At 42.1% G+C, this 275,087-nt stretch overlaps 2 protein-coding genes and 1 non-coding gene across 6 annotated transcripts; all 3 read right to left on the bottom strand.

Annotated features, from left to right (window-relative positions):
- Positions 1 to 33,416: 33,416 nt before the first annotated feature.
- MTMR12 (myotubularin related protein 12) lies at positions 33,417 to 102,162 on the bottom strand. Its single transcript, XM_027520012.1, has 16 exons — positions 101,925 to 102,162; positions 72,943 to 73,003; positions 70,361 to 70,503; positions 68,791 to 68,863; positions 67,829 to 67,959; positions 65,979 to 66,072; positions 62,216 to 62,345; positions 54,852 to 54,927; positions 50,218 to 50,324; positions 49,452 to 49,576; positions 47,152 to 47,230; positions 45,567 to 45,637; positions 43,017 to 43,189; positions 40,510 to 40,677; positions 39,455 to 39,616; positions 33,417 to 36,290 (listed from the first exon to the last, which is right to left on the bottom strand). Exons 1-16 carry the CDS (start codon positions 102,090 to 102,092, stop codon positions 35,721 to 35,723), a joined length of 2,331 nt encoding a protein of 776 aa, XP_027375813.1. The 5' UTR covers positions 102,093 to 102,162; the 3' UTR covers positions 33,417 to 35,720.
- Positions 102,163 to 127,458: 25,296 nt separating this feature from the next.
- On the bottom strand, positions 127,459 to 211,192 carry ZFR (zinc finger RNA binding protein). 4 transcript variants are annotated; one of them, XM_027520576.1, is made up of 21 exons: positions 211,052 to 211,183; positions 210,659 to 210,758; positions 187,775 to 187,798; positions 186,031 to 186,313; positions 184,268 to 184,412; positions 181,045 to 181,263; positions 172,255 to 172,502; positions 168,622 to 168,813; positions 167,816 to 168,107; positions 163,954 to 164,147; positions 162,159 to 162,278; positions 160,929 to 161,074; positions 157,142 to 157,304; positions 155,860 to 156,065; positions 155,014 to 155,164; positions 152,284 to 152,425; positions 147,599 to 147,696; positions 146,636 to 146,731; positions 134,438 to 134,549; positions 134,226 to 134,323; positions 127,459 to 128,990 (listed from the first exon to the last, which is right to left on the bottom strand). In XM_027520576.1, the coding sequence occupies exons 1-21, from the start codon at positions 211,086 to 211,088 to the stop codon at positions 128,811 to 128,813; spliced, it is 3,246 nt and encodes a 1,081-aa protein (XP_027376377.1). In that variant the 5' UTR covers positions 211,089 to 211,183; the 3' UTR covers positions 127,459 to 128,810. The 4 variants fall into 4 exon arrangements, 2 of the variants coding, with proteins under 2 accessions (XP_027376377.1, XP_027376378.1); XM_027520577.1 differs by lacking the exon at positions 187,775 to 187,798 and having other exon boundaries at positions 211,052 to 211,192; XR_003507251.1 differs by lacking the exons at positions 147,599 to 147,696; positions 187,775 to 187,798 and having other exon boundaries at positions 127,665 to 128,990; positions 211,052 to 211,191.
- A 47,051-nt stretch (positions 211,193 to 258,243) lies between these two features.
- On the bottom strand, positions 258,244 to 258,316 carry TRNAG-CCC. Its single transcript has one exon. It is a non-coding gene; the product is annotated as a tRNA-Gly (tRNA).
- Positions 258,317 to 275,087: the final 16,771 nt, after the last annotated feature.

The following is a 275,087-nucleotide window of genomic DNA, read 5'->3' as shown; positions in this document are numbered from 1 at the left end:
CCTCTGGAATTCTCCAGACAAGAATACTGGATCAGGTAGCCATTCCCTTCTCCAGGGGATCTTCCTGACCCAGGGATCAAACCTAGGTCTCCAGCATTGCAGGCAGATTATTTACTGTCTGAGCCACTAGGGAAGCCTATAATCTTCTTGGAATTTACTTCAGGTTTAAGTATAATCCTCAACCTTTCTGTTGCACTAAACATTCTCCCTTTTTCTCAGCTCAATGGAATCTGAATAGCTTACTTACTGATACCTAGGAAAACAGTTCCTTATACACATATACAAATTTAATGTGTTTTCTGCCCCACGTTTGCTGAATAAATTATCCTTAGTTCCCTGTGTCGACAGGAAAATAAATGCCTTTCTTATCCAAGATTTTAAATAAATCACAGTGTGATAAGAAAGAATTGACGCTTAGGAAAAAAAAAATAATTGGAGTATAGTTGATTTACAATGCTGTGAATAATTGACCTTCTAAAGAATGTCTCCCTCTTTCCACAAACCACAAATTTTCCTTCTAGGAACAAAGGTTGCTTTCCGGTCAAAAGGTTGAATGCTGACGCTTCCTGAGTAGCTCTGTTAGCTTTCTGTGCTGTAGAACAAATAGAAGACCTTTCAATATCATCTCACAGTTTCTGTGGGGCCGGCATCAGGCACAGCTTAGCTGGATTCTCTACTGTGGGACTTAGAGGGAGGCCATCACGATGTCAGCTGAGCTGCATTCTCATCTGAAGACTCAAATGGGAAAGAACTGCCTTCCAAGTTTGCTTGGGTTACTGGCAGAACTCATTTCCCGATGACTATAGAACTAAGGGCTTCCGTTTGTCGTTGGCTGTTGTTTGTCTAGTCAAGACTATGGTTTTTCCTGTGGTCATGTATGAATGTGAGAGTTGGACTGTGAAGAAAACTGAGTGCCGAAAAACTGATGCTTTTGAACTGTGGTATTGGAGAAGACTCTTGAGAGTCCCTTGGACTGCAAGGAGATCCAAACAGTCCATTCTGAAGGAGATCAGCCCTGGGATTTCTTTGGAAGGAATGATGCTAAAGCTGAAACTCCAGTACTTTGGCCACCTCATGCGAAGAGTTGACTCATTGGAAAAGACTCTGATGCTGGGAGGGATTGGGGGCAGGAGGAGAAGGGGACGACAGAGGATGAGATGGCTGGATGGCATCACTGACTCGATGGACATGAGTCTGAGTGAACTCCGGGAGTTGGTGATGGACAGGGAGGCCTGGCGTCCTGTGATTCATGGGGTCGCAAAGAGTCGGACACGACTGAACGGATGAACTGAACTGAACTGTTGGCTGAAGGCCACCCTTGGCTCCCAGAGGCTGCACGTGGTTTCCTGCTGAATAGCCTTCTTCAGCGTGGCTGCTTACTTCATCATGCCGACAAGGAGAATGCCTAGCGTGAATCTGTCAACGTCATGGAGTTTTATAGAATGTAACGTTGTCCTGGGAACGACATTCTGACACACTTGCCATATTCCATTGGTTAGAAACAGTCATTAGTTTCAGCCCAAACTCAGGAGGACAGGATTACATGAACGCATGAACACCAGTAAACGGTGATCACTGGAGATCACCTTTGGGTCTGCCCAGCATAGCCAACTTGAATCCTTTCTTCATAGAGATGGAGTATGTGACTGAAGAAATTAATAAAGAAAGGCTAACCTATCTTTCAGTATTTTATGTTATGTATTTTCTTTCTTCATTACTCCTCAGAATAGCATTTGTATGAGTTATTTATTGCTGTTTAACAAACCATGTCCCCCAAATAGTAGCTTAAAACAGCAACTATTTGCTTATTATTCTGAGGGTCAGAAATTTGGGCTGGCCTCAGCTAGGCTGTTCTGCTGGTCTCCCATGGGGTTACTTGAATGGCCGGAGTCAAACTGCAGCTTGACATGGGTTAGTTACTTTAACACAGACTCACTTGCATCCGTGGAAATTGATGCTGGCTGTAGGTCTCCAGTAGGCTGGCCTGGTGTTCACATGGAATCTGAGTTCCAGGAGGCAGAGAAGCTACAAAGCTCATATGTTGTACAATATCATTTCTGTCACATTCTATTGATCAAAGGTGAGCCCAGATGCAGCAAGTGAGAAAATAGACTACCTCTTTTCCTTTGTAGACTTGTGTGAATTCCAAAACTGAAAACCCTGCAAGATATTTACCTGATAGCTACTACAAACTATCCATCCTCACATACAGAGCATTTCTTAGCTGGTTAAAGATTCGGTGGCATTTAATGTTTGTTATTGCTAAAGTAGTTAATTGATCTTTGCTTAAATAAGCTACTGTCTCCACATATCTTCGCATGTTAGTCTGAAATGTTGCTAGGTTTATTCTCAGTAAATGTCCATTTTAATATTGCTAGTTGTTTTCCTTTTTCTTTCAACTTTTTATTTTGATAAATACTTCTAAGCATTTAGTAAATAAACCATAAAAGTTTTAGATGAACACTCTGTAGGTGAACTCTTTTCTAACATTGAAAAGGAGAATCTTTTCTTACTATCACATAAAACCCAGAATCATGAAAGAAAACATTAATAAATTCAATTCCATAAAAATCAAAAATTCCTGAACGGAAAAAAAGTAAAATCACAGTCAAGACACATGGCAAACAGGAGCACAACAGGTTAACAGATCATTCCCATAAAAACAAATAGAGTTGGCTCTTAAATATGACAAAGAGCTAACTTTATTAATAATGAAGGAACATTAAAAGTACACCGATAAAACCATTTCACCAATTAATTGGAAATATAACATGTAGGCAAAAGCATGGCGACACCATGTATGAAATGACACAGGTAGGTGGTTGTTCATTGTAACGTAGAAGTGAAAGCCTGGAAAATAATAATCATATGGTTCCTCAATGGGAGAGTGATTAACACCCAATGGAGGACCATATCCTGTGAAAATGAGTGAGGAAGCTCTGTGTGCTAAGAAGAAAAGATCTCTGATATACATTGTATAGAGAAAAATACAAATAGCACAAAGGTTTACATAATATGCTGCCTTCCCTGTAAGAAAGGGAAGAACAAAAGAATACATATTCATATTTTGTTTATATGTGTATTGTTAAAGCCCTGGAAAGATACAGACAAAATTCACAAAAAGTAGTAGTACATGATGTGGGAGATAAAACAGGACACAGTGGTGAACAAGTAGATGATGTATTAGGTTTTTCTATGCGGCGTAACACTTTTTAAAAAATCTACGCATACATGTCTTTCATTTATATTCAATTTTAGATTTACTTTTTCAATATGTCAGCTCTATTGAGATATAATTCATATATATACAATTTACCTATTTAAATTGTATGAATTCATGTTTTTTAGTGTATTCACGGGAGAAGGCATTGGCACCCCACTCCAGTACTGTTGCCTGGAAAATCCCATGGACGGAGGAGCCTGGTAGGCTTCAGTCCATGAGGTAGCTAAGAGTCAGACACGACTGAACGACTTCACTTTCACTTTCCACTTTCATGCATTGGAGAAGGAAATGGCAATCCACTCCAGTGTTCTTGCCTGGAGAATCCCATGGACAGAGAAGCCTGGTAGGCTGTAGTCCATGGGGTCGCACAGAGTCGCACACGACTGAAGCGACTTAGCAGCAGCAGCAGCAGCAGCAGTGTATTCACAGAGTTGTACAACCATCACCACAATCCATTTTAGAACTTTTTCATCACCTTCACCAAAAAAAGCACCTATGCGTAGCAGTCATGCCCCTGTGCCCCCAAACTCCCTCCCTTGGCCCTAGACAACCATGAATCTACTTTTTAAATTTTACTTAGTTATTTTTGACTGTGCTGGGTCTTTGTTGCTTCATGTTGGCTTTCTTTAGTTGTGGCAAGTGGTGGCTACTGTTCGTTATGGTGCAAGGGCCTCTACTGAGGTGGCCTCTCTTGCTGCCGAGCATGGGCTCTAAGTGCACAGGCTCAGTAGTTGTGGCTTCCAGGCTCTAGAGCCCAGGCTCAGCAGTGGTGGCTCACGGGCTTAGCTGCTCCAAGGCACATGGGATCTTCCTGAACTAAGGACTGAAACCATGTCTTCTTCTTTTTTTTTTTTTTCAGATTTTTAATACGCTGTCTAGGTTTATTTTCTTTCAAGGAGCAAGTGTTTTGTTTTTTTTTTAATTTTATTTTATTTTTAAACTTTACAAATTGTATTAGTTTTGCCAAATATCGAAATGAATCCGCCACAGGTATACCTGTGTTCCCCATCCTGAACCCTTATTGCAAGACAGACTCTTAACTACTGGACCACCAGAGAAGTCCTCCTATGCATGTTTTAAAAGTCAAAATTGTGGTATTATTTTGCATTTATGTAACCCCTTTTCTAAAAGCTCATGATACCTCTTCAGTACTATGTGGCAGTTTTTACAATATCCTCCGGAGGTTTACCACAACATTTCTTTCATATTTGTTGCTACTCTGTTATCCTCTCCCCAACAAAGCCCCTCCCATCAATTCACAAACGAAATTCAGAAAGTATTCCACATGAATTGAACAGGGAAAGCTCTTCTGAATAAAGCATACTGACCATATGAAACAAGATTCAGATACAAAACACTAATTTTACCAAAAGTTAACCTACTCAAAATGGAAATGATGACTTCGACTAGATTATTTCTTCCCACCAAAATGAATTAAGAATGCAAGAAAGTTATCTTAATAGGTAATTTAGCAATATTCATAATAATCTTAATAATGACTACATCTTCTTTAACTCAAAATCCCAGTAAAACTTTACTTTGACTCACTTAATAAATAAGATAGTGGGATGTAAGTAACTCTATTTCCTTTTAAGAAAGGGATGTTCAGATAAGTCAAAATTTAAAAAGTAATAATCCTAAATTTGACATTGAAATTGGGGTCTTTTTTTTTTTAACAGTTGCTTGATTAAGTAGGTTTGGGTTTTGGTTTTTAATTATTATTCTTTTTATTTGTAGAAGAAATAGGCTTCGGAAATTTTATTATCAACCAACTACAGAAGATCTGTTTGAGAAGACCTGGGAAGATCAGTTTCTCTGTCTCTGCATTGCTTAACTGCTATTATGCTGCTGCTGCTGCTAAGTCGATTCAATCATGTCCGACTCTGTGCGACCCCATAGACAGCAGCCCTCGAGGCTCCCCTGTCCCTGGGATTCTCCAGGCAAGAACACTGGAGTGGGTTGCCATTGCCTTCTCCAATGCAGGAAAGTGAAAAGTGAAAGTGAAGTCGCTGAGTCTTGTCCGACTCTTAGTGACCCCATGGACTGCGGTCCACCAGGCTCCTCCATCCATGGGATTTTCCAGGCAAGAGTACTGGAGTGGGGGTGCCATTGCCTTCTCCGTAACTGCTATTATATTCTATTGATATTTCCGATCCAGTCATCAGCTCTTTGCTACCTCTCAAAACTAAGCCGTGGCCAATAGCTGGCCTACATTTACCCCCCAATCAAGAGAGGGACTCTATAGCTCCTCTTCTTAAACCTGAGCAGAACTTGAGACTGCCTCAACAACTTAGTGTGTGCGTGCTAAGTCATTTCAGTCGTGTCTGACTCTTTGCGACCCTATGGACTGTAGCCCTCTAGGCTCCTTTGTCCATGGGATTTCCGAGACAAGAATACTGGAATGGGTGACCATGCCCCTCACCAAGGGATCTTCCCAAGCCAGGGATTGAAACTGTATCGCTTACACCTCCTGCATGGGCAGGTGGGGTTTTGTTTTTGCTTTTTTTACCACTATCAATACCTACTTCTGCTTTGTTCTCTAAGGGTGATTGTTCTTGAAATCAACTGCCATACTGTGAGGAAATCCAAACCGTCTAAACTGTTCCGAGGTCCCCTAGAAAGAACAGAGGCCCTGGTCCACATGTCTGGCTGAGCTCCCAGTTAGCAGCACAGTTTGCAAGCCATGTGAGTGAGGGGTCCTGAAAGTGAATCCTGGCCTTCAGCTGAGCCGTCCCAGCTGATGCCATGTGGAGCAGAGACGAGCCGTCCACTCTCGTGGATGAGAATAGGAGGGATTCTCCCGGCTGGAACTGCTCTAGAGTGGAGTCTGGTACAGATTCAGATTCACAGGACTTCCTTCTTTCTGAGGTAAATCAACCAAGCCAAGAATCAAGAGGAATTGTTAACTGCCAGTAGAACTCTGAACCTTCTGTCAGCCTCCCTCATCTCAAACAAGTAATTTAGTGAAAGTTGACCCTCCACTAATTTGACAGGCTGGAGGTTTTTAACAGGAAGTCAAGCCATCGATGGACACCAGGGCCAGGAGCAGTCTGACTGAGAAACACAAGCAGGTTCATGAGGCAGTCTGGAAGAGAAGAAAGTGGATAAGCTCTCAAGAGACGGGGTGAGACCCCTCCAACTGTGAGGGCAGGACCGAAAAAGACAAGCCAGTTAAGTGACTTCAGCTCATTTTGCGTAGCTGCCTCAGAAATTGTCTCTTGTTTTTTAGTTCTCGAAAGCGGTGTGGGTGGGATGAAGTCAGATGCCAAAGAAGTTCAATGAGTTTAGTACTTCTTGTTTTTAGAGGATTGCCTGCACCAAACAATCTTTCGAAAATTACGCAAGTCACAAACACATTCTTATGATAAAAGATTCAAACCAGAATCAATTCCAGAGAGCACCTTTCATCCTCATCCCCATTTTCACATCTCTCCTCCAAATCAGCCAGGACTGTGGTGTGGCCCCATCCTTCCATCCCCATTCTATGCGTTTATGTGCAACACATTCACACGTTATACAGATTCATGTGAAACGGTTGTGCTGTACGTGTTGTGCCGCATGTAGCTTTTTTCACGTAACAGTGTGTCTTCGGAATCTCCCCGTATCAGTGCGTTTAACTCTATCTCATTCTTTTTATTTTTTAAATTACTTTTTATTGGTGTATAGTTGCTTTAGAATGTTCAATCGGTTTCTACTGTACAGAAAAGTGAATCAACAATACATACATCCACTCTTTTTTGGATTTCCTTCCCATTTAGATCACCACAGAGCACTGAGTAGGTTTCTCTGAGCTATACAGTAGGTTTTCATTAGATATCTGTTTTATATATAGTATCAATAGGATATATATGTCAATCCCAATCTCCCAATTCATCCCACCCACCTGCTTCCCATAACATTTGTTCTCTGTGTGTGTCTCTATTTCAGTTTTGCAAATAAAATCACATATGCCATTTAGATTCCACATATACGCACTGATATACAATATTTGTTTTTCTATCACATTCTTTTTGCTGTACTGTATTTCACAGTATGAGCAAACAATTTAATCTGTTCAGTAATGATGAGGACACCTACTTTATTTCTAAATGTTCACTATCCCAACAGTGCTGTGAGAAACCCCTCTGTGCAAACATCTGCCTGCCAAGTGTTTCTGTAAGATTGATTCCATATCTCAGATTGAGTGTGGGCTCATGAATAAAGCAGCTCATGTCCTGGTTTATTTCTCTCGTTGACATAACATTCACATAGTCTCTGACATCCTTTTCTCCTCTGCCTTTAAGGACCGTTTCTTGAGTGACTGCTCCCAAGGAACTCTAGAAGGGCTACTCCCTAAAGAAACAGAAGACTCCAGTGACAGGAAAATTAAGCTCTGCAGAAGCTGAGGTTAAATAAGACACAGAATTTGAAATGAGCCACGGGAAAGCAATTTTGGTCTCCCCAAGAGTTTCTTAAGAAAGATGACCTTGACATATGTTTACCTTTCTTGGTTCCCCTACTATTTTTAGTTATTTGGGCAAAGTTAAGACTTGATTATAAATATATCCTTTTAAAATAAAAGAAACCTTATAACATGAATGTAGAAGGTTTCAGCTAAAAGTAGCCATATTCTGCCCCTGTAGATGACCATCCGGGCTGAACGGCATATACCCTTGGAAGCATCATTAACTCCTTTACCCTGCTAACCTCCTCTCAGACAGATATATTTGCCTCATGGTACTAACTGATGCCTCACGACCTTAGAATCTTAATGCCTCTTCCAAAGGTCATCTGACCAAGTCTAAATCTAATCACCAGGCTTCCCAGATAGCTTAGTGGTAAAGAATCTGCCTGCCAATGCAGGAGATACAGGTTCGATCTCTGGGTTGGGAAGATCCCCTGGAGAAGGAAATGGCAACCCACTCCAGTATTCTTGCCTGGAGAATTCCATGGCCAGAGGAGCCTGGTGGTCTACAGTCCATAGGATCACAAAGAGTTAGATATGACTTAGCAGCTAAATGTTAACAACAAGAAAATCATAGCTATAGCAGCCTTTGGATCTGGTTTACCAGCTTTACTTATTTAACATTTTTTTGTTTTTTTAATATGTACTTATTTGGCTGCACCAGGTCTTTGTTGCTGCAAGTGGCATCTAGTTCCCCGACCAAACCTGGGCCCCTGTATTGGGAGCATGGAATCTTAGCCATTGGACCACCAGGGGAGTTCCGTTTTCAGTTCAGTTCAGTTCAGTTGCTCAGTCATGTCCGACTCTTTTCAACCCCATGGACTGCAGCACGCCAGGCTTCCCTGTCCATCACCAACTCCCAAAGTGTGCTCAAACTCATGTCCATCGAGTCAGTGATGCCATCCAACCACATCATCCTCTGTCGTCCCCTTCTCCTTCTGCCTTCAATCTTTCCCAGCATCAGGGTCTTTTCCAATGAGTCAGATCTTCACATCATGTGGCCAAAGTATTGGAGTTTCAGCTTCAGCATCAGTCCTTCCAATGAATATTCAGGACTGATTTCCTTTAGGATGGACTGGTTTGATCTCCTTGCAGTCCTAGGGACTCTCAAGAGTCTTTTCCAACACCACTGCTCAAAAGCATCAATTCTTCGGCGCTCAGCTTTCTTTATAGTCCAACTCTCACATCCATATGTGACTACTGGAAAAACCATAGTTCTGACTAGATGGATCTTTGTTGGCAAAGCAATGTCTCTGCTTTTAATATGCTGTCTAGGTTGGTCATAGCTTTTCTTCCAAGGAGCAAATGTCTTTTAATTTCATGGCTGCAGTCACCATCTGCAGTGATTTTGGAGCCCAAGAAAATAAAGTCTGTCACTGTTTCCATCATTTCACCATCTATTTTCCATGAAGTGATGGGATCAGATGCCATGATCTTAGTTTTTTGAAAGTTGAGTTTTAAGCCAGCTTCTTTACTCTCCTCTTCTCACTTTTACCAGTTTTACTTTTATCTACTTGTCTCAATAAGGGTTGAGGAGGGGAGGTAGAAAACCAATAGGTTAGGTTTGCCTTTTACAAAGGTCAGACCAGTGGGAGGTTTCAAAGGCAAAGCTAATTATAAGTCAACCTTTGTTCTGGGGCCTGACATAACTGAATTGAATTCCACCTATCATGTCAGTAAAACTATAGCCTTTCGTCCAGCTATGTCAAAGATACACCTACCATTCTAAGAAGGGTTTTCTTCCTCAACCATAATTCCTCAGAGCTGTGACAGTCCCACTCCAGTTGCCACAGACGTCTTCTGTCCCTCATGAGAAAAGTCTCTTTGTAAAGGTGGTCCATTTGTTTGCTTGTTTATTGAGAGGCATCTTTCAAATTGTCTAACTCCAAAAACCGTTTGCTTGTTTATAGTAGAAAAATAAACCTAAAAAGGCCATTGCAATTTGAACTAAAATTCCTGTCTCGGGAATAGGAGCTTGGCTAGGAATCCACATTTAGAGAGATGAGATTGAGGACATCAGTTTGCTGTAACGGGACTGATATGAATCAGAGGAGATGAAGTAGTAGACACGGACTGGCTGTTGTGCTCTCACCACTGTGCTCAGCGTTTCGTCAGGGGAAGCAGAGGTGGGAGAAACAGGTGATGTTGTGCTCTCACCACTGTGCTCAGCGTTTTGTCAGGGGAAGCAGAGGTGGGAGAAACAGGTGACGTTGTGCTCTCACCACTGTGCTCAGCGTTTTGTCAGGGGAAGCAGAGGTGGGAGAAACAGGCGATGTGTTGTGCTCTCACCACTGTGCTCAGCGTTTCGTCAGGGGAAGCAGAGGTGGGAGAAACAGGTGATGTTGTGCTCTCACCACTGTGCTCAGCGTTTCATCAGGGGAAGCAGAGGTGGGAGAAACAGGCGATGTGCAGTAAACAAGATCCCACCATCTTCCATTTCCTTTTTCTCTTTTTGACAACGAAGAAATAGTGGTTTTATGAGACAGTTAAGAAGCCACTAAAATACTTCGAAGGTATTACCTTCAACTATGCTCCCTATCTTCTTTTCAGGGAATATTCAGCCCCTACAGCTACCACCAATGCAGCAAACCCTCATTTGAATTCTTTTAATAATTCACCAACAAAGAAAACATCGCTTGCAAAGTTGCTCTGGTATCCCCCAAGCTTCACTATGGCCCCACGGATCCCTTAGCCCTGGGGGCCAACTTCTCTTGGACAGTCTCGAGTGGGGTCCCTTCTATCTTCCATTATTTATAATCAGAAAGTTTCACTTTATTGTAATCATGTTCATATCCACATTCATGGGCCATGCCTAACCCACGGCAAACTGACGTCTCAGAACACTCAATATTTAGTCTCCAGCCAGAGCCACCATATTCTGAGACCCATTACCATGCTCTTTCATTAAGCAAGAGCTGTGAAGTGAAGTGAAAGTCACTCAGTCATGTCCGACTCTTTGTAAACCCATGGACTATACAGTCCAGTGGAATTCTCTAGGCTAGAATACTGGAGAGGGTAGCTTTTCTCTTCTCCAGGGGATCTTCCCAACCCAAGGATAGAACCCAGGTCTCCCACATTGCAGGCAGATTTTTTTTACCAGCTGAGCCACAAGGGAAGCCCAAGCAAGAGCTGTAATGCTCCCAAATTATCCTTTTGTTCTTTCTCAGGCATCTCTTCCCACATGGCCCACCCAACCATCTACTCTTACACCTCTGGGTGGGCTTCAGTTCTCTGAAACACACCTCTTCCCTAAGTTACAGATGGGCCTGAGACATAGGCCTCTTCTACTCTCATGTGTGCATGCTCAGTCGTGTCTGACTCTTTGTGACCCCATGGACTGTAGCCCGCCAGGCTCCTTTTGTCCATGGGATGCTCAGATTCCCCAAATCAATGTTGTGGGTTGTGGGGGAGTAGAGTCCCCACCTACCTCTGCTCACACTCAGGGAGCTCAATGGGTAGGAGTGGGGTGCTTCACCCCATCCCTTGCTCTCTGCCGACTCTTCTTCCTAGCCAGGGGACCTTTAGTCAAGAGAGGTTGGGGAGGGTATGTGTGTGTGTGTGTGTGTGTGTGTGCCATGAATTCTTCAGGGTCTGCAAGTGGCCAGTAGAATTGCACATGGGGAAAAAATATCTATTAACTGTATAAAGTAATCTTCTCTCTTTTTATTCTGTGCTCAGCTGTTTCCAACTCTTTATGACCCCATGGATTAGGCCCACCAGCCTCCTCTGTCCATGGGAGTTTTCAGGCCAGAAAACTGGAGTGGGTTGCCAATTCCTATTTCAGGGGATCTTCCCAACCCAGAGATCAAACTCACATCTCTTGCGTCTCCTGCATTTGCAGGCAGATCCTCTACCACTGAGCCACTCATTGGAAAAGTCTTAAAGTAAAGTACTAGCCACCACATTTTCTCCAGTGGTTTGAATCAGACAAGGCATGACTTACCTCCTGTATGAGCTGTTGGGTCCTACTCTGCCCAGGATTTGGAGGAGAGGCATCTGCTGCCCTAAATTCCATATCATCATGCAGTGTTCTTCAGGCAGATTACTGCAAACTGGTTCACTCAACACCCTCTCCAGCCTACTCCTAGCACACAATACTTATAGAATCCTAAGTATATGTTACATGCTATTTTAATTGCTTTATATTTATTTATAATAATAATTATTATTATTTGCCATGCAACGAGGGATGTGGGATCTTAGTTCCCCAACCAGGGATTGAACCTGTGCCCCCTTCAGTGGAAATGCAGAGTCAACCACTGGATTGCCAGGTAAGTCCCACTTTATTAACTTGTGCCCTCCTCATAAAACGCCTATGAGGTGGATACCATATTATCTCCATTCTCCAGATGGGGAAAGTGAGGTTAAGAGAAGTTAAGTAACTTCCCAAAGTCACAGAGCTAGTAATTGTAGTAACGAATAACTCTAGTCACCATCTAGTGTCAGAGTTGGAATTGACACAGTTTCAGGATTCCAAATCTGTGCCGTTGATCACTGCGCTGTGCTGCCATGGGCCAAAACCAACCCTGTTAGCTGAAAATGGGGAAAATCAATCTTCCTAAATATTTCGTCATTAGACTCAAAACTATTTTACTTAACAATTTTAGTGACCAAAAGAATCAGAGTTTATAATGCACACTCGTTTCCTTAAAAAAGAGCCTTGTTATCCAAAGCATCATGCAAAAGCAAAACATAGAACATTTTAAACTAGGAACTCCTTGGTGATCTGCTGATAAGAATATGGCAAAATTTCTTATCAGATTTGTAGTAACTGTTCTACTAAAAAAGATCTGTCAGCTCTTGCAAGGTCATTCCCCTTTAAATTTCTCTTCAGCTTATGCATCCAGACTGTCTCCAGCTCAGCAGTAAGTAGCCTTTAAAAAAATGTTTATATTATATTTTATTCACTTATCTATTATTATTGGCCCTACTGTGTGGTATGTGGGATCCTAGTTCCCTGACTAGGGACTGAACCCACAACCCTGCATTGGAAGTGTGGAGTCTTAATCACTGAACCACCAGGGAAATCCCTAAGTAGCCTTTATTTTACAAAATTTGTGACTTGTTCTCCATATAAGGAGCTTCTGACTGAGTGTATTAGCCAACTATTGCTGCATAACAAATTATCTCCAAATGGTAGCTTTAAATGACAAAACAGTTTTATTATCTCATAGCTCCTAAAGATCAGGAATCTGGTCATGGCTTAGCTGGGTGCTCTGCCTCAAGCTCTCTTGCAAGACTGCTGGTTTCCAGTAGGGCTAGACCTTAATATTCAGCTGGGGGAGGGAGGGTCTGTTTCCAGGCTTACCCCTGGTTGTTATCTGTTCAGTTCACTTCAGTTGCTCAGTTGTGTCCGACTCTTTGTGACCCCGTGAATCGCAGCACACCAGGCCTCCCTATCCATCACCAACTCCCGGAGTTCACTCAAACTCATGTCCATTGAGTCAGTGATGCCATCCAGCCATCTCATCCTCTGTCGTCCCCTTCTCCTCCTGCTCCCAATCCCTCCCAGCATCAGAGTCTTTTCCAATGAGTCAACTCTTCGCATGAGGTGGCCAAAGTACTGGAGTTTCAGCTTTAGCATTATTTCTTCCAAAGAAATCCCAGGGCTGATCTCCTTCAGAATGGACTGGTTGGATCTCCTTGTAGTCCAAGGGACTCTCAAGAGTCTTCTCCAACACCACAGTTCAAAAATATCAATTCTTTGGTGCTCAGCTTTCTTAACAGTCCAACTCTCACATCCATACATGACCACTGGAAAAACCTTAGGTCCTCAATAAATTAACCAGAGACATCAATTTCTTGCCATGTGGACCTCTCCCCAGATAGCTCACAAAATGATAGCTTGCTTCCCTAGAAACCAAGTGCTCCAAACATGAGAGAGAGAGAGAGAGAGGAAAGTCACAGTCCTTTGTAACTAATCCCTTTTGCCATACCCTATCTGTCAGAGGGAGTCACTAGGTCCAGCCCACACTCAGGGAGAGAAGATTCACAAGGACATGACCATTGGGACCCATTCTAGAGTCAGCCTGCCACACTGAGGAATTTTCTTCTTCCCGATCCTTGTTGTCCTTACCATCTTGTCTTTTTAAATTCATTCATTCATTCATTCATTTGGCTGTGTTGGGTCTTAATTGCAGCAGGCAGGACCTTCACCGCATCATGCAGGATCTTTAGGTACAGTGCAGGGACTCTCCAGTTGCGGCCCACAAGCTTAGTTGGTCCCTGGCATGTGAGATCTTAGTTCCTTGACCAGGGATCAAACCCACATCCCCTGCATTGTCAGGCAGATTCTCAACCACTGGACCATCAGAGAAGCCCCCCATCCTGTCTTTATAGGATAATCTAGGTCATGTGATATGGCCAGTCAACCCAGGCCTGATAGTCCATATTTGAAGCACACCCAGCATCCTTCCACAAATACAACAGTGTGCTTTTTACAAATGAATGCATAATGAAGCCTGGGGGGGTGGGTGGGGGTAGGGTAGTGGGGGGAGTCTTCCATAGCCATCTCCTTGTTTGGATGTGTTCAGGTATTAGACTCCTAGATCTACAACCTGTAGCATTTAGAGGCAAGAAGCTCCCCTGCCTCAGAATGTGCCTGTATCCTCTCCGGCATATCCTGGGAAGCCCTTTGTCCTGTGAGTGCTCTACTGAACTACACGGAGTTAGAGGAATTGTGCAGGAAAAGACTCAAGTTTTCCCAGTGAGTGTCTAGGTCTAGGAAAGGCAGCTGAATAGAGTATAATGCCACGGGATTGTCAGGCTTGCTGTACTCTTAATTAAGCCTTTGTTCTGAGTAGTCTTGGAGACACAAGCTGAGATGTGGAGAGGGTTTATGAAGGCAGGTGGTCTGGGTAGAAGAGAGGAAAAGCAGTGGACGAGAAAGGTGAAGATGACATTCTGTTAACCCCCTGGGGGAGCTCAGCGATTCACGTCATCCCTCTGGGCTTGAGTTTGTCCTCTCAGAAATAACAGGGCTGAAGCAGATAATCTATACATTTTATGGGTAAATGACCAGCAGGAAGAATTCATGAGAAGGCTAGACAGGAATGTGTTTAGCTGTTGCGAAAAGGAAAGGGGGATAAGTCAGTGCTGAGTTACTAGGAAGCTACTGAAAATAGTTTATGAGATTAAAAAAATATCATACTGTATACTTTTTCTAACTTTAATAAAATTTCATTTTGGTGTGAAGATTTTGTTTTGTAAATACAGAGCTCCTTTCCTTCTGGAAACAACCACCTACTGTTACCAAAAGGCATGTGTGGGGGTTCTGGGTGCTCGCCGCTCAAAAGCCAGTAAACAGGCTGGGTTGGTGGTAAGGAAAATTTGCCTTATTTCTGATGCCAGCAACTGGGGGGAAGGGTGGTAGACATCTGTCCAAAGGCCAACTCCCCACCCTGACAAGTAGGGGGTGAAAGCATTTACAGGCAGAGTGGGGGATGGGCAACATGCAGAAACAGCACAGTCATCTCTGTTGTCTTCAAATTGGTCATCAGTGGTCTGACTAACATCATCTGGGTTGTTTTAGGTACAGTTAATCTTTAGTTCTGGCGTGCACTTGTTCCCATTTCTTTGCAGTCAGTTCTCGGAATTGTGGTGGTTCAAGTCCTGGGTACAGTCCGGTCCTCACATAGTTAACTTCTCCAACCTGGTGTTTTCGTATCTATAAGACAGCTCACAGGAAATGGCTCAGAATATCATCTACAGCCCTTGAGAAAGAACTAAAGGTCCTTGACTACGTTTAATGACTGCCTTAGTCTCCTTAGTGTTTTTCTTTGTTTCAGCATTTCTCACTTCTCTGATTAAAGTTATTTTTTAACTAAAGTTTTCCACCAGCAATAGGCAGGCAGAGGACATGTTGGAGGGGGGCAAGGACCATATGGTCCTGCTCCATTTCACTACTGTTCTTTTTCTTTTTATTTCATTCATGCTGCATGGCATGTGGGATCTTAGTTCTTTGACCACGGATTGAACCTGCACCCCTTGTATTTGATGCACAGAGTCTTAATCACTGCACTGCCAGCGAAGTCCCAACCACCTCCTATTCTTCTTTTCAATCCCTTGCCTACCACACACACGTATACACACCATTCACATGATAACCAGGGAAGCCACCATGTTAGTGCACCATGATCCTGCCTCTCTCTGCAGGGGACCGGTGCACTTATCTGAGCTGGGACAGTCCTAATCCTTAGCTGATTTGGATCTAGAGACAGGTGGTCTAGTCTGTCTTAAGAATCCCAGGACCATGAACTGTGAAGTCAGGGCATGCAAGGACTACATTTTCTCTTACTTGGACCAGAGAAAATTGGTCTGAAAAGTAAGGATGAAACTAAGCAGACATACAGAGGAAAGCCACTGAGGTGAAGAAAGAACATAGGCAATGTTTGCATTTCTGGTTCAGTAATTGCTGAGGCTGGCCTGGTTTCCAGTCATTTAGTTTTGGAGATACAACAGGATTCTCATAACTTCCCCCTATGCTTAAAGTATATTTGATTTGAGTTTCTGTCTCTAGCAACCAAAGTGGGGAAAAACTTCTGACTTATTCACAAGTTCATTATAGAAGCAATTGTCAAATTATTAAAAATATAAAGTGAAAGTGTTAGTCACTCAGTCACGTCCAACTCTTGGTGACCCCCTGGACTGTGGCCGCCAGGCTCCTCTGTACATGGAATTCTCTCATGCAAGAATACTGGAGTGGGTTACCATTTCCTTCTCCAGGGGATCTTTCTGACCCAGGGGTCAAACTCAGGTCTCCTGCATTGCAGGCAGATTACTTACTGTCTGAGCCACCAGGGAAGCCTATAAGGAAGAATATAAAAAATGACCAATAATTCTACGAGTTTGAGTTTTCCTAACATTTTGGAATATTTTTCCTGTTACCTTTTCCATGCATTTTTGTAAAGGAAATTAGAAACGTGACAGAAGTTTTAAATTCAAGCTTTTTTCACTTAAGGATGATGTTGTGAACATTTTCTTGTGTCAATTAATATACTCTTCATAAACAACATTTTTACGACTGTATGACAATTTATGTTCATGAGAAGTGACTGGATTTGGTTGACATTTTGGAAAGATTCTGTCTTCAAAGTGGAGATCAACTTGGAGATTAACATCCATAAAGACAAAATGAGAGACAGTGAGAGAGCAGTCCAGGTGCTGCCCAAGCTTGTTAAGATACGTGTGGTGACAGTGAGGATGGAGAGAAGAGGAAGGCCATTCAGAAGTCATGTAGTAGGTAGACCCATAGGGCTTGGGTTTAATTAGGGTCAGGGAACAGGGAAAGAAGACATCCAGAGCAGTGAAGTGAATGGCACGGCCATTCATGAAGACACAACTCTGGAGGAGAAGCAAGTTTGGAAGGAATGAGTTTAATTTTGGATATGTTGAGTTCTAAGTGTTTTGCAGACATTCAAGTCTTGCTACAGGGTAGCAAGCAGGAGACAAAGATCTGGAGTAGAGGCAGGAGATAAGGACTGGGGAGTCATTCATATCCACATGGTGACTAAAGCCACAGGAATGAACGACATCATCCAGGAAGAGGGTTAAGAGTGAGAAGGGACCTGAGGAGGATAGAAGAAAGAATCTCTGTCAAGGAGACTAGGAAGCAGCAGCCAGAGGGGTAGGAAGAAGACTAGGAGAGTGTATTATCACGGCACCCAAGAGAAGAGACTTACTCAAGGAGGAAATGGCCGACAGTGCTGGCCACTGAGGGAGTCAGTCAAGGTCCGGCGGGTGTTGACGGCCAGCTCCCCAATGCCCACGTCCCCCTTCTTGCCTTGTCATGCTCAGTCCTAACTGCTCCACAAGATGAGAACTGAAAAGTGTCCTTTGGGCTTGGTGACACAGAACTCATTGGGTTTTTGCGATAACAGTCTTAGAAGTTTGGGGTTGGGAACTTCCCTGTGACTAAGAGAAGTCCAGTGGCTAAGACTACATGCTCCCAGTGCAGAGGGCCTGGTTCCATCCCTGGTCAGGGAACTAGATCCCACATGCCAAAGCTGAGAGTTGGCATGTCACAATGAAGATCGACTATCTCGAGCGCTGCAGCTAAGACCTGGCACAGACAAATACATGATTTTTTTTTTTTTTAAAGGAAGTTTGGGTGGACTGAGAAGTGAATGTGAGACGGGACAGTGCTGGAGGGCAGGCATGGGGGTGGGGAGCATAGGTGGAGGAGGAAGATAAGATCAAGACTTGAGTTTTGTTTGTTTCGAGATAAGCTAGAGTGGGGCTCATTGTAATACTGATGGACAGGATCAGTAGGGACTAAATGACCAGTGTAAGTCGCTCTGTTGTATCCAATTCTTTGTGACCTCATGGACTGTAGCCTGCCAAGCTCCTCTGTCCAGGGGATTTTCCAGGCAAGAATACTGGAGTGGGATACTCCAGGGGATCTTCCTGACCCAGAGATCAAACCCAGGTCTCTTGCATTGCAGGCAGATTCTTTACTGTCCGAGCCACCAAGGAAGCCCAGGACTGTCTCCCTGAACTAAATGACCAGGGAGACAGAAAATAATAGAGAGCAAAGGTTCCTGAGAAGATAAAAGGCAACGGTAGTCAGTGTTCAGGTCATGGAATCCTGGGATTCCATGTGCGTAGAGGCAGTCAAGTCTTCCAGAGCAACAGAGAGAAAAACAGTGGAAGAAAGGCAGTGGAAAGCTGGGAATGATGGGGAGTGTGGACCGGGAGCCACAACCTCCCTGAACAATGCTGACTTAGGTCCGTAGAGCTAGAGAAGATTTCCTTCCTATCTTCTCTATTAATAAATCCTATCTTCTTGATGTGGTACACATATACAGTGGAATATTACTCACCCAGAAAAAGGAACAAAATTGGGTTATTTGTAGAGCGTGGATGGATCTAGAGTCTATCATACAGAGTGATGTAAGTCAGAAAGAGAAAAACAAATATTATATATTAATGCATATATGTGGAATCTAGAAAAAATGATACAGATGAATCTATTTGTAGGGCAGGAATAGAGATGCAGACATACAGAATGGACATGTAGGCACAGGGGCGGAAGGGGTGGCAGGATGAACTGGGAGAGTAACACGGACATATACACTGCCGCGTGTACAGTGGAGAGCTAGTGGGAAGCTGCTGCATAGCACAGGGAGACCAGCTGGTGCTCTGTGACAATGTAGAGGGCTTGGGTGGGGGGCTGAGAGGAAGGCTCAAGAAGGAGGAGATATATGTGTACATATAGCTGATTCACTTTGTGGTACAGCAGAAACTAACATAACATTGTAAAGCAATTATGTGTGTGTGTGCTCAGCTGTGTCTGACTCTTTGCAACCCCCTGGACTGTAGCCTGCCAGGCTCCTATATCCATGGAATTTTCCCGGTAAGAATACTGGAGCGGTTTGCCATTTTCTCCTCCAGGGGACCTTCCTGACCCATGGATCACACCTGCATCTCTTGCGTTTCCTACATTGGCAGGCGGATTCTTTACCACTCAGATCAGATCAGATCAGATCAGTCGCTCAGTTGTGTCCGACTCTCTGCAACCCCATTAATCGCAGCATGCCAGGCCTCCCTGTCCATCACCAACTCCCAGAGTTCACTCAGACTCACGACCATCAAGTCAGTGATGCCATCCAGCCATCTCATCCTCTGTCGTCCCCTTCTCCTCTTGCCCCCAATAACTCCCAGCATCAGAGTCTTTCCCAATGAGTCAACTCTTCGCATGAGGTGGCCAAAGTACTGGAGGTTCAGCTTTAGCATCATTCCTTCCAAAGAAATCCCAGGGCTGATCTCCTTCAGAATGGACTGGCTGGATCTCCTTGCAGTCCAAGGGACTCTCAAGAGTCTTCTCCAACACCACAGTTCAAAAGCATCAATTCTTCAGCACTCAGCCTTCTTCACAGTCCAACTCTCACATCCATACAGAAAAAACCATAGCCTTGACTAGACGAACCTTTGTTGGCAAAGTAATGTCTCTGCATTTGAATATGCTATCCAGGTTGGTCATAACTTTCCTTCCAAGGAGTAAGCGTCTTTTAATTTCATGGCTGCAGTCACCATCTGTAGTGATTTTGGAGCCCAGAAAAATAAAGTCTGACACTGCTTTCACTGTTTCCCCATCTATTTCCCATGAAGTGATGGGACCAGATGCCATGATCTTCGTTTTCTGAATGTTGAGCTTTAAGCCAACTTTTTCACTCTCCACTTTCACTTTCATCAAGAGGCTTTTGAGTTCCTCTTCCCTTTCTGCCATAAGGGTGGTGTCATCTGCATATCTGAGATTATTGATATTTCTCCCGGCAATCTTGATTCCAGCTTGTGTTTCTTCCAGTCCAGCATTTCTCATGATGCACTCTGCATATAAGTTAAATAAACAGGGTGACAATATACAGCCTTGACGTACTCCTTTTCCTATTTGGAACCAGTCTGTTGTTTCATGTCCAGTTCTAACTGTTGCTTCCTGACCTGCATACAAATTTCTCAAGAGGCAGATCAGGTGGTCTGGTATTCCCATCTCTTTCAGAATTTTCCACAGTTTATTGTGATCCACACAGTCAAAGGCTTTGGCATAGTCAATAAAGCAGAAATAGATGCTTTTCTGGAACTCTCTTGCTTTTTCTATGATCCAGCGGATGTTGGCAATTTGACCTCTGGTTCCTCTGCCTTTTCTAAAACCAGCTTGAACATCAGGAAGTTCACGGTTCACATATTGCTGAAGCCTGGCTTGGAGAATTTTGAACATTACTTTACTAGCGTGTGAGATGAGTGCAATTGTGCGGTAGTTTGGGCATTCTTTGGCATTGCCTTTCTTTGGGATTGGAATGAAAACTGACCTTTTCCAGTCCTGTGGCCACTGCTGAGTTTTCCAAATTTGCTGGCATATTGAGTGCAGCACTTTCACAGCATCATCTTTCAGGATTTGGAATAGCTCAACTGGAATTCTATCACCTCCACTAGCTTTGTTCATAGTGATGCTTTCTAAGGCCCACTTGACTTCACATTCCAGGATGTCTGGCTCTAGGTCAGTGATCTTACCACTGTGATTATCTGGGTCATGAAGACTTTTTTGTACAGTTCTTCTGTGTATTCTTGCCATCTCTTCTTAATATCTTCTGCTTCTGTTAGGTCCATACCATTTCTGTTCTTTATTGAGCCCATCTTTGCATGAAATGTTCCTTTGGTATCTCTGATTTTCTTGAAGAGATCTCTAGTCTTTCCCATTCTGTTGTTTTCCTCTATTTCTTTGCATTGATTGCTGAAGAAGGCTTTCTTATCTCTTCTTGCTATTCTTTGGAACTCTGCATTCAGATGTTTATATCTTTCCTTTTCTCCTTTGCTTTTCACTTCTCTTCTTTTCACAGCTATTTGTAAGGCCTCCTCAGACAGCCATTTTGCTTTTTTGCATTTCTTTTCCATGGGGATGGTCTTGATCCCTGTCTCCTGTACAATGTCACGAACCTCATTCCATAGTTCATCAGGCACTCTATCTATCAGATCTACTCATAAGGGATTTGATTGAGGTCATACCTGAATGGTCTAGTGGTTTTCCCTACTTTCTTCAATTTAAATCCGAATTTGGCAATAAGGAGTTCATGGTCTGAGGCACAGTCAGCACCTGGTCTTATTTTTGCTGACTGTATAGAGCTTCTCCATTTTTGGCTGCAAAGAATATAATCAATCTGATTTTGGTGTTGACCATCTGGTGATGTCCGTGTATAGAGTCTTCTCTCGTGTTGTTGGAAGAGGGTGTTTGTTATGACCAGTGCATTTTCTTGGCAAAACTCTATTAGTCTTTGCCCTGCTTCATTCCGTATTCCAAGGCCAAAGCAATTATACTCCAATAAAAAATTTCCTATCTTCTCTATTAATCTCCAATGATGGCTCTATTTATAAATATCAAAGCCAATCTTTCATAGTACTGTAACAAGTCTGAGGCCAAATTTAGACTAAATTCATCTCCTCCTGAATTAACTTCTTCAACATGTATTTATTGGGTTAGAATTATACAGTAAGGTTACAATGTCCAGGGACATCACTTCTGTATCCTATTGAATGTCTCTGATTAAAAGGAACCTCAATTGCCAGAAGCCAGAATGGAAAGAGAAGCCTCAAAAAGAGATCTGTTGGGCGTCCTTGTTGGCTCAGTGGATAAGAATCCACCTGCCAATGCAGGAGACACATCCACACACTGCATGGATATCCACATGGAATGCAGTGAAGTTGGATCCTTACCCTATTTCTGGGCGTTCTATTCTCTTCCATTGATCTGTGTGTCTGTTTTTCTGCCAGCATCAAGTCATATACCTTATAAGGGGCTGGTATCTAGAACTTACAAAGACTCTTAACTCAAAAAGACCACACAATTAAAAAATGAACAAAGAATCCGAATAGACATTTTTCCAACTCCAATGAAGATAGACCGATGGTCAACAAGTCCATGAAAAGATGCTCAACACTGTTAGTCAGTCATCAGGGAAATGTAACTAAAAATACCACTTAACACCCACTTCAGTTCAGTTCAGTTCAGTCGCTCAGTCACGTCCGATTCTTTGCAACCCCATGAATCACAGCACGCCAAGCCTCCCTGTCCATCACAACTCCCGGAGTTTACTCAAACTCATGTCCATTGAGTTGGTGATGCCATCCAGCCATCTCATCCTCTGTCATCCCCTTCTCCTCCTGCCCCCAATTCCTCCCAGTATCAGGGTCTTTTCCAATGAGTCAACTCTTCACATGAGGTGGCCAAAGTACTGGAGGTTCAGCTTCAGCATCAGTCCTTCCAATGAACAACCAGGGCTGATCTCCTTTAGGATGAACTGGTTGGATCTCCTTGCAGTCCAAGGGACTCTCAAGACTCTTCTCCAACACCACAGTTTAAAAGCATCAGTTCTTCGGCGCTCAGCTTTCTTCACAGTCCAACTCTCACATCCATACATGACCACAGGAAAAACAATAGCCTGGACTAGACGAACCTTTGTTGGCAAAGTAATGTCTCTGCTTTTGAATATGCTATCTAGGTTGGTCATAACTTTCCTTCCAAGGAGTAAGCATCTTTTAATTTCATGGCTGCAATCACCATTTGCAGTGATTTTGGAGCCCAAAAAAATACAGGCTGACACTGTTTCCACTGTTTCCCCATCTATTTCCCATGAAGTGATGGGACCAGATGCCATGATCTTCGTTTTCTGAATGTTGAGCTTTAGGCCAACTTTTTCACTCTCATCAAGAGGCTTTTTAGTTCCTCTTCACTTTCTGCCATAAAGGTGGTGTCATCTGAGGTTATTGATATTTCTCCTGGCAATCTTGATTCTAGCTTGTGCTTCTGCCAGCCCAGCGATTCTCATGATGTACTCTGCATAGAAGTTAAATAAGCAGGGTGACAATAGACAGCCTTCATGTACTCCTTTTACTATTCGGAACCAGTCTGTTGTTCCATGTCCAGTTCTAACTGTTGCTTCCTGACCTGCATATAGGTTTCTCAAGAGGCAGGTCAGGTGGTCTGGTATTCCCATCTCTTGAAGAATTTTCCACAGTTTATTGTGATCCACACAGTCAAAGGCTGTGGCATAGACAATAAAGCAGAAATAGATGTTTTTCTGGAACTCTCTTGCTTTTCCGATGATCCAGCGGATGTTGGCAATTTGATCTCTGGTTCCTCTGCCTTTTCTAAAACCACCTTGAACATCTGAAAGTTCACAGTTCATGTATTACTGAAGCCTGGCTTGGAGAATTTTGAGCATTACTTTACTAGCGTGTGAGATGAGTACAACTGTGCAATAGTTTGAGCATTCTTTGGCATTGGAATGAAAACTGACCTTTTCCAGTCCTGTGGCCACCGCTGAGTTTTCTGAAATAGGAAAGTCTGATAATAACCAATACTAGCAAGGTGCGGAGAAATGGCAATCCTCATATGTTGCTGAGAAGAGTATAAAATAGTGCAGCCACTCTGGACTACAGTCTGGCAGTTCCTCAGGAAGTTAAACAGACAGTGACTATGTTACCCAGACATCGCGTTGCTAGATACCTATCCAAGAGAAATAAAAACATATGTCTGCAAAAAAACTTGCACAAATGTTTCTAACATCATTAGTCATAATAATGTGGAAGATATGGAAACAACCCAAACTAAGGAATGGGTAAACTTGGTGGTTTGGATGGATATGGACCCATCCAACAGGTGAAATGCCCAAACTAGTGAACGGATGAACCAAATGTGGATATCCGTACAACAAGCTGTTATTAGGCCACGCAAAGGAATGAAGTTCTGATACATCCTATATATATTGATGAACCTTGTAAACATTCTGCTAAGTGGAAGAAACTGATCACAGAAGACCACATACATGATTCTGTTTATATGAAATGTCCAAAATAAGCAAATATACAGACAAACTAGTGGCTGCCTAAAGCTGGCAGATCATGAGGGGTTGGGAAGTAATAGCTAAGGGTGAGTTTCTTTTGGAGGTGATGGAAATGTTCTATAATTGTGGTGATGGCTACACAACTGTGAATATATTAATAACTATTGCTTAGTACACCTTAAATGGGTGAATTGTATGGTATGTGAATTATATCTCAATAAAGCTGTTACCTGTTCAGTTCAGTTCAGTTCAGTCGCTCAGTTGTGTCCGACTCTTTGCGATCCCATGAATCGCAGCATGTCAGGCCTCCCTGTCCATCACCAACTCCTGGAGTTCACTCAGACTCAAGTCCATCGAGTCAGTGATGCCATCCAGCCATCTCATCCTCTGTCGTCCCCTTCTCCTCCTGCCCCCAATCCCTCCCAGCATCAGAGTCTTTTCCAATGAGTCAACTCAGGCCAACCTGAGGTGGCCAAAGTACTGGAGTTTCAGCTTTAGCATCATTCCTTCCAAAGAACACCCAGGGATGATCTCCTTCAGAATGGACTGGTTGGATCTCCTTGCAGTCCAAGGGACTCTCAAGAGTCTTCTCCAACACCACAGTTCAAAAGCATCAATTCTTCTCACTCAGCCTTCTTCATAGTCCAACTCTCACATCCATACATGACCACAGGAAAAACCATAGCCTTGACTAGACGAACCTTTGTTGGCAAAGTAACATCTCTGCTTTTGAATATGCTATCTAGGTTGGTCATAACTTTCCTTCCAAGGAGTAAGTGTCTTTTAATACCACCTCCAAAAGAAGAAACTCTCAGCTAAAGATGCTTGCTCCTTGAAAAAAAAGTTATGACCAACCTAGACAGCATATTAAAAAGCAGAGACATTATTTTGCCAACAAAGTTCCATCTAGTCAAAGCTATGGTTTTTCCAGTAGTCATGTATGGATGTGAGAGTTGGACTATCCAAATACGGATGTGAATGCTGAAGAATTGATGCTTTTGAACTGTGGTGTTGGAGAAGACTCTTAAGAGTCCCCTGGACTGCAAGGAGATCCAACCAGTCCATCCTAAAGGAGATCAGTCCTGAATATTCATTGGAAGGACTGATGCTGAAGCTGAAACTCCAATACTTTGGCCACCTGATGTGAAGAACTGACTCATTTGAAAAGACCCTGATGCTGGGAAAGATTGAAGTCAGGAGGAGAAGGGGACGACAGAGGATGAGATGGTTGGATGGCATCATTGACTCAATGGACATGAGTTTGAGTCAACTCTGGAAGTTGGTGATGGACAGGGAGGCCTGGCAGGCTGCAGTCCATGGGGTTGCAAAGAGTCGGACACAACTGAGCGACTGAACTGACTGAAAGGGCAGCTTCCTTCTACCCAGCCTGTTCTCTCTGGGAGTCATGAATACTCTAAACCACCTGGTCTAAGAACAGGGGTACCCAACAAGGCAGCTCACTGGGACATAGCCATGGAACTGTATCTCTGAACTGAGCAGCCGTGGGTGTCAGGCTGGAATTCATGGAGCTCAGTTGCCCTTTGTCTTGACAACTTGGCTCCTTTCTGCCTGAGTCAGTCCAGGATAAGTTCTCCTTGTGCCGACAACACACTGAGCCCTTATTCCCTGGCATGTGCTATGTTATTGCAAAGAAAACCAACAAATTTTGAAGCTGCTCACACAGTAGAAGCATACATCTAACTGGTTAGGCATGGGCAAGAAATGGCATGTGTTACATTATGTTTTTCTTACCACCTACTATAAACAGATGCTGTTTAATGTCTTGGCATTTTGCTCATTTTTTTTTTTTTAATCACAAAACATTTATTTCTTGAATTCTGGCTGTTGTTTCTTCGTGTCTCATAGCTCAGAGGATTTGGGGTGGTGGTGCATGTTTGAGAATGTCATTGCACTTGAAAAGGCTGGTGGGGAGCCTTGGAACTGGATGAATGTATGGGTGCTCTGGGAATTGAAAACACTACAGGTATTTGATTTTATTTAATTAAACAAAAGGTTCTAATTCACAGTAAGGACTAAATCACATACTCATCTAGTTTAATTTCGCCACTTCCTGGGAGGCAAGGGACAGGGTGGGTCAAATATTCAAGAATTCTGGGAAATCGGGCCCTGTAACCAGAAGCCCTGGGGCAGGATGAAATTCAGCCTCTAGTAGAAATAAGAAGGGCATTTAGAAGGCCCACGAGCATTGAGGATATATAGAAATAGTACCCCTTAAACAAGAGGGGAGCCACAGCCACAGATTCTCCCACATTTGGAATCTGGGGAGAAATCAAGGAATTTATCTTGAGGTAGGAGAGAGCTGAAAGGGTTAGTTGTTACAAAAGCCCTTTATGATGCTCTTTGAGGCGCTATTATATAAAATGCATTGGAACTCTACCTCCTAATTTAGAGGAATTTTCACAAGACCATGCTGAGTGAGGCAAGATAAGGAGATATGGGGACTTCCCTGGTGGTACAGTGGATAAGAATTCTTCTGCCAATGCAGGGGATGGACACCGGTTCAATCTCTGGTCTGGAAAGATTCCATATGGCACAGAGCGACCAGGTCCACACGCCACAATTCTGAGCCCGCACATCACAACTATTTGGAGCTAGTGCGCTCTAGGGCCCAAGAGCCGCAACTACTGAGCCTGTGTGCTGCAGCTACTGAAGCCCATGAGCCTAGATCCTGTGCTCTGCAACAAGAAGCCACTGCAGTGAGATGCTCACACATCACAACTAAGAGTAGCCCCCGCTCGCCGCAACTAGAGAAAGCCTGCTAGCAGCAACAAAGATGCAAAGCAGCCAAAAACAAATTGTTTTTTAAAAAGAGAGATGGGTATAATCAGCACTCTCCTAAGTTCATATGGTCTCTCAGAGGGTTCCTGGCAGGGCTGGGCCCCATTGCTCACTGCAGTAACTTACATGAACCTTTCCTAATTGCTCACTCATTCACGCTGTTCCTTGGGATCACTTGCCAGATAAACAAGTTGCATTCAAACATTTGTCTGAGTCTTGGCTACTGGGTAAATCCAAACTAAGCCAACGAGTAACTTCCCTGGTGGTCCAATGGTTAAGAATCTGCCGGCCAACGCAGGGGACACAGGTTCAATCCTTGATCTAGGAAGATCCCGTCTGTCACAAGGCAACTAAGCCTGTGCACCACAACTACTGAAATCTATGTACTCTAGGGCGCATGTGCTGCAATTACTGAAGCGCATATGCACTAGAGCCCGTGCTCCACAGCAAAGAGTAGTCTCCACTCGGCACAAGTAGAGAAAGCCCACGTGTAGTAACAAAGACCCAGCACAGCCAAAAATTAACTAATTAATTAAAAAAACAAACAAAGACATAGAGACCTTAGGTGGCAGCCACAATGAACCAAAAACTGCAGGCCGACTTCATATACCCTAAGCCTCCCATACAACTGTAGGGAACAGGGAGGAGTTCCCCCAGATACGACTATGACTGAACATCCAGTAAATCTTAACTACTGATATATATAATGATTGAAGTCATGACTTGATCCAAGTCAATTTGGCCATTACATAATTGTGACACTCTTCTGCTAAGTCAGTAGCTTCTGGAAATCAGCGGTGGGCAGGGGCAAGAGTATATCCCAAGTACTGACACATCTCACTGCCAGAAGATGCTCAGCAAACCTTTGGAGGTAGATTTTGAACATCTGAAGTGCTTACATAGCCACCTTTGGAACTTGGATTCCTGTTTGGGGTATTTCAAATGTTAACTGCTCCTGGTTAAGCTTACACACACACACACACACACACACACACACACACACACACACCTCTATTTACCTAAAGTATTTAAATGACCACATAATAATAGCTAACATTTGTTGAACATCTACTACGTAGTAGACACTTAAGAGGAACTCATCATTAATCCTCCAAAGCTCCAATAAGATGGGTTCTGTGAATGCTGCCATTTTACTGGGAGAGAGGGACAGTAACTCCCTCAGCCAAGTCCCACAATTCGTAAGTTGTGAATCAGGGGTTCAGAAATTCAGGTAGTTTGGTTCTAGAGAGGCCACCCCTTAACTACCACAGTCCTCAGCCCTTGATGGGGGCCGCTGTCAGTCAATGTAGAAAAACACAGAAATGTGACATTCATAATATGATGAAACTTGAGAATTTGACAGGGAAAGTTGACTGCCTCACAATTAATAAGCAGTGAATAGCTGGCATCTGTTCTGGGCAGGCAAGCACACAGCACACTCAGAGCTGTGGGGAGTGGCCCAGTGAAGACCCCGCCCCACAGCTGGCTGGCCCAGACTCTCCGCCCCGGATCTGGAATGGGACCAAGATTCCAATTCAATCTGACTGGTCTCTTGAAAACACTTGCTGTGGGAGTTTCATTCCACTTCATCAACTGGGAAGACAAGAAAGCTGGTATGCAGATCCAAGAACAGCAAAGAATGCTCAGAACAGACTACATGGGCTTCAGGGAGAATTCCCTGGTCGTCCCATGGCTAAGATTCCACACTTTCAATGCAGAACCCAGGTTCAGTCCCTGATCAGGGAACTAGATCTCACATTTTGCAACTAAAGATCCCATATGCTACAATGAACTCACCTGCTGCAACTAAGACCCAGAGCAGCCAAATTAAAAAAAAGAAGACTACATGGGCTTCAGGAACAGAGATCCAACAGCATCTCTGACCCCCACCTCCAAACTCATAGTCTCTCTTTTTGGCTTAAGATACTGTAACCCAGAGTTCTAATGGATGCATCCATCACATGTTTTCAAGTCAAAAAGAAGAAAAAAAAAAAACATCACATGACTACTTTAGGAAGATTCACTAGCAACATGAGACAAAGGACAAAAGCAGAGAGAAAGGAGTTTAGAATGATGATCCAGGCAACAGAAAATGATGGTGCAGAAATGATGGAAACAGAAATAGGGGGCTCTGGGCAGTGGGGGGAGGAGAACATGAACATTCCGGTTCCTTCTCTCAGTTTCTTTATATCTTCCTGGTGGCCAGGTAGTTTTATAAGGATAGGGTTTCTCTTTTCTCATAAAAGACTGCTATAGTCGTAGGCACCTTTCCCCCCTCTGTTTAGAATTAATTCTTGAAGCGTTTATTTTTAAAATTTTCCATGGAATTCCCTGGTGGTCCAATGGTTAAGACACCACACTTCCACTGCAGGGGGCACAGATTCAATCTCTGGTTGGAGAAATAGGCTCCTGCCTGCTGGAGGCGTGGCCTCCTCCAAAACAATTCAACTTTTTTTTTTTTTTTTTAACTTTTTGGCCACGCTGCATGGCATGTGAAATCTTAGTTCCCTGACCAGAGATTGAACCCATGGGCCCTGAATTGGAAGCAAAGAGTCTTAATCACTGGACTGCTGGGGAAGTCCCCCAAATCTAACATTTTATTACAAAAACTTCCAAACACAGTCAGTTTTAAAGAATTTTGTGGACACTCATACTCCCACACACCCAGCTTGAGATCACATCACTGTCATTTTATCTACTATCCGTTATTCACTTTATCACATATCCAGCCATGTCCATCCCTCTACCCAGCCATTAATCCCTCATGGTGTTGGTGCCACTGAAAGTAAAACGCAAACAGAGCATTTCCCCATAAATAATTTGTTAGCAGTATCATTAAATAGAGTTCAAGATTTGCTTAATATTCTCTTAATGCAAAATTTAAATACCGTGAAACACACAGCTTCAATGTAATTTCACCGAGATTTGTCACACACCTGTATAAGCCAAATGCTTATCAAGATGTAGAATGCTGTATACTCTGAAGAAACCAAAATTGAAAAAGACACATACACCCCAACGTTCACTGTAGCACTATTTATAACAGATAGAACATGGAAGCAACCTAGATGTCCATTGACAGATGAATGGATAAAGAAGCTGTGGTACATATACACAATGGAATATTGCTCAGCCATAAAAAGAAAGGCATTTGAGTCAGTTCTAATGAGGTGGATGAACCTAGAGCCTATTATACAGAGTGAAGTAAGTCAGAAAGAGAAAGATAAATATTGTATACTAATGCATATATATGGAATCTGGAAAGATGGTATTGAAGAATTTATTTACAGGGTAACAGTGGAGAAACAAACATAGAGAATAGACTTATGGACATGGGGAGAGGGGAGGAGAGGGTGAGATGTATGGAGAGAGCAACATGGAAATTTACATTACCATGTGTAAAATAGATAGTCAATGGGAATTTGCTGTATGGCTCAGGAAAATAAAACAGGGGCTTTGTATCAACCTAGAGGGGTGGGATCGGAGAAGGCAATGGCACCCCACTCCAGTACTCTCGCCTGGCAACTCCCATAGATGGAGGAGCCTGGTAGGCTGCAGTCCATGGGGTCGCTAGGAGTCAGACACGACTGAGCGACTTCACTTTCACTTTTCACTTTCCTGCACTGGAGAAGGAAATGGCAACCCACTCCAGTGTTCTTGCCTAGAGAATCCCAGGGACGGGGGAGCCTGGTGGGCTGCCGTCTAGGGGGTCACACAGAGTAGGACACGACTGAAGCAACTTAGCAGCAGCAGCAGCAGCAGTAGAGGGGTGTGACGGGGAGGGAGATGGGAGGGAGGTTCAAGAGGGAGGGGACATATGTATACCTATGACTGACTCGTGTCGAGGCTTGACAGAAAACAACACAATTCTGTAAAGCAATTATCCTTCAATTTAAAAAATTAATTTAAAAAAATGTAGAATGCTGGACTTCCCTGGTGGTCCAGTGGTTAAGAATCTGCCTGCTAATGTAGGCAACACAGATTCGATCCCTGCTCTGGGAAGATTCCACATGCCCCGGAGCAACTAAGCCTGTGCGCCACTACTGAGCCTGTGCGCCACTACTGAGCCCGCACACCCTAGAGCCCTTGCTCTGCAACAAGAGAAGCCATCACAATGAGTAAGTAGCCTCCACTCACCGCAACTACAGAAAGCCCACTCGCAGCAATGAAGACCCAGTGCAGCTAAGAACAAAAATAAAATAAAGATGTAGAATGCTGCCATCATCCTGGAACAAGTCCTCCTGCCCCTTTCCCAGCCCATCCCTGCCCCCACACCTCCACTCTCACCCCAATCTGTTGTTCTCCACTCTAGGTATAGTTTGGGTTGGGCTGTGTTCAGCTCTTCCTGCAGCAATGCATTCCAGGCCAAGGTCCTCAGGTCAGTCTGACGGGGATGAAATGTCGCCCTTTTGCATTCCTTCCCAGCCCAGGAATGGCACGCCCGGTGCCCTTTCAGTGTGGGGAGCTATGCCCTTTCGGCGATGGGAATTAGCAGTGCACTTGCCTGCCCCAGTCCTCTGATTATTTGAAAAGTTCTCCATTCAAGACTAAAACAAACAAACGTCACATAGCTTTTCACAAAAGGAATATTCAAACCTAATGTTTTAAAAAAAAAAAGTTAACAAAAACTGGACTGACCAGCAAAACTGGATTTTTTTAAAAAGCCACATACTTCTCTGGCTGTCCACTGGTTAGGACTGTGTATATTTCCATGATTACATACCTTCATATCCTTAAACTGCTAAAGGTGGACGGTGTCATGGGAGGATTAAACACCAAAGAATTTAAAAGAACCTGGGCCTGAACCACAAAATAGACCAACTTGTCTGTTTTTAGAGATACAGAACCATCATTCTAACAAATAACTTTCCTGTTCAATATATAAATGACCCTTAACCAGTTATGTGTTATTACCCATGGCCGGCCTGATTGTTAGTACATTCCCATATAAGCCCTTGCACAATACCTGGTTACACTGGAACCCAAGGCACAAACAGGGCCTTCTCTTTTCCACCTCCATCTAATATTTCTAAGAGCAAGTGTGTTTGGGGATGGTTGCTAGAAGGGTCGATGTGGAAGGACCTGTCACTGAAGGCCCTGTCCCCTGGCCTTGCAGTGGTCCTGCCCTGGGGTGGGCTTCACAAATGCCCTAGGGCCCAGCAGGGCACAAGCACAGCTGAGGAGACTCTCCTCCTGTTGAAGAAACAGTGAGCACAACCACGGGAGGGGAGGGGCTCAGAAAACAAGCGAGAGTCCAGGTTCCCTCTGCCCGTCCACTCACCTTCCAGGACAGGAGGTGACACAGAAGGCAGGCAGTCTGTTCTCAGCAGGAGCCACCTCTCCCCACTGTCCTGTTTCACACTGGATGGGAAATGAAATGCTCACTCTTCCTCTCCCCACCCTGCTTTCCCTCAGTCCCCCCTTGGCCCGCACCTAGAAATCCAGGAACAAGCAAAACCTGGAGAGAGGGTGTTCTCCCAAGTCCAAGAGCCAGTTAACAAATGTGGAAAACAGGACTGGAGTCGGCTAACCTCAGGGCTTCCCAGGTGGCACTAGCGGTAAAGAACCTGCTGCCAATACAGGAGACGTAAGAGATGTGGGTTGGATCTCTGGGTTGGGAAGATCCCCTGGACAAGTAAAGGGCAACCCACTCCAGTATTCTTGCCTGGAGAATCCCACGAACAGTGGAGCCTGGCAGGCTACAGTCCATAGGGTCACAGTCGGACACAACCAAAGTGACTTAGCTTGCATGCACTGCTAACTTGTAGGGGCCAGAACTTCTAACGGGAGTTTAATACAAATATCAGGTACCTGATGCACATGAGGGCAATGTGGCAGCAGTGGGAGCATACGGAGTTCCAGGGATGGCTCAGAACCGGCCCTGTGCCAGGCCTGGCCCACAGCAACAGAGCGGTGAGCAGAGCCGGGGGAGAGGGCCACGGGCAGGAGCAGGCAGAGAACAGAGCTTCTCAACCAACAGCGATAGGTCTCAATCTCGAAGACGAATGCTAAACAAATGAATGAGGAAAAAGTCCTCCTTGTACACACCGTACCACCCAAGCCAGCCTGCTTACTCTCTGAGGCAGGAAATGAAGCCTTTTCTCTTTCATCAAAGCCCTTCCATCAACAGTTATTCTCATTTTATATATCCCCACAAAAGCAGAGAGGCAGTGATATTTCATTTCAGGGATTAAAAAACTCTCTCCCTTTACTTATCCTGTAGGCATGCATGCATGCTAAGTCACCTCAATTGTGTTCAACTCTGTGTGACCCTATGGACCGTAGCCCACCAGGCTTCTCCATCTATGGGGATTTCCCAGGCAAGAACACTGGAGTGGGTTGCCATGCCCTCCTCCAGGGGATGGATCTTCCAACCTGAGTCTCATGTTTCCTGCACTGGCAGGCAGATTCTTTACCACTAGCACCACCTCCTTACTCTATAGGGTCCTACCCTGTTTTATTTTTTGTTATAGTATTTTATCACCTCCTGAAATTTTAAATCTCTATTTGGTTATTGGTTTTCCATCCACCCACTAACCAATCAACCACCTCCCCCTGCAACACATACAATGACTAAATGAAAATAATTATTCCATGTTATACCAACCACACCAAATACAGTATTGTAAATTGTGCTTTAATTTCTGCAATCAGATACGATGCAGTGAAATACAAGTATAAACTTTCATTGTACATCCAGAAAATAAAAAGCACATTTATACAGATTTAGCCCAACAGCTTATTCCCTTTAAAAAAAAAAGTTTCTAATGTAATTAAAGCTAATTTATCTTCAGTGTAAAAACTTGGAGGTATAAACAAACTCAAGATATTATATACAGGAAATTAATATACATTTCCAAACGTGCACAGTGCAGCATTTTAGACAAAGTAAATGATCTCATTTTAGCTTTTACTGTTAACCATAATCCATATCTCAATCTTGAATAAAAATGTCACAATATATAAATCCACTGAGAATTATGTACACAAATACAAGTTTATAGAAATCTCATTTCAGATATAAATACATAAACTGTCATGACCTTACATGTTAAAACAGCTTATTTTTCTATTGTAATTTTATTTTAAAAAAATCATAGAAAAATATTTCAATGCACATTCAACTGCTATGAGAGGGGCCATGACCTTGTGCCTTTAAACCATACTTTATGGATGTAAAGCATCACACTGGGCATTTTTGGAATGAAAATTACTAAGATCTTAAGACTGAAGAGGCTACTGTAGAAATATTCCCATTATAATATGATCACAAAACTAGTTAACTCCATAGTGTATCTGGGAGGCAGTGGGGCAGAGAAAGGAGGTGAGTGCTAATTTAAGAAGGCCCACAGAACATAGCCAATGAATTAGGGTCATTTTAAAGTCCCCACTGCAAGCCTACACTGACCTTACTAGTGAGACTCTTAAGGCAACCAAGACTGGGCATGTGTTTGGCCCCAGATGCATAAACCCTGCCCTCCCCTCAATCTCCATCGTCTTAACAGACCAACAAGGCTTGAGCATCAACTCGGCGTGGGGAGGACTGGAAAGCAATTTCCTGTGGTGTACAAAAGACGATTCAGTGCAAACCGAGAAACTCCTCTTTGTCAACAGTTTCAAATTTTCTTATTGCCCTTCAGCAACTGAAAGCTTTTCTAAACAGGTAATGTTCAAATTCGAATCCATACTGGAGAGCAAACAGATATAAAAGGCAAACTTCTGATAGGGAACATTCTGACGTGAGATCGATCATTTTTCCCACTTCCTTCTGTGGAACTGAACAGGTTTCCACAGAAAATGAAAAAACAGGTCCTTACTAAGTGTGCTTTTCCGGTACTTAAAAACTATAGATCATTTAAACAGCAGATCCAGGAAGGTTACCAGGCATAGTCAAGTTTCTTCTATGGCTTTTTAAATCGCTGAGGTACTATGTGGTCACCATCACTTCTGAGACTTATGCTTAACCGCTTCCCTATGATAGCCGCGTTCGACAGTGACCTTCTTCCCCGGTCTGCAAGGTAGCGAAACTGGGGAAACGCCTGAGGACTGCGGTCACAGATGCTCCGAAGCCTCGGCGTGCTGTTGGAAAAAGGTGAAGCAGCCTCTTTCAAACACTGCGTGCCTCCGGGAGAATGGAGGCTCCTCAGGGCAAACCTAAGAGATTCCCCCAGTTTGACCCACAGGCTTAGCAGCAAAAAGATCCCAGGACGAGGTACACCAAGGCAGGGATTGCAAAGGGACAGTGGAAAGCGGTGCACAGCCGGTGGCGAGCGGCGGGGAGCCTGGAGCTGTCGGCCGCGAGCCAGCCCCCTGCCCCGACATAAAGTGACACAGTCTGAGGATGGTCGGAAACATTAGGATGGTGACACACATGGCAAGAGGACACAGGAAAACTGCTACGGTTTGGAAATGAAGGCCACACATCTTAACACCGCTATCTGAATCTGTTAATCCAACACACACACACACACACACACACACACACACACACACATCATGTAAAGCTGAACTTGCTCTGAACTGGGATGGGCTAAAGAGACGCTACTCCTGACGACTGGATAAAGCATATTGGCACAGGAAAGATGTGAGGACCATACGGCGTCCAAGCACAGCTTACCAAAGCCCTTTCTGAGTAGTAAAGTAGCTACCGTGGGGTCTGAGTGATGCTAACACAGAGGACACTGGCCACAGCTGTATTACAGGTCACGTACTAACTCCTTTCAATAATACTCGAGATACGGGTTTCAACTGCATAGTCTTTCAGAACTGGGGGGGAAAATGAGAACCAGCTCTTTTCCAGAAGACCCAGGCTTTCCCTGGCAGTCGGCTTCAGCGTGACATGCCAACATGGAAAGCAGACGTGCCCAAGCTCCTGTCCCAGCCTGCGAGGGTCCTTTCTCACTGCCACCGAGCAGGCCAGTCACACGTCCCCTAGATCCACAAACTCGTCTTCTCGCTTGGCCAAGTCGTCTTCATCTCCCAGGGCTTTCCACCCGCTGGTGGGCAGGACGGGCTTGGAGGAATGTCGCTGCAGGAGCGCGAAAGGGAACAAGGAGGACAGGCGGCCCGAGGTCCTCGGTGGCGAGGCAGCCTCTGCCTGGAGGGCCTCCTGGCTGTGGTGTCTCGCCTCGATTTTCTCCTGTAGGCGCTGGACTTCCTCTATCATCTCCAAGAGTTTGCTCATGGTGGCCACTCCGCCACCACCCAGGATCTGGGCCTCCGGAATCCAGCGCAGGTAGCGCTGGGCCCAGACTTTGATCTCCGGGCCCTCGAGGTGAGGCAGCAGCAGCCCCTGGTAGCTGGGGGGCCTGCTGTGCCAGCCGTCATAGAACTCTCGGAAGCCGTCCTGCAGCTCCTCCGAGGAGTTGATCAGTTTGCTGATTCTCTTGCCCAGCAGGTTTTTAATTAAGTGATCCGTTTCTTCCCTGAAAAATCCTCTTTTGGGAGATGATTTCGATTGGGTGAGAGGCAGAGAAAGTTGTCTTTGATGCTTTGAGAGAGAACACAAATAAAAAAAAAGTCTCTGGTTAGCCCAAGAGCACAGTGACAGTTGTTTCCATCCAAAAAAACAAAAAAAAAAAAGCAGAATCCTACTTTAAAAAGAGTCATGAGAACTGCCCTGTGAACGCAAATTCATTACAATGCCATCACACACAGAGAGAAAGCGGCAGCGGGTGGGTGGGGGACGCTGTTTATTCCACGATGAGCATATCAGATGCACGCTGGGTTGCTAAACAAACGGGTGAGACCAGGCGCAGGGTATTAAGCACTCGTGAAGAACAAGCTGAAGTTAAGACAGGCGGATGAGGACCTCTCTGGTAGTCCAGGGGTTAGGAGCTCGCCAGCCAATGCAGGGTACATGGGTTCGATCCCTGGTCCAGAAGGATTCTACGTGCCAAGAGGCAAGTAAAACCATGCACCAGGCTCTACTGAGCCCAGGTTCTAGAGCTCCGCGACTAGAGAAGCCATTGCAAAGAGAAGCCTGTGCACTGCAACCAAGATCAGTCCCGACTCACCGCGACTAGAGAAAAGCCAGAGTGGAGCTACAAAGACCCAGCACAGCCGGTAAATGAGGGAATAAAAAGAGAGGCAGATGATGAGTCAGGGGAGTTTGGAGACAAGGCCTATTCGTCTGTGAAGGGAGCAGAATGTTTCTTCTTTGAAAAACTTAGCGGGCTCGCTTCCACAATATTCTCAACACCTGTGAAGAAACAGTGCCAACGATCTGAAGAGCCTGTCGCTCCAGTGAAATAACTTACAGGCTTAACTTGTGGGAGGTCAGGCATCCAGTGGGAGGTCAAGCCTAAGTCAGAAAGGTTCTTTTGGACAAAGAGACAGATGGGAGCAAAAGGAACTTGAGGACTGTCTAAATGGGCCGGGTGTTCTTGTCAACGAGCTGCACAGGGTGGAAGATGCTGGAGCGTCTACACGCTTGTCCTCCTCAGGAATTCGACCTGAAGCCAAAGCTCGGCGCTGTATTTTGGGATGCACTGGGAGAGGGTTGTGGGGATGGCCAGGACGGTTGCAACAGATCCTTGGTGCCCGAAGATAAAGGTAAAAACCTGAGGAGGAGCTGCTTCTCCCCATCTCTTTTGCTCCTGAGTTGTCATGTGAAATAAGAAGAGACAGTTTTATTTTGAGACTAGGCTCCTAACTCTGTAACATGTTCCTACCAGTGGTTCGTATTTATTACGGAGTGTAGAACAAACAATAAAAATATACCGTAGAAACCAAAACCATTCACAACACCCCAAGTCAGAGACGACCAGGATTGCTGACTTTCCGTCTGAGGGCAGGAGAGTTGGGGGCCGGCCTCTTCTGCCCAGTGACCCAGGTGAGTCAGGGATGAGGGAAGCAGGCGGGATCTTCACTGCATGCCGGGCTCCATGCTCAGTGCTGAACATGCAACCACTCACCTGGTCCTCAGTCGGCATTACTGCCCCACGTTACACACGAGAAAACTAAGGCACGGTGGTTAAGTCAAGCGCAAAGGCCCCGGTACCAAGTGCCAGGTGTGGTCTCACACAGTCCGGCTCCGGAGGGAGCCCGGACTCGTAACAGAGCCCTCCCCATCTTGGAAGCCCTTCTCTCAAGCCCAAAGCGAGTGGAGCGCTCGGGACAGGCCAGGTGGGGGCAGCACTGTGTCCCTGTAGCCTGGTCAAGGCCTGGGGCTGAGGCTGGGACCCCACACCTGAGCGGACCTCACGGTCTCGAGGGGGAATCACGGGGCAGCGCACTGGGCATTCCCAGGGCAGCCATGGTTGGCCACGGCTCTTTGGTCTCTACAGAACGTCTCCAAGGCTGCCTGTCCCCCAACAAGAGGCCCCAAGCCTGACACCAGGACTCCTCACCCAACGGCCTCAAAGGTTCTCGCTGGCCCACCGCTGGCCCTGCATGAGCTAATACAACCTCAGATGCCCTGACCTGTAGCTCAAGCCTCTTCCATGGGCCAGCTCCTGCAACCTGGGCCCTTAGATTCTTCACTCCCATCTACGAAAAGGGACGCTCAGAAAAACAGGGCCTGGGCAGAGAAATGGACTTACAGGTAGAGCTTCCATGTCCTCCCTCAGGGCTCTGAGCGCCCTCGCCCCTCTGGTGGGGGCAGCTGGGCCATCTTGACCTGGCGGGAGGCGTGTGTGCAGCCACCAGGGGGCACAGCACACTGACAAAACTGACCTCTGGCCTGGCTGTGCAGGAGCGCAGGGCGGTTCTGGCCCAGCAGACAGGACAGAGGCTTAACCAGGAGTGCTAACACCCAGCCTGGGCCTGAGGACCCTTGAAGGGGTGAAGCGGCAGCCAGCAGAGCCACCTTCTGTGAGTGCTGGCATTGACTCATGGGTCCCCAAGCCCCTTTAGAATGGAGCCATCTCCCACACCAGAACTGGCCAGGCCCCTAGGAGCCCCGCAGGACTTCTGAACCAGAAAGATGGTGGTGGAAAAGGCAGTGACGTGCTCTGACTTGTGAGGGACCATCACTGACCACCCTGCTCTCCTCTTTGTGGGGGGCTCCCAAGTCAGGAGACAGAACAAGAAATGCCATGTACATCATACATCATCTAGGGAATGTCGGAGTTTTAATAACTGGTAAAATCAGGAACAAATATCTAAAGGGAAACCCAAATAATTTGATGTTTGTCATTTAAGCCCAGGTCTGCAAATAACAGCCCACGGGCCCAACCTGGCCCATGCCAGCCTCTGTAAATACTGGAATACAGCCAGGCCCGTCTGCTCACATGGTGCCCATGGCTGTCTTCCAGCTCCAACAGAATGGTGGGGGGTGATGGTTGTGCCAGAGCTCTGTGACCCCTGACAGAAGATATCAGTCACAAACACCATTTTTAGCATGAAGAGAGGCCTTGCTAGTGAAGACGTTAACTGGTACAGATGACAGAAAACCCTCATTGTGATCAGCATTCCCTCTGCTCTATCAATCACACTTGGGCAGGGCTGAGATCCTCGATTCCCCACAGCATCCCCAGGGACACTCGGGACAAATGTGCATCTGCCGAAGGCAAGGATTCTCAGGGGCCCTGACAACCTGCCCATCACAGTCTCGACTCTGTGACTGTGCCCAGAATCCACAGGTTAAATGTAATCCTTCCACATAAGGAGATCTCTGCATAGACAAGGGGGTTAGACACGCACAAATCTTACTTTGAAATGCGTTCCTTTCCGCTGGACTTTCTCCAGTTTTGGCTTCTCCACGTAAAGAGGGTTTGTGAGCAACGTCTGGGCTTTGGGTTCAAACTGCACGGACCAATCCCACACGGTGAGCAGATTCAAAGGCCTGCTTTGTGAGTCCTGGCTCTCCTTGCCCTGCCAAAACAAGCACAGGTCACAGTGTTTGCAGGGAGGGCTGAGGAAAGCAGACAGTGCGGAGAAACAGGCTCCAGGACGGCGCACCCAGCCTGCCCTGAGACCCGGCCTCCGCGGCACCGCACGTGAAGGCTGTGGTCGTCGGTGGTCGCTCCCCGATGGCTTTAGGTGGGGAGGAGGCAGGACACGTTACTTCCAGCAGAACTTGTGCCGGCCACTGTGCTGCACACGCTCACTACACCCTCAAGGTCGCTCCTATTTTTTCAATTTACCTTTGGGGAAATGGAGGCTGGGAAAACGAAGTGAACCACCTGAGGCCATGAGGCTGGGGGGCAGCAAGGCTGTGTGACTGGAGGCCCGGGCTCTGTTTCCCGCTCCCTGTAGGATGCGGTAAGACCCACCGGGAGGGCAGCTCCGGCAAACCCCAGGCCCCCAGAGGGCTAGTCGCGGCCCTGACAGTGCAGAGTTAAAGCCCCGGAAGCAGGGCCTCGAGGGAGACTATAAAGATGTTTAAGGCAGAGAGCGAAAGCAGAGCTCCCCTCCTCTGCCTCCACTCTCTTCTGAGTCACTCCCGGCATCCGTCAAGTGGAAGAGAATGCATCTGAGCTGTTCACAAAGACCCCTTTTAATGTGCTTAATCCCCAGCTCTCACACCGGCTCCCAGCCCCGATATTTACCCTGTGACCCACAGTGACGGCCTCAGTGACTCACTCTCAGAGATAATAATAATTCGGACTTGAGGATTACATATCAATACCTGGAGAGTACTCAGAACAGGGCCCTCTGTGTAATCACTGTTATAAAGAAAATATCATTTTCATCATTGCTCCTCTTACATCTTACTTGTTAGACACGGCTTCTTCAATACACAGGTTCCTAAGAGCGACTCTTACCACGTTCATATCTTTTTGATGAGGCGAATTGAAGAAGAAGGTGCTAAAAATAGGTATGTACAGGCTGTCTGACAAAACGGTCAGGTACGTCTCTGTAAACTCGAACGCTGGGGGATGCTGGTGCACCAGCTGCCACACGCAGTCCAAGAAGAGCAGGAACACGGGAACCTACGTGAAGATAAGACACGCGTGATGGAGGGGTGCCAAGGGTCCAAAGCCAGCGGTCCCGGGTATAGTGCAGCCACTTGGACAGCTGTGGAGTAGCCTCTCCTGGGCACTGCATGCTCTGGGAAGCACATTCCAGGCAACTGCCATTCCCAACTGCATCCCAACCCCAGGGATAAACATGCTTGACTGAAAAACCACACACCCGTGGATTAACCTCGGGACTCAGCAGTAGCTCCCTATGTGAAAGACACTCCCGAGATGAAGGAAAATCTCCCTGCCCATCGACACTGGCAGAAGAGCAGTTGCAACTGAGCCTGAGGACAGGGAACGTTAACTCTGAACCTCAACAAGTGAAACACTACTCCCCACCAAAGAATGCCACTCTCCTCACAAAAAAAAAAAAAAAAAAACTACTCGGTTTCTTCAAATTTTGTGAATACTCCCTTCTCCGCCCTGACAATGGGGCTTCCCTGGTGGTTCAGATGATAAAGAATCCACCTGCAATGTGGGAGACCTGGGTTTGATCTCTGGGTTGGGAAGACCTCCCGGAGAAGGGAAAGGCTACCTACTCCAGTATTCTGGCCTGGAGAATCCCCATGGACAGAGGAGCCTGGCGGGCTATAGTCCATGGGGTCACAAAGACTGAGCGACTATGCACACCGCCCTGACAATGAGGGCCCAGAAGATAAAGCAGATGGGAGAGGAAGCAGAAGCGGCAAAAATGAGTTTCTAACATTTTTCACAAATGCATTTTTTTTTCATCGATGGCCTCTTTTATTAGCCTCAGAGGCAAGCTCTTTCTTAGTAGAGTTTCTGAGGGCACCTTGTCGTTCCCCAGTGCTCCTCCTCGAGTCACCAGTGACCCCGTCAGGGGGACAAGGCAGACTGCGTCACGGTCTCTCCATTCCTGAGCCAGGCTGAGGTCTCACACGCAGCTCCTGAGAGGCAATAGCTGGCAGTCCAGCTCTTGACTCAGTCCAGTGCTGCGTCAATTACATCACAAACTGGACCATCCAGTTTTCCGTCAAAAGTCCAAGGTGTCGATGTTGAGATGTGAAGAAAGGTCTACGTGGCAACCTTATCTCACACCTCATTTTACGTTCAGTGGCATTAGATAAGAGTGGAAAATATCTGAATCTCACAGCACAGTCAAGGAAATGGGCTCAGAAAGTACAAGTGATTCCTCCCAGCCTGGGTGAGCGGGCGGATCTGCTCTGGGGCTCCTTCCCCTTTAGACACACGTTGCCCGTGAGTCCCCCTGCTCTCAAGATACACAGACTACACAAGACGTGCAAAAATACCCTCTTCCCAACACAGTACCAACTCTGCTGAGTGCCATCAACCTTTCGAATTAGTTTCTCAGGAAGGCAAGTCCCTTCTAAGACTGAAAGATGGTGATACATATTCATCATCAGCCTGATGGGACACAGATGAGTATAGACCAGTCCTCAGAGAAATCTACAGGCCCAGCAAGGGCGGCCTGGTCTCGCAGGACACATCAAGCCTTTATGGGCAGAAGCCTCAGCTCTGTTTCCAGAGCCGCTGTGTCAAGCTGCCCAGCACCGCAGACAGACATGCCTATTATCTGGGGGAAGAAAAACCACCAGCCGCCCTGCTAGCATATGTTAGCTCTGCAGGTGATTTAATTACAGTTCACATGTTTTCATTTTTTCTTCCATGGTCGTTAATAATGCAGCCAAAGCAGTTGGCACAGCTGTAACCGAGACAAGTACGTCCCAGTTTGGGGGGTGGGGGGACTCATTTTCACTAACTGGACTGTCTCACTGTCTCTTCAGGCCTGCAGTTATCATGGCGAAGGCCCAGGTAATGGATAGCATTCACATAACCCTGGGCTTTATTTTGAAAGGGTTTATTGCAAGGGAAATTTACTTTGTTTTATTATGTATTTTCTTATTATTATGTGTTATTATGTATTTTGTATGTATTATTATGTATTTTCTTGTTATTATGCGTTATTATGTATATACAGGGAAACTTGTACCCTATTTATTTTTTTGCAAAGACTAACTTATCAGAAATTGTGAGAGTCCCACCGAGTTCATTTTTATTTAAGTTTTACAAGTCAACATCACTTCCACCGTGAACTATAATACACCCTTGGGACACACAATTTAGAAGAGAAGGTTCTGAACACACTTCCTAATAAATATCCCTTTTCCCTGGGAAGGGTTTCCAGTGTTTAAATCATTCACACTCACTGACCAGTGACTGGTCCTCGCCTTCCTGAAAAGCTCCTAAGGTGTGCGCTGTGCAGGTATTAAGGAGAGACAGGGCTCCGTGTGTCCGAGGCTGCACAGGTCTGTGCCGAGGACACTCACCTCCTCCTTGTCGCTCTGACGGAGGTGGTTGCAGCGGTCCAGGAAGCAGTGGCCACCCATGACCCACTCCTTTTGGACAAGGCTCTGGAAACCGAAAACGGTTCGACAGTGGGGGTCCATCATCACTTGCGCCAGAGAAGAAACGAGGCAGCAGAGGTCGGAGGCGTTGTCCTCTGTGGTGGGGGGGGGGTTGCCAGGCAACAGCACAGCGAGGAAAGAGGGGACCAAGTGTTAGAAGAGCCGCGGGGGGCACAGGCAAAAGCAGGGCCCCCACACCAACGTCTACCCCGACAGTCAAGTTCTAATTCCCAAAAAGGCTGGGCCATTGGTGGCAAAAGGTAACATGTTCAGCTTGAGAGACAAAGGCTTCCAGCCTGGCTGGCACCGGCTCCAAGGGACACTGGCACTAACAATGGACTCCTTACTGGTGAATAGATGCAACGCGGCAAACCCAGTGTCAGCATGGGGGGGTCAGACGCGCCACACAATGAGGGCACGGGTATGGCAGCTTGCTGGCCTCCACAGACCAAGTTTAAAACCCTTCCAGCTGGGGCGTCAGGATCCCCATCCCTGAGCTCACTGTTTCACGGCTCAGCTGCTTCTCAGCCGCCTTTCCTCCGCTACCTCTGCTTCGGAGAAAGGGTAACATCCCTGGACTGCACCAAAATGCTCTGATTGTCAGCTCCATGGCTCTTGCCATTTCCATCTGAGAGCACGGAGGGGCCTGCCTAGCCTAGAGGTGAAACTCTCCCTGGTAAGTATAAGCCACGTGTCCACCCCTTGGGCAACGGTACAAAACTCACATGATGAAAACTCCGCTCACATCCTTGTTCACCATCTACCACTCGTAGCAAATAACAACATACGTCTACATCTGGGCATTTGTCTTAAGAATTTCACAGTCCTTAAAGTCAAGGTCTACATCCTCGTAGTTTCTACTTTACAAAAAGAAGCGGCACTCAAGTTGCTATTTTAAAACGTCCATGAGGACAATGGTTCTGGTAGTCACAGGGTTAGAGAAACTTCAGAATGAATCCTAAGTAGGGAGGTGTTTGCACTGTTAACCTCTCCTGTGACCCCGGGGCCAGGAAGCATTCCAGGGCCAGGCTTACTGTGCTCCTATCCCTCCTCCAGGAAAATAAGTCTAAACCATGGGAACCCCAGGGTTCAGAAGAAACAGATTTTTATATTCATCTTTCTTTTGAAACAAGTTTCAGTTTTCAAGAGAATCTTTCTTCTCGTGTATTAAGTATGTTATCAGTACACCTCTAGTCCCAGAAGAGTGGCTAGAGAGTGAGATTTCAGAGAAGACATAGCTCCGCCGTCCATCGGGGAGTGAGGCACAGCTCAGCCTCACCTGCTGACCGTTCTCACTTCACTCTGCGCACCTCTGGGGTTGGTGCAGTCTGGCCTGGGCACTTGTACTCCTCAGCCCCCCAGTCTTTATCCCTCCTTTTCACCAGTTACTCAGTACTCTGGCCACTGTTAACCAGATCTTTTTCAATAACACCCTTATGCCAGCTCTCTCTCAAACTCAATAGGGTGTAAACTTCCAGAAGGCAGAAGCTCTGTACGTGGGAGGTGCTCAGTCCGCGTGTTAAAATTTAAGTCAGAGGGTACAGAAGCCACAGGCTGACACATTTCCGGTCTGCTCACAGAAGCTAAGTCCCAGGAGTCGGACACTCTCGCAGAGAGTGTCAGAAAAATGATAAAAGCTTGAGGGTGTGGAAGCACGAGACACTCTGCTTAAAGCATGGGGCCACAAGAAACTTTAAATATTCACAATGGCAGATAATATTTTAGCTCAGATCTAACCAATCCCAGAAACAATCTTTGCTGCACGAGGCTTATACACACTGGGTGTGTATGTCCAGCCCACATGTACAGCGACTTCAGTCTACTCTGGAAAAGGAAATCATGGACCACACAGTTTCTGCAACAACTGCACAAAGTTGTCAGACACAAGGATGCAGAAATAACAATTATACCATCCATGGGTCTCGTCATACAAAAAAGGTCATCCAAACTTTAACTGAGTTAGTATAAAACAAAACCCCAAAATATCAGGAAATGTGAGCTTTGGTAAAGACACCAAACAATTCCTTCTTGGGCTGCAAATACATCTGCCAAGTTCCAAGTGAAGGAATGTAATTTTAAACTGTAACAATGAAATCCAAGGCAAGGATTCCAAGGTCAGGGTAAAAAGTATGGGAAGGATTTTTACACTAGCTCACTCCTTTTATAAGACAATCTTCCCTGGTGGCTCAGATGGTAAAGCATCTGCCTGCAATATGGGAGACCTGGGTTCGATCCCTGGGTCGGGAAGATCCCCTGGAGAAGGAAATGGCAACCCACTCCAGTACTACTGCCTGGAAAATTCCATGGATGGAGGAGCCTGATAGGCTACAGTCCATGGGGTTGCAAAGAGTCGGACATGATTGAGCGACTTCACTTTATAAGACAATTCCACTTACATAAATCTCTATATACAGAAACAGAACCTCCAGTAAAGGAAAAAGGAAACCACCCTTTGTGCTTTAAATGTATTACCTAAAAGAAGAACGTTCATGTTTTGGGCTTCTAGACATTCTATAATCTCTACTGCTTTTTTCAGGCAGCGCCTAAATAGGAGAGAGACAAGTAAAACAGACAATAGATCTTGAGCTTGGTATTATGAACAACAAGAAATTTAGAGGCAGTCTAACTTGATCTTCAGTGTTCCATCTCACTTACTGTCTCATACTAACATTCTCCAGAAAAGAAACAAATTATTGTTTACACTATTCAGGTACTGCAAGACATTCATCTGCTTACTAGAAACTTACAGTTTTCAGAAGGGAATTCCAAAGTCGGACGTAAAAATGCTCTTAGACGATTCCTAAACTGGGAATTCTTACTGCAGAAAATTTATACCTGAGTGTGGCAGTAAGTCCTAGTAAGACCCTAAAATGTCTATATCTGGAGGCTGTGCTACAGGCCCATTTTGTTTAATTCAAGATCATTGGCTAAATGTATCCGCCTGTCTGGAAAGGACCATGTGTCCCGAAATCCCTTTGTCTCTCTAGACACACTATTCCCTTTGAAACTGTTGCCACCATCAGCAGCCCCACCTTCTGGATTGATAACCCTGCCACGGGGGTGCCTCCCCCAGGCTCTTCACCCGGTTAGGGATGCACACCTTCTCTACAAGCCCCACAGAAAGAAAGGGCCTCTTATTTTATAACATCTATCACAGTACTTGCAATTATATATTCAAATTATGGGACATGCAGCAGGCTCGGCAATACCTATTTGCTAAGAAGGGTTTGGAGGCCTGTGGCTCCTCTGTACAAACCAGGCAGGTCTAAGGGAGAACGAAGAGAGGGGAGAGAGGGGCCTGCCTTTTCCTCAGAGGTGCCCTGGGGCTGGAGCCATTCGCTCACTGGCTCTCACCCAAGCATCATACCTGTTCTGCGCCTCCCTCTGCCCTCGCCTCTGTTTAAGGGCAATGGAGAGAAGCTATTCAAAATAGGAAGCAGGACAGGGAAAAAAGTTTTGTTCTCTCAGAATCTCTACTTAATCCCCCAAATGAGAAAGACTAATTGACACTCATTATAGTAAAAAACAATTTAATATGTAAGAGATATAAAAGATAGTGAATTCTTCTAAAAAAGTATGCAATAAAAACTCAGCATCTGGGAATTCCCTGGCTGTCTAGTGGTTAGGACTCCGCACTCACTGCAAGGATGCAAGTTCAATCCCTGATTTTCACCAAACCACCCCCCGCCCAAAATAAAAACAAAACCGGAGAACTTAGCATCCCCCCACCTTCCCAACCCTCAGCCTCCTCCCTGGAGGTGAGCACTGCAGCTCAGTCAGAATGCTGGGGTCCCACACCCCCTTTTCTGCAGCCTTCCCATCCCTGGTCCGTAGTCTCAGGAGCAGATCTTGTGGGCAGGTAGCATATTCGTAAATCCTGATCAGACATGCACAGAAATAATAAATAACAAATGCAAAATCCAGCTGAGCCCTGAACAGAACATGTGACCTAAGAATATTTAACTGTGAAATATAAAACAGTTAATTTGTCCGTTTGCTTTACTACTTTGCTTTACCGAACTGTGAAATTTACGAGCAAAACAACACCTTGAAATACCTGATTATGTCCAGCCAGCTGCTACTCTCCAGCAGGGAAAACCATTTGATGTCTGTGTCCCAAAATTCAGTACTATTATCTGAAAAGAAAGGAAACAAGAGTGAAGAAGTCGGGCACTGTTTGCAGAAGCCGCTGTAGAACCTGTGCTGCTCAGTGGCATAGCCCTACGCTAGACTGAGAATCTAGCACCGGGCTCCGGTTAAGTCAAGTGCGTTTCAAGCCTTCAGCTGAAGTGGTTTTTGAACCGTAAACCTTTGGAAGGGTGTGGTAGTCAAAAATAGACTTTTTTTTGCACAAGTAAAAAAGTGCCCTACAATCTGTCCACCAAGTCACGGCCACCCTGTAGCTCGACAAGGAGAGAAACATGCTTTAGGCAGACACACCAACATTCAGCCTGCTGCTCTTAGAAGTGGAAGATGCAATAGGCCACGTCCTGATGCCGTGGAAACTTGAGGGGAGAGCTAGCTTCCACTGGAGTCTTAAACACACACATATTTATCCTGCACACTGGACACAACCTCCCAATCCAACTGGAGACAGAAGCATTGCATTTTACAGAAGTCTACTGCCTGTGAAAGTTGCAAACTCAAATCAGTGAGAAGGCAGATACCCCTGCCAGTACTGGATGGTGACAAAAGAAGTGGAGAACCACAGTCCTGGATCAACCAGCACAATTTCTTACTTCTCCTCCACATGCCTGCTTTTTGCCAGTGTGTTCCAGTTAGAGGTGTACACTGGTTTCCCTTGGTGTCAGAGTCATCTTTGTCTCCAATGCCTGGCATAGCTGGTGTGTATAATGGAAATGCAATACATGTTGGCTGAATGACTGAGTAAATCCTAAGTCAGACCACTAGGCTAAAAACGAAAAGCTGGGAAACGCAATAAGCGTGACAAACATCAGAGGGTAAACACGCACTCAAGAGTAAAGAGAGAGGGGACATCTGTGTGTCAATGACTGAATCATGTGATGTATGGCAGAAACTAACACAATATTGTAAAGCAATTATCCTTCAATCAAAAATAAATACATTTGAAAAAAAGAGTGAAGAGAAGGGACTTCCCTGGTGGTCCAGTGGCTAAGACTCATCTTTCCCAATGAAGGGGGCCTGGGTTCAATCCCTAGTCAGGGAACTAGATCCCATATGTTGCAACTACAGAGTCTACATGCCTCAATTAAGAGTTTGCATGCCACAACTAAAGATTTCACATGCTACAAAGAACATCGGAGATCCTATGTGCTGCAACTAAGATCCAGTGCAGTTAAGCTAAGTCACTTCAGTCGTGTCCAACTCTGTGTGACCCCATAGATGGCAGCCCACCAGGCTCCCCAGTCCCTGGGATTCTCCAGGCAAGAACACTGGAGTGGGTTGCCATTTCCTTCTCCAAAGCAGGAAAGTGAAAAGTGAAAGTGAACTCGCTCAGTCGTGTCCAACTCTTAGCGACCCCATACATAAATTATTGAATAAAATATCTTTAAAAAAAAAAAAGAGTGAAGAGAATAGGGAATTCCCTGGCAGTACAGTGGTTAGGATTCACTGCTTTCACTGCTGAGGGCCTGGGTTCAATCCTGGATTGGGGAACTAGATCCCGCAAGCCATGTGGTGCCGCCAGAAAAAAGGAGTGAAAAGAATCAACAGGTGACTGACCTTGATTAAATCTGATCCAAGGTCTGAACACTTCACACTGGGCAGCCTGGGCAGGGAAGGAGGAGTGGCAAGGATGGACATATTTAATTTTCTACTTTGTACATTTCTGATTAACTGGAGTTTTTTACACTGTATATTTTTACACTGGAGATCCAGGACTGTGGTTCTCCACTTCTTTTGTCACCATCCAGTGTAATATATATTACACGGTAATATATGCTGAATCAGAAAAATAAAATAAAATACTTCCACTCAGTGGAGGAAGAGTCCATTCAATAAGTGACTAAGAAAAACAAACAGATCATCAACCTTACAAAACAGCTGGGGAATACAGGTACTGCATAGTTCCACAACTTCTAAAGGAAGAAGCCCAACGCTCACTACTAAAAACGAAAGGAAGGAAGAGAGGAGAAGGGTGGCTCTGTGTTCATTGCTCTGAGAAGGGGCAATGGGACAAGAGCCCAGGGGAAAATGATGGGAGGAAATGTGGCAAGGACCACCAGCCCCGTGGTAACCAGCCCCTCCGTTCTGTGACTCCCACCCCCATAGCCGTGTCCGACCCAAGGAACCCAGGGACAAGCACCGCCTTTCACCCGAGCCATGGAGCACGTCTTTTTCCAGGTTACAGCGGGTTTGGCTCAGGGTTCTTCTCACCTATCAGAAACAGCTGTTTGAACTTAGAGTATGCCATCTGGATTTCCTGCAGGGACAGGAAGTTGCTTGAGAGGTCTTCAGTTTTAGCAGTCTCATAGGGGGGCCTGTGGACGGTCCTGTAAATCCTAGGTATCAGGAAGGAACGAGACATTAGAAGAACAGGCCTGAGTCAGAAAGTTTCTCCTGAGCACTTCCTAGGCACCAGGATCTGTGTGCAGAGCTCCCAGAGCCTCCTCCCCAGTGAGGTAACTGCTGCCCAGTGGCAACTCCTGGTCAGCCGGGGCCGGGAACTCAGGGACAAGCAGCAGAGCCACCACATCTATAAACTGAAAGAGCCAGGATGTGAACCAAGGCAATTTAACTCCTAAGTCCACTCCTTTTCTTGTTTTTAAATTCATCTAGTTTAGGGGTGAATAAAAACATTTAACTTTTTTATTCTGAAAATTTTCAAACATGCCAGAACAGAATAGCACAGTGACATCTATACCTTGACCCAAATTTGACAACCGTCAATATTAAAGCTATCAGACTACTTCCCCCTAAACGCTTTGGCCGTGTGTCTCTCAATACAATACAGTTGATGCACTTCAGGACCATTTCATCCCAACTCTTTTCAAATTAAAAACGACCTCGCTGAGCTGTATTCCCAGCACTCAGGCTTTATCAGTAGGTAAACTGAAATGGACTTACTCCCAAGAACTGTTCCCAGCTTCCGGGAAAACAACCGAGCCAACTAAATGATAACAAGATGCCCAACAGTGCTAACCTATCCGAGAAGTTCTTCTGGATCTGCGACATGCTGTCATCTTGTTCTTTGGGCAGGGCCGACATTTTCAAGAGGGCACATCCGTTGTGGCAAGACCAACACCATATCTGCAGAGAGAAGGAAGGTTTTCCAGACATGATGTAAACCACCTTGCAGAGGACAGGTAAGCTTAGCCATGAAATTCATACAGGGAAATTATACCTTTAATACGAAAGACCTGAATATAGTCAACTCTGTTATGCCAAGGAATCAATGTGTTATACTCACAACAAAAAAGACTAATTTAGTCTTACAACACCACCACCACCTCAAGTCTAAGTAGTCACATTCACACTCACTGATGGTCTAACAGATACCTTATGACTTGGCTTTAGTGCTGGGAACCTGGAGGATGATGATAAAATCATTATCATCATTACTGTTACTGTTATTATTATTATAATAGAGGCTATTATTACTATAATCATAGAGGTTATCACTGGGGTAAAGCTATTTCAGGATTTTACATGAATTAAGTCATTTGATTCTCACAACCACACTCAGACAGGTTAGAGTACTAGCCCCAATAACAACAAGAAATAGGGCTGGAGAGACTGAGAAACATCCCCAAGTTGCACACCGTAGAGCAATGACTCTGAAGGCCCTACTCCACCGGGATGGTCAAAAGCGGGCAGCTCCCATCATTACAGAAACTTCAAACTAGGAAAAATGGACAGCTGCTTATTCAACATACACTGATAAGAGACTTGCACAGGAAAGACACTGAATTTGGTTGTGAGAGGCTGGAAAGAAGGCTGCAATACTTTGTCTACCTTCAAAGAGCTTTATACTCCAAAAAGGGAAATAAATTTGCAAATCTAATAGGAAGTAGAATGTGGTAAACCACAGGAGAAGGGAATTTCAATGAACAACAAAGGGTGGGCAACAGAGGAAGAAATCATGTGACTGCCCTTAAGTGATAGAGTCAAGCGTTTTAAGCATTTTTCAGGGGGAGTTTCATTTGTTTGTTCTGTTGTACAGGACAAGGAGATTAGATGTGATTTGGGGGCAAAGTAATGTAATCTGCCAGTAGAACCTGAAATGGAGGAGAAGGAAGGCTGGTTGGAGCAGCCTGTGTAAAGGTCTGGTTAAGGGTTTGACAGTGGCTAAAGCCCAGCCCCGCTCTGCTGACCAAGCTTTGGGGCCCAAGGTCAAAGGTCAACTAAGAGAATTTCAGCTGTCTAGAGGGCATCCTCTCGTGAGTCACCTGCAATGTAAATATCAACCATACACGGGAATGCCAGCAGCAGCCTGGGCTGGAGACAAGCACGCAATCCAGCCGATACTCCGCACGACCCTCAGAAAGGGGAACTGGTCTGGGGTTTCAGAGGAAGAGGGTAAATTAGTACAGGGTGTGTTGGGTGTCTAGGGCCCACAGGACATCTGTGTGGAGAGACTGAGGAGGCACCAAGGTGAGAGGAAGGCGGGCTGCCACTGCAGACACGGGAGCCGACTGCCGGCCATGGAGAGAGAGCTGCTGAGGGACACAGAACTGCCTCACGAGCTTCCAAAGCGAGCGCAGGCCCTGTAAGATGCCGGTGAGGCGGAAGTACTCCAACACAGACAAACCCGAGGTCCCCGGCTGCCCTCCTACTCCCCCCTCCAGTGTCACACTGCGCCCTCAGCCCGGGCACTCCCGCCCAGCGGCTCACTCTGAGAAAGGGGACCTCTCAAGCCATGACTGGTGGCAGGTTCTAGGAAGTCACCTGTTCTCATCCTCTTTATCTCCTCTCCTGGGGCAGAAAGAATCTGTTCTTGGTAATAGCCAACCATGGCTCATTTCCCCACTGGGGCTCAACTGTAACCATCTCCTCTCAGCTCAGGCATGGAGGGGACTTACATTCTCTATTTGAAACAGTAAATAGAATGCAAGCAACATTCTTGGTGAGAGAGAAGACTTCTCACAGGAATTCAGCAGAAGACACATGAGTTCCCCTACTATTATCTGTACAATTTCTGTCTGGGAAAGGGCCACAGGTTCTTCGTATGAAGGACTTGACAACAGACAAGAATTAGTTTGATGATCCTGTTTATCTTAAAAAGGGGATAAATCCCCCCATTATTTGCTAAGTCTCCTTTGTTTTTCGTCTTTTTAACTCAAGTATAGCTGATGTACCATATTAAGTAACAGACGTACAATAGAGAGAGACGATTTTTAAAGGTTATACTCCATTTATAGTTACTATAAAATTTTGGCTATATTCCCCATGGTGTACAATGTATTTAATACTAATATCTTTTATACACTGTGTGATGGAGTGGAATCCAAGCATGGAAGTGTCTGTCTCAGGGAAAAGCACCCATGAGACTGACTTAAGAGCTGAGGTAGGTGCTATCTTCAAGGAACTGAAACAGTGAATGACAGACAAACTAGGGTGTTCTGACTTTGGTATCTGGCAGACATTCATTTTTAGGGAAAAAAAAAGCCCAACAACTTTAAGGAAAACATCTGCTCCTTGTTCCTTGGAAGAAAAGCTATGACAAACCTAGACAGCATATTAAAAAGCAGAGACATCACTGCCGACAAAGGTCTGGATAGTCAAAGCTATGGTTTTTCCAGTAGTCATGTATGGATGTGAGAGTTGGACCACAAAGAAGGTTGAGCATCGAAGAACTGATGCTTTCGAACTGTGTGCTGGAGAAGACTCTTGAGAGTCATTTGGGCAGCAAGGAGATCAAACCAGTCAATCCTAAAGGAAGTCAACCCTGAATATTATTGGAAGTACTGATGCTGAAGCTGAAGCTATAATACTTTGGCCACCTGATGTGAAGAGCTGACTCAATGGAAAAGATCCTGATGCTGGGAAAGACTGAGGGCAGCAGGAGAAGGGGGCGCCAGAGGATGAGATGGTTGGATGGCATCACCGACTCAAAGAACTTGAGTTTGAGCAAGCTCTGAGAGATGGCGAAGGACAGGGAAGCCTGGTGTGCTGCAGTCCACGCGATCACAGAGTCAGACACGACTAAGTGACTGAACAAGAACAAGGAAAACAACTGACAATTTGTTGCTAATGATAAAAGCTGTACTTTCAAGCAAAAATTACAATTTTGGAAGACTAGTCTCTGCCTTTTTAGCTGAACAAATTCCCAATGTTCAAAGACTTTTCTAATGAGACAGGGATGATATTAAAAAACGTGATTTGCATCTAAGAAAGCACGTCAATATTTGAACATAACCTAGTGAGTTATTTTATAAATGATCAATGTATTATGCTTTTAAAATCATGCATGTTTTAAGATCCATTCAGAGTACAAGACAGACCAATGGATTTTAATGCAGTGAATGAAAAGTTCATTGATTATGTTTTCAGATTCTTTATTGCAATTAACCTTTACAAAACCATTTATCAATTTTTTGTGTACCATATTATCTGACGAGGCTATTAAATACTCCTTCCTTTCCTAAATACACATCTATGTGAGGCTGGATTGTCTTCGTACACTTCAACCACACCCAACACAGCACAACAGACTGAATGAAGGAAAGGGGATAAAAGAAGGCAGGTGTCTGTTTTCAAAAACGTACAACAGTACTATCCTGCTTTTTTGTTTTGGACAATATAGTTATTTATCATAGAAATACTTATGTTAACATCTAATGAGTTTACTACTAAAATAAACATTAAACAATTTTCCAATTTTAGTTTATAATATGGCAAATATCAACAGATACAATCACATAAACAAAAACTCTTTGAGATTCTCAATGATTTTTCAAGAGTGTAAAGAGTCCTGAAACCAGAGAGTTTGAAAACAGCTGCATGCATTTAGAAATAGGAAAAACTCACATAAAAACCCGTATTTCTTATTTCTCCTGAGAAGTCCAAGCAACTGGCAAGATCAGGCCTATGCTCCCTCATGGCACAAACAGGCTGGCACAGACGAGCAGGCAGCCCTTCATGCAGGCAGAGGGTCTCCTTGCCTGCCCAGCCTGCACGCACTGCTGGGGCTGGGACCGCTGCTGAGATACCTCACCTCCCATTACAAGAGTGACCTCTGAGGGGCACCAGCAATGTGCACGGCCCAGCATTTATCTGTGATTCTCATTCTGTACTCAATTCCCTGCAGGCTTGGCAACTCCCAACTACCAATTAGAAACTGAAATAACTGCCAGAGTCTTGCTTTCTTTGATCAGCGACACGTGAAATATGGCTCCCATCCCAGTCTGTTCTGTGAAAACTAAGTAAGTCTCCACGCTGTCTCTGGGCGGGAACTCAGCTATGCCCATTCAGGATTAATGGAGAGGCCGAAAAGGATTTGAAACCCTACAACCCTTGGAGGGGACGGTTCAGCCTCGGAACAATCTAGGTGTTAAATTAGGCTGGCTTTCAATACCAGCTGGGCCTAGAATCCTCCTAAAGCTCTTTAAAGATGTCTCTGCTAAGAGCTCCAGGGCCTCTGGGAAAACTTCAGAACTCTGTCCCCCGGGAGCCTCCTGTCGAAGGGCTCCTCTGGGGAGTCCCGAAGGTATTTTTAGATTGCTCTCGGGCTGAAAACAAACTGTTTAATACCAAAGCCAAGGGCTTTAAGTAGGATAATCTGCCAGAATGGACCCATGAGTAACCCATGCTTTCAGGGTTTCCAGGTGCACTTACTGGTATGCCACGACCCTGGAAGAACTCTATGTCCTCTTCGAGAAGAGGGGCGGGGACGACAAAGTATGCTGGCAACCTAGAGGAAAGAGATGTCATTGGTTTTAGTACCAGAGTTAATTCATTAAATATGAACGGTCGCCGTCGATGAACACAGGAAGTTGAGCAGACTGTCTTGACATGGACCGTATCTCCCGGTTAAGAACAAGAGCAGATAAATTGTCTCTGTCCAAATCAGTCAGGAATCTGAGTTCAAATCCCAGCTCTGCCTCTGATTCTGTGTAACCCTAGGTAAGTTACCCCACCTCTCTGGGTCTGTTTCCTCATGTATAAAATGAAGGGAATTGGACATCTGATATCTAACAGTATATGAATTCTTTAAAAAAATTTTTTAACTGGAGGAAAATAGTTTTACAACATTCCCTCCCTGTTGAGCTTCCCTCCCTGCCCCCATCCCACCCCTCTAGGTCATCACAGAGCGCCAGGCGGGGCTCCCTGTGTTACACAGCAACCGCTCACTGCTGCTGCCGCTGCTAAGTCGCTTCAGTCGTGTCCGACTCTGTGCGACCCCATAGACGGCAGCCCACCGGGCTCCCCCGTCCCTGGGATTCTCCAGGCAAGAACACTGGAGTGGGTTGCCATTTCCTTCTCCAATGTATGAAAGTGAAAAGTGAAAGTGAACTCGCTCAGTCATGTCCGACTCTTAGCGACCCCATGGACTGCAGCCCACCAGGCTCCTCCGTCCATGGGATTTTCCTGGCAAGAGTACTGGAGTGGGGTGCCACTGCCTTCTCCGAACCTCTCACTAGCTACCTATTTTACACGTGGTAATGTACATACATTGAGGCTTCTTTCTCCATCTGTCCCACTCTCTCCTTCCCCTACTATGTCCATAAGTCCATTCTCTAGACATCTGTGTCTCTATTCCTGCCCTACAAACAGGTTCATCAATACCAATTTTCTGGATTCCTGAGTATAGGAATTCTGAAACTAGGAGGGATCTTTCTCATCATACAGAGACAATATACCTGTGTTGATCTGAGTCAGACTAACATGAAAACCAATAATTATGATGACTACTGCCCAGACATTTTATCAAGTGCTCGGACAACGTTTAACTGCTTACCATGTGTCAGACTGTTCTAATTACTTAACGTGAATTATTCATTTAATCCTCCCACCAACACTATGAGGTATGTGTACCATTATTCATTCCCCAAGAAACACAGCTCTACTCAGGCCCTTCCCGGGTTATACAACTAGTAAGAATTAGTGGAGCTGGAACCGGGCCCCAAGCAGTATGACTTCAGTTTCTAAAGAATAAAATAAATTTAGGTTCTAAAAATAACAAATCTGTTAAGTAGTAGGATGTAGGAGAGTTAGGTTTTTAGAGCTGCAGAGGTCAGAGACATACTGGGACACTATCTCTTCCTTTAATTAGGAGATGTAGGTTTCTATTAAAAAGACCTCCTGAGTTCTACCATTGTGGAGCTATAAATAGCTTTCACTCAAAAAGCTTGAAGGAAGGATGAGAAGGCAGAAGGTGCCTATGGTGTAAAAACTACAATGGCAAACAATCGGATGGTGTTTGTGTGCACACCCCTGCTGCTGCTAAGTCACTTCACGTGTCCGACTCTGTGTGACCCCATAAACGGCAGCCCACCAGGCTCCCCCGTCCCTGGGATTCTCCAGGCAAGAACACTGGAGTGGGTTGCCATTTCCCTCTCCATTGCATGAAAGTGAAAAGTGAAAGTGAAGTCGCTCAGTCATGTCTGACTCTTAGTGACCCCATGGACTGCAGCCTACCAGGCTCCTCCATCCATGGGATTTTCTAGGCAAGAGTACTGGAATGGGGTGCCATTGCCTTCTCCGAGCACACCCCTAGTTTGAAGTAAGTTTCTTAAGTACCAGGTCATGGGAAAGATGGATTTTCCGAGTTGAAGAGATCAGAATTTGAATGGGATCAAGTCGTTAGATCTAATCAATCGAAACAACAGTTCAAACATCATCATGGTGATGTAATCATCAAATCCACACTGTAGGGCAACGATCAGACGAATGGCCTGGTTTCTTCAGGTAAACAAGCAAGAAAAAGGTAACCATGTGAGAGTCTATAGATTATTTGAAAGTTGTGATAATGATGTTATGTTTATAAAAAGTCTTTAATTCTTAGAGATGTAAAACTGAAGTATTTATGAATGAAATATGATGAGCTCTAGGATTTATTTCAAAATAGTCAGGGCGGGGTGTGGGGGGTAGAGTACATAGAGGCATAGAGACTAGCCATGAGTTAATAACTGTTGAAGTTGGGTGATGAGTAAAAGAAATTCATCAAATTCTCTTTTATACTCTTTGAAATTTTCCATTAAAAAAAAAACAAACACACACAACTCTTAATGGTAATTAAAAAGAACAAAGCTTCCATAATATGTGAGGCAAAATCAGGTTGAGAACTACAGGTTGAGGCTAAGATATTAGCACATGAAACCATTAAAACTTAGAATTATTTGACTTTTTGAGATTCTGAAGCGTTCAGGGTATTTCCTTCAGGTCCGCTTGAGTGGGTGGGCTTCTTCAGGTGCTGTTACTGATGCAAAAACCTCTTCACAAATCAACAGCTTTCAAACTCAAGCTCCCCATTAAAGTCACATGGGAAGACCTAAAAACTCCCAGTGTCCAGGATGCACTCAGAACTACTAAATAGCAGAGAGGTAAAAGATCTCTAGGTGTGCACAGAGGATGAAAGCTGTTGTTCTAAAAGCTCCTGCACAGCAGGTGTGCACAGAGGATAAAAGCTGCTGTTCTAGAAGCTCCTGCACAGCAGGTGTGCCCACAGGATAAAAGCTGCTGTTCTAGAAGCTCCTGCACAGCAGGTGTGCCCACAGGATAAAAGCTGCTGTTCTAGAAGCTCCTGCATAGCAGGTGTGCCCACAGGATAAAAGCTGCTGTTCTAGAAGCTCCTGCACAGCAGGTGTGCCCACAGGATAAAAGCTGCTGTTCTAGAAGCTCCTGCACAGCAGGTGTGCACAGGGGATGAGGGTGCTTAGAAGGAAGCAGATTCTTCAGCCCTACCTGGACCTCTACAATCAGAAGCTGTGCTTTCACCAGCTCCCAGGAGATGGGGCCGCACAGCCAACCATGAGAAGCATGGCCCTAGATGGCAACTTACAAACAGACCGCTGTTCCCCAACCCTTTCAGGAGACTCACCCGTGGGCTTCATTTATGAGCAGGCTCTCAGCTCCTTCCCCAGAGGCCCATGAGGTGGGGCCACACTGCTTTAAAAATCTACATGCCCTCCTCTACTATGGTGAGGGTGAATATTTTACAATGCTGGTGAACCAGCATTAATTTTTTAATTTTTTTATTATTTTTTCTTATCAAGTCTTTCACTTGGGGGAAAACGTCAGAACGTTACATGCAGTCACTGGGGATTCCCATGTGGCGCTAGTGGTAAAGAACCTGCCTGCCAACACAGGACACATAAAAGATGTGGGTTTGATCCCTGGATCAGGAAGATTCCCTGGAGGAGGAAATGGCAACCCACTCCAGTATTCTTGCCTGGAGAACCTCCATGGACAGAGGAGCCTGGTGGGCTACAGTCCATGGGGTTTTAAGGAGTTGGACACGACTGAAGCGACTTAGCATGCAGTCACTGAGAAAAGGGGCTGCACAAATGGGCAGCTCTGCCCTGCTGGGGGGTCTGTGACATCCCCTCCTGTCCCAGTGAACTCGAGGGGGCTCTACGGAGGTTCTGCCATGAGACTGCCAGCGTTTACAAGCAACTCACCCTCCTCCTTGGAGAGTGCTCATTTTGTCATTAGGATGAGTTCTGAAGACAAAGTCAACAGCCTCTCCAAACACGAGCTGACTTCCTCAAGCAAAGTTGTACGATCCTCTCAGGCACCACCTCCAGCAGGGTGAGGGAACCCCCAGAGCAACACCCCCAGGCCAGCAGTCTTCCTTGACCGAGTCAACTTCTTGGCTCCTCTGTGTCACACACTCCCTACAGGGCTGGGGACCTTCTTCTGCCTTCTCAGGGAGGTGGGAAGAGGAAGGCTTTTCAGGAGAAGGCGAAGCAGACACTCCGTTCCTGATTCTTATCCAAGCTGATTGGGGTCCCTCCTCTAACCACTGGGGCTTTTGTTAATTTATTCATTCTGGCCCCTATCTACTGAGTGGGTCTTATGAGTCAGGCACTATACGTGGTACTGAGGATAGAAAGATGAATAAAGACAGTGTCCTTGATTCCCCAGAACTGCTGGGCTGCAGAAACAAACGTGAACCAAATGGTGATAGGTGCTTGCTGCTGCTGCTGCTGCTGCGTCGCTTCAGTTGTGTCCAACTCTGTGTGACCCCACGGACTGCAGCCCATCAGGCTCCTATAGATAAAAATAAATTCCAAACCAGAGGAGTTGCAGGGAGACAGGCATATGTGCAAGGGAAGACCTCACCTAGTCCTGCGAAGACTCCCTAAAAGAGATGCCTGAGCAGAGATCTGATTGACAACGTGGAGGTAACTCACTTGTGCAGCCCGAAGTGAAATGAGACAAGAGACCACACGGGCAAGGCCCACAGGAGGGGTCAGGGGAGCTGGAGGGGTGGTGCATGGAAAGCTGACAGCTAGGCAGGAATCCAGCCACGAAGGGCCTTGGAGGGCCTGTCAGAAGTTTCATCTTCTCTATCATGCACAGTGAGGAGCACTGACGCAGAGGAGAGGACAGTGAGAAGCCTTCTGGATCCACCTGCTCAACCTGCTCCACGGAGCATGGATGCTGGGGCCAGAGTGGCTGGGGGAGACCACGCAGGAGCTACCACATGTTCCAGGTGCGAACCAAAGCACAGATTCTCCTGTATCGTTCCAGTGGGGGCAGAAAAGGGGGGTGGTGCTGAGTGTGTGTGTTGGGGAGGGGAGCCTAGCTGGGGCAGTTTGGGGGAGTGTGTTTGCACTGAGTGCTCTGAACACCAAACCTTGCTGAGGCTCCATCTTCCCCACTGACCACTAATTAGAACCCCCCACTCCAACCCCGACACACTGCTCTGCTCACCTTCTCTACCTGGTGTGTTTCTGCTGTGCTGACACCTATGCAAACACCAGTGACTTGAATCAGTAGGCGGCAGGATTTTAAAAAACAACTCTGGGAGTGCGGCTGCCTCCTCTCACTGTCAACATCACATTATAAAACATCACCTCCGAGGAGCAGGAGTTTCTGACCTCCTTCTAACTAGCTTTCCCTTTACACGTTTTGTGACTGTAAAGACAGGAAGAGGGGCAAGAAGGCGTGAGGGGGGTGTGTATGATCCCACACTTGTCCTGCAGGTCCCGCCCCACTGTCACCCTCAGGTGTGCCGTGACGAGAGGGCTAACCATACAAATGTCTAAGACAAAGTCAAAACAAAACACCAATACAGTGTATTAACACATATACTTGGCATTTAGAAAGATGGTAACGATGACCCTATATGCGAGACCGCAAAAGAGACACAGGTGTAAAGAACAGACTTGGACTCTGTGGGAGAAGGCGAGAGTGGGATGATTGGAGAGAATAGCATTGAAACGTGTATATTATCATATGTGAAATAGATTGCCAGTCTAGGTTCGATGCATGAGACAGGGTGCTCAGGGCTGGTGCACTGGGATGACCCTGAGGGATGGGATGGGAAGGGAGGTGGGAGGGGGGTTCAGGATGGGGAACACATGTACACCCGTGGCTAATTCATGTCAACATATGGCAAAAACCACTACAATATTGTAAAGTAATTAGCCTCCAATTAAAATAAATAATTTAAAAAAAAACTGATCTGCTGACGAGGCCCCTCAGAATCACAAATATAAAATGCTCTAGAAAAATATGGATTTTTGGAAACTGTTAGCAGGGTGTTGAGGAGTGTGTTCCAAAATGATAAGATTCAAGTTTCCAAAAAAAGGGTGATGCAGAGTCATCCTTTAAAAATGTAGGTCAGACCACATCAAACCTCTCTGCTCAAGCTCCTCCGCTCTGCGCTCTAAACTCTGGAAACCGCCCCAGCCATCAGCACCCAGCTGGCCCTCTCCTCCCTGATCGCACCCCCTACTGCTCCAGCCACTCAGTCCCCTCACTGCTCCTCACAGCACCAGACTCAATCCCACCTCAGGGCCTCTGCCCACGCTGTCCCCTCTGCCTGACGCACCCTCCCACCGACACCTCCAGCACGCCCCAGCCCCTCGCCTGATCTACTTTTCTCTCCATAGCACTCGAAGTGAAAATGAAAGTATTAGTCACTCAGTTGGGTCTGACTCTGTGACCCCATGGACTGTAGCCCTCTGTCCAGGGGATTCTCCAGGCAAGAAAACTGGGGTGGTTTGCCATTCCCTTCTCCAGAAGATCTTCCCTACCCAGGGATCAAACCCAGGTCTCCTACACTGCAGGCAGATTCTTTATCATCTGAGCCACCAGGAAAGCACTTATTACCTTTTAATACACTGTCATTACTCTTAAGCGTTTCTTAAAAAAAGCACAGGATCGATGTGGAGAAAGTGGAACCCTCAATTGCTGTGGACAGGAGTGTAAAGTTGGTGCAGTGGCTGTGGAAAATAGTCTGGCAGTTCCTCTTAAGGTCAAATGCAGTTACTATATGACTCAGCAATTTCAGCCCTAGCAATACACCTAAGAGAACTGAAAATACGTCCATGTGAAACCTTATACTCATGTTCACAGCAGCATATTCACAATAGCCAAAAAGTGAAAACAATTCAATGTCCCTCAACTGATGAACAGATAAACAAAATACAGCATATCCACACCATGGAATATTATTCAGCAGTAATAAAAGAATGAGATTCTGATATCTGCTATGACATGGATGAGCCGTGATAACACTGTGGTCAGTGAAAGAAGCCAGGCACAAGGGCCACATATTGCACAGCTCCACTTATGTGAACTGCTGAGGACAGGCAAACCTATAGAAACAGGAAGTAGATGAGCGGCAGCCTAGGGCTGGGGCGGGGGGTGGAGAGTGACTACCAAGGGATATGGGGGTTTCTGGGGATGATGACAACGTTCTCCAATCGACCAGGGTGATGGCTGCAGGAGATGCAAGAAACGCAGGTTGGATCCCCAGGTCGCGAAGATCCGCTGGAGGAGGGCACGGCAACCCACTCCAGTATTCTTGCCTGGAGGATTCCATGGACAGAGCGGCCTGGTGGGCTACAGTCCACGGGGTCACATGGAGTCGGACATGACTGACTGAGCAGCTGAGCACACACGGCTGCACAACCCTATGAATGTGCTAAAAACCACGATACGAGTCACGGGGATGAACGGGTACGGCACCTGAATTAAATCTCAATGAATCCGTCAAAAAGAAAAGCATGGTGCCGAGAGCTTACCTTTCACAGACTTTATAGCCTTCATTGACACTCACTGCCTTGTACTTCATGTTGCCTTTGGTCCGCTCCAGCTCCCGACACCAGTCCTGAAGTGTGTCAAACATTACGGCGTGTTTCTTGGGGTCCGTAGCTAACAACACAAATGGAGAAAGACAGTAAAATCTTGTCGTGAAGCCCTGGTGTTTTAATGCTGTGAAAGTGGCTCCTTGGGCCCCAACTTCCTCCACAAAGCCCATTTTTATCCCCGCAGAATGAACTCACGGCTTCATCTTAGCCTTGTTCCTTTCTTTCTGTCATTCACCCAAAATTATGAGCGAGGCTCTGCCTTTTTGTACCAGGGGAAAGGAGCTGTTCTCGTTCCATTCCTTGCAAAAGTAATTTATAGCTCCATTTGCAGTCATCTGACCATGAGATAATTTATATAACATAAAAAGATCCCATGAAGCACTAAAAGACCGGCTTGGCACAAATGCTAAAATAATAAAATATTTTTAGCCCTACCCATGTGTGCATAAGATGGCAAACTCATTTGAACAGCATGTCAGATTCCTGAGTCTAAAGCCTCCTTGCCAAGAAGAGGAGTCCTCAGTGTGACACCTGGCTCCTGAAGGCCACAAAGGAGAGGGCCACGTTGAGGGTTGGGGCCCATAGGCCAAGGGCCACGTCTCGGTGATGGGGACTTCTGCCCCTCACCCTGCCACTCCCTGCAAGGAGGAAGGGCTCAGGAGTGCTGCTCACGCAGCCCAGCAGGTGTGCAGTGGTCCTCCCCACAGCACTGCCTGATGCGGGTGACATGCACCAAAACACCCTTGGGTGGTCACACAGATCAGTTCGTTCCAACCTGTGCACATCTTTAAAAAGCAAGCCTTCTGGGGAAAACAAAGTGTTAAATTAAATGCCCACCTGGTCCTTTTAATAAAACCACATCATAGTACAAAGAGTGATAATACAAACAATGATTTAAGAAAAAACAACAACAGTAATGAAACTTATATAGCACTTAGGATGCTAAGCACTATCTGAGCACCTTTCAAGTAATAACTCAATCCTCACAACCCTACAGGGTAGGCAATATTATTTCCTTCATTCAGACATGGCACAGAAAGGTCAATTAACTTATCCAAGGTCACATAGCTAGACAATGGGAGAACTGGAATTCAAACCTAGACAGCATAAATTTTCCATAAGGTTAATAGATGCAAATAAACTTCCCCACAGACATAAGTAATACCAATATTCCTATTCAAGCATACTAGGTCATTTTCTTAGCAACACAGGTAAGTTCTTCCTTGAAATGCCACGTCACAAACATTTAGGACCTTTCAGCCAAAGCACATTTGTGAATTATTAAACCTGAGAAAAATGAAAGATGTTCCGATTGCAAAGCACCCATTTCTACAAACCCCTACACAATAAAAAAACTAACTGGTCCACTTGCACCTCTCAGTTATAACCTTTACTTTATCCAAAAAAGGAGGCTGGAAGGAGAAGAAAAGGATGCTGGAATTTGAATAGAAGACAAGATGCTACACAGCCTGGACATTCTGGCACAAAAAAACCTCCATAAGGTAATGAAACTGCCAGGGTCAGTCAAGGTAAGAGTTTTGGCACACAGCTCGACACCTGCGGGGGAGCTGGGATACGTCCTGTGCCGGTCCAGACCAAGAGTCAGGATACAAGGGAGAGGCAGAGCTCCTAACAACAGTACAATTTTCACATGTAGACCCAATAAATGTTCACACAAGTACAGCAATCAACAAAGAGGCTGTATTTTGTACAACTCGTACTGCAACGTGCTGTTGTCAGCCAGCGCCCCGCTAATCAGCATGTACACGTACTGCTACTGTGAAAAGACCGTTCACAGACAGGAACTTACTACACGAAGGCGCAAGCTTTAGGCTCAGACTACTAACAGTGCTAAGTACACTTTCATGCCAATGTAATTCTCCGGGCAGAATCTGCCCTGAATAAGCAGTTACACTCTCAATTAACCCTCACTCAATGACTGTACCCTATGTGCTGTGCATTTAACAATCTACAGTCTTCAAAACATTCATGGGAATCATTAACACTACTGTTTTTCCAATGAGAAAACAGAGGCCTCAGGAGTTAAGTGCCATCCCCAGGGTCTACGCTACTCGGCAGCTGGACAAAGATTTGAATTCAGGAGGGACAGACCTGCAAATTCACACCTTTTCTGCAAGATCACCACAGTTCGCCAAATGCAGCCTGCTCTCCCAGGTATCTTCATCTCTGCACACGCCAGTCTCGCTGCCTCAAACACTCCTGAGTGCCTTTCGGATACTCCACAATCTCCACCAGCAGCTCAGGCCCGGCCTTCGCCCTCTGACAGCCCTCCCTCCCCAGAGTGGCCGGTCCCTTCCACCAGAGCACACAACGCTCTGACTGGTTGCTCTTATTTCTTTTTCTGGCTGCGCCATGTGGCGTTCAGGATCCTAGTTCCCCGACCAGGGATTAAAGCCGGGCCCCCTGCAGTGGAAGCACAGTGTCCTAACCACTGGACCACGGGGAATCCCCTGACTCAATGCTCTTAGAGGGCAGAGATTCAGTCTTGTTCGTATTTCCAGGGTGCCTGACCCAGAGCAAGCATTCGAGAAACATTTACCAAGTGAGCAGCTGGTGACAAAGCAACTCTGCATTCCACAGAGCCCGACATGTGCAGGCAGGACATGTCACGTCCCTGAAGAGAGGCTCATGGCACACAGGATCGGTCGACCCCAACTTCATGTTCAGAGTGACGGGCAGATAGGGACATAATGTACAACGTGACGAATAAATTAACACCGCTGTGCGTTTATGTATGGAAGCTCTTAAAGAGAGTAAATCCTAAGGGTTCTCACCACAAGGAAAAAAATTTTCTGTTTCTTTAATATCATGTCTATGTACGACGATGGACATTCTCTAAAATTACTGTGGGCATCATGTCATGACGTATGTAAACCAAGTTGTTATGCTGTGCACCTTAAACTTATACATGCTGTGTCAATTATATCTCAGTAAAACTGGAAGGAAAAAAAAATTAAAATACTAATTTGGAATTAAAAAAAAAAAAAGGAATGGGAAGAGCAAGTGAACAGATGGAGGGGAGAGATCCAAAGAAGGATGAAGACAAACATCTGTGGAAACAGTGTACAACACTGGGCATTATTAATAGCTAGTTCAGATGACCACAGTTTCTTACTAAAAAGATTGCTCTCTTTTTCAGGGAACCAAATGGAAAACATTTGGAATTTCAAGTTTTCGAACCAAACTGGTTTTCGGATGTGCTCTCTTCTGTACAAGTGTTCCATTCCCCATCCCCAAATATTTGCTATAAAGCATGTCCTGGCTGTTTAAAAACTTTCTAGAATGCAAAACTTTTTTTTTAGGGTCTTATGAAATGAAATCAAGCCTATTAAAGTGGAAAAAAGAACCCAGGGACAGAAAGGGTGATTTTAGACTTGTCTCAATTTTCTTTCTCTATAGTCTCACGTTTCCAATGACAATCTATTGATTTTAATCTTTCATAAGAACCCATCAAATAATCCTTCACAAAAAGCAAACAAACCTAAAAGATAAGTTAAAGCAACAAAGATCACGGGAAAGAAACAGAAACCTTTTTTAAAAAAAGAAATTTGAATCAATCACTCAAGTAAGAGGTGACTCACTGCTAGAGAAGATGGGGGGAAAAAACTCATGGATGGGTTTTCTCCCATGAGTTGCAGGTAGGAAGGGTCCTGCCTAACTGCGGATGAAAGCTTACCTGGGCTGTTTCGTGCTGCAGTCGCGTAGGAAAACAGAAACAGTCGTTTAAGCAGTTTAGGGGCCTGGGTATGATGAATTATGCCACTGACAATCTAGAAAGAACCAAGTAATGGATACAGTCATGCTTTTGGCGAGTAAACACTGACAGACAAGACCCAAGTTGTCTAGGTTTTCAGTAATGCCCATGGGCTCCGCTGAGCAACATGCTAACTCTCACTGAGGTCTGTATCTGTGATATTATCTCTTGGAATAATGCCACACAAACAGAATGCTAACTATTCTGTCAGGTTTTTTAAGAGCTTTGAATTTCTAGGGCAATTTTTAAGACATAATCTAATTTATCAAAGACAGAGTGCTAAAAAAAACTTAAGTGCCATATTCAGACACTCCAAAAATCTGACATGTCAAAAATGTAAAGAAAAAGAAAGTGAAGTCGCTCAGTCATGTCTGACTCTTTGCTACCCCATGGACTGTAGCTCGCCAGGTTCCTCTGTCTGTGGAATTCTCCACGCAAGAATACTGGAGTGTGTTGCCATTTCCTTCTCCAGGGGATACTACCGACCCAGGGATTGAACCCGGGTATCCTGCCCTGCAGGCAGACTCCTTACCATCTGAGCCACCAGGGAAGTCTTTCTAAAGATGTAAAGCTGATATCAGATAATAACCAAGACACTGAGCTATTCCAGTCTGTGTTATGGCCTGAAGGATCTTCTTCTAGAAGACAGCCTTCCTTTGGTGGCTCAGACGGTAAGGAGTCTGTCTGCAATGCAGGAGACCCAACTTCAATCCCTGGGTCAAGAAGATTCCCTTGGAAAAGGGAATGGCAACCCACTCCAGCATTCTTGCCTGTAAAATCCCATGGACAGAGGAGCCTGGCAGGCTACAGTCTATACAGTAGCAAAAAGTTGGACACGACTGAGTGACTTCACTTTCTTTCTTTCTAGAAGATAAGGAACTCAATCTACCATGCTTTTTGTTTGAAGTTCCAAACAAAAAGTATATTTGGACAGATGATAAAAATCATCATTCAAAGTGAAGTTTCTTGCTTCTCAGGGAATTTTCCATATCTATACCATTTCTTCCTGCTCAGAACAGATACTGGGGTCATGTTTATTATTCTAACCAAACTCCCGCACTACCTGAAAGAAGATTAAGGGGATATCTAAAAAGAATGTCTAATGACTAACTGTAGCCAAAGCCAACAGATAAACTGGCCTCTCGCTAAAGGTTTCCCCTGATGCATTTACCATGCCAGTGGCAAGTCTGAGACCTTCAATATCTTAAGAGAAACCTTGGAACTTACAATAATCACTGTAACCAGTTCACCCAGTTACACACCTCAATTTGCTGCAGCAACCAGATTAAGTAAGTGACCAAAAGCACAGGCTCATTTGGTGACTCATTTTGCCCATGACCATGTACCTCCACCTCCCTCCACATGCAACCACGACCTTCCAGACGTCAACTCCTTCATTCGGGAGTTGGGAGTCGCTGCTGCTGCTTTTGGAAAGGCTGGCGGGGCGGCGGTAGGGGACTGCTTCTAGCTGCTCCATCCATCTTCCCCTCCCTGACTGCCTTCTGACCCTGGTTTCCCACCTCCTACCCTCTGAAGCCTCTGGGAACAAACATGGTGTGAATCGAAGGACTAAACGTAGCATGTGCCATGACAACACAGTCCTGCTCTACCAAGTTATCTCTCAATTCTAATCAAAGCACATGAGGTTATAACCAATTTCAACTTTACAGAGTGAAAGGCTCCCCTCAATCTTCGCGCAGTGGAAGAAAGAACTGAGTAAGTGGGGAAAACCTGATGGGAAATAAAACCTAAAAACACATGCGACTAGTTACCCTTTTGACTTCCTCTTCTTTTGTGTACCTCAGACAGAAGTGGAATACCCGGAGGTCTTTACAGTGGATGACCAGCTTCTCAGGGTACTTCTTCAGCTGTCCAAAGAGAGTCTTTTTTTTCTCATCAAACACTACAAAACAATGAAATCAACAAGGGAAATAAACAAGGTAGACTGCTAACTTCCAAGGAGGCCTTTCAAAAGTGAGAGGAAGGGCGTCTTCTTCTCAGTAACCATTAGCACGGCCCCATCACACCCAGCTGGGGCCTGTCCCACCCAGCAGGCCCCCCGCCCCGTCCCACCCAGTAGGAGCCTGGGACTCTGCAACAGCCAGAGCTCCTCACTCCTCCTGAGGAAGTACAAGACCAAAACGGACCTGCCACTGTCAGCAGAATCAACTTCTGCAGAAAACCCAGCTCTGAAAGCTGAGATTATGAAAGATGGGAGATCATTAGGGACCTGACCTGGGACAGCCGACTCCCAGGTTTATGGCTAGGGCCCCTCCTGACCATGAGTTTGGACATCCTGGTGCTGGAAACTCCATAAATGGCTACTGAATAGTTGCTCACAAAGCCTTGACTACCAAAATAGAGAAGTGATGTCAAGAGAGGCTTTGTGTAATCAGCAGAATAGACAGCTGTGTGTGGTACAACAGACTTTTACAGATTAGCCTTTAAAGTAAGACCTGCATAGCTAACGATGACATATGACCAACATCTAGCCTGTAATGGCACCATGGAGTATTAGAAAGAACAGGTTCACGTTCAAGTCCAAGCTTCTCCAGCTAATAAGCTCCTCTTCAAATAAGCCACTTCACATCTCAGTTTTATCATCCAGAAAACTGATTAAGATAAATGGGTGAAGAAATTTTAGTAAACTATAAAAGGCCAAAAAAACAAAAAACAAAACCAACCCATCATTACCAGCTGTACATTCAAAGGCCTGGGGAACACAGATACTTACCTCCATAAATCTGATCAACACAGTGGAGGGTAATGTCATTTTCTCCTATGACCTTATTCTTAAACTGCGTTTCCTAAAAAATTCAAAAGGAAACAACTGTGATTCCTTGCTCAGCACTGTTAGACACTTACAGGCACAATGAATTACTATCCCCAACTCGCATACTAAGAAAAATGAGGGGCGGGTGGGGGAGATGGGCGAAGGTGGTCAAAACGTACAAACTTAGGTTATATTATAAAATAAGTCCTGGAGATGTAACATACAGCATGATGACTACGGTTAGTAACACTGCACTGTACATTGGAGAAGGAAATGGCAACCCACTGCAGCGTTCTTGCCTGGAGAATCCCAGGGATGGGGGAGCCTGGTGGGCCACCGTCTATGGGGTCGTGCAGAGTCAGACACGACTGAAGCGACTTAGCAGCAGCAGCACTGTACATTAGAAAGTTGCTAACAGGGTAGATCTTAAAAGTTCTCACCACAAGAAAAAAGTTGTACAACTATGTGAGGAGATGGATGTTAACTAAACATATTGTGATGATCATTTCACAACACATACATATCCCAAATTCATCATGTTGTACATCTGAAACTACTACAATGTTATATGTCAATTCTATCTCAATAAAACTAAAGAAAAAATAAATGAAGAGGTATATGCCCTAAACAAACAGGGAAATGTCACATCCCGAGGAAAAGGACAATGAAGTAGCAAAGTGTGTGAGAAATGTTGTGAATACTCGTTTTCAAACCCAGGCAGGACATGTCAGTCCTGGGCTGCTCCCAGGCAGGCCAACAGGCCAGGCAGCTCTGAGAGGTGCTGGGAGGTGGCACGCAGGTTCAGATTTTTCTACCCAAATGCAGATGAGTGACAGGTGAGTGACAGAGCTATGAGAGGGCAGGAAGAAAACCCCAGGAGAGCCACATTTCTGCGAATGCTATCTCTGCACAGGACTAGGAACTAGGCTGTTACCACAGTGGCGGCACAGACGCCCACACTGTGAGGCAGCGAGATGCTGCATGGCCGGGCTGACCGGCTTCCAGGACCACGCCGTGTGCTCTGAGCGGCGCGGACAATCCTTTTCTCTCCTCTGCTCGCTCTTCATGAGGGGGACAAGTCTAACAAAAAAACACTGCTGCTCGGTGCAGAGCAAACACAAACCCAAACTCAAGTGCTGCATTCAGCACCAGTCTCATAACTGTACTTAGGTGCTAAATTTGGGGAAGAGTTCAGTGCAGAGAAAACATGGGGAACTAGTGCATTTGGGGAGCTGTGATTCCCCTGAGCGACATGTACCGCACTGAAATACAGAAGAAAATAAAAAAGTTGACAGTGTGAACCTATGAGGCCAATGCAGGCCAGCACGACGTGAGGCGCTGGTAGAGCTGCACAGTGGTCCTCCCACCAAAGGGAGGTCCCCAAGGAGGGAGAGCAGATCACGGGTGAGAAGGACTCTGGCCTTTGTGTTTACATGCATTAAGGGCAAGTTGCTGAGAAGCTGGGAAAAGAGACAACGGGGTAACAGGGGCAGTGCTACCCCAAACTCAGCCAAGTGCAGCTCACACGCACATCATTATCCAGGGCAGATTCATCGTCACCCAAGAAAGCAATCTTGAAGTCTGTGCAGACAAGCCTCCCGTAGATTCCACGCTGACAGGAATCTTCCTGGACACACTTCAGTACTGTGTTGGCTTCACACAGCAGCTGTTCACCTGATGGAAACCAAAACAAGGTGTCCTGAGAGTCCTCAGGCAACATACAGAAGGCAAGCAGTACAAGCTTCCCCGGCTCTATTCCTGTAAAGACAAACACAGGCCACGACACGGCACAGGGGAGCTGCAAAACCCAGGGGGGAGATGAAGCAGCGTGGGGCCCACGGAGAGGTGGAATCACAATGACTCAGATACACCTTCACACGGGGCACTTCTATCTTCTCACTGCAAATAATGGACGTGTCCAAAGAGGCAGAAATGACCTAGGCTACACCGGCAGGCACAGATCTTAGTGCTTCTACTACTTGAACCCGAACAGATGTTCTGTACCCAAGCAGAAGCGGTACCCAAGCGAGCAAAGCCAGAAGGGCTGGCCGGCAAGCTGTGGAATGTAGTTCTCGGGCTCCCCTTCCTGCGAGAGTGGCCATTCCTTACCCCGGAAAGAGGACGGGGTGTGTGCCTGGTCCGGAGCTCTCAGGCAGCTTCCTCAGGCCGAGGGGCTACAGCATGACCACGCTCAGTCTGGCTCCGCAGACAAGGATGGGAGGAAAAGGGAGGTCAGAGGTTTGTGGGAAAGCAAGCCTGTTTCCTCTCTTTCTTCGCTGAGCGTGTTTCCTCTCACTATGTCACCTTTCCTGCTCTCTGCAGACGCCCAGCAGCACGGGAGCTGTATTTCCTGGTGACAGAGAGAGCCAACTTCCGTCTCCAGTCAAAGAGATGAGGGTTTAGGGATAGGCAGGAAGCGGAGAGGCTCATGAGGGCCGGATGGTAAGGACAGAAAAATAAAAGGAGGATACAGGGAAATGAAAAACTAAGTATAAAATTAAAAAAAAAAAAAAAAACCCACCTAAGCGTAAATACTTTGTGACAAGAAAAAACGGAAATTTTCTCCTCATCCAACAGACAACTATCTTCTTAAAATCTCCCTCTGGATTTTCCCTCCAATGTCTTTAAATTTACCATTTGGCTCAAAATTAATCTATTCTAACTTTCAATATGAAAACAAAGAATTTCAGATACTAAGACTATGAAGGGACACATAAAACGTTTCACCTTGTTTTTTTTCTCTTCCAAGTGGTTAAATAAAATAGAAATACAGGAAGATGGTTCTGTCACAAGCTCAGCCTCTACAGAGAGGTCAACATCTATAGGTCAGCATCCTGAAACCACCAGGCTTGAAGAAAACAATGAAGTGATGAGGGCCTCAATGGGGTTTAAAATGGTCTCAGAAAAAGTGCCTTAGCTGAGTCCAAGGTAGAAGGCACGTGAGCAAGGCTTTCTGTGCTTTCAACCCCTGGTGTAAAAACAGCTTTAAAAATAAATAAATAGAACAGCCTTAACAGTGAACCTCTCCCAAGCCCAGGCAAGCCATATGGGTCCATGGTCAGGCACTGGAGACCTCGCCACACTTGTCAGCCAGTACAGACAGACGGAGTCTCGGGTCATATGAGGCACGAGCTGGGAAAGATCTTAATCTAGTCTAGGAAACCTGGGCTGCACACCGAGACGAGACGTCAGGAATCCAGGGAATGCGAGAATGTACGTAACACTAAGCTGAAGACAAAAGTAAACTTCCGAATCTGTAACCCAAGAAAAGGAAATAGAATAGGGTATATGGATTGAGATTTAGGCCATTTTTATAGGGAAGAGCCTTTGACACTTAAAAACATTTTTTTTAAAAGTTAGAGATTCTGATGTTTACCAAATAAGGTGGATCAGTCAGAAACTTGTGCATATTCATATTGTCTGAATAAAAGGGAATAAAATTGAAAGAACCAGAATGAGGCCTTAATTGTTTTGGGAAATGTACCTAAAAATACTTATGAAAAAAGCTGGAAAGAAAGAAAGCAGAAGAACTGAACGCACAACTCACAGGATAGCCCCATGTATGGAGAGCCTACACCACCAGGTCTGTTTCTGAATTCAGAAATGATTAAAACTCGACTTACGCTACAGACAGTCACTCTCCTCCATCTCAAAAAAAAAAAAAAATTCCAACCAATCCAGTCTCCTTGGTGATGACAAACAGCAAGCCCTGGCAGCACAGGGCTGGGGAGTTGGTTAAGCCCCACCAGGGTGGGATGTAAGGATCTAGAAGGGACCAGGATCTTCCAGATAGGGACCAGAAAAGTTGATGGGGCCAAGTAAGGCAACCTGAAAAAAGACCTCATTTGCTTACAAAGAGGTGAGAATTTCCCGCCTTTATTTTCATCCGCTGTGGGGAGGGGGAAACAAAAATTCTTTGCAGATGTTGTAACACTCAGTCCCAGGGGTGCAGTTACTGAACTAAAGACCTTGATATTCTGGTCCAACTCATTATTGTCACACACTGTGTGGATGAAAACAAAGGACTTTATATATAGTGCTACTAGAAATGACATAATTTATTTCTGGCTTTGAATTGCACATGGGGAGGTACGACACTAACGTGACTGTTACCTGGCAACAAGTGGAGAGTTACTTCCTTCTCCGTTGCTTCCTTTTCGTTTGTGTGAATTTCCTAAAAGAGAAGAGCAAAAGCGTAATATATTTAAGGGCTCAAATGAATAACATAAAGCCATACTTTCAGAATACATGCTAAAACATCACGTTCAGCAGCTTTTTGTTTATTTGACAAGCTAGGTGTTTTTTTTAAATTGAAGTATAACTGATTTCTCAAATGGTAAAGACTCCACTTGCAATGCAGGAGTCCCGGGTTTGATCCCTGGGTCGGGAAGATCCTCTGGAGGAGGGCATGGCAACCCACTCCAGTATTCTTGCCTGGAGAATCACCAAGGACAGAGGAGCCTGGTGGGCTACAGTCCATGGGGTCGCAAAGAGTCGGACACAACTGAGCAACTAACGCATAGCTGATTTACAATGTTGTGTTAATAGCTTTTAAAAAGTAATTTAAAAAAAACTTTTAAGAAAATAGGTACATTTGGTTTATTCTTTTTTTTGGCAGCATAGCATGTAAGATCTTAGTTCCCCAACCAGGGACCGAACACCAGCCACCTGCAGGGAAAGCACAGAGTCTTAACCACTGAATCACCAGGGAAGTACCTAAAATATCTTTAACTAAAGAAGCCAGAAAATTTCAACACGTCAGTTCAATGGATTACACTAACGATTCAGAAGTGACAATGATTAGGAGGAGCCCCAGGGATGGGCACTCCCCACATAGAGGAACAGATGTCACTCAGCAAGGCAAGGCAGCTCGAGCAGAGTCAGAGAGAGAATGGAAGACAGCCCAAGAATGATTCCCTTCTTCCTCCAGTGAGGATCAAGGATCAAAAACTAAAGTAGACTGCTGTGTTTCTGAGAAAATGGACCTGTGTAAAGGGCTTGAAGGTAAAAACAAGAAGCTATGAATGTATCAAGTCAATACTGATCCATCTACTCTGCAGCATGTGCATGCATGCTAAGTTGCTACAGGCATGTCTGACTCTGTGATTCTATGAACTGTAGCCCACCAGGCTTCTCTGTCCATGAGATTCTCCAGGCAAGAATACTGGAGTGGGCTGCCATGCCCTCCTCCAGGGCATCTTCTAGACCCAGGGATTGAACCCATGTCTCTTCTGTCTCCTGCACTGGCAGGTGTGTTCTTTACCATAAGCGCCACCCGGGAAGCCCTGCAGCACACCAGGGCTCAGAAAAGGTGGCTGGGAAGATGTGTGCTCATTCTAAGTGACCTAAAACCAACAACAGTGCCCCAGGATGCAATCATTTCTAGTAAAGAATCAAGGCCAGGTTCTTTTCTTTTTTTTAAATGTACTTATTTTGGGCTACACTGGGTCTTCATTGCTGTACACAGGCTCTTTCTAGTTGTAGAGAGCAGGGGCTACTCTTTGCTGTGGTTGCACGGGCTTCTCGGTGGGCTGGCTTCTCTTGTTGCAGAGCATGAGCTCTAGGGAGTACGTGCTTATTGCTCTGCATAATGTGGAATCTTCTTGGACGACGGATTGAACCCATGTCCCCTGCACTGAAGGAAGATGCTTATCCACTGCACCATCAAGGGAAGTCCAAGGCGAGGTTCTGTGTCACTGTTTCTCAATTAACAATGTCTTCAAAGGCTTCTATCCAGGGTTCAGTGTTTCCCCGATATTCAAAGATAACTAGCAATCATTTCAAATCCTGAAAGATGATGCTGTGAAAGTGCTGCACTCAATATACCAGCAAATTTGGAAAACTCAGCAGTGGCCACAGGACTGGAAAAGGTCAGTTTTCATTCCAATCCCAAAGAAAGGCAATGCCAAAGAATGCTCAAACTACCACACAATTGCACTCATCTCACACACTAGTAAAGTAATGCTCAAAATTCTCCAAGCCAGGCTTCAGCAATACGTGAACCATGAACTTCCAGATGTTCAAGCTGGTTTTAGAAAAGGTAGAGGAACCAGAGATCAAATTGCCAACATCCAGTGGATCATTGAAAAAGCAAGAGAGTTCCAGAAAAGCATCTATTTCTGCTTTATTGACTACGCCAAAACCTTTGACTGTGTGGATCACAATAAACTGTGGAAAATTCTGAAAGAGATGGGAATACCAGACCACCTGACCTGCCTCTTGAGAAATCTGTATGCAGGTCAGGAAGCAACAGTTACACCTGGACATGGAACAACAGACTGGTTCCAAATAGGAAAAGGAGTATGTCAAGGCCGTATACTGTCACCCTGCTTATTTAACTTACATGCAGAATACATCATGAGAAACACTGGGCTGGAAGAAGCACAAGCTGGAATCAAGATTGCCGGGAGAAATATCAATAACCTCAGATATGCAAATAACACCACCCTTATGGCAGAAAGTGAAGAGGAACTAAAAAGCCTCTTGATGAAAGTGAAAAGAGGAGAGTGAAAAAGTTGGCTTAAAGGTCAACATTCAGAAAATTAAGATCATGGCATCTGGTCCCATCACTTCATGGGAAATAGATGGGGAAGTCGTGGAAACAGTGTCAGACTTTGTTTTTTGGGGGCTCCAAAATCACTGCAGATGGTAACTGCAGCCATCAAATAAAAAGACGTTTACTCCTTGGAAGGAAAGTTATGACCAACCTAGACAGCATATTAAAAAGCAGAGACATTACTTTGCCAACAAAGGTCCGTCTAGTCAAGGCTATGGTTTTTCCAGTGGTCATGTATGGATGTGAGAGTTGGACTGTGAAGAAAGCTGAGTGCCAAAGAATTGATGCTTTTGAACTGTGATGTTGGAGAAGACTCTTGAGACTCCCTTGGACTGCAAGGAGATCAACCAGTCCATTCTGAAGGAGATCAGCCCTGGGATTTCTTTGGAAAGGAATGATTCCTTCTTTGGAAGGAATGATGCTAAAGCTGAAACTCCAGTACTTTGGCCACCTCATGCGAAGAGTTGACTCATTGGAAAAGACTCTGATGCTGGGAGGGATTGGGGGCAGGAGGAGAAGGGGATGAGATGGCTGGATGGCATCACTGACTCGATGGATGTGAGTCTGAGTGAACTCCGAGAGTTGGTGATGGACAGGGAGGCCTGGTGTGCTGCGCTTCATGGGGTCACAAAGAGTCAGACACGACTGAACGACTGAACTGAACTGAACTGATGATTTCCATCCTGGGAGATGCCAATAAATGAAGCCTCCCTGACACAGTGCCTCTCAAAGCTGTGGAGCATCAGGTCATCTGGGGGCGTTGTTCTCCACCTCCGCAGACGCTCAGGCCCCACCACAAGCCTGAGGAATCAGAGTGTGGGAGCCACTGCTGAGTCTCTTGTCTGTAAACACTCCCCAGATGACTCTGACACACTGCTCCAGGTTACACAAGAGAGACTGTTTTTTGCATATGTAAATGCTAGGAGTGGATTTGGTAATTTAGAAATTCTCATTGAGAGTTTTCATCATCTGTCATGGACAAAGAACTAAATTAAAGCACAATTACTCTTGACAGGTTTATCATCTTTGTCTGAGGAAAGCAAAGCTATGCATTAAATTCAATCAGCTGTTAGAAAACTAGCAATCATCTTTAGTACTTGGAATTCAGTTGAAAAACTGAAGCCAGGACAGAGAAGACTACCTTATTGTTACGCTGTCCACAGAAGTATCATCTTCCGACTTAAGGATTTTATACTATCCCCAAATTACCGACGTACATCAATTCTTGAAATGGTTAGTGAAATCCTTTGTTTACATCCCATGAACAAGACAATCAGGAGACATCTTTCAGGACGGTCCCACCCCCCAAAACTCCCTTGTCCTGGACGACTGTTCCCTGCTTCCCTAACCTCCTTCCTGGAGAGAACCACCTCCTTCCCACCACCTGCATGAGCTAACAGATAAGACATACTTGCAAATAGCTAATCATTTTATCTCCCCCATTAATTCGGCTGAAGGGCTAAGAGAAGCTAATCAAGCTGGCTACTTCAACTACAGACTTTGTAGCATGTGTGCTAAGTCACTTCAGTGGTGTCCGACTCTTGGCGACGCTATGGACAGTAGCCCACCAGGCTTCTCTGTCCATCAGATTCACCAGGTGAGTATAATGGCAGGGACTGTCGTGCCCTCCTCCAGGGGATCTTCCCAACCCAGGGATCGAACCTGAATCTCTTGTGTCTCCTGCATTGGCAGGCGGGTTCTTTACCACTAGCGCCACCTGGGAAGCCCACAGACTTTGTAGATTTGGCTAGCTTCCCTGGTGGCTCAGAGGTTAAAGCGTCTACCTGCAATGTGGGAGACCTGGGTTCGATCCCTGGGTCGGGAAGATTCCCTGGAGAAGGAAATGGCACCCCACTCCAGTATTCTTGCCTGGAGAATCCCATGGACGGAGGAGCTTGGTGGGCTACAGTCCATGGAGTCGCAAAGAGTCAGACACAACTGAGCGACTTCACTTTCACACAACAGCAGAGAAAGCTGTTCTGTAGAGAATGAGACACATGAAGAAGACAGGTGGAGACAAAAGACCGTCCTCCAAACAAATAGCAGTCCAGGCCTGGTCTCCATAGATTTCCAGGCTCTGGTGATGCCCAACCACGCCTCTGGCCCACAGTTCCAAGCATCACACCTGTATCTTTATAACAGACTCCCTTGTGAGCCAAAGCTAGCTACAGCGATTCTGCTGACCGTCACCAATGGTATTGACTTCGGTCAACTGCACCAACAACAGAGAAACCAGAGATGATGGACTCATGTCATGCAACATGTCAATGTGCAGTATGTCCAGGGCTACAGGATTAGGAACTGACATCAGAGACACCGTCTCACATGAGTTAAGACTGGCGGAAATCACACACCAGACCTAGCACCTGCCAGTTCAACCGTGTGGATTTTAGGTGAGGACGTATGAGGCCTCCAGGCTGTAAAACCTCACAGGGTTTCACCATTATTCAAGCGGAAAGAGCCCCCCCTGGATGGCGTGCCTTGGCTGCAACCCCCACAATCCCTGAATGACCTCTCAGGGTGTAGGGGCACATACTACTCCCTGCTCTGCCCTTTCCCACATACCAGGTAAAGCAGAAACTGCCTTAAAAACAAAACACCCCAGGGACTTCAAGTGGTTAAGACTCCCGCTTCCACTACAGGGGGTGCAGGTTTGGTCCCCAGTCGGGAAACTAAGATCCTGCGTGCTGCATGGCGTGCCAAAAAAAAATCCCATCATGTTCTCAGCCTTGTCTTTTCCAAACTAAGTCATACAGTGTATGTATTTGTGCACACACACACACAAATATACATGTATATGTATTGTTCAGTCGCTAAGTTGTGTCCATCTCTTTTTGATACCATAGACTATAACCCACCAGGCTCCTCTGTCCATGCGATTGTCCAGGCTCTTGCTGGACAGAATGCTAGAGTGGGTTGCCATCTCCTTCTTCAGGGGTCTTCTTGATTCAAGGATTGAACCTGCGTCTCCTGCATTGGAAGGGGGGTTCTTTACCACTGAGCCACCTGAGAAGCCTATATATATGTACAGATGTATATAAAAGCAGAGGATGCTAGGCTTCTAAAGATAATTGAGGTTTGTACATGAAAAAGGAGAAGAAGGAGATTTCTAAGAAACAAAGGTAACTGAATGAATCTCTACCAAGTGCTAGGTAAACAGGAGCTCACAACCCAGTGGGGAGACGAGACAATACTAACACACTGTTGCGCCATATGCGACAGGATGATGCTTTAACGAAGGCTCTGAAACCTTCTTAAACACAAAAGTGGGGACCTGACTCAGTAGAGGGACCAACAGAGGGCGGGGAAAGGGCAAACTGTTCAAGCAGTCTCCCTGGAAGTGGCTCACAAGGAGTGTGCAGGAGTTCAACAGATGGACCAGCAGAGGGAGGAGGAAAGGAAAGACACGGTGCAGACATGGTGACAAGGAAGGCCGTTTTAAGGAGTCTGGGCTTTATCCCGTGGGCTGTGAGGAGCAAGGAGTTTAAGCAGAGTGCACTAAACACATGGTGTTTACTATCTGCAACAAGTGTCTTTCAGGTAACAGCACAGGACTATGTCAGAAACCTGGGTGGGTTCTGGCCTCCAGAGCAAGCGGGACCATCTGGGCAAGTGTCCTGGCCTCGGAGTGCCCGCCGAAGAGAATGGAATCAGGAGCTGCACTGCCTGCCTGATGATCACATCATGACGGCACAGTGAGCCTCATTCAGTATTTGTGCTCTCAAAGGAGGCAGGGTCCATGGTGGCTCGCCCTCACTAGAACGGCAAAGGAAGACCCCTGCAGACCAGCTCTCCATTCTAAAACACAGGCACGACAGGGCACCCCGATCTCAGAGGGGGAGAAGAGAAACCTACCAGAAGCATCTCCTTGGAGAAAAAAGGAAAGGACTGGAGGCCTTTTCCCCTCGTGGAAAAAGGGAAACTGGAGACTCACCCTTGTCTTTTTCAAATGCCCCAGAAGCTTATTACACATTTTTCACTTTAAGAGTAGTCCTTGGTACTTCCCTGGTGATCCAGTGGCTAAGACCCAGTGCAGCCAAATAAATAAATAAAAATAAATATATTTTGTAAAGAGTAGGGACTCCTCCTCGTCTCTGGAATAATGTTAAATACATTCTGATGCTGGCAACAAGTTGCTGACCAAAAGCTGATCTGAGAAAAAGGAAAACCCACCAAGCAGCTAGGTCGTGGAGGAGCCACATATCTCATGAAGTGTGTGGGAAATTTGAGCGTGAGAGGCGGTGGCAGAAAAACCACCAAGATTTCTAACAGTGCTTGACTTCCTACTAAAGCTGCCACTATTCATCAGACTTCCTTCAGCTGCAGACAGGGAGAGGAGAGGTCAGAATAATGAGGTAAGATGCACACTGCTGCCGACAAGCTAGTGTTCAACAAAAAGGAGTCTAACCACCCAGCGCATGTGAGCGCTTGCCTCAAATGCCACTAAATAACTTTGTGTGAGTGTGCTGTTAGCCGTTCAGTTGTATCTGACTCTTTGTGACTCCATGGACTGGGACCCACCAGGCTCCTCTGTCCATGGGATTTTCCTGGCAAAAATACTGGAGTGGGTTGTCATTCTCTTCTCCAGGGAATCTTCCCAACCCAGGGATCGAACTTGGGTCTCCTGCACTGCAGGCAGACTCTTTACCATCTGAGCCATTAGAGAAGACTAAACAAGTAAACAGCTTTACTTGTCCAAAACCCAGGTCATACAGCAACCTCAGCTATTTGAAACACTGCTGAAAATCCCAAAGTGAAAAAAGACTTCTGAGTGGTAAAGACAGGTGTGTCCAAGTTTGTACACGGCAATCAAGGCCCTCCACAAGCTGTCAGTCTCAGCTTCCACTTCAACTGCACACGTTTAACTATAATAAGTCACATTTATTAAGTTCTATGAGGTGCCAGATAAGTACTCGTCCTAAGTGTCTCATTAAGCCGCATAACACCAGAATCGGTACTGCTTCCATTTTACAGATGAAGAAACTGAGGCTTAAAGAGGTTCAGGAACTTCCCTTTAATAGGAAAATAAGTCACTAACCAAGGGTTCGGCCCAAGCCCTGACTAACTCCAGAGCCCACATTCCTTGCTGCTGTGTTCCAACAAACACGGTCTCTAGTTTCCCACCACAACACATCCATCGCGTGTAACAGAAAACCAGTCTCCTGCTACAAAACTCATTAGAACAAATTAGAAAAATTCCCTTACGAGAACTGAACTCCACTGTACAAGGCGTTGCCTCGTACAGGACAGAAGCACATGAAAGCAAGTGCCAGCTGCGCGCCTGAGAATCTGCTAAGAGACTGTGGAGCAGCCTGGCTGTTTCACTCCACTGGCTCTCAGTTTTCTCTAGTGTCTTACCAAGTTCATATTCAGGATGCACACATCTCAAAAGTGTGGTGGACCTAGAATCTTGGCAAAGGTGGAAAAAGGGAAGGCTCTGCAGGTTGACCACTGACCTTGAAAAGAATGGGGCGGGGGTCTCTACCGTGAAGCTCTCCTAGGCCAGATGCTTGTAAATGTTCATGTCAACCCTTCACTGCTTACAAGGGCTCTGAGTCAAAAACCAAAATTGTTATTCTCAGTTTAATTTCATCCAGGCAGAAGGGCAAATTCCAAGAGGCAACATAACATCCCTAAAGGTTCCAAAACACAATTTCTTTCGACTACATCTGGCACCAAGTGCTAAAAAGACATAATACAAACATTTTTATTTCCTCCAAGTCGCTCCACTGCTCTAAAATGGACACTTAATACTCTGTTTTCTCCGCTAAAATAGAAAATCGGAGGGAGAAGATGCATTTGTGGCTACATATTAGGTGGCAATCCATGTGTATCTCAGAACAAAATTTACCGTTTTTTTTTTTTTTTTAAAGCAGAGTTGTATTTTTAAAACAGCATAGTACTAAGAATTTAAGTTTTGTCTTTCCCCTGTTTCTCCAAACTTCTCTCTGTGCATGTATTAAAAACAAGTAATACAGACTTGAGGCAACAGTCCAAACCCAGCTCTGGTACCTGCAGACATGAATTTGGGCTTGCCATTTAACCTGACTGAGCTTGGCTTCCTCCTGTGTGAATGGAAACAACACTGCCTACTATGAGGTTATGAGCAGAAGCAGGTGTAAACACCTGGCATACGTATTCAGCAAACGAGATTTGTTACAACTATTGGACTGAGCAGAGTCTGTCCTCCTTGATTCCTGTCTTTTTCTCTCCCTTTCCTCTGATGATTAAATAAAGGTTTCAACATACTACTTAAGAGCTGCAATTATTTAAGATTCTGCATGAGCAGAATAACCTCTGCTCCTCTTGTCAGTCCTGTTTCCCACGTTAAACGAAACTGACTCCACTCAGGAGACTTCTCAATTCTTTTTTCTGGGGATCAGAAAACTCCTGCAATTAGCAACACCCAGACTGGTCCTAATTCCATTAGACTTTGACTACACAGGACTATCTGAAGTCATGGAAAAAGAAACGGCCTTTTTCTATTAATAGGACTTGTTTTCTACAATGAGTTAGGTCTGGTTATTTGGTGTCTTTTCTTCTGCAGTAGAAAGTATTCTGAACCCACTTACAAGACCAAAAGAGTAAACTAACAGCTTCCTTAAGAGAACACCACATCCCAGGAAGAGACTGCTCAGGCACCGCGACCAAAGGAAAGTTTTCTCAACTGCTGAGTTTATTCAAAGCAGGTTAAACTGAGAATTCCCTGGTGATACAGTGGTTAAGACTTGATACTTTCACTGTCGTGGGCCTGGGTTTGATCCCTGATAAGGGAACTAAGATCACACACACATACACACACACACACACAAGCTACTGAAAGTTGGTGACAAATTGAGAATAAAAATTTATATAAGCACTTTTGTACTGGAATTTAAAGAGCCATACTGCAGGCTAATATCACTACTATCTAATATCTACATCACTAATATCTAATCTGTCTGTTTATCACTTCAAAAACAGTATAAATAAGCACCATCACCACCAACCACCCCTTCACCCCTGAAATCAAAATATACACCAGTCCTGAAAAGAGAAATTATCTAGGGGACTCCAATAAATCAGGGTGTGTAAACAGGAATGAAAAGGAAACCCTCCCCTTAGAAAAAAAGTGAAATTCTCCCTTTTCTCTGGGAAGCCACCTGTACAGGTTGGGGAGAAGGCAGGGAACACAGAATGTAGAGTTCTCACATCTTAACAGCTCTTTTGCTTACATATTTTTATAGTATTTTCTTTTTTGGACCCCATAAGAAAAACACAGAAAGAACTAACAAATACAGAGATAATATTTTAATATTTCAAAGTGTTTTCTCTTTTTTTGAGAAACAAGAGTTGTAACATCTGCTGTTGCTGATCCTGGGGGAATTAGCATAGCTAAATGGAGAAGAGGGGAAGCGGTTAACAATAAGGCACAGCCCACGTCTGGATGCGCCAAGGGTTATGGGACACAATGAAATTCCCACGTGTACATCCTCCTCCTGACCAAGCTGAGTTCTCAATGCGTAATAAGCTGCTGTCTTCATGGGCAAATTTACTGGGCAAGTGATTAAAGGCTATCCAACTTGACCTTTACAACTGGATGAGAAAATACAATCTCTTCCTTACTGACATCACAAATTACTCCATCGTGACTCAGGGGTTGCTGGTGAACTGCAGAAATCACAAGTGTCCACTCTATGAACGTCAAAGCGGCTACCCTCGAGGGCCAGCCCTTACGGAGGCTGAGAGGTGAATAACAGTAACAAACATTTCTAGAGCCTTAGGTACCAGGCACTGTTTAAAGGGCTTTATACTTATTAACTCATTTAATCCTCACAGCAAGCCTTGAGGGAGGGCTCTTATACCCACTCTTCCCTCCACTCTGCAGGTGAAGACGCTCAGCTAGCATGTGGTGCAGGTGGAAGTCAAGCCTGACAGCTGGCTCAACCTGCGTTCTTACACGAGGCCACATTACTTCTTCTGTGAAATGAAGGAAAACAGCACAGGAAGATCACTGAATGCATCTGCTAGACAAGCATCACTGAAAGAACCCACAGTGTTTGTTGTTCAGTCGTGTCTGATTCTTCGCGACCCCATGGACTGTAGCCTCTGTCCGTGGGATTTTCCAGGCAAGGATATTGGAGTGGGTAGCCATCCCCTTCTCCATGGGATCTTCTGACTCAGGGATCGAAGTTGGGTCTCCCACATGGCAGGCAGATTCTTTACCGTCTGAGCCACCTGGGAAGCCCCAGGAAAAGCCTCAAATTGTTGTGGAGAGGGAAAGAGGCTGAAAGGAAAAAAAAAAAAATACATCTACCCTAGGAGTAATGGCCGCTGTGTGGGGAAGAACTCAGGGGCTTCCTCAACACCACCCGAGAGCTCAGCTCTACGACTTACTCCACTCCATCCTCCAAGGTCGAGGTCTCTGTCACTCCAACCAACCCTCGAGAGTTCTGCGAGAACCTTGTGTGGTCCCACACTCCAGGAAAGGCCCCAAGGCAAATAACACAGTATGGTTTGGGCTACCCTGTGCTTCCCTTCAGAAGCATGTCATCTAGGAGTCCCCTTTACACCTCCTTCCCCTTCACCCTCAGTATCCAGTCTTTGACCAAATCCTTGGGTACTGCCTATTACAGACACCCAGAGCCCATGCTCCTCTCTCACCTCCACCAGGACCAGCCTAGTCCAGGCTTTCTTCGTTGCCCACGTGGAGCAGTGCAGCAGCTTTCCAACTGCTCAGCCTGCATCTGCCCCTCTGGCACCCACTGCCCGCCCTGGAGGGGCAGTGGCCCCTCAGGACACAGCCCGCTCTGGGTGACCAGTGGGAGAAGGACAACGACCTGACAAAGCCCGCCAGGTCCTGCACAGCCTGGTCCCTGCCTCCCTGTCCAGCCTGGTCCCCCTCACCCTCCTCCTCAGTCTGCATGTCGGCCACACCGGCCTTCCGTCAGCCTCTCGTACCTGCCAAGCTCCTTCCTGCCTTGAGTCCAAGCCCCTGCATGGAATGCTTCTCCTCTCTGCCCTGTGAGTTTCTGTGTACCCATCAGACCTCAGGACAAGGGTCATTTCCTCTGGGAAGCCTTCTCTGCCATCAGGTTCTTTAAGCCCTCTGTATCTTTCCCTCTTAGCACTTGTCACAATTGCAGTATCACATTTGTTTATGTAATTATTTAAGTCTATCTCCCCATCAGTTTGTAAACTCTTTGAAGGCAGGCTCTCTGTTTTTCTGTTCACCATACTGCCCCAGAGTCCAGTGTGTGTCCATGTGCATGTGCGTGCTAAGTCGCTTCAGTCGTGTCTGACTCCTTGTGACCCCATGGACTGTAGCCCACCAGGGTCCTCTGTCCATGGCATTCTCCAGGCAAGAATACTGGAGTGGGTTGCCATGCCCTCTTCCAGCAGATCTTCCTTACCCAGGGATCAAACCCATGGCTCTTATGTCTCCTGTATTGGCAGGCAGGTTTGTTACCACTAATGCTGCCTGGGAAGCCCCAGCACAGGCCTTGCAAACAGTAAGTGCTCAAAAGATTTCACTGAGTAATTTAGTTAATAATGACTTTAAGTAATGAGAGGTTTTTAAACCACTCCAGCGGGGGCCAGAGAAACATTTGGAAGATTAAGAGACAATATCTAGGCTTGGGCATTAACATGGGCGGCATCACCAAACGCTCTCATGTTACTGGAAAGAACATTCCATTGTAGACTGTCATGCATATGACATTCATCCAGAAAGACTGAAAGTCGTGGAGCCTGTCCAGTGAGAGAGGCAGGGCAGCAGCCACCATGGATGGACTTGGTGTCCTCCCAGGATCTCACAGGCAATTCAACCAGCGTCCAGGGACGGCTGCTTCTACCCTTTCCCTCTTCTTTGGAGCAGTGGGAGCTTCTTAACTGTCACCTGGTTTCAGCAAAGGGCCCTGGGCTCCCCCTTAACCCTCTGCTCCTTCTGCCCTTCAACTGTGACACTCCCTGCCCAGCTGCCTTATCAGCAAATGGCCACAGTCTTATTTCCGGAGCTGGACACGTGGGATAAAATCCCTTACTGACCCCAATTGTGTATCATGTTCAATGCATAAGAAAAGAAGGTTAGGAAAGTACAGTTCTTTTAACAATCAAGCAGAACTGGTTCTACTACTTATGCTGACAGACTTTTTTCTCTGCCACGGCCCGAAAAGGAACTCAATTGGAAAGTGATGCAAATTTTCAACAAATGGGGTGTTAAGCAAGGCCCCTGTGGTTTGTGCAGCACCTCTCTGTTCTGACAGAGCTTGCTATTACCACAAGAGAGTAGCGGAGACTGCCGCTGGCGCTGGTCACTTGAGCGTCCAAGTCCTCAAACCCGGGAGTCCTAGAGGCCTGCATTCAGTCAGCACAGCAGCTTGAAATAAATGGAGGGAGGGCAGTTATGCCAGAGGGGTGGAATCAAGGTTGGGGGTTTTTTGTTAATTACTTATTTCAATATTTACCCCAATGCTATGGCTACCTTTGTTTGTTTGTTTTAAAAGGGGATAAGGGCATAAACAGCAGGTCTTCCAGTTTCCGTACATTTTACCCCACAGATCAAAAGGAGCTACCTCCGTTCCTGCTGCGCTTGGACAATCAGCAGTTCCCAGGACTTGCTGCCCCGACACGGCCTGGGAACTCCGCCCGCGCTGGGCCAGAGGCACTCCCATTCTGCCACCTGTGCCAGACAAGATGTGAGAACTGCCACCCACTCTCCAAGCTTGCAGCCCAAAGGAGACATGCCCACTGGGACCCACCTCCCACAGCTGGCCCAGCATGGATTCCTTTTCCTTTTTTTTAATTGTGGCAACAGTCACATAATATAAAACATAATATTTTAACTATATTCAACTGCACTGTTCAGTGGCACTAAGTACATCCGCCTCGTTGTGCAACTGGTCGAGCATTTGAAAGGCGTCCACCTGATGGCTCAGACTTTCGTCTCTGAGAAGGAGTGGCACAGATCACAGGGCTGCAGTGAGCCTGCGGAGCGAAACCAGGAGTCAACACTCAAGCTGTGTGTCTGGTTCCTCAGAGCCGCAAGGTGGACCTGCCTCCAATGGATACTGACTGATTCCAACCACCAGCTTCCAGGTAGGCTAACCACCAAACACCCGGGATAAAAGATGGAGAACTGACTTCAGCATTCAAGACATTTAGACAGACACACATTAAAAAAAAAAAAACTGGAAAACTGGGGAATCAGTGCTATAAATATTCATTCATTATGCTAAGTCACTTCCGTCATGTCTGACTCTTTGTGACCCCAAGGACTGTCGCCTCCCAGGCTCCTCTGTCCATGGGGATTCTCCAGGCAAGAATACTGGAGTGGGTTGCCATGCCCTCCTCCAGGGGAATCTTCTCAATCCAGGGATGGAATCTGTGTGTCTTACATCTCCTACATGGCAGGTGGGTTCTTTACCACTTGTGCCACCTGGAAAGCCAGTAACATATTAATAACAGACACCAACAGAAGGTTCTCTTTTTACACATCATCTCACTTAATCCTCTCCACTCTTGACTGACATTACTGCTCCCATTTTAGAGAGGAGGAAATCGAGGCTGACCAAGGGTAAGTGAAGCGAGACCTGAGCCTGGGCCTGCCTGCCCAGCGCTGTGCCCTTCGCTGCAACAATCCTGGGCCTGCCCGCCAACCATATCCTCCCCAGCAACGCTGTCTCCTCCCCTGCCTTTCAGACGCTCTTTCACCGACTGCACTATCCTTTCTTAGGCACCTGCTGTACCAGCACAGCAAATGCAGGGGTGAACTCAACACACAGCCCCACCCTCCCCAGAGCACAGGGGGTGCGACCACAGTAGGGGCAACAGTGACGTGTGCAGGGCTACGCCGGGGGCGGGGGCGGGGGCGGGCAGGCCATGGCGGGGACTCGGCACGGACACCTAACCACATGCGGAGGTGAGACCAGAAAAGACCGCTACCCTCAGGAAGTGTCAATTAGGCTGAGACCTGAGAATCAGCATAAATGAGTTCCGGGCCAAACAACCGACCCGCTGTCTGGCTGCTCTTCCTCATCTCCCTCCCGGGCATCTCCTCATAGGACCTCTGCTCCTTAGGGAAACTCTCCAGCAACACATGCTGATGGCCCTCCTCCCCTCAAACGAACCTGCACTCCAGACTCCTCTTTGGGGATCCAGATCTGGACCCCCAGACAGCCTCCCAGCCACTCGTGCTGGAATGGCCCTCAGACCCTCCAAATTCCCATTTCCAAATCAGCTCACCCCTTCCCCCATCCCTCCCTGCACCTGCCGTCCTCTGGACTCCAGCCCTGCATCCACCCAGCAGTCATTCTCAGCTCTCCCTTGCCTCTCGAATTCTGTCTGCTCTGCTTTCTTAACAGCTCCAGAAGCCATCCGCGCCCGTCATCGGCCCTGGCTGCAGCACTTACCCCAGCCACCATCGGGTGTATCTTGCCCACTTCTGATCACCCTCGCACTGCCTCTACCCCGCCCCCACACCCACAGGGCCCCTCATCCCCCCTCGCCAGTCCCACCCAGCCAATTCGCCATCCAACCCACTGCCATATAGTTCAAGTCCTCTGCAAACCTTTCTTATACTGCAATAGTTTCTTTCCTTGTCTGTCTCTGCAAAGAGTGATGCTAAGTGGGGGCTGGAGCTGTACTTTTCGTATTTTTAGCCTCAACAACTTATATGCTCCTAGATAGCAAAATGCCAATAAAAGTCTACTGAAAGCATGCATAACAAAATAGAAAGAGAAAAACAATTCTTGATCCTGGTAATATTCTTTAATCCTAAACACAGTTCTTGAGACAATTCTACCCAAACTGACTACCTAATACTGCGCATCACTGTTGGACACCTATAACTTACATAACGTGCGTGTGTGCTTAGTCACTCAGTCATGTCCCACTCTTTCAAGTCCATGAACTGTAGCCTGCCAGATTCCCCTGTCCATGGAATTTTCTAGGCAAGCATACTGGGGGGGGTTGCCATTTCCTTCTCCAGGATCTTCCCGACTCAGGGATCGAACCCATGTCTTCTCCACCGGCAGGAGGATTCTTCACCACTGGACCACCTGGGAGGTCCAACTTCCGTAACACTGTGCACTGACTATGCTTTGAACGAAAAATTTTTTTTATTTTAAAGCTTAAGAATAAATAAATAAGGAAGTCCTTTGCCTTCCCAGAAGCCACCCCGCTTCTCTCTAAGGAGAAGGGGCCAGTCCTCACCCGAGTCCACACAGGGGAGGTGATCGCTTTTGTGTAAATTATGTACTCCAAAAAAAATTTTGTTTTTAATCTTCGCCTTAGTACTTGTTCTTTTTGTTTGTTTTATTTTGAATGGACAGCCATCATAGACCCCTTTTTTTGTCCCTCAACTTGAGATGTATGAAGGCTTTTGGTCCCCTTGGGAGCGGGTCGAGGTGCGGAGGCAGTCAGGGCTTTCCTGTACACTGACTTGAGACCAGTTCAATAAAGTGCACACCTTAAACACACACACACACAAAAAGAATAAATAAATAAAAACTACCACCTAAGTTTGTGATCAGTGGCAAGTATTACTGACCTTTCCTCACACCTCTCCCTTAGCTGGCTTCCTGAAACACGCTCTAGTTTCATCGGTAGGGCAGGGGCATATTCAAAAACACTCTGAATCGGAAGCCTGATCACTAAGGATGGAGTTTAGAGACTGAGTGAGTCTACCTACTGTTGAGGTCTAGGAAGCTGGAGAAATCAAATTAGGATTTGTTTCCTGGAGCCGATTTCCAAGGCTGCTGGCCCCCGACTCCTGGACAGATGACTCTGCACCCTGCCGAGTCAGCCTGACCAGGTACCAGCTTTGCCGCTGACCACAGCTCGACTCTACTAACAGTACACTGCCTTGGCAGGTGGAGACAGGCAACAATTACTGTTACAATAAAGCACGACGTCAGCATCTGACGTCCAGTAAGAGGCTAACCGACGCTCTCTGTCTGGACTCAAGGTCCCAGACCACAGACATGAGGCAGTTCGAAACCTGGTTTTTAAGGACTCTGCTCTTTACACATCATGCAAATCAGTTCTCAGCCACAAGCAGTGTTCAGTTCATAGGGCGAGCAGGGAATTCTCAGGAGCATTTCAGGCTAAACATCCATTATCCACAAAAACAGACTAACTTAAACATGTAAATGTGTAATTAGCAGAGGTTTTACTATGTCCTATTTCACATGCCCTGTGTCATTTGTCTTAACAACAATCCCTCACATTTTCATCCTCACTTCACAGATAAAACCAGTGAAGCTCCAGGAGGTTAGATGATGTGCCCAGGCTCAGAGGGCTAAATAAGTGGTGAAGCCAGAACTCAAGACTTCAGACCCTAAGTTTGGTCCTTCTGATTCATAAACTGTGATTCCATAAGAGCTTATTAAGACATAACTCCCATACCATACAATTCACCCATTTAAAGTATACAAATCGAGGTATTTATCAGTCCACTCACAGAATTGTACAACTGTCACCAAAGTCAACTCTACAATATGTTCAGGTACCCAAAGGTGCCTTTACCCAAGAGCAGTCACCCCGTTCTTCCCACAGCCCTAAGCAGACAATCTTAAACTTTTCTCTTATTACACAATAGTACCATTAAGTGTCTCTTCGACTCTGACAAGTCTCCAGGGCAGGGGAAACAGGCAACGACCTCCCACGGCGCCCTTACACCACCCCCCCACCCCACCCCCGCAACAGCTGAGCCTGACTATCTCATTCATGTATCATTCTAAATCCTTTCTCTCCCATTTAGATCTCCTGCTAGTCCCCCTTATCTCAGATTTTTTTTGAAGGAAAAAAGTAACTGCTCGCCAAGATGATCCACGGTAAAGCCCTCACCTGTTTTGACAGCTCATCACCCACTGCACAGCAATGGAAGGTTTACCATGCTTCTTAGCAAGGATCACTCTTACCAGGCACTCCCCAGGCCTTTAAATAATCCAAACCCTTTATCACATTCTCCCTGGTAGGAAACTCAAGCTAGAGAGGAAATGGTGAGACCGTGGGCAGCATAAGCCTCAAAACCCACAGATCTGACCTCGCCAAAGAGCTGGCTCAATTCCAACAGACAGGGCCTGAGCTCAGGAGCTGCCTGAGGAAGCTAAGGGCGGCCCGAGACACATTGTGGGCAACAGCTGGGCTTCAGGCATCCACGCAGGTCAATAGCCTACCAACGTCAGCACCACAGTGACAGTGAAAACGAATATTTTTAGGCAAAACACCTCCTGCCAAAGCAGACTCTTGGGGCACAAAGACCCAGAGTCAAATCAGTGATCACACCGAAGTTCCTCATATAGTTCTCAACCTCAGCCCCCAAAGCTCACTCTGCAGGAGAGGTGAACACGACCTGAGTGAAGGGCCCACCAGCGACCTTCTGAGGCCCTCTCCCATGATGGCCCTGAGCCACCGCCCTATTCACCCTTCCCTGAAGCCACCGTGAGCTCCACAAGGCCACGCTGAGTGGTGGGCACTACAGCCCTGCCCTGGAGGAGCTTAAGTCCTGTTGGGGAAATGAGAGCCACAGACACACAGCACAAAGGAGTAGACAATAAACGCTCGACGGCACCATCAAAACCCGTAGCTACAGTCAGCCTGCACCACAGACACGAAGAAGGGAGGCTGCCAGTCACGAGGAAAGACTTGGGAACACACAGGGGCTGAAGGAACAGGCGCCCTCGGGGGCCTTCACACTGCACCTCTCACACCCTCTCTCAGAAGAGAGAGAGGTCTGTCTCTATTCTTGGGCTTCCTCTGTGATTTCATCTGAAACAGCAGTTCTCAAGAGGGGCTGAAGGAAGAGATGCCAGTGAACTGAAAAAAACTACAGGTTCCTACTGCAGGTCTCCCTCCCACTCCCCACCCCCCCCCCATCATTCACATACACCCTTCCCCCTGCCCCCGGGGGTCATATCTGAATCTCTAAAGCAGGACTGGGGACACTGGGTTTTGAAAAAGTTGTTCAAGAATCATGCTGGGTTTTTTTGTTGTTTTTTTTTTTTAAAAAAAAGCTCCTTGAACAAAATATGTTTAAAAACACTTGCCTAATCCAGGAAATGAGACCCAAAGAGGTGAAGGGGCTTCCTCGAGGACACTCAGATAAGAAATGGCCACAGCCCAAGGTTCCTGAATCCAAGCTATTGCTCTATCAACAAACCAGAAGCAGGCAGAATCTGGGTGAGCCTGGGAAAGGTGCTAAGGTTCGGACCAGTGGAAAGGGCAGGGGGCATGAAAGACCCTTAAATAGGAAAATGACACGTCAAGGCGGTGTCTAAAAGGAGCCTGGCCATGATGTGAGGGTTGTCTGGGGGAGGGGGGTTCCAAAGGGAGAGGTGGCAGGTGGGAAAACCTGTGTAAGGTAAGCAGCTGTGATTGGTGGTCCCGGGCATCAGATGAGGTGCTTGGTCTGGACCACACAGGACTGAGGAAACGAGAGGTGCTGGCAGCAGCTGGGAAGGAGGGAAGCGGAGCTGAACTGGAGGCAAAGTCCCAGGACCTAACATGTTGCCCAAACCCCAGGTATCCCTGGAAGCCCTGAGATAAGGGAAGATACTGATATAGGAGGGCAGAGAGGGCATCCATGAAACAGCTCACTGAGAAAGAAAACCGTGCTGGAAGGGAGATGGGAAGGACGCACACCGTGGGTATGGCAGGATCCCACAGGAGGGACGGCGCCCCCAGCTCCAGACTCACGCCTCTGCGAGGGAGCGCAAAGAATGATGCTCAAAAGGAACGCAAGCTGTTATCGGGACCTGCTCTAGTGGCCAAAGACAAGGACACGAGAACGAAGACACACAGCTGCGACTTCTGGGGTGAAGACTTAACAGCAAGTACGGCAGTTAACATTTCCTAAGCATTTACTCGGAGAAGGAAATGGCAACCCACTCCAGTGTTCTTGCCTGGAGAATCCCAGGGACGGCAGAGCCTGGTGGGCTGCCGTCTATGGGGTTGCACAGAGTCGGACACGACTGAAGCAATGCAGATGCAGCAGCAGCAAGCATTTACTACAAGCCAAGTTGTACTGCGTTAGCAATTCTCCACGGAGGGCCTCACTTGAGACTAACGACACTAAGTATGGGCTGGACACTAAGTACTAGGACCCTTATTCCCATCATACAGACTAAGAAACTGAGGCTTAGAGAACTTACATACCCAGCCTAAATCCATACAGTGAGTAGCAAAACTCTAATTCCAAAGCCATGCCCCTAACCCCTCATGACACCGAGAGTGAGGAGGGCAGTGCTGGAATGTACACCAGCGCTAGGAGAAAGAGGTCAGGGGGCGGTCACGGGACCACCAAAGTCTTACCATTTAAGCTAACTGATGGGACCAGCAGCAGCTGCGGAAACACATGGCACTGCCTTCTGTGTGTCCCCTCCTTGTCCCCCTCCAGGGCTGTGCTGGGCTGTGCTTAGTCACTCAGTTGTGTCTGACTCTTTGTGACCCCATGAACTGAGCTCATCAGGCTCCTGTGTCCATGGGGATTCTCCAGGCAAGAATACTGGAGTGGGTTGTCATGCCCTCCTCCAGGGGATCTTCCCAACCCAGAGATCGAACCCAGGTCTTACACACTGCAGGCAGATTCTTTACTGTCTGAACCAGGGAAGCCCAGGAATACTGAAGTGGGTAGCCTATCCCTTCTCCAGGGGATCTTCCCTAGCCAGGAATTGAACCGGGGTTTCCTGCATTGCAGGCAGATTCTTTACCACCTGAGCTACCAGGGAAGCACCTCAGGGCTGCTATGTATAGATGTCAGGTCAGCAGAGGAGCTGGCAAGGAGCTGAAAGCCTTGGGGCAGTAGCTCTTCCATGATCTTGGAGCAAGAGGAACTGGGGCAAATGAGAAGCTGCCTACAGGCTCACCAAAAGCCAGGCTGACCCGTACAGCAGCATCCACAGAAAACGGAACAAACTGCAGGTCCCAGAGGTACCCCCGGATTCTACTCTTTAAGACCTGCCGCATTCACATGCCCGCATGCACCTTACATAAGAGATGATGACAGACGGTCCAACCACCTGGTCCCCACGCACCTGTGAGTCTTCCAACTTATCCCTCTTGCCTGCAGCCTCCTTCTCCCCACACCGGAACCCATATCAACACTGCCCCTTCCAAGTCCCACGCAGCCTCCCAATGAGGCCAGATGCTGCCGTGGGGCCGCAGCAGGCCCTCCTCCGTGCCTGGGAGTGTCATGCGCTCCTCCCTTGTCAACAGGCAGCACCTACCTCCGTGCATTGCAGCCATCTGTCGACGTGCCATCTCGCCGGCAGAATGTGGGCCTCCTGAGTGCACAGACTGCTTTTTTCTCTCATTCCTAATTCTAACACAGTGCTTAGCAAATGGTAGCAACACTCAATAATTCTCCCAACTCAAGTTATTGTTTGGGCGTACATAGTGCTTCTGCTCATGCTTAAAATAAGCCTGCCAGGAAGATGGGCACCCAACGTTAGATGAAGATCAAAGGGAGGCTCAGAGAGGGGAAGTCACACCAGGAAGCAGATCTCAAGGGATTCAAGCAAAACAGGGATACAATCTTATGTATGGAGAAAGAGGAAGGAAGAGTGAGATTTTTCATCCAAAAAACTGGGACCATTCCCATCACAGGCATTCTCAGGAATCTTAAAAAAAAAAAAAAAAAAAAAAAACCCTCTCAGCAAAAACAAGAACAAACAAACAAACAAAAAAAAAAAAATCCAGCAGTTCAGGATCACTGCCTGAGACAGGGCTGACAATCTGTTACCAGGGAAAAGGCAGACTTCAAAATATGTCACCTCTGTAGCCAGTGCTTTCACGCACAAGCCCTGCTTTTCTCCTGGCTGAAGCCACCCTCTCCCCACAAAGCAAACAAGTGAGGGCTTAGACTCCTCTGAAAGGCCGCCCACCAGCTAGGTGTACAAGGACTGAAGCATTTAAAGTCAAAACAGCACATGATCTGGCTACTGCCTTTGGAGCACGTAAAGAGAATTATTACTCCCAGAGGTGATTTGATTTTCCTTACTCATATCTTCGGTAAATCATTGACCAGATGTGATAAATGCATAAAATGTGGCCTATGATGGAGAGACTCAGAAATGAGGAGAGAGGAAAAAAATAAGTCTACAGAATTAATCCAGCAAAATGTCAAAGGCCAAATGTTAACAATGAAAAAAAGCCGACCACTCAGTGTTCTCATTAGGTTGGAATTTTAAATATAATCAAAGCATTCTCAAAAGTAAAAAGGAAATAAGAAAAGAGGAAAAGAAACTTTCCGAGATAGTGAAAAACACTCTAAGAAAGAGTTACCACACAGAGAACTTTCCGGGCAGGGTGCCATGGCGACAACTGCAACAACTGAAACACTCCACTGTCATTAACACCTTAGCTTAGGGAAAGATTTCTGAATTCTAAGACTGATGACTGAGTACTTTCTGGAACCCTCCAGGGGGCTCCTGTATAACAGTAACAGTGAAAGCCCACATCTCCTGAAGGTTACCCAGCTAGTGGCCACGTTCTCTGCTAAGCAGCACCCGCTGTGCACAATCACAGTTCAGATTCATAAATGTTCACATACACCTATCAGATAAGACAGATGTCATTATTTCCACTTTTCCAGTAAAAATACAACTGAGGCTTGGAAGGACTGGCCTCATGCATAGGTATCAAGACGGAGGAATGACAAGTGGTTGCTTTCCCTGGAGAGTGACGCCCAGGTACGCAGAGGGGACTAGGGGAACGGGGAGGCCCCTGTGACCCTTCAGCTCTTGGAAAGGTTTGCTCACTCCTGGGGTCCCTCTCCACGTCTACCTCCTCTCTTCTTCCCTCCGAAGCAGCAGCAGACTAGAGGTTGGCAGAATTATTCCAATTCAATCCTACCTCCCAATCTACCTCAAGAGGCTGATTCTAAGTGATTCATTGAACTACAAACCCTCTGTTCTCCTTGGGGTCTCCAAAACAGCACATCAGAAGTCACTAGTGTGGACTTCCCTGGTGGTCCAGTAGTTAAGAATCCACCTGCCAGTGCAGGGGACACGGGTTCGATCCCTGGTCTGGGCAGACCCCACATGCTGCAGGGAGACTAAGCCGTGCACCACAAATGCTGAGCCCACACACCACAACTACCGGAGCCCAGGTGCCCCAGAGCCTGTGCTCCACCACAAGAGCAGCCACTGCAGTGAGAAGCCCTTGGACCACAACTGGAGAGTAGCCCCCACTCGCCGCAACTAGAGAAAAGTCCACACGCAGCAATGAAGACCCAGTGCTGCCAAAAGCAAGCAAATAAATAAATACTTAAAAAAAAAAAGACGTCACATGAAAAACTGAGGCTGGCTCCCTGCTGGAAAAACAGCTCTTAAGTTTCTGCTCTGCTGACAGGAATCAGTGGTACCACCTTCAAACACGATTACCAGAGGGCAGGCTATACATTTTTAGACATATTGTGTTTGCAACAGCGTAAGACACAGACCAAGCCTGGACATACTACAAGAAAAAATGGAAATAGTCACTTTGGTTATTAGGGTAGCATAATTAAGGGTAGCTTCATTTTCCTGGGTAGCTTCATTTTCCTAACTTCCAAAGTCGGCAATATTGTCTTTATCATTAAAATAAGGTATACAACTTTCATAGCGATTAAAAATTTTTCTGACCCTCTAAAAACTGAGTTCTCTCTGATGCATACTGCGATACAGGACGGTTTCCTGTGGAAGTAGTCAAAGGACAGCAAACATGCTGCTGAGCATGTGCAGAGAAGGATCCAGAACATCTAAGTTTCTAAGCATGGGTGTCCCACAGCCTGAGACTCTAACAGCACGGCTGATTTTAACATCAGAGACAGAAGCAGGGTGCAGAAGAGTGGTGGCTGCATGGGGGCCGTCACAGTGGCCACTGTGTTGCTGGCTGCAGGCAGGACTGCCTGATATCAGCCTCCTGACATCTTCTGGTGCTCTGTCTGCAGAAGCTGTGTGGTGCTGGAAGGGACCCAGGGAGATGCCGCAGGAAGCACATGCAGTAGAGAAAAAGCGGAAGCTCTGGACAGATCATCAGGCTAAAGCCACAGCTAGGAAAGTGGTCGTTTCAGGAAGAACTCTTCATGTCCTTTAACAGCCTGTGAAGTCACTACTGATGATCTCGAAGCTCAAGGAGAAAATTCTGCCCTTAGAAAAAGTAGTTGGGAATGGAGTTCTTCTCCACAGGATCTTAAACTAACGGATCTAGATTTTGCTTTCAGAGGTATTACTTTCTTGCTACAACTGAGGAAGGAGGTCTGTTTTAGGATAAGCCAATCTCTTCTTGTCATCGACCCATCAAAGTCATCAAAGTTGGTATTAACAGTCCAATACCATCGTGTTCCACCAAAAATAATCTCAATCATTTCATCTGTTCTGGACCCCCAACATCTAGAACAGTGCCAATCACCACTCGGTGCTGAGTAAGTACCTGTTGAACAAATTAAATCATATCTCCAATGAGCCCCATATCTGCTCATGATCCCCTGGTGGACAAACTAACAAAAGCCAAGAAAGAAACTGCTGCCAGAGAACAGGAAAAGGCATTCTCGTGTGCAAACACCAGGCATGCCTACAAGTATGCTTCACTAACAATATCCCCAGCATTCACAAACAGAGGGATAAGAGAATGGCCCTGGAGTCCGACCACCCTAGTTTAAATCCTGGCACCAACCCTTGCCAGCTGTGACCCTGAGCAAGGTATTCTCTGGGTCTCACTTTGCACGTCTGGACACAAAAAAGAGAGGTCACGGTAGTACTCACTGCGTAAAACAGATGAGGATGAAATGAGATAAGGAGTTTCTGGGACACAGAAGTGCCTAATCAATACCAGTAGAAATTTTTTTAAAATTTTAACATATTCCCACAGTCCTAGCTCTGGGAAGCATACAGGATCACAGGTTCACTTCCCCCCACCAAAAGAAACAGCCCTAAGTGAGGAAGAGGCAATCAGATGCATTCTTCTCCCTGGGGGAATCAATGAAAAGCATCGGCTCTTAAATCTGGATCTTTTGGACTTTTCTCAGTCTTCACATCTCTTGTCTGTTCTCCTCAAATCTATATAAAACCTTTCCTGAACTCCTGTGGGTCTGGCTTAGTCACAGGCACTACTGGCCTCAGGAGACAGCTCTTAACCCTGCTCTACAAAAGCACTGTACCCGTGGGCAGGACAAGTAACCCTAAGGGCCTCATTTCCACATCAGCAGAACAGACCAAGAGTTCACGGGTAGACTCGGTCATCTCTATGTTTTCTTCCAACTCTAAAAATTCACAACTAAGTAACTAATAACTATTACCAATACATTCAAGTCAAACACTGACCTAAACTCAACTAGAAAGTACATCTTAACCATATTTGGCATACCACACGAACATGGGCACAAGTAGGGCAGACTCTCAAAGCTGAACTCTTCCTGGTCTTAGTTTCAGAAGGCAACACACAGCACCCCGAGGCATTTACTCAGCTCTCTCAGCACGAGAGACCCCGTTCTTATTAAATCAGAACTTTCTTCTAGGACCACCATTTAATGGGGTTTCCCTGGTAGCTGAGCAGAAGAATCTGCCTGCCGTGTGGGAGACCCGGGTTCGATCCCTGGGTCGGAAGATCCCCTGGAGAAGGGATGGCTACCCACTCCAATATTCTTGCCTGGAGAATTCATGGACTGAGGAGCCTGGCGGGCTACAGTCCACGAGGTCGCACAGTTGGACATGACCGAGCAACTGAGCGTGCACACACAGTGGTGCTTTATTTATTAATACAAGCTGCCAGGTACAGACAGTAAGCATTTCTAACCGCTGCTGCTAGGTCGCTTCAGTCGTGTCCGACTGTGCGACCCCATAGACGGCAGCCCACCAGGCTCCACCGTCCCTGGGATTCTCCAGGCAAGAGTACTGGAGTGGGTTGCCGTGGCCTTCTAAACTAAGAACTACCAAAGCAGAGCTTACAATTTCAAGGTAACTGAGCAGAGAACTGCCAGTCTTAAGGAAATCAGTTGTCCTTCGGTACCAGAGAAGGTAACTGACCAGAAAACCATTTTAAAACCATACTACCTTCCTGGCCTCTTTGTGCTACCTACCATCTCCCATCACACTGTCCGTCTCTGTTGAGGAAAAGGGGTCTAATTTAAAAAGAAGTTACAGTTGACAACTGACATGGAAAGACATTTACAATATACATTTCTGGTGAAATGGGCAGATTATAAAATAATGTGATCAGCAATATTAATCCCATTTTGGTAAAAAAAAAAAAAATATATATATATATATATATGCCCTACACACACACCTGACAGGATACACTGCAAGTCACTAATAAGCTTGCAATTTTTCCATTTAAAAAATGTTTGCTTATCTACATTGTCTTATTTTTCCACAATGAACACTAATGGTTTCTGAAATCACCATAATTCAAACAGGTGTTTTCTGTATAAGAACAGAAGAGCTGGCACCCAAACTATAAGCTACCACCTTGCTGAAGCAGAGCTCAGCATCCAGGGTTCCACTGCACAGAGGCACCTTGTGCCTGGGCCTATGCTGGGGTGAAGGTGCTGGCATTTTCAGGTACAGCCTTTGGGTACCACCAAGACCAGCCCAGCTCTCTCCCTCCTGTTCACCTCAGCTTCCAAAACCATCGACTTCCTATTTACCAAATTTATTGATGTGCCACCCTTTGGGCAGAGATTACAAAACGCGACCAAAGTTCCTAAATTACAGCTCAAGATTTTAACTTGCTTGTTCACTGATTTAGGAGAATCAGTGACAGAAGAGCCAAGTTACTGTGGCAGAGATCCAGTGTTAACGGAGGAAGTAAACTCCTGTCCCTCATTTTAGGCCATCCAATGCCAACCCTTTCGGATCACAAGAGAAAAAAAAAAAGTCCTTATGTGTAAAAGCATCATCTGCAAATACTTTTACCCAGTTAAGCCTTCTGCTTTTGATAGAAAGTGCTAACTCTTGATAGCCTCTTTGGCATACAGAACACAGATCCTGTTAAATCTTACAAGATCTGATCAGTCAAGAACAAGTTCATCACTGGGCACAGGGGCCATAAGGCACCTTACATCCTGAAGGTTGTCCTGGTGGCTTAGTGATCTACCAGCAAAAAGAGCTGTGAGAAATTGCGACCTCCCAGCTAACAAAAGCAAACTGCGTACAAAGAAGTGATGCGAGAGCACACATGAAAAGCACTAAAGATGAACTCGATATGAGGGAAAGGAATAGGAACAGCAGAATGACAGTCTTCAGAAGAACTTCTATTAAGTGAACCAACAGAAGTTTATCAGATCCAGGGCTCTCAGAGACACATAGCGACACCTCAAAACTGCTCACATGTATTTCCCATAATGTAATGGCTAGCAAAAGCTAGATTATACTTAATGACAAATTGCTTCCTCACTCTTTCATTCCCTTATCTTCTAAAACTCATCAACAATTTAGGTCACAGCCTTATACTCTGTCACAAAATATTTTTAGAGACAGATTTCAAGAAAGAAGCACAGTGTCTACATAGCATTATTTTACTGTGAGGAAAGAGAACTGCCAACTATAAGGATCTGAAAAATGTGACCACTTCAGGCTTATTTTGGGGTTGACCCACTCCCCTTCCCTAATATCCCTCAAAGGAAATATATCAGGAGCTGTGGGCAAAGAGGGAAAATATGCCTAATTACAACATGTGTGCTTGGTGGATAAAAAATTGGAACATTCTTGAACTCTGGCCACATTTCAGAAGACTTTCCACTCGCATTCGAATCTCACTAAAGAGGAAAGGTTAAAAGATCAGTTTCATTTCAACCCAGGCTCAATCAAAAAGACACAAAGAGAAATTGACCACATTACTTACCCTCGATACTATAAGGGGAGCCTGCTGAATATTCAAGATGACCCTGACTCCTTATCAAGCATTTACAGAGGAAGTGGTTTTTATTTTAAAATTAGGACTAAAAATAAGAAGAGTCCTCTGCACTGGAAAAAAAGACACACATTTGAATTTAAAGATACACATGCAAAGGCTTCAGGCCACTGGTGGTTTTATAGAAGCACTCCCTGATGAAGACCTCTCCTCACAGCCCACCTGCCTCTGCTTTACAGAGGTGGGAAGACAGCACAGGAATTTGCCAATGCTTCCGCATCCGTTGCTGATTAATGTGCTAAGAGAGGAGCAGGGAAAAAAAAAAACCCTTCAGAAATCAAAAATGAAAATGCACCTAATCAGGCATTTGGATCAGGAGCTCAGCGGGGCCTACAAGCTGCAGCCTAACTTCCTCTCCCGGGACTCGGGCATCCCCCTCCCTCACTGGATTCTGCAAGGCTGGTTTCCTTGATGGCCCTCCAACATTCCAGACTCTATCCTCAGATCCCAAACATCCTTCAAGTCTTTGCTCAAATGCCCCATGTGCAAGGAGGAAAAGGGGGTATTTTCTCTTCCCACCATACTTTTCAACTTCTAATATACCATATAATTGAAAACAAAAAAAAAAAGCGTTAGTCACTCAGTCATGTTCAATTCTTTGCGACCCTAAGTACTGTAGCCCTCCAGGCTCCTCTGTCCATCAAGATTCTCCAGGCAAGAATACTGGAGTGGGTTGCCATGCCTTCCTCCAGGGCATCTTCCTAACCCAGGAATCATACCCATGTCTCCTGTGTCTCCTGCATTGGCAGGCAGGTTCTTTGCCCCATGGGCCATCAGTCAATCCCTACTCTTATACCACTTGCAACTTCTAATATACCATATAATTACTTATATCTATTTTACCGACTGTTTACTCCTCTCTCCCTCAGATAAGCTCCCAGAGAACAGGGATATTTATTCTGTTGACTGATGTATACCCCAAGCAGTTTAGAACAGTGTTTGGCCCTGAGTAGGAGCTCAAAAAATATCTTCTGAATGAATGAATGAACTTGACAGTAAAACTCCAGGAGGAAAGCAGGAGGTGGAAAGGCTTATGGTGAGGGAGTGAAATGAAAGGGGGAAGAAGCGACAGAGGGGAATTTACAAGGAAGAGATAGATAACTGATTGAGGCTGGGACCGACCCCACTTTCTCCCAGTAGAGCTGATGGGAAGCGGGAAGCAGGGCACGGGATCCCGCCAGCGGCATCATATAGCACTCTTAGGAGCAAGCAGCTGAGATAAGCAAGCTCTACACACTCACTGAGAAATTCCGAGAGCAGGGCAGACCCACCCGCCGGGATTGCAAGTTCTACGCAGGTCCTCGGAGTTGGGGCGGGGGGTGGTCAGTACCCCCAGCCCTTCCCCTCCGGTGGTGCCCCAAACCCCAGCTCCCCTCAACTGTAGCCAGGAGCCAGCCGGGCCGCAGGACCTTCCCGGCCAGGGCCCCTTCACCTGGTATCCCGGTGAGGTGGGCCCTGCACTCGAGCACCTGCCCGCCCGCGTCGGGGAATCCCACCCGGGCCCGCCGGGAGTCCCATCGCTCCCCTGGGCCCTCATCCCGCTCAGCTCCCCTCCGGTACACGGACAGGAAACGCTCGCGGCCCTCCGGAGGCAGGGAAGGGGCTCCCGGCGCCCCCCGCCCCGGCCACTCCAGCACGACGCCCCGCCCGCGCGACGCCCCCTCACCTCGGGGCGCACGTAAGACACGAAGGAGGGCTTGGGCGCCTTGGTGCCGCCGCCACCGCCGACTACCCCTTTCCCCAGCATACCGCCACCCTGGGTAGCAGCAACGCGCGGGAGCAGAGGCGGCCGCTCGCAGCGGCCACCAGCACTGGCGGCCGGGGCTCCGCCCATCCCCAGGGCCGCCGCGGCCGCGGCACCGCCCGCATCCGGCCCCGCCGCCTACACCGCTCGCCCCGCCCAGGCCCGCCCGTGCCCCACCTCCTCCGCAGTTGGGCCTAAGCCGTAGGGAACCCGCCGCCGGAGGCCACGCCCCCTCCGTTCGCGACAGGAGGATCTGATTGGCGGATAGTCGCCTTCAGATAGGCTCCATTCCACCCTTTTGCGGCCAAGCCCGCCCCTCTGCCGTTCTCTGATTGGCCAAAATGCTCTGCCGGCCGCGCCCACGCCAAGCCCCTCCTTGAATGAACCTGGAGGGATGTTTTCTCTGACCAATCCAGAGCGTTCTCTCCAGATTCCCCGGCGATTGGATAGCAAGAATGTCGCCGTCGCCCAGTGATCCAGCAGTCACTAAGTTGTGAGCGTTGGTTCACTGCAGTTCTCTTTCCTCGCCCTTTTGGAACAAAACTTCCGAAAGAGTAGTGTATGGAACCTCACCGAATGAGTGATGTTCAGGCTTACTATTTTGAAAAGTGAAAGTAGCTCAGTTGTGACCGACTCTTTGCGACCCCATGGACTATACAGTCCATGGAATTCTCCAGGCCAGAAGACTGGAGTGGGTAGCCTTTTTGTCTTCTCCAGGGGATCTTCCCAACACAGGGATTGAACCCAGGTCTCCCGCATTGCAGGCGGATTCTTCATCAGCTGAGCCACAAGGGGAAGCCTTACTATTTTAAGTGCAGACAAAAATGAAACAAATCAAGTGCTAGGCACTTAGGAATAGGTTTGGATGTTTGATCATGAAAGGCCTTGTAGACCTCTTTTTTCCTAGCTTTTTTTTTTTTTAATCTGTAGTTCTAACAATATAAAAGCCCTTAAGAGATTTCTTTTATTCACCCTCCCGAGTTACCAGTGTGTTAGTCACTTAGTCGTGTCTGACTCTTTGTGACGCGACTGTCACAATGAGGAGTCTGCCAGGCTCCTCTGTCCATGGGCTTCTCCAGGCAAGAATACTGGATTGGATTGCCATTTTCTTCTCCAGGGGATCTTCCTAACCCAGGGATTGAACCTGGATCTCCTGCACTAAAGGCGGATTCTTTACCATCTGAGCTATAGGGAAGTCCTAAGTTAGCAATAAACCCCTCACTGTTAGTGTAGATTGCAAAGAAAATTCATTTAAATTAGACATTTGGCTCCAAGCATTGTATTAGACACAGGTGAATAAAACAGGACCCAACTCTCAAAAAATTCAGTCTACTGAAAAAAACTAATACTAAATATTTGCAGTTACCTTTGTTGGTGTCAGACACTGGTAAGCAGTAATCTCATCAATAGTTAATGCTGTTTACCCTCTTTATATCCATGACTGCCCCACCACCAGCATCAAAGCCACTCCAAGTAAACATAAAATCTAAGCGAAAACAAATGTACTTACTTTTGTAATCATAGTGTTGTAGCCACGCGTTCTGGGACACAAACTCACTCAGAAGGACAATGCAGATAGATAGTGGAGTGCAGTTTATTACACCAGCAGGCCCAAAGCAGAGTCTCCTCTTAGCCAAGGACCCCGACCAGTTTTTGTGAAAACCTTATATTCCCTCAGTGTACCTGCTCAAACCCACCTCCCCAAATTCCTTGAAACTAGTCTGGACAAGGTAAAAGAGATACGATCAAAGTTAACCCATGATTCTTCTGTCATAAGCCTAGATAAACAGTGGACATTTATCAATAGGCCTGTGGTCATATCCCGATAAACATAATGGAATTTATGTGTTCTGTTACAGAGATAATTAGCATATTCTTTTAGGCCACAGAGAGTCCAAGTACAAGTCCTGAGGCTCTTTTATCCTGGGGGTCTGGTTTTCCATTGGTATTCAGAGTCCACTGGGAGGGTGATCCTGCGTGTAGCCTAATGTTGGCAGCCTGGCCTAGGATGGAGTCCAGCTCTGTTTCCTCCTTCACTAGGTTAGGACAAGTCCTGTGGCCTCATTTCCACCAGACTGCCATCCTTCAGTCTATCCAGTACAGCAGTGCTGGAGCCACCAGCATTGCATTGTCCCAGTTCTCAAGCGGAAGAGCAGATGCAAGGAATTAGCCCCAGTCTCACAAAAAGTTATTGACAGAGCTGGGATTCCAACTCAGGTGTGTCTGATTTCAAAGCCCAAGTTCTAAACATTATAATTACACAAATTAGGAAGGAGCACCATAAAGTGAAAATGTTAGTCGCTCAGTCGTGTCCCACTGTTTTCGACCCCGTGGACTGTAGCCTGCCAGGCTCCTCAGTCCACAGGGATTCTCCGGGCACGAATACAGAGTGGGTTGCCATTTCCTTCTCCAAGGGATCTTCCCGACCGAAGGATTGAACCCAGGTCTCCTGCACTGCAGGCAAATTCCTTTCTGTCTGAGTCATCAGGGAAGCCCTGGCACAATAAAAGAGTGGTCAGTTCTATTTGAGAAGGTCAAGTCAGGCTTCATAAAGCAAGACACTCCTTAGGGAGGTGTTGGGAATGAAGTTATCTGTGGGGACTAACAGCATCACTTTATACTTCACAACAGTTTTTACTTTTCAAGGTGAACCAAAAGGGTAGATTTTTAGTAGTCTGAACAAATTTTTAATTTCTGACTTTTTCAAAGGACTTTGAATTTTCCAGGGCTTTCCCAGTGGCTCAGATGGTAAAGAATCTGCCTGCAATATGGGAGACCTGGGTTTGATCCCTGGGTTGGGAAGATCCCCTGGAGAAGGAAATGGCAACCCATTCCAGTATTCTTGCTGGAGAATTCCATGGACAGAGGAGCCTGGCAAGCTATAGTCTATGGGGTCGCAAAGATTTTTACAGTCTGAACAAATTTTTACTTTCTGACTTTATCAAAGGACTTAGAATTTTCCTTGATATTCTACCATAGTCAGGATATTAGCATGGGTGCCCGTGGCCAGGGCTTGCTTCTTGCAACTAGCACAGTCACCCAGGGTAGGCACTTAGAAGGTCTTGGGACTTAATGCTCTGTGATTGTGGCCTTCAAATTCTGAATCATTTTATCTTTAAATTTGTGTCTGCTGGGACAATGGAGCAAGCCCAGGGGTCTTAGAACCTCAGCTCCTGCACAGTCCTCTCTGGTGTCCACTGCTAAGCTGCTGCTAAGTGGCTTCAGTCATGTCCGACTCTGTGCGACCCCATAGACGGCAGCCCACCAGGCCCCGCTGTCCCTGGGATTCTCCAGGCAAGAACACCTGAGTGGGTTGCCATTTCCTCCTCCAATGCATGAAAGTGAAAAGTGAAAGTGAAGTCGCTCAGTCGTGTCTGACTCTTAGTGACCCCGTGGACTGCAGCCTACCAGGCTCCTCCATCCATGGGATTTTCCAGGCAAGAGTACTGGAGTGGGGTGCCATTGCCTTCTCCTGGTGTCCACTATGCCCTGGCATCCTGCCCTCCTCCGCACCCTAAGACCTGCTGGGGACCTCTGTCAGGGCAACAACCGGACCTCATTAGAGGGGGCCTGGTGAGCAGGAAGTCTTGTGTTCAGCCGTGGCCATCCACCCCTCTCCCCATGGGTGCCTGAACATTGACAAGGAGATGATCAGGGTCAGGTACAGTTCCCCCAACACCTTCCTGTGTCTCTGGGGGGTGGGTGGTAAGTTGCCACCCCTGCCCTAGGCTGGCAGTTCCATGGCAACTGGCTGGCAGCTACTGCACATGGCCAGGCACAGAGGCTCCAGTCCCATGGAAGGCAGGTCCCCACCCATGTGGGAAAGGAAATTGACTTCCCTGTCTTAGGCCAGGACCCCACATCTTCATTTTGCACTGGCCCTGACTATGCCCTTTATTATCTGTGTCCTCGGGCAAGTTACTTCATCTCTCTGGGCCTCTGTTTCTACCCAGGATAAGAGTAATAACAATAATTATGTCAAAGTGGTTGAGGACTCTTATGAAGATTAAAAGAGGTAATCCAGGTGATCCCTGATAGGCAGCTAGAATTGCACAGGTGCTGGCTGACCTTGGTACAATTTTACCAAGCAGGACATAATTGACATCTTTTCCAGGACTGTAGACAGAGAAGCAAAGTGACTTCTCCCAGTGCTGAGCTGTGGCACCCTTGTTAAACAAAGATTTTTGTTTGTTTGTTTCCTTATTTTTGTTTTTAACTTCTGGCCCAATCCTTGAACTAAAAATAATGGCCTTTATTTGTAGTCCACCATATCAAATTTTCCTTCCTTCAAACCATCCTGTTTTATGATAATTATTTTATCCTGTTCTTCAGAATCCATTTGTGATCAAATGGGTTTGCAATGTGGTGATGCTGGAAACTTGATATAATCACTGCATCCATATATTCTCAGAAATGTATAGCCAGCAGGTGAGGGATGTTTTTAAAGACTGAAGATGGCTGCTGCTTCCAGGGGCAGTTTCCACTCAGTGAAGAAAACCTACATGGTCTTTAACGAGCAGTAAGGGGATGAAGGGGGCTTCCCAGGTGGCTAGTGGGTAAAGAATCTGCCTGCAATGCAGGAGATGTGGGTTCAATCCCTGCGTTGGGAAGATCCCCTAGAGGAGGGCATGGCAACCCACTCCAGTATTATTGTCTGAAGAATTCCATGGACAGAGGGGCCTGGTGAACTACAGTTCATAGGGTCACAAAGAGTTGGACACAATTGAAGGGACTGAGCACGAAAGGGGGTGAGGACAGAAAATAAGCCAACATCTGTTTCCATCTTCCTCTTAAGGTTCTCCAGCTATCAGCATATTTTCACTTGATCTTTAGGGTGTGGAGCAAATCTCCTTGGGAGAGGCCCTCCCAAATGACTGAAAAATTCCTGTCATGCTGAGGTCAGATAATTCTCTGTCTATTAATAAACACAGATGGTGGCCTCTAGACTTTGAAATATTTTAATTTTCACACAATAGTTTAAGGTCACTCTTTTCTCCTAATGCTGCCCTAAGCTTTCTTGGAGAAGTATAAATAGGAACAAATCTTAGCTCACATAGAAATGAGTGCCAGACCAAAGACAGTGCCGTTTCTTCCCACAGATGACGGAAGCCAAAAGTCTACTCCCACAGGGTTGGGGGTGGGGGGATATTTTTCCTCTGGCAGATAGTTAAGTCTGGATATTTGCATTTCCTCCTCCTTGGAGTCACTTGAAGAAGCCTACATGCGCATGTTACTCATCTTTATCTGCTAGGTACCAGGCTTATAGTTCAGTTCAGTTCAGTTGCTCATAGTAGAAATTCAATAAGTATTTGTGCCTGAATAAAAGTGTATTCAATGAAAAGCAGCCTGGGCAACAGTTGATTAGATAGCAGGGGAAGCAAGAATTCAAACTGCAGCATGCAGGTTAGATTCTGCACTTTTAAGTTGCTTGGAAACAAAGAAAGACCTACTTTTTAAATGAATAAAATAAAACAAATACATAAAACTCAAGGACTAAAATGCACATATTATTTAATGGCCACTTGCCAAATTCCAATTTTAGCAAATGGTCCAGGTCTGAAGGCTTGCCCTCTTCTTTCACTGAAAATAGAAAATTCCTTAAGCTCTTGGTGCAACTATGGGTCTTCCAACCCTTCCCTGAAGATGGTGAGGAACAGACCTGGGTGAAGAAGTATTTGAATCATCCTCCACCTTGTGGGGCAATACAGTGTGAGCCTGCCGGGGAGACTCCGTGTTGGTGAACAAGGACCTCCTGGGGATTTTTTTTTTTTTTCCTTTTTCACAACACACAACCTAAACTGGTCACATGGTAGGGGGCCTGATGAGCCCACTCTATGATTTGTATTCTGTCCTTTTCAAAACGAGACAGGCTGGGACCTGGGACCCTTTACTTGCTTTCACCTAGACAAGGGTCTCCTCCAGGATCTGAATACAAAGAAACTTGAAAGGAGTAAAAACAACTACATGCATGGATATAGGGGCAAATTATGAACAGGATACAAAAAGGCCAAAACCCAACTGCCACTCCTGAGGGGTCAGGAAAGAAAGCAGGGTGCCACACATACACCCTGCACACATCCCCTCCCCTCATTTCAGGGGCCAGCTCACCACCCACTCAGGGAGTAAGCAAGGGAACCTGTTCCTTGTTCTTGCTTTCTCGTCTGGCCTCTTAATTTCTGTTGATTAAAGAGGCCAAGAACCCAGGTTAGTAACAAAAATGAAAGTTAATGGACTGACACTTTCCTAAATAAAGGTTTCCTGATGGGCCTCTGTGATTTGTCTCCCAGCCTCTCCCAATAAGACTGGAAGTTTGGGGGGCTTCCCTGGTGGCTCGGTGGCAAAGCATCCACCTGCCAATGCTGGAGACACGGGTTCAGTCCCTGGTCTGAGAAGATCCCATATGCTGCGGGACAACCGAGCCCGAGCTCTAGAGCCTGGGAGCCACAACTACTGAGCCTCCGTGCTACAGCCACTGAAGCTGAAGCACCTCGAACCTGTGCTCCACAATAAGAGACGTCACTGCAAGGGGAAGCCCGTGCCCACAACTACAGAGTAGCCCCTGCCGGCCGCAACTGGAGGAAAGCTCTCAGAGCAACCAAGACCTAGCACAGTCAAGTAATAAAATTAAATGATAATAATAATAAAAGACTGGAAGTTTTTGAAAGCAGGGATGGTCTCCTCTATAGGAGGAGACCTACAGAGGTCTAGCACCTAACTAGCACCTAACCACTCACTGGACGCTAAAATATTAAGTGAGCCTCGGTGAGGACTGGAGAAACAGGGATTTGCATCCAATACTTCGGGAAGGATGAAAATCAATAGGGCAAAAAAAAAAAAGAAAATCAATAGGGCAAGACGAAGGGCAATTTTGCGATAGCCATCAAAAACTATGTCAGGAATTTCACTTTGAAAAATATATCCTGACAAGACACATACATGTGACATGCCATCTATCCAAGCTTACTCTCTGCAGCAATTCTTTTTTTTTGGTAACAACAGAAGGTTGGAAAAAACCTAAATGTTCATCAGTAGACAGGGGTTGAATAAATTATGGTACCGCCATACAGTACAGAATGGGATACTTACTACGCATCTATAGGAAAGAATAAGGAAGTTCCTTAGGTAGAAGCTATAAAGCTGAGTGGTTAAAAGCAAATATTCTTGTGTCAGACTGGGTTTATGTCCCACCTCCACCAGTTCCTAGATGTGTGACCTTTAGGTATTGATTTTCTTGGAGCTCAATTTTCTTGCCTATAAAAAAAAAATGAAAGTAATGAAGATTATAATGGCATCTGTAGATAATGTATCACAGGAATGTTAATAAACAAATTATTTAGAGAGTTGGTATATAAGGTATGAGAGCCAAGACGCATTCAGTGATCAAAGCAAGGTGCCCAAACATATGCAGAGTAGGCTACCATTTGTGTAAAGGAAGAATGGAAATAAAGACTACATATACCCGGTTCCCTGTGTTTGCACAGAGTATCTTTGGATAAATACAAAGAGAACTATGGCATTAGCTGCTTTTCCAATGGAAAACTGGGCATTTGGAGGAAAGACTGGAAAAGTGTTTACTGTATATCTTTTTTGGTTTGTTTTTTTCCAAACTTTAATCTTTTTGTGCTGGAATATACTCAATTAACAATGTTGTGATAATTTCAGGTGAATGGCAAATGGACTCAACCATACATACACATGTATCCATTTTCCTCTAAAATCCACTCCTATCCAGGCTGGCTGGAGAAGGCAATGGCACCCCTCTCCAATACTCTTGCCTGGAAAATCCCATGGACAGAGGAGCCTGGTAGGCTGCAGTCCATGGGGTCGCTAAGAGTCGGACATGACTGAGCAACTTCACGTTCACTTTTCACTTTCATGCATTGGAGAAGGAAATGGCACCTACTCCAGTGTTCTTGCCTGGAGAATCCCAGGGACGGGGGAGCCTGGTGGGCTGCCATCTATGGGGTCACACAGAGTTGGACACGACTGAAGCGACTTAGCAGCAGCAGAAGTGACTTAGCAGCATCCAGACTGGCACATAACATTGTTGGAGCAGAGTTCCATTGTACACTTAAAAAAATATATTTATTTGTTCATTTATTTGGCTATGCCAGGTCTTTGTTGCTCTGTATGGGGTCTTTTTAGTTGCTGCATGCTTGCACTGGGAGCCTGTAGTCTTAACCACTGGGCCACCAGGGAAGTCCCTATATGTTCTTTTTTATCTTTGGATTTTGAACTATTACCTAGTGCAACAATAAATAAATTATGTATACACACATGCACACACATACACACATAGAACCATCTCATGTAGTTTTTTTTAATTTTAAATGAAAGTCACATAACATAAAATGAGCCATTTTAAAGCGAACAATTTAAGCACACTGAATTTTGATTTTAAAGCAAGAGCTTTTAACAAGACCTTACCATTTTCTGTCTCTGTTGCCTTGGCATTGGTCCCCAAATCCATCAAGGTCTACTCCCAATGCTACCACTTCTTTGACATCTTCCCTGGCGACTCTTGGCACCCATTTAGACGTCTTCCGGATTTCTAAGCGCAGGGAACCTGTATGCTGCCTTGACCCAGGAACTTGGCTATGTCAGTATCAGTGCAATTGTCTCCTTCCCTAGAGTTGAGCCAGGAGTTTCTCTCGTCCAGAGGCAGCCCCATGCTTCTCCATTTCCCCAGGAGTACTATCCTCGGGGCTTTGAGGAGGTTATACGATGGACGGAACAGTATTCAGAACCTGACTCAACCTCCGCAGCCTCTGGGACGAGGAAACTGCGCCCTCTACAGGACTATTTTAAAATCGCTGATGAGGAAGGTGTTCTCAGCGCAGGCCGCGGAGTTCCCTCTGCTGGGGAGCTGGGGCACCTGATGAAGGGAAATGACAGAGAAGGCGGCGGAGCCTTGACCTCCCTGTCCTTCTCCACCCGCCTCCTCTGGGCTCACCGGCTCCAGGACAACATAAAACATGCAGTAGAAACCAGGCTGGAGTCAGCTGCTGTCCCACCCCTAGAGGCTGTAGAACAACTATCAGAGCTGGAAAAAAAAAAAAGAAAATCATTTTGAACAGCCAGGGGTTGTGGGCGGGTGAGGTGGACGGTTGTCACAAAACCCGGAGAAGCAAAACAGCTTGCCCAAGATCCCACTGCTGGTCATGCCGCCCTGGGACTTACACAATCTGATTTCTGAACATGAGTGTTAAGCCACAGCCATCTGACACAGGCAACTTGGTCTGGTTATTTCTGAGCTTTATCTTTGTCACCTCAAGTCTTCTAAGCCACTCACAGTCCACCTCCGAGCTCCTTTCCATGTTTCTCCCCTGCTCTCTGTCCTGAGTTGAAGCTCCGGGTGCACAAAGCCCAGCCAGCCCTGCGCTGGGGTGGGACAGGCTGCCCATCTCCCGAGCTGGTTCCATTGCTCAGCCTGTTTGTCCCTGGACACGGAAGGTGCCTGGTTCAGAGGATGCCAGCCTCACCTTGCCCCTGAGCAGATGGCTAGCATGGCAATTCCTCAGAGATTCAGCCAAGTCCTCATCCCTGGGATGCTTTGTGCCCTATCCTTGAATGAGGGGCTTGAAACTGTTAGTTGTTCAGTCATGACCAACTCTTTGGGACCCCATGGACTGTAGGTCGCCAAGCTCCTCTGTCCATGGGATTCTCCAGGCAAGAATACAGGAGTGGGTTGCCCTTCCTTTCCTTCTCCAGGGGATCTTCCTGACCCAGAGATCGAACCTGGGTCTCCTCACTACAGACAGATTCTTTGCCATCTGAGCCACCATGCAGGGATGTGGCCATTTTCTCTGCCGGGCAGCCTCCCAGGAGCACCCTGACTCTCTCTCTCCTAATGACTTTCTAGGTCTCATTTAGGGGCCGTTGAAAACTGTGGGTCATTTCCAAACCCCTTGGGAGATAAGAAGAGTCAAGGGGCTTTTGCAAGCTCTCCAACACCTGGAAAGGCTGTGCTACCATTTCAACTACTGTCTGCCCGGGCCCAGGGGAAGGGAGAGCATCAACAAGGCATCACATACTGGAAGTCCCATACAGGGGGGCCAGACTCAGGCCCACTCTTCTCTTAGGTCCCCTGAGCCATAGGGTCACAGGGTGGGGAGGGGGTGAAGGTGGGGGGTAAGTGCAGGGACACTTCCTGCTGCTCACTCTGCTCTTTCTCTCTGAGGCTGGTCTCTCCCCAGCTCAGAACTCTGGAGAGAGAGAGACAGAGAGACAGTGTGTGTGTGTGTGTGTGTGTGTGTGTGTGTGTGTGTGTGTCTGGAGTGGGAGGGAGGAAGCAGCAAGCAGAAAAACCTGTTATTTTGCTTGGCTTTTCATTTCACATTTCTCTTGACTCTTTGACTCCTGGGATAATAGAAGTCAAGATCTGGCCTCTGATTCAGGGATGATCTCCAGGAGACAGCAATGAGAAAAGCTTGTTGGTGTCTCACATCGTGATGATTGATAACTTAACACTTCCCATGTCATCCAAGCATATGAAGGCTGTGTCTCACAAACTCAAAAGGGTGTGTTGTTCCTTCTTGAATTGTAACTGAGGTCAAAGCGTTGAGTTTAGATCTTAAAATTTCTGATACTCCGGAGCTGGCTGGAGAAAAGTGAGGGACCTGGCCTCCAGGCTGTTTCTCCCAAAGATGGCACTGAGAGAATCTTCTTTTCCTTCCAAGTTTTGCTCGGGGCTGAATCTGGTTTGAAAGTCTGGTAGAACAGTGGGAAGAACTTCTGTGCCACAGAGGAGGAACACTCGCATTTGGAGCCTACTGATCTCAGAGGGAAAAAGGAAGCTGTTTTCATAAAGGCCAAGAGAACCCTCTCTAATAAAAGCAGGCAAGCATGCCTCCCCAGTGGGTTATTTGAGCTCAAAGTGCAGCCAGGTCTGTTTTGAGCTTGGCTTAACCCATCCCCACTCACCGAAAACATGAAAGGCTTATTGTTCAGGTGTTGCTATAAAAGGACACAGAAGGTGTGAAAGACCCACTGTTTTCTGTTGGAAATAGTCATCTGCCCCAAGATATAAACGTAATCAAAATTGTTTTTTAAAAAATCTTTTTAGTCTAAAGGCAAAAAAAAAAAAAAAAAAGAATGTAAAGAATGAAAATGGCTGAGCTGCAAAGAAATATCGCACTGTTTTTGAGAGTAAATTTTTCTGCTTGAGCACTGTTAATGACGGGCCATTCCCCCATCTCCCCATTTCCCTCCAGAACACTGGAGTCTATTCACCATTCATTCACCTGGTCTCTGGAACAGAACCTGAGGGCAGCCAAGTAAAGCACCAAGCCAGGCAATCTCAGACTTTGCAAATATCTGACGCAGGTCTAAGAAGCCTGAAAAAAAGTGTTATGGCTCAGCTGAATTGGGGACCCAGAAAGAGAGGGGAAAAAATGCAATCCATTCTCTCATCTCACATGAGACAACACAGACTAAAGAGAAAATACAAAGAGAAGGTTAATTTGGAACCATGTATGTGGTCAGAAAAATAATCAATTCATTTTAATTTTTTTTAATGAGATTTTTTGGTCACACTGGGTCTTAGCTGTGGCCCATGGGATCTAGTTCCCCGACCAGGGATCAAACTCGGGCCCCCTGCATTAGGAGCGTGGATTTTTAGCCACTGGATCATCAGAGAGGTCCCTCAATCTGTTTTTAGAAAGAAGTCTCTCTGCTCTGCTTTTTTCTTGTCTCCTCATATTGCCAGGGTGCCACTTTCCTCAACCTAAAAGAGACTCTGCCCCTCTGGGTCATAGAAGGAGCCCCTCATAGACCGGTGAGGCTGACCTCAGAGGCAGCGGAACACACACCGCATGCAGAGCTGGGAGCAAGCTCTGCGCTGTGCAGGGGACAGGCAGGTAGGTCCTGGTACAGGGAGTGGTGGGAGAGAAGGCTTGAAGATCAGCCTGGGAGTACAGTTCAGAGGGCCCTGAATGGCATGCTAAGGATTTTGGAATTTATCCTTAGGCGTGTGGAGATTCAGTGGGGTTTTTACACCATAGTAATTATTTAAGTATTATTAGGTAATCATTTCCTATTGCATAGTAAAAGTTATTAAAGAAACACAGAGATTAGCAAATCTCCTAATCAGAAACAAAAGTCATAACCTGCCGCATAGGGGTCACCACCGGGAACATTAAGGGAAGAATGGACTATATATACATCCTTCTCTAGTAAAACAAAAAGGGAGCATTCTTCACACATGGCTTTATAATCTGATTTTTTTCATTCAACATTGGAAAGTAACTTTCTTTATGTGTTAGGGCTCCTACATAGTTATTTTCAGTTTTTTTCCTGACCTAATATTCTTGAGGAAGCTAACGTCATCTCAGGGGTTGAATGAGTGGGTTTTTTTTGTTGATTTGGGGGGGAGGTTGTATTTTTGGCCATACTGTGAGGCCTGTGGGATCCTAGTTCCCAGATGAGGGATCGAACCTGGTCCCTCGGCAGTGAGAGTGTGGAGTCCTAACCACTGGACCACCAGGGAATTCCAAAAGTGATTTTTAAGGAGGGGGGCACTCCCTTTTAGAAGCACTGGTCTATAATAACACTTAGGTGATAGAACTGTATTTCATTAAAGTTCTTATTGGATATATTAATTGATTCTAATCTTACTCACTTGCCAATAATTCCTCTGTAGATATATTTGAATTTATAGTTTGCTATACTTATCTGGTTAGATTAAATTCTTTTTTTTTTTTAATGAAAGAAGTGGAAAATCTTATTTGAGCCAAATTTGAGGATTATAACAAGGGAACAGCATCTCAGAAAGCTCCAAGAAATGTTCACTAGATTTAATTCTTTAAGATAACTTCTTTGAAGTTCAATTTCTGGCTCAAAATCTCTATCTGTATATTTGCATTAAAGAAAAAAAAGATAATTCAGATGTCATCAGAGCTGGTGACCTTGTTTTTGCTTTTGAGATCTTAATATTACTTAATATTTTCAATCTTTATAGTCTTTGTCAATCTGGTTGACAAAATGTTTATTTTTAAAAATTTGTTTTTCCAGTAGTCATGTATGGATGTGAGGATTGGACCGTACATAAAGAAGGCTGAATGCCGAAGAATTAATTCTTTTGAACTGTAGTGTTGGAGAAGACTCTTAAGATTTCCTTGGACTTCAAAGAGATCAAACCAGTCAATCCTAAAGGAAATTAGTCCTGAATATTCATTGAAAGGACTGATGCTGAAGCTGAAGCTCCAATACTTTGGCCACCTGATACGTAGAACTGATTCATTAGAAAAGACTGTGATGCTGGAAAAGATTGAAGGCAGGAGGAGAAGGGGATGACAGAGGATGAGATGGTTGGATGGCATCAGCGACCAATGGACATGAGTTTGAGCAAGCTCCAGGAGTTGGTGATGGACAGGGAAGCCTGGCGTGCTGCAGTCCGTGGGGTCACAAAGAGTCGGACAGGACTGAGCGACTGAACTGAACTACACAAATGTTTCATTTTTCTAATTCTTGACCATTCAGGTGGTAAATCTTTATGCTGTGTCTAATTCTTTCCTTAGTAGAATCAGATTCAAATGATTTGAACATATTTATTAACTCTTTGATATATTATAATGGTTTCTCTAGTTAGTTGTCTTTAAATTTTATAGTTTTATATTTTTAATGCTAAAATTCACGTATTGATTTTCATACTGAGCCAGCCTTGCATTCCCAAGAGAAACTGCACTTGGTTGTGGTGATTAATCTTTCTGTATATTACTGGATTTGATTTGATAAATCTGTTAAGGAGTCTTCAATCTAATTTTTTTTTAAATTTTACTTATTTATTTGGCTGCTCTGGGTCTTAGTTGTAGCATGTGGGATCTAGCTCCCTGACCAGGGATCGAACCTGGGCCCCCTGCACTGGGAGCTCAGAGTCTTAGCCACTGGACCACCAGGGAAGTCCCTCTTCAGTCTAATTTCATCAGGCATATTGGTCTGGAGTTTCCTTTGAACTGTTTCTACCTAGTTTCGGGATCAGGATAATGTTGGTTTCATGAAGTAAGTCGAGGTTGAGCCTCAGAATAAGAAATTACTATAATTATTATAGTATTACTTATAAATAGCTATATGGGGTCACTTGCTCTCTCTCCTTCCCCTCCCCAGTCTGCATAGTGTGTTCCAGTTCCCCCAGATGCCCCTTTTCAGCCCTCTGGCCCAGAAATCTGGAGTTTTAGTTATTGCATTCTGCCACACACTTTTATGGCTGCACTCAAGTCCAAGGCTAAGCAGTGAGTTTACCGCTGGAGGGGGATATATGGCAAAACTGTTGGTTTGATGATACTTCTGGTCTTTTCCAATCTGCATGCTACTAACTGTGGTTCAGGGGGGACTTCCCTGGTGGTCCAGTGGCCAAGACTGCATGCACCACCTGGGTTTGATCCCTGGTTAGGGAATGAGTTCACACGAGGCAACTAAAGATCCTGCATGCCACAGCTAAGACCCGGTGCAGCCAAATAAATACATAAAATGTTAAAAAGAAAAAAGGCTATGGTTCAGGATCCTCACATTGTGGTTCTATGTATTTTATCCAGATTTTACAGTTGAATTCTGAGGGAAATATGGGAAGGAGGGTACTTACCTCGTCTTACCAGGACCTGGAGCTCATAAATTTGGTTTTGATTAATATGGCTGAGTTTCTTCACTGTTCACCTGAAACTGTCACGACATTGTTAATTGGGTGTATCACACTACAAATGAAAAAGTTCAAAAGCAAAAAAAAAATGTGTTGTAGCTGCCCTTCCACTTCACCATAGTAAGCCCTTTCCTGTTTTAAACCTCTTCTGATATGCACTGCTTCTATAAAAAGAAAAAAAAAGAACTCATGTAATTAAGATCTTGCCATCTAGAACATCTAGAAGCATTTTCCTTTTAGCCCATTTTCCCCTCCTCTTAGTCCAATCGAACAGCAGACAGGAAGACAGGCAAGCTGCTCTACTGTTACTGTGAGATTTTTAAAAGAGAGGTTTTGTTCTCTGTTCTGAAATAAAGAATTCCCTTGAGGCTATGGCTTGCTTAAATTTCAAGCCTCCTTCCTGATATTTCTTTTGAAACAACCAATGAAGGAAACGTGTCAAGTGTTTCTTTACAGCTATCTTTTACATTAGGTGAGGGAGACATCAAAAACCCTAGCTTTCGAAACATGTGATTATAGAATTGAAGAATTTTGGAACTGACAGTAATTTTACAGATTGTCTGGTCCCCAGTTTAACATATGTGGTTGCACATGAAGATTGGAAGGGTCCATAGGTAAAATGTCAGGGATCTGAAATATAATAAAACCAGATGCCCACAGGGTCGAACTGGTAGACAAAAGTAGAGAACAGTAGAGGCTTTGGTAAGCTGACCAGAACAGGCTTTGTCTTAAATTTTTCCTCTACAGGGAGTAAGTAGCCATTACTCTCATCATAGGAACTTTGCCTTATGTCATCATATCTTCCAGTTTGATAGAAGTCAGATTGGGATTTTCTAGTGAAATCTTTGTTTAATATTGGCTCAAAGTTTCTAATAGTATTTGGGCCAAATGAGACACAGTTACATCCTGGGTATAGTACTTTAGGTATCATTTTTGACTTATGGCTTAAGTAAAGGTTAAAATGCAGAGCAAAGGAGATGGAATTTCCTTTTTCCTATCCTTGCTTAAACATTGACCTTTGAAAGAGATACAGCTTTATAGGTTCTTTAGAATGAAGTGGGGGAAAAACAGCTGATGGGTAGGTCTTTGAAGTAGACCAAAATTGGGATACTTAAAATCTATTTGCATATGTCTTTTTAAATTTTTTAATTGGAGGATAATTGCTTTACAATGTTATGTTGGTTTCTGCCATACATCAACATGAATCAGCCATAGGCATACATATGTCCCCTTCCTCTTGAACCTTCCTCCCACCTCCCACCCCATTCCACCCCTCTAGGTTATCACGAGCACCAGGTTTGAGCTCCCTGCATCATACAGCAAATTCTTACTGGCTATCTAGTCTGCATATGGTAATGCATATGTTTTAATGCTATTCTTTCAGTTCGTCCCGTTGTGTCCTGTACATCACGTCTTAAGCATTAAAATTCTGCAGAAAGAGGTTTGACTAAAGCAAAAACTAATACAATGTTGTAAATCAACTATATTTCAATAAAAATATTTTTAAAAGGACAAATCTATAGGAGGTACCTAGCATAAAGGTTTAAAGTTCAGGCTTTGAGGCCAACAGGACTTTTCAGGAAGGTAGATTTCTGATGCTCTGACACATTCAAGAAGTGATATTCAAATGATCGTTATAGCAACAGCATGTTAGTCACCTCAATCCCTGGTTGATTCATGTGTGATGAGTATCTACCACCTAGTGATGTCCTGAAGATGAAACCACATATACCATATTAGCACAGTGATGTGGAGTTGCTTGAAGGTGTTTTGAGTAGCAGCGATCAAATGGATGCTTTAGGAGGAATATACTGGGGGTTGTAGGTTGAACAGTGTAAAAATTGGAGACAGGAAATAAAAAAGCAAGACTGGAGACTGGATAGAAAGAAAGGATTTGGAAATAAATTTAACAAAAGGAGTATCTGAAACTTGGAAGATGGATGAGATCAATATCATGTATACATAAGAAGATGCTGATGATAGAACCATGGAAAGTACTACACTGACCCTTGAACAATGTAAGGGTGGGGGCCCAGTTAGAGGAGTCAATCCTCTGCAGTGGAAAATTTGCATAACTTATAGAAGGTCTTCCATATCCCCGGTTTCTCTGTATCTGCAGATTGTGCAGTGCTGCTGTATTTACCATTGAAAAAAATCCGCATGTAAGTGCACTGCTGCTGCTGCTAAGTTGCTTCGTCGTGTCCGACTCTGTGCGACCCCATACACGGCAGCCCACCAGGCTCCCCCATCCCTGGGATTCTCCAGGCAAGAACACTGGAGTGGGTTGCCATTTCCTTCTCCAATGCATGAAAGTGAAAAGTGAAAGTGAAGTCGCTCAGCCATGTCCGACTCTAGTGACCCCATGGACTGCAGCCTACCAGGCTCCTCCATCCATGGGATTTTCCAGGCAAGAGTACTGGAGTGGGGTGCCATTGCCTTCTCCATGTAAGTGCACTAGTGCAGTTCAAACCTGTGCCGTCAAGGGTTGATTGTACTCAGAAGTCGCAGAAGCAGAGAAGGAATGTTCAAAGGTAGAAGGAAAAGATCCAGAAAAAAAGGGAAAAGTTGAGGTGTAGAAAAACCAGCACCCACTTTTTTCTAAAATATTATTCATATTTGTATTTTCACTGCCATGAAATAGTTGTTATCACCTTTAAGAACATTGATCATTTTGAGTTCTATTCAAATGATCTTTACTAGATCTTTACTCCAGTACTCTTGCCTTGAAAATCCCATGGATGGAGGACCCTGATGGGGTGCAGTCCATGGGGTCTCGAAGAGTCGGACACGACTGGGCGACTGACTTCACTTTCACTCTTGACTTTCACGCACTGGAGAAGGAAATGGCAACCCACTCCAGTGTTCTTGCCTGGAGAATCCCAGGGATGGGGGAGCCTGGTGGGCTGCCGTCTATGGGGTCGCACGGAGTCGGACACGACTGAAGTGACTTAGCAGCAGCAGCAGCAGGGCTTCTCTAATAGCTCAGTTGGTAAAGAATCCGCCCGCAACACAGGAGACCCCCAGTACATGGACCAATAGTATAATACCATTTTAAACTCAAAAAAGATGTTTTTATACCTAATGCCAAGAATTTTTTTCAACTTTTTATATTGGAGTATAGCCTATTAACCTTGTGATAGTTTCGGGTGGACAGCAAAGGGACTCAGCCATACATGTATGTATCCGTTCTCCTCTAAGCCCCCCTCTACTCCAGGCTGCTGTGCTACACAGTAGGTCTTTCTTGGTTATCCATTTAAAATATAGCAGTGTGTACACGTTGATCCCAAGCTCCCTAATTATCCCTTCTCCCCATTATTCCTCTGCTAGCAACCATAAGTTTGTTCTCTGAGTCTGTTGTAGATAAATTCATTTGTATCATTTCTTTTTAGATTCCACATATAAGGGATGTCTTATGTCTCAACTTTCTTCATTCAACATGGCAATCTCTAGGTCCATCCATGTTGCTGTAAGTAGCATTATTTTATTCTTTTAATGGCCGAGTAATATTGCATTGTATATATGAACATCTTTATTCATTCCTCTGTCAATGGATTTTTAGGGTGCTCCCATGTCTTGGCTACTGTAAACAGTGCTTCAGTGAACACTGAAATGTATGTTTATGTTTGAATTATGGTTTTCTCTGGGTATATGCTCTGGAGTGGGATTACTGGGTCATATGATAGTTCTATTTTAAGAATCTTCCATAGTGGCTCTATCAATTTACATTTGCATCAACAGTGTAGGAGGGTTCCCTTTCCTCCATACTCTTTCCAGCACTTATTGTGAGTGGATTTTTTGATGATGGTCATTTGGACTGGTGTTAGGTGATATCTCATGGTAGTTCTGATTGCCATTTCTCTAGTGACACTGGGCATCTTTTCAAGCGCTTTTTGGCCATCTCTGTGTCTTTTTTGGAGACGTGTCTACTTAGATCTTCCACTCGTTTTTTTGGATGGATTGTTTTTTTGATACTGAGAAAGGCGGTTAATTTTGAACATGGTCAACAACTTCTTTGCAAGTGATCCTATCCATTTTATTGTTGCGCTTGTTTTTAAAAAGCCATTTCAACTTTTTCCCCTGTAGGTATTCATATCAGATGGTACTTAGAATCCATTCTCTCCCCCATATCATCTTTTTCCCCTCTTCTGTGGTTCCAAATACATGCCATAATTTTGAACAAATTCACTATCTTGGTCACTCTGAGTACCACATTAAAATTAATGCCCAGAGCACATTATCCAACTACATATATATATCCCGTATCTATTTAATAATATCCAAAAAGTTACCATCAAGCAATTAATGTGTTGTGTCCCCTAAGGCTTCATCTTATATTTAGTCTGCCACCTCCCACCCCAAGTGTGGGCCTCTATCTGGGCAGCCTTAGCATCTCTAGGAAATAGTCCTACTGCAGACTCCTCCCAGCCAAGAGAATCAGAATGTGAATTTTAACCAGATTCTGGAGTGACTTATTCACACATCAAAATTTGAGGAAAGCTGGCCTGCCTCGAGATCCAAGGAGTGTGGGCACCCTAGTTAGTTGGACTGCACAGGGTTTTCTGGAAGCTATGTTTGTGATTCTCTGTCCTACAACTCTCTAAATTGCAGTTTAATTTTCTCCAGAGTAGTTGTGTGTTTAGAATGTAAGCTTCATGAAGCAGGCTATGGCAGACCCATGAACAGAGAATCTTGCCTATAAAGGCTTGCAGAACTATCTCAATAAAATTAGCTGTGGTTGGTAAAGCAATTTTTAAAAAAAATTATATTTATTGGTTGTGCGAGATCTTAGTTGTGGCATGCAAACTCTTACTTGCAGCATGTGGGATCTAGTTCCCTGACCAGGACTCGAAGCCATGGCCCCCTGCATTAGGAGCATGGAGCTTTAGCCACTAGACCACCAGGGAAGTCCCAGTAATGTAGGTGTTAACTTCCCTCCAGCCCTCCACATTGTGCATTAGTAAAAAGCAAGCCTTCTGTTTCTGGGTACATTATAGTACACTGAGATATAACTTCCCTTTAAATAGCTTATGGCAAAGCTCAAGGTAAATTACAACACCCTGGATTTTTTCTCATTCAAGAACCTGTCATACTGCATTATCCTGTATTTATTTAATATAGGGTCCATACTGATCCAAGCCCTAGGTATGTCCTCTGCTGTTTCTCTACTTCTGAGCTAATATTTGTGTATTTTAAGAATGATTAATTACTTGGGATCAGACTTAACTGCCTTTTCATACTTTCATTCAACAGATCACTTGATTTTTAAGAATATTTCACATGAGGTCACTAACTGATCAATCCTTTCTAAACTGAAGACCCTTTGTCTCTAGTACCATGTATTTACTTGGGACTGTTAGGAAAGAGTGAATACAGTAGCTTTATATTTACCATGGAACCAGCTTAAGTATTGTTCAGAAAAACTACTCAAGCTTTTAAGTTAGTTGTTTCCTATTTTCAATTTTTACATCTAACATTATTACAGTAAGCAAGATAAAGAACTAAAATCACCTAGATGATGACTCATCAATAAAATTGTTTATGGAAGCGGGATATTATGATTTGCTGAATATTAGTTAACTTATTGCTGTATCATAAAACATCTTTGATATTAAATTTAAATAATTTAAACTGTAAAGCATGCTTATTAAAGCATGATCCATGTATAACTTGCATCACAATCACCTGTAACTGAAGAAAAACATTATTTGGAGATGGTCCTATCAGATCAGATCAGATCAGTCGCTCAGTCGTGTCCGACTCTTTGTGATCCCATGAATCACGGCATGCCAGGCCTCCCTGTCCCTCACCAACTCCTGGAGTTCACTCAGACTCACGTCCATCGAGTCAGTGATGCCATCCAGCCATCTCATCCTCTGTCGTCCCCTTCTCCTCCTGCCCCCAATCCCTCCCAGCATCAGAGTCTTTTCCAATAAGTCAACCCTTTGCATGAGGTGGCCAAAGGACTGGAGTTTCAGCTTTAGCATCATTCCTTCCAAAGAAATCCCAGGGCTGATCTCCTTCAGAATGGACTGGTTGGATCTCCTTGCAGTCCAAGGGACTCTCAAGAGTCTTCTCCAACACCACACTTCAAAAGCATCAATTCTTTGGCGCTCAGCCTTCTTCACAGTCCAACTCTCACATCCATACATGACCACTGGAAAAACCATAGCCTTGACTAGACGAATCTTTGTTGGCAAAGTAATGTCTCTGCTTTTGAATATGCTATCTAGGTTGGTCATAACTTTCCTTCCAAGGAGTAAGCGTCTTTTAATTTCATGGCTGCAGTCACCATCTGTAGTGATTTTGGAGCCCAGAAGAATAAACTCTGACACTGTTTCCACTGTTTCCTCATCTATTTCCCATGAAGTGGTGGGACAAGATGCCATGATCTTCATTTTCTGAATGTTGAGCTTTAAGCCAACTTTTTCACTTTCACTTTCATCAAGAGGCTTTTTAGTTCCTCTTCACTCTCTGCCATAAGGGTGGTGTCATCTGCATATCTAAGGTTATTGATATTTCTCCCGGCAATCTTGATTCCAGTTTGTGTTTCTTCCAGTCCAGCGTTTCTCATGATGTACTCTGCATGTAAGTTAAATAAACAGGGTGACAACATACAGCCTTGATGAACTCCTTTTCCTATTTGGAACCAGTCTGTTGTTCCATGTCCAGTTCTAACTGTTGCTTCCTGACCTGCATACAAATTTCTCAAGAGGAAGGTCAGGTTGTCTGGTTTTCCCATCTCTTTCAGAATTTTCCACAGTTTATTGTGATCCACACAGTCAAAGGCTTTGGCATAGTCAATAAAGCAGAAATACATGTTTTTCTGGAACTCTCTTGCTTTTTCCATGATCCAGCGGATGTTGGCAATTTGATCTCTGGTTCCTCTGCCTTTTCTAAAACCAGCTTGAACATCAGGAAGTTCACGGTTCACATATTGCTGAAGCCTGGCTTGGAGAATTTTGAGCATTACTTTACTAGCGTGTGAGATGAGTGCAATTGTGCAGTACTTTGAGCATTCTTTGGCATTGCCTTTCTTTGGGATTGGAATGAAAACTGACCTTTTCCAGTCCTGTGGCCACTGCTGAGTTTTCCAAATTTGCTGGCATATTGGGTGCAGCACTTTCACAGCATCATCTTTCAGGATTTGGAATAGCTCAACTGGAATTCCATCACCTCCACTAGCTTTGTTCATAGTGATGCTTTCTAAGGCCCACTTGACTTCACATTCCAGGATGTCTGGCTCTAGGTCAGTGATCACACCATCGTGATTATCTGGGTCATGAAGATCTTTTTTGTACAGTTCTTCTGTGTATTCTTGCCATCTCTTCTTAATATCTTCTGCTTCTGTTAGGTCCATACCATTTCTGTCCTTTATCGAGCTCATCTTTGCATGAAAGTGTTCCTTTGGTATCTCTGATTTTCTTGAAGAGATCCCTAGTCTTTCCCATTCTGTTATTTTCCTCTATTTCTTTGCATTGATTGCTGAAGAAGGCTTTATCTCTTCTTCCTATTCTTTGGAACTCTGCATTCAGATGTTTATATCTTTCCTTTTCTCCTTTGGTTTTTGCTTTTCTTCTTTTCACAGCTATTTGTAAGGCCTCCCCAGACAGCCAGTTTGCTTTTTTGCATTTCTTTTCCATGGGGATGGTCTTGATCCCTGTTTCCTGTACAATGTCACGAACCTCATTCCATAGTGCATCAGGCACTCTATCTATCAGATCTAGGCCCTAAAATCTATTGCTCACTTCCACTGTATAATCATAAGGGATTTGATTGAGGTCTAGTGGTTTTCCCTACTTTCTTCAATTTAAGTCTGAATTTGGCAATAAGGAGTTCATGATCTGAGCCACAGTCAGCTCCTGGTCTTGTTTTTGCTGACTGTATAGAGCTTCTCCATCTTTGGCTGCAAAGAATATAATCAGATTTCGGTGTTGACCATCTGGTGATGTCCATGTGTAGAGTCTTCTCTTGTGTTGTTGGAAGAGGGTGTTTGTTACGACCAGTGCATTTTCTTGGCAAAACTCTATTAGTCTTTGCCCTGCTTCATTCCATATTCCAAGGCCAAATTTGCCTGTTACTCCAGGTGTTTCTTGACTTCCTACTTTTGCATTCTAGTCCCCTATAATGAAAAGGACATCTTTTTTGGGTGTTAGTTCTAAAAGGTCTTGTAGGTCTTCATAGAACCGTTCAACTTCAGCTTCTTCAGCGTTACTGGTTGGGGCATAGACTTAGATTACCGTGATATTGAATGGTTTGCCTTGGAAACGAACAGAGATCATTCTGTCGTTTTTGAGATTGCATCCAAGTACTGCATTTCAGACTCTCTTGTTGACCATGATGGCCACTCCATTTCTTGAGGGATTCCTGCCTGCAGTAGGAGATATAATGGTCATCTGAGTTAAATTCACCCATTCCAGTCCATTTCAGTTCACTAATTCCTAGAATGTCGATATTCACTCTTGCCATCTCTTGTTTGACCACTTCCAATTTGCCTTGATTCATGGACCTGACATTCCAGGTTCCTATGCAATATTGCTCTTTACAGCATCGGACCTTGCTTCTATCACCAGTCACATCCACAGCTGGGTATTCTTTTTGCTTTGGCTCCATCCCTTCATACTTTCTGGAATTATTTCTTCACTGATCTCCAGTAGCATATTGGGCACCTATTGACCTGGGGAGTTCCTCTTTCAGTATCCTATCATTTTGCCTTTTCATTCTGTTCATGAGGTTCTCAAGGCAAGAATACTGAAGTGGTTTGCCATTCCCTTCTCCAGTGGACCACGTTCTGTCAAATCTCTCCACCATGACCTGCCCGTCTTGGGTTGCCCTACGGGCATGGCTTAGTTTCATTGAGTTAGACAAGGCTGTGGTCCTAGTGTGATTAGACTGACTAGTATGGTTTCAGTGTGTTTGCCCTCTGATGCCCTCTTGCAACACCTACCATCTTACTTGGGTTTCTCTTACCTTGGGCGTGGTCCTATAGTACTTGTTAAAGATGCAGTTTCCCTATGTGGACTTACACAGGACAATCTCCAAGACTTCAAGACATACTAGATGCGAAAAAGTAAAGTGCAGAAAAACGTACACAATATGCAACCATCTGTACAGACACAAGTGGGGCACACACATAAGTGCACAGACCATGTGTGAATATACAAATGGATTAACACTGCCTCTAGAAAGGGGAGCCACGTAATTGGAAAACAATGGGAGGCAGAAGATATTTTGTTTTATGCTGTATACTCCTTTATACTTTTTGACCTTTACAGCATGTTACGAACAATCTGTTCAAACAAATAACTAAGAGAAAGTCATCTTAAAATGCACATTCTCAGGCTTATTCTGGCCCTCCTCAGTCAGAATCTTTGGAACTAGGACCTACAAATGTTAATGTTTAGAATGGTCCCCAGATGACTCTCATGAACAAATTTGAGATCACTGCTTTATTATCTACACTATAAAACTTGCCCTTTATTGGGGAAAATTTAAGTTAGCTCTGCCAAATTCAGTTAAAAAAAATGGTGAATGCATTAAGGTAACTGTTTATAACTTAAATTCACAACTGATACTGACAACGTAACAGCATGACCAAACAAAAGGCTCATTATGCTCTTTTGTCAATAAGCAGGAAAAAAATGACTTAAAATACCATTAACAAAAAAATCAGAGATCCTTTCTTATATCAAGTTTGCATTTTTGATACTAGCTTATTCAAAGACATCAAAGAAACAATAGTGGTGAAGACATAAATCTAATTTGGAATGTATATCATGTAACTAGGGAGTGGGTGACAGAAATCAGTTTATCTGGGTTATCATTACTGGAACATAAGCATGCACTGTAATAACAGGGAGAGCTAGTCTGAGATGCAGAGAATAAATCAGCTGCCAAAACAATTGGCTCAAGGACACATTAGCATGGTGAGAACCAATGCTTGACTAGAGTGTTTACAGTTTTAAAAATTGTCAAAGCAGAAGAAAAGATACTAACAGATACTGAAGTCAGCCTTATTTCATATAAGATAGTTAATGCAGATTTAGCCAGAGCTACGAAAACAATTAAGCCATGCAAAAAATAAATAATACTGAAAAAAATTTAAGTGGTATCACTTGTGTATCTGGATGAAGACACCAAAAACTAAATGCAAAATTTGGGAATTTGGGTTGAAAAGATTTTTAGAAGATAATTAATTGCAAGATGAAAGGAACAGCCTCAACTTTCCTGAGCATAAACTTTTGATATCTATCAATTTCAACTCTGTTACTAAATTAATGTAGTAGCTTTGGTTTGTCACTCTGGGCTTCAGTTTCCTCATCTGGAAAATAAGTAATACAGTACCTTCACTTATTGTTATGATAGTTTTAAACAGGAAAACATATGAAAGATCTAGCACAATAATTATCTTTAGTGCATGATAAATATCAGTTTTTTCCTTCTAAGTAAGAGAACTGTGAGAAACATAATTCCAAAATTTTCACTGGGTGACTAAGTATTCAAGAGTAAAATGAGACCTGGAAAGATTAAAAAAAAAAAGACACTTGCCCAAGATCAAAGATAGTGTATCACAAATTTGGAAGAAAAGCCCAAGTCTCTTGTTCCTCTAAGAGTCTGGGGGAAGATTGTGCCCAAGAAAGAAACTGAACCAATATGGTACTGAATTATACACTTTTCTGGAAATTATGTGCCCAGGAAGTATCATTTGTCAGGAATAACAAGATTTAAGTACCCAATAAATTTGAATACGGTTTTATGGAAACATTAAGTCATTTCAAAGCAGAAGTACTTATGTCAATTCTAACATATAATACATTTAAGCCATTATATGAATTTAAGTTTTTATTTGTGTATTTCACTGTAGTGCTGTGACAACAAAATGACATCTGTATACCAGAGCATACATATATTAACAGTAAGATGTAACTTTTCATTACACCACTGCTAGAATATTTAGCTTTTTGTAGGACACATAAGCATGTAAGATGGCCACACCAAATAATTTTCTGGTTTTTTTCTTAGATAATCTTAAGTTTTTTTTTTCCAGTAATACTTTATCAACCTCACTGTTAATAGAACTGTAAATTATCTGGGTGATGGGATGTAGGGGCAGGGGGAGGGATCATTCAACTGTTATACTGTAATAGTTGCTAGAGTAATCTCACACACACACCAATAAGGAACTGTCTTCATAATTAAGGGCTAGTTATTGTTGTTAGTTGCACAATGATAAAGTTCTTTGAAAATATTGGTTAGCCCACTTATATATGAAAAATGCCCTTTCCACTTATGCAGAAGAAAAAAATATTCAGAAAGTTATTTTTGGCCTTGCTATGTCAAAAAGTCAACTGTACAAAGATCTACGTGTCAAACCTAAAATTAAAATTTTAAAAGTCTATTAAAAACAAAAATGTCATGCATTTTTATTATCAATTATGCAGAGGCTTTAAAACTGTTGCAAGACCATATATTATATATTAGCTTTTATACTGCTAATGCACAACTAACAGCAAACTTGATTAGATTAACAGAAATCTGTCTTAATTACACCTTTATATATCACACTAGAGAGACAAATGCCACAAGATCTGCAGAAACATTTAGTTCTGAGCACTTAAATGGCAGGATAACTTTTTGTGTTGTAATCCATCACATAAAGAATAACAAAAGGAAAAAATTCTGCAGTCTCACGTTACAAAAAAACGTACTGCTGTAAAATATTAAGAAGGCGTAAAGGTTATCTGTAACACAAAGTAACAACTAGTATCAAACAGCAAACAAAACTCTAAATAAAAATATCAAAATACACATAGTAACTGAAGCACAAATACTGCATTAAATACAGTAAAGATTTAATAGGACTAGGTAATAAAAGACACAAATATAGGGGGAGCTAGGGCAACCAGTAAATAAAAACCAAAATAACGGGGAAAAAATCAGAACCATTGTAATTCCCCAAGCTGGAGCACAATTTTGCAGGGTGGGGGTGGGGGTGTCTTTCCATTCATATAATACCTAACACTGTACATTAAGATTTTAGTATCATAGAAAAACTTGGTTCTTCCATGAAATTCTTTAAATTCTCGATAATTTTTTCGAAGTAGACATCATTATGAATGAAAAACAGCCAACGAATGGGCACCTGTTGTTTTTTAACACTGCAGATTTACAGAAACTTTTTAAAAGTTATCATAATCTTTTTTGTCTTTTTTCCCCTCAGCCTCAAATCCATCAACTCCATCACTATCCCTTCTTCGTTTTCTGTTGTTGTGGATGTTAAAACGCTGGTTCATCTGTGGTAGTGGATCCATGCCTAGAACTTTGTGTATCTGGCGGAATGCAAGGAGTCGCAATGCAAACTGCAACAAAAAGAGTATTCAGTCAAATTAAAGAACCAATATTAATTCTTACTAGGTTTATAGACCAACATAACAATATAAAAAAGCATGTTTAATGAAAGAAACACCTTAAACAATATTAAGGTTCATAAATGAAAGACTCTGTATGTTCTGAAGTTTTTATTTTCAGGCTTTTCTGTGTGCATGCTATTTTTTTTTTTTAATGTAAGTTAAAAAAAATATTCAACAAAATTATTATGCTCATTAAAAAAATCCTAAGACAGTATACAGCAAAGAAAAAAAGCATCTCACTCATCAAATGAACCTCTCTTTGGTTCATATTCACATATCTTGCAACTTTTTCTATGGATGCCCATGTGCTCATCCTCAGGCACATGTGCCTCCCAACACACACCTCCCCAGGTTTACAAAATGAGGATTATACTTCTTCAACTTGTTAGTGAACTAAAAAAAGATTTTTCACTACTGTGGCTATGTATATATATAGGAATACATTAGGCATCAATGTCACAAGACCTCATGTGTCGTAAGATATTTTGAGACATAGTTTCCCAATATTCTGAGGGATATTTAAGGAGATTCTACAGTCATTTGATTAAAAGGCAACTTTCACTATGTGGTTAAATCTTCAACAGAATTGTTTAGACTACTTCTTGAGATATAATTCCATATAAGATTTGTTTTTGTAAAGTGTACAATTCAGTTGTTGCTTTTTTTTTTTTAGTATACTTACAATTTTTCAACATTAACTACTCTCTAATCCCAGAACATTTTCATCACCTTCCCAATGTTCCAACCTCCCCTCACCCCCCAAAACCCCAAGGCCCAATAGCAGTCATTCCTCAATCCCTTTACCCTGAGGCCCTTGCAACTATTAATCTACTTTTGTAACTAGATAGATTTGCCTACTATGGACATTTCATATAAACAAAATCACACAATATGACTTTTTGTGTCTGGCTTCTTCCACTTAGCATAACGTTTTCAAGATTCATCTACCTTGTACATATCAGCACTTCATTCCTTTTAATGGCGAGTAATTTTCCACTGTATGAATATATCACATGTGTATACCTACCCATCCATCAAGTGATAGACACTTGGGATGTTTCCACTTTCTGGCAATTATGCATAATGTTACTATTTATGAGGTGAAACTAGGGATTATTTATCATAATAGGACAGTATTTATTTAGAGTTACTTAAAAAAAGGTATTTCCCAAAGATAAAACAGAATAAGGTTTTCTTCTCCATTTAAAGAAAATATCCAAAGTTATCTGCTGCATAATAATGAATAGTAACACACTTTTACTACAGAAATATTGCTACTGATCATCAGCCTATTCTCATACTAGGGGTTTCAAAATAGAAGAGTAGTTAGTTCAGTAAAGAAAACCACAGTAGCATCTGAGGCTGGAGTGAGCACTCTGTAAGCTCTTCCTCTGCATGTGATTTGCATGTACCTCTAAATTCTAACAAGAGACATTTCTAATGTATAATTGGAAATGATTTAAAAGCAAATGAAATTTGATGATACTAAAATTATTCCCATACAAATTCATCTTGAAATTTTTAAAAACAACATCAAAGAAGATGTAAAGTTTACTTAATCCTTTTTTGAGAGGGAAGATAACCTTAAAATGTGCCCTTTCAAAGATATGCTGCTCTATTGGACACTTACAGGAAGGCATCAGAATAAATGACAAAAGCTACATCTTGCAGAAGCAACTCGAAAAAGATCACTAGAGAATACAGATACAAAAACAAAGGTAAATATTATGGAAGGAAAAGAAGAAAAGTCCCAGACAAGGGAAAAAAGTGAATTATTAATATGGGCACTATGGCCCATCAACAAAGAAACTGAAATTGACCTAGGTCCAATCCATAGAGCTTATTCAGATTTCACCAGTTATATACACACTTGGTTTATGTGTGATGTATACAGATCTATGTAACTTTACCAAATGTGCAGGTTTGCATTAACCACCATCACAAGGCACTATACTATCACCACAAGACTCTCACTAGCCACATCTATCCTCGCCCCTATCCCTAACTCCGGGAATCACTCATCTGTTCTGTTAGTTCATTAATGTTATATAGATGGAATGATGCAGTACACGTAACTTCCTCACTTTTATTTATCGAAGTATAGTTGATGTACAATTATTAAATAATTAACAGGTGTCCAATACAGTGACTCATAATTTTTAAAGGTTATACACATTTAGTTATTATTAATATACTATTTCCCTATGCTGTAAATATATTCTTCAGTTCAGTTGCTCAGTCGTGTCCAACTCTTTGCGACCCCATGAATTGCAGCATGCCAGGCCTCCCTGTGCATCACCAACTCCCGGAGTTCATCCAGACTCATGTCCATTGAGTCCGTGATGCCATCCAGCCATCTCATCCTCTGTCGTCCCCTTCTCCTCCTGCCCCCAATCCCTCCCAGCATCAGACTCTTTTCCAGTGAGTCAACTCTTCGCATCAGGTGGCCAAAGTACTGGAGTTTCAGCGTTAGCATCATTCCTTCCAAAGAAATCCCAGGGCTCATCTCCTTCAGAATGGACTGGTTGGATCTCCTTGCAGTCCAAGGGACTCTCAAGACTCTTCTCCAACACCACAGTTCAAAAGCATCAATTCTTCGGCGCTCAGCCTTCTTCACAGTCCAACTCTCACATCCATACATGACCACAGGAAAAACCATAGCCTTGACTAGACAAACCTTTGTTGGCAAAGTAATGTCTCTGCTTTTGAACATGCTATCTAGGTTGGTCATAACTTTCCTTCCAAGGAGTAAGCGTCTTTTAATTTCATGGCTGCAGTCACCATCTGTAGTGATTTTGGAGCCCCCCCAAAATAAAGTCTGACACTGTTTCCACTGTTTCCCCATCTATTTCCCATGAAGTGGTGGGACCAGATGCCATGATCTTCGTTTTCTGAATGTTGAACTTTAAGCCAACTTTTTCACTCTCCACTTTCACTTTCATCAAGAGGCTTTTGAGTTCCTCTTCACTTTCTGCCATAAGGGTGGTGTCATCTGCGTATCTGAGGTTATTGATATTTCTCCCAGCGATCTTGATTCCAGCTTGTGTTTCTTCCAGTCCAGTGTTTCTCATAGCTTATTTTATATGCAATGGTTTGTACCTTTTAATTCCCTACCCCAATACTGCTCCTTCCCACTCCCCTCTCCCCAATGGTAACCACTAGTTTGTTCTGTGAGTCTGCTTCATTTTTGTTATATTCACTAGTTTGCTGTATTTTCTACATTCAAATAAATGTGATGGGCTTTCTAGGTGGTACTAGTGTTAAAGAACCTGCCTGCCAAAGCAGGAAACATAAAGAGATGTGAGTTTGATCCCTGGGTCGGGAAGATACCCTGGAGGAGGGTGTGGCAACCTATTACAGTATTCTTCTCTGGAGAATCCCATGGACAGAGGAGCCTGGTGGGCTACGGTCCATGGGGTTGCAAAGAGTCAGACACAATTTAAGTGACTTAGCATAAGTGATACACAGTATCTGTCTTTCTCTGACTTAACTTCACTTAGCACAATGCCCTCCAAGTCTATCCATAGTATTGGAAATAGCAAAAATTCTATTCTTTTTTATGGCTGAGTAGTATTCCATTGTATATATACACCACATCTTCTTTATCCATTTATCTGCTGATGGACACTAAGGTTGCTTCCTTATCTTGGCATTGTAAATAACACTGCTATGAATACTGGGGTATGTATATCTTTTCAAATTAAAGTTTTTTGTTTTGTTTTCTGGCCATACACCTAGGAGAAATTTTTGGGTCATGTAGCTCTAGTTTTCGGAGAAGGCAATGGCACCCCACTCTAGTACTCTTGCCTGGAAAATCCCATGGATGGAGGAACCTGGTGGGCTTCAGTCCATGGGGTCGCTAAGAGTCGGACATGACTTAGCGACTTCACTTTCACTTCTCACTTTCACGCACTGGAGAAGGAAATGGCAACCCACTCCAGTGTTCTTGCCTGGAGAATCCCAGGGACGGGGGAGCCTGGTGGGCTGCCGTCTATGGGGTCGCACAGAGTCGGACACGACTGAAGCGACTTAGCAGCAGCAGCAGCAGCTCTAGTTTTTCTGAAAAACCTCCATACTATTCTCCACAGTGGCTGCACTAACTTATATTCCTACCAACAGTGTATGACGTTCCCTTTTTTCCCACTGACTTTTAACACTTTTCACTTCTTCACTTTTAACAAGGACACTTCTAACTACCTCCTAAAATCAGACCACTTTCTTCAAAGTCACATTAAAGCTTTCCTTCCTTCCAACTAAGAATTCTCTTATTAGTTTTCAAATGCCCTACTTCTTACCCAAAAAATAATTTCTTAAGTACCAACGAAGAAAAAAAAGCCACTTATGGTAAACTGTCATCTTCCCTAGAAAATTAAACCCAAAGAAATTAAAACAAAACTTGTTTAATACAAATTGGAAATCTTGTGTGTCTGTAAGATATTCATAATGTTCTATTATTACTGACTCTTCCTCAAATTACTTTTAATCTAACAATTTATTTTAATCCTGACCTCTCAAATTATCCTTGCCAGAAGAGACAACAGAACAAAATCTTAAGTCCAACCAGTGTAACTGCCTTAGACTAGATTGTTATTGTTTATAGTTGGTAGACATTTCTCCTCTTAGTACACTTCTGGAGTCAAAAAAGGAAAGTTGTATAAGTTTTAGACTGAATGAAAGATTAATTTATTTAATCTTCCCAACAATCTTCTTTGAGACAGATACTGCTCTTATCCCTTATAGATGAAATGCAGAGCTGGTATTTAAACTCAGGAGTCTAGACTTCAGAGCCCACACTTTTAATTACTATATTAGCTGGCCTTTTCAGTGGCAGGAAAGGCTAAATCATTACAAAAATTTCCATAAACCAAACAGCACATCACTTCTGTATACCCAGAGGACATGAATAGTTGCTCTACTGATCCTGACATATAATATAACAACTAGATTTAATGATACTGAAAATACTGTAGTATTTTTATATTTATACAGGACACACACAGAGTTAATATAATAAAATTGAAGATTAATGAAATCTAGTTTAAATTATATCCTAAGGGCTTACTTACTAAAGAAGCAGGAATAATGAATACTACATGGTAATTTCTTCTAGAGGACAACTATAAAAAACCAAAACTGTAAGGGAAGTGATAAAACAAAGCCCTGGGATTAGGAACACAATGGTACCTGTGCACTGGATGTGATGTCTTCACGCTGCTGGTCAGTCATTGTTGCCAAGGTATCGAAGGGATCCTTCTCACAAGGATCCAGAAGTCCAGGACTACCTACAGCAATCACCATAGGCAGAATGAAGCATTATCATCATCCATTTGTAGAAGAATGAATAATTCTCATTCAACTATCAAACACACAAACATTAAAAATGAAGTAAAACTTACCTTTAAGAATAATCCCTGAAGAAATGCACTCAAAAACTCTTCTCAGAGCATCTCCAGGGCTTTGAGGACTAGAAGCACTACTGATTGCTTTCTCTACTAGTAACTCCATTGCCTAAAAACAAAAACATAAAAATGTGTTTGACAGCTTACAGCCCAAAGGAATTATTCATTTTCAGAATGACAAAATAATTATGAAACTGTCATTAAAACTTTTAGAGGTTGGGGCTTCCCTGACTGCTTGGTGGTGAAGAATCCACCTGCCAATGTAGGGAACATGGGTTGATCCCTGGTCCAGGAGGATCCCTCATGCTGCAGAGCAACTAAGCCTATGTGCCACACTATTGAGACTGTGCTCTAGAGTCTGGGAGCTTCAACTACTGAGCCCAAGTGCCACAACTGCTCAAGCCTGAGTGCCCTGGAGCCTGTGCTCTGCAACAGGAGAAGCCATCACAATGAGAAGAAGCCTGTGCATCACAACTGAAGAGAAGCCCCCGCTCGCCTAAACTAGAGCAAAGTCCGCACAGCAATGAAGATCCAGTAGAGCAAAAAATAAGTAAAATTATTAACAAAAAACATTTTAAAGATTGAAAAAAATCACACTGAACAAGTCACAAAATCAGAAAATAAAAATTACATGTAATATAAAATTAAAAATAACGAAAACAAAATAAGGCAATATATAATTTATATCTTAAAAATTATTTTGTAATGTGTGCTTAATGAAGAAAAATAGATTAATGGGTTGTTTTGGATTTTCAGTTACTGCTATCCTTTTCTATTAAAATATGACAGTCCTTAAAATTCTTTAGATATGTAGGGCTCACATATACTTGTTCTTTAATGCCTACATACCGATAATACTGAAGAGTTATAGCAAGACCATATTCTACCAAGATGACTTTTATTTTTCCTTTAAGAACAATTATCTAAATTTTCATTTAACATACAACTGTACTTCTATTATCCTTAAAGAAAATATAAATTATACTTTCACGGTAAATTACATTTGAGACTCAAAATCAGTTAAAACCAATGAAGAAAAAAAAGAAGTATGGATTTAGATCCAGAAAGCATTTTGAAGAGTTTATTAGAAAGATCTGCTTCCATTTAGATTCTAAAAATTAAGATATAATGTACAATTCAGTGGGTTTTAGTACATTTACAAAGTTGTTCAACCATAACCATTCTCTAATTCCAGAACATTTTATCACCTCCAAAGAAACTCCACACCTACTAGTAGCCATTCTCCATTCTCTTTCCTCAGCCCCTGGCAACCAATAAACCACTTTCTATTTCTATAGATTTGCATTTTCTAAACATTTCATATAAATGGAGCCATATAATAAGTCACTTTATGTGTCTGGTTTCTTTTACTTAGCATTATGTTTAAGGTTTATCCACATTGCAGCTTTTACTCAAATTTTAAATAAAATCACCAGTAACAATTCAAAGAAACGAAACAGATTGAAACTAGAATGAAACCCTTAAAATGATAATGAAGTTTAAAACACTGAGGATCCATTTTTAGTTGTGTACTTAAAAAACTCATAGATTTAATTAGAGGTAAAAACCACATCCACTTACTCACCCCAAGGCCATTACTCGCATCTTTTAAGTAAGAATAATTCTTAAAAGATTGGACATGTGGAGGTTTTAGTTCCAAACAAATTAGGAATAAGTTGTAAGAGAGATACGAATCTGAAGAGCGAGTACACATAAAAAGCAAAAAAAAAAAAAAAAAAAAAGATGACAGCTAGGAGGAGCATGAAGTTTAAAAAAATCTGAGAAAAACAGGTGTCAATAATGATAAATGTAAATTGCAACAAAAAAAAATTAAGATGGTTCAGTCTAATTAAGCTGAAGAACGTAGGAAGTTGTTCAAGACATTTAAAACTGTTCAAGACACAAGACCCTTAAAGGGTCTTCATTTAAAAATTTTAGTATTTTAAGGCATCAGCTTCAGTTATCTAGGCAACTCTATGAATGCATATTAAACACTTTTCCTGTCCAGACAAGTATTATTTCAAGATGTCCAAAAGACTGGAATCTTTGAAAATAAGGATTGTCAATTGTCATTTATGGAATCCCTTTGCCTAGCATAAATGGCTGGCATATAGAAAATACTTAGTAAGTACCTATGATCAGAATACTTTTGGAAAGAAATGTGAAAATAATCCTGTTAATTAAAGAAATCAAGGGTTGTAATTAACAAGTTACTAAAATACAAAATTGATGTCTTAAAATATGTTCCTTTCCAAAAATACCTCAAATTTATATAAGTACTTTTAGAGAATGTTAAGGGAAAAACAAATATTCACTAATCAGCTATAATACAGGTGCATGCATACTAAGTGCTCAGTCATGTTCAACTCTGCAACCCTAAAGGACTGTAGCCTGCCAGGCTCCTCTGTCCATGGGATTCTCCAGTCAAGATTACTGGAGTGGGTTGTCATGCCCTCCTCCAGGGGATCTTTCTGACCCAGGGACTGAACCTGAGTCTCTTAAGTCTCCTGCATTGGCAGGTGGGCTTTTTAAACTACTAGCACCACCTGGGAAGCCCCAGAATATAGCTATGTCAAGATACAAAAATATTAAAGGTAATTCAATGCTTTTTAAAAACCTGCTTATTGACTGACCTCTAGTGGGAATATATAATTTATACTTATGTATTAAAGTAGAAACTAAATAAGAACCAAGAAAGAAATGAGTATTTATGGAACACAAAGTCCATATATTGAATCACAGTAAAACTAAGTCAACTGTCTGCCTTCTGAGATCATTTGCTGTGAAGCAAGCAATTTAAAAATGTTAATTTTCTATGGAACATGGCTGGTCTCCAAGCAGATGTCCATGGTTAGGCAAGCAACAAAAGTAGAACATAGGAGGTTTATATACTCTTAAATGCATGCATTCAAAAGTAAAAGGACAAAAAAAAGTAAAAGGACAACATCAAAGACAAACAGAATCAAACAAGGGAAATGATTACTTAGGCAATAATATAAAGGATTCTGATGGCAAAAGTTACTTAAAAAAGAAACGCTCTCTTAAATATTATATGTTAAATGACATGAAATCCAGGATTGCAATATTTGCTTTAGGGAAACATTCATGTGGTATTATATTCTTCCTTCCCATCTTTAACAGTAGTAACTTACTCCTGCAAGCGAAAAGAAAGTTATTTGCCCTGTGATGTCAGTGTTCTACCATTTATCATTCAGAATCTCCTCACTGGTTCTAAAACTGACAGGAGCTCTCTCACTACAAGTCATCATCACTAAAATCTAATACACTCTTCCAAAAAAAAAAAATATATATATAGGGTTTTCCAGGTGGTTCAGATGGTGAAGAATCTGGCTGCAATACAGGAGAGTGGGTTTGATCTCTGGATCAGGAAGATCACTTGGCAAAGGGAATGGCCACCCACTCCAGTATTCCTGCCTAGAGAATTCCACGAACAGAGGCCTGGGAGTTACAGTCCATGGGGTTGCAAAGACTTGGACACAACAAAGCGACTAACACATGAAAAAAAAATACGTGAAAAGGTATGTGGAGCACATATTCTAACTGCTGTATGAACAAAAAGAACAATTATGGCCTCTCAGCCTCTTCTTTGGGGACTATCTCATTTCACAGATAATTTTTTTTTTTTAAATAAATAAAGATAAAATTCATATAATATAAAGTTAACTATTTTAACGTGAACACTTCAGTGGCATTTAGTACACTTACTAATATGCTGAATAACAGCCACCTCTATCTAGTTCAAAACATTTCTACTACTCCAAAGTAAAACCCCCGGCCCATCATGCAGTTTCTCCTCGTTCTCTCATTCTCTAAGCCTCAGGCAACCGCCAACCTGCATTCTATCTATCTGGATCTGCTATTCTGGATATTTTATACAAATGCCATCATATAATGTATAATTTTTTGTGTCTGGCTTCCTTCACTCAGCATGTTTCGGAGGTTCATCCATGACAGATGATTCTCTTTCATAAAATATTCCTTAGCTTAATATAGATTTAAAAAATAAAATATACAATAAACATTAAAACACTTTTTACCAAAAAATGCCTTTCTGCAATTTACAGCAGGTATACCATTCTAAAGGTATACTAATCTAAAGGAGGTTTCTATTCTACACAGCAATTCTTAAGTCAGATCAACCTTACAAGAGAATTTTACCTATACTTTCTTTACTTATCACTACAGATTTAGGACAAAAGAAGAACTAATTTGAAGGCAGTATATTATTTGCTGTACTCACTGTAGTGGTAAACACTAAAGGCAGGTGGTAGGACTTAGATTTATTCAATAAGTAATCTGAAGGCTAAACAAAATTGAAGATCAAGTTCACAAGAACTTCAAATTTCTTTCATGCAAACCAAGAAGAAAAGTTACTCTCTGCTTAAGGTGACAGTGCAAAGCCAAATCTCAAGATCTCTTGCCCCCCAAACCTGGCTATGATTAAAGAAATATGTATGAAGCACACTACCACCACCCAAATAAATATAAAATGGCTTCAATTAAATGGAGGAACAGGCCAGTGAAAGAGTATTTCTAAGAAAGTGAGTGGCCTTGGGCAACTCTCCATTTATACTTCCCTAACTGGCTCTTTAGAAGACAATGGGGAAGGGGTTGGCAGTTGAGTGGGGGAAAAAAAAAATCCAAAAATTTCACCAGAACTCTCTCAACTCAGAAAGTAAGAACAAGTCATGTTGCGGGCAGCCTGAGGCAAAGAAATTTTTCTAAAAATAATCACCTTTCATCTAAAAAGAGAAAGGAAAAGCAACAGAATTCATCAGTTTTGAAGGCTCTTTGCCGAAGACAGGTAGGGAAGAGTAGAATTCCAATTATCCACATCTAATTATCTCTAATAATAAATACAGACTTGACTAACATGCAGATAAAACAAACAACAAAAAAAATAAGCTCTTTCGAAGGAGTAAGAAACAGGGAAAATTAATATCAAAGACTGCTGTGAACTCTCAATGAAGTTTCCCAAAGTGGCTTCACACACCCCAAACCTTCTTCTGATTCAGGTAAACAGAAAGGTGTTTTTGAAAGGAGATGGTGAAGAGTTTCAGGAAAAAAACAGCAAATTCTGCACAGGCAAAGGCTCTAGGAGGCCACTGTGGGTTTGAAATCTGAAGCCTAAAGGTGTGCCAAGGGAATCTACCTCAAAGACTACCACAGCACATTGAATTAGGGAACAGAAGAGAGAAAGCCCATGTCTAGAAACTCCCTGGCAGTCCTGTAGTTAGGACTCAGTGCTTTCATTGCTGGGGCCTGGGTTCAAATACCTGGCCGAGGAACTAAGTTCTTTACATGGGGCATCCAAAAAAAAAAAAAGAATACATGCCAAGAGAGAAAGCCAAACACTACTCCTTTCCATAAGCAATCCTCAAAGCAGAGCTCATGCGGGAAGAAATAGAAGTATTTTAAAAGGTGTGAATAAACTAAGACAGTTCTTGTTTGCACGTTTTAGTATCAAAGGATGACTTGGAAATGGAACTGACAATGCTAAGCCCTAAAGAAATGAAAAAAACTAAAACAAACCAGGCATGATATCTTTGCATTTGGGTGGAACACAGAGTGAAATCTACTTCCTATGGACTTTGAGAGTCCCTTGGACTGCAAGGAGATCCAACTAGTCCATCCTAAAGGAAATCAGTCCTGATTATTCATTGGAAGGACTGATGTTGTAGCTGAACCTCCAATACTTTGGCCACCTGATGCAAAGAGCTGACTCACTGCAAAAGACACTGATGCTGGGAAAGACTGAAGGCAGGAGGAGAAGGGGATGACAGAGGAGATGGCTGGATGGCATCACTGACTCAATGGACATGAGTTTGAGTAAACTCTGGGAGTTGGTGATGGACAGGGAGGCCTGGCGTGCTGCAGTCCATGGGGCTGCAAAGAGTTGGACACAATTGAACGACTAAACTGAACTGATGGACTTTGAATGATACTGTTAAGTCATTGCTTGTGATAAATGTATCAATCTGGTGCATATATTGAGAGGGAGATTTTGTATGTGTAAGGACAGACAGTATGTGAGAACTCTGTACTTTCTGCTCAGTTTTGCTGTGAATCAAATTTTTATTATTTAAAAAATAATATTTACTTAGAAAATAATTTATTCTGGAAGAATCTTAATTTAAGGGAATAAAGATACAACTGTCAACATTTTGAGTTATAGATAACTTGATAAATAAAAAAACCAATAAAATTAAAACCTCAAGGTTGAGACGAAAAGGAAGACTGCAGAGCTAATTAAGCAAACTGAACATTATTATAAAACTAATAAATGAATTATAAATAGTAAATATTGGGACATGGGTGAAAACTAAATTATCACCAAAAAAACAGTAACAGGGGACAAAAGAGGAAAGAGAACAAAGATTAAAACAATCACAAAGATAATAAATATATGGGACAAAGGGAATCCAATATAAGGGTAAGTGGTGCTAGATAGCATATTCAAAAGCAGAGACATTACTTTGCCAACGAAAGTCTGTCTAGTCAAGGCTATGGTTTTTCCAGTAGTCATGTATGGATGTGAAAGTTGGACTGTGAAGAAAGCTGAGTGCTGAAGAACTGATGCTTTTGAACTGTGGAGTTGGAGAAGACTCTTGAGAGTCCCTTGGACTGCAAGGAGATCCAACCAGTCCATCCTAAAGGAAATCAGTCCTGGGTATTCATTGGAAGGACTGATGCTGAAGCTGAAACTCCAATACTTTGGCTACCTCATGCCGAAGAGTTGACTCATTGGAAAAGACTCTGATGCTGGGAGGGATTGGGGGCAGGAGGAGAAGGGGACAACAGAGGATGAGATGGTTGGATGGCATCACCAACTCTATGGACATGAGTTAGAGTAAGCTCCAGGAGTTGGTGATGGACAGGGAGGCCTGGCGTGCTGCAATTCATGGGGTCGCAAAGAGTCATACACGACTGAGCAACTGAAGTGAACTGAAAATAGAGGATCATATTAATCATTTGTCAAATGTGCAGACAAAGATTTCAATGAAATGATGACACTAACAACAGATTCCAGGACATAATTTGGTTAAGTTACTAAAATTCAAGGATAAAGACAGAATTTTTTAGCAACCTGCAGAAAAGGTAAAGGCAAGAAAAATAGGCTGGACTTATGGTGGCTCAGATGGTGAAGAATCTGCACAAAATGCAGGAGACCTAGGTTCAACCCCTGGATCAGGAAGATCCCCTGGAGAAGAGAATGGTTAACCACTTGAGGATTCTTGACTAGGGAATTCCATGGGCAGAGGAGCTAGGAGGGCTACAGTCCATGGGGTCACAGAGTTGGTGACCCCATGACTAAGTGATTAACATAAACTAGATTTAGCAATACTCAATGCTGAAAGATAATGGAGCAATACCAATAAAGGGAGGAGAAAAAATTGCGACCTAACAATACATTTTTCAATAAAGTAATGGTAATTGGCAAAGATTCTCAAACATGAAAGAAATTTTAAAAACTTCAAACACTTTTTGATAAAAACTACATGATGATAAAATTCAGTCAACCAAGAAATAAAAAGAGGAAACCCCAGTAAAGCCCTAGTGGCTGGCACCAAAGCATTTAAATAGAGACCATTAAATAATCAAAGGGAATATACTGACACATAAGGTAAATGTAGTAATTTTTAAACCTTTAAGATTTAAAAAAGCATTAAGTGTAAACTTTCCTGTTTTCTAAGTGGAATCAGCATTCACTGAGTAAAACAGATAAATCAAGAAACAGGTTTTGACACATTAAAATAAATGAATGAATGAAACAAATGAAAAAAAAAAAAAGAAAATACTAACAAAAACCCAAGAGGATAGGAGGAGGAGGAGGAAGTGATCATTTTCTCAGCTTTTATAGATGAGAGGTTAACAGACATTATCTAAAATTGTTAAACAGATGCAATGAAAATACCATATAAAACTATAAGGTCAACAACTAATTGTCTAAATAATCAGAAAAGAAACATATTCACACATAAAAAAGAACAAGAAAAGGATAAGAATTATGGCAAAGGATAGAAAAATACCAGAAACATACCAGATAAATGCTAATAAAAATGAGTTTAGGAGGGTGCAGTATAGCTGAAATATATTAAGGGGATTTAGACATTAAGCTTCCAGCTTTTAGATAAGAAAGTCACAGGTATATAAGCGCACATAGGGAACATCGTCAACAATATTGTAGTAATTGGTTTTACTGCAATAATCATTTCATAATGTATTAAAATATGGAATTACTATGTTGTACACATGTATGGGTGTGAGAGTTGGACTGTGAAGAAGGCTGAGTGCTGAAGAATTGATGCTTTTGAACTGTGGTGTTGGAGAAGACTCTTGAGAGTCTCTTGGACTGCAAGGAGATCCAACCAGTCCATTCTGAAGGAGATCAGCCCTGGGATTTCTTTGGAAGGAATGATGCTGAAGCTGAAACTCCAGTACTTTGGCCACCTCATGTGAAGAGTTGACTCACTGGAAAAGACTCTGATGCTGGGAGGGATTGGGGGCAGGAGGAGAAGGGGACGACAGAGGATGAGATGGCTGGATGGCATCACTGACTTGATGGACGTGAGTCTGAGTGAACTCCGGGAGTTGGTGATGGACAGGGAGGCCTGGCGTGCTGCGATTCATGAGCTTGCAAAGAGTCGGACACGACTGAGCGACTGAACTGAACTGAAAGGATATAATGTTGAGAGCTATTTAAATGTCAAAGTACTGACATTTTGGTGTGCTTTAAACTACCAAAATACTGGTATTTTATGTTATATGTACATGATTTCAAAGACTGGCCAGCAGCTTTCTTTGCCCTCCCTGATTCGTCCATCATCACTCTGCCATGGCCCATGTTCCCCTAGTTCCTTTGACCTGTGCATCCTCTCTTTCCACTCAGTTCTTAAAGCTCTGCACCCTCAAAGCAGAGAGGGTCCCTTGAAGTTTATGGCTCTCTCTGATGAAGAGAAAAAGCAAGGTGTAGGGTAAAGGGCCATCTGCAGTGAGACTTTCAGACTTCAAGAATAGCTGAGAAGTGGCCTGAGAGTCCAGTCTCAAAAGTACTGAAGCTTAGACATAATATAACAGAAAGAGTCTCAAGGACACCTGGGTTGCATGGACTGAAGCTGAAAGAAGGAGGAAGTAAAATGATAATATAGAATGCTTGTATTTTTATATATTAAAAAAAGTTTAAGTTATATAATGTACATACATTTGTATATTAAAAATCTATCAATAATTCATTGAATTTTCATCACAAGTAAATACTGAAACACCCATTGGTTATTTTGCTCCAATACTGCACCTGCTATTACTGACTAATCAATCAGAGAATTAAAACAATAAAGATGCTATAATGGGCATTTTTAAAACTTTAAGGGCACAGAACTCTATTACATAAAAGTTTTGAGTATCTGGTTGAATGGGTCAATTTTTCTAGGAAAAGTTGCCAAAATTAACTCCAGGAGAAGGAAAAATTAAACAAAACAGTTACTCACAATAAAAGAAATCAAGAAAGCGCTACCCTCTTTATAAGGGACTGGGAACTGATAATGTCAAATGAATTTTACAAATGTTCAAAAAACAGTATTTTTGATGATCCTAAAAACTGTTTCAGAGTTTAAAGAACAAAAGTTCTAAATTAATTTTTATAGAGTTAGTGCAAATCTAATAAAAGGACAAAAATAAAACACAAAACTTTCTTTATTGTCACTGCAAAAGTGATGATATTCTATCAATTATCTATTAATTCAATACAGTACTACTTAAAAATAATTAAAAGAACCCTGGAGTTCATTAAACTGAACAAAATGGCAGTCAAGTTCTTTTAGAAAAAGAACATGAGAAAACCAAAACAAAACAAAACACACTTAAAACAAAACAAAACCAAAAACAAAACCCCCAAACAGTGCAAGATGGTCTTTATAATGAGCAGCAGAGAACAGAGAGGGGGAAACTCTGATGAAAAGGACATCAGAATTTTAAAACACACTATGAAGTTTTAAAAATTAAAAGAGATTAAGGACTTCTTTGGTGGTCTAGAGGTTAAGAATCCACTTTGCAATGCAGGGGACATTGGTCCAATCTCTGGTTAGGGAACTAAGATGCCACATGCTGCGGGAGAACTAAGCCCACGAACTGCAACTATCGAAGCTCAAGCACTCTGGAGCCTGTGCATCACCACTAGAGTCCATGTACCGCAAGGAAAGATCCCACAGGACACAAGGCAGATTCCGTGTGCCATGACTAGACTCGATGCAACCAGTTAAAGAAATATGTAAAAAATAAATAGAAAAAAGAGTTTAATAGAGAAGATTGAGGAATGAAAGACTACTGTAGAAACAGGCCTGCAACAAAGGAACTTTGGTTTAACAAAGGGTTTCTCTTCCTCAGTGTTATCGATAACTAGTATCGACATCCAAAAATATCTCCAAACATTACCAAATGTCCCCTGGGGGCAAAACTGAAATGTGGTTGAGAACCACTGGTTTATGATAATGGTGATATTTCAAAATGGAGGTTGGGAGAATGAACATCACTACTAAATAAAATGCTAAATGGTATTGGAATAATTGATAATTGGTCTGGAAAGACATATTGCTGGATCTACCTCTAGTCCATTTATGATTTTCAAATTAATTTATAATTATACAAGTAATGTATGTATATTTTATCCTAGTAAAATCCAAACATTACAGATCTCTAACCTAAGCCCACTTCTCACTACTGAGAGACAACTCCTGTTGTAATACAGAATATATCCTTCCAGGAATAAGTAAGCAAACATCTGTAATAAACATAACTTGATTGGGGGAAAAAAGCTCTAGAAGAAAGCATGTGTGAATAATCTATAATCTAAAACATGAGAGAGTATTTTGTAGACAGAATACAAAGTTGTTAAGTCATAAAACACTAATGGATTAGAATTTGTAAAAATTTTAAACCTTTTATAAAACAGCAAAAATTATTAAGTTGAAAAGCAAATGAAAACTGGAAAAAATATTTTAATATAGGTAAGTGCTAATTTCTTATAGAAAGTAATTATAAATTATGCGAAATATGAATAACAGGAACTACCAGTTAAGAGGAAAATAATTATAAATGCCAATAATCACTTAAAATTTAAATAAAAAATAAGACTCCATTTTTTACCTAACATGTGTTAAGAAGTGTGATCTTACCCAAAGTTAGTGAGGATGTGAAGAAAATGCTAAGTTCAACAATTTTTGGTAATTTTAAATGATCCACCTTTCCTGGTTACAATCAAAACATGTTCTTTGACCTTGGAATTCTATAGCAATTGACCCTAGCCATCACATGTATATAATACTCATAAAAGCGTGACTACCATACAATGAAAATTTAATAGCAGAAGACTGCAAACAATGCAACTGTCCATCAGACGGATACCAGTTAAATAAAATATGGCATGTCCATAAAAGGAAACACCGAGTAGTCAATACCGTTCTCAAAGAGCTCCCAGAATTAAGATAACCCTGGCTAGTCAATTCTCCCTAACCCAACTCTAGAATCTGTAGGTTCAGTTATACTTTTGAATGAATCCTTCTGTATCTGAATTTTTGCTATTTAGGAACTCAAATATTTCAACATCAAAGAGATATTTGTACATAAATAAAACAATAGGAATATACACGACGTGCATATATGCATTTCTCCTCCCTGGAAAAAAATCACAAAAAATTGTGCCATGATAACTGGCCTTTAAATGATGAGAAGGCTTTCACTTCTTATTTTGTGCCTTTCTGCATTCTTTGAATTTCCTAATTTTATGCATTTTTTTGGATAATACATATTTTTAAATGTTAAAAATTACTTATACATTGTTAAAATATCAACAAAATCCTGCATAGGGAGATTAATAGCTCATTTAAAATTTTCTTTGTATCTTTATGTATGTACAACTAATAATTGCACCTATAAAAATAATAAACACTGTGTGAAGAGTAAAAAAAAAAAGAAGGAAAATTCAAAAAGAAAATCAAGTATAATTCTCAGCAAGTTAAACAGTCTGATAAGACCCTAGAACTTCTCATGAGAAAAAGAAAAAAACTCCATTTAGGAAATGGAAATAAAGTTGATAATTAGATGTAAGATGAGGCTATAAAAAACTGCAGAAGTATTTCTGAGACGTTTATTTTTCACATACAGTTACATATTACTTACCCAGCTTGGAAAATCAGACCAAGTTGGAACTCGTTGACAGAGGTCCCGGAGAATACGTATGATAATCACACAGGACTGTAGACCATTAGCTCTAGCCTTGAGAGCAACACAAAAATCAACTGAATTAATCTTAGAAATATTAAAAATATCCCTTGATGAAAAAAAAGTTAAAATACCACTGTTCAATGGAAGCTCAGATAAAAATAAAACAAAAATAACCACACTTAAAATTGGATTCAATGAGCTGCCATTTACAGCAATATTTTATGCCAGGATTAGTATTTAAAAGCTGATATTTTAGGTCAAAGTAAACAGATTATACAAGAATAATTGTTCTTGATCCCCTGTGAACCTTGACCTGTGTTCATTTAAATCAGTAAACTTAAAAAAAAAGTCTGCCTACATTAGAAATTAAAGAAAAAGTAAAGAGCTAAAAAGTTTGTCTAGGGACTGAAAGATTAAGGAAATCTGTTTGGTTTCCTTTCTGTGCCTTTGCATAACTGCAAAGTCACTAAACCAAACAGCTGCTTCCTCACCTTTCATTCCCTACACTTATTAACTTAAGAGAAAGAGGGGAAAAAAATCTTAAAACTATACACAAAGCTTTAAACACATATTCCATTATTTAAAGCAAAGTTAATCTGCAGCCTTATGGAATATAATATATATACACAAACATGTGATGTTCCTGAATAAGTCAGCTTCAAATATGGCCACTGAAAATAAAAATAAAAAAACCCAAACTACAAAACACCCCCCAAATCCTAGTTTATTGTCAAATTAATAGTAACTGCAATATGCAGATCTTCATACCCAGCTTTCTATGTTAACATATTTTCTGATATTTAATTTAAAATAGTATTGCTTGGGCAATCTTTTGAAATGTTTAAACACAGTTAAACATGTTGTACTGAACTACTCTCTCATAAGGCTACAAGAAAAAAGTAAAATGATGTTCCGAACCTGGAACCACTTAGCGTGGCGTAGAGCAGCCAGAGCGTCAAGGCATTTTTGCCTGTCCAAGACGTCCGGTGGGTCTTTCACCATACCCGAGGTTACATCTAAAATGGATTGAATTGGCAAAATGCAGTGAGGAATGGGTGTTTGACCAGGTGAGCAAGACACTTCCTTAAAGTAGCATCAGTGTCACACGAGCCATTTGAGGGTTTTGTCAGCACTTTAATGTAACCCAGGAAGTTATTTAACAAATTTACATAAATCTAATATGAAGATCAAGAATTCTTTAATTTAGAAATATAATAAGTAATTTCTACAAATATAAACCCTACCCCACCAAAAGAAAATCAAAAGGAAGGATTACTGGATACAGCGCACCAGCACAAAGACAACAAGAGGGAACACAAAAATCCACCTTAATAAATGAGAATGTACAGTAAACTATCCTTTTGTTCAGTATTTTAAATGGTCACAGGTTATTTTGGGACTAAAATGTCAAAGAACTAATGATAAATATGGGATGATCAATGCAGTAATAATCACAGAAAAAATAAGGAGTCAAAAACAGGCATTTCTAGGAGTTCAATGATTTCTCTTCCACAAGAGAACTTTAGTTGTAAAGGAATACGAAATGCCCTTTAAAATTCAGTTCCCATAAAGTATTCCAAAGAAAGAATAATTGGAGAGAAACAATGAGTGAAGTAGAGAAGGGCAACAGGAACTAGCATGGTTAAACAGAGTAAGTATAGAAATAGAACAGATACAGTAAGCAGAATGGTTTGATGATAAATATGCAGAATCTTTTAAGTTATAGAGTTTATAATAACTGATTTTAATCAATTATTATATTAAAATATAAATGAGTTATATAAAACTTGAGAAGAAAATCTGAACCTAAATCAGGGCAAAAAGTTAACTTTATATTAATAAAACTAGTTGGAGGGCCAGCTTACATTCATCTAAACATATAGGTAAAATGTATATAAAAGTTGCTAATCAAACTATTCATAACTAAACCAATCTAATTCACAATTCTTGGTGATATTTAAAAATTTTCTAAATATAGGAAAATAACATGCTAGGCAAGTAATTTATTGAATTTAGCAGCCTTCTAGATAGAAAGCACCCAAATTAAAGCACATTTAGTATAAGATTTAATAAATCATTGAGGGTACCAAATGAATATGAGACAAACAATGAAATATATGATAAAAGAACACATGAAGGATAGTTTTAAGAGTACCACTGCAACTCTGGGCAAGTTATTTAATGGTATATTTTTATATGAACATTAAGAAATCTTAAGAGATACTTGTCCTTATTTTGAGTAGATGATATATTAAAAAGCATATTTTTAAAGTGATAAAAAAAATTATATCCCTTGTCTGGGCTTTTCTTTGCTTAGTTCTTACTCCTTAAATAATCAGATGGCATGGATTTTCAGAGAACATATTAGAAGGGAGATTTACAGATACTCAAAAAACACTGTGTGGCATTCTGAAAATGCCACTGAAAGAGGAACTTGGGCACTAAAAAGAGAGTAGCAAGTCAGAAATACTAGTAATTTTTTAAAAACCAATAAATAACCTCAAAATCTGCAAGATCAACTACTGAATCCAAAAATATAGTGAACATAGTTAAGAAATGGGCTATTCTGAAAGAAGGAAAAAGGACACCGGGAAGCAGAGCTAATTGAAGAACTAAAAAAAGAAACAACAACAAAAAACCACTCCCCAAAGCAAGGTTATAGAACAGGCTGAAGAACCCTTTCCATGTCCCTTATTTATTTATGTTATTTGCTAAAGCTAAAATGCAAATAGGTGATAATGTGCAATCTCTAAAGAAGTTTCTGAATTTTAATGTTAATTCATGTTTTAATTTCTTCCAATATAAGAAAAGTTTTCTTTTTGCACACAAACATTTATAACTTTGGAAATTTAAATTAATGATACAATTTCAAAGATGCCAAGACACCTATTGCAATTTAAAAACAAATTAAGAGCTATAAGTAGGAAATGTCTGTCAAATTTAGAGTGTGGATTTTTGCACCCATTCTATATTTCAAGTGGATTAACCCCTTAGATATATTGTACTAAAATCATACTTGCTTCCTAATACCCAGTTAACAAAACAAAAATTAATAAAAAAAAAAAAAAAGCAAATTCTTACCCTACGAGAGGTATTTTATGAATTTTAAGGGGTTAATCACCAGTTAGAAGACACGCTGTGTCCACACTATTTTATGATTAAAAGTTAATGGGAATATATTAATTTAAATTAAACATGGTTATGTAAAATATATAATCCACCCAACAATTTAAAAACTAGTGTGAACACTGCTCAATTTTAGAAGAGACAAAGACAAACAGAACAGCCACACAAAGGACAATAAATGCCAGACTCTGCATCCAATATCCCTCTTTAAATCAAATGGCAGGTGTGACACTGAGCTTTTGAAAACCTTGGTCAAAAATCCTTCCGATGTCTTGGCAGCAACCCCTGACAGGAATCAATTCCCTCTGCTAGAAGGCTTTGGACCGGGCCTGATAAGCTAAAGGTGGAAAAAAACACACACAATACTTGACTTGCTACAGAAGAGACGCTGTAGCAAGGGTTAGAACATTTGAACATTTTAAGCTTCACGTCAATTAAAGGTTTACTTAATATTTAACTGTCAAACACAATACTGTAAAATAGATCTGTCATGTGTTTAACAGTTATTTGGGAAATGTAATCATATCCTTTAAATAATTTTTGGTATTAAACAGGACCATTACGCATTTAACAGCCTACCACAACTATGTGCAAGTCACCAGTCTCACGGTTTACAAGTACTCTTCCGGCAAAGCCTTCCTTACCCTTGGACTAACTCCCCAAAGCAAGCTAGAGGCTTTAAATGATTTTAAGACACAGAGCATTCAGAGCTGCAGTGAGGGAGAATACATACCGTTTTTCTGCAGCAATCTTCATAATGAGGCTAAAGACATGGTTTACTGCAGTTATCTGCAGCAAGGAACACTATCAATGTTTCTACACTTTTTGCACATCCAACTTTTCAGCTCAGTGTCTTGAAGAAAATCTTTCAATTTTGGACTGATCATTTCTTTCACCGTAATACTTATGAAATTCAGAACAATAATTCTATTTCAAGTCTGGGTCAGACAAAAGTATAATTTTGTTTCCTTTAGAAGGGATAGGTTATTAAAGACGACTACAAATATGATAATTATTAATTTCAGACTTCTGCAACAAAATGACTTGATACTGCACAAATTTAAATAAACCTAAATATAACTGGACAAAATGTGCTCTGAAATAAAGGTAAGTGGTTATATGAGTATAATTTCATACTAAATACAGTAACTTTTATCTATAACATAATCAAAGATTTCCTTTTCAAATCCTAAGAGTCATATGCTGCATCCGAATTGACCAGATTGACTCAGGAACTGTTTTTCCAGCAATATCCACAGCCAGACCTTGAGTGGAAATTCATGCTAATATAAAAGAACCTTCACACAAAACCAACTTATTTTTAAGATAAAAGCTTATACAACATACAAGTCCTGATATGTGGTATATCTGTATTATGTATGCAAAGTTAAACAAGTCTCTTAATAATAGCATTTTTAGTAAAAATGTTCTTTTCCTGGGTTGTGTAAAGCCCAGTGCCTTTAAAAAAAAAGAAAAACTGGTTTGCTGTAAGAAAACAAATTTAAAGGAATAGTAATTGAGAGTCTACTCATGCTATTTTAGACAAATTAATTTTAAGTATTCTTTTCTCCTCTGTATCACAAAGAAATATTAGTGTAGACTATATAACTCCATATTCAACCAATTAAGATGTACAAAAACAACATGAAAGGAAACAAAGTAAATTTTATCTGACCCATAAAACAACAGAACCAACATACCGCAGACACTGACCATGCTTTTTGGCTTAAAAGCTTTTGAAGCTTTGAAAATGTTATAGGACAGTCCCTAAAGCAACATTGCTGGCACCAGCAGGATTTCATAGTCTACAATTGTAAAGTAAGTTAAAAACCTCTAATTGTGCTGTAACTCATTAACTACGCCTACCATCATTTATTTTTCAAATCTCTGGTAGAAAAGCGGGGGTCAGATGCCCAAATCTAAGTGCATTAGGATGCTCTGCATTTATGAAAGCGCTCCAAACCAAAGAGCAACCTCAGAGAACCAGAAATATTTACCTCAGGACAAGCCAAATCCATGATTACATATATAACAATGTCTCTTAAACTGTTATGAGTATTCAACCAATTTTACTTATGAAGCTCCCTTGTCTTTTTTAAAGACAAGAACAAGGACTTAAGAGAAGTTAAATTTGTGGCCCTTTACTAGCAAGATTTAATTTTTCATAAGTCAACTATGCTTATGACTAAGAATAATTTAAACTTTTTCCAGAAATCTGAGGTTAGCAAGAAAAGAAAAAAAAATCAAGAAAATGAATAATACCATGGTGTTTTATATAAAAGTGCATTACTAAAAAGACACTAATAAAAGATCTGGGAAATAATCTTAAGCAAAACTAGTTGCTATGTAAGTCAAATCTATCAGATTCATATGTAATGCCAGCATGTTGCCTTCTAGGGCTTAATGCCATCTTAAAGAGTAGGTAAATGGAAAAAAAAGAAGTTAATAAAAAGTAGAATGTTTAATGGCTTTCCAACCTCCTTCCCTCATGTTCTCTTCTCGAATAATTGGAGATGTCAGGGTGATAGTGACTTGCATTTTGGGTTCCACACATGAGTTCAAAATTATTGCCGCTTCAGAAACAGCACATTTTATGTCATACTTCTCAGGACTTATAACCTATATAATGAAGAGTACAAGAAATTAGCTGGCCCTCTTACATTATCAAAGCAGTTTCATTATGGCTCTTTCACTTTCTCACACTACTTTAACCATTTTGTAAGGACTAGATCATATACTATTTCCCTCCAAGCCTTGCAAAACATGCAAATTATAGTCTCTCGCTCCTTCTTCCTTTTAGAATTCTTTGTTGAACTAATATTTACCATTATTTGTATTATATGAGTTATCTGTATGTGTGTATGCACCTTTTAGATGATGAATTTTTGGATGAAAGAAACAGTGCTATAGTTATTACCATACCTTCCTAAAATAGCATCCGGGTAGCTAGTATTGCAATATTTGCAGAATATGAATGAGACTAAAAAAGATACCTGAAACTAACAGGAGCCGTAATTCAACCATACCCAGTGCACCTTGTCTGTGAAATCAACAGATCTACATTTTAAATCAGGGAGCAGAAAGTCTGGCTCAACAGAAAAAAAACAACAACAGGATTCACTGCAATTTAGTATACATGTAATAAGCTTCAGTATGCATGAACAAAGGAAGACTCTAGAAATTACACGGAGTGTTCCCAGTATAGAATCTAAATTCACTGAAGGACTGATGCTGAAGCTCCAATAGTTCGGCCACTTGATGTGACGATCCAACTCATTGGAAAAGACCTTGATGCTGGGGAAGACTGAGGGGAGGAGAAGGGGCGACAGAGGATGAGATGGTTGGAAGGCATCATATTCAACGGATATGAGTTGGAGCAAACTTCAGGAGATATTGACAGGGAAGCGTGGTGTGCTGTAGTCCATGGGGTCGCAGAGTCGGACGTGACTTAGCGACTGAACAGCAACAACAATCTAGGTTCAAATCCCAGCTCTGCTACTTTACTAATGATGTGAAGCTGGGCAAATATTTAACTCCCCTATACCTGTTTTTATAAAATGGTAACAGTAAAATTTATCTAACCTGTAAGACTGTAGGAAGAATGAATGAATGAACTACACAAAAAATTGAAAACAGTGCCTGGCACACAGTATCATATAGACGTTAACTATGATAGTGATGATGATAATTCTCTCTCTCCTGCTTATCCACTGTACAAGTACAGATTGATCTGGAAACTGTATTTTGTTTTTGAGCTTCCCTGATGGCTCAGATGGTAAAGAATGTGCTGTAAAGCATTAGCTTAACTACTGATTGTTCAGTTAGAATATAACATTTTCTCCTTTGTAGTTTTACAAAACACAACAATTTAAGATTTTTTTTTGCAAATTACATACTTTTTTCAAAGTCCTCAAGCTTCTTTTCCTCCCTTTCACTGCCCTAGCAGCCTCAAGGAAAGGTAACAAGTAGACACATAATGACAATTCTCCTGGCTCCTATGCTTAAAAAGACTCATCCACAATTTTAAAAAATCTCACATCTGGAACAATGGTAATATAAAGCAAACAACAATAAGTGCCAGAGTCATCAGAGCTCAAGTTTAATAGCATGCTTCACTATCCATTTTGGTATCAGCTGGTCTGCTGTGGTCAGGTACTATTTATTCTGACATTACCGTAGAACACATGCTGCTACTGCTGTTAAGTTGCTTCAGTCGTGTCTGACTCTGTACGACCCCATAGACGGCAGCCCACCAGGCTCCCCCATCCCTGGGATTTTCCAAGCAAGAACACTGGAGTGGGTTGCCATTTCCTTCTCCAATGCATGAAAGTGAAAAGTGAAAGTGAAGTTGCTCAGGCATGTCTGACTCTTCGAGACCCCATGGACTGCAGCCTACCAGGCTCCTCCGTCCATGGGATTTTCCAGGCAAGAGTACTGGAGTGGGGTGCCATTGCCTTCTCCACTACCAATGAAATGCCAATTCTTGAATTTCAAATACCTAAATAAGTTTTATACATCAAATTATTCAAGGAACCTTTGTTTTAAATTCCAGTCTGTGATTCTAACAAGATACTGTAATAAAAATTTTTTTAATTCAAACTTAAAAACAAGTTTTGTTTTTGTAGGACCAAAAAGGGATATTCTATTAATTGAATTTGCCACAACTTCCTGTATAAAGACAGCAACAAGTCATTGTTACCATTATAACATGTACAAAATGGAAAGTAATCATAATAAAGCTGGGAAAATTCAAATCAGAAAGTCTCTATTTTAGTTACTATATTTTATTAAAAACATGTATTCAACTAAATAGGCAAGAAGTTCATGAATTCTAAAACTTTAAGCTTACTATACATACATGGGCTTTGTTTAAAAAAAAAAAAAAAAAAAATCAAAAAATGAAAATTTTCCCCGAACTGTCTTTTCTCTTATGATTCAAATCTTGAAAAAAGAATAGGAAGAGGACATGTGCTGCAGTTTTACATTTTAAAATAAATTAGCAAGATGGCTTCATGTTGAAGAGAAGCACTATAAAACCTAAAAAAACAAAGTAGAAAACTGTGCTACCAATTTGTACAATCAAGCAATTTGGAAAGTCAAGCCAAAACTTTAAAGGCTGGCTTAGGTTTAAGCTGAAGCACAGTTAGTCCTGCCAAAAACTTCTGAACTAGACAAGGGGTAAAAATGAACATTTCCATAATACTTACAGCAAGCTGCTTGGGTAGGTTTTCTGCAATACGGCTTAATAATGTCTTTGAAGGTTTCTCTGAGCACAGCAAAACAAGGTTGACATTTCTATCTCCTCGGAGAAGTAATCCTTTCGCCAATACTCCCACTCGCAAAACTCCTTTTAAAGCTCTGTGGTAAAATCAAGTTATATTATGACATTTCCCTTCTTAACCACAACCATGATAATCTCTCAACACACAGTAGTAAATGAAATAATTTTTACATCATTAAAATTTGCATCAATTACAGTATAAGAACATTTAATATTTTTAGAAATACCCTTTATTTAGATAAGAAATATGAAAAAATTAATAAATCAAGAGATAAGTTCTCAGGAACAACTGAAAAGCAAAGGCCATTAATGCTTTTCTGTCTCATAAATTAGAATAACAAAAGTCATGTTTAATATACACAGATATAAATATGTTGCTAAAGTTTGAGCTTATTCATGCTTATGGGTCAACGTGTTAAAGATAAAATAAGCTGTTAAAAGAAAGAATGAACATGCAACAGATGCAACAAATGAATAAACACTGAATAGCTGAAAGCAATTGAAAAACTACAATGGCTGCTTTGAAAACAGACTTGAAATAGTTTTATATAAGTTTAAATACAATGAATAAATTACAAGGTTAGAGATTGTATGAAATTATTTTTCATTTCAGCAGAAAGCAGCTGAATACATTTAAAATCTAATATAAGCATAACACATGTAGACTAACACAAGAGAATTTTTAGTCCTTGTAACTTTTATTTCAAGTATAAGTTAAGTCTACATAAGGAAAACAAAACTATACAAAAGTAAAAAAACTCTGTAAACACACCTGTCTTTACCTCCCTCTTTCTTATCATCTCCCTCTTTGCTCTTGCTCTTCTCGTGTTCAGACAAGCTGTCTGAAACAAGTTTTAAAGCACGTTCAGTGATTGAAACAATTTTCTGAACCGCCTGTAATTCCTCTTCAGTTGGATAAATGGTAGCATGCTTTGTCATTACATAACGGTCATCAGATGAGTCAGGACGACGTAAGGGCTGGAGATGGGGGGAAAAAAGATAACTCCATTAAAAAAATGTTTTCCAAGCAAAAGTAATTATTTTTCAACTACACATACGCTTGTTGCATTTTTCAATAAGAAAGCCAGTTACACTGAATGTCCATTTAAAGCTATCTTCCCTTTTTTTTCCCCATTTTGGTAAAAACAAAAATGTCAACTGTAGAAAGGTACAGTATCGAAAGCGAGTATGTAAGTATGTATGTTATGCACTCAAAACAAGTTATAATACGTACCATTTAAAATTATGAAAATATATTTTATACAACTTTAAAACCAGTTCTCAAATGTTTTGCTTTTAACAAAACAGATTTTACAAACGCTTATTCTATGGAAAGACAAATGAGAAAGAATAGGTGAAAGAGCAGGAATTTAGACTGTTTCCTTCTAAGTGTTCTCTGGAAAACCAGAACAAAGAAAAAAAATAATCTTATCTTCTATAGTCTGAACTTATATGAAATGCTCCTCATAAGCCAGGTCTCTTTTATCTAGCTTCTACAGAACGTAGACTCTCAAGATGCACCTCTTTTCTACAGTTCTCCTAATACATCCACTGTGTATTATCTCCAACCATTTACCTACCCCTTATGTGTTAGTTGCTCAGTTGTGTCCAACTCTGTGACCCCATGGATTCTACCTACCCCTTATCGCGCACTTAAATTTAGAAGTAGTGGTAGGTTTTGAAGGCTAAAGATTTGAAAAAAGGACTCTAAACCATACATAATGGGAAGACAGAAATAATTCTGAAGCCAAAGCAACAGCCTTCAAAATTAGTTGTTCTTGATAATCTAAAGAACAAAGTTAAAAAAACTCTTAAGATCTGCTTCCTTAGTTTATACTGAAAATAAGAAAGATTCATGGAAATTCTACAATGTCCTTATACATAAGGACAAGAGTTGAGAAAGTATAATAAAAGGAGAGAAAATTCTAAATCAGATGAAAAACATTGAGATTTGGATATTATTAAGTCTAAAAATTAGCTCTTCAAACTGTTATTTTCTAATGCTAAACCAGTCTTACACTTTCACTGTCTATGTAAACAAAGTGGACACTCACTGCAGGCCCCTGTGGCTGAGGAGGCATGCCTGGTCGGACTCCCAGAAGGCCTAGTGGGCCCGGGGGACCATGAGGATAGCCTCCATCAGGCATTCGGCGGCGATCATCCCAATGATGCTGTTCTTCCTCCATTCTTCTCCAGTACATGTCCTCCTCGTAACGTCTGAAACATAAAGAATGATACTGTAAGCCACTTCGAAAAATATACCCCCAGAATTTACATCAATAATTACATAGAAAGCAATAAAAAATCCCAATCAGTCTAGTTAACACCTTTCTTTCCCCCTCTGTATCGGATTACATTTGCTTTCATCAATTAGTGAATGAAAGTGAATCCCAGTGAACAGATGAGAAAACAAAGATAAAAGCAAAACAAAATTTCACAGTCTGAAGACAGAGTTGAAAAAACAAGCACGAGAAACCTCACAGTTCATTCCAACTTCTCCCTCTTTACAGTAGAGATTGTAAACTTAAACGCCTACCTCATGTGGCCCGACTAATAGTGTGTGTGTGAAAGACCCAAAGGATACATTCAGTAATTTTCCTCATGTCTTCAAAGAAATGTGCTATTTTTTTTGTAAGAGAGAACTTCTTAAGACAACCTTTAATCTCCTCATCTGATACAGAGAGAGACAAAGACATTTTTCTACAATAAGGAAAAATAACAGGGATAAATGGCAAGTCACATCCCATCTCACTTTTGGGGACATGCTAAGGATGATGGGAAGTATGGTAAAGAAGGAAAGCACATGCTCTGGCTAGACAAGAGGGCCACACAGCTATTAATTACTGTCACAAGGGAATACCAGATGGTTATCCTAAGGTCAATCAGGACTTTTGTGAAATCTCATGGTCTTTAAATACTGATTCATGTTGGTGTCCAAAAAATACTATGGGCACCAAAGAAAACACCCACGGGCTGAACTTGGTGGGCAGTTAGCATGTAGCCTCTGTTTTAATGGTCAATATTTTTGGAATCTAATTTTTCACCACATGACTCTCCCCCTCAGTTCTATCTTTGCCTTCAGCTTCAAACTAGGATACTAATAATTCCCCAGGCAGTCGTGTCTTTATAGCAAATTTTTGTTAACAATAAATTTTTACTAGACAAATTCATTTAATACAAAATGTAAGAAAGAAGTATGCTTCTCAAGTAGTACTGTAGAAACCATCAATTTCTTCAGGTCAGGAATAAGCAGTGCTTTCTGGGTCATCCAATTTAGGACAGATAGAATCATACTTCTAATTTTATTCAGGTCATGAGAGAAAATGAATAACAACAGCTTGAAGGCTCTGGAAAACCATGTTCATTCTAGTTTTGAATATTCTATTATTACTAATGATGTTTAGCTTACATAAGGGCATATTTAAATACTGATTCTTTACCAATTCATACTGGGTAAACATAGTATACTATAGTGCCTAACACACTATATGCTACTTCCTGGCATACAGTAAGTCCTTAATAAATATTTGATATAGCAGTAAGAGAGAAAATAACTGCATAATCTAAGTATAGAGAAAAACTGCCAGTGCATTACAAAGGCAGAAATTTCATAAGAAGAAAGTTAAATTTAAATACATAAAAAATAAAAATTGATACATAAACAACAGTAAAGATTAAAGACAACATGTTAATGGGTTAATAGCTATAAGAAGTGTCTGTACAAATCTGTTAACAGGTAAGTTAACAAATGAATAGGCAATTCACCACAAAAGAAATTTAAGTGATTAAGCATGAAATAAAAATTTAATTTGCCAGCAATACAAACTTGAAATAAAACTGGCTTTCATGTTTCTATTTTTCACAGGCAGATATTTTAATAAATTATAGGAGCATCCCTCAAAGTGTGGCCTGGGTAGTCTAGGTAGTCCTTGAGACACCTTGAGGGGGATTCATAATATCAACTGCTACTGCTGCTAAGTCGCTTCAGTTGTGCCTGACTCTGTGCGACCCCATAGACGGCAGCCCACCAGGCTCCACTGTCCCTGGGATTCTCCAGGCAAGAACATTGGAGTGGGTTGCCATTTCTTTCTCCATCATAATATCAAAGTTACTCTCAAAATAATATTTGCCTTCTCTATTCTCTTTCTCCTATGAGTCTACAGTGGAGTTATCCAGAGGCAAAATGTGTTATCACAACCTGTTGAGTACAGAAACAGAAAGAGAATCAGGCTGCCTTAAGCTAGACATTAAAGAGATCTGCAAAAATGTAAAACAATGTCATTTTTTATGGAGGAAAAACAATTATTTATAGTTAGCATATTATATTTACCATTATTATATTAATAAATACACCTGATTTAATATAAGTATTAATATTTAACTACATTTAAACAAATACTAAGTTATATAAAAATAAGTTCATAAATACTAAAACTTCTCAGTTTTCATTTCTAATACAATGTTGACAGCCTATAACCTACATACACAAGAACTCTTCAGAATCTTCAATAATTATTGAGTTATTACAATATTGTAAAATAATTAGCCTCCAATTAAAATACATAAATTTATATTAAAAAATAATTATTGAGTTATAAAAGATCCTGAGACCAAAAGGTTTGAGGATCACTAAGTTAAACTATCTAGCACAGGCAAAAGTACAGGTATCTGTCAAACATTTTTGCTTCTGGGATTTGATTAGTGTCAACTGATAGTGATTTATGCAATAATATTGCCTCAAGGTTGGTCAATGTAATAATAACAACAGGGAAATACTATTAAAAAAAACTCTAAATACCTAAAAATATATGCAACAGGTTATAAAGAAAATATTACATCTTCACAAAAAAGTATTACATACCCATGGAAAATAATTTTAGCTTTTTAAACAAATTGGTATGTAAAGGAAAAAAAGTGTGTTACAAAAACTTGTACACAAACACTTATGGCAGCAGTATTCATAACCCAAAAGTGGAAATAACACAAATGTCCATCAATTGATAAACAAATAAAATGTGACACATTTATGTAATGAAATATTATGCATGCATAAAAAATAAAGTACTGATAAATGCAATAACATGCATGAACCTTGAAAACATCATGCTAAGTGAAAAGTAGCCAGACACAAAAGTCAATATGTTTTATGATTCCATTTATATGAAATCTCCAGTACAGGCAATCTAATAAGATGTTTATTAGTGGTTGCCCAGGAGTAGAGGGAGGAGCTGGTGGGGAAATAGATATTGATTGCTAAATGGGTTTGTGGGTTTTTTTGTGGGTCATAAAAATGTTATAAAATTGACTGTGCTGGTAACTGCACAACTCTGTGAATAAAACCAATGAATTGTGCCACTTAAAGTTATGTCAGTTTTATATCAATAAAACTAAACATTTCTGTATCTATTGAACATATTTTCTCATTTATCCTTTCCTGTAGCCTCTAAAGTTTTTAAAACAAGCTCCACACATTATTAATGTCTAGAATCTACTCAATCTTATATTTAGGATATTTTTTATCATGTAACCAAATGCTCTATTTTGCTTATTTTAAATTGAGGCATTTATTTATGATATTAAACTATTTATGTATTTAAATATATAAAAGATATTATTTCCAAAATAAGTCCTAATACCAAGGACATGGTCAAATATCAGAATAGCCAGTAACTTAACTTTAATGCATTTCTTTCCTAGACCTAGTTGTCTCCCTCACAAGTGAAAACTAAAAATATTTCAAATAAATTGGATTGCTCTGAATGGGACTCACATACTCAGAACAGCTAAGTTTCTTAGAAAGTCTAAACCACCTATGATGGTACTAAAAGTTAAAAATACTACCTCATTTCCATTCTCCAGCGTTCTTCCTCTTCTCTTCTTCGCCAGTACTCCTCTTTCTGCATTTGCTTTCTCATTTTCTCTTCTTGAATCTTTCTTGCTCTAATACTGGGCTTTACTTCTACTTGCAAATCTGGATTTACTTTTTTCTGTTAACATAGATAAGATGTCTGAAAAACCAGCAATCCTTCCAACAATCTACACATATCTTAAATCATACAATCCCATATATTCTTTCATCAGAGGCTTTTATTTGCAAATTATAAGAGTAAATGTAGTAAAATAAGTTGAATCAGAGAAAAACTCAAAATACATTCATAAACATTCTTTCTTCCTTCCCATCCCCAAAATTCTTCGTTCTTCTAGTATGCAAAAAGTACTTAATTAAGTGTTAACCAATAAAAGAAATCCTTAGGAGACTGATGGGTATTTAGTATTCCTTTGTTTGTTTGTAAATAAATGTTTCTAGATATCTGAGTGTGGGGTTAAAAACTTTTTTTCATATAGAAGTATTACTGCCCCTTAACAAATTATTTTTAATCTCCACCACTTCTGTGTTTAGAAAACATGAATCTAGTGCATAAGTCCAATCTAATTAAAAACTTTAAATACAGTATTTAGATTTAACTTATTACTTGGAAGTGTTTTCAATGAAGAATTCCTCATCTCAAAATTCACTTTAATGCAAATTCTGCCAAGATAAAGGAAATTGGAGACCTGACATTTCTTTCAAACACTTCCTTTGAAGCAACTATTTTTACATGATTACTTGATCCAAGTAATGTCAGTTTTATTTTGCCACTAGAAATAATGAAAAACGACTACACTGCTTCTTCTTAAGTATAACAAAAGTGATAGGTACTCAGTTGTGTCCAATTCTGTGACCCCAAGGACTGTAGCCCATAAGGCTCCTCTGCCCATGGAATTCTTTGGCAAGAACAATGGAGTAGGCTGCCATGCCCTTCTCCAGGAAATCTTTCAGACCCAGGGATCGGACTTGGGTCTCCTGCATTGTAGGCAGATTCTTTACCATCTGAGGCACCAGGGAAAGCCGTAAGTATAACTAATCAATAAAAACTAAACATCTGACTCTCTAAGTGAGACATGACATGCCAATCTTAGAGTGGGAGTTCATGGACTTAAGGAGTTATATTTAGATGCTTTATTTTTGCATCTAGAATGTTCCAAGCTATATAAAAAGAGAAAGAGAAAAATAGCTGAAATTTTCCTCACTTTATATTGAAGTCTGTGTCTTCGTCCTTTTAAATGCATCTCCTTAGCATTGGGATCATTAAAGCTGCACTCGCATAATTTGCAATGGAATCTAATCACTTTTCCTTCATCATTTCGTACCTTGATGTCAGGGGAAAAAAAAAAGTCAAGAAATCACAACAGGAATGTCACAGGTGAAGATTTCAATTATAAACCCATCTCATGAGTTGTAAATAACTTTCAGAATTTGAAGTTAGAAAAGGGGGAAGGAGCACTGTCTATACTTTTTAAAGAGGATAATCTACAGAAATGAACAGGGTTAGAATTTTTAACTGTACAATGCAAGATGTGTTACTATGTATTTGGCTCTTATAGTTAAACTTCCTCTATATGTAAACATTTAGATTTTAATGCAATAGACACCTTCAATTATTGAAAAAATATTTATTGAATACCTGCTCCTGCCAGGTACTGTTCTTGGAAATGGAGCTAAAGATGATTAAAGGCATTATTCTCATTTATTTCTACAAAGCCCAAGACTTTATACATGTACAACTTTATTGAAAACCAATGTCGATTTTTTTCTAACTGCACAACCAGTTAGGAAGACAAGTAGACTAGAATGCTATTAAAAGCTATTAAAACTTCAGCAAGTTTTAAAGATTGGTTCTAAACACAATCCTCTGAAGTTAAGATTACCTAACCAGTATTACTGGTGATTAAGTATTCTGGCCAGATGTTCTGGCTGTACTTTTTTTTGAGACAACCAAGTCTTAATAACAGCTAAAGGTTTATTATTTATTTAGAAGTTTATTAACCTTTAAATGTCTTTTTTTTTTTTTGCCTGGCAAAAAAAATCCTGGCATTGTGGAATCTTAGTTCCCTGACCAGGGATGAAACCCAAGCCCAATGAAGTGGAAGCAAGGAGCCCTAACCACTGGACTGCCAGGAAATTCCCAAGACCTGTAACTTTAAATTAAAACTGCATGCGAATGACTTATAAACTACACAGCCCAGTTTCCCATCTTGTAAACAAAGAATTCAATAAGTAATTTTTCTTGATGGAAAAGGATGAAGGAACAAATAAATATTTGCCAAAAATCCACAATATGCTAGGCACTGTGCTTAGGTACTTTATTTGATCTAAGCTTCACATCTTCACTGGGAGATACCCAAATTTTACAGATGTAGACACGGAAATTTAGAGAACTTGTTCTGTTCAACTGTTCTATAATACAGCAAAAGCAGAATAGGGCTACACCACTGTATGTTCGTCCTTCCATTAACAGCAAATATCTATCAAGTTCCTTCTGATACTTCCTTATCCTCCATTTACTAAGTTATTTTGTAAAACAGGAATAGTTTTCTAATCAGCTTGAGAAATCAAATAAATAGTCATCTGTTAAATCAGCAATCTAAATTTTACACACAAAACTGTTCAGAAAGAAGTATTTGCTTTCTTTGTCATTTCTGCTGTTCACATTTTTTTTTTACTTTTTATGTTCAGCACAGTAGAAGGGTTATGTTAAAAGAAGGCCTGCCAAATGAACAGAAAATTACTTTACATACTACAGTGATGGTGTCAGCAGGGAAAGAGAAAAGTTAACAAAAAAATTGTGATGTCACTTAGGCAAGCTCAAAGGGTAGGCTTAAAAAAAAACAACACAAAACCTTCAACAAAGATCCCTTCAATATCCCTTTATAAGTAATCTAAACCTAAAATATAATTAAATTTTACATGTAAAGCACACTTGTGACAAAGTGACACACGTCTTTCCTATCTAATCTCACAACAGGAGTATTCTTAAATCAATACCTCCTCCACATAATCATGGCCCACTGGCTGCACGTCGCTCTGCAAAGCAGCAAGAGACGCAGGTGTGACTGGTTCTGACACTGTGTCTGGCTTTACTTCTGGAATTGGTACAGAAGTGACAGGGGTGTTTTTAACACATTCAGTTCCTTTTAAGTCTTCTGTTTTATTTCCTGTTGACTGCAGCTTATTACCACCTAGAACATAAAAGAATTACAGTAATTTTAATATTCTTCTTGTATAATGTATGAACTGATACTAGATCTCTAGATCAAGTTCTGATCTTTCCTACCAACAAACTCCTGCTTGACATACAATAGATGAGAATTTTGAAGAACCATAGAAACCATTTGGTTTTTTTATGCTATTAATGAAATACATGTCTCAATCTCCCCATTCTTTCTCTCATAATATTCAGTGGTCCTCTCTGTCCTCACCATGGCTCTTATAACATCAAGTACCTAAAAAGTAAAGAGCAAGTACCTGAAATAGTAGTGTCTAAGCCTAAATCACTGCAGATGGTGACTGCAGCCATGAAATTAAAAGACGCTTACTCCTTGAAAGGAAAAGTTATGACCAACCTAGACAGCATATTAAAAAGCAGAGATGTTACTTTGCCAACAAAGGTCTATCTAGTCAAGGCTATGGTTTTTCCAGTGGTCACGTATGGATGTAAGAGTTGGACTGTGAAGAAAGCTGAGTGTCAAAGAATTGATGCTTTTGAACTGTTGTGCTGGAGAAGACTCTTCAGAGTCCCTTGGACTGCAAAGAGGTCCAACCCGTCCATCCTAAAGGAGATCAGTCCTGGGTGATGCTGAAGCTGAAACGCCAATATTTTGGCCACCTCATGTGAAGAATTGACTCATTGGAAAAGACCCTGATGCTGGGAAGGATTGGGGGCAAGAGGAGAAGGGGACGACAGAGGATGAGATGGCTAGATGGCATCACTGACTCAATGGACATGAGTTTGAGTGAACTCCAGGAGTTGGTGATGGACAGGGAGGCCTGGCGTGCTGTGATTCATGGGGCTGCAGAGTCAGACACGACTGAGCGACTGAACTGAAGCCTAAATCATGCTTAAATATCCCTTTGCCATGGAACTGGGCACCATCTTAAGTTCTAGTAACATAATAATACAGTGTGGTTGTCTTTGAGGTGTCAATAATTTAAGGTCAGGTATGGATGTGAGAGTTGGACTATAAAGAAAGCTGAGCACCAAAGAATTGATGCTTTTGAACTGTGGTGTTGGAGAAGACTCTTGAGACTCCCTTGGACTGCAAGGAGATCCAACCAGTCCATTCTAAAGGAGTTCAGTCCTGGGTGTTCATGGAAGGACTGATGTTGAAGCTGAAACTCCAATACTTTGGCCACCTGATGAGAAGAGCTGACTCATTTGAAAAGACCCTGATGTTGGGAAAGATTGAGGGCAGGAGGAAAAGGGGACAACGGAGGATAAGATGGTTGGAGGGCATCACTGACTCAATGGACATGGGTTTGGGTGGACTCTGGGAGTTGGTGATGGACAGGGAGGCCTGGCGTGCTGCAGTTCATGGAGTCGCAGAGTCGGACATCACTGAGCGACTGAACTGACTGACATGTTATTATAGTACAATGTGTTAACAGAGTATTTTGGAAATGTAAATGAAAGGAGCCACTACCCTTTAACCTGATCCAGTAAGGAATAGCTTCAGCAAGTATGACACCAGGGCTGGGCTTAAGAGTGCTAAGTATGAACTGGTCAGGCAGAAAAAAAGAGAACCATATCTAAACAGAAAGAACAGTATGCACACGTAAAATACAAAAACATGGAGTTAAAAAGATTATGGTAACAGAACTGAAAGAGACAATGTGTACCTCAATGTTCGTTGCAGCACTGTTTACAATAGCTAGGACATGGAAGCAACCTAGATGTCCACTGGCAGACGAATGGATAAGAAAGCTGTAGTATATATACACAATGGAGTATTACTCAGCTATTAAAAAGAAAACATTTGAATCAGTTCTAATGACATGGATGAAATTGGAGCCTATTATGCAGAGTGAAGTACGTCAGAAAGAAAAACACCAATACAGCATATTAACGCATATATATGGAATTTAGAAAGATGGTAACGATGCCCCTATATGCGAGACAGCAAAAGAGACACAGATATAAAGATCAGACTTTTGGACTCTGTGGGAGAAAGTGAGGGTGGGACGATTTGCGAGAACAGCATTGAAACAAGTATATTACCATATGTGAAACAGATCACCAGTCCAAGTTTGATGCATGAAACAGGGCACTCAAAGCTGGTACACTGGGACAACCCTGAGGGAAGGAATGGGATGGGGAGGAAGGTGGGAGGGGGAATTCAGGATGGGGGACACATGTACACCCATGGTTGATTCATGTCAATGTATGGCAAAAATCACCACAATATTGTAAAGTAATTAGCCTCCAATTAAAATAAACAAATAAAAATAATAAAAAAGACCGTGGTAAATTAGAAAAAGACTTGGTAATTCAATAGGACTTATCACCAAGGTACAGGGCTTCCCTGGTGGCTCAGATGGTGAAGAATCTGCCTGCAATGAGGAGGCCTGGGTTCAATCCCTGGGTTGGGAAGATCCACTGGAGGAGGGAATGGCAACCCTCTCCAGTATTCTTGCCTGAAGAATCCCACGGACAGAGGAGCCTGGCAGGCTACAGTCCATGAGGTCACAAAGAGTCTGACACAACTAAGTGACTTAAGCACAGTACTGAGGTAGAGGTAATGATAACTGAGGTAGAGGTTAATTTGTGAAAGGACTTGGATGACATCATTAAGGAATACAGACATTTTTCTTATATGCAAGGGGAAGGCCACAGAAATTTTTTAAACGGGAAAGTAAGACAATTTGATAAATATTTTTTTATAAAATGAAAGTGCTGCAGAAACTGGATGCAGTAAGAGACAAAGCACTGAAGAAGCTTTGAAGGCCTAAAAACAAAGCAGAGGCTATGAAGAGAAAAAGACACTTTTTGGAGAATATTGTGACAGAACCAAACGATTAGAAACAACTGGAAGAGGCAACAAGTAAGAAAAAATGTCAGTGGACTTTTTCATGTGAAAAAGCAGCAGTTTTATGAGATTATTCACAGTACTCTTGTGATGAGATAAAATGTTAGAAATAGACATGAACAGGCATCAACAGAACCATACAGATAATGACCAGGAAATACCTAAAATATGGTTCTAGAACTCAGGTGGGCGTTCTGAATTTGCCCAAACGATTTTAAAGTTACTGCATACACAGTGGAACAGATAAGACCACTCATGAATACTAAGTGAGTGAGATGAGAGTCAGAATCAGAATCTTAGCACTACTACCAGCTAATGAACATGAGAGCCAGAGAACCAATAAAGAGATCTGAGGAAGGAGTCAGTGGACCCAAAATAGAGAGATAGAGACATAACTAAAGCTTTAAGGTATAGCAGTCAACTGTTTCAAGTGTTAGAGAGGTCAACAGGATGAAACATAAAACTGGCCATTCAATGTGGCAGGTAGGTTTTTGGTGATTTCAGAAAAGGGTAGAGTTGAAATACTATAAGAGATTGAGGACTGGATAGGAAGTAGAGAAAGTAAGAATTAGGTTAACAGCCTGAGGAATAGTAAAATAACTACACATATATATATATATATTTTTTTTTTTTACATATTTATTTTTAAGTCTATGGCTGAAGAAAACGGAACTAAAAAAATTTCAAGAAAAAAAATACAGATATGTAATTAAATAAGGTCCCAGAAAAGAAGACAACTGTGTAAGTAGAATAGCTAGTCCTGGAGTGGAGGAAAAATACCACCTGAACAGAGTTAGAAGGAACATAAAATCTTCAGTACTTGCCAACAAAGTTTATTTTGGGTGTAGATGTTTTCTTGGCAGCCATATTTGCAGGCACTGCTGATACTTTAGTGTTGGCTGTGCTATTAAGAGACGAGTTTCCTGTAGTTGTAAGACCTTTCACTGAAGAAGTTGCAATTGATGAAGTATTCACAGTACAATTGCTTGCTGCAATGCTTGAAGGAGAGGCAGTTGGCTTTGAAGCAGATACAGCTGTTGAAGAAGTAGCTTGGCTAACAACGTTTGGTTCTGTTGAAGGAATGGGTTTACCAAGTTTTGTGTGTAATTTAACCACCTACAAAATAAAAGCATATTTATCTGTCAGAAAACTCAAGAAAAATGTAGATTTTTTTTTAAAAAAGTTTGCCTAAAAGACCCTATAAAATGAAAATCTTAACCATATTTTTCTTTGTTGTATTTTTTTCTCATACATTTTTAAACAAAAACTCATTACTTTCAAAACTATCTGTGTGAAACAGATTCGGATACATATTACATCTATCACTTGGTGAGGAAATGACATGCATACCAACCTATACTTAAGCATAACAGAAGGCAGAAAACAACTACATGATTCAATTTCAGTTGGTGGGAGAAAAACGACCGAGTTCAATTTTAAGACGGGTCACCAGTCTTTCCTTCCTTAAGCAATGACTATTTGACATCACCTTTATACATACATTAGGCATGTAATACCCTCAAAAATTTTCAAATTTTGAAACCTCCTTTACTTTACCCCCAACCCCCACCAAAAATGGAAAAGAAAAGAGAGTTAAGACATAAGGATGTGTGGGAAAAAAAACACCTACTTTCTGATGCTTAGCACCACGAATGTGGGCAGCATATGCATCTGCTCCTGTACAAGACACATCACAGAGCTCACAACGTAGCTGATTTTGAGTCCCACGAGTAGAGTTGTTGCTGCTGCTGGTATTCTGTGAGGCTTTCAATGCGGCTTCTTTTTTTTTATGTTTCTGCCCTTCTAAATGTTCTTTATAAGTCTGTCTCAAACAAAAAGAATAATTTTGCTTCACTACTTTTCTATCTACATTATTTGCAATGATTCATTCCAATCTCTAATACTCATTACAATCTCAGCACTACACCATTTTAAAAGCAACTGAACCAGGAGCATGTGGCTTCCCTACATACAGGATGTATTTGTGGTTCTCTGTACCCTGGTGGCTCAGAGGTTAAAGCGTCTGCCTGCAATGCAGGAGACCTGGGTTCTATCCCTGGGTTGGGAAGATCCCCTGGAGAAGGAAATGGCAACCCACTCCAGTGTTCTTGCCTGGAGAATCCCATGGATGGAGGAGCCTGGTGGGCTACAGTCCATGGGGTCGCAAGAGTTGGACACAGCTGAGCAAATAGTCTCTCTCGTACCTTGTTTACCAAGAACACACTTACCTAACACTTTAATTAACAAAGGACTTTCACACGTAGCCAAAATATCAATATAAGTTAACTGCTCTCAGTTTGAAAGAATTTGAATCTTTTAGTGCTTATGTATAATGTTTGGTAGAGACTAATAAGAGGGATCATTCCAAAAGAAATTATTTAATTACAGGATTATGAGGAGGGAGGAAAAATGTATCTGCCACATGAGAAGAAAAAACAATGTTACTACATGGTAACAAGACTCTTTATAAACAGGTATGATTTTACTTATAAAAATGGCTTAGAAGTCAGTTGGATCTGAGAAAATTCAAGAATGCATTTTCACAATTTGTGTTAGAATTCATTCCACCCTGAACAAAAGTATATTAACTGCCAGAATTGTATCCCTTTTGAAGGAAAAATAATAATATTGTAATACTAGCCACCAAAATAGTGCAAGTATATATTAAAAATTGTCTTCAATGTCAATGACTGAGGAAGGCAGTTTTATAAAAATGCAAGGAGGTCAGTAAGGACCTTGAGTGGGGCCAGTTTATTATTTCCTATTTTAAAAAAATTTATACACACATATGATGAGCATAGAATTGCATAGATAGCATAGAATCTCAGAGCTGAATGGGACTCTAGAGGTTACCTAAAATTATTTTCTAAGTTTGAAACAAGAAAATCCTTTCTCAAAATGAAATCTTATGCACAAGTAAGGAGAGTAAGGAAAGTTACTGTTTTTCAAACAAAAGAGGAAGACCTAAGACCTAGCCATCTGATTCTCTTCTCACCATCTGCAGCAGTCTAAAGTGGCTTCGTGAAGCAGTGTGAACCTCAATTATTTAGGGACAAGTGCCTATTACAGAAGTGAGGAAACAAAAGCCCAGACAATTGACTTAGTCTCCAACTTGCCCAAGACCACAAATTAAGTCACAGACACAGGACTGTTGGGAAGCGCAGTGCAAAATAGCCATGTAGGAGAAGGTTCTTGGGAAAATGGCGGAGGGCCAGAAGTACCCCAGCTTTGCGTGCTGCTGGCTGAAAAACATCTCCTGCCTTTAGCTATGCTCAGCACCAAGATTTAATAATAAACATTAAAGATGTTGCTTGAGAAAACGGGTTATGGGCTAAACACATGGGTCACATGGGCTGCCCTTGAAATATTGTTTACTGATTATGTCTTAACCCCATACGTGCTCTGCTGGCCGTATACTCTAAGCTCTCTGTTCCTGCTTCTATAAAAAGGCTTAACTGCAGAAATAAACTTGTCAGTCCTTGCAAGAGACTGTCCAAGTGTCATTCTTTCAGGTTCATCGTTTCCAAGTCCCAGGGAGAAAATCCCCACACAGGATTGAAACAATGGCCTCTCATACTGGAACCAATTTAGTCTCCTTTCTTATATCTACACTAGTCTCTAACTCACCATCTCATTCATACAGTATTTTTCTCCATAGGTTCATTAACCCCTTATGGCACTGCCTCTGACTTAACAGATGTACTCTTGGCCTGTTTTCTTGTGTAACCATCCAGCTCCCCCAAATCAATGGTCAGCCTTACATATATATGCTGATTCTAAATGCCATTAACTTATCACCCTAAAGCTATGTGCTATCCTTTTATATGTTACCACATAGTCAAGTCTCTTAACATTTGTAATTGCCACCACATCATCATTCACCCTAAACAGTCATTACTGAGTAGGATACACTCCTCAATACTAAAGCCAATATTCTTGTTCCCTTTCATGTTTAGTGCTGGGTTGCTGCAAACATTCCCCATGTCTCCTCTCCCCCAAGCATGTTATCACAATGAAACTGTTTTCTACCAAACTTAAAATAGGGAAAAAAAAGGTCTTATCTTAACAGCCACATATATTAAACTAGTCTCTAATTTGGTATAATTCAGAGAATGCTGACAATTGAAAATAACTCCCAAATTCTATACCGAAAAGCAGACAGAACTGATCTAGTAAATTTAAAAGAATGTACACAGGTTGGGAAAGGGCGATATATGATGTAACTGGAAGAAACCACTGAAGACTCAAAATCTGATCTTTTCAAATACTATGCCTTTTGTGCCAAAATGCTTACCAAATTTTTAGATAAACACTAGACACTCTTAAAGAAAGTATTAACAAATAAAGTTGGGAAGGGAGTTGAACTCACTAGACTTTATAAACAGATTCTTCCCTAAATCACTTATTTCATGTTTAGCAACAGCAAGAAAATAACAAAAAACAACAACAACAAAAAACAGAATAAAGGAATAAAGGTTCTGCATGCTTCTTTAGCTGATATTTTTGAAAAAGACACTTTCCTACAGCTTTCTTATTCCCAAAGTCCGTACAGCCTCATGGAGGAAATAAGTATATAGAAACAAGTAACATTCTATAAAGCATATACAAAAGTCAGTCTCATGAAAAATGTTATCCTAAAATTATAGATTATTAAAATAGCTTAAGGATTTTTAATACTAGAGAAAGGCAACTTCAAATCTTTATATCTGACAAAGTCTTCTCTTCTCATCTCATCATGTCAGTGTATAAAACTTAACTATCTCTATGGTCATCCTTTTTCAACTACAAAATTCTACTCATACACTCAATATGGACCTTGAAGAACTAAGAAAATCAATATCCAATTGTCTTAAGTTCAAGAATTTTGCATAAAAGGCTTAAAAAATAAGTCATGAATGCCAAAAAAGAAATAAAAATACAATCTTACTCCCAAATCCCAACTAATCTGAATATAAAACTTTTAAGCTAAATTAAAAATTTTATTTAAAGAGAAATATCCTTCCTAAAGAAAAGCTCAATTTTTCCACTTTTTAATAACATTCATAATTATTTTTACTGTATTTTTCTTAAAATTCTTGTATGTCAATACAAAAACCTTTAAAAAAAAATGGCCATTTGATGAAATATGTACATGTTAACTAAAAGCTAGCAGGAAAGAAAAACATAAACTTTCTTTGTAGGCATAAGAATTATAATAATCAATCATACTTAACTATCAAGGACAACCACTGAAGATTTACGGTGAAGCATACAACATACATACCTGTGGTCCAGCACAGCTGATCTTACAGACATCACAATAGTGAATCTGGGGTGGTTTGGGAGGCTGTTTTGGTTTCAGTTGTTTATTTTGGAATGGTGCTTTTTTAGTAAAGGTGGTCCCTGTCCAGGCAGCTGTTGCAGCAGCCGCCGCCGCCGCTGCTGCTGCCTGCTTCTGTTGCTGCTGCTGCTGTTGGTAGTAGGAGGATGCAGCTGAATACACTGCTGCTTCATAACCTGAATAAGATGTACCTTACAAATAAAATCAAACAAAGATTATGTTACATACCTGTAAAAGGCCAAGAAAGATGATGGGAATTTAATCCCAATAAATTCTGCTTAAAAAGATAGGTTTACATGTGTGTATTTACGAATAAATTGTATCTCACAAAACCTAAGAAAAATGTTACTTATCCTTCTTTTAATGTAAGTCAACCAACCAAGTATTTACACAATACATGCCAGGTGTTAGGATAAGATTTGGTCACTGCTTTCAAGAAGGCTTATAGTACTGCTGGAAGGCTGTGATAGAATGTCTGATAAACTTACATGGTTATGGAACTGTCATACAGTATTTTCCCCAAGCAGAATTCCCCTGAATACAATTAAGAAAGTGCTGGGTTTGAGGAAAAGTCTGAAGTAGAATACAGAAAGGAAAAAAAACAAAGTCATGAAAGTAAGACTATACGTGCTTGGTGGTTTAGAGGATAAAAGATATGAAAGAGGAAATTACACAAAGATGACACCAAGATTTTGAATCCCAGTGACTGACTGAAGGGGTTGTACAGTCAATAAAAGTAAGGAGCTGATAGAAACTGGTTTGGAGAGGTAAGGTGACTAAAGCTCGGCCAAAGTCTGTAATATGGAATTGTAGTTCTAATGAGTATCAGGACAACAAAAGACAAGATTTGAAATAAAGAACCAAAGACACTGGTTCTCATCTTCCAAAAGGTGAAAAAGCACTGAATTTTCTGGTTAAATGTATCAATTCTATCCTTCCATTGTTCAAAGTCTTTGATGAATAAGCACATTAAGCTAGCTACATATATAATATTTACAAGCTGTTTGTGTGCAGGGATTTATAGATTTAAAAATCTATAAAAGCTTTACATGTGACAAAGTTGCTGATTTTATTTATAACCCTGTGTTAAAACTGGAAAACTTACTGTTTCTTAAACTAAGATCCCTGGAAATCTGTTGGATTCCCTAATTGTCATCCTTTCCCCTGAAGAGGAAATGAGTAGGTCAAAAGTTAAGGCTCAAGAGAGAGATTCCTAGTTGCTATGACAGCATAGAAGAACTACTTAAACTGAACTTTTTGATATCTCAAATGCAAACTGCTATACTGAGAAGTAAAGATTTATGACCCACTCACTTTAATATATTTTACACAGGGAAGAAAACACGAATTGGAAAGGTGAAGGTTAAGATGCATGGGAAATCAGAATCATAAGACTCTGAAATTTTTATTAATAGAAAATTTCCAAATGACTAGTTGTGTGCAGGAACTGTAAACATGCTACTTAAAATGCAGCTTCATGAATTATGTATCAAGAAAATAAAAAGGTGAATAAGATCAGCAGCATCCTACAATACTGGATGATCAGAACTTCTAGGCTCTGGGTTTTTTTCTGGCCATGCTGCGTGGCTTGCAGGATCTTAGTTCTCTGATTGGGGACTGAACCTGGGCCTATAACAATGAAGTGGTCAGGTACTAATCACTGGACTATCAGGGAATTCCCTAGGTTTTTTGAAAACTGAGAATCCATACTATAAGAGGCAGTGTTCCAGACACAGTGATATCTCAGAACAGAACTACAGGTACGTAATACTATACGTACTTCATAGATGAGAAAACTGAGGCTGTGGCTCAGATCATGAACTCCTTATTGCCAAAATTCAGACTTAAATTGAAGAAAGTGAGGAAAACTAGACCACTCACTAATGTCACTAGACCATTTAGGTATGACCTAAATCAAATCCCTTATGACTATACAGTATAAGTGAGAAATAGATTTAAGGGACTAGATCTGATAGAGTGCCTGATGAACTATGGATGGAGGTTCATGACATTGTACAGGAGACAGGAATCAAGACTATCCCCAAGAAAAAGAAATACAAAAAAAGCAAAATGGCTGTCTGAGGCCTTACAAATAGCTGTGAAAAGAAGAGAAGCAAAAAGCAAAGGAGAAAAGAAAAGATATACTCATTTGAACATAGAGTTCCAAAGATTAGCAAGGAGAGATAAGAAAGCCTGCCTCAGTGATCCGTGCAAAGAAATAGAGGAAAACAATAGAATGGGAAAGACTAGAGATCTCTTCAAGAAAATCAGAGATACCAAGGGAACATTTCATGTAAAGATGGCTCAATAAAGGACAGAAATGGTATGGACCTAACAGAAGCAGAAGATATTAAGAAGAGGTGGCAAGAATACACAGAAGAACTGTACAAAAAAGATCTTCACGACTCATAATCATGATGGTGTGATCACTCACACTCACCTAGAGCCAGACATCCTAGAATGTGAAGTCAAGTGGGCCTTAGAAAGCATCACTATGAACAAAGCTAGTGGAACTGATGAATTCCAGTTGAGCTATTTCAAATCCTAAAAGATGATGCTGTGAAAGTGCTGCACTCAATATGTCAGCAAATTTGGAAAACTCAGCAGTGGCCACAGGACTGGAAAAGGTCAGTTTTCATTCCAATCCCAAAGAAAGGCAACGCCAAAGAATGTCCAAACTACCACACAATTGCATTCATCTCACACGCTAGTAAAGTAATGCACAAAATTCTCCAAATCAGGCTTCAGCAATACGTGAACCGTGAACTTCCAGATGTTCAAGCTGATTTTAGAAAAGGCAGAGGAACCAGAGATCAAATTGCCAACATCCGCTGGATCATGGAAAAAGCAAGAGAGTTCCAGAAAAACATCTATTTCTGCTTTATTGACTATGCCAAAGCCTTTGACTGGGTGGAACACAATAAACTGTGGAAAATTCTTCAAGAGATGGGAATACCAGACCACCTGACCTGCTTCTTGAGAAACCTGTATGCAGGTCAGGAAGCAACAGTTAAAACTGGACATGCAACAACAGACTGGTTCTAAATAGGAAAAGGAGTACATCAAGGCTGTATATCATCACCCTGCTTATTTAACTTATATGCAGAGTACATCATGAGAAACACTGGGCTGGAAGAAGCACAAGCTGGAATCAAGATTGCTGGGAGAAATATCAATAACCTCAGATATGCAGATGACACCACCCTTATGGCAGAAAGTGAGGAAGAGCTAAAGAGCCTCTTGAAAGTGAAAGAGTAAGTGAAAAAGTTGGCTTAAAGCTCAACATTCAGAAAATGAAGATCATGGCATCTGGTCCCATCACTTCATGGGAAATAGATGGGGAAACAGTGGCTGACTTTATTTTTTGGGGCTCCAAAATCACTGCAGATGGTGATTGTAGCCATGAAATTAAAAGACGCTTACTCCTTGGAAGGAAAGTTATGACCAACCTAGACAGCATATTAAAAAGGAGAGACGTTACTTTGTCAACAAAGGTCTGTCTAGTCAAGGCTATGGTTTTTCCAGTAGTCATGTATGGATGTGAGAGTTGGACTATAAAGAAAGCTGAGCACCAAAGAATTGATGCTTTTGAACTGTGGTGTTGGAGAAGACTCTTGAGACTCCCTTGGACTGCAAGGAGATCCAACCAGTCCATTCGAAAGGAGATCAGTCCTACGTGTTCATTGGAAGGACTGATGTTGAAGTTGAAACTCCAATACTTTGGCCACCTGATACGGAGAGCTGACTCATTTGAAAAGACCCTGATGCTGGGAAAGATTGAGAGCAGGAGGAAAAGGGGACGACTGAGGATGAGATGGTTGGATGGCATCACCGACTCAATGGACATGGGTTTGGGTAGACTCTGGCAGTTGGTGATGGACAGGGAGGTCTGGCATATGAGGTTCATGGGGTTGCAAAGAGTCGGATACGACTGAGCAACTGAACTGACCAGCTTTTAAGGTCCTTTGTATTATTTAAACAACAAAAATCACGAAGCATAATATTTACAAAATAACCTCCTTCATTTGCACACATGTAGTCTAAAACTAATAAAAGGTAAGCTTAATTATAGCTTACTATTTAGCGTTTTTAAAAAAAACCAAAGCATAAACTGAAAGGTATGCTGAAGGTTCTGGAACTGTGCTAAGGGATGTCCTTTAAATTTCCTATAACTACTAGCAAACACACATACATTTCTCATAAAGCATTATGGGAAAATAAATATAATGCTATGCCTCTAAATTAAGTAAAAGCTCAATTCTGAAAAGCTAAAACAATTTCACCTAAAAAGCACCTTATTATAAATACTTATCAAATAAGTTGCATAATTAGAACAGTTAGAATATAATTTTTAAAGGTACAGTATCAGAAACAAAGACTACTACCTCAGCAGTAAATACATTATATCACAACCCATCATTTAGTAGGTACCAACACTAGAATTCATTTTCAATAAGAGATAAAAAGAATAGCTGACCTAAGCTGTAGCAGATATAAAATTGCAGACACAGAATTCAGAAGCCCTAATAATGATCTCTTTGGATGGCAATTTCACATTGTGTATCATACATATGTTCTTTAAAATGTGTATACTCTTTGATGTAACAGTTACAAATCTAGGAATTTATATGAGGAAAACAATTGGCAAACACACAAATCTGTACATAAAATGATTATTTTACCCAGTGCTGTTTCAAGCTTTTCCTTAATATTAAACTAAATGTTCCCAACAAAAACTTTAAAATGTAGCACAGGCATACAATAAAACAGTGTTAGTCATTAAAAACTATGTTTTTCTAAGCGTAGATCTTGGTTTCTAAATACCATTGCCATACAAGAAACCAAGGTTTCTTTGTGAAATGGCTAATTGTGAGTCTATGGCAGGAAAGGCTCAAAGTTTATTGTTGTTTTGCATTTTTATTTATTCCTTAATACTCTGTCTTGTTCTGCATAGGTTATAAGGTGGTAAGGGCCATTTCAGTTCTTACCTCTTGATGTTTTTGTTATAGAGCTTGAGTGTGGGAAGCCTAGATACTGAATTTTTAAAATATTTTTTTTAATTCCTCAGAGATTTTATCTCCTACCCTTTGTCAAGTGCTATGCTGGATATTAGGGACGCAATGGTGAATCAGGCAGAGTAACGTCTTACTGTGCCAGAAAAGAAAGAAATGCTCAAAGACTAATGATGCCAAGTTCAAAAGACTCAGAATTGGTTTGAAAAGGATCCTTTACTATCCAAATTTGGGACACTGTGTGCCTCAAAAAGAAAAATGAAAGCAATGGATTACACTAAACTGAATAAAAAAGAAGCCTATAGTAACACTAAAAAAAGAAGGGGTGACGGGACTCTTCTTCAGGGAAGAATTCCTAAGAATCCAACTCATTTCACACTGATTCTTAGTAAAAGGATTTTTCATTCACCAATGGAGAGTTTGATTCAGTTACTGATTTTCAAAGGATGTAACACCTTAGAAAGATAGCTGGGCTAATAGGCCAATAGATAACTTGGTTCATTACAAAATGGAAAAAGATATCTTTAAAAAGGAAAGATCTGGTAGTCACCACTTCAATCAGTGATTATACTGACACCATTAATAAGGAATAAACTGACATTATTTATTACATGGCTGGCTTCTATGATAGCTCAGTTGGTGAAGAATCCACCTGCAATGCAGGAGACCACAGTTTGATTCCTGGGTTGGGAAGGGATAGGGTACCCACCCCAGTACTCCTGAGCGTCCCTTATGGCTCAGCTATTAAAGAATCTGCCTGCAATGTGGGAGACCTGGGTTCATCCCTGGGTTGGGAAGATCCCCTGGAAAAGGGAAAGGCTACCTACTCCCATGGACTGTCCATGGGATTGTAAAGGGTCGGACATGTAAGAGCGACTTTCACTTTATTACATGTACCTGATGTGCTGAAATGAAATGCTGACCTAAGTAGTTTTACTGACTAAAAAACTGCCAGAATCTAAACATAAAGAAATCAGATAAATCCAGATTGTGGAATAGTCTACAAGACAACTTGTGTGAACTCTTCAAAAACATCAAGGCTGGGATCTTCCTGGTGGTCCAATGGTTAAGAATACACCCTCCAATGCAGGGGACACGGTTCAATCCCTGTCCCTGGAACTAAGATCTCACATGCCACAGGGCCTGCACACCACAACTACTGAGCCTGTACTCTCCGGAGCCCATGCTTGTACTGAGCCTCAGCCTGTACTCTCTGGAGTCTGTGGCAAGCAGAGAGATACCTGCTTGCCACAATGAAGGCCTGGTATGCTGCAACTAAGATCTGACGCAACCAAACAGTAAATAAATAATATAAATTAAAAAAAATCAAGGTCATGAGAGATAATATAAAAACAGAAGTTATTCTGTGGTGGTGGTTTAGTCACTAAGTCATGCCCAATTCTTGTGATCCTGTGGACTGCAGCACCCCCCAGCTCCTCTGTCCATGGGATCTCCTAGACATGTATACTGGAGTGGGTTGCCATTTACTTCTCCAGGGAATCTTTCCAACTCAGGGATTGAACCTGAGTCTCTTGCATTGCAGGTGGATTCTTTACTGTTAAGCCACCAGGGAAGCCCCAGGGGTAATTCTACATCAAAAGAAAATGAAACTAACAACCAAATACAATCTATAATCCTTGACTGGACCCTGAATTTAAGACAAAGTACAAATACATCAACTATGGAGAAAGTCTAGCCATAAAAGACATTTGTGGACAACTGAGGAAAATTTATTGGATAATATCCATGTCCAATTTCTTATCTGCATTTTGTTATATAAAAGAATGCTCCTATTCTTAGGAAATACATGTGGAAGAATTCCATGCAAGGCACCATGTCATTGGCAACTTAGAAAACAAGGAAACATTGCTAAATCGTTTGAAAATGTGTTTAAATAGAGGAGAGTTAAGCAAATGTAACAAAATAATATTTGGTGAATCTACGTAAATGTTGTATGGGCATTTGTTGTCTGGTTTTTTTTTTTTTTTTTTCCCAATTTTCTGCAGAAGGAAAATTTTCTAAAATTGGGGAAAAAACATGAACCAGGGAATGGTGTATCTCTATACTTAGGGCATTCACAACAAGGAAAGCAGTTTACACTGTAGTACATATAAGACAAAATTCACTTTTTATAAAGAAACCATGATGTTTTTATATGCATAATCCCATGGAAAAAAGTACAGAAAGACATGCACTAAAAAGTTAATGGTAATTAGTGTCTAGGGATAGATGCCTAGTAACTTAATTTTTCCTCCTTTTTAAATCCATAGCTTTGAGTTTTAAAATGATATATTACTTACATACTAAAGCAGTAAACAGAAATAATTATCTTCATGCTGTGTAAGGTATATTCAAGCAACTGAGAAAGACAAAGGCTGAGAGAGGCAGAGAGAAAAAGGGAAGAATAGATGAAAGGGAAAAACAAGGAATAGGAAAGGATACTATCACATTCCTTATTTATTAAAGCTGATGTGGGTTTTTTTTCTTAAGTGTCCAAATAGATTTCACTGAAATAACTCCATTTACAGTTATAACCAGTTAACCAGAGAAAGGCAGAAAAGTTGTATCATGAGTAACAAAGAATATCTCCTTATGTCAGTTCATTTCCACACAGCTGTCTTAATTAACTTATAAATATGTCCCCATTGCTCCCCTTCTTGAGCTCTCTTTGGCATTCTGTCTGCCCACAAGATAAAGACAAGACAACACAGCAGACCATACAAGGCTTTCCACACTGACATTTCCAGCCTCAATTTCCTGTTATCCTGTGTATCCTGTATTTCTGCCACAATGAACTCTTGATCCCAAACATATCATGCCTAATTTGTATCCCTAACACCATGCACAGAGTTCGACATAGAGTAAGAGATTAAAAATAATCTTTGAGAAATAAAAAAAAAAAAGTGTAAAAATTCAGCAGCTACTTCTAACACCTCAACTACCAAAAAACATCAAGAGATGAAAAATGAAATTACCTATGCCACCTTAAATCCTAAATGGAACAAGACAGCATACTAAGGAATAAGTAAAATGCAAAACCAACAACAAACTATACATTAGTACAACACTAAGTGTCTTCAAAAAAGCCATGTGTGACTTTAAGCACTCCAATACTACAAAGTACCTCTGTGGAAAATGAGGAAGAACAGTGGGCACAGCAAGGTTTTAGTGATTATTCTCGGCCAGGAAAAATATATGATTACTAAAGAAAATAAATCTACTCTGTTCTTCCAAGAGATGTGTTACATAACCATCATCTATGGATGTTTATAAAGGCCCCCAATATTTTCAAATTACTTATTCCTGATGGTAAATATGAAGATATAACTCCTTGCAAGCTGAAAAAACAATGTAAATAATCTGTCAGTGGTACTTCCTGAAGTTAACCTTGAACTTTCAAATTCATTTGGAAAAGTCAGACAGGAAATGACCCTGTAGAATACTAGATGTTATTTTCTCTAACTGCAATGCTAGGCCCAAGGTTTTAAAAGCCCAGAGGGCATTTTTACATTCTGCTAAAATTTCCTGGCATTTAAAAAAAAAAAAAAAAAAATTAAGAGTATGGTTCATCTGTCACACTATGTACAAATATTTGTATTAACACCTATCAATTAATTCCATTCTTGCTTTACTGGGAGTAAGATCATCCCACAGAAAACCAAGATAGTTTCTTAGTGAGTCTAATTCACTTACTCATTTAAACACACTTTATCAGTCTTACCAGAATAGGTAACTGCCGTGGTACTATAAGTAGCACTCTGGGTATAGGATGGCACCACAGTAGCTGCAGCTGCTACTGGCTGTACGGTGGAGGATACAGGATAAATGGAGAAAGTAGTGGTAGCTGGACTTGGTGTGGCTGGTTTTATGGCTGTCACTTGTCGAGTTTGCTGGGCTTGTGTATACTGAGTTGCACCTTGGCTATAACCTGCTTTAGGGGCTAAATTGGGAAAGAGACATAAGAAAATTAGAAAGGTGAACCTTAGTTACTCAATATCCTAGAAAAAACAAACATGAACATCATTAACTGGAAATTTTATGCTAGCAATTTCTCCTTGATAAAAGGAGTAAAATTCTTATTACCAACTTCATAAAATACAACATCTATATAAATTACTATTCTTCCCCAGATGCTTTCTATGTATTTTCAAAATGACATTTTGTCAAGATTTGCCACTAACTGAAATACCAGCACTACTTAAACCATGTCATTAACAAATAAAGTTTTAAGGAAAGAATGTGTGTGTGTGTATTTGGGCTAGTCAGTATACTTGAGAGTTATGCTTAATACTGGGAACAAAACAGAGATTGCCTCAAAGTATAGTTTAAGTCACAGTAAAATTTTCAATGCTTGATTATATGGAACTTGTTCAAACACCATTTAAAAGAATTTTACTGATTTGTCCATAGTGAACTTCAAGCTAATTACAACCCACAAGGAGCTACTTATTTAATTCTTCAAATGTCAATAGCTCGAGTGCAGCTGTTCTTAAATGGCTGTCATTAAAGTCTCGCCTGAACTTTCTGCTGTCTTTGAACACATTAAAACCAATGTATACTCAGGGTGCAATGTTAAAAAAATCTGCCTATTGATGCAGGAGACTCAAGTTTGATCCGTGGGTAGGGAAGATCCCCTGGAGTAGGAAATGGCAACCCACTCCAGTATTCTTGCCTGGAAAATCCCACGGACAGAGGAACCTGGTGGGTGGGCTACAGTCAATGGGGTCACAAAGAGTCGGATATGACTAAGCGCACACACACACACTTGAATATCTTAAGAATCTTATGAGACTTATCATCACTAAATTAATAATTAATCCCTTATTAAGGATCATTAAAGCATACAAATGTAATTTTCTGAGAAAGGCCCAAATATATCAGGGGCCAAACTCATTTATGTTTAGTCAAGTAAATGTACTTTAAATAAACAGCACTTAACAGTTTATAAAACTTTTTCTACATAGTATGAAACCTGATCCACGTGACATACAGATGAGTACAACATTTTACAAGAAAACCCTGATGTGCAAGAGCTAAATAATTTACAAAAGTCACATGGTCATGTCAGATTTTAGACTATACCATGGTAATGTGACTCAATATTAATTCAGTACTCTTCAGCATAATCCATCAAACCTTGGTAATTAATCAGGAAGTTTATTAAAGCTCATTGTACCCACAAATCATTAGAAAGGAGACTTAAGAATAAGTCAGGATCATTATAATTCAAAACACTTTTAACCCACTTTCTAAGGGACTCATAGAATCAATCTTAGATCTAAAAGTATCCTAGAAAGAGCTGAGTCAACCACCCTGTTCACAAATAAGAGATGAAATGAGGTAAGAAATCACTTGCCCATGATACTGGTAACACCAGGGCTGGAAACCAATTCTACTCTTTTCTAATTCAAGGCTCTACCCACACTCTCATGGTCCTTTAAAAATAAAAGAGTCGCCTACTTTTCAAGCTGTATTGTCACTCTGTTTATTTAACTTATATGCAGAGTATGTCATGTGAGATGATGGGCTGCATGAAGCTGGAATCAAGATTGCCGGGAGAAAAACCAATAAACTCAGATATGCAGATGATACCACCCTTATGGCAGAAAGTGAAGAACTAAAAGAGCATCTTGATGAAAGCGAAAAAGGAGAATGAAAAAGCTGGCTTAAAACTCAACATTAAAAAAACTAAGATTATGGCATCCAGTCCCATCATTTTATGGCAAATAAATGGGGAAACAATGGAAACAGTGACAGACTTTATTTTCTTGGGCTCCAAAATCACTGCAGATGGTGACTGCAGCCATGAAATTAAAAAATGCTCGCTCCTTGGATGAAAAGCTATGACCAACATAGCATATTAAAAAGCAGAGTCATTACTTTGCTGGCAAAGGTCCACCTAGTCAAAGCTATGGTTTTTCCAGTCGTCTTGTATGGATGTGAGAGTTGGACTATGAAGAAAGCTGAGTGCCGAAGAATTGATGCTTTTGAACTGTTGGTGTTGGAGAAGTCTCTTAAGAGTCCCTTGGACTACAAGATCAAACCAGTCAATACTAAAGGAAATCAGTCCTGAAAATTCATTGGAAGGACTGATGCTGAAGCTCCAATACTCTAGCCACCTGATGTGAAGAACTGACTCCTTGGAAAAGACCCTGATGCTGGGAAAGATTGAAGGCGGGAGGAGAAGGGGATGACAGAGGATGAGATGTCTGGATGGCATCACTGACTCGATGGACATGAGTTTGAGCAGGCTCTGGCAGTTGGTGATGGACAGGGAGGCCTGGCATGCTGCAGTCCATGGGATCATAAAGAGCTGCACACACTGAGCAAATGAACTGACTAACTTTTCAGAACTTGGAGAGCTTTGGCCTTAAAGGTGCTCAGTTAAATTTCTATGAAAAAAATCCATCTTTTAAAGACTACAGATATGTAGGCTTCTTTGCAAACAAACAGTTTCTGCATTCAAACCATTAATATATATTGTACTATCAGTGGCTGATAACAATACCAACTGTCATTACAGATCAGAGAAAGATGAATTAAAAATATGGGTCCACAAAATAGAAACCACCATCAGGGCCTCCACTAATTACAAAGGAAGGTATGTCTGGGCATTTCTGGGCAAAAAGCAGGCAGCCAGAAATTACTGCCACAACTTCTTTTGTACAGCTTATTTCAGCAGAAAAAGAACTGTAAGCTGAAGATCAGACATGAAATACACTTCCAAGATAGAAGGACATGATTATGAACTACCTCCAGGGCCTTCTCTCTTTGGGACTCAAAGGCATTTTTATACAGAAAGAGGACATGGCTAGAACCTGCCTCTCAAGGTAATATAACACAAGAAGTTTAGATGGATTCAAAAGCCTATCTTCATTAAATAACACCTTGAATAATATGTTTCAACAGTGTACAATGAAAGGGTGGTATGTTAATAAACTCACCTGTCTGATAGTAGGTCTCAGCAACGGAAGGCTGAGGCTGGGCGGCGGCAGCTACAGCAGCAGCAGTTGCTGTTGGTTGTTGGTAGTACTGCTTACTATCATAAGCTACAGCAGGAGCTGTGGATCTTACATATGAGTATGAATCCTAAAGAAAGAGAATGAAATCTTGCTATCAGTGAAGTGGCAGAGGGAAAAAACCTCATCTTTGCCACATTAAAAATCTAACAAAGGAAAACAGAAACCTAAATATGTATGAATATAAACAGAAGATTCAAATTCAATACAAAGGGGATTCATTTGGGACTTCATCAAATAAGGTCAAAATCATTTTAGGCAGCATGCTTAACTTTTACAATTGAAAAAAATCATCAAAAAATAAACATTATTTAAAAATTAATTTTATTTAAAAATTGCATGGTAGATCTGCCTTAAAGATGGATTCCAGAGTAAAGAACACCTGGATGTTCTAAGCTTTGTGACTTGTTTCAGCTTTCTTTTTGTTCGTCCTTATTTACCACTATTTATTAACATAATGATGAGTAAGAGCTTCCAGGTGGAGGGAAGGTAAACAGAGGTTCTAAGGGAAAGGAGTATTATTTACAAATCTCCAAAGCAATGAAGATCAAGGTGAGCTGGTGAATTCTAGCACTGTATATAGTGAGGAGGGCTTGGGAGGCACACAGGTAGAAAGACTGAAGAAGCAGGCAGGACCCAGAAAATGATGGGCTTCATACACCCTATTAAAAATAATAAAATTTATTATATTGTCTTTGGACATAAGGAAAACAATCACACGTCAAAGTAATTCTGAGTTTAGAAATCTGCTAAATATCAATAGCAAATGCTAATAATGCTGATCCATATGTCAATTTCTTAGATAACAAAATAAATCTATTTTAGAAAGAATATTAAAAAATCAGAAGCTCCAAAGTTTAAAAACCAGATCTTAAAAGTAAACAAACAAAAAATGGGTTAAAAGAATTAGGACCATATTTATTAAATAAGCAAGTAGTAATTTAGTGCCATACTAGACATAAGAGACCATATTTTTATAAAGAGAATTAAGAGCTTTATGTTCCCATAAACCTAACAAGAAGCAATTAGATGACTTAAGGGCAGGATCAATTTCTGTTATAGATAAACAGTATCTTGAGGGGAAGAAGTACACAAAGGCAATAGACTTTCCACAGTGTTTCAGGAAGACATTATGTAATTTGCTTTAACGGCATTCCAGCATGTGGGTTCCCACACCAGAGGCTGAACCCACGCTCCATGCAGTGGAAGTGCCAGGGACTGGCAGGTAACCACTGCACTGCCAGGGAAGTCCTGACACTATGCAATTTGTTTGTCCCACATAGCTGAAGCTCATGGTTCTCAAAATAGACATAAGGGTGTCCCAAGTGGATAAATAATTCCACAGTACCAACAAGGGGCAGAAGACCTTATATGTCTTAATTTTTCTCAAAAACTTGTTATAAGATTAAAATATTTAGCCAGTAATTAATTTTTTTTAAATTAAAGCAAACATATATATAGAGTGAAGTGAAATGGACTGGGAGATTATTAATGTAAAACTCACTGCAAGGAAGCTTAATCCCTGGAGTATGCCCCCAGATTACCTAGGAATACACACTCATTTTCTCTATCATTAGAGGTATATTTTGCAAGACTCAAGTTTGAAAAGCATTGGCTTAGACATTACATTAAACACTGATGTCAGTGAACCTGTATGTTAAGGTTAATGAAAGCAGAAGCTTTCTTACCTGGTAGTTCTGTGTAGTAGCTGGGGGTGGTGGTGGAGGTGCTTCTTGTTGCCTCTGTGTATAACCATAGTCAGTCGCTGTGTGTGCAGTGGGGTAACCTCCATAAGCAGCAGCTGTTGCAGCAGCTGCAACAGCGACTGGAGCAGGCCTGGCAACTGCAACTGTGGCGGCTGCTGGTGCATAGGCAGCAGTAACTGTGTGAGCAGCTACTGGAGCCTGATGGACAGTGTAGCTAGCAACGGTGGTTGGATGAGAGTAGGCTACACCCGAAGCTGGCTGCTGGCTATATTGTGGAGTGGAAGAATAAACAAAATACAATTTAATTTTTAAAATCTAGGAATTCAATCAACTTAAAAGCACATTTCCCAGTAATTTAATCATGGACTACAAAAGAACAGGTATGAACTTAATAAACCACCTAATCAAATATCCTATTTGTTATTGTTGTGTAATTTTCATCCCTTAATCTGAATAAATTAAGACAGTCACATTTATTGTTTCAGATCAAAAGATCATTATCACAAAGCAGGGAGGACAAACTGAGATAAGAAGCAGTATTAGGAAGAAAAACTAATCAAATTAGGAGCTTAAAAAAGTATCTGCTGTATGTAAAGTTCTTTATTATGTTCTATAGTTTTAAAATACTGTATTCTAGCTCCAATTAAGGAAAACATTTAAGGTAGAAACTGTTACTGACATGACTTAAGAAATACTTCTGATGCTCTAAGGCAGTGGTTCTCAACTAGGGGAGACTATGCCCTCCTGGAGATACCTGGTCATGTCTGGAGATATTTTTGATGATCAAACTGCAGAGGAGAAGGTGGTGATGTGTGCTACTTGTATTTAGTGGGTAGAGGTCAGTGATGCTGTTATATATCCTATAAAGGACAGCTATCCACAACAAAGAATTATCCAAAGAATGCCAACAGTGCTGAGGTTGAGAAATCCTTCTCTAGAGTACAGATTTTACAATGCAGTATCTGTTATATTAGATACATTTTCCAGGTTATAGGCAGCAATCATTATACACATTTCTTTCTCTCTTAAAAATGTAGCACATGCTGCAAAAGGAGACCTAAGTCAGATGCTTTGCAATCATAACCATTTATACCTCAAAGAGAAAAAACCATTTTCCAAAACTCTAAATGAAATGAATCTTCAGGTAAAGTTCTTAAAATAACATTTACTTTAATTTTTAATTTGAGAGCCTATGTCACATAAAACAAGGCCCACAGATGTTAGCATATAAAAACATTTTTGTTGTTTTAGGTTCTCTGTTAAGTAATACATTCACAATCACACCTGCTAAAGCTCTATTACCAAGGCAGAAATGCCTTCTTAAAAAAAAAAGGATAGCCCCAACAGCTATTTAGCTGACAGGTTTTAGTTGACCATACGTTTTAATACGAGTCAAAAGTTAAGTACAGCTAAGAAAAAAATACCTGACATAGCTGAAGCTGCACTAATAAACTAGTGTGCCTGATTCATGGGTTACAGTACAGGATATTCTTCACTGGTATGCACAATACCAAAAAAATATGGCATAGAATTAAAATCTGGGGCCATCATATTTTAACTGTATTATGGAAAACACTGACAATTAGAATGTATTCAAAAAGAATCAGTATGAAGTTTATAAATATGGGTATTATTTTACATAAAAAGTAGAGGACCTGGGGACATTCAGTCTAGAAAAGGTGACCTTGGAATTTATGATAGCTGCCTTCTAATAGAAGAGACTTACTCCATGCTGCTCCAGAGAACAGAACTAGAACCAATGGATGGAAGGGTGGCAGATTTCAGCCCAATATGAAAAAGAAAAAAAAACAAAAACTTAGAACAGAGTCCAAAGAAACTCTTATAATTTCTATTTGGATGAGGTTTTCCACATTTTGACACTAAAAATTAGCTAACATTTTCTACATATATGCCAATTATAAGACAGGAAAAAGGAAGTTTAAACTGCCAATAGTGGGAAATAAGATGGGCACTGACATTTTCTATGGATAATTCCACATTGTTAAGAAAAATTCCAGTAACGTATACTTCTTCAAAATTCCTAGAACCGAGAAAAAGAATCATGTTTAAAATAGAAATGCACCAGTTCTGTGGAACTTGTATTTAACATTTACTGGTAAGATTTCGCACATACAGGCTATACGGCTACATAAAAATCCAGAGTCTTGAATTCCTATACTGTTTCCATTCATCTCACTGCTCTTCATCGAGCATCTGTTCATGTTTTATGCTCCCCAAAATGTGTCCTATAGGACAAATGCTCAAAATTCCTTAAGCATCTGTTCACGTTTTATGCTCCCCAAAATGTGTCCTATAGGACAAAAAGCAAAAGTTGGAGTAGAATAGGAATATCAAATATTCCTATTCCAAGGCAATTTGATGTATACTGCCTCTGATCTTTAGAAGTCCACACAGCTTGGGGACGGATGACCTTGTGTTCTGGTTTATGCCTATTGCCCCACATATTTATTAATAGTATTCTCACTCTCCTATGCCCCAATTTGAACAATAAATTTTATAGTCACCCTTCCCAGCAGCCATATAAAAAAGATGCCAGTGCATTTAGCAATTACCATATATTTACATTCTTAAGGTTAACTAATCTAACTTGCTCTGTACAACCAGGTCCCTAACCATCATCTGGACTGGAACCACAGCCTCCACCAAAGCATCATGAAGGATGATGATCCACTCTCAGTTCCCAGGTAGTCAAGAGCTAGGGCAGCTGATAGCAGTTAAGAATAAATATTCTCTGATCTGTTATCTTAGATCCATCTGGGAAATTCTTTTTCAATTTCAAATACCTTTAGAAAAACGGTCCTTTACATGACACAGATGACCACACTGGACTACACTAACTCAATGAAATATCAAGTAGCTAAGTCTAAACAATTTTTAAGAATTCAGGCCAAGTTCAAATTAGTTTATGTAAAATTAGTCTTAAGTTGAAACAGTTCAAATCAAGGTTTTTGCCTAGTCTCGAGTGTTAGAATAAAAGGTAAGTTATACCTCTATATAAAATTTAAGACTTAACCATCTTTATGGAGAAGAAAATGGCAAACCACTCCAGTATTCTTGCCTGGCAAATCCCAAGGTCAGAGGAGCCTGGTGGGCTACAGTCCATGAGGTCGCATAAAGTCGGACACAACTGAGTACACACGCACAACTGTCTTTAAGTTGTTTCTTAAATAGGGAACTCCCTGGCAGTCCAGTGGTTAGGACTCTGAACTCTCACTGCCAATGGCCCCAGTTCAATCCCTGGTTGGAAACTAAAATCCCACAAGTCATGTGCTCCCCTCCACCAATCTTAAATAAACCAGGACATAAAATAAAAACCCACATCCTATGCCACAGAAATAATCTGTGAAATGAGATTTTCATTTACCAAACAACCAGGAGAGCAGAAGCTTTTATTTAGATGATAATATCCTTTGTGAATAAATTAAATCTAATCAGTTTCGGTCAGTTTTAAAGTTTAACAAACTAAAAAACAAATTATGAAACAAACATAGGAAATCAACATGGGTAAGAAAGCTTAAGAAATAATCAGACATAAAATAGGAATGGTATTTCTCTTGAGGGTGGAGTATTTAGGATATTATTGATATTAAAGAGTAAAAAATAAATGTTTCATATTCCTGAACTGTTTACCTTCAGCTAAAGATGTTCAAACCACCACACAACTGCACTCATTTCACATGCAAGGTAATGCTCAAAATTCTTTAAGCTAGACTTCAATAGCATGTGAACCAAGAATTTGCAGATATATAAGCTGGATTGAGAAAAGGCAGAGAAACCAGAGATCAAATTGCCAACATTCGCTGAATCATAGGAAAAGCAAGAGAATTTCAGCAAAGTATCTACTTCTGCTTCATTGACTATGTTAAAGTCTTTGACTGTGTGGATCACAATAAACTGTGGTAAATTCTTAAAGAAATGGGAATACCAGACCACCTTACCTGTCTCCTGAGAAACCTGTCTGCAGACTAGGAAGCCACAGTTAGAATCAGACATGGAACAACAGACTGGTTCAAAATTGGGAAAGGAGTACATCAAGTTTGTATACTGTTACCCTGCTTATTTAACTTCTATGCCGAGTACATCATGCAAAATGCTGGGCTCGATGAAGCAGAAGCTGTAATCAAGACTGCTGGGAGAAACAGCAACTACATCAGAAACACAGCTTATACTACCCTAATGGCAGAAAGCAAAGAGTAACTAAAGAGTCTCTTGATGAAGGTGAAAAAAGAGAGTGAAAAAGCTGGCTTAAAACTCATCAAGAAAACTAAGATCATGGCATCTGGCCCTATCACTTCATAGCAAATAGATGGGGAAAAAGTGGAAACAATGGCAGATTTTATTTTCTTGGGCTCCAAAATCATTCCAGATTGTGACTACAGCCATGAAATTAAGATGCTTGCCCTTGGAAGGAAAGCTATGACAAACCTAGACAGCATATTAAAAAGCAAAGACATCACTTTGCTGACAAAGGTCCGTATAGTCAAAGCTATGATTTTTCCAGTAGTCATGTACAAATGTTGAGAGTTGGACCATAAAGAAGGCTAAGTGACAAAAAATTACGCTTTCAAATTGTGGTGCTGGAGAAGACAACAAGAGTTACTTGAACAGCAAGAAGATCAAACCAGTCAATCCTAAAGGAAATAAACTCTGAATATTCATTGAAGGATTGATGCTGAAGCTCCAATACTTTGGCCACCTGATGCGAAGGGCTGACTCATTGGAAAAGACCCTGATGCTGGGAAAGGTTGAGGGCAGGAGGAGAAGGGGACAACAGAGGATGAGATGGTTGGATGGCATCATCAACTCAATGGACATGAGTCTGAGTAAACTCCTGGAGATAGTGAAGGCCTGGTGTGCTGCAGTCCATAGAGTCACAAAGAATCAGACACGTCTTAGCAACTGAACAACAACAAAGCTGAAAGTGAAGACAGAAGCCTTATCAAAATAAACAGCCAGCCAAAATGACCAGATATTACTACAAACTGAAAAAGAAACAAGAATGATTCCATGGGAAATGGATAACTCAAAGCAACAGGTAAGAATTTTCAAAATCTCCAATTTGTATCTACAAAATAAGAACTTTACACTTGTTAGAAGATAAAAATGAAGGACATGAACAAGGTAAAGAAAATGATTAAAGAGAAAGGATAAATATAGCAGGTCTAAAATTCTAACAAGAAGGAATTTCTAGAGAAAAGAAAAAAAGCAGATGGAAGAAATTAAGAAATAAAATTTCCCACCCTTGAAGGGAGGAATGTATTTTCAAATTCAGAGGTCTACAGAGTGCAGAACAGAAAGAAAGGACAACACTGACATTTAGCATTTCATAACACCTCAAGACAAAGAGAAAAATCCTTTAACTCTCCAGACACAAACAAAATAGGTTACCTACACACAACTAAATGAAAATCAGACTTATTTTTAACACTAGTGGCTGGAAGACAATATGGTAATGTCTTGAAAATTCAAGGGAAAATGGTTATCAATGTGGAGTTCTGCACCCAGCTAAACTATTAACACAGAATATAGATTCTGACATTTAAGGTCTGAAGTTTACCTCCTATATGCCTTTTCTTAGGAAGCTACATGAAAATGTACTTCAGCAAAAAATAAAACAAGAAAAATACCATGGAATTCCACAAACAGTGGATTCAAACCACGAGAGTGATAAAAGCCAATACAAAGGCCCAGATGAGACTGCAAACAAAGGAAGGGCAGAAGCCTCCAGGAGAAAGATGTTCAGGAAAACAGACGACTGGACAATAGACAGCAGATCAGGAGCCTGGGGAAATCTCATGATATAATCAAGGCACCAAGAAGACTTGGGTGAAAAACAGGATAATGAAGGACTTCAGGAAATATGAAACTGGTCAAGAAAAATGATCATAGCTGAGCAACTAGCAGAGTGTCAAAAAAGGAAAACCCATTTGAACTTGAACCTAGAAAGATTATTAAGTGATACAGGGTTATAAAATGGAATACACTAGGAATTCTAATCATAGATCAGTACTTGGTACCACAGTATATACTATTTACAGTCAGAAAAATGAAATGGTTTTTGCTTTCAAGTTTTAGAATAAACCTGAATCACGGAAGATAAACTATTACAGAACACAATGTAAATGCTATCACAAGGAAAACTACAGCTGAGTAGATGGATGGAGTGGAAAAAGAAGGAAAGTGAAGCAGAAGAATTTAAAGATTCCTAATAGTACCAAGATACTATCAGCTTGTGATGGAACTACAACAGAACTGACAGTACTGTTGAAGAGAGACAGCCATATCACTGAATTTGGGAGGAGAAACATGAGAAGCATGAGAGAGTATATATGAACTCCTAACCATGATTTTAAGAAGTCAAAATAATGTATAGTTGATAAATTAAGATATAAAAATGCAGCATACTATTTAGTGATAAGGAGGTTAGAAATAAAACCAAGATATATTAAAGATGAGGGTCCCTGGGAAGTGGAATTAGGAGGAAGGGAGAAGGAAAATAAGGGACTTGTTATCATTAAGTTCTTCTATCTATGTTTAATTAGTTAATGCATTATTCTGGGAAAAGGGAAGCATAAGATATTATAACAGAATTCTCAGACAGGCAACTTTAATGACTAACAAACCAGCCCTAAATTTAAATACTCCCTTCTAGTTATTCCAATACAACTCTACATCTACATTTCTGGCCTCAACCTGAATCTATACCCGACTCTGGGCCCATCTTTCAAATTCCATTAATATGACCTGGCTTTATATTACACTACTAAATTTACAGTCACTACTGAAATCACAGTAAGTTATGTGTACATATGGCTTGTCCACATAAATGGAATCTAGTAACAGGGAAAACATTCCTATATCTCAGTTCTCAAAACTGAGCTGTTCTCAAAATGTGATCCAAGGACAGCTAAGGGTCCCTAAGATTAGTACAGAAGGTCCACAAGGTCGGTTCTCTTTTTTCAATTACAAATTGCCTTCATATATTTTAATCCAAACAACTTACTGCAACACACTAAATGCAAAAGCAGATATGAGAATCCAACCATCTTAGTGAACCAACCATCTTATCTATCCAAGCAGATATTAAAAAGATTTGTAAAAATGAAAAACAATGCTTCTCATCTCACTACTTTTTTTGTGGTTGGAATAGTTAGTTACTTTTCATAAAGATATTCTTGGTTAACATGTAGTGGCTTTACTATTATTTTAAAACAATTTTATAAATACTTTAGAAGGGTCCCAGAACCAGAAAGTTTGAGAATCACCATTTTATGATACAGAACATTAACTTAAGATCTGTGATGGTATTCATCATTCATTTTCCTGCTCTTTACTTATAACCTCTTTAAGCAAAATGCTTCCTTCTATCTTATGACAGAGAAACAGTATTTGTTGTCTGTTAAAACAAAGAGTGCATGAGTGGCCAGAGGTCTGTTGCTTAAACCTATAATAGTCTTATCTAGGGCTCCAAATCTCCTCTTGGTTAACTGCTATACATACCAATTTCTGTGTTAACAGAGACATCAAAGGCATTGGGAAGTAAAGGCTCAGAACTTTGGCACCCCACAAGAAACTAACAGAAAGTAAATTAGGAAAAAGCCCACTTCCCCCTTTAAGGGAGAACTGTATGGGAAACGTTCTTGTCTGAGCCTTGGCCCTAGGTAAAGGAGAGAAGGCTCTTTGATAATTCTTAACAAGTGAGCACTCTCCTTAGCTTGGGCTCTCGAATTCACATTATCTGACCAGGGAAAACACCAAACCAAGTAGTTAGTTTATCTCTGTGCTGACAATGCTTCCAGGTGCCACAGGATCCAGATTTCTCTCTAATGCTACAGTCCTGCAAGAAAGAGATCTCAATCAAAAATGAAACCCATAAGGAAATAAGATACTATGAGCAAGAGCTTGCAAAATAATTAAAAAACTGAGAAAACTATAATTATTAGAATTATTGGATACAAAACAGAAAATAAGCACACTAAAGAGATAGTCAAAACCAAGACCAAGAGGTCAATCAAAAACAACCAGATGAATGGAAACAATTTCCAGAAATGAAATACAGTGCATAAAAATTAGAATCTTAGAAAGGCATCACATAACTGATTAGACATAGCTGGCAAAAAAAAAAAAATAAATCTATAAAACTTACCCAGAATGCACACAAAGAGATGAAAGATATTAAAGAGGTTAAAAGACCAGGAGCAAAGAATAAAAAATGTTAACTTGCAACTCATTGGAGTTACAAATGAAGAAAAAGAATGGGAGAGAGGAAACATCTAAATAGAATGTTTGATATAACAATCCTCATATCCAGGAGTCCCAACTACTCCAAAGTAAGATTAAATAAGGAATTCTCACCAAAATCCATCTGAGTGAAACTGTAAACACCAAAGAGCGAAAAGCACAATTAATCTGAGGGGAAAAAAATTCCCTAGAGATTAAGTGATGCCTTCTCAAGAATGAGAAGGGAGAAATGAAGATATTTTGAGATTAATAAAACAAAACAAAAAAATCTGTTCTTAGTAAACCCATATTAAAGGACATTCTCAAAGATATACTTCAGGAAGAAAGAAAATGATCTCAGGATGAATGAACGTTAAGTTAAAAAAAAAAAAAAGTAAATTTGAAGGCAAATTTAAATAGTCACTGGCTATATAAGACAATTTTGTCCAAAAATTGTCACAGGGTTTAGAAAATCTAAAAACAACAGAAGCACAAAATGAGGAGGCAATTGATCAAAGTTAAAGCATTTTAAGTCCTTGTTCTGTTTAGGAGGTACTGTTAAGGTACCTTCCTAAACAGGTAAAGGTAAGGATTAACTTTGAAGTGAGGTGAAGTCGCTTAGTCGTGTCTGACTCTTAGCGACCCCATGGACTGCAGCCTACCAGGCTCCTCCATCCATGGGATTCTCTAGGCAAGAGTACTGGAGTGGGGTGCCATTGCCTTCTCCAGTAATATTTCTTTGAGCCCCCACGTTTTTTTGCAGGTGGCGGGGGGCAAGAATACTGGAGTGGGTTGCCATTCCCTTCTCCAGGAGATCTTCCCAACCCAGGGATTGAACCCGGGTCTCCTGCACTGTAGGCAGACGCTTTACCATCTGAGCCACCAGGAAATTAATTAACTTTAAATTAAAAATGTGAAATTTCTAGAGGAACCACCATAGGACAGATGCGGAATGTTTAATTTCTGACCTTGAAAGGCAATGAGGAGAAAAATAATCTCAAGAAAATGTAGGTAGCTTCTGTCACTTATATTATTAAATGTGCTTTTTTTCCCCTCTGGAAACTACTGTTGAGTGTATCTGTTTCAACTTTGGATAACACAGTAAAGTAACTGATAAAACATTTTTCCCCTTCTCTTGGCACACAAAACACAACCTTTCCATTAGCCCAAATTTAATGTTCAGCACTGTTGGACTCTTCTAGGTCAAATTATAGGATTTTCTATGTCTACAAAACTGTCAAATTTATCTTCTTTATATTTAATATTTTATAATGTTGAGAATGATGAAAAAAGACATACTACCTTTAGGAATTCCTTAAACTTGCTATGTCATGCTCTATTACCTTTACAATGCTATTAAAACAATAACTGCATCACTGCAGAATTTTGGAAGAAACTTAAAATTCAGGCTCTATTTTCTTCTTAAAAACAAGAACCAAAAAAATAATGAATCCTACAATTTCTACCAACTCATTAGATTTGTAGACTACAAGGGAGAAGGATGATTAAATATCCCAGTTGTGGATGTGACTGGTGATGGAAGTCAGTGACTAATGCTGTAAAGAGCAATACTGAATATGAAGATGGAATGTTAGGTTGACGAATCAAGGCAAATTTTAAGTGGTCAAACAGGAGATGGCAAGAGCAAACATCGACATCTTAGGAATCAGCGAACTAAAATGGACTGGAATGGGTGAATTTAACTCAGATGATCATTTTATCTACCACTGTGGGCAAGAATCCCTTAGAAGAAATGGAGTAGCCATCAGAGTCAACAAAAGAGTCTGAAATGCAGTACTTGGCTGCAATCTCAAAAATGACAGAATGATCTCTGTTCGTTCCTAAGGCAAACCATTCAGTATCACAGTAATCCAAGTCTATGCCGTGACCAGTAATGCTGAAGAAACTGAAGTTGAATGGTTCTATGAAGACCTACAAGACCTTCTAGAACACACACCCAAAAAATGTCCTTTTCATTATAGGGGACTGAAATGCAAAAGTAGGAAGTCAAGAGATACCTGGAGTAACAGGCAAATTTGGCCTTGGAGTACAAAACAAAGCAGGTCAAAGGCTAACAGCGTTGCCAAGAGAATGCACCGGTCACAGCAAACACCCTCCAACACAAGAGAAGACTACACATGGACATCACCAGATGGTCAATACAGAAATCAGACTGATTATATTCTTTGCAGCCAAAGATGGAGAAGCTCTATACAGTCAGCAAAAACAAGAGCAGATGACTGTGGCTCAGATCATGAACTCCTTGTTGCCAAATTCAGACTTAAATTGAAGGAAGTAGTTCCCTACTAGACCATTCAGGTTTGACCTAAATTAAATCCCTTACGATTATACAGTGGAAGGGACAAATAGATTGAAGGGATTAGATCTGATAGGCAGAGTGCCTGAAGAACTATGCACAGAGGTTCAGGATATTGTAAAGGAGGCAGGAATCAAGACCATCCGCAAGAAAAAGAAATGCAAAAAGGCAAAACTGTTGTCTGAGGAAGCCTTACAAATAGCTAAGGAAAGAAGAGAAGCTAAAGGCAAAGGAGAAAAGGAACAATATATCCCTTTGAATGCAGAGTTCCAAAGAATAGCAAGGGGACATAAGAAAGCCTTCCTTGGTGATCAATGCAAAGAAATAGAGGAAAACACTAGAATGGGAAAGACTAGAGATCTCTTCAAGAAAACTGGAGATACCAAGGGAAATTTCATGCAAAGATAGGCACAATAAAGGACAGAAATGTTACAGACCTAACAGAAGTAGAAGATATTAAGAAGAAGATAGAATATATTCTGTGGCAAGAATACACAGAAAAACTATATTAAAAAAAAATCTTCATAACCCAGGTAACCACGATGGCGTGATCACTCACCTAGAGCCAGACATCCTGGAGTTCGCAGTCAAGTGGGCCTTAGGAAGCTACACTACGAACAAAGCTAGTGGAGGTGATGGAATTCCAGTTGAGCTATTTCAAATCCTAAAAGATGATGCTGTGAAAGTGCTGCACTCAATATGTCAGCAAATTTGGAAAACTCAACAGTGGCCATAGGACTGGAAAAGGTCAGTTTTCATTCCAATCCCAAAGAAAGGCAATGGCAAAGAATGTTCAAACTACCATACAACTGCACTCATCTCACATGCTAGAAAGGTAATGCTCAAAATTCTCCAAGCCAGGCTTCAACAGTACGTGAACCGTGAACTTCCAGATGTTCAAGCTGGATTTAGAGAAGGCAGAGGAACCAGAGATCAAATTGCAAATATCCGCTAAATCACTTAAAAAGGAAGAGAGTTCCAGAAAAACATCTACTTCTGGTTTATTGACTACGCTAAAGCCTTTGACTGTGTGGATTACAACAAACTGTGGAAAATTCTTAAAAACATGGGAATACCAGACCACCTGATCTGTTTCCTAAGAAATCTGTATGCAGGTCAAGAAACAGTTAGAACTGGACATGGAACAACAAACTGGTTCCAAATAGGGAAAGGAGTAAGTCATGGCTGTATATTGTCACCCTGCTTACTTAACTTATATGCAGAGTACATCATGAGAAATATTGGGCTGGATGAAGCACAAGCTGGAATCAAGATTGCTGGGAGAGATGACACCACCCTTATGGCAGAAAGCAAAGAACTACAGAGCCTCTTGATGAGAGTGAAAGAGGAGAGTGAAAAACTTGGCTTAAAACTCAACATTTAGGAAACTAAGATCATGGCATCTGGTCCCATCCCTTCATGGCAAATAGATGGGGAAACAGTGGAAACAGTGTCAGACTTTATTTTTCTGGGCTCCAAAAATCATTGCAGATGGTGACAGCAGCCATGAAATTAAAAGATGCTTACTCCTTGGAAGGAAAGTTATGACCAACCTAGACAGCATATTCAAAAGCAGAGGCATTACTTTGCCAACAAAGGTCAGTCTAATTAAAGCTATGGTTTTTCCAGGAGTCATGTATGGATGTGAGAGTTGGACTATAAAGAAAGCTGAGCACTAAAGAATTGATGCATCTGAACTGTGGTGTTCAAGAAGTCTCTTGAGAGTCCCTTGGACTGCAAGGAGATCCAGCCGGTTCATCCTAAAGGAAATCAGTCCTGAATATTCATTGGAAGGACTGATGCTGAAGCTGAAACTCCAATACTTTGGCTACCTGATGTGAAGAACTGACTCCTTGGAAAAGACCCTGATGCTGGGAAAGATCAAAGGCAGGAGGAGAAGGGGACAACAGAGGATGAGATGGTTGGATGGCATCACCAATTCTATGGACATGAGTTAGAGTAAGCTCCGGGAGTTGGTGACAGACAGGGAAGCCTGATGTGCTGCAGTCCATGGGGTCACCAAGAGTCAGACATGACTGAGCGACTGAACTAAATACTGAATAAATTCAGGCTCTATTTTCTTCTTAAAAACTAGAACAAATAAAATAACCAATCCTACCATTTCTACCAACTCATCAGATTTGTAGACTACAAGGTACGAGAGGGATGGTTAAATAGCATATGAACTGTTAACAGTTTTCTTGAGATCTTTTAACTCTCAATATTGTAGTGTTCTGTGTTTAGTCGCTCAGTCATGTCTGACTCTTAGGAACCCCATCAACTACAGACTGCAGGTTCCTCTACCCTTGGGGATTCTTCAGACAAGAACACAGGAGTGGGTTGCCATGCCCTCCTCCAGGGGATCTTTCCAACTGAGGGATCAAACCTAGGTCTCCCATATTGCAGGTGGATTCTTTACCATCTGAGCCACCAAGGAAGCCCAAGAATACTGAAGTGGGTAGCCTATCCTTTCTCCAATGATCTTCCTGACCGAGGAATCAACCAGGGTCTCTCTTGCATTACAAGTGGACTCTTTACCAGCTGAGCTACCACCAGGAGAAATGTCATTTGGATCCACTGAATCTCATTCTCTCCTTTTCAGTATTTTTGAGGTTATTTGACCATTTACATAAGAATAAGGGATAATGGAAAACTATTAGAAAACTTTCAATACGAATTAAAATTCTTATCCACATATAGATAAAATGGACCATATTTTCTAAACATAACTGCTCATCAACTTTAATGCATGAACGTGAAACATGTCCATCTGTAAATGCTAGTTCCACATTTTAAGTGTTTGTCTAATGAGTTCCAACTCTTCATTACTTCTGGTTCTTTCTACATTTGAATCGTCAACATACAATGCTTTAAAAAGTTTTGATATGTTTTATGGCTCATATTTTTCTGGAGAGAGAGAGAGATGATGATGATCATATTTGATTCATAACTGCAAAACATTATCAATTTTTTGTTCTGGAATTATCTAATAAATCTTTTAATTTCTACACCATCTATTTCCTTCCAACTACCTTTGTATACATATCTGCCTTGAAGATTTGTTCACTAATGCACCATACCGAGTAAATTTTAGTTCACAAACATCACAAAACAAGAAAGATTTCTGCCACATATACTTCTAGCAAAATGGGATGTTCCTAATATTGTCACAGAATATTACATAATGAGTCCTTCTTCTTAATTAGATGAGAATACTTTCTTTTCTTTATCCTTAGAAATATTGTTCGTTTACTGATTCTTCAGTGTGAAGAAACTCATCTCAGACAGTGGTCCCCAACCTTTTTGGCACCAGGGACCAGTTTCATGTAAGACAATTTTTCCACAAATGGGGGGAGGGAATGGTTTTGGGATGATTCAAGTGCATTACACTTATTGTGCACTTTATTTCTATTATTATTACATTGTAATATATAATGAATTAATTATACAATTGCCACCTGGGCTTCCCAGGTGGCACTAGTGGTAAAGAACTTGCCTGCCAATGCAGGAGATGGAAGAGATGCAGGTTTGATTTCTGGGTTGGGAAGATCCCCTGGAGGAGGAAACACAACCCACTCTAGTATTCTTGCCTGTGGAATCCCATGGACAGAGGATCCTGGCAGGCTACAGTCCACAGGGTCACAAAGAGTCGGACACAACTGAAGTGACTTAGCATGTACACATACAATTGTCATTCACTGACAGGGTTCTGACAGGAGTCTGCACGCAATTGATTGTGGTCTCTGTGCAGTCCAGCAACTGATTGTGGTCCCTGTGTAGTCAAATCTCTCCACTAATAATAATGTGTATTTGCAGTGGCTCACCGGCACTAGCATCACCTCAGCCCCTCCTCAGATCATCAGGCATTATTCTCACAGGAGGAGCTTTGCAGCTCCTATGAGAATCTAATACTTCTGCAGGTCTGACAGCAGGTGGGGCTCAGGTTTAAAGGGAGTGATGGGAGCCTCTGTTAAACACAGACAGAAGCTTCCCTCACTGGCCTGCCACTCACCTCCTGTGTGGCTGATTCCTAAGGGTCTGTGGCCTGGGGGATGGGGATTCCTGATCGAGGATATGGTATCTAAAGACCCTTATGCTGAGATTTTGCTCATGCAATCAATTTCACCATTATCATTTGTCTTGAGTAGTGTCCTTTTGTTCTTGCATTCATCTTATTTATGTAAAAACTGTCAAATATTTTCTTGTGTTAACTTTCTTATCTTTTGACAGCATGAACAGAGAATGACTAATTCTGACTCCTCAATTGTGTTGAAGGAAAACTAAAAGCCAACAATTAAAGGTAGTGTCTCTCTCTTCTTTCATACCATCTTGAAAGATGCAAAATGTTGGGCAATGCAATATCTTCCACTTATTTCACTACCGTACCATCCTTCGAGGTGCTTCCAAAACCATTTTGCTATTGCATTACTTTTTTTTTTAGCATAGCTGGAAATGAGTGATGAGTAAAGAGGGAATAATCTTTTTCCTCTTTTTTTTAGGATCACGAAATAGCAAAATGTTTCAAGAAACAGGAAAACAAGATCACTAAGATTCCATACTCTAAATCTTAAACTTATAAAAAAAGATCTAGTGGATCCATATGGTAATTGAGATAAAATAAATTTTATTCCATTTTGAAAATAAGCGAACAGTTTTCTTTGGAAGACATCTAAAAGAAAGTCATGCAATGCTGGATGAAGGTGAAAGAGGAGAGTGGAAAAGCTGGCTTAAAACTCAATATTCAAAAACCTAAGTTCATGGCATCCGGTTCCATCACTTAATGGAAAATAGATGGAGAAACAATGGAAACAGTGACAGACTTTATTTTCTTGGGCTCCAAAATCACTGCAGATGGTGACTGCAGCCATGAAATTAAAAGACACTTGCTCCTTGCAAGAAAAGCTATGACCAACATAGACAGCAAATTAAAAAGCAGAGACATTTACTTTGCCAACAAAAGTCCATCTAGTCAAAGCTATGGTTTTTCCAGTTGTCATGTATGGATGTAAAGAGTTGGACAATAAAGAAGGCTGAGTGCCGAAGAATTGGTGCTTTTGAACTGTGGTGTTGTAGAAGACTCTGAATTCAGAGTCCCTTGGACTGCAAGGAGATCAAACCAGTCAATTCTAAAGGAAATCAATCTTGAATATTCATTAGAAGGACTGATACAGAAGCTCCAATACTTTCGCCACCTGATGCGAAGAGCCGCTCATTAGAAAAGACCCTGATGCTGGGAAAGACTGAAGGCAGGAGGAGAGGGGGATGACAGAGGACAAGATGGTTGGATGGCATCACAGACTCAGTGGACATCAGTCTGAGCAAGCTCCAGGAGATGGTGGTCAGGGAGGCCTGGCGTGCTGCAGTCCATGGGGTGGCAAAGAATCCGACACAACTGAGCAACTGAACAATGAGCAACACCCTACTCTTCATGTCAGTTTTTCTTTTTTTTTTAACTAGTATTGTTTTCAGAATTTTTTGGGTATCATCTGAATAATGAACTGTAAGTCTATACAATAAGACCCCCAAATCCTCTAAATGTGAAGCTAGGATAACCAGATATTCTGAAAGTAAGGGTTAGCAAATGAAGGATTTTAAGCATAAGAGTATTTTGATTAAATTTATAGTAACTATGTCTGCTTATAGTAAAAAATGGTTTGTGATGGGTAGAACTGGGGTAGTGAGAGTAGCAATAAAATCATCTTCATAAACCGTATCACTCTTTGCCCTACTTCCCTGGTGGCTCAGAGGGTAAATGCCTACAATGCGGGAGACCCAGGTTTGATCCCTGGGTGGGGAAGATCCTCTGGAGAAGGAAATGGCAACCTACTCCAGGACTCTTGCCTGGAAAATCCCATGGACGGAGGAGCCTGGGAGGCTACAGTCCATGGGGTCGCAAAGAGTCAGACACGACTGAGCGACTTCACACACGTATGTATTTTTAAAAGGCTCATTGTTTTTTCTATCAAAAAGTATTATTCTTCAAATTTCAAGTTCTCTGCCCATTTAATGCAGACTACTATACCAGTATAATGCAATTATACATTATCTTTTTCAAGAAATAAAAAATTAATTCAAAATTTTATTTTCACTTCTTTTATCTTTAAACACAGTGCCTCCCAATATTTTAAGCCCATTTAACCTCTTGGACCCTCAAGAATTTATTTGTGGATAAACAACAAAGTCCTACTGTATAGCACAGGGACCTATATTCAATATCCTGGGATAAACTATAATGGAAAAGACCATAAAAAAGTATGTTTGTATGAGTATAACTGAGCCACTTTGCAGTACAGCAGAAATACAGCATTGTAAATCAACCATACTTCAACAAATTTTTTTTAAAAAATTATTTGAGTACTAAGTTAAACTACAAAACCTATTTTATGCAAAATTTTATGCTTGTCTTTCTGTAGCTCCAAAAAAAGTCAGATTCTAGTTTTTCTATAATGGCTGCCCATGAAAATTAAAGCAATGCTTTTGATAACTGTCAATTCTTTACTTGGCCTCTCTAAAGCCTTAATATTGCTGACTACTTTATCTTCTTTAGGTTTTTATGAACACTACATTCTCCTAGCTCTCTGTTCACCACCACCCTGGCCCAGTTATTTGTTTCTTCTTTCTCTGGCTCTACTTTCAACACCGAAGTTCCCCAAGTTTGTAATCCTGACTCTCTTTTTTCCCCCCACTCATTCAAAAAAAGTTTACTAAATGTTTAAATGTTTGATGCATGACAAGTAGTTCCTCTGGTTCATCCATACTCACAGCTACAATGGTGGATTCACCACCATATATGGCTAATATTCACATTTACTCTACGACCCGTATCCCAATTCTGAGCTCCATTTCCAAATGCCTACTAAATATTCTGAGCACCTTACAAATGTTATCTCTTTGAATTCTCAAACCATAATGGAGAATGTAGAGGCCTCCTGGGATGCTGATAATGTTGTTTCTTGGTCTGGGTGCTGATTATACAGTGGTGCCCAGCTTCTGACATTTCATCAAGCTATACTCTTATTATATGTGTTCTTTTCATATATATCACACTTCAAGGTAGAATTTTTCAAAAAATTCCAATCCTATAATTATTAGTATTATATCTAATTTATAGATGAAGAAACTCAAGTACCAAAGGACTGTTTGCCCAATGTCACATGGAAACTAGTAGAGGGAGCCAGGACTTCAGAACCAACCAACTACCAACCATATTAAGAATTTAATTCAAGAATTTTCTGGCAGTCCAGTGGTTAGGACTCTGTGTTTTCATTGCTGAGGGCACATGTTCAATCCCTGGGGAACTAAGTCCCTACATGCCACATGGTGTGTCCAAAAAAACCTACACAAACCAAAAAAGAATTTAATTCCTTCTTGCCTTGGCCAACACATTTTGTCTAAAATTACCCTGCCTCGATTTTCAGAATACCGTGAAGACTACCTCAAACCCCATAGTTGAAATACTTCAATTCCCCATTTAAGCATTTTATTAAAAATCAGTACGATCGTTACCATGGCAGAGTTACCTGTAGGTATACCTGCCCCTACTCTCATTTTCCAGCAGAGTAAACTCCTTGAGAGCAGGGACTATGCGTACTGCAAGTTACTCCCTACAAATGCATTTTAATGTACTTATTACATGAGGAGACTAATATTAAAAAAACAAAAAGTCAAATGTTCTTTATTTCAATAATTTGCCCTGTGTAAGGGTGAATTAAGAGCTGCACTGTACACAGCTTTCAGAAAACACTAAGCAATGTTGTTCTTAGAACGACGACCCCAATTACGATAGAGTGATGCCAAGGACAACGTATGGATAAGTACCGTAGGCACACTCCCCACCTTTCATCTCTTTCTAGTAATTCTAACATACTTTGTCCGTTACTACATTTACAAGCTGAAGGACTGTTTTCTGATTATCCTGATTATTTATTTCTGAATAACAATTTGGTTGATTTGCTTTTTTTGACAAGTATCTCTACTTTAACAGCCATATATTCTAATCCACTGCCTGTAAGCACACATCTATTTCTGGGATCTCTACTATAAGCCAACGATCTGTCTGTCCCTCTACCAATACCACATTTTCCTGTTTAATAACATCTGCTAATATGCATGATATCATGACAAGACTGTCTTGACTACTTTTGGACAAATACTCTCTTCACTGTCAACCTAAGAATTTCTTTATCAAGTTAACCCAAAAAGTCTGCGGGTTTTTATTGGAGTTACATTAAATATATGGACTACTCAGAAGAAAACTGATTAACTTGATAGTATTGATTTTTTTTCACTCCATGAACACAGCCCATCTTCATGTATGTCTTCTTTTATGTTCTTTATAGCCTATTTTATTTTTTCCTTAAAATGTTCTGCATTATCTCATTAGTTTTAGATCTACTTAATAGATTTTATGGCTATGTACAAAAAACTTATTTGAAATATAATTACCTAATCTGACATTGATGAAACATGACTGTTACCAATATTTCCCTGATCTTAGATTCAGGAAATCTGAATTCTTATTATTTCTTATATTTGTCTGTTAATTATAATCATGTTACTTGCAAGTAATTAAAAATTTGGAGGTCTCTATTAAACTGACACTGAAACTGAGGCTGCCAACTGATACTCAAGTATCTACTTTTAACATTGAGATGCTGCTCCTGCTGCTGCTGAGTTGCTTCAGTCGTGTCTGATTCTGTATGACCCCACAGACAGCAGCCTACTAGGCTCCTCCGTCCCTGGGATTCTCCAGGGGATTCTCCAGGCAAGAACACTGGAGTGGGTTGCCATTTTCTTCTACATTGAGATGATGAAACTCCATATATCAAATGTAGGATAGATATCAACTAAGGATAGCTTTTAGAACCCTTTTAATATTATTATGCAAATCTCTGCTGAAAACTAGCATGGGTAAAGTACCTATTGAAAATCAGGCACTAGGCCAGGAAGTTTTATATTTAATCTTCACCTCAAGGCAAGTCAGCTGAAGAAACCAAGTCGTAGAAAAATTAAGGGACTTGGACAAGTGCCTAAAGAGACAAGAGATTCAAATCCAAAGTGTGACTAGCTGATTCCCTTTTCTTTATAGTATACTGTGAAGCAGGTTACAAAAGCAAAAGCACAGTCAAGAATACACTTTAAGCATTCTATAGAGTGCTATTTTGGCTCACACTGCCCTTAAGGCTATTAATAACACATACAGGACACATCCCTGTAATAGCACTAATCCTTTTGGAAAGAAAATGTTCATTATTTCAAATTCATTCATGCAATATGAACCCTAAGATCTCTAATTCAACAATGGAAGAGTTAATATAATTAGCAGCTGCAGTAAAATTTTTCGGTAGAGCCAGTAAATTTCCATCACTAACATTGGTTTCAAAAACCTGTTCATCTGGTTTTTTCACAGTCTCAGTTAGTGACCTTACTGGTGTTACTTTTATTCTTTCCTCCAAGATACAATATTCTTAACTCTACATTCCAATAAAAAGGAAAAAAGAGAAGAAAAAAAAAGAAAATTCACTGGCTAATCAGTCTATTTAAGTTACCTTAGTGATGTGAAGAGATACTCATCCTTTAGGAACAGATGTCCTAAAGACATCTCAAGAATCACTAGATGAGATGACTAGCAGATATTTAAGCTAATATCCAGACAACAGTCAAAATCCACCTAAACATTTATTATTTAAGAATATTATTATTCTAAGATATGGGGGCAATTATCTTGGATCGTTATACAATCATTACTCAAGTTTTTGAACTCAATAAATTCTAGATATTAAAAGGGTAAAAAATGTTGCCAAATGATTATTTTAAATAGCTAACTTTATTGAAGGTAGAATAACATTCAGGTAAGAATTATACACAAAGAAAGTTTAAGCACAAGCTAAAGATTCAGGTTATGCAGGAAACAGACAAGTATCTTGAGTAGATAGAAAGGTGACAAGAACTGAAACATCCATGGCTTTTCTAAGGAATAAGAGAAACTGGCTGTTTAAAACTCTCAAAGAAAAGATTATGTCCTATTAATAGTAAACTATAATGAGATTACGTTAGTTTGTATTATAGTGTATTTGTTTATGCCACAAAATTCCTTAAAAAACTGAAGAACTTCTATGAGAACTTCTGTATAACTCCCAGTAAGAGAGGAAAAAACTGATTTGATCCTATAAAACATTAATTTTTAGCAAATTTTTTCCACTGAGAATTATCTTCCTCACATTCTTTGCTACGGTAAGTCCTTACAACTGTTAAAATTGTTTTCTCCCTAATTTATTATAAAATTATGTCTAAAAGTTTTAAAGTATATCTTCTCAAACAAAAACAAGTACTGCACTGAAGTAGGTACCTATCCAACCAAGTTCTCTTTCTGCCATGAAGCCATTCCAATTTTTTTCACCATGCCTGAAATCTGCTTTGTCCTGCACACCCCAAATAAACATTCTACCAGAAACATATACATATAAACACAATAATTAATAATTTTTTTGATTTTGTAATTTCCAAGGGGGAAAAAAGCACATGAATGGTAAGAAAACGAAAAGATTACATTTACAATAGTGGCCAAATGGCACAATAGGTTTATTTAGTAGCGTTAGAAGAAATACAAAAAGAAAAAAAAAAAAGAAATACAGAAAGCAGGAGGAAAAATAATTCAGTAGCTGATGGAACATGTAGCATAAAGACTGAGTAAATGCTTATCACAAAATATCTAATATGCATTATACAAAAGAAAAACTTGGTTTATCTAAAAATTATTAGTAGCAGGACTTATATTCTTATAACATCTCTTAAAGAACCTTGCTATTTAGTATACCATTATAAATCTCAAATACTAACAAGCAAAAAGAAAGCTTAAACTTAAAATAAATTTAATCAAATACCTTACATAGCTGTAACCAAGAAAACTAAGAACCACAATTAAACCTAGACTTAAGAAATAGTTACTTTCAGTTATCTGTACTCTACGACAGGTGAAGCCAATTATTCATGTAATCCAACAGGTAAATGTTTAAGATTTCCTTGAGTTTACATCCTTTAAATTAAAAAAAAAAAAAAAGTATATTTTTGAAAAGTAATCTGTGGTCTTCCATGTCTGAAAGTTGTATTTTAATGATTTCTAGACAGGAAGAAAGATGAACATCATCACTGCATTTTTTGCATACGCTTTTACTATTATTTGTTGATCCTCCTTGAACAAGTGTTAGCATTATTGAATCTGATTTCTTTCCATTAAAAACAAACAATTCCATGTACTCTGTTATGTACAAGGATAAAGTATCTTAAAAATCCAGGTTCGATACACGATACTGGATGCTTGGGGCTGGTGCACTGGGAAGACCCAGACCTGGGATGGTATGGGGAGAGAGGAGGGAGGAGGGTTCAGGATGGGGATCACGTGTATACCTGTACGGGGAGACAGGAGGGAGGAGGGTTCAGGATGGGGAACATGTGTATACCTGTGGCAGATTCATGTTGATATATGGCAAAACCAATACAATACTGTAAGTTTAAAAAAAAAAAAAAAAAGAACAGGAACCAAAAAAAAAAAAAATTAGTTTTGCCAATATATGCATAAATAAGTAACGTCAAAAGACTAGTCTTTTCTCATTAAAGTGTTAGTCGCTCAGGCGTGTCAGACTCTTTGCAACCCCATAGACTGTAGCCTACCAGGCTCCTCAGTCCATGGTATTCTCCAGGCAAGAATAATGGAGTGGATTGCCATTTCCTTCTCCAGGAGATCTTTCTGACCCAGGGGTGGAACCCGGGTCTTCAGTATTAGACACACATAAATATATAACAATCAGTTTAATATTTTGGATTGACATAACAGTTTACTAAAACTATTAAGACTCAAAGTAAAAAACAACAAAAAAAACTATAGAAATTCTGTAATAGCTTCCTATAATGGGATAAAATACATATATGCAAATATTTTCATCAAAAAGTGATTAAGTACCTTTAAATTGGCATTTCCTCCCCTCATTTCTATCTATAGGTTTACATTAGAAAAAAAACTTCAAACTGCCACAAAGAACTCACTACGTTTTCAGTAAACAGTTAATAAATAATCCAACAAATCTATCATCACTCTGGAAACAGTATAACAGAAAAATAGTGTTAATTAAAATTTAAGTGGTTAAATAGTCTTGTCTAGAACACATAGTACTTGGTACCAGTAGATTTAGGACACAGATGCTCATTAGTTATCTCTTATTTCCCAGAGAAAGAAAAATGGCTTGATTTTTCTCTCTTCACGGTATTATCAGCTGTTTAAAGTAGCTGAAACTTCGCCAGTGTTTAACGATCACAACTTTTAAGCAAAGACTTTTTTTTTTTTTTTTTTAACGTTTTTGCTCCAATAATCTGTCATCTCAATCCTTTTTCTGCAAGTAAGCTTCAAGGTAAAAGGACTTGTAAAAGACGCCACATGCGTTCAAGGCATTCAACAACTAGTAAAATATCAATTTCATCAATAAAATATTTATACATCTCTTAAAAATCAATGGTGTCTTAAACATTGAGTGATTTTAATCAGCAGTGGGTTTTTTTTTAAGTGATACATAAAATAATGACACCCTTTCCTTTACAATATATGGTGGTGTTTAGTTGCTACTCCTGTCTGCCTCATTTACAACCCCATGGACTGTAGCCCGCCAGGCTCCTCTCTCCATGGCATTTCCCAGCAAGAATACTGGAGTGGGTTGCCATTTCCTTCTCCAGGGGATCTTCCCTACCCAGGGGTCGAACCGAATCTCCGGTATTGGCAGGCGGATTCTTTACCGCCTAGCCACCAGAGAAGTGCTTGCAAGGCACAGCATCTTATTATTCCATGAAATACGGCAATTGTGTTTCAGAATTACAAGTTTTAACCACAAAAGACACTTTATTTTACAGATGAGGAAAATGACAGCTCAATTAAGAGATACTCCCACTGTCATAAAATCAGGAGCAAAATAGACTGGAACTCAGGTCTTCCAGTTCCCAGTGATGTCCTTTCCATTAGAGCACCCACCTTCTGAAGTGAATGACGTGAGAAAACTATCTAGGTTTTAAATTGCCTACTACACAGATATCTAATATAATCTTTCTATATATAAAAAGTTGGTCACTTAGGAGCCCTGTATGCTTATAGTCTGAATCTAGAGCCTCTCAGAGTGACTCAAAAGTAACAAAATCTAGTTTTTTTCTTTCTTTTGAGAAGATACATAATGAACCACTGACATTTCAGAAATTAGAGCTTCCCTTAAGGTAGAGATTTCATATGGGGCATTTCACTAACTCTGTACCTCACTAGCCCTTTTCATTTCTCCGGAGGAGAAAGATCCGCCCAGGGGAATTACCGGCCCACCTGGAGCCTAATCGCAATAGCTCCAACAAGGCAGTGGACTCATTTGTCAGCACTAGAAACTTCGCGCATCTTTTCCAGTCTACCAGCTACACAATTCACAGGTGGTTGGTGTGTTTACCTCTCTCCTCACGGGGAAAACTACATCAACCTAATGAATGCGATGACACCCGCAGTTGGTTTTGCGGGGCTCGGGTGGAGGGCCAGGTGAGATCACGGGACGCAGGAGGCGCCGAGAAAACGACACGTTATCTGGGCTCGGGGACCCGAACACCCGGCGAGCAGAGGCAGCGCGCGGGCCGGGGCGACCCCCACTCCCTCAGAGAAGCCCTCGCCCACTCTCTCCATCCCCAAGTGGGAGGGGGAGCGGAGGTGGGGACCGGCCCGCGGGGCGGGGGGACCGCAGGGGCCTCGGCCTCCGCTCCCTCCCTCAGCCCGCCGGGCGGGGGCGGCGGCGCGGCTCCGAAGCCGCGGGAGGCCATTTTAGCTGCGGGGCCGCCGAAGGCCCGGGCGGCCCTCCGCGGCCCCCAGCCTCGCCGTCCCCTCGCTCCCGCCCCGGGCCGGGAGAGGCCGCGGGCCTGGCCTGCCACGGGCCGGGACTCCGAGGGGTGGGGAGTGGGGGCGGGCGCGGGGGTGTCGCGTCGGCGGGATCCCGGCGGAGGGGCGGGCAGGGGGAGAGGAGGAAAAGAGCGGGGAGCCGTTACCTATACTGGGCCGCAGCCGCCGCCGCCGCCGCCCCGCTGTGGGTGAATCCAAAGTAGTTGCCGGTCGCCATTTTGGCATCTTCCCCCAGCCGGCTGGGCACTGCGGCGGGCAAGGAGAGTCGGGTCCCATGGCGGGAGAAGAGGCGCCGAGGGGCAGAGACGCCGAGGGAGGGAAGGGGAGAGAGAGAGAGAGGCGCCGTGAGAAGCCGCCCTCGCCGGGCCGCGGCCGCGCCGCCTCCCCCTCCCGCCTCGCACTCCCTCACTCACTCGCACGCCCGGGTGGCGGCGGCCGCCGCCTCCTCCCCGGAGCCTGCCCCAACCCCCGCGCCTCCCCGCCGCCCCGGGCCGGGGAAGAGGCCGGGCGGGGACCCCTGAGGGGCACATTATACTCACCATAGGTGAAAGAAACTACAGGGCATATGGGAATCATGGGCTCGGGCTGCTGCTGCTGAACTCTGAACTCTCACCCGCTGCCTCCCTCCTCAGCCCCACTCCTCCTCAGCGGAGAACAGACCGCCGCCTCCCGCTGCACTGCGCAGGCGCGCCCGCGCGCGGCACCCTGGGAGCTGTAGTCCCGCCGCCTTCGCGGCTCGGGCGGGCGCGTGCCGGGCCTCAGCCGAGGCGGGCCAGGGGCTTCCTCCGAGAGAGGCGGGTCTGGCTTCCTCCGCGGTGGTGACCGGGCGAATCGCCTCGGGCCAGTCGAGAGGAGGAGTCAGAGAGAGTGACGTCTACCAGTCTTTTCTTCTTACTTTTCACTTCTTTTTACTGTTGCGTGTCCATCTGTTTTTCTCCCTTTCAGCCCTTCTCCAACCCTTGCACTTTTCATCAGGATTTGAACTGGACTAATCTGGATTCTTTTTCTCTGTATTTCTCTCATTCCCGCTTCTTGTCCTTAGCCTTTGAAGTGGAGAGGGAGAGACGGGGAGGGGAGAAAGAGAAAAAGAATGGCAGGTGTGCTATTGCGTTGGCTACCCCTTCCGAATTAATCTCTTCCGGTCGCCTTTCTCCACTCGCGCCCACTCCCTTGATTCCGAGGACGTGTATGAAGCCTCCACAAAGCGTCAGGTCCCGTTCTGGGTACCGGAGATAGAGCAGTGAGCAAAACAAAGTCCCCGTTCATACGGAATTTACCTTCTGGGAAACGGGGAGGGGGGTGGTGGTGAAATTCAGACAATAGCCAAATAGTCTGTCGGCTGGTTGATTGCAGCTTAAAGAATAAAGCAGGGTAGGAGTTAGAGAGCGAGGGAGAGAGCGAGGGTGTGGTTAGGGACGCCGTCGAGTAGAGCTCCAGGAAGTGAAGAGATAAACCTGGTGTAGATGGTTGCGGGAAGAACTGCAAATGGAGAGCCCTAAGGCAGGAGTGTTCAAGAGCAGCAAGGAAGTTAGTCTGGCTGGAGTCGAGTGACAGGGAGTCGGGATCATAACGGTCTGCTAAGAGAGCCTAATCTGTCAGGGTCAGGACAGGAGGGTACTCTTCCCCCCGTGCAGGCGTGTCTTTGTTCCCTCTGCTTTCTCACTGTTTTTTTCAACCATTCTCTTTGCTCTTGCAATCCCTCGTCGGATTGTTTCTATTTCTCCCACCTTATCTCGTTTCCTGCCTTCCGTCAGTGCCTAGGTGCTGCACTTCACCTCTTCTTCACGGTGTTCACGCCCATCCCCCAGACCCTCTGCTTGGTGTCTGTTCAGTCCCGTCCCGACTCTGGACTGTGGCCCCTCTATCCACAGGATTTTCCAAGCAAGGTTACTGGAGTGGGTTACCGCTGGGGAATCTTCCCGACCTAAGGGATCGTACCTGCGTCTCTTGGGTCTCCTGCATTGGCAATCAGATTCTTTACCACTAGGCACCTGGGAAGCCGTCTCCTGCCAGAGCAGAGATAATACCTCAGTTCTTATTTGTGCCGATCCTTCTCCCCCCGACCCCCATACCTCCTACAAAGGCACAGGTTCTGAAATCCTGTCTGCATTATCCTCTTACTCTTTTCAAAAAACAGAAATGTAGTATATGTGAGATAAGTCAATGTCATTGTTTCTGAGAATGCAGATGTTTCCCCAGGCAAAAGTTATTTGTGCTCCAAGTGTGTTGCTGGGGGGTGGGGGTGGGGTGGGGGAATCTCCTTCACTGGGGATATTGCGTTTTAAAAGTAATTTGCCTTGAACTTCAGGGAGCAATCAAGCCTTCAAGGTGCTGACTGTAACTGCTTTGATAAATTTGCACTATTAGTTGCTAGGCTACTTGAATAAAACTGGCGGAGAAAAGACAGGTGTTAATCACGTGACCAAGAAGGTTCTTTTTTGGCCAGTTTTGTCCTTGGTTGCTTGGCAGGCATTTGAGGATAGAAGAGGACTGTGGGCACACCCCAATGAGCAGGCAGGTAACTGGAAAGAGGGGGGCATGCCTTTTCTCTTTAGTAACTATTCCTAAAGATCAGGGTAGGTGTGGCACCAGGAAAGGCCTCGACTTGTCCCTGACTTGGGTTTATTTAAGGAAGGAGTTTTGGAAGCAGCTGGGAATCAAGAAGACTCAGGTCCTTTTCCGGGGCATTTAGTAGTGGAATGACCCGAGCACATTGTTTAGCCTTTCTGAACCTATATGACTAGAACAACAATAACCCTCACAGGATTCTGGTGGGGTTTCAATGAAGTAGCATTTCTATAAAACAACAGTCCTTCACACTTCAGACGGACTGATGGGTTCAAAATGCAAATGTGATCAAAGCCCTCTGTGCTTCACCTCCCTCTTAGGATAAATCAAAAGTTCCACATGGCTTACAAGCCCTGTGTGGTCTGACCTTGCCACCTCTTCAGCATCTTCTTTCTGTTAACCAAAATAGTGTGTGGGTCTGGCTGCTTGTTACTCAAAAGCCAATAAACAGGTCAGCTTGGTGGAAAGGAAAGTTTGCTTTATTTCAGATGCTGGCAACTGGGGGGTGGTGTGGGGAGCAAGGGCATATGTCCAAAGGCTGACTCCCCCAACCCTGATGAGCAGGGGGTGAGAACTTTTGTAGACACATTTTGGGGGCGGAGGGTGCTACATGCAGAAACAGCACAGTCTTCTCTGACAGTCCTCTTCAAATTGTTCATCAGTGGTCTGACCAGCATCATCTTGGTTGTTTTAGGTATACAGTTAATCTTCAGTTCCAGGGTCCATTTGTTCCCATTTCTTTGTGGCTAGTTCTTGGTATTGTGGAAGCTCTTGTCCTGGGGACAGTCTGGTCATCATGTAGTTAACTTCTCCACCTGGTGTTTTGGTATCTATAAGACAGCTCACAGGATATGCCTGAGAATATTATCTCTAGCCCTTGAGAAAAAGTTAGTTTCTTGGCTATGCTTAATGACTACATTATTATTATTTAATCTCCTTTGACTGTCTTACTTTGTTTTAGTATGTCTCACTTATCTGATTAAACTTATTTTTTGACTAAAGTTTTCCACAGACAAAAGGCAGGCAGAGGACATGGGTGGAGGGGTGGATTGGAAGGACTGTAGGGCCCTGCCCCATTTTACTCCTGATTCTCTCCATTCCAGCTTCCTTAGCCTGCTATTTACCATGCTCTGTCCCACCCCACTCCAGTACTCTTGCCTGGAAAATCCCATGGATGGAGGAGCCTGGTGGGCTGCAGTCCATGGGGTCTGCTAAGAGTCGGATACAACTGAGCGACTTTCACTTTCACTTTTCACTTTCCTGCATTGAAGAAGGAAATGGCAACCCACTCCAGTGTTCTTGCCTGGAGAATCCCAGGGACAGGGGAGCCTAGTGGGCTGCCGTCTGTGGGGTCACACAGAGTCGGACACGGCTGAAGTGACTTAGCAGCAGTAGCAGCAGCAGTCCCACCCCAGGACTATCATGTTCTTGCCTAGAATGTTCTCCCCATCTCGCTTCACCCAGTTAATCCTCATGCTTCAAGGTGTCCACTCAGCCAACCCCTCCTCAGTCTTCCATGATCCCCTGGCTGGGTCAGACCCTTATTATGCTTTCAGCACTTAGTTGCCCTTGTCACAGAATTATGTGATTAATAGGTATTTCTTCCCATCAGACTGCAGTTTGTTGAAGGTGGGGTGCCAATACTGGGTGCCTGGTGGTAGAACTTATTTAGTGAATGAACCAGCTGTGCAGAGCTTAATCTTCCTTGGATGATTCAGAAGGCAGTTCAGGAACCTGTAGCACCTCAGGGTCATCATGAGAATCCTTAAATAGCATCTGAGGTCAAAGAAGGAAATGTCAATTGGCAGACAAGGTGGAGCTAGGAGGACTGCCCCTAAACTCTCCCGAAATATATCTAATTGCCTTTCCTCATACCTTTCAGTCAAGAACTGGTATCCTAAAAGGGTTTCTTACAATACAAACATGTCAGCCAGAAAAGATAATATACAAATAACTCTATAACAAGACAGGGCTTCCCAGGTGGCGCAGTGGTAAAGAATTTGCCTGCCAATGCAGGAGATGCAAGAGGTACGGGTTCAATCCCTGGGTCTGGAAGATCCCCTGGAGGAGGAAATGGCAACCCAGTATTCTTGCCTGGAAAATTCCATGGACAGAGGAGCCTGGCAGGCTACAGTCCATGGGGTCGCAGAGAGTTGGACACAACTGACCACACTGACAGGGATACCAAGAGGAGTATGGCATAATGAATAAGACTCTGATGCTGGGCCCATCTGGCTTCAGATCTCAGCTCTGTCACTGCCGTAACTCACCTTAGCCACAACCTCTTTGTGCCTCGTTTTTCTCCTCTGTAAATAGAGATAATGAAAGTACTACCTACAGCAGGGGGTTGTTGGTAGAGTTTCACGGTGTCCTAGATGCCTGGCCACTGCAAGCACTTTGTGAGTGTTGGCTATTATTCCAACCACCACCCTCTCTTATTACAGTAAAAAATGAGCCAAAGGATGGGAATGTATTTTTGTGTCAAGTGGTGAGGGAGACCAAGCCACGCATGGCATAAAATGGGAGGTACCTAGACAGTGTGATGGTGAAAGACCAGGAAGCAGGCCCATCTAAAATCTTACTTCCCCACGCCTTCTCTCCTCTGCCCTCCCTTCCCCTCTGCTCTCCTCACCTCCTTTGGAGGAATAACTGTCGTCTAGAAGATATGTTAAGTGAAAAGATATTCTTTAGAAGCCAGTTAAAATTTTTTCTTGAGTTTTGGCCAATGGATGGTGGATGGTGGATAAACGGATGGATATGTCAGGACTTTTGAAATAGTTAAGGAACAAACTGAGAACTGTAATCCAGAATCAGATAATAGGGTAATCCACAGAGATTAAATGTATCCTTTGCCAGGAGAAATATCAATAATCTCAGATATGCAGATAACACCACCCTTATGGCAGAAAGTGAAGAGGAACTCAAAAGCCTCTTGATGAAAGTGAAAGTGGAGAGTGAAAAAGTTGGCTTAAAGCTCAACATTCAGAAAACGAAGATCATGGCATCCGGTACATCGCTTCATGGGAAATAGATGGGGAAACAGTGGAAACAGTGTCAGACTTTATTTTTCTGGGCTCCAAAATCACTGCAGATGGTGACTGCAGCCATGAAATTAAAAGACGCTTACTCCTTGGAAGGAAAGTTATGACCAACCTAGATAGCATATTCAAAAGCAGAGACATTACTTTGCCAACAAAGGTTCGTCTAGTCAAGGCTATGGTTTTTCCTGTGGTCATGTATGGATGTGAGAGTTGGACTGTGAAGAAGCCTGAGCGCCAAAGAATTGATGCTTTTGAACTGTGGTGTTGGAGAAGACTCTTGAGAGTCCCTTGGCCTGCAAGGAGATCCAACCAGTCCATTCTGAAGGAGATGAGCCCTGGGATTTCTTTGGAAGGAATGATGCTAAAGCTGAAACTCCAGTACTTTGGCCACCTCATGCGAAGAGTTGACTCATTGGAAAAGAGTCTGATGCTGGGAGGGATTGGGGGCAGGAGGAGAAGGGGACGACAGAGGATGAGATGGCTGGATGGCATCACTGACTCGATAGACGTGAGTCTGAGTGAACTTCAGGAGTTGGTGATGGACAGGGAGGCCTGGTGTGCTGCAATTCATGGGGTCGCAAAGAGTTGGACATGACTGAGCGACTGATCTGATCTGATCTGATCTGATAAATACAGTGACATGCTGGAGTGAAAGGAAATTTAGTGCAGAAGATAATGTTATTTATCTCAGGAAGAGAGTTTATGATATAGTAGTTTGTTCTAGGGCCAGGTTTGGTGGGTTCCTATCCTACTCACACCACTTACTAGTTGTGTAGATCTAGGGCAAGTTGTATAACCTCTCTGGATCTCAGTTTCTCCGGGAACTAATGATATCTAGTTTATATAATTGTTGTGGTTATTATATGAATTAAGTCCTGTAAAATCCTTGGAACATTGCTTGGCACACAGGAAGTGCTCAGTGCTATCCTTTTGGTTGCCACCAAGACAGAATAGATATTAAAGAATCTCTAGGCATAGACACTCTCTGATTTCTGTCACCCTATTATACGATTTTTAAAAATTTTTTGACATATGATATTTAATTCAAGTACCATAAGATCCATGATTTTAAAATATTCAGTTCAGTAGTTTTTAGCACATTTACAAAATTGTGCAACTCTCAACACTATCTGATTTCAGAACATTTTCATCACACCAGTAATAAATCCTGTATCCATTAGTAGTCACTTTCCATACTCCTCCTCTCAGTCCCTAGAAACCACAAATCTACTTTCTGTCTTTGTGGATTTGTCTGTACTGGACATTTAATATAAAAGGAATTATACAATATGTGCCTTTTTTTATCTGGCTTCTTTCATTTAGTCTTATGTTTTTAAGTTTCATGTATGTTGTAGCAGGCATCAGTACTTCTTTCCTTTTTATGAGTGAATAATATTCCTGGACAGTGTGTTGAAAAGCAGAGACATTACTCTGCCGACGAGGTCTGTATAGTCAAGGCTATGGTCTTCTCAGTGGTCACATATGATTGTGAGAGCTGGACTATAAAGAAGGTAGAGCGCTGAAGAATTGATGCCTTCAAATTGTGGTCCTGGAGTAGACTCCCGAGAGCAAGGAGATCAAACCAGTTAATCTTCAAGGAAATCAACCCTGAATACTCATTGAAAGGACTGATGCTGAAGCTGAAACTCCAGTATTTTGGTCATCTAATGCCAAAGCTGACTCATTGGAAAAGTCCCCGATGCAGGGAAAGATTGAGGGCAGAAGGAGAAGAAGGTGTCAGAGGATGAGATGGCCAGATGGCATCACCAATGCAATGGACATGAACTTAGGCAAACTTCGGGAGATGGTGAGGGACAGAGAGGCCTGGTGTGCTGCAGTCCGTGGGGTCGCAAAGAGTCAGACACAACTGGGTGACTGAACACAATATTCCATTGTTTGGATATTCCACATCTTGTTTATCATTCATAAGTTGATGCATGTTTGAGTTGTTTGCACTATCTGGCTATTAAGAATAATGCTACTATGAATATTTGTTCACATGTGTCAACTTGACTGAGCTAAGAGATGCTAAGATAACTGGTTAAACATTTTTTTTTCTGGGTGTGTCTGTGAGGGGTATCTCTGGAAGAGATTAGCATCTGAATCGGAAGATGGCCTCACCAATGTGAGTGGCCACCATCCAATATGCAGAAACCCTGAATAGAAGAAAAAGGCAGAGGCTGGGCGAATTCACTTTCTGCCTGAGCTGAGACATCCATCTTCTCCTAACCTTGGACTTGAAGTTCCTGGTTCTTGAGCCTTTTGGCTCCAACAGGGACTTAACACTTTTGGTTCTGATTCTTAGGCCTTTGCTCTTGGGCTGAATTTCATCACCTGTTTTCCTGGTTCTCCAACTTGCATATCAAGGGGCTTCTCAGCCTGCATGACAGAATGAGACACTTCCTATAGTAATCTGTTATACATATCACTGTATATCTTATTAGTTCTTTTCTCTGGAGAAGCCTGATTGGTAAAAGTTTCTGTGTGGATATATATTATCATTTCTCCTAAGTGGGATTGCTGCTAAGTACCAGCCACCCCCTCAACTGCCTTAAAAAAAAAGTTCTAAATGTCTCAAATTCTCTTCCTCTTCACAGCCTCTTGACCAAGACCATTTCAGCAGCTCACTAATTGATCTCTCTTTCTAAGGATCTAACTCTCTCAAACTCATCTTCCCCATAATTATCAAAGGATATAAATTTTTTTAAATAGTAGTAATTGTGGGACTTCTCTGATGGTCCAGTGGTTGAGAATTTGCCTTCTAATACAGGGGACTTGGGTTTGATCCTTGGTTGGGGGCTTTCCTGGTGGCTCAGATGGTAAAGAATCCACTTGCAATGCAGGAGATTGGAGTTTGATTCTTCCTCTGGAGAAGGAAATGGCAGCTCCAGTATTTTTGCCTGGGAAACCCCATGGACAGAGGAGCCTGACAGGTCACAAAAAGTCCAATACAACTGAGCAACTAACACTAACACTGGGGAGCTAATATCCTACATGCTTCAGGTCAACTAAGCCCATGTGCCACAACTAAAGAAACCTGCACAGCAATGAGAGAAAGCCCTTGTGCTGCAATGAAGACCTCCAGCAGCAAAAAAAGAAAAGATAGTAGTAATTGTAAGAAAAACATCAAGGTACATTGCAAACATTTATTTTTTATAAAAACCTATAAGAAAAAAAACAACTAAGAGGTAGGGACTATTATGCTCATGCCATTTGAAGATAATAAAACAGTTCATGAAGTTCATCAGTGGTAGAGGCAGGATTTGTATCTTGACCAACATGACTCCAGGATGCCTAACCTCTATGACATGCTGCTAAGTCACTTCAGTCGTGTCCGACTCTGCGCCACCCCATAGACTGCAGCCCACCAGGCTCCTCTGTCCATGGGATTCTCCAGGCAAGAACACTGGAGTGGGTTGCCATTACCTTCTCCAGTGCATGAAAGTGAAAAGTCAAAGTGAAGTCGCTCAGTCGTGTCCGACTCTTAGCAACCCCATGGACTGCAGCCTACCAGGCTCCTCCATCCATGGGATTTTCCAGGCAAGAGTACTGGAGTGGGGTGCCATTGCCTTCTCCAAACCTCTATGACATACCACCTCCCTAGAACACCTCCATGCAACATGTTCTATCCTGCTGAAAATCTTACACAGATTCCCACTGGTCTAAAGTAAGAACATGTCCTATTAGTTTACATGGCTATTTCTTATTTATAAACCACCAGAGCACTTATATTATCAGCTCTTTAGTTATTTTATCCCAAAGTATGCCACACTTTGCATTTCCTGATACACAACAGACTTACTATTTCTTACTCAATGACTTTCTTTCCCCAAGCAAAGAACAGAAGTTCCACAGGGTTGGAACCTATGTCTGTTTTATTTGCCTCTAAATTCCTAATGCCTAGGATCCTGGAAGGAACATAGTAGGCACTAAATAAGTGTTTGTGGGATAGATGAGCTTAATCCTGTATGCTTTATTTCCTGAGAACAATGGTGTTATTATATATATCTTTGGTATCTTCCTCCACCCTCCTCCAACTTCCAGCTGACACAGTACCAGACACATAAGCAAATGCCAACTTATTTTAGTCATCTGTGCAACTTTGACACTCTAGCATGTATAACCTGCTGCAAAGTCTCAACACCCAACACCAGTACTGTAAGGGTTTCTTTGTGTCAATAACGTTCTTTGGAATCTGAGCAACCTGCAGAACTCAAGGCAGACACAGGGAACAGCTATTTAGGGAACTGGAGAAGAGTCTGATCCATATTGCAACCTGATTTAGAACTTGATATAATTGTTAATGAGAGATGCTGAAGGTTATATTGGTTTAGAGCCCACACTCTAGAGCAACACTGCCCAACAGAATTTTCTTCAAAGATAGAAATGTTCTTTATCTGTACTCTCCAAATGGCAGCCACTAGCCACATGTGTCTGTTGAGCACTTGAAATGTGGCTAGTGTGACAGAAACTAAACTTTTTACTTAATTTAAATCTAAATACCTGTATATGGCTGGTGACTGTCATATTGGATAGTAAGGTACTGGAGTCAGACGCATGCATGCTAAGTCGTTTCAGTCATGTCTGACTCTTTCCAGCCCTATGAACTGTAGCCTGCCAGGCTCCTCTGTCCATGGGATTCTCCAGGCAAGAATACGGGAGTGAGTTGACGTGCGCTCCTCCAGGGGATCTTCCTGACCCAGGGATCGAACTCACTTCTCTTACATCTTCTGCATTGGCAGGCAGTTTCTTTACTACTAGCACCGCCTGGGAAGCCCATGATCTAGGTTCAAATCCTGGCTCCACTATTCACTGACTATATGACTTTGGCCGATTTACTCACGTCTTGGTCTGCTCATTTAAAAAACAGAAAGAATAATAGTAGTGCTAATCTGACAAATCAGATGTGAGCATAAAATGACTAAACATACGCTTTGTACATGGGTCCATCAAGTTAGTACTAGGGTGGCTGGGGAAAGTGGTTAACCCACATCCATAAATGGGTCATCTTGCCCTCTGATTAACAGAGTGCCCTGTCCTCTGAGAACACCCTGTGGTGAACATTCACATCATACAGCAAATTGCCACAGACTTCCTGGTTTAAAACAACACATTTACACATTATTATTCTGTAGTCCAGAAATCTCACTGGGCTGAAATCAAAGTGTTAACAGGGCCACATTCCTTCCGCAGGTTCTAGAGGAGAATCCATCCTTGCCTTTCCCAGCTTCTAGAGTTTGCCTGCTTTCCTTGGGTCATGGCCCTTTCCTTTCTTCAAAGCTACCAGCAAAGCATTTTCAAATCTCCTTCTGTCAGACATTGCTGTCCTCCTTTTATAAGAACCCTTGTGGTTACATTAGATCTACCCAGAAAATCCAGGGTAATCTCCCTATCTCAAGATCCTGAACTTAATCATATCTGCAAAGTTCTTTTTGCCATGTTTAGTTCAGTTCAGTCGCTCAGTTGTGTCTGACTCTTTGTGACCCCATGGACTGCAGCACACCAGGCCTCCCCATCCATTACCAACTCCCGGGGTTTACTCAAACTCATGTCCATTGAGTCAGTAATGCCATCCAACCATCTCATCCTCTGTCGTCCCCTTCTCCTCCTGCCCTCAATCTTTCCCAGCATCAGGGTCTTTTCAAATGAGTCAGCTCTCTGCATCAGGTGGCCAAAGTATTGGAGTTTCAGCTTCAACATCAGTCCCTCCAATGAACACCCAGGACTGATCTTCAGGATGGACTGGTTGGATCTCCTTGCAGTCCAAGGGACTCTCAAGAGCCTACTCCAACACCATAGTTCAAAAGCATCAATTCTTCGGTGCTCAGCTTTCTTTATAGTCCAACTCTCACATCCATACATGACTACTGGAAAAACCATAGTTTTGACTAGATGGACCTTTGTTGGCAAATTAATGTCTCTGCTTTTTAATATGCTGTCTAGGTTGGTCATAACTTTCCTTCCAAGGAGTAAGCATCTTTTAATTTCATGGCTGCAGTCATCATCTGCAGTGATTTTGGAGTCCCCCAAAATAAAGTCATGTAAGAGAACATATATTAGGTTTGAGGGTCATTCTTCTGCCCACTCTTCATGAGATATGAACATTTTCACATTCAGTGGCCATTCTGGAAGATCTATCCGTGTACCTCTCGCCCAGACGTTCATGTCACATTTCCTAGCCTTGTTTGTTCTTTCCCAGTCCCTGATCAGCTGTGATGGCTTATTAATAAGCATAGATCTGGGAACTTCCCTGGTGGTCCAGTGGTTAAGACTCTGCTTCCAATCCAAAGCTGGTGGGAGGTGGGGCTGGGCTGTGTTCAATCCCTGGCCGGGGAATTGTTTCCTGCATGCCACAGCTAAGATCCAGCACAGTCAAATAAATAAATAAATATAAGTATAGATCTGTACTCAGTCTATCTTTACTTACATATGAAGTAAAGAATAAAGTGCACACACCCCAAATCCTGCCCTCTCAGAGGACTTTTCTTTTCCACTGTACTTCAGGGTCACCTGAGTGGGAGGGCAGCAGCTGTCCAATTTCAACTGGAATGGCAGACCATGCAGATGTATCAGTGATTCAGGAGCTTGATTCCCCTTGTTTGCCTCCTTCAGTAACTGGTCGTGGGGAATTCCCATGAGACTGTAAGAATGACTAGAGGAAGAGAGTGCAAGGCAATAGGAGCAGGTACCATGGGATTCTGGGCCACCAGCTTGTGATAGTTTACCTGTACCTTCAGACTGCTCCAGCCTCATTTTATGTATGTAAATATGTTAGTCACTCAGTCGTGTCCTACTCTTTGTGACCCCATGGATTATAGCCCGGTAGGCTCCTCTGTCCATGAGATTCCCCAGGCAAGAATACTGGAGTGGATTGCCATTTCCTTCTTCAGGGGATCTTCCTGACCCAGGGATTGAACTCAGGTCTCCTTCATTGAAGGCAGATTGTTTACTGTCTGAGCTACCAGGGAAGCCCATATATATATATATATGGGCTTATATATAAAATATATAAGCCCACACATACGTCAGAGAAGGCGATGGCACCCCACTCCAGTACCCTTGCCTGGAAAATCCCATGGATGGAGGAGCCTGGTAGGCTGCAGTCCATGGGGTCACGAAGAGTCAGACACGACTGAGAGATTTCACTTTCACTTTTCACTTTCATGCACTGGAGAAGGAAATGGCAACCCACTCCAGTGTTCTTGCTTGGAGAATCCCAGGGACGGGGGAGCCTGGTGGCCTGCCATCTATGGGGTCGCACAGAGTTGGACGTAACTGAAGTGACTTAGCAGCAGCAGCAGCAGCATATATATGTATTGCTTCTACTTTGAAAGGCTACTGTATAGGTTTAGTTTTATAATTTGGAGGGTAAGATAGTACCTAGTTTATGATAGACAGTTCTCATAGTCAACTGGTATCCCATCTTGTCCAGGGCCCAGAAGCCTCCCAGGCTAGAGGTAAATTTCTCAGTATGGTACTTAACTGATTCTAATCTGCTATAGATTGTAAAAGCAAAGAAAAAAACTATAATATTTGTAATATTGATTACAATATTGATTACATTGATTATGAGATGCATTCCAAGTTCAGAGATGTATCAATGTGAAACAAACAAATAGAATCATCAAAATAAGGTACTGCCTGTTCCACCCTTCCATTGTATGCATAAGGAAACAGGTCTAGAGAGGTAAGTGACTTTTCCAAGGTCACACAGATCCTTAGTGGCAGTGCCATAGCCAGACACATCTGACTTTCAGCCCAAAGCCAGCCTCATTATTTATTTATATTAAATAATAAATATAAATTTATTATTTATGATTTGTATGAAAACTAAAAACCCAACTTTGCAAAATAAATGTTTTCAGTTCCCTTATTCTGCTTTATGTCAGATATACCAGGAAAAATAGAGCCTGGATCTTTAGGGTCTGTAAGCCTCTTTGGTGTCTCAGCAGTAAAGAATCTACTTGCCAATGCAGGAGACTTGCAGCAGACCTGGGTTAGATCCCTGGGTTGGGAAGAGTCGGACACGACTTAGGGTCTAAACAACAACAAACTTTATGGTCTGTACCCCTCATACCCACCACCTGTTTGCCTGGGGCAAAACCAAATAAAATTATAATAAAATTATTTTAATCCCAGTATTCCCTTCAACTTTCTGATAATAAGAACCACCTTGTTAGTTTAGTCATTTAGTCATATAGCTCATGGACTGGCTCATGGACTGTAGCCTGCCAGGTTCCTCTGTCTGTGGAATTCTCCAGGCAAAAATACTGGCTGCTGCTGCTGCTGCTAAGTCGCTTCAGTCATGTCCAACTCTGTGCAACCCCATAGACGGCAGCCTACCAGGCTCCCCCATCCCTGGGATTCTCCACGCAAGAGTACTGGAGTAGGGTGCCATTGCCTTCTCTGAAAAATACTGGAGTGGGTAGCTATTCCCTTCTCCAGGAAATCTTCCCAACCCAGGGATTGAACCAAGGTCTTCCACATTGCAGGCAGATTCTTTACTGTTTGAGCCACCAGGGAAACCCAAGAATCACCTAAGGAGTCTGTCAATAATAAAAATTCGTAACTGCAATTGCAGTCCCACTAAGTTGGAATCTTAGACCCTGTGGCCTGGGAAACCATACCTTGAACAAGTTTCCTCAGGTGCTTCTTATCAACAAGGAAGTTGGACTATGCCCAGTCCCCTCATTCTAAGGATAAAGTGATGAAGCCCAGAGAAGCTTAATAATTCATTGAAGACGTATGCTTAGTTGCTCAGTTGTGCCTGACCCTTTGCAACCCCATGGACTGTAGCCAGCCAGGCTCCGCTGTCCTCTGGGGATTCTCCAGGCAATAATACGGGAATGGGTTGCCATGCCCTCCTCCAGGGGATCTTCTGAACCCAGGGATCAAACCCAGGTCTCCCGCATTGAACCTAGGTCTCCTGCAGTGCAGTGGATTCTTACCATCTGAGCCATAGCTCTATGTCTGCTCTTGGGTAGGCACAGGCTGCTCCTGGAAGGACCATGAACCAAACACTGAACATAGCTTTTGTCTTAGAGTTTTGTTCAGTTAGCAAAGCAAAAATTGAAGTTTTCAACCAGCCATGATAAACATAGTAAGAAGGGCTATATACTCATGAAGTAATTAAAAAGAAAAATAGCTTTCACAGGTCTAAAGCACGGCTTCAGAAGGTCAATTAAAATTGATTGAGGTACTGTTGGAACAAAAGTAAATCTCTAGAGAAAGAAAACATCAAGAATTTTAAATTATTTGTACAAATTTTCATGCATCACATCAGAATTCAATAAAATAATGAATATATAAGTAAGAAAGATATACAGTTTATCAAATATGGACTGGAAATTAACTTTAATTACCTGATCAAAAGTTAAATGACAAAATAGACAATTTTGACAGAGAACTGAAGCCTTTCTTGGGGAAAGGATCCTGGAGGATTGGCAACCTAAGAGGCAAAGAGGTTTTATTTTTTCATGGTATGAAGAAACATTTTTGGTGGTTGGGGAAAAGTTTTCCCTGTATAATGAATTACATTTTCGATTAAAAACCTAGTTCTAGTGCTTCCGTGGTGGCCCAGGTAAAGAATCCGCCTGCCAATGCAGGAGACACGGGTTCGATCCTTGGTCCAGAAAGATCCCACATGCCAGGGAGCAAATAAGCCCGTGTGCCACAGCTGTTCAGCCTGTGCTCTAGAGCTCGGGAACCACAGCTTCTGAAGCCTGTGTGTCCTAGAGCTTGTGCTCCACAAGAGAAGCCTCCACAATGAGAAGCCCGTGCATTGCAATAAGGGGTAGACCCCGCTTCCCACAACTAGAAGAAAACCCATGCAGCAAGGAAGACCCAGTACAACCAAAATAAGTAAATAAACAAAATTATTAAAAAAAAAGAAAAAAAGAAATAATAACCTTAACTTAAAAAAAACAACAGTTCTATATCAGATTTGCAAACATATTGGAACTATATAACCATTTATACCCCGACTTTGGCTACATAAATGGCTATATTTCTCTGACTTTCTTGCCTGGAGAATTCCAGACAAGAAGAGCCTGGCAGGCTATAGTTCATGGGGTCACAAAGAGTAGGACATGACTGAGCAACTAACACACACACACACACACACACACCCTGATTTTCCCACTCCCACCTACCTGGAGTCTGCTCTCTGGCTGATAGCCCGCTCTGCTTACTTCACGCTCCACCTGTGCAGGAGGCTGGAGCCTAGGCTGGAGGCCAGGCACATTTGAACAATTCCTTCTCTGCTTGAAGGGCCTTGGTGTTGAGTCATCCTCCTCCTGAGATGCAGTGGGAGCTCCAGAGCCCCAGAGATGGCTGCGCGTGGCTGTCACTCAGCCAAGGCCTTGCTCACAGCACTCACCAGCTACACTCCCCAGCAACACTCAGCCTTGAGCACATTCAGAGAGCATTCTGTGCTGAGGGGATCACCCTCCATCCTTGATAGTTTCTAAAAGCCTAGAGGGAAAGATTCGGTATCAGGTGGGGGTGGAAGAATGCATTTAATTGTCTAAACCTGAGAGTGTAGAGCAAATGGAACTCTCATAGCTGCACAGGGAGGGCAAATCATTTCAACCACTTTGGAAAACTGGCAGAATCCATTAAAGCTCAACAAACACACATTTATGATTCAGCAGTACTACTTTCTAGGTATACTTATGGAAATATATATATATATATATGTTTAACAAAAATATTTACAGGAATACTTCGAGAAGCAACTATTCTTATAGTCCAAAATTGGAAACTACCCGGATATTCATCAACAGTCAAATGGGTAAAATAAATTCCATTACATTTGTACAAAAGAACAGTATCAGCAATGAGAATGAATTACCAATATGTGCAGCAGCATAGATGGTTCTCACAAATATGATGTTGATCAAAAAACGTCACACATGCATAAGTACAGAAGTTTGTGATGTCATTTATATGAAGTTTTTTTCAGTTTTATTAAGATATAGTTGAAATATGCTGTGCAAGTTTAAGGTGTACAATGATATGACTTGATATACTTATTGAATATTATATATATTGTGAAATTATGGATATAATAAAGTTAGTTAACACAGCCATTGCCTCACATAGTTATAATCCTTTACATGAAATTTTAATGAAAACTTGGCAACATTGGGAGTTCCCTGGTGGCATAGTGGTTAGGATTCATGGCTTTCAATGCTGTGGTGCAGGTTCAACCCCTGATCAGGAAACAGATCCGACAGACCGAGCAGTGTGGCAAAAAAAACCCTCCAAGACAAAAAATAAGCAGTATTAATCTCTGGTGTGATAAGTTAGGATAGTGAGTGAGAAGTGACCAGGAGGAGAATGAAGCGGAGTTCTATGGAACTGGTAATATTAGGATCCATCCGAGGAGATGGGTAGCTTTTAAAAATTTAATTTATAAATTAAATTACATTTTTCTGCATGTATGTTTACTTCAATGTACAGGTTACTTAAAAAAAAAGTTCCCATAGAGTAGTGGTTCTCCATTTTATCAAACCCAAATCCCCCTCCTTTATAACAAATGTTTTGTGACATCCTCTGTCCTCTCCTGGAATGAAAGTTGTAGATAATTGTATATACTACTTGTATAATTATTTTTTTTCTTTTTAAGATAAAATTTTAATTTTATAATTAAAAATAAGTTAACGTGGAGAAGGCGATGTCACCCCACTCCAGTACTCTTGCCTGGAAAATCCCATGGACGGAGGAGCCTGGTAGGCTGCAGTCCATGGGGTCGCTGAGTCGGACATGACTGAGAGACTTCCCTTTCACTTTTCCCTTTCATGCATTGGAGAAGGAAATGGCAACCCACTCCAGTGTTCTTGCCTGGAGAATCCCAGGGACAGGGGAGACTGGTGGGCTGCCGTCTATGAGGTCGCACAGAGTCGGACACCAATGCAGCGACTTAGCAGCAGTAGCAGCAGCAGCAGTACCTTAGTAGGGATATAAAGAAAAAAGAAGAGGGAGAAACTTTTAAATAAGATAATATGTATTTCAGTGTGTTGATATTTGGTCAGGACAGCTCTGGAAGACACTGAGTACAAAAGGTGCTCGCACCTAGAATGGAAATCTCCATGAGTGCAATATCTGCAAGTGCCGACGGCATCAGGTAATACACTAGCTAATTACTAGGATGCTGGGCATGGAGTTTTCTGAAATGGTAAACAATCTGTGTTAACATTTTAAATAGAACACAGCCCAACCATCCTTCCATCTCCACAATAATGACGTTCCTTTCAAATCTAGAGCATGTTAAAACTGTGCAAAAATACTTTGTTCTTAATATCAAAGGCAACTTAGATTCTAGGCTTCTTATAAACACACTTTTCATGTACAGGAATGTCCAATTTGATACTGAGATAATCCATTGCCCTATAGAACTGTCTTGTGTATAGCAAGATGTTTAATATCCGTGCCCCCTGACCATTAAATGCCAGGGGTGTCATTGCAACAACCACAAACTTCTAATATCCCCCCAGGACAGGGTCACTTTGGTGGAGAACCATCTGTGTAGAGGGCAACTTGTAGGCCATAAGCCATTAATGTTCTTATTCATGAAGCCTTCAAAGATCTACCAGCATCAAAGTTATCTGATGGGTATAATAATTTAAATAAACTCTCAGTTTATTTAAACTCTTTTTAAAGCTTCTCTACTCATTGCACTGCTGATCCATCCCAAATTAGGCTCCCTAGGGTCTTTGCTTAATGACAGTTTGAGTGTTGATGCCTGAGGTTAAGCACCAATAAGGAGATGAGTAATGAGTAATGTTCCTAAGGACTTCCCAGGTGGCTCAGTGGTCAAGAATCTGCCTGCCAATGCAGGAGGTGCAGGTTCAATCCCTAGGTGGGGAAGATCCCCTGGAGGAAGGCAGGGCAACCCCCTCCAGAATTCTTGCCTGGAGAATTCCTTGGACAGAGGACACTGGCTACAGTCCATGGGGTCAAGAAGAGTCGTACATGACTGAGCAAGCACACAGATAGTTTAACGTTCGTAAACAACCAGATGAAAATTAGGCTGGAATATTTTAAGCTATATCCCTACCTCTGCCCAAGAGCCTCAGTCCCTTTATAACTTAAAACCCCTTAGACATCCCAAATCAAAAGGTCTTCTTGATTTGTCAGCCTGCATGATCAAGAGTTGCACAAATCCGTGTTGGACATTCTTGTCCACTAAATCCTGAAACCTTACACTTCATCTTCTGTCATGGAGCATAGTAAATATTTGAGTGATTATTATATGCCATGCTATATACCTTGTGCTAAGCACTTCACAGGTATCATCTCATTATATTCTCACAACAACCCTATGAGGTAATCACTATTATTATTCCTAGGTTTTGATGGGAATAAAACTGAGGCATAGAGCAGTTGAGGAACATTCTTAGGGTCACATAGTTAATCAGCTTAAAAGCTAGGGTTTGAACACATGCATCTGATTCTAAAGCTAGAGCTCTTAACTTTACTGGTATTCTCCCCTCAAAGGGGGAGAATACACTTTTGCCAAGCATACCCTGGGTATCTAGAAATGGTACAGGCTTCCATTGGCTAAATGCCTTTTGGAATTCAGCTTGCCTGGGGAGGAGTCTGGTGACTTCCTCCTTTATCAACGAGATTATTCCATTCAGCTTCAAATAACAGAAAGCTGACAGATGAGTGTGAACGATAAGGACATTTATTCCTTACTGAACATGAAGTCCCAGGGCTGATTAAATGGCTCAGTAAAATCTTGAAGCACCCTTGGCCTCACCATCATCAGGGTATTAGCTTTTCTTCCTCATGTATCTTATCTCCTGGTTACAAGATGGATCCTTCTGCTCCAACCACACTAGAGAAAGGAAGGGGCAGAATGAAAAGGATATTTTTTAAATTAAATTTATTTTTTTCCTGTTTATTTTTTATTATTTTTTAAAATTTATTTATTTTTTAATTGAAGGATAATTGCCTTACAGAATTGTGTTGGTTTCGGCCAAACATCAACATGAATCAGCCATAGGTATACATATGTCCCCTCTCTCCTGAACTTCCTTCCCATCTTCCTTCTCATCCCACCCCTCTAGGTTGTTACAGAGCCCCAGTTTGAGTTCCCTGAGTCACACAGCAAATTCCCATTGGCTATCTATTTTACATATGGTAATGTAAGTTTCCATATTACTCTCTCCGTACATCCAGCCGTCTCCGTCCTCCACTCCCACTGTGTTCATAAGTCTGTTCTCTGTGTCTCCATTGTTGTCCTGCAGATAATTGCATCAGTACCATTTTCCTAGATGTATTAGTATATGATACTTCTTTTTCTCTTTTTGACTTACTTTGATCTGTATAATAGGCTCTAGGTTCATCCACCTTATTAGAACTGACTCAAATGTGTTCCTTTCAATGGCCGAGTAATATTTCATTGTATATATGAACCACAGCTTCTTTAACCACTCATCTGTCAATTACCATCTAGGTTTCTTCCATGTTCTAGATACTGTAAACAGTGCTGCAATGAACATTGGGGTACATGAGTCTTTTTCAGTTTTGGTTTCCTCAGGGTATATGTCTAGTAGTGAGATTCCTAGGTCATATGGTGGTTTTATTCCTAGTTTTTTTTTTAAGGACTCACCATCCTGTCTTCCATAGTGGCTGTATCAATTTACATCCCACCAACAGTGCACGACGGTTCCCTTTTCTCCACACCCTCTCCAGCCTTTATTGTTTTGTTTTGGTTTTTTTTGATGATGGCCATTCTGACCGATGTGAGGTGATATCTCAGTGTGTAGTTTTGATTTGCATTTCTCTAATAATGAGCAATGTTGAGCATCTTTTCATGTGCTTGTTAGCAGCGATGACCAGGTATGGCCCTGATGCTTTAGCACCATCCATTTTCAGGGCTAGTTGATTTGACAGGTGAATTGTTACACACTCCTTAGCAGATTCTGACTTGCATGGCTAATGTCCTAATAAAAACAATTTTTTATGGCTTTTAATCCCAATTTTCTTTTGATTCTCATTGGCTGATTGACATGCCCACTCTTAAACCCATTATTGGAAAAGGGGGATGGTATTATAATAATTACCTTAGACAAATCATTATTTATCCACTAGAATTCTGTTACCAGAGGTTTCCACTCATTAAAATAAGGCTTCTGTTAGGAAAGAAAGGGAATTGCTGTAGTCATCTAGGGCTACCATAAGAAAATTCCACAGTCTGGGTGACTTAAACAACACAAAATTGGAGGCTGATAAGGCCAATATCACAGCCCAGCAGGGTTCAATTTGCTTTCTGTTTGGACATGGCTACCATCTTTCTGTGTGTTCATGCCGCCTTTCCTGAGGTGTGTGCTGGTAGAAAGAGAGAGACTCTTCTCATAAGGGCACTAATTCCATCATGAGGGTCCCACCCTTCTGAACTCACCTAACCCTAATTACTAAAAGACCTCAGCTCCAAATACCATCACATTTGGGGATTAGAGCTCTGACATAGGAATTTTCAAGGGAAACATATATTCAGCCCATAACAGCTGCCAAGTAGGTAGTAAACAACATCTGCCATTCCTTCTCTGTGAGATAATTAGGTGGTCCCAGCTTGTGTTGCACGTTGAAAAGCAGAGACATCACTTTGTCAACAAAGATTCGTCTAGTCAAGGCTATGGTTTTTCCTGTGGTCATGTATGGATGTGAGAGTTGGACTGTCAAGAAAGCTGAGCGCCAAAGAATTGATGCTTTTGAACTGTGGTGTTGGAGAAGACTCTTGAGAGTCCCTTGGATTGCAAGGAGATCCAACCAGTCCATTCTGAAGGAGATCAGCCCTGGGATTTCTTTGGAAGGACTGATGGGAAAGCTGAAACTCCAGTACTTTGGCCACCTCATGCAAAGAGTTGACTCATTGGAAAAGACTCTGATGCTGGGAGGGATTGGGGGCAGGAGGAGAAGGGGACGACAGATGATGAGATGGCTGGATGGCGTCACTGACTCAATGGATGTGAGTCAACTCCGGGAGTTGGTGATGGACAGGGAGGCCTGGTGTGCTGCGATTCATGGGGTCGCAAAGAGTCGGACACGACTGAGTGACTGAACTGAACTGAACTGAACTGAGCTTGTGTAGCAGACTGGGGATAACACTGGTTGCAGGGGACACCAAAGTTGTGATTATGGTGAGTGTATGACTGATAGTTGCTCAGCTATATCTGACTCTTTGTGACTCCATGGACTGCAGCTCCTCAGTTATTTGGATTTTCCAGGCAAGAATATTAGGGTGGGGTGCCACTCCCTGCTCCAGGGGATCTTCCTAACCCAGGAATCAAACCCAGGACTTCCACATTGTTGGCAGACTGTTTACCATCTGAGACACTAGGAAAGCCCTCTTCCCTTGTGGCTCAGCTGGTAAAGAATCTGCCTGCAATGCAGGAGGCCTGGGTTCAATCCCTGGGTTGGAAAGATTCCATGGAGAAGGGAAAGGCTACCCATTCCAGTATTCTGGCCTGGAGAATTCTATGGGCTGTATAGTCCATGGGGTCGCAAAGAGCTGGACACGACTGAACAACTTTCACTTTCACTTTCAGTGATTAGGGTATTCTCAGTAAAAGAGAAGTGAAGTGAAGTCACTCAGTCGTGTCTGACTCTTTGCAACCCCATGGACTGTAGCCTACCAGGCTCCTCTGTCCATGGGATTTTCCAGGCAATAGTACTGGAGTGGATTGCCATTTCCTTCTCCGGGGGATCTTCCTGACCCAGGGATCAAACCCAGGTCTCCTGCATTGTAGACAGACACTTAACCATCTGAACCACCAGGGAAGTGAAATCATGTGTATTTAGCCCTGACACATTCTCATACATTCTCCCTCACAGACATCTAGAGCGTCAAACAACTCTATGCACAGAAGGTGTCATCTTAGCCATCAAGGTGTGGGTTGAGTGTGAGTGGGGCATCACTTCTGTGAGGATAAGATCTGTTTATTGCAAAGAGTTCAGAATGTATAGAGATGTACATAGTCTGCTGTGATTGTGGTTTTCATTCTATCTGCCCTCTGATGGATGAGGATAAGAGGCTTGTAGAAGGTTCCTGATGGGAGGGACTGGAAGGCAATGACACCCTACTCCAGTACTCTTGCCTGGAAAATCCCATGGACGGAGGAGCCTGGTGGGCTGCAGTCCATGGGGTGGTGAAGAGTCGGACACAACTGAGTGACTTCACTTTCACTTTTCACTTTCATGCATTGGAGAAGGAAATGGCAACCCACTCCAGTGTTCTTGCCTGGAGAATCCCAGGGACGGGGGAGCCTGGTGGGCTGCCGTCTATGGGGTCGCACAGAGTCGGACAACTGAAGCAATTTAGCAGCAGCAGCAGCAGGTTCCTGATGGGAGGGATGACTTGCTGTGCGATAAACTGGGTCTTGCTCTAGTGGGTGGGACCATACACAGTAAATCTTTAATCCAATTTGCTGCTGATGGGTGGGGCTGTGTTCTCTCCCTGTAGTTTGGCTTGAGGCAAAACTATGGTAAGGGTAATGCCATAATGTTCCCTTGTATCTCTAATTTTCTTGAAGAGATCTCTAATCTTTCCCATTCTATTGTTTTCTTCTAATTCTTTGCACCGGTCACTGAGGAAGCCTTTCTTATCTCTCCCTGCTATTCTTTGGAACTCGGCATTCAAATGGGTATATCTTTCCTTTTCTCCTTTGCTTTTCACTTCTCTACTTTTCATAGCTATTTGTAAGGTCTCCTCAGACAACCATTTTGCTTTTTTCCATTTCTTTTTCTTGAGGATGGTCTTCATCCCTGTCTCCTGTACAATGTCATGAACCTCCCTGCATAGTTCCTTAGGCACTCTATCAGATCTAGTCCCTTAAATCTATTTGTTACTTCCACTGTATAATCATGAGGGATTTGATTTAGGTCATACCTGAATGGTCTAGTGGTTTTCCCTACTTTCTTCAATTTCAGTCTGACTTTGGCAATAAGGAGTTCATGATCTGAACCACAGTCAGCTCCTTCTCTTGTTTTTGCTGACTGTATAGAGCTTCTCCATCCTTGGCTGCAAATATAATCAATCTGATTTTCGTGTTGGCTATCTAGTGATGTCCATGTGTAAAGTCTTCTCCTGTGTTGTTGGAAGAGGGTTTGCTATGACCTGTGCATTCTCTTGGCAAAACACTGTTAGCCTTTGCCCTGCTTCATTCTGTAGTCCAAAGCAAAATTTGCCTTTTACTCCAGGTGTCTCTTGATGTCCTACTTTTGCATTCCAGCCCCCTATAATGAAAAGGACTCCTTTTTTGGGTGTTAGTTCTAAAAGGTCTTGTAGGTCTTCATAAAACCATTCAGCTTCAGCTTCTTCAGTGTTACTGGTCGGGGCATAAATTATAGATACCAAGGGAACATTTCATGCAAAGATGGGATCAATAAAGGACAGAAATGGTATGGACCTAACAGAAGCAGAAGATATTAAGAAGAGGTGGACAGAATACACAGAAGAACTGTACAAAAAAAGATCTTCATGACCCAGATAATCACAATAGTATGATCACTCACCCAAAGCCAGACTCCTGGAATGTGAAGTCAACTGGGCCTTAGGAAGCATCACTACCAACAAAGCTAGTGGAGGTGATGGAATTCCAGCTGAGCTATTTCAAATCCTGAAAGATGATGCTGTGAAAGTGCTGCACTCAATATGCCAGCAAATTTGGAAAACTCAGCAGTGGCCACAGGACTGGAAAAGGTCAGTTTTCATTCCAATCCCAAAGAAAGGCAATGCCAAAGAATGCTCAAACTATCACACAATTGCACTCATCTCACACCCTAGTAAAGTAATGCTCAAAATTCTCTAAGCCAGGATTCAACAATACGTGAACCATGAACTTCTTGATGTTCAAGCTGGTTTTAGAACAGGCAGAGGAACCAGAGATCAAATTGCCAACATCTGCTGGATCATGGAAAAAGTAAGAGAGTTCCAGAAAAACATGTATTTCTGCTTTATTGACTATGCCAAAGCCTTTGACTGTGTGGATCACAATAAACTGTGGAAAATTCTTCAAGAGATGGGAATACCAGATCACCTAACCTGCCTCTTGAGAAACCTGTATGCAGGTCAGGAAGCAACAGTTAGAACAGTACATGGAACAACAGACCGGTTCCAAATAGGAAAAGGAGTACATCAAGGCTGTATATTGTCACCCTGTTTATTTAACTTATATGCAGAGTACATCATGAGAAATGCTGGGCTGGAAGAAGCACAAGCTGGAATCAAGATTCCCGGAAGAAATATCAAACTTCAGATATGCAGATGACACCACCTTTATGGCAGAAAGTGAAGAAGAACTAAAGAGCCTCTTGATGAAAGTGAAAGCGGAGAGTGAAAAAGTTGGCTTAAAGCTCAACATTCAGAAAACAAAGATCATGGCATCCGGTCCCATCACTTCATGGGAAATAGATGGGGAAACAGTGGAAACAGTGGCTGACTTTATTTTTGGGGGCTCCAAAATCACTGCAGATGGTGATTGCAGCCATGAAATTAAAAGACACTTGCTCCTTGGAAGGAAAGTTATGACCAACCTAGAGAGCATATTAAAAAGCAGAGACATTACTTTGCCAACCAAGGTCTGTCTAGTCAAGGCTATGGTTTTTCCAGTGGTTATGTATGGATGGGAGAGTTGGCCTGTGAAGAAAGCTGAGGGCTGAAGAATTGATGCTTTTGAACTGTGGTGTTAGAGAAGACTCTTGGGAGTCCCTTGGACTGCAAGGAGATCCAACTAGTCCATCCTAAAGGATATCAGTCCTGGGTGTTCATTGGAGGGACTTGAAGCTGAAACTCCAATACTTTGACCACCTGATTCGGAGAGCTGACTCATTTGAAAAGACCCTGATGCTGGGAAAGATTGAGGGCAGGAGGAGAAGGGGATGACAGAGGCTGAAATGGTTGAATTGCATCACCCACACAATGGTCCATGGGTTTGGGTGGACTCTGGGAGTTGGTGATGGACAGGGAGGCCTGGAGTGCTGCGGTTCATGGGGTCACAAAGAGTCGGACATGACTGAGCGACTGAACTGAACTGAACTACTTCACCAATAGTAATTCTTTGATACTCTCAAAAGTCTTCATTTCTACCACATTCACCCCAGATAGCTATACCTGAGCTATCCATTTCTCTGGAGTGTAAAAATTAGGGATCTTTAATTGTAAGCAGTAGAAACCAGTACTTGCTCTTTCAATTAATAGGGGACTTTTTAGAAGAGATTTTAGAAAGCTCACATACTTAAAATGAAAGCGTATGGCTTGGTATTGGGAAAGTCAGGCTTGGAATTGGGCAGGAAAAAAGTCAGCTTTGGAGGGTAAAGAAGCAGGATACACAGAAAGAGCCTGGGCAGGTACCACTACTTAAAGAATGAAAACCGACTGTTCTCCATTTAATTCTCTGCAGAAGATTGAAACTGGAGGCAGGATCAGTTTCAGAAGGATCTCAAATTTAAATGTGAAGGGGAAAAAAAATCAATAAAAACTTTAGAAGAAAACAGAGCCAAGACTTTTGGACCAGAGCTTCAACATCAGTCCTTCCAATGAACAGTCAGGACTGATCTCCTTTAGGATGGACTGGTTGGATCTCCTTGCAGTCCAAGGGACTCTCAAGAGTCTTATCCAACACCACAGTTCAAAAGCATCAATTCTTCAGCATTCAGCTTTCTTTATAGTCCAACTCTTACATCCATACATGACTCCTGGAAAAACCATAGCTTTGAGGAGACGGACCTTGGTTGGCAAAGTAATGTCTCTCCTTTTTAATATGCTTTCTAGGTTGATCATAATTTTCCTTCCAAGGAGTAAGCATCTTTTAATTTCATGGCTGCAATCACCATCTGCAGTGATTTTGGAGCCCCCAAAAATAAAGTCAGCCACTGTTTCCACTGTTTCCCCATCTATTTCCCATGAAGTGATGGGACCGGATGCCATGATCTTCGTTTTCTGAATGTTGAGCTTTAAGCCAACTTTTTCACTCTCCACTTTCACTTTCATCGAGAGGCTCTTTAGTTCTTCTTCACTTTCTGCCATAAAGGTGGTGTCATCTGCATATCTGAGGTTATTGATATTTCTTCCGGCAATCTTGGTTGCAGCTTGTGCTTCTTCCAGCCCAGCATTTCTCATGATGTACTCTGCATGTATGTTAAATAAGCAGGGTGACAATATACAGCCCTGACGTACTCCTTTTCTTATGGAACCAGTCTGTTGTTCCATGTCCAGTTCTAACTTACTTCCTGACCTGCATACAGGTTTCTCAAGAGGCAGGTTAGGTGATCTGGTATTCCCATCTCTTGAAGAATTTTCCACAGTTTATTATGATCCACACAGTCAAAGGCTTTGGCATAGTCAATAAAGCAGAAATACATGTTTTTCTGGAACTCTCTTGCTTTTTCCGATCCAGCGAATGTTGGCAATTTGATCTGTTTTCTCTGCCTTTTCTAAAACCAGCTTGAACATCAGGAAGTTCACGGCTCACGTATTGCTGAATCCTGGCTTGGAGAATTTTGAGCATTACTTTACTAGGGTGTGAGATGAGTGCAATTGTGTGATAGTTTGAGCATTCTTTGGCATTGCCTTTCTTTGGGATTGGAATGAAAACTGACCTTTTCCAGTCCTGTGGCCACTGCTGAGTTTTCCAAATTTGCTGGCATATTGAGTGCAGCACTTTCACAGCATCATCTTTCAGGATTTGAAATAGCTCAGCTGGAATTCCATCACCTCCACTAGCTTTGTTGGTAGTGATGCTTCCTAAGGCCCAGTTGACTTCACATTCCAGGAGTCTGGCTTTGGGTGAGTGATCATACTATTGTGATTATCTGGGTCATGAAGATCTTTTTTTGTACAGTTCTTCTGTGTATTCAGTCCACCTCTTCTTAATATCTTCTGCTTCTGTTAGGTCCATACCATTTCTGTCCTTTATTGATCCCATCTTTGCATGAAACGTTCCCTTGGTGTCTCTAATTTTCTTGAAAAGATCACTAGTCTTTCCCATTCTATTGTTTTCCTCTGTTTCTTTGCATTGATCACTGAGGAAGGCTTTCTTATCTCTCCTTGCTATTCTTCCGAACTCTGCATTCAAATGGGTATATCTTTTCTTTTCTCCTTTGCCTTTTGCTTCTCTTCTTTTCACAGCTATTTGTAAGGCCTCTTCAGACAACCGTTTTGCCTTTTTGCATTTCTTTTTCTTGGGGATGGTCTTGATCACTGCCTCTTGTACAGTGTCATGAACATCCATCCATAGTTTTTCAGGCACTCTGTCTAGTCCCTTGAATCTATTTGTCACTTCCACTGTATACTCATAAGGGATTTGATTGAGGTCATACCTGAATGGTCTTGTGGTTTTCCCTTCTTTCTTCAATTTCAGTCTGAATTTGGCAAGAAGGAGTTCATGGTCTGAGCCACAGTCAGCTCCTGCTCTTGTTTTTGCTGACTGTATAGGGCTACTCCATTGTTGGCTGCAAAGAATATAATCAATCTGATTTCAGTGTTGGCCATCTGGTGATGTCCATGTGTAGAGTCTTCTCTTGTGTTGTTGGGAGAGGCTGTTTGCTATGACCTGTGCATTTTCTTGGCAAAACTCTATTAGCTTTTGTCCCACTTCATTCCATAGTCCAAGGCCAAGTTTGCCTGTTACTCCAGGTGTTTCTTGACTTCCTACTTTTGCACTCCAGTTCCATAATGAAAAGGACATCTTTTTTGAGTGTTAGTTCTAAAAGGTCTTGTAGGTCTTCATAGAACCATTCAACTTCAACTTCTTCAGCGTTACTGGTTGGGACATAAACTGGGATTGAAAGGTTTGCCTCAGAAACGAACAGAGATCATTCTGTTGTTTTGAGATTGCTTCCAAGTATTGCATTTTGGACTCATTTTTTGACTATAATGGCTACTCCATTTCTTCTAAGGGTTCTTGCTGACGGTAGTAGATGTAATCATCATCTGAGGTTAATTCACCCATCCAGTCCATTTTAGTTCTAATTCTGAAAATGTCAGTGTTCACTTTTGCCATCTCCTGTTTGACCACTTTCAATTTGCCTGGATTCATGGACCTAACATTCCAGGTTCCTATGCAATATTGCTCTTTATAGCATTGGAACTTGCTCCTATCAACAGTCATATCCACAACTGGGTGTTGCTTTTGCTTTGGCTCCATCTCTTCATTCTTTCTGGAGTTATTTCTCCACTGATCTCCAGTAGCATATTGGACACCTATCAACCTGGGGAGTTCATCTTTCAGTGTCCTATCTTTTTGCCTTTTCTAGACCATTCCTTGGTCTAGACAAGGAGTGGGAAATGGAGGCAGAGCCCAGAGGCTTGGAGGATGGGGCCTCCCTGTGGGCAGTGGGTTTGAGAAGCAGAGCAAATATAGGCCCGTGGCAGCCATGGCGGGATTCCACATCCCTTCTCTTATGGCTCAGGTTTTTCACTGCATCTCCTTTCTTGACCAGGGCCAGCTCAGTTTGCTGGGAAACCCTCCTGGGCCACAGTGCAGCATGAACAGGTATGGGCTTATGCATCTCTTATCCCAGTAAACCAGCTTAACTAGCGGGCACAAAGTCTGAGGAGCCAGTTTAGAGGTTTAGCAGTATGGAAATCCAGTGTTCCTGGGGAATTCTCAGAAAGAGAGTGCAGTACACAGCTCTGAAGTCCAGAGGCTGAAATTTGGCACTACTGGTGACCTCAACAGGGGATAGAGCAATGTAAACAGAGACCTTGTGTTTTATGTCTTAATGAAAAACAACTGCTTAGCACAGGGAACTCTACTCGATACTCTGTAATGACATATATGGGGCTAGAATCTTAAAAAAGATATTGTATGTATATGTGTAACTGACTCACATTGCTATACAGCAGAGACTAACACAGCATTGTAAATCAACTATACTCCAATAAAATTTAATTAAAAAAACCCCAACTATGACTATTGTGTCAGATCTAAGCACTTTATGTGTGCAATCGTATTCAATCCTCAATTGCTATCATTCATTTTACAGATAAGAAACCAGGCTCAGGAAATTTAAGGCCCTTGACCCAGGTCACCCAGCTATTTAAAGAGGCAAATCTGGGTTTTAAATGTTGCCAATATGGCTCCAGTCAGTCCTAAAGAAAATCAATCCTGAATATTCATTGGAAGGACTGATGCTGAAGCTGAAGTTCCAGTACTTTGGCTACCTGATGCGAAGAGCCAACTCATTGGGAAAGACCCTAATGCTGGGAAAGATTGAGGGTAGAAGAAGGGCAGCAGAAGATGAGATGATTGGGTACCATCACCAACTCAGTGGACATGAATTTGAGCAAATTCTGGGAGGCAGTGAAGGACAGTCACGGGGTCACAAAGAATTGGACACAGAAATACATTCTACACCTCATATTGCTTCTTACATAAGCCAGGCAGATAAATATAGACCTGAAGCCAACTCTTTGAGCAAGGGCAGCAATGAAAATGCATTAGTAGTCAAGGAGACATGCACACAGGTACATTTCAAGGATGAGAACCAGAGAGCCAAACGGGATGGTGAGCAGGAGAGTGTGAGAAAGTCAGGGTGTGACTGTGTTGAGGTAAACGTTGTACACTCTGCACCTCTCTTTTGGAGGGTTCCCCAGTTCGGTTTTCAAAGGTATTGTAACAGGAGGGAAAGGGGCAGGGCACAACATTTGAAAGAATGACATAGCCCAAGGACGCAACATGAATTGATTGAAATCAAATGGGACCAAGAGAGCAGACAAGACTAGACCTTGATCCTCAATCAGCAAGTGAAATGACACACAGAGGTACCATGAAGGTTCCAAGGCCTGTTAAAAGACCAAGGAGTGGGCAGTGGCCGAATCCTGGAAATCTCTGCCCCTTCCTCAAAGTAGTTGGAATAATCCTCCCTCTCATTAACATATGACATTACCCAGCCTATAACCACAAATTTCACTGTGCATTCACCCTCTGCAGTGGCCCACACTCTTTCTGTGGTGTGTGCTTCTCTCTGTATCTGAATAAATGCACTTCTTACCTCTCACTTTGTCTCTTACTGAATTCTTTCTGCGATAAGACATCAAGAACCTGAGCTTCATTAGATCCTGAAGCCAGGTACTGTGGGTTTTGGCTGGGTTTGAGTCCCAGCCATGTGGGTTCAAGTCCCAAGCAGGGTTTTGGCTGGGTTCGAGTCCCAACACATGGGTTTGAGTCCCAATCTGAGGTAAACGGTTTCAGCACCAAGTTTTGACACGAGGTTGATAAAGAGAATCTTGAGTTCTTTCAGAATTCCACAATGGAGCTTGTCCAGCAACTCCTGCTGCTTTCAACTGTTTTTCGTACACATCAAATTTCTTCAACACTTGCCTCTTATCTTGGAGTACAGTTCTTGCTTGCCTGTAGGACTGTGTATGTATTTCTTACCCTGGCCTCCAAAACTCTGCATAACTCAACAACCCCAAGTCTCAGCTGCAGTCTGTACTATCTCCCCACCAAGATCCATTTAACAGATACACATTCTAGATGTTTCCACTTTGTTATCCCTTCCCCTTGTCTTTAAGCATTTAAACGTCAGCTACCCTTCATGGCCTAACTCACATTCTATCACCTCCACTTAGCCTTCTGTGTTAGGGCTCCAGAGAGCCAGAACTAGAATATAAAAACAGAATACATGTATATAATATGTGAGTGAAAGTCGCTCAGTCATGTCTGACTCTTTGTGACCCCATGGACTGTAGCCTGCCATGCTTCTCTGTCCATGAAATTCTCCATGCCAGAATACTGGAGTGGGTAGCTGTTTCCTCCTCCAGGGAATCTTCCCAACCCAGGGATTGAACCCAGGTCTCCTTCATTTCAGGCTGATTCTTCACTGTCTGAGCCACAAGGGAAGCCCAAGAATACTGGAGTGGGTAGCCTATCCCTTATCCAGCAGATCTTCCTGACCCAGGAATTGAACCAGGGTCTCCTGCATTGCAGGCAGATTCTTTATCAGCTGAGCTACCAGGGAAGCTCATATAATAGGTATACATTATATATTAATATTCTATATATTATATATGTATGAGGAATTGACTTATGCAGTTGGGAAGGTAAGAAGTCCCAAGACCTGTAGTCAACAAGCTAGGGGCCTAGAAGAGCTGACGTGTAGCTCCTGGCCAGGTCCAAAAGCTTGGGAACCAGGAGAGCTGATGGTGTAAGTTCTAGTCCAAAAGTTGGCAAGTTTAGGACCCAGGAGGGGGCCAATGTTTCATTTGGGTCCAAAGGTTGGAAAGACTAATGACCCAGCAAGCCATCAGGCAAGAGGAGTAACCTTTCACTCCAGAGTGGGCCAATCTTTTTGTTCTATTCAAGACTGATAGGATGAGCCCCACCCACATTATGGAAGGCAAGCTACTTCACTCAGTCCATAGACTGAATTGTTAATCTCATCCAAAAACACCATTGCAGACAGACCCAGAACAATTAAAAAAAATTTTTATTTTTATTTTTAAAAATTTATTTGGCTGCTCCGGGTTTTAGTTACAGTATTCAGGATCTTCCTTTTTTATTGCGGCATGCAAGATTTTTAGTTGTGGCATGCGAATTCTTAGCTGTGGCAAGTGGGATCTAGTTCCCTGACTAGGAATGAAATCTAGGCCCCTTTCATTGGGATTGTGGAGTCTTGGCCATTGGACCACCAGGGAAGTCCACAGAAAAACTTTTGACCAAATATCTGGGCACCCAATGGCCCAGTCAAGTTGACCCATACATTAACCAACACATTTTAAAATTTTTCATTTTTTAATTTGAAAGGTCCAATGCTGTAAAGAGCAATATTACATAGGAACCTGGAATGTCAAGTCCACGAATCAAGGCAAATTGGAAGTGGTCAAACAAGAGATGGCAAGAGTGAATGTCGACATTCTAGGAATCAGTGAACTGAAATGGACTGGAATGGGTAAATTTAACTCAGATGACCATTATATCTACTACTGCGGGCAGGAATCCCTCAGAAGAAATGGAGTAGCCATCATGGTCAACAAAAGAGTCCGAAATGCAGTACTTGGATGCAATCTCAAAAATGACAGAATGATCTCTGTTCGTTTCCAAGGCAAACCATTCAATATCACAGTAATCCAAGTCTATGCCCCAACCAGTAACGCTGAAGAAGCTGCAGTTGAATGGTTCTATGAAGACCTACAAGACCTTTTAGAACTAATAACCAAAAAAGATATCCTTTTCATTATAGGGGACTGGAATGCAAAAGTAGGAAGTCAAGAAACACCTGGAGTAACAGGAAAATTTGGCCTTGGAATATGGAATGAAGCAGGGCAAAGACTAATAGAGTTTTGCCAAGAAAATGCACTGGTCATAACAAACACCCTCTTCCAACAACACAAGAGAAGACTCTACACATGGACATCACCAGATGGTCAACACTGAAATCAGATTGATTATATTCTTTGCAGCCAAAGATGGAGAAGCTCTATACAGTCAGCAAAAACAAGAGCAGGAGCTGACTGTGGTTCAGATCATGAACTCCTTATTGCCAAAGTCAGACTGAAATTGAAGAAAGTAGGGAAAACCACTAGACCATTCAGGTATGACCTAAATCAAATCCCTTATGAGTATACAGTGGAAGTGAGAAATAGATTTAAGGGCCTAGATCTGATAGAGTGCCTGATGAACTATGGAATGAGGTTCGTGACATTGTACAGGAGACAGGGATCAAGACCATATCCATGGAAAAGAAATGCAAGAAAGCAAAATGGCTGTCTGGGGAGGCCTTACAAATAGCTGTGAAAAGAAGAGAAGCGAAAAGCAAAGGAGAAAAGGAAAGATATAAACATCTGAATGCAGAGTTCCAAAGAACAGCAAGAGATAAGAAAGCCTTCTTCAGTGATCAATGCAATGAAATAGAGGAAAACAACAGAATGGGAAAGACTAGAGATCTCTTCAAGAAAATCAGAGATACCAAAGGAACATTTCATGCAAAGATGGGCTCAATAAAGGACAGAAATGGTATGGACCTAACAGAAGCAAAAGATATTAAGAAGAGATGGCAAGAATACACAGAAGAACTGTACAAAAAAGATCTTCACGACCCAGATAATCACGATGGTGTGATCACTCACCTAGAGCCAGACATCCTGGAATGTGAAGTCAAGTGGGCCTTAGAAAACATTACTACGAACAAAGCTAGTGGAGGTGATAGAATTCCAGCTGAGCTATTCCAAATCCTGAAAGATGATGCTGTGAAAGTGCTGCACTCAATATGCCAGCAAATTTGGAAAACTCGGCAGTGGCCACAGGACTGGAAAAGGTCAGTTTTCATTCCAATCCCAAAGAAAGGCAATGCCAAAGAATGCTCAAACTACCGCACAATTGCACTCATCTCACACACTAGTAAAGTAATGCTGAAAATTCTCCAAGCCAGGCTTCAGCAATATGTGAACCATGAACTTCCTGATGTGCAAGCTGGTTTTAGAAAAGGCAGAGGAACCAGAGATCAAATTGCCAACATCCACTGGATCATGGAAAAAGCAAGAGAGTTCCGGAAAAACATGTATTTCTGCTTTATTGACTATGCCAAAGCCTTTGACTGTGTGGATCACAATAAACTGTGGAAAATTCTTCAAGTGATGGGAATACCAGATCACCTAACCTGCCTCTTGAGAAACCTGTATGCAGGTCAGGAAGCAACAGTTAGAACTGGACATGGAACAACAGACTGGTTCCAAATAGGAAAAGGAGTACATCAAGGCTGTATATTGTCACCCTGTTTATTTAACTTATATGCAGAGTACATCATGAGAAATGCTGGGCTGGAAGAAACACAAGCTGGAATCAAGATTGCCAGGAGAAATATCAATAACCTCAGATATGCAGATGACACCACCCTTATGGCAGAAAGTGAAGAGGAACTCAAAAGCCTCTTGATGAAAGTGAAAGTGGAGAGTGAAAAAGTTGGCTTAAAGCTCAACATTCAGAAAACGAAGATCATGGCATCTGGTCCCATCACTTTATGAGAAATAGATGGGGAAACAGTGGAAACAGTGTCAGACTTTATTTTTCTGGGCTCCAAAATCACTGCAGGTGGTGATTGCAGCCATGAAATTAAAAGACACTTACTCCTTGGAAGGAAAGTTTTGACCAACCTAGACAGCATATTCAAAAGCAGAGACATTACTTTGCCAACAAAGGTTCATCTAGTCAAGGCTATGGTTTTTCCTGTGGTCATGTATGGATGTGAGAGTTGGACTGTCAAGAAGGCTGAGCGCCGAAGAATTGATGCTTTTGAACTGTGGTGTTGGAGAAGACTCTTGGGAGTCCCTTGGACTGCAAGGAGATCCAACCAGTCCATTCTGAAGGAGATCAGCCCTGGGATTTCTTTGGAAGGAATGATGCTAAAGCTGAAACTCCAGTCCTTTGGCCACCTCATGCGAAGAGTTGACTCATTGGAAAAGACTGATGTTGGGAGGGATTGGGGGCAGGAGGAGAAGGGGACGACAGAGGATGAGATGGCTGGATGGCATCACTGACTCGATGGATGTGAGTCTGAGTGAACTCCGGGAGTTGGTGATGGACAGGGAGGCCTGGTGCGCTGCGATTCATGGGGTCGCAAAGAGTTGGATACGACTGAGCGACTGATCTGATCTGATCTGATCTGATCTGATGCCCTTCCAGCCCCACATTGTTACCTGGGATTACTCTTGAGGGATGGGATTCTAGGATGGGAACGGAGAACTTTCATTTTTACTCTTTACTATTGAAAAAGAAGTTTAGGGACTTCCCCGATGATCCAGTAGTTAAGACTCTGCCTTCCAATATAGAGGGCATAAGTTCAATCCCTGGTTGGGGAACTAAGACCCCACACACTGAGGGGTGTGGCCAAAAAAAAAGAGGCTTAAAAGTGGTAAACTTTGAGTAAATTGTACTTTCTTTTTGGTTCTTTTCTATTATTACCTTTTGTTTGTGTACAGCCAGCCCTAGGTAGCTGCCAGTTTCAAGTCCACAGATTCAATTAACTATGGGTAGAAGCTATTCAGATAGTTCCATATCAGAAAACAATCTGATTAAAAACTGATCAACAGAACCATTTTATTAAACATTTGATCTAATATGAGAAAAAAGATTCCCAAAGCAAAACTTCAATTTGCTGCACACACACAGCTATTTACATAGGATTTAAATTGTATTCATCATTATAAGTTTTTTTCCCCCCACTTTATTTATTTTTTTTGGAGGTTAATTACTTTATTGTATTAGTCATATTCTATTAGTCATACATTGACATGAATCCACCATGGGTGTACGTGTGTCCCCCATCCTGAATCCCCCTCCCACATCCCTCCCCATCCCATCCCTCTGGGTCATCCCAGTGCACCAGCCCGAGCATCCTGTATCATGCATTGAACCTGGACTGGCGATCCATTTCACGTATGATAATATACATGTTTCAATACCATTCTCCCAAATCATCCCACCCTCACCTTCTCTCACAGAGTCCAAAAGACTGTTCTATACATCTGTGTCTCTTTTGCTGTCTCGCATACAGGGTTATTGTTACCATCTTTCTAAATTCCATATATATGTGTTAGTATACTGTATTGGTGTTTTTCTTTCTGGCTTACTTCACTCTGTATAATAGGCTCCAGTTTCATCCACCTCATTAGAACTGATTCAAATGTATTCTTTTTAATGGCTGAGTAATACTCCATTGTGTATATGTACCACAGCTTTCTTATCCATTCATCTGCTGATGGACATTTAGGTTGCTTCCATGTCCTGGCTATTATAAACAGTGCTGCGATGAACATTGGGGTACACGTGTCTCTCTCAGTTCTGGTTTCCTTGGTGTGTACGCACAGCAGTGGGATTGCTGGGTCATAAGGCAGTTCTATTTCCAGTTTTTTAAGGAATCTCCACACTGTTCTCCATAGTGGCTGTACTAGTTTGCATTCCCACCAACAGTGTAAGAGGGTTCCCTTTTCTCCACACCCTCTCCAGCATTTATTGCTTGTAGACTTTTGGATCGCAGCCATTCTGACTGGCGTGAAATGGTACCTCATTGTGGTTTTGATTTGCATTTCTCTGATAATGAGTGATGTTGAGCATCTTTTCATGTGTTTGTTAGCCATCTGTATGTCTTCTTTGGAGAAATGTCTATTTAGTTCTTTGGCCCATTTTTTGATTGGGTCATTTTATTTTTCTGGAATTGAGCTGCAAGAGTTGCTTGTATATTTTTGAGATTAGTTGTTTGTCGGTTGCTTCATTTGCTATTATTTTCTCCCATTCTGAAGGCTGTCCTTTCACCTTGCTTATAGTTTCCTTTGTTGTGCAAAAGCTTTTAATTTTAATTAGGTCCCATTTGTTTATTTTTGCTTTTATTTCCAATATTCTGGGAGGTGGGTCATAGAGGATTCTGCTGTGATTTATGTCGGAGAGTGTTTTGCTTATGTTTCCCTCTAAGAGTTTAATAGTTTCTGGTCTTACGTTTAGATCTTTAATCCATTTTGAGTTTATTTTTGTGAATGGTGTTAGAAAGTGTTCTAGTTTCATTTCTTTTACAAGTCGTTGACCAGTTTTCCCAGCACCACTTGTTAAAAAGATTGTCTTTTTTCTGTATATTCTTGCCTCCTTTGTCAAAGATAAGGTGTTCATAGGTGCGTGGATTTATCTCTGGGCTTTCTATTTTATTCCATTGATCTATATTTCTGTCTTTGTGCCAGTACCATACTGTCTTGATGACTGTGGCTTTGTAGTAGAGCCTGAAGTCAGGCAGGTTGATTCCTTCAGTTCCATTCTTCTTTCTTAAGATTGCTTTGGCTATTTGAAATTTTTTGTATTTCCATACAAATTGTGAAATTATTTGTTCTAGTTCTGTGAAAAATACCGTTGGTAGCTTGATAGGGATTGCATTGCATCTATAGACTGCTTTGGGTAGTATACTCATTTTCACTATATTGATTCTTCCAATCCATGAACACGGTATATTTCTCTATCTATTTGTGTCCTCTTTGATTTCTTTCACCAGCGTTTTATAGTTTTCTATATACAGGTCTTCTGTTTCTTTAGGTAGATATATTCCTAAGTATTTTATTCCTTTTGTTGCAATGGTGAGTGGAATCGTTTCCTTAATTTCTCTTTCTGTTTTCTCATTGTTAGTGTATAGGAATGCAAGGGATTTCTGTGTGTTGATTTTGTATCCTGCAACTTTACTATATTCATTGATTACCTCTAGTAATTTTCTGGTGGAGTCTTTAGAGTTTTCTATGCAGAGGATCATCTGCAAACAGTGAGAGTTTTACTTCTTCTTTTCCAATCTGGATTCCTTTTATTTCTTTTCCTGCTCTGATTGCTGTGGCCAAAACTTCCAAAACTATGTTGAATAGTAGTGGTGAGAGTGGGCACCGTTTTCTTGTTCCTGACTTTAGGGGAAATGCTTTTAATTTTTCACCATTGAGGATAATGTTTGTTGTGGGTTTGTCATAAAAAGCTTTTATTATGTTGAGGTGTGTTCCTTCTATTCCTGCTTTCTGGAGGGTTTTTTTTTTTTTTAATTGTAAATGGATGTTGAATTTTGTCAAAGGCTTTCTCTGCATTTATTGAGATAATCATATGGTTTTTATTTTTCAATTGGTTAATGTGGTGTATTACATTGATTGATTTGCGGATATTGAAGAATCCTTGCATCCCTGGGATGAAGCCCACTTGGTCATGATGTATGATCTTTTTCATATGTTGTTGGATTCTGTTTGCTAGAATTTTGTTAAGAATTTTTGCATCTATGTTCATCAGTGGTATTGGCCTGTAGTTTTCTTTTTGTGTGGCATCTTTGTCAGGTTTTGGTATTAGGGTGATGGTGGCCTCATAGAATGAGTTTGGAAGTTTACCTTCCTCTGCAATTTTCTGGAAGAGTTTGAGAAGGATAGGTGTTGGATCTTCTCTAAATTTTGGGTAGAATTCAGCTGTGAAGCGTCTGGTCCCGGGCTTTTGTTTTCTGGAAGATATCTGATTACAGTTTCAGTTTCCTTGCTTGTGATGAGTCTGTTAAGATTTTCCATTTCTTCCTGGCTCAGTTTTGGAAAGCTGTACTTTTCTAAGAATTTGTCCATTTCTTCCAAGTTGTCAATTTTATTGGCATATAGTTGCTGATAGTAGTCTCTTATGATCCTTTGTATTTCTGTGTTGTCTGTTGTGATCTCTCCATTTTCATTTCTAATTTTGTTGATTTGATTTTTCTCCCTTTGTTTCTTGATGAGTCTGGCTAATGGTTTGTCAAATTTATTTAACTTCTCAAAGAACCAGCTTTTGGCTTTGTTGATTTTTGCTATGGTCTCTTTTGCATTTATTTCTGCCCTAATTTTTAAGATTTCTTTCCTTCTACTAACCCAGGGGCTCTTCATTTCTTCCTTTTCTAGTTGCTTTAGGTGTAGGGTTAGGTTATTTATTTGACTGTTTTCTTGTTTCTTGAGGTAAGCCTGTATTGCTATGAACCCTCCCCTTAGTACTGCTTTTACAGTGTCCCATAGGTTTTGGGTTGTTGTGTTTTCATTTTCATTTGTTTCTATGCATATTTTGATTTCTTTTTTGATTTCTTCTGTGATTTGTTGGTCATTCAGCAGCGTGTTGTTCAGCCTCCATATGTTGGAATTTTTAATAGTTTTTGTCCTGTAATTGACATCTAATCTTACTGCATTGTGGTCAGAAAAGATGCTTGGAATGATTTCAATTTTTTTGAATTTACCAAGGCTAGATTTATGGCCCAGGATGTGATCTATCCTGGAGAAGGTTCCATGTGCACTTGAGAAAAAGGTGAAATTCATTGTTTTGGGGTGAAATGTCCTATAGATATCAATTAGGTCTAACTGGTCTTTTGTATCATTTAAAGTTTGCATTTCCTTGTTAATTTTCTGTTTGGTTGATCTATCCATAGGTGTGAGTGGGGTATTAAAGTCTCCCACTATTATTGTGTTATTGTTAATTTCCCCTTTCATACTTGTTAGCATTTGTCTTACATATTGCAGTGCTCCTATGTTGGGTGCATATATATTTATAATTATTATATCTTTTTCTTGCATTGATTCTTTGATCATTATGTAGTGTCCTTTGTCTCTTTTCACAGCCTTTGTTTTAAAGTCTATTTTATCTGATATGAGTATTGCTAGTCCTGCTTTCTTTTGGTCTCTATTTGTGTGGAATATCTTTTTCCAGCCCTTCACAGTCTATATGTGTCCCTTGTTTCGAGGTGGGTCTCTTGTAGACAACATATACAGGGGTCTTGTGTTTGTATCCATTCAGCCAGTCTTTGTCTTTTGGTTGGGGCATTCAACCCATTTACATTTAAGGTAATTATTGATAAGTATGATCCCATTGCCATTTACTTGATTGTTTTGGGTTCGAGTTTATACACCCTTTCTGTGTTTCTTGTCTAGAGAAGATCCTTTAGCATTTTTTGGAGAGCTGGTTTGGTGGTGCTGAATTCTCTCAGCTTTTGCTTGTCAGTAAAGCTTTTGATTTCTCCTTCATATTTGAATGATATCCTTGCTGGGTACAGTAATCTGGGCTGTAGGTTATTTTCTTTCATCACTTTAAGTATGTCTTGCCATTCCCTTCTGGCCTGAAGAGTTTCTATTGAAAGATTAGCTGTTATCTTTATGGGAATCCCCTTGTGTGTTATTTGTTGTTTTTCCCTTGCTGTTTTTAATATTTGTTCTTTGTGTTTGATCTTTGTTAATTTGATTAATATATGTCTTGGGGTGTTTTGCCTTGGTTTTATCCTGTTTGGAACTCTCTGGGTTTCTTGAACTTAGGTGACTATTTCCTTCCTTCCTAGGGAAGTTTTCAACTATTATCTCCTCAAGTATTTTCTCATGGTCTTTCTTTTTGTCTTCTTCTTCTGGGACTCCTATGATTTGAATGTTGGGGCATTTAACATTTTCCTGGAGGTCTCTGAGATTGTTCTCATTTCTTTTAATTAATTTTTCTTTTTTCCTCTCTGATTCATTTATTTCTACCATTCTATCTTCTACCTCACTAATCCTATCTTCTGCCTCTGTTATTCTACTATTTGTTCCCTCCAAAGTGTTTTTTATCTCATTTATTGCATTACTCATTATATATTGACTCTTTTTTATTTCTTCTAGGTCCTTGTTAAACCTTTCTTGTATCTTCTCAATCCTTGTCTCCAGGCTATTTATCTGTGATTCTATTTTGATTTCAAGATTTTGGATCATTTTCACTATCATTATTCGGAATTCTTTATCAGGTAGATTCCCTATCTCTTCCTCTTTTGTTTGGTTTGGTGGGCATTTATCCTGTTCCTTTACCTGCTGGGTATTTCTCTGTCTCTTCATCTTGTTTATATTGCCGTGTTTGGGGTGTCCTTTCTGTATTCTGGCAGTTTGTGGAGTTCTCTTTATTGTGGAGTTTCCTTTGCTGTGGGTGGGGTTGTACGGTGGCTTGTCAAGGTTTCCTGGTTCTGGTGGGTGGAGCCAGATTTCTTCTCTCTGGAGTGCAATGAAGTGTCCAGTAATGACTTATGAGATGTCAGTGGGTTTGGAGTGACTTTGAGCAACCTGTATGTTGAAGCTCAGGGCTGTGTTTCTGTGTTGCTGGAGAATTTGCGTGGTATGTCTTGCTCTGGAACTTGTTGGCCCTTGGGTGGTGCTTGGTTTCAGTGTAGGTATGGAGGCGTTTGATGAGCTCCTGTCGATTAATGTTCCCTGGAGTCAGGAGTTCTCTGGTGTTCTCAGGATTTGGACTTAAGCCTCCTGCCTCTGGTTTTCAGTCTTACAGTAGCCTCAAGACTTCTCCATCTCCTTTCAAAGACAATGGGCTGCCTTTCTGGGTGCCTGATATCCTCTGCCAGCATTCAGAAGTTGTTCTGTGGAATTTGCTCAGAGTTCAAATTTTCTTTCAATGAATTGGTGGGGGAGAAAGTGGTCTCCCCATCCTATTCCTCAACCATCTTAGGACTGCCCTCATCATTATAAGTTAATTGGTATTATAAGTAATCTAGAGATGACTTAAAATTTAAAGGGCTCAAAAAAAAAAAAAAAATTTAAAGGGCTCAATCCCTGGGTCGGGAAGATCCCCTGGAGGAGGGCATTGCAACCCACTGCGGTATTTTTGCCTAGAGAAACAAGTGGACAGAGGAGCCCGGTGGGATACAGTTCATAGGATCACAAAGAGTCGGACATGACTGAAGCAATTTAGCATGCACTAACATGCATAGGTTATATGCAAGTACTACACATGTTCTTCGCATGTATAAGAGACTTGAGCGTTGGAGGATTTTGGTAACTTCAGGGGTCCTAGAACTGGGTCCCTGACAGATACTGAGGGATGCCTGCATTAAAAAAAAATCTAATTCCAACTACCAGTTATAGAGACTACAGAGGATAGAGGAAGATATTTATAACCATATGATGCAAAATCTATGATTGTTGGAAACTATTCAGGATAAACAACTTTGTTACTTCAACAGATAAATAGCAAATGTAATAAAAAGAAGTGGAGGGAAAACCTATGATTAAAAGAGATTTTAAAAAAGCAACCATTTGCAATGTGTGGGTATTATTTAGGTTCCACTAAAAAATAAAAACCCCACAAAATGAAAAAAGAAAAATTCATAGCATTTAGGAGACAAATGAAAATTTAAACACCAACAGGGCATTTTACACTATAAAGGATTTTTTTTCAAATGTGATAATTGTATTGTGGTTATGTTTTAAAAATGTGTCTTTCAGGAATTCCTCAGTGGTCCAGTAGTTGGTACTTGGTGCTTTCACTCTTAGGGCCAGGGTTCAATCCCTGATTGGGGAACTAAGATTTTGCAAGCCACATGGCTCCACCACACACAGAAAATAACCATCTTTTAAAGAAATGTACTCAAACGTTTATGAATAAAATAATATCAAGCCTGAGATTTGCTTCAAAATAGTTTACAGGGAGAGGAAGTGTACCAAAGTGTGGATGGGACAGGATTGATGGATTTCGGATAGGTGATAGGCAAATTGAAGGCTTGCTATACTATTTGGTCTACTTTTGTGTAAGTTACAAATTCTCCATAAATAAAAAGATTTTTAAAATTATGATGTGACCAGCACAATTTAATTATAGTGATTATTTCTACCCCAGCAACTGTGAAAGATTTATTTTAAGAACTTAGAGGTTCACTCAAAAGATAGTTAAAAATTTCAAATGCTAAGAAATTTTCATCACCATTTTCCTCCTCCCACACAACATAATTGATATCCTGGCCACAGAACTTTTGCAAACCCACACACAATTCAAAGTAAATTGTCAGCTCACTCCTGGTTTCTGGCTGTAACTCACGCCTGATTTGGCCTTATTCCTTCAGGTTCAGAGTTGAAGCCTCAACTGAGATTCACTCCTACTTAGGGGCCAGACATCAAGCTTAAGCAAAATATGGAAGTGAGTATACTACCCACTTCCCAGGAAGCAGCATGCCAAGCTTCCCTGTCCCTCTTCCCTGTCCACCAATTCCTGGAGTTTACTCAAACTCATGTCCATTGAGTCAGTGATGCCATCCAACCATCTCATCCTCTGTCATCCCTTTCTCCTCCTGCCTTCAATCTCTCCCAGCATCAGGGTCTCTTCCAAAGAGTCAGTTCTTCATATCAGGTGGCCAAAGCATTGGAGTTTCAGCTTCATCACCAGTCCTTCCAATGAATATTCAGGACTCATTTCCTTTAGGATTGACTGATTTGATCTTGCTGTCCAAGGGATTCTCAAGAATCTTCTCCAATACCACAATTCAAAAGCATCAATTCTTTGGTGCTCAACTTTCTTTATAGTCCAACCATTTTTCAAAGATAAGTGAAAATGTTAGTCATTCAGTTGTGTTCGACTCTTTGAGACCCCATGGACTGTAGCCCACCAGGCTCCTCAGTTCATGGAATGCTCCAAGCAAGAATAGCAGAGTAGGTAGTCATTCCCTTCTCCATATTCCTCAAGGTATCTTTCAAATTGTGGATTCCAGACATACTGGACTCCATCCTCAGATCCTTTCTCTCACTACACTGTCTTGAAGTTATACTTGATAACTTCAAGCTCATCCAGTTCATACCTGCAGCTCTGGCCCCTCTCCTGACTTACACAGCCAATGTTCAGGACATTATCATATAAATGATGGGGAATAGGGTGAATCTTGAATTACCATGTATAAAATAGACCTCAGGATGTTTCCTCAAGACTTATAACCACTTCACTCTGCCCAGCTCAGGGGGTTGTCCTTGATTCTTCTTTCTTCAATCTCCACATTCAAATGCTTAACTGAGTCCTGTTGACTATTTGTTGTTGCTGTTTAGTTGCTAAGTTATGTCTGACTCTGAAATCTCATGGACTGTAGCTTGCCAGGCTCCTCTGTCCATCGGATTTGACAGGCAAGACTACTGGAGTGGATTGCCATTTCCTTCAGGGAATCTTTGAGATCCAGGGATTGAACCCATGTCTACTGCATTGGTCGGTGGAATCTTTAACACTGAGTCACCAGGGAAGCCCCTTGTTGACTCTACCTTCAAACTATTCCCTAAATATGACTACTTCTCACCACTCCTACCACTACCACTCAGTCCTAACCACTCTCTCCTCGAGCTACTATAGTAACCTTCTGCCTGGTCTTGCTGCCCCTACCTTATCCTTTGTATCAGGAAGGATTAAGTTTTAAAGATATCAATCCATTCCCAAGTCAATCCCCTGTTCAACTCTCTCTAGGGGCATCCTTTTCCACATACATAAAATTCAAATTCCTTGCACGGATGACTGGCCACTCTTAAGACCTAGCCCCACCCACCCCCAGTTTCTCACCCTTCTGGACTCATTGTCCTCTAGTCATCAGCCTTCAGGATAGCCTTTGAATGTTTGCTCCTGTCTCAGGATCTTTATATTTGTTCTTCCTATTCTAGATTGACCTTCCTTAAAACATCTAAGGGCTTTTTTCCTCCCTTGATTTAGGTGTCTACTTAAATTTTAGGTTCTCGGGGATGCCTTCTCTCCGCCTTGTGTAAAGAGGCCTATGTCTTCTCACCACTCACCCTGCTTTTTAGCACTTCTCATAGCATTATCACTACTTACAATTATACACTTATGTGTTTTTATTTTCTGTTTCCTCCCTCTCCTCCTCCTAGGAATGTAAGCTTCATGAGGATGAGCATTTTGTCTCTTTTACCTTCGTATCACTAGTGCTTAGCACTGTAGTATTTGCTAAAGGAATGAATCTTCCAATCTGATATATGCCTATCTCCTCTAGCTGCTGCTGCTGCTAAGTCGCTTTAGTCGTGTCTGACTCTGTGTGACCCCATAGATGGCAGCCCACCAGGCTCCCCCGTCCCTGGGATTCTCCAGGCAAGAGCACTGGAGTGGGTTGCCATTTCCTTCTCCAATCTTCTCTAGAGAGTATGAAAATGAAAATACTGTTTATTATCATACCACTTATCATACTGAGCATCCCAGAACACAGGCACAAGCTCTGGAGCTCATGTGAATTTCCATGTGGGCCCCCATGGATTCCTTTCTCTTGGGAACCTGGTGCCTGGTGCCCTGGGTCTGACAGCTGGCCTCTAGGATTACAACCCACACTTAATTAGAGAGCACTGACTTTACCTTGGGCTTTCCTGGTGGCGCTAATGGCAAAGAATCTGCCTGCCAATGCAGGAGATGTGGTTTTGATCCCTGAGTTGGGAAGATCTGGAGGAGGGCATGGCAACCCACTCCAGTATTCTTGCTAGAGAATCTCATGGACAGAGGAGCCTGGTGGGCTACAGTCTGGGGGAATCACAGAGTCAGACACGACTGAAGTGACTTAGCATGATTTTATCTTAGAACCTGCTTGCTGGTGTTCTAAAAGGAAAGCAGCTCACCTAACAAGAGCCAGTGCTCTTGGGGAGTCTCAAAGGAAAGGATCTTTAGGGAATTCCCTGATGATCCAGTGGTTAAGAGTCTGTGCTTTCACTGCTGTGGGCCTGGGTCAGGGAACTAAGATTCCCACGTGCTGTATGAAGCCAAAAAAAAAGTGTTTTTCAAACGATCTTTAGGTCCAGGTGTCTTGTATCTGTTTCCTGAGGACAGGAGGCTTGTACTAAAAGAAAGAATTAGTCAAGCATAAGAGCTGTAGTGGAGTTAGCAATGGCACCCCACTCCAGTACTCTTGCCTGGAAAATCCATAGACAGAGGAGCCTGGTAGGCTGCAGTCCATGGGGTTGCTAAGAGTCGGGCACGACTGAGCCACTTCACTTTCACTTTTCACTTTCATGAATTGGAGAAGGAAATGGCAACCCACTCCAGTGTTCTTGCCTGGAGAATCCCAGGGGAGCGGGGAGCCTGGTGGACTGCCGTCTATGGAGTCACACAGAGTCGGATACGACTGAAGCGACTTAGCAGCAGCAGCAGCAGCAAGAGCTGTAGGTAACAGCATAAGGTGGTTCTGCTTTACAGTCTCATAGAGTTTTACCCAGGTGGGAAGAAAGTGTTTCAAGTCATCAGCAACTGATAGGAACTATACCTTGCTTCCCCAGAGGTGTGGGAGCTCTTAGAGGGGATGGTGGGAGTCCCTGGCACAGTGGGGAGAGTAGAGACCTGGGCACTAGAATCACAGCACCTATCTGGTGAGGAGTAACTGTTGGAATGACAGGGCAGCTGCATGGCCAACACTGGGGCTGGGGGGGCGCCAATGAAGGAGCTGGATTAGTCAAGCTTCACCGCAATGACTCTGTTTAAACAAAGAAACGAATCCGGGTTTCAGTGGCTTACAGCAATATCAGCGCCATGTCCGTGTTTCTCACTCTAGGGTCTTCAGCTCGGCTGGGGTGGTACTGCTTCACACTGTGGCTTCATGACTCTCCTGTAGATGACACAGGTTCAAGAGGTCAAATCATAAGTCAAGTCATTATACTGTACACCTTAAACATATACAGTGCTGTATATTAATTATAGCTCAGGGAAACTGGAAGGGGAAAAAAAATGAAGAAGAAACCATGCAAGCACATTTATAACCTTTGCTTAGGTGATATTCATTACTGTTCAATTGACGAATGACATAGTCGAAGCCCAGATCCACCGGGCCTGAAAACGTACTGCAATACTATGAAGTCACAAGGCAAAGGCTGTGAATGTTTCATTCTACTGCGGGGAGGGATTGGAGGAGCAGGAACCTAGTCTCCCACAGGGCCCATCAAGGCTGTTTGGAGGAACAAGTGAGTTACCATGGAGACACCTTGAGGGAGCAGAGTGATATCTCAGTGGTAAGGGCACACAGCGGAAGACTGCTTCTTTGTTACTGTTCCTTTGATTCATATTCCTTGATTTTTACCCCTGGGCTAAATATGAGACTGCAGAAGCTTTTGAACCCGTAATTTGTTATGGGACCATGAACTTCTATCTCTTGCAGGAAGCAACAGGGCTGAGGACTTGAACACACAGAGCTGGCAACTTGTGAGATAAAGGGCTATACACCTGTGCAGTCCAATGTGGGAGCCAAGCCTGGTGTGGGAAAAGAAGCACTTGGACCTTCTTCAGGCTTGCTTAAGATTATAGGTGAGACCTTCCTTGTTCTGCGTTTGTGAGTTTGGTTCTGCAGTGTCTCCTCGTTCTAAGAGTTACAGTAACACTCAGTGTAGCTGACATTGCATGGGAATCAAGGTCCTGCATAACTGATGTTTCCATGGAATGGAAACTTGCCCTTTCAAGTGCCAAAACAGTGTTTATTTTTTACCACTTTAAAGAATAGAAATTATTCTAAAACATATAGTTTGTTACCTGTCTTAAAAAATCAAAGGAGTCTAAACTTAATTTGATCCTTCCTTAAAGATTCAGAGTATTTACCTTTATTATTGTGCAACACAGCACAGTTTCTCCTTCTCTGTTTATCTATATTCTTCTTTGTATTCAGCTTTCACTTCCTTTTGGATCATTCGATTCATTTGAGTCCTCAGTTTATTTCCTTGCTTTCAATCTATGGTAGACAAGGAACTCAGTTATCCAGCTCTATTAGAAACATGTTAAGACCCATATATGCAAGGAAAAACAGTATTTGAAAAAAGATGGCATTTAAAAAAATTTATTTATTTGGCTGCTCCGGGTCTTATTTGCAGCATGTGGTGTCTTTAGTTGTGGCATGCAAACCCTTAGTTGTGGGCATGTGGGATTTAATTCCCTGACCAGGGATTGAACCCAGGACCCCTGCAGTGGGAGCACAGAGTCTTAGCCACTGGACCATCAGGGAAGCCCTAAGATGGCATTTTAAATCCATAGGGAATAAATGGAAAGTTAGCCATGCATTTGGGAAAAAAAATAAAATGACCTCCCTAACTCTGTGAACAAAAAAAAGAACAAAGGAATGTCACTCATCCAACAGTTATATACGGTTAAATTGTCACCCACTTTAGCAGTCCTCTGGCAGTACATCCTGAGGGGTATTCAGGGTGTAAAAATAGGATGAGGCAATCTGTGCTTTAGATAAATGAGCCCTGATACAGTTAGACACATACCTCAGGAAGAATTTCAGTGACCCCAGACTCTTCCTATACATCGGAAAGCACTAAAATAATTAACTTGAGATATCTCTTCTTTGAATTAGAGTTAGACAAGGCTGCCGTCCATGTGATCAGATTGGATAGTCTTTGGTGATTATGGTTTTCAGTCTACCCTCTGATGGAAAAGGATAAGAGGCTTATGGAAGCTTCTTGATGGGAGAGACTGACTGAGGGGGAGACTGGGTCTTGCTCTGCTGGGCGTGGTCATGCTCAGTAAATCTTTAATCCACTTTTCTGTTGATGGGCAGGGATGTGTTCCTTCCTTGTTATTTGCCCTGAGGCCAAACTATGGTGAAGGTAATGAAGATAATGGTGACCTCCTTCAAAAGGTCCCATGCACGCACTGCTACACTCAGTGCCCCCAACCCTATAGCAGGCCACCGCTGACCCACGCTTCTGCTGGAGACTCCAGCACACTCACGGGCAAGTCTGAGTCAGTCTCTTATGGGGTCACTGATCCTTTCTCCTGGGTCCTGGTGCACACAAGGTTCTTTTTGTGCCCTCCAAGAGCCTGTTTCCCCAGTCCTGTGTAAGTTCTGGCAGCTCGATGGTGGGGTTAATGGCTTATGCCCTACGCAAGTCTACTGCACCCAGAGCCCCTGCCCCTGCAGCAGTCCACTACTACCCGTACCTCCTCAGGGACCCTCAAACACAGTTCTGTCTCAGTCTCTGGGGGGTCTCTGGGCCCTGGTGCACACAAGGTATGTTTGAGCCCTCTGAGCATCTCTAGCAGGCATGGAGTTTGATTCTAAATGCAATTTCGCCCCTCCTACCATTTTGCTGGGGCTTCTCTGCCCTTAGACATGGGGTATCTCCTCACAGTTGCTCCAGCACCATGATAGTCAACAATAGTACAAAATGCAGTACTTGGATGCAATCTCAAAAATGACAGAATGATCTCTGTTCATTTTCAAGGCAAACCATTCAATATCACAGTAATCCAAGTCTGTGTCCTGACCAGTAATGCTGTAGAAGCTGAAGCTGAATGGTTCTATGAAGACCTACAAGACCTTTAAGAACTAACACCCAAAAAAGATGTCCTTTTCATTATAGGGAACTGGAATGCAAAAGTATGAAGTCAAGAAATACCTGGAGTAACAGGCAAATTTGGCTTGGAATACAGAATGGAGCAGGGCAAAGACTAATAGAGTTTTTCCAAGAGAACATACTGGTCATAATGAACATCCTCTTCCAACAACACAAGAGAAGACTCTACACATGGACATCACCAGATGGTAAACATCGAAATCAGATTGATTATATTCTTTGCAGCCAAGGATGGAGAAGCTCTATACAGTCAGCAAAAACAAGACCAGGAGCTGACTGTGGCTCAGACCATGAACTCCTTATTGCCAAATTCAGACTTAAATTGAAGAAAGTGGGGGAAACCACTAGATCATTCAGGTATGACCTAAATCAAATCCCTCATGATTATACAGTGGAAATGACAAATAATTCAAAGGATTAGACAGAGTGCCTGAAGAACTATGGATGGATGTTCATGACACTGTACAAGAGGCAGTGATCAAGACCATCCCCAAGGAAAAGAAATGCAAAAAGGCAAAACGGTTGTCTGAGGAGGCCTTACAAATAGCTGCAAAAAGAAGAGAAGCGAAAGTCAAAGGAGAAAAGGAAAGATATACCCATTTGAATGCAGAGTTCCAAAGAATAGCAAGGATAAGAAAGTCTTCCTCAGTGATCAATGCAAAGAAATAGAGGAAAAAATAGAATGGGAAAGACTAGTGATCTTTTCAAGAAAATTAGAGATACCAAGGTAATGTTTCATGCAAAGATAGGAACAATAAAGGACAGAAATGATATGGACCTAACAGAAGCAGAAGATATTAAGAAGAAGTGGCAAGAATACACAGAAGTACTATACAGAAAAGATCTTCATGACCCAGATAACCACAATGGCATGATCACTTACCTACAGCCAGACATCCCAGAGTGCAAAGTCAAGTGGGCCTTAGAAAGCATCACCACGAACAAAGCTAGTGGAGGTGATGGAATTCCAGTTGAGCTATTTCAAATCCTGAAAGATGATGCTGTGAAAGTGCTGCCCTCAATATGCCAGCAAATTTGGAAAACTCAGCAGTGGCCACAGGACTGGAAAAGGTCAGTTTTCATTCCAATCCCAAAGAAAGGCAATGCCAAAGAATGCTCAAACTACCGCACAAATGCACTCATCTCACATGCTAGCAAAGTAATGCTCAAAATTCTCCAAGTCAGGCTTTAACAGTATGTGAACTGTGAACTTCCAGATGTTCAAGCTGGATTTACAAAAGGCAGAAGAACCAGAGATCAAATTGCCAGCCTCCGTTGGATCATCGAAAAAGCAAGAGAGTGCCAGAAAAATATTTACTTCTGCTTTATTGGCTATGCCAAAGATTTTGACTATGTGGATCACAGTAAACTGTGGAAAATTCTGAAAGAGATGGGAATACCAGACCATCTGACCTGCCTCCTGAGAAATCTGTATGCAGGTCAAGAAGCAACAGTTAGAACTGGACATGGAAAAACAGACTATTTCCAAATTGGGAAAGGAGTACGTCAAGGCTGCATGTTTCACCCTGCTTATTTAACTTATATGCAGAGTACATCATGCAAAATTCCAGACTGGTTGAAGCACAAGCTGGAATCAAGACTGCCAGGAGAAATATCAATAATCTCAGATATGCAGATGACACTACCCTTATGGCAGAAAGCAAAGAACTAAAGAGCCTCTTGATGAAAGTGAAAGCGGAGAGTGAAAAAGTTGGCTTAAAACTCAACATTCAGAAAACTAAGATCATGGCATCTGGTCCCATCATTTCATGGCAAATAGATGAAGAAACAATGGAAACAGTGACAGACTTTATTTTCTTGGGCCCCAAAATCACTGCAGATGGTGACTGCAGCCATGAGATTAAAAGACGCTTGCTCCTTGGAAGAAAATCTATGACCAAGCTAGATATCATATTAAAAAGCAGAGACATTGCTTTGCCAACAAAGGTCTGTCTAGTCAAAGCTATGGTTTTTTCAGTAGTCACGTATGGATGTGAGAGTTGGATTATAGAGAAAGCTGAGCACCAAAGCTGAGGATCCAATTGATCCTTTTGAACTATAGTGTTGGAGAAGACTTTTGAGAGTCCCTTGGACAGCAAGGAGATCCAATCAGTCCATCCTGAAGGAAATCAGTCCTGAATATTCATTGGAATGCTGAAGCTGAAACTTCAATACTTTGGTCCCCTGATGCGTAGAACTGACTCTTTTGAAAAGACCCTAATGCTGGGAAAGATTGAAGGCAGGAAGAGAAGGGGACGACAGAGGATGAGATGGTTGGATGGCATCACCGACTCAATGGACATGAGTTTGAGTAAACTCCTGGAGTTCGTGATGGACAGGGAGGCCTGGCGTGCTGCAGTCTGTGGGGTCACAAAGAGTTGGACACGACTGAGCGACTGAACTGATCTTTTCTTTGGGGCTCCCCAGGTGACTCAGTGGGCTTCCCTGGTGGCTCAGACGGTAAAGAATCTGCCTGCAATACGGGAAACCTGGGTTTGATCCCTGTGTTGGGAAGATCCCCTGGAGGAGGAAATGGTAACCCACTCCAGTATTTTTGTCTTGAGAATCCCACAAACAGAGCAGCCAGGTGGGCTACAGTCCATAGAGTTGCAAAGAGTCGGATATGACTGAATGACTGAGCACCCATGCATCTCTTCTTTGTGATTAGCAGTAATCTTTTACCATGTTATATGCTTGAATGCATGTATTTTCTAGCCAAAAAATTCCTGTACATACTGGCTCCTCCCAACCTCTTTGGAGCAGTTCCTCAGAACTGTCTGCCAGGCTACAGTCTTCAGTAAGACCGTGAATAAACTTAAGCTGAGAACTCTCATGTTGTGCCTTTTTCTCTAAGTAGACAACTCTATGTAAGTTCTAGATGGATTTTTACGTTTATTTCAAAACCAAAACAACAAAAGTATTTGAATAAACAGCTAAAGAGTAAAATATGGAAGATCTTGAAACAGTAAATACTTCATCAACCAAGATATAAAATGAAGAAGCAAAGAAAATTTTTTAAAATAGTACATTTCGACAGGCTTCCCAGGTAGCATTAGTGGTAAAGAACCTGTCTGCCAGTGCAGGAGACATAAAAGACGCAGATTTGATCCCTGGGTCGTGAAGATCCCCTGGAGGAGGAAATGGCAGCCACTCCAGTATTCTTCCCTGGAGAATCCCATGGAACGAGGAGCCTGGTGTGCTACAGTCCATGGGTTTGCAAAGAGTCGGACATTACTGAAGCGACTGAGCCTGCATAAAAAGAAACTTTTCTGTACTACCATAGATATACACCCAATTTAAAAGGCAAGCAAAAGATTGGAAAGAATAATTGCCACAAATATAAAAGGTAAAATAATAGCATCAAAAATAAATAAAGAATGTCTACAAATTAATAATGAAAAGATAACCTAATAGAAATTTGGTTACAAGAAATGAACAGGAAACTCTGTACAGAGAATATAAAAATTGCTGGCAAATGTATAAAGAGATGTTCATTCTACCCAATAGTAGAATCATATGTAGCAAAACAACAGAGATATCATTTTCACCTATCATATCGGCAAAAATCTAAAAGATCGAATGTAACCAATATTGATGAAGATGTGGAAAAACAGGTATTTGTCCACATTCCAGATGAAGTGCCAATCATATAAGCCCTTTTGGAAAGCAAACTGTCAGTATTCATTAAAAATTTTAATGTTTACACAGTCCACTTAGATATTCACGTCCAGGTAGCTAGGCTAAAGGAAAACTTGCAAATATGCACCATAAAATATATAGGAGGTCTTCCCTGAGGGTGTTCGTTGTGGAGAAATTAGAAACAAGTTAAATATCCATCAACAGGGGAATCATTAAACTCTGGTAAACCTGTGCTATGTGTTGGGAAAACCTCCAGTTTTTTTTCTAGTTTCATACTTCTAATGGAAGAGTATTGAATTCAAGGAAGACCCCTGTCCCGTTCCTCATGCCTTTCTATGGGAAACGGCGATGTCTAGGATTGATGAATTTGGGACAATGAACTGGGCTAAGTCCTTTCTTCTTTCTTTTTTTTGGATAACTTTCAGGGGCGCTGCATTTTGACCTTTTATCCATGGTGTGGCAGGCTCTAGTCCTCTAGGACGAGTTGTGACTGAGTGAGGGGGCATATCCAATCTGACACTATCTAATTTTAGGATGAAATGCTTTTAGCCAAAGGTTGAATCCATATTCAGTCTGATAAAAAAGTGTAAATATGTTAGTCACTCATTGTGTCCAACTCTTTGCGACCCCATGAACTGCAGCCCGCCAGGCTCCTCTGTCCATGGAATTCTCCAGATAAGAATACCAGAGTGGGTAGCCATTCCCTTCTCCAGGGGATCTTCCCGACCCAGGGATTGACTTGGGTCTCCCGCATTGCAGGTAGATTGTTTACTGTCTGGGCCACCCATGTAGTCCGATGCTTATCAGTAAAAACTCATACACTGTGGTCTGCTGCCTATTGTTTAGTTGGTCCTGTTTTAGGGGTGAGAATAAAGAAAAATAAAAAATGACCTCCTTGACTCTGAACACCACCAACAAAAAGGAACAAAATAGTGTCACTCACCCATTAGTTATATAGTGGTTAAGTTGTAACCCACTTTAGTTGTCCTCAGGCAGCGCATCCTGAGGTGTATTCAGGCTGAAAAAACAGGATGAGGCAATCTGCACTTTAGATAGATGGGCCCCTATATAGTTAGAGCATACCGCAGGAAAAATTTCAGTGACCCCAGACTCTTGCCTCTTCCTATACATCGGAAGGCACTAAAATAATTAACTTGAGATATCTTTCCTTTGTGATTAGCAGTAATCCTCTACCAAGCTGTATGCTTGAATGTACGTATCTCCTAGTCAAAAAATTCATGTATATACTGTAGCCTTCTAAAAACCCAGCTACTTGGAACCTTGGGCAATAGAGCAGGACTGGCCCTGACAGCAGAGGGTGTGCTCCTGGCAGGGCCAGGGTTCCTAGTGGCCGGTCTTGTTATTGTTATAGCAAGGGCAGGGCTGGGGGGTGAGGGGGTACTGTCCTTGGCTGTTTGAAATATGGCCACTTTTTACATCTGCTTTTAGGGCCAAGCAGGAAACTAACCTCTCTGATTCATTTGGCTTGTGAGTAGGTTGAGTCACAAACCCACCATGTAGACCAATTATACAATTGGTCTGGCCTTAGTTTTGGATTTTAGAGACTCAAAAATTACAGCTTCCTTATCAGACTGTGTGTGTGTCTAATAAACATTTTAAAATTAAAGTGTAACATGGGTGCAAAAAAAGTGCTCAAATCCTAAGAGTACCTGCTCAGTGAATGACTGCAAAGTAAATACTACCCACATCTGCCACCGGATTCAGAAACAGAGACGTGTTTTATGAATAAACAATAATGCCAATTTCTTGGGTTGAAGTGGAGAAATAACTCAATAAAATTACTATAAATCTCAAAGGCAAAAGGAGGTGCCTAAAAGTTCTACTTAGAAGTCAGAGACTCAAGGAAGCATTAGTGTAGGTTTGAAAAATATGCCTTAGGATGGAATAGTGGAATAATAAAATAAGGAGAGAGATTCCCTTCAAAGAATGTTGAGGTCTATGGGATGCAGCCTCAAAGTATGGTCCCCAGACCAGCAGGAGCATCCCTGGGAACTTGTTAGAAATGCGAATACTCCGGCCCTGCTGCTGCTGCTAAGTCATTTCAGTGGTGTCGGGCTCTACCCCAGGCCTATTTCATCGAAGCTCCACAGGTAGGGCCCAGCAATCACTGTGTTAACAAGCCCGTCAGTGATTCCGATGGCTTCCAGAAGTTTGAGAGCTATCTGAGAGCATAGTTGTTCTTTAGTCGCTGAGTCATGTCCGACTCTGTGCAACCCCATGGACTGTATAGCCCACCAGGCTCCTCTGTCCCTGGAATTCTCCAGACAAGAAAGTGGAGTGAGTTGCCATTCCCTTCTCCAGGGGATCTTCCCAAGCCAGGGATTGAATCCATGTCTCCTGCATGGGCAGGAGGATTCTTTACTATTGAGCCACCAGGGGAAGCCCATCTAAGAGCATAGGCTAGGTGGAATTGGAAGAAAAAATGAAGACAAACTTCTCCACAAAATATTATACTTCCATTTACTCTTCTAAAGGCCCAGTCATCTTTCTTAAAATTCTTTAATTCTAAGAGGCCTGCATCTCCTCTCCTCTTTCCCTATTTTTATTTTTTTAAAATTGAAATGTAGCTGACAATTTTATAATAGTTTCAGGTGTACTACATAGTGATTTGACATTTGCATACATTATGGAATGGTCATCACAATAAGTCTAATAACCATCTGTTCCCATGCAGTGTTACTGATCACATTCCTTGTTCTGTAATACATCCCCATGGCTTATTTGCTATAAAACTGTATGTTTATACCTCTTAATTCCCCTTTCCCTGTTAAGATGGTATTTAATCCTGAATTCTAAAGCCAGCTTGGAGAGTTACTCATTTCCCTCTGATTAGCTCCCATATCTCTTCCCAGGAGGTATTAGTGATAGACTCTGCCTGCCAATGCAGGAGATGTGAGAGAGGCAGGTTGGATCCCTGGGTCACGAAGATCCATGGGAGTTGTAAAGAGTCAGACACAACTGAAGTGACTTAGCAGCAGTAACATTTTGGCTATTATGTATTATGCTGCTGTGAACTTGAGTGTACAGATTACCTGTTTGAGTCCCTGCTTTCCTTTCTTTAGGGTACTGAGTTCCTGCTTTTCTTCCTTTTGGCTATATACTCAGAAGTGAAATTGCTGGATCACATGGTAACTCTTGGGCTTCCCTGGTGGGAAGTAAACAATCTGCCTGCAATACAGGAGACTCAGGTTCAATCCCTGGGTCAGGAAGAGCCCCTGGAGAAGGAAATGGCAACCCACTCCAGTATTCTTGTTTGGAGAATCCCATGGACATAGAAGCCTGGTGGGCTACAGTCCATGGGGTCACAAAGAGTCAGACATGACTGAGTGATTAACACATTTACATGGTAACTTTATTTTTAGTCTTTTGAGCAAACCCATGCTATTATCTGTAGCAGGTTTACCATTTTATGTATTCAACAGCAATGCCAAGAGTTCCAATTTTTCCGTATCCTCCCCAACATTTATTTTCTGTTTTTATTTTAGTTTCTTAGTAACAATCATCCTAATGAGGGTGAGGTGATAATTCTATAGTTTGATTTGTATTTCCCTAATGATTCGTGATGTTGAGCATCTTTTCATGTACTTATTGATCTTCTATATATCTTCTTTGTAGAAAGGTCTGTTAAAGTCTGTTAGAGTTCTCTAAAGAAATAATCAATAGGATATGAGAGATAGATAGATGTAAGAGGAGATTTATTATTAGAATTGGCTCATGTTCTATGGAGGCCAAGAAGTGCCATGAACTGCTGTATTCAAGCTGGAGAACCAGGAAATCCAATTCAGTCTGGGTCTCAGGACCTGAGAACTAGGAGCTCTCATATCCAATTGCAAAGGAAGGTAAGCTTCCCAGCCCTCAGAGGATTGGATGATGCCAGCCTACATTGGTAAGAGCCCATCTTCTTCACTCAGTCTACTGATTGGGATGCTAATTTCTTCTGAAGAAATCCTCAAAGACATACCCTGAAATACTGTTTTCAGATATCTGGGTACCCTTTAACTCAGTCAAGATGACACACAACTTCAACCATCACAAAATCCTTTGACCAATTTTTTAAAAAATAATTACGTTAAAATACACTATTATTATTTATTTTGATGCTTTGCCCATTTTTAATTAGGTTGTTTGCTTTTGTTGTTGAGTAGCAGGAATTCTTTGCACATTCTGAATATGAATCTCTTGTCAGATATATGATTTGCAGTCCCATAGGTTGCCTTTTCATTTTGTTAATATTATCCTTTGATACACAAACAGTTTTAATTCTGATAAAGTCTAATTTTGCCTATTTTTATTTTTGCTGTTGTCTGTGTTTTTGGTGTTATATCAAAGACATTATTGCCAAATCCAACATTATAAACCTTTTCCTTATATTTTCTACTAGGAGTGTTACAGTTTAGTTTTTACACATGTGCTTTTACTCCATTTTCTGGTATTTTTGTATATGGTATCAGGTAAGGGTGCAATTTTATTCCTTTGAATGTGGGTATCCAATTTTTTTTTCCAGAACTGTTAAAAAAAATGTTATTTTCCCATTTAATGGTCTTGGTATCCTTGTTGAAAATCACCTGATTTGTGGGCTTTCTATTCTAGTCTATTGACCTATATGTCTGTCTTTATACCAGTGCCACCCTGCTTGTGATTACTGTAGCTTTGTAGTAAGTTTTTTTTAATTTCAGTTTTATTGAGGTATAATTCACACATAAAATTGTAAGATATTTAAAGTGTACATTGTGGTGATTTGACGTACATATACATTGTGAAAGGAGTCTCTCCTAGTTAATTAACACACCCATAACCTCACATGTTCATCTTTTTCTTTTATTGCTGAGAGCATTTATGTTCTACTCTTGACAAATTTCAATTATATAATACTATAAACCAATCATGTTAGTATACCAATTATATATACCAGTTATATAATTATATATACCAATTATATATATATATATCAGTTATATAAAATTCCAATTATGTGCTGTGCTCAGTCACTCAGTCGTGTCTGACTCTTTGCGACCCCATGGACTGTAGCCCTTCAGGATCCTTTGTCCATGGGATTTTCCAGGCAAGAATACTGGAGTTGGTTGCCATTTCCTCTTCAGGGGATCTTCCTGACTCAGGGATTGAACACATGTCTCCTGTGTCTCTTGCATTAACAGGTAGATTCTTTACCACTATGCCACCTGGGAAGTCCGTATACCAACTATAGTCACCTGTTTTACATTAGGTCCTCAGACCTTATTCATCTTATAGCTGAAAGTTTCTACCCTTTTACCAATCTCTCTCTATTACCGGGTAACCATGTTTCTGCCCTCTGTTTCTATAAATTTGACTCCCCAGCCAGTATATGGAAACAAGTGAAGTATCTATCCATCAATAGATGAATGGAGATATATATTTATATGAATAGATGTATATATAGACACACACACAGGAATATTACTCAGTCATGAGATAGAAGGAAATCCTGCCGTTTGTGACAATATGGATGGGACTTGAGGGCATTATGCTACGTAAAATAAGCCAAACAGAGAAAGACAAATGCTGCATGATGTCACTTATATGTGTTTTCTTTAAAAAAAAAAAAAAAAAAAAAGGACTTCCCTGGTGACTCAAATGGGAAAGAATCTGCCTGCAATGTGGGAGACCTGGGTTAGATCCCTGGGTTGGGAAGACCCCCTGGAGGAGAACATGGCAACCCACTCCAGTATTCTTGCCTGGAGAATCCCCATGAACAGAAGAGTCTGATGGGCTACAGTCCATGGGGTCGCAAAGAGCTGGACAAGACTGACTGACACCATTTATTGAAGAGGCCATCCTTTCCTCACTGTATATTCTTGGCTCCTTTATTACCTTCTTTCTCCACTGAGCCCAGACTTAGGACAAAAAGAAAGGAATATTATTTTGGCTTTCTGAACTCCCAATACTATAGAATAGTAGTTTGTTGCTCTTGTTTAGTCTCTCAGTCGTGTCCAACTCTTTTGCAACCTTGTGGACTGTATCCCACCAGGCTCCTCTGTAAATGGCATTTCCCAGGCAAAAATAATGGAGTGGGTTGCCATGTCCTTCTCCAGGGGATCTTCCTAACCCAGGGATTGAGTTTGTGTCTCCTGAATTGCAGGCTGATTCTTTATCACTGAGTCACTGGGGAAACCCTGGGGGAGCCTCTGCATAGAATAGTATACAGAGTTAAAAATAACTAAATGGCTTCATATAGAAAGATTTGATTGAAGAAATCCTATTATTAGTTTAAAAAATCATGCTATAAAAGAAATCAGGTACTATATGATCCTGTTTTTTAGGAAAAGCTCCATAAGCTTATAATTCTCTATATTTGTCCATGTACAGCTATATATGTAAGTACATTGTAGAAAGTTCTGGAAGGACATGCTCCAAATTAACAACAGTGACTTTTGTATGTTGTATTGGATTTTTTAAAAAAATAGAATAAATCCATATAATGTAAAATGAGTCTCACAGGTGAGTCAAGTGTCTGGCTGAAAGCCTGAAGCCCTTTTTGAAGGTCCAGAGGCCTATTTTTATTATTTCTTGCTTAGGAGTTGAACCCTGGCACTCTGCAGTTAAAGTGTAGAGTCTTAACCCCTGGACTGCCGGGGAAGTCGGTGGACTTGATTTTTACGGAGTGCTTTCTGTGACAGGCACTGGTGGCTTGGCCTGGTTCAGTGTACAGCGTTGGGCCAGGCAGAAACTGTGCTTTTAAGGGGTTGCGGCACGTCTGCGTTTGCGACGTACCCACAATGAGGTGTGTAGAATGAAGTGTGAGGATGCCACCAGAACTATGACAGCATCTGATTCACCTGCAGACCTGTCCCTGAAAAATCTCTGTATGGGTATGGAGTGCGGAAATGCAAGGATATTCAGACTCCGGATTTTCTCCTTCCCTTTGAGGTACGTTGTAGTTTACCTTCAAACCACCAGGGGGCACACGCATTTAGGGCAGAGACCCAGCTTGGGTCTGGGCGGGAGCCGGGTGGTGTTGGGGGATGGGGAGGACTAATTACTTCCAAGTGCGGGGGACTCAGAGGCCTCTTCCCCGAGGCCAAAGAAATTAACTCTTCAATTGGCCAGTTGGGTTATATTTTTGAAAATTGGTTTCTGCCCTATGGCTAGTGGCTCTAAAACAGGTTTCTAAAAACAGTGTATTAACAAATGTTATTTAACTTTTTTTTTTTTTTTCCATTTGACTCTTGATAATCCCAACTTTCAACTGAGAGCTCTTGGAGGTGGTTGCTTCTTTCTCACGTGTTAACTTTTAAGTCCTCTGCGAATATGGCAAAAAATGAGTGAGGGAGGAGACCACCATTTGTCCTCATTTTTGTCGTGAAAAATTAAATCACACACAAAAAGACGTATCCTCTTGTAAACGGAAAAAAAAAAGAAAAAAAGAAAAATGGCACAGAAATTCCTGGAAGCAACACTCCATCTTTTGTTTGTTTTGTTTGTTTTGTTTTAAGGTTGTGAGCAGATGGCCTGGCTCCATCAAATAGACACAAACTCGGAGCTGACTAGAAACGAGTTCACCGGGAATTCAGGAGAGCCGGCGGTGCGCACAGCTCACCCCATCTCCCTGGGGCTCCATTTCACGGAGTGTAGTCAGCCTACCGCGTTCATCTGAACCACATGGGGGCTTGTGAAAATGTGGCTTTCTGGACTGCATCCCAACCTATTGAATCAGAAGCTAAATCTCTGAATCTATGTTTTTAAACAAGTTGCCTAGTTGATTTCTTGTGAATGTACATTACTTTTGAGATGAGAGGTAGGCATCCTGGAGTGATATAAGAGGGGGACATGTGACACCTAGGGATATTTGTGTATTGGATTTCAGGGACCTTCAGTTCAGTCGCTCAGTCGTGTCTGACTCTTTGCGACCCCATGAATCGCAGCACGCCAGGCCTCCCTGTCCATCACCAACTCCCAGAGTTCACTCAGACTCATGTCCATCGAGTCAGTGATGCTATCCAGCCATCTTTGGGTAAAAGTCACGTCTCTCAGGAAGCTGCTCCCTGTGGAAAACAAAGGGGCTGGCAGCTTGACCTAAGGATGCCAGGAGAGGCTGTGAGCCTGTTAGGTCTGGCTGTGGCTGGTCATTGGGAAGCGTTTGGAAGGAGAAATGGGGATTATTGGACAGTACAGGAAGTTGCTCTGAAGCATCCCTGAGGAATTTTTGTTCTCCAGTACTCAGAAGCACCCAGAAATTCCAGAAAATAAAATCCAACAAAATTGGTACCTTCTGCAGAGCACCTGTGAAAAAGTCCTCTTGTTCCCAAATGTCTCCCTTACTACGGGAAATCTCACTTAATCATGCTTCCTGGAATTTCACCAAGTATAGCTTCATTTGTGCGGGATTTTTGTTTTGTTTTAAAATCTCCTTTTCAAATGCAAATCCCCCTGGGAAAATGAAGCTTCTATTCACACATTGGAGGGAATTTGCTTATTACCTCTTACTGCATAATTGTGATCTCTCACACTAAGAAGAAAAGGAAACATTTTTACTGAATTGAGAGGAAGAGGACTTTTAGAGCCAGGAAAGCTTAATGAGGGTAGAAAAGAGGGAATAAGACATTGATTCCAGGGACATTCTTAGCAGGGAAAACGCCAAGAGCTGCTTCAAGCCCTGGAATAATCCTAGCCAGAAGAAATGAGAAGTAGTACTGAGAGTGAGCTCTTGTCTAACACTCTGGAAATGAATTGTCCAAGGAGACATACATGCTGACAAAGCAAGAGACTTTATTGGAAAGGGGCATACAGGTGGGGAGCAGTAAAGTAAGGCGACCCAGGAGAACTGCTGTGCCAGGTGGCTTGCATCTCAGGTTTTATGGTGATAGGATTAGTTTCCAGATTGTCTTTGACTGATCATTATGACTCAGGGTCCTTCCTGGTGGTGTACGCATTGCTCAGCCAGGATGGATGCCAGCAAGAAGGATTCTGGGAGGTGAAAGGACACGTGATGTCTCCTTTTGACCTTTCCCGAATTATTTTGGTTGGTAGTGGCTTGTTAGTTCCTTATTCCTTACCAGGACCTCTTGTCGTAAAATAACTCATGCTAATGCATACTATGGTGCCTGGCCAGGGTGGGCAGTTTCAATCAGTGGGCTTCCCCTAACAAATCTAAATCACCCTAATTTCTATTTTGCCTCCTTGGTCTATAGAGTAGATTGTGCTGTGACTACAAACAGTCCCCACATCTCCGTGGCTTAGCAGAATGGAGGTTATTTCTTGATTATGTTCCCTGTCCCCTGTGGGTTGGCAGAGGGACTAGACTTGCTATTGTCACTTAGGGATCCAGGCTGGAGACCTCATCTCTACACGTGCTTCCAAGGTTAATGTGGCGAGAAAAAAGGAAAATGTGACAAATTACACATAGGCTTTGCATTATTCAGGGTTCTCTAGAGAAACAAAACCAATAGAACATGTGTGTGTGTGTGTGTGTGTGTGTATGTGTGTGTGTGTGTGTGTGTACAGAGAGAGACAGAGACAGACACAGAGAAAATTTACCTTAGGGAATTGCCTCACACAATAGCAGGGGCTAGAAAACCTGAAATCTTCAGGGCAGATTGGAGACCTAGGGAAAAGTTGATGTTATAATTCTGGAGGCAGGTGGGCTTCCCAGGTAGCGCTAGTGGTAAAGAATCCACCTGCCAATGCAGGAGACATATGAGACGTGATTTTGACCCCTGGGTCAGGAAGATCCCCTGGAGGAGAGCATGGCAATCCACTCCAGTATTCTTGTCTGGAGAATGTCACGGACAGAGGGGTCTGGGGGGCTACAGTCTGTGGGGTCACAAAAATTCAGACAAGACTGAAGTAACTTAACACACAGCACACTGGAGGCAGAATTCTTTTTTCCTTAGGGGACCTTAGTCTTTTTCTCTTAAAGCCTTTGGCTAATTGGATAAGGCCTACCCACATATGAAGGATTATCTGTTGTACTCAAAGTCTGCTTATTTAAATGTTACTCACATCTAAAAGATACATTTATAGCAACATCTAGACTTATGTTTGATCAAAAATTGGGGTCCACGGCCCAGCCAAGTTGGCACATAAAATTAACCATCATGAACTCACTCTTCAGTCTAGACAAGATACATCTCACTTGTGCTCAAATATCATTGGGCAAAGTATTTCACATGATGACAGCTAACTTCAAAGGGGCAGGGAAATGCAAATCCTACTATCTACTCAAGAGGAGGAGAACCGAATATCAGCCAATAGCCCTAGTGGCCACCATAATCCTCATTTCACTAAGGGAGTAGAAACATGATCTAAGCTAATGTGAAAGAAAAGTAGTGAAAGTGTTAGGCACTCAGTTGTGTCTGACTCTTTGCGACCTTATGGATTGTAGCCCACCAGGCTCCTCTGTCCATACGATTCTCTAGGCAAGAATACTGGACTGGGTAGCCATTCCCTTCTCCAGGGGATCTTCCTGATCCAGGAATTGAACCTGGGTCTCCTGCATTACAGGCAAATTCTTTACCATCTGAGCCACACACACACACGAAAAAAAACACAAAAAAACTAACGGGTTTCCTCTGTTTTCTTGGATCTCATCTATGGGTTGGTAGAAGGGCTTGCATATGCCATTGTATGGTTGGATCATTCAAGATGGCTGTTCTCTTGCTCTGTGTACATTCCCTGCTCGACAATTGCATGCTTTGCCTATGTCCTACTCATATGATTGGCCTTTCTACAACTTGTCCCATGCCCCAAGAGAATGATCGTTCTAGCTTTAGATCAGAACCTTTTAGTATATTTATCAAAGGGCCAATAGGGGGTTGCCCCCTCACCTGCTTTCCCTAGTAACTGATGAGCTAACCTGACATAATTCCCCCTAATCTCTCCTGCCTCCAGGAGTGAAGTCTGCCGCCTCATCCGGCCTGCCATGTGCTGTACATAGTAGGGTGTCGCTCCAGAACTTTGCTTCAGATATGTAAGCTCCTCCTGCATTAAACCATTGATATCTCTATCAATGACTCCAGGTTCTTTCTTCAGTCTTGAAGCTGTGCAGAAACAGGTTTTGCAGGCCTCTATGATGCCAGCCAACAGCCGTGATAGTGGAGGGCGTCTGGACCTCAGTCATTATCTACTCAAACTGGCATCTCCTCAGACACCCATCTGGTCTGTAGTTGTCTGCCCAGTTCATTCCTTCTTGCAGGGCTCCCTTAGAAGGCAGTGACTTTTTGGCCATATCTGTGCCTCTCTTGGGGGTTTCCCTGGTGGCTCAGTGAGTGAAGAATCTGCTGTCAGTGAATTAGATGCAGGAGACATGGATTCAATCCCTGGGTCGGAAAGATCCCTTGGAAGAGGGCGTGGCAACCCACCCCAGTATTCTTGCCTGGAGAATCCCATGGAGAGAGGAGCCTGATGGGCTGTAGTTTATAGGGTTGCAAAGAATTGGATATGACTGAAGTGACTTAGCATGCACACACGTGCCTCTCTGGGGCAAATGGGAAGTATTCTGCATTTACTGGGTTAACTAGGGCCCAAGAAACTCTTTGAGGCCGGGGTGGTAGGGAATGTTAGCTGCCCCTCACTGTCTTGGCTTCTCTTCTATACAAATAGAATACCTAATTTTAAACTGGGCACATGTTATCCAGACACAACTATATTTCCCAGACTTCTGTGCACCTTGGTAGAATCATGAGACTAGATTCTTCCCATTGGGATACAAGCAGAAGAGAATATGTGCTTAACAACATCTGCTAAGGAGACTCAAAGGGAGAGGGCATCCTTTTCTTC

Source organism: Bos indicus x Bos taurus, chromosome 20 (genome assembly GCF_003369695.1).
Source record: "Bos indicus x Bos taurus breed Angus x Brahman F1 hybrid chromosome 20, Bos_hybrid_MaternalHap_v2.0, whole genome shotgun sequence".
NCBI lineage: Eukaryota > Metazoa > Chordata > Mammalia > Artiodactyla > Bovidae > Bos > Bos indicus x Bos taurus.
This window is presented reverse-complemented; position numbering and strand designations above follow the sequence as displayed.

Excerpts from the sequence above, each read along its gene's own strand:
- MTMR12 (XM_027520012.1), bottom strand. The coding sequence starts at position 102,092 with ATGGGCGGAGCCCCGGCCGCCAGTGCTGGTGGCCGCTGCGAGCGGCCG. Across the intron at positions 67,960-68,790 it reads TGTTGATCAGATTTATGGAG|TGTTTGATGAGAAAAAAAAG; the intron begins GTAAGTATCTGT and ends ATTGTTTTGTAG. Across the intron at positions 62,346-65,978 it reads TGCAGCACGAAACAGCCCAG|CTACGGACCCCAAGAAACAC; the intron begins GTAAGCTTTCAT and ends TTGTGTTGTTAG.
- ZFR (XM_027520576.1), bottom strand. The coding sequence starts at position 211,088 with ATGATTCCCATATGCCCTGTAGTTTCTTTCACCTATG. Across the intron at positions 168,108-168,621 it reads GTGGTGCTAAGCATCAGAAA|GTGGTTAAATTACACACAAA; the intron begins GTAGGTGTTTTT and ends TTTATTTTGTAG. Across the intron at positions 134,324-134,437 it reads TTCAGGGATTATTCTTAAAG|GTAGTCCTGGACTTCTGGAT; the intron begins GTAAGTTTTACT and ends TGATTGCTGTAG.